Source organism: Diceros bicornis, chromosome 3 (genome assembly GCF_020826845.1).
Source record: "Diceros bicornis minor isolate mBicDic1 chromosome 3, mDicBic1.mat.cur, whole genome shotgun sequence".
In the NCBI taxonomy this organism is placed as follows: Eukaryota; Metazoa; Chordata; class Mammalia; order Perissodactyla; family Rhinocerotidae; genus Diceros; species Diceros bicornis.
This window is the reverse complement of record NC_080742.1, coordinates 24158527-24446884: the sequence shown is the minus strand read 5'-3', so window position 1 is coordinate 24446884 and position 288358 is coordinate 24158527. Positions and strand designations below refer to the sequence as shown.

The window sequence follows — 288358 nt, the reverse complement described above, 5'->3', positions numbered from 1 at the left end:
TGAAAGCTAATAAATCTAGCAAATTAAACAAAAGTTGAGGGCCGGCCCCGTGGCTTAGCGGTTAAGTGCACACGCTCCGTTGCTGGTGGCCCGGGTTCGGATCCCGGGTGCGCACCGAGGCACCGCTTCTCTGGCCATGCTGAGGCCGCGTCCCACATACAGCAACTAGAAGGCTGTGCAACTATGACATACAACTATCTACTGGGGCTTTGGGTGGGGGGGGAGTTGAGTTAGCCACAACTGTTTTCTAATTTAAACTTGACTGCTGAATTGATACATAACTGGATCACTGGTATCATCTCGTCCCCATCCCTGATGAGAGGGAGGCCAGGCCTCTGGCTGGGATCTGGTGTGTCCAACTTCAGGTTAGGCAAAGTGTGAGAGTGAGTGAATTTTACCAGAGAGGAGAGAAGGGGAAGCGTGAGACATAGCAGGGAGAGGGCAGGAAAAGGGAGGTGTATCTTTGCTGAAGAAATTGTCTGAGTCTTGGAATCCAGCCAAAGACAGATTTTATAGTCGACCTGTCGCTTCTCTGTGGCCAAGGGAATTGCTATATTGGCTGTTATTGATCCTGCTCAGACAATATCCTTCACTTAAGTCACATGGTACTACTGAATTTCTCCACAATTTTTTTACTCTTTCTTCTTTGTTTGGGCTATTTTTCTGTATGAATTTCTCTTCTCAATTTGCCCAATGAGACACCTATCCTTTGAGATTTATCTCCTCTGAGAAGCGTTTTTTGACTCAGCAATCAGATATTAGTTTTCATTTATTCATTATGTTGCAAAATCACTTCTGGACATTATTTTATAGTGAGAGTTAGTGAATGTGGAAGTGGTGGTGAGAGTTTTCTAAGCAAATGAAACAAAGTAAGCGTAAAAAGCTGGAGCTGAGAGAGTTCCTGGCATATCTAGAAACCTGAATATGCTTTATTTTTGGAACTTAGTTGGTGAAAGGGTGGGGTGAGGTTGCTGAGAGGAAGAGACCGATGAGGTTGACAAGGGTCAGATGATAGTGTTTTATAATTATTTGTTGAAGGAAGAATGAATCATGATGGGGCCTTATTTAGATGTATTATGTGATTTGGCCTAATCACACAGCCAGAAGAATTAGTATTCAAACTCAGTTTGCATCTTACTTCAAGGTCCAAATCCTTTATCTCTATCCTATTCTGTATCTTGAAATAGTTCTTTCACTGGAATGTGGAACAGACATACAGCCTGAGTTATTAGCATTGCTCAGATAAAAACAGCTCAAAGTGCGGGAGAGAGCTGTGATTTTACAGGGCAAAAAGTGCACCTAGAGAAGGAAAACTCCTTAGAAATACTATTTGATAAAACTGTTGTTAAATGAGAATTTTGAGCAATTTCAGTCACAGAGACTGAGAATATTCTGCAATGTGTTAAAATTCCAAATATAAGGAGATTCTATTCCAAGAGAAATGTGCACAGTATTGAATAATGAGGAAAACAGAAGATCAGCAGACCAGGTGGGGTCAGGATACAATTTCTTATAAATAGAACTGATTCTAAAGATTCTTATAAGCAAATGTTTATCTAGCAAACCTATAACTCAATTCAAATCTACTCTTGGAAAAGTTTGGAAATTTTCATAGACAAGATGGTTTACCACTAAAAGAAGATCACAAGTTAAAATTTGAACTATAGGTGTTATTTTTTTGAGAAGCAAACTGAATCATGCTGAAGTTTAGTTGTTTAGTATAATGTATATGATTCTTAAACTTTTGTTCAGGTCATAATTTTGGATTGTTAATCTCTAAATACATAGAGCTAAGTTATCTCCTCAGAAAATGTAAATAATTTATATCTAAATTTTTAACCCAGATGAAACTCAACTGAGAGATGCTTTCAAAATGTGTGTGAAATACCTGTACACTATCTCCATGTAATTTTAGCTCCTTTTCCTCTGACCTGGAGTGATGAGGAAAGGAAGGAATAAAAGTAATATTTCCCAAATTTGGTTAATCATTAGAACATGTGAATGAATCCTTGAATGAGTCTTGCAGTTCTCCCCAGCCCAAATGAAACAGAATCTCCTTGGCTTATCATGAAAATCTGCATTTTTAGTGTACACCCTGCCCCAGGTGTCTCTGATGATAAGCCTAGTTCCCCAAAACGTGTATGTGTCCTCTCTCTGGTATCAAGGGAACTGCACAGAAAGTAAAGGAGTGTGAGTTGGAGTGGAACAGTTCTGACATGACTATGTGCCTCTGTCTTCCATGTGGTCTAGCAGGATATTTATTTTACAATTAATTTATCCTTTACCTATGATCTGACAGTTTATTTATTTTACAATTAACACAAAGTGAGCAGGTCATCTCTGAAATTATTATTTTTGAGCCCCATATTTCTTATTATTATGAGCTTTGGTCTACTGAAATCCTTGATGATTTCCAAATACTCTTCCCAGAGCAGAGGAGAGTTGGTCAACTGACTTTGATGCATAAGCATTACATTGTAAGGTCCTTTGCATTAAGATCTATATCTAAATAAGCTTTGCGAATCTCTTAATATCCTGACAACATTGTGAATCTTTCCAGAGTTCAGTGTATATTTAGTAATAATTTGAAGAATTTAAAGATAAGAGTGAGTGGTCTGTTTGGTGGTTAGGGGAGTGGACAATCAAAGAGGTGTGATTTAGGGAGTTTAGGCAAATGCTTCCCCTCTAGCTCAAATGTGATTGATACCTAGTAGCTAAAGCTTAATATATTGATCCTTTCCAAATGCAAATAAATCTCTTTTCAGATATTTACACTTCTGTGAGAATAAAGAATACCCAGAGTTTCAGTGTATGTAGTACCTGTGCAAGCGTGTGTGTGTGAGTGAGAGAGAGACAGACAGACAGACAGAGACTGAGAGAGAGACAGAGAGAGAGAGGCAGAGAGAGAAGGTGGGGAAGGGGGAAGAGGAGAAAGGCAGTGAGCTATCAATGAGAAAGAATATGACAGAACATGGAGAGGCTGGGACCTGCAGTTCCCTGATTCTTTTGCTGTATTTTCTCTTCACAATGTTTAAACATTGAAGGTTAAGCCATGGGACACAGTTCTCAGGGCTTGTTTCTACCCTCTCAAAAATTATACTTTCTAAACTCCCTTTTCTACTCTCCAGTCAATGGTTTCTGTATTTTGTGCTGCAGGAATTATAAAGAACAGTCATTCAGTCATTCAGTCAAGGACTGTTTATTTAGTGTCCTCTAGGGTGCCTAGAGCTGAACCAAAGAAAATTAATTGCATTAAACCCTCCAGCTTTGATGCTGGTTCTGAAATATAGAGCTGTTTGATGCATATTTCCAAAGGGACATTTATACTTCTTTTTAATGTGTATTAAGAGAAGAAAAATATTTGACCTGCTTATTAACACATCTTTAATGTCTAATGCACTTTTTTGAAGTCAGATTTATTAAAGTATAATTTGTATATTATAAAATTCGCCCTTTTAAAGTGTACAATTTGATGAATTTGATAAATGTATATGCTCATGTTACCTCACTACGATCAAGAACAATTTCATCACCCCTAAATATTTGTGCCCCTTCATCATTAACCTCTCCTCCCACAACTAGCACTTGGTAACCACTGATCTGAATTAAGTTCCTATAGTTTTGCCTATCCCATAATATCATATAAATGAGTCATACGTTATGTGGCTTTTTGAGACCAGCTTCTTTCACTTAGTGTAACACATTTGTGATTAACCCACATTATTGCGTGAATCAGAAGTTCATTTCTTAACACAGCTGAATAATATTTCCTTGTATGGGTGTACCAGTTGATCTATTCAGCATTTCAGGAAAGTTAGACGTGTTGTTTCTAATTTTTGGTGATTTGGAATAAAGCCATTTTAGGCATTTCAACTTTCTTTAACTAAATTTTGCATGCTCTAGTTTTCATATTTTTACCTTTAACCTATTTCTTTATATTTAATGTAAGTTTCTTGTAAGCATCATAGAGTTGGATCTACTTTTTAAGTCTAACATCATAATGTGTTTTTTTTAACTGGCATTTCAATACTATTTGCATTTAATGTAATTATTTATGTAGTTACCTTTAAATCAGCCACTTTGCTAACTGTTTTCTACACATTTCTGTACTTTTCATAATTATTTTCTTTTCTGCCTTGTTTGTATTAATTATGTATTTTCTATGATTGCGTTTTTCTCCACTATTGCTTTATTAATTATACTTCTTTTTTATTTTGAGGACCTTTACAATATATATCTTTAACTTATCACGATCTACCTTCAAAAACATTATCCCATTCACATAGAGTGTAAGAACACCACAACACTGTATTCCCATACACATATGTATTTTATAGAACTCATAATGTATTGTTACAGTGTTTGGTTTTAGACAATTATCTTTGAAAGAAATTAAAATAAGAAAAAAATGTCTTTTCTATTTACCCTTACTTTTTATCCTTTCCCGTACTCTACTTTCCTTTGTGTAGCTCTAAATTTCCATCTTTTGCTAGAAGAACTTACTTTTATAGTTCTTGTAGTGTATGTTTCCTGGCAGTGAATTATTTTTGCTTTTATTTCTTCAAAAAAAGTGTTTATTTCACTGTTATTCTTTATCTCTCCACCCATGAGTCCAGTTATTTTTTGAGAAATAATAATTGAGCATTTACTATGCATTGAGCCTTATGATTTTTTATATATATATTATATAAAAACGTATGAATCATATATATACATGATATATATACACACATACACTAATAAACAAGACAAGGAGCTTGGGGCTTAGTCAGTGATACATATAAGCAGAGAAACAATTGCAATGACATGTAATAAGTTCTGTGATAAGGATAAGTAGTCAGTATTACTTCAATACAGAGGAAATGCACCTAACCCAGTCCTGGTATGGAAGAATCTTTTTTTTTGAGAAAGTAACATATGAGTTGAGACCTATAGGCTAAGTCATAAATGCAGTGAACAGAGACAATCAATAGTAAAAGGTACGAATGTTTTTAGTATAATTAGTAAAAACTAAATAAAATGTTGGTGTGTGCTATTTTTCAGGGTTAGAATTTCTTAATGAACTCAGAAGTTTTTGAACTGATTAGGTTTTTGGTCATTTTACTATGAATTACAGTAGAATTATAGCATGCACTGTTGTATTTCATTTTAAGCAAATCAGATAAGTATTTGCTTTCTAAAATGAGTACTTATCTTTTAAATGAATTGAGCCTTTTAAATAGTTTATTGTCACCTATGGGATTTCTATGATGTCCCATCAAGAACATATTTATTACATAGATTATGTGGTATATTTTTAATATTCTTTAGAACAAATATAAGGCAATGCAACATTGCTTGCTCATTCCTCATCAGTAAAGGAACTAAGGTTGCATTCTCTTCTCTTTTCCCTAAATGTCATCTACAAAATTGACAATTGTCAAAGCTTTATGAGTTTCCAACTAATAAGCAATTAATATCCTGATAAATAATGCCACAAATTCATTTGATGTTTGAACTAGCTATAATAACTATTTTCATTCAGGAGTATGGCAGGGGGAGATGGGAGCAGAAGGAGAGGGGCTCATTTTTTCCCCCCAATACCACTCTTCTCACTCCAAGAGATTAAATTTTGTAAATTCTAATTTAGAGTGACAACAAGTAGGACAAGTAGATGCAAGCATCCAGCTGCCATGAAGTTCTGTTTTGCTATTCTTCCTCTTAACAACATTTCCTTGACAATTGTCAGATATTGGGTTAACTTCATGATCCAATGGCATAGTTTTAGTAGCATGTTTGTTTTTTCTTGCATTATGTGCACTTTGATAAGAGTAAATCCTAGCTTCCAATATTTAGAAACCAGAGCTCAAGATCATTTAATAACATCACAGAATAAGGAAGAGAGTTGTCAAGTTGTTACTTAAAATATTTAGGTCAGGCAAAGTTTGGTTAAAGTGTGGAGAGATGGTGCTGATAAAGTTATAATCTGGAGAAGGATTTTGGAGAGTAGAAATGACATTGATGCTGAGTGCCACTGATACTAGTTTACCAGAGAGAAGGCTTGGAGGAGAATGTATTGTGAGATACTTTATGCATATAACATCTTCTTATATAATCATCTTAGCATCCCCAAAAGGCAACTCTTGTGAGTCACATTTTATGAATGGGGTCATTTAGGCTTAGAAACTTTATGTAATTTGTTAAAAAATATAGCAGTGGAAGCAGAATTGGAATTTGCACTCCTATCTGACTCCAAACCCATATTCTTATCATTTATAATGCAATTTAATTCACTGGACAAGTATATACCTATTTTGTACCTAGAGTGTCAAGTACAGTGATGGAGTCTCGGGACACAAAGATACGTAAGATGTGTGTCCTACCTTTGAGTGATTTATAGCCACTTAAAGAGAGCCACCAGTTAAACTGACAGTGTAAGAAAGTTTTTAGGTATGTGATAGAAACATCAGCTGCACAGTGAGTGCCCAAAGGATAGAGTGACCAATCTTCCATGGGAAAAGTGGGCTCAGAATAGACCTCATGATGGATGGAATGTCCAAGCTGAGCCCTGGAACATGACCTGTGCTCAACCGTCCAAAAACCAGATGATAGGGACGAGAAAGGTTATTCCAAGGAAAATGTGCAGCTTAAGCAAAGGCACAAAGGTAAGGTTTTTCCAACGGATGACTTACAACAGATTAGTTCATTAGAATAGCGTGGGTGCCCTGAGGAAATGGGACACACACAGTTGCTTTTGATGCCTAGTAGAGCACAGCTTGGTGAAAACAGAACCAGGTGATGCACTCAGCAGGGTGATGTCTCTCTGACATTGTACATACGAGAGGGACATTTCATTGCACAGGATAATTTTAGGTAAAGGTGAAAACTAGAGTGTAGATTTTCTTCTGAAAATGCTAGTTTGATCAGGAAAAATAATAACATTCACCTGACATTAGTGGACACTGTAAGGACAATTAGAGCCAAATGTTAAGTCTTTAATGTATTACAGCAGGAAAGGTTATGCATAAAGCAGGTGACTTGCAATTTCTAAATAAAACAAGTATTCACAAAGTTAAAATCTTGATTAGGAAGAGCAAAACTTAATCTGAAGAATTTCAGCAGCTAAGGGGTAGTTGAGAAAGAAGACAAACGAGGTCAGGCCATTGCTTAGGATAGTGGTTCTCAAATTGGCTGCACGTTAGAATCACCTGAAAATTGTTAAAAAAAAAAATCCAAATATTCAGGTTGCACCCCATACCAACTAAATTAGAATATCTGGGGGTACTAGCCAAACATCAGCATTTTTAAAGATCCTCGGGTCATTATTACATGAAGCAGCATTTGGAAACCTAGACCAACACCTACTTCATTTTGTTTCCTTAGGTTAGCTTTATGTAGCAAAACCTTGTAGTCAAAAAAGAAATAGAGAGGCCATTTTCCCTTTAAAAACCACTCATGGATGCTATTCTCCAAACCAGGAACTGGAACGCCTAACGAAATTTTAGAAGCATACAGAAAATCTTTCAGTTGATTTTTTTTCTTATGTTGGCAAAATACCTGTGCTATCTTGTCTATCATTATATACTTTAGAATAAGATATGACTTATAACTCATCATTAAGTGCTGAAAATCAGAGATGACAATAATGCTTACAAAGTACCGTTCACTTGGCACCTTTCTCAGATCACCTGAGCCGCAAGAAAATATTATTGTGAGTTCTCACTTTGTCCTGTGGATTGGTTAGGGCAATGACCTTACCATTCTTTTCATGAAAGAAGAAAGTGAGATGCAAGAAACTGAAGGTAGAATCTAGGTTTATTGATTTTCATGCCCAGGTTTCATCGATTGTCCGTGCACTACCTGATAGATCAAGCCAAAGCTGAATGCTCACATGATTAAAGCTGGGTGCCAGAAATGCTATTTTTAGGATAAAAAGTGACAAGCTGAAAGTCTTGCTTTGAAATCAACATATTTACCCCAAAGGTATCATATTTCCAAGGAAACGGCTGGAAATTAAACTAATGTCTGTGAGGAGGCAATGCTTAAAATAAAAGTCTAAGGAAGAATGATTATTATCCCTGAGGATAATTCTACATATATTGTCTTAGTTGTTTGGGCTGCTATAACAAAGTACCATAGACTAGATGGTTTATAAATAACAGACATTTATTTCCCACAGTTCTAGGGGCTGGAAGTCTGTGATCAGGGTGCTAGCTTGGTCAGGTTCTAGTGAGAGCCCTCTTTTGGGCTGTAGAATGCTGACTTCTCATTGTATTTCGCATAGTAGAAAGAGCAAGCCAGCTCTTTCGCCTCTTCTTACAAGGGCACTAATCTCATTCATGAGGGCTTTACCCGCATCACCTAATTACCTCCGAAAGGCCTCATCTTCAAATAATATCACATTGGGTATTAGAGTTCAACTGTGAATTTTGGGCAGACACAAATATTCAGTCTATTACATATATTAATCCACATACAAACCAAGAAGTATTTGTTGCACATCTACAATGTCCTTAACATTTACTAGGCATCATGGTGCAAATAAACAGAAGACAGTTTCTTGTATAAGGAGATTGAGACATATTGGCGAGCCAAGGCAGCACTTGCTTTAAAATTATCATATATAGTAATACAGTGTGTAATTGTTACGTGAAACTAATTCAAGAAACTTGATCTTGTCCCATAATAGTGTGAGAGGAGTCACTTCTCTTTCAATATTATACAAAAATATGTTAAACTTGTAGCTCAGAAGACATACATCAAAAAAGTTCAAGAAGTGGGGCCAGCCCCGTGGCGTAGAAGTTAAGTATGCACGCTCTGCTTTGACGGCCTGGGGTTCTGGGGTTTGGATCCCAGGCACGCACCGACGCACTACTTGGCAAGCCATGCTGTGGTCGTGTCCCATATAGGTAAAGGAAGATGGACACGGATGTTAGCCAGGGCCAATCTTCCTCAGCAAAAAAAAAGGAGGATTGGCATTGGATGTTAGCTCAGGGCTAATCTTCCTTGCCAAAAAAAAAAAAAAAAAGTTCAAGAAGGAGGAGATTAGTAAGACAAGAGCGTTGAGATTTTGGTTTGCCTAAATGGAAAGGAAGGCTATGGGGGAAAGGAAAACTGCTCAAACAAAAGACCAATAAAGTACGAAATATGAAACCCATTCAGCTTCTTCTAAATTACTGCTCATTTTATAACATTCAATAAATAGGGAAAAAACTTTGCATGTCATAATGTCTCTTTAATTAATAAATTCCTCCATCAGTTGCTCCTTTACCAGACTATGAGTTCCTTGTTGACAGAGACAACGTTTTATTAATCTTTGATTCCTCTGCACAAGCACAGTGCCCTGCATGTAAAGAATTTCATAATTGTAGAACTTACCTTAAAATCAAATAAAAGACACAGCTAACATCAAATTAACAAGAAAAGGATGCCTCCTCTCACCACTTCTATTAAACATAGTAGTGGAAGTCCTAGCCAGAGCATTTAGGCAAGTAAAAGAAATAGGCATTTAAATTGGAAGGAAAGAATTAAAATTATTTCTGTTTGCAGATGGCATGATCTTATATATTTAGAAAAGCCTAAAGACTTCCAACAAAAAACTGTTAGAACTAATCAATGAATTCAGTAAAGTTACAGGATACAAAATCAACATACAGGAAATCGGTGAAGTTTGTATACACAAACAGTGAACTACCCGGAAAGGAAATTTAGAAAACAATCTCATTTACAATAGCATAAAAAAGAATAAAATACTTAGAAAGAAACTTAATCAAGGAGGTGAAAGACCTGTACACTGAAAACTAGAAAACATTAATTAAAAAATTAAAGGAGACACAAACAAATGAAAACACATCCCATGTTTATGGATTGGAAGACTTAATAATTGTTAAAATGTTCATACTGCCCAATATGATCTACATGTTCAATGCTATTTCCATCAAAGTCCCAATGGTATTTTTTCCTTTTTTTTTTTTTTGGGTGTGTGAGGAAGATTTGCCCTGAGCTAACATCCGATGTGAATCCTGCTCTTTTTTTTGCTGAGGAAGATTGACCCTGGGCTAACACCCATGCCCATCTTCCTCTACTTTATATGGGTTGCCACCACAGCGTGGCCTGATAAGCAGTGCGACGGTGGGCACCCGGGATCCAAACCCGCGAACCCCGGGGCTGCTGAAATGGAGCATGCGCACTTAAACTGCTATGTCACCAGGCGGGCCCCCAATGGTATTTTTTTTTACTGAATTAGAAAAAAATATTCTAAAATTCATATGGAAACACAAAAGACCCAGAATAGCCAAAGTGGTCTTGAGAAAGAGCAAAGCTGGAGGCATCAGATTTCTTGATTTCAAAATACATTTCGAAGCTACGATAATTAAAATAGTATGGTACCGGCACAAAGACAGACATATAGACCAATGGAACAGAATAGAAAGCTGAAAAATAAATCCATGCATCTACAGTCAACCAGTCTTCAACAAGTTACCTAGAATACACAATAGGGAAAGGATAGTCTTTTCAATAAATGGTGTTAGAAAAACTGGATAGCCACATGCAAAAGAACGAAGTTGGACTCATCTCACATCATATACAAAAATCAACCAAAAATGGATTAAAGACTCAAATGTAAGACTTGAAACTGTAAAACTTCTAGAAGAAAATATAGATAAATAGCTTTTTGACAATGGTTTTGGCAATAATTTTTTTTGGATATGACACCAAAAACAAGGCAACAAAAGCTAAAACGTATAAGTGGGACTACATCATACCAACAAATCTTCTGTACAGCAAAGTAAACAATCGACAGAGTGAAAAGGCAACCTATGAAATGGGAGGAATATTGCAAACTGTCTGATTAGGGGTTAATATACAACATATATTTAAAAAACCTACAACTCAATAGACAAAAACCCAAACAATCCAATTAAAAAATTGGCAAAGGACTTGAATAGGTGTTTCTCCAAAGAAGACATGTAAATAGCCACCAGATATATGGAAAGATGCTCTACATCATTAACCACCAGGGAAATGCAAATTAAAACCATGATGAGATATCACCTCACAACTGTTAGAATGGCCATTATCAAAAAGACAAGAGATAACAAGTGTTGGCAAGGGAGAAATTGGAACCCTTCTACACTGTGGAAATGTAAAACGGTGCAGCCACTCTGGAGACCAGTATGGAGGTTCCTCAAAAAATTACAAATAAAATTACTGTATGATCCAGCAATCCCCCTTCTGTGTATATATCCAAAAGAGATGAAATCAGGATCTCAAAGAGATATCTATATCTGTACTCCTGTCTTCATTGCAGCATTATTCACAATGCCCAAGATGTGGAAATGACCCAAATGTCCATCAACAGATGAATAGATAAAATGTGGTATATACATAACAATGGGATATTATTCAGTCTTCTAAAAGAGGGAAATCCTACCATTAGCAACAATATGGATAAACTTGGAGGACATTATGCTAAGTAAAATAAGCTAGTCACAGACAGACAAATATTGCATGATTTCATTTATCTGAGATATCTAAAATAGTCAAACTCACAGAAACAGAGAATAAAATTGTGGTTGCCAGGGGCTGGGGAGAGGGGAAATGGGGAGTTGCTGTTCAACGGATGTAAAGTTTCAGTTATGCAGGACGAATAATTGTAGAGATCTGCTAGACAACATAGTGCCTATAGTTAGCAATACTGTATCGTGCACTTAAACGTTTCTTAAGAGGGTAGGTCTCATGTTGTGTTCTTACTACAAAAAAAACCCCCAATACACCAAAAATAAAACAAAAAAGAAAAAAAAGAAAAAACCCATAGAGGGGGACAAGGAAACTTTTGTAAGTGAGGGATATGTTTATTACCCTGATTATGACGATGGTATCACAGGGGTATGCCTATGTCTAAACACATCAAATTGTATACATTAAATATGTGCACTTTTTTAATATATCAATTATACCTCAATAAAACGGTTTAAAATGTTGAGAAAAAAGATAATGAATCATTAGTTAAGTTGTTCTTGGTCCACTCATTTTATTCCACATTTTAAATTTCTCTCTTCAAATATCAATTCCCGAGATCATTGGCTTTGGGCTGTGTAGAATACACTGAAGATTTCAATTCTTCTTTCTGATATGGAAGTTTAAATCTTTTCACTTATGATTTAGGTACTTTGACATTGTCTAGACACACCTTATACTAACTTGCTTTAGTAAATAATGCATTGAAAAATTGACTGTTGTAAGGTGGTTTTAATGATGTGAGTGAATTCTGCGACACAAGGAAGCATACACTTGCTAAAACAAGCCTCTACTGTACTGGTAGAATGTCACCAAGTCTGAAATGACGTAGCATTTTTTTTATTGTAAATGTACTCATTTGTTTTGCCTGTCTACTTGAGAAGAGCTTTAAATGTGTATCTTCAGCTCAGCATTTTTGTATTTCTTAGAATGTATAAATTCTGGATCTTAAATGAAAAATCACTGTGCCCTTGTTTTGTTAACATTCCGTAATGGATCACTGGCTTTCTCTTCTGCAGTTTCAGTGGAAAGGCATAATACAATGGTATATGTCATTGGATTTTTTAATTAAACTGGAAAAATTAAACCTTTAGTGAATTTACTTTTTTGAAGAAAGTCCAGTATGCTGGAAGAAAGTTTAAAGGTAATGTAACTTTTTACATGGTTCCTAATAAATAATTCCTAAATATGGACCAAAAATAGAGTGTAGGCCAGGTGTAAAAATACGTATCTCTAGCTGTGTGCTTTAATATCACTGAATAGAATGCAACTGATATTTTTTGAATATCTACTCTGTGTCAGGATCTGTATTATTTAATTAACCCTATAGGGAAGATAATTCAGAGTGGGCTCACATGATCAGTTTAGAGAACAAAGGTGGATTTGACCATAGATTATTAGGTATTGATTTTTATTATTTTCCTTGTAACTATTTTAAGTGTACATTCCTGTAACCCCCACCATAATCAAGATACCGAATATTCCCGTTACTCCAAAAAAGTTCTTTCATGTCCATTTACAGGAAACTTCCCTCCAAACCCAGGCAGGCAACCACTGATTGCTTTCTGAATTTTCCGGAAGACCTAAGCCTCAAGGAAATATTGTCTCTTACTTTGCTTGTTCTTGAATTTAAATTAAAAAAATTACACAGTATGTATTCTTTTGTGTCTGGCTTCTCCGTCAGCATAATGTTTTGAGATTCATTTGTGTGTGTCATTAATGTTTTTTGAATTTTTATTGCTGAGTAATATTCCATTGAATGGATATACCACAATTTCTTCCTCCATTCACCTGTTGATGGCTGTTAGATTGTTTCCCAGTTTGGGCTATAATGACTACAGCTGCTGGGAATTTATGCACAAACATTTGTGTGGACATGTGTTTCTTATTTCCATTGATTGAATACCTAGAAGTGGAATAGATGGGTGGTATGGGAAGTATATGCTAACCTCTTTGGAGACCGCCAAACCGTTTTCCAAAGAGACTGTACTGTTGGACATTTCCAGCAGCAAGGCATGAAACTACAGCTGCTCTAAATCCTCACCAAAACTTGGGAAGAGTTTTTTCAATTCTAACAATTCAAATGGATCTCTTTTAATTTATATTTAAGGTGCGTTTCCCTCATCTAGTGATATTGAGCATCTTTTCATGTACTTACTGGTCATGAAAGCTACTGTTATGAAATGTACATTCAGATTTTGCCAAATTATATGATGTGGTTTCTCTTATTAATGAGTTGTAAGAACTTTTAATATATTCTGGGTACAAGTTCTTTGTTAAATATACGTACTGAGAATACTGGGAACTCTCCTCCAGACTATGGATTGTTTTTTTTTTTATTTTTCATTTTAATGGTGGCTTTCAAAGACCATAAGGTTTTAATTTTGATGAAGTGTGATTTTTCAATGTATTTTTTGCTTGGTGTTTCAATATTTTAAATGTCATATTTTTTTCTGTTCTAAGAAGTTGTTGTCTAATCCGAGTTTTTCTTCTATGTTTTTTGGGTCTGTGATCTATTTCAACTTAGTTTTTGTGTAGAGCATGCAGTAGGGTAATGGTTTCTCTTTTCCCCATACGGATATTTAATTTATCCAGCATAGTTCGTTGAAAAGACTGTTCATTCTCCATTGTTTTACCTTGGAATTTTTGATGAAAATCAATTTATTGCATATGCGAAGTTCAATTTTTGGACTTTCTATTTTGTTCCCTTCATCTTTCTAACTATCCTCATACCAAAAACACACTCTCTTGATTATTATACCTTGGTTATTTCCATTGGTTATTTATCATGTAAATGTAAATGTATTCCATTTTCCCTTATGTTCCATTATTCCATTCCTAGGTTATTTACATTACATTTCCATAAATTTTAAAATCAGCATGTTAAATCCTCAGAAAAACCTGCTAAGAATTTGCTTGGGATAACACTAAATCCATATATCAATTAAGGGAGAACTGGTATTTTAATATTATCACTTTTTCTAGTATATTTTAAGTTTTGGGATACAATTGTAAAATGTATTTTTTAATTTTATTCGTCAACTTTCTGTTGTTAATATACTAAGATACATTTAACTTTTGGATGCTGCTCTGGTATCCCATAAACTTGTAAAAAACACTTACTGGTTGTAGTAGCTTTTTGTAGATTCCTTAGGATTTTCTATATATGTATTGATGTAAAATGTAAATGAAGAGATTTTACATGTTTCTTTTAATCTTCATGTCTTTTATTTCTTTTTATTGCTTTAGTGTACTGTCTAGGACTTCCATTACAATGTGTAATAGCAGTGTTGAAAGTGATATCCTTTCCTTTTTTCCTGATCTTAAGGGGAAAACATTCAGTTTTTTATCATTAATTTTTTTCATAGATCCCCTTTATCAGGTTGAGAAAGTTTCTTTATATTCCTAGTATCTACTTCTATTCTATTCTATTCTATTCTATTCTATTCTATTCTATTCTATTCTATTCTATTCTATTCTATTCTATTCTATTCTATTCTATGGAATACAAAGTTTATTTCCATTCCTAGTATTAGTCCTAGAAAAACACCTGTCTGTAGTTTGCTTTCTTGTAATATCTTTGTTTTTGATTTCAGGGTCATGCTGGCCTCACAAAATGAATTGTGAAGTTTTTTTTCTACTCCAACATTTTCTGAGGCATTTTAGTATTATTTCTTTCTTAAATGTTTAATGGAATTCACCAGTGAAGCCTATGGATACTGTTATAGTTGTACTCTGCAAATGTTGTTATCTCGTGTTTTCATTATCATTCAGTTTAATACATCTACTAATTTTCTTCGTGACTTCTTAGACTCAGTGGCATTATTTAAAAGTGTGTGACAATTTTCAAATATCTGAGGTTTTTCTATATTTGTTAGTGATTTCTACTTTAATTCAAATGTTGGAAGATTTAATTTGTTTTAAATTTATCAAGACGTTTTAAGGCCCAACCAATGGTCTATCTCCATGACTATTCTATGTAAACTTGAAAAGAATGTGTATTCTGCTGTGGTTTGGAGGAGTGTTTTATCAATGTCAATTAGGTCAAGTTGGTTGGCAGTTTTGCCCAAGTCTTATATATCATTACTGATTTTATGTCTACTTGTATTATCAATTACCGAGAATGGAGCATGGACATCTCTGACTTACATTTTTGGATTTGGCTACTTCCCTTTTGTTTTTTCAGTATTGCTTCATATATTTTGAAGCTCTTGTTAGTGGGATATTAATTTAGAATTTTTGTATCTTTTTGATGAATTGACCCTTTATCGTTATAAAATGTCTCTATTCCTGGTCATATTCTTGTTCTGAAGTGTATTTTTTTCTGATATTATATGGCCACTCCAGCTTTCTTATAATTAGGGTTTGTGTGGTATGTCTCTTTCCATTCTTTTATTTTTAACCTGTGTCTCTACTTTTAAAATAGGTTTCTTATAGACGAGCTATAGTAGGTATTGATTTCTTTATCCAATCTGAAAATTTCTGCTTTTTAATTGGAGTGTAGACTATTTATATTTAACCTGATTATTGATATGATTATGTTTAAGTCTATAACATTGCAAGTTGTTTTCCATTTGTCTTATCTGTTTTTGTTCCATTTTTTTCTCTTTTCCTGCCTTGTTTTGGATTGAATATTTTTTTAGTATTTTTTCTGCAGAATTAGTTATGTCTCTCTTTTTAAAAAAAAATATTTTAGTGGTTCTATTAGGGTTTACAACATGAATCTTTAACTTACCACACTCTACTTTTGAATAGTATTATAACACTTAACATATAATGAAAGAAACTTGTAACAGTATAGTCCAATTTTTCCACCTTGTCTTTGAGTTATTGCTGTCATAGCTTTATTTCCACATATGCTATAAATTCCACAACACCTTGTGAATTTTTTTGCTATAGCTAATTATCTAAAGAAATTTAAAAGTGAAAATTTTTTTTATATCCTTATACATTTTCATCATTGTATTGCTCTTCATTCGTTTGTATAGAACAAAGTATCCATCTGGCATCAACTTTTCTCTTTGTTGAGAACTTTCTTTAATAGCTGGTCTCCCCCTCACCCACCCATTGATCCCTCTTTCAATAATTTCCCAACTTCCATTGAATATGAAGTAATCTGAATTGTTATTTGGTAGATGAAATTATGTGAGCTGTACTAACAAGTATCTGCAATCAACTAATAGTAGCTTACTAGTATTCTAAATACAAAAGCCTTTTATGTATGAATTTAGATTTATATCTTGGGAACAAACTGAAAGAAAAGTTATGTTTTGCTGTGGTTGTGAGTTAGATATCCATTTACTAAATGGTCTAAAATATGACACAAAATATTTCTGGGAAAAATAAACCTTTATTGAACTTACTTTAAGCTTGTTAAAAATATTTAAAGGATAGACTTTTTCAAAATCTCTGAAATACAATACTGAGGAGAAATGTTTCTTGCATTAAGATATCTAGTAATGCTGTAGTCATTTTTCATGGTGTAGATTTGAGTTTACCTGGCAAGGCTGTTAATTCATGAACTAACTTTAGTATTGTGTTTATTTTTTCTTTTCCTAGTTGGTACTACTATATGTGTCCCTTTGGTTTCCACTTAGGAAAAATTATACGTTCTCAGTTCTCAATAGGAACATGTTGATGTGAAATTGCTTCATATTGTATTGCTCTCAGGAAAGAGGAATAATCATTTTAGATGAATTTGGGGTAACTTGTTATGGGGAGAGAAAATATAAGGAAGGACTAAAAAATATGTTTGAGAATTCCTGAGTGGGTTTATTGATGTTGAGAATATAGTTTCCTTTTTTAAACAACCTCAGTTTATTTATTTGTTTAGTAATACCTAACAGTTAAGAAAAAAGAAGAAAAAATATGCTAGGCATTTTATAGTATCTTATTAAATTCTCTAAACAACATCTTAGTAAATAGATGATATGCACTTTTAGAGACATGTAAACTGAAGGTCAAGAAGTTAAATGATTTCCCTAATAAATGGAAAAACTAATATTCAAATTCAGATCTTCCTTTCCACTTATACCACCCGGTAATAAAAATGTATAATGTTCAATTTTTTCATCTAATTTTCTTTTTTGTCTTTATCTCCATCTCTCTGTCTCTGTCTCTGTGTCTCTCTTTCTTTCTATGCACTTGTAATGATGGTTGACAAATACTATCAATGATCTATCAAGTGTGAAACCTTGGAGTCTTCCTTTCCTCTTCTCCATCTTACTCACCCCATAGCCATTTGGTTAGGAAATCCTGTTGGTTCTTACTTCAAAATATCTTCATTTTATGACCATTTCTTATCACTTCTGCTAGAATAGTTCTACCACTTGATCTGAGCTACCATTAGTTCTTCCTTAGATGACTGCACTAGCCTTTCATTAGTAGTCCCTGCTTCTGCATCCTACTTTCAAAATAGTAACTTAAAAACTTAAGATGAATCACGTCCATATTATTGGCTCCCATTGTTTTGGAGTACAAGCCGTTCCTTACAATGGTCTCTAAGGCCCTACCTGATCTGATTCACCACTCTAGCCCATCTGCTATTCTTCTTGTTGACTCTCTCCAGGTTTAAGGACCTTCTTTATCCTCTTAGAGCTTGTTAGCTTCATTCCTGCCTCAGGCCTCTGCACTGGCTGTTACCTTTGCTTGGTATGTTCTTCCCTGAGATATCTGTAGGGATAATCACCTCACCACATTTAAGATTTACTTAAGTGTCTTTTTTCAACCAGGCCTCCACTGACCACTGTATTTAAAATTACAATCCATATTCCCAATCTTCCCTCTCCTTTGTTTTATTTCTATAATACATATTACTTTCTAATATGCTATAGAATTTATTTTTTTACCCTCTTATTTATCTCTCTACACCCTCTTCAGAATACAACTTCAAAAAGGGGAGAGATCTTTGTTTTAATCATTGATCTCTCCAGTATCCAGGAAAGGCTTAAGACACAGTTCATACTCATGTAGTGAGTGAATAAATAAGTGCTGGAATAGTGGGAGTTATTGCAGTGGGGGGTTGTTTGAGGGAGGAGTGTGGCATAGGGGCTGGAAGCAGGGCAGAGTGAGAAGATCTACGTTTAAATCCTGAAATGGGTAGCATAGTTCCAAAACATATCTGTGTAATTTAGATCTGAAGGCATGTGACTGTAACTGCTGAAATGCATAGGTCCTCACAGATCCATGAAATATTTATGATCTGGAGAGGTGTCTTCTTGTTTAGATGATCAGTTAAATATTAGGTCTAAAAGAAGTACTAAATTCTTCGTGGCCTTTACTGAACCAGGAAAAGGAAGGAGTGAAATCCTGAAAAATCTCCTGATGTTTAGCTTGGATTATGGCTGACAGCACATCTTATTTCCTAGAGACTTTACTATTTGAAAAAAGGAGGAAAAAGCTTTCTTTATAGGATCCAGGAAAAAGTATTTTGGTATTTTAGTACTTTTGAGTGATAAAGTTGTAAGAACACAGGCTCTCTCCTCTGACAACCCAATAGATTTTGTAGAGGGAAAAAACCCGCATATAAATAAAAACAATTTATTCCTCACTATCACAAGATGCAGTTTTAGAGAATCATCTGGGGTCAAGAATGTCTTCCTGGAGGCAAATTGATATTACTTTATGCTCCAGGGCAACAGCTATTCGACTCATTAAAACTATCAGTTAGCAAATCAACCAGGGGAAGAAAAACCGGGTGTGTTTCATTTTCTAATGCAAAATTTGCCCTTTTGAAAAGAAATGTTTAGTGAAAATATATTAAATTGAATTGGCTCAAAAATGGCTCTTAAAACATGGCCCTTAAAACAGCTACAAATATCACTTTTTTACTTTGTAGAGGTTAGTACCAAACCTATCTTTAACAATGAAAAAAATTAAAGACTCTATAATTATAAGATAACTCACAGGTGAAATACCTCCATCATTCCATCTTAATTTTACAGAATTTCCAAGATATAAATTTACAAAATTCTTTACCTTTCAACCTGTTTTGATTGACTATATGCACAGATTTTCCAACGTCTAGATCTTGAACTTCTATTTGTATTTGTTCCTAAAGTTGATCTTAAAATTGTCTGAAAAGCAACTGTATTCAAAATAATATTCCTCCCATTTTATAGAAGATAAGTATATCCCTCACATCCTTGGAGACCCCAAATCCTGCTAATGGACATTGCCCACGGCTCTAAAATCTAAAGAACATCAAACTAAGGAAATACTTTTTTAAACCTCTCTTTCCCTGCCTTAAATATTTCTGTTAAATGTGAAGCCTGGCTTTAAAAACAGGGTTTTGGAACATGTAGTGTGTGTGAATTCAGATACACCATAGAGTGGGGTGATAGAGTTCATGAAAATTTTCAATTAGTAACTTTGCCTCTTCCATCCCTTCACAGAAATGTCAAAAAATGCCTAGTTTTGGAGCAAAGCAAAACAATGATAAGAAGTGGTGAAAAGTGTCCCTTTACATGGATTTAAATATAACTAATACTTGTAAGTTCTCAATGTTAATTCTTAAAAATGTTGTGGATTAGTGATACTGACCCTTTCAAATATAAGTAGAATCATTTTGGAAATACCAAATTTTTCACAACGCATTGGCTAAAACTCTTGATAAAATTTTGTGTAATTTCTTTCAGAATCTGTGTGTGTTATAAGGTAGCTAACAAATATTTTATTAAGCATGTGATAAAATACTAATGCAAATTTAGTCAATTCTCATTTTATCTCATAAGATATTTAATATTTCCTAATTCCTATTAACAAAACTCAAAATTTATGCTAGCTGCCAGACTGTTTAGTTTTTAGCTACACATATCTTTCTCTTTCATTAAATGAAAAAGCAGTATTTGTTCATGATACATAAAAAAACTAATGTAGTTGTTTTTGTTTTTTATTCTTGGGTCATATTTAAGTAACCCCAAAGGTAAATGACAACGTTCCATACAGACAGTGACATTTCATTGCAGTATTAATTTGCATTTTCATGATGACTAATACTTTTGAACATTTCCTATGGTTTTTTTGGTTATTTGGATATCCTCTTTGATAAAGTGCCTGTTCAAGTGTTTTTCTCATGTTTCAGTTGAGTTGTTTTGTTCTTATTGGTTTGTAGAAGTGCTTTGTATATTCTGGATATGAGTCCTTGATTGGATATGTGTGCTGAATATTTTCTCCCAACCTGTAGCTTATCTTTTCACTCTCTTAATGGAGTCTTTTAATAAGGAAAAATACTTTATTTTAATAAGGTCCAATTCAATATTGTTTCCTTTTGTTGTTAGTGCCTTTTGTATCCTGTTAAAGAAATATTTGCATTACCCAATGTAAAGGTGATATTGAGAATATTTATTTTACCTTTTGGTCTGTGGTCAATCATGAACTAATTTTTATGCATGGTATGAGAAAAAAGTCAAGACATTTATTTTTTCTTTCATCTATGCATTGCTCCAATATCATTTATTGAAAGTGCCATCCTTTCTCGAGTGATTTGTACTAGTTCCTTTTCTATAGCTCAAGTGACTATATATATGTGAGTCTATTGCTGAACTTTTTATTCTATGACAAGATTGGAAAAATACTGAACACTTAAAAAAATTATGTATATTAAAATGCACATTAACTTTAAATATATTATTTATACCCAAAACAGCATATTATAATTTTACTTTCCTGAAATTAATCAAGGTAAACTCATAAATAATATTTTCAAAATCTATTTTTTTTTTTGCTTATCTCAATTTTGGTTTTGAGTTGCTAGCTAGAATAAATGAAAGTAACTTGTTTGATGAATGTAAACTTTATCAAGAGATATGGATATACCTCCTGAATATTTAAACTTAAAATAATATTGTGAGTTTTAATGTATATACTTTGAAATTTTCAGTATTTTTTTTCAAATACTCTATTATTCTGGAAAAAACTATTAAAGAAATACATAAAAACATGTATGTGGGGCTTACATTTTACCTTTTGCCTCAGGTCCACTTTGGCTTGGCACAGCATTTTTGAATGCTTTCTTTATTTAAAATGTTTTATTATGTTCATCATGAATATTTTTGCATTAATTAAGATTTTAAAAAAATATTGCATTAAAATGTCATTTATCTTGATATAGAGTTTTTTGCACTCCCTTAAATTTTGCATCTGAGGCAATGCCTATCCAGGCCCTAGCTTTAACATTGTAGTTTTCATTTTTAGAAGTTTAGTTTGAGTCTTTTTTATATCTTCCATGTCACTAACGCTTTTTAAATAAACTTCTGATTTTAGAACTCTTTTATATTTACAAAAAGTTGTGAAGATAGTACAGAGAGTTCCCATATACTCCACTCCCAGTTTCCTCATTATTAATATCTTACATTAGTATGGTACATTTGTTGCGATTAATAAATCAATATTGATAGATTATTTTTTATAGATGTTTATACTTTGTTAAGATTTCCCTGCTTTTTACCTAATGTCTTTTATCTGTCCCAGGATCCCATCCAGGTTATCACAATACATTGAGTCTTCTTGTCTCCTTAGGCTCCTCTTGGTGTCACAGTTCCTCAGGCTTCCCTTATTTTTGGTGACTGACAGTTTTTGAGTGCTGGTCAGGTATTTACAGACTGTCCTTCAGTTGGTGTTTGTCTGATACTTTTCTCATGGTTAGACTAGGGTTTTGGAAGGAGGACCACACAGGTAAATTGCCATTTTCATCAGATCATATTAAGAGCACATACTGTTAACCTACCATATCACTACTGGCGTTAACTTCAATCATCCGGCTGAGGTAACGTTTGCCAGATTTCTCCCCTGTGAAGTTACTCTTTCTTCCTTGTTTCTGCACTGTACTCTTTGGAAGGAAATCACTATTTGCAGCCCACACTTTAGGAGTGGGGCCCACACTTAAGGAACAGGGACTTGTGCTCTTGCTCTTGAAGGTGGGGTACCTACATAAACTATGTGGAATTCTTCTGCATGGGAGACTTGTCTATTCTCTCCTATTTATGTATTGAATTACTTATTTATATCAGTATGGACTCATGGATATTTATTTTATACTTTTGGTCGTAATGCAATGTTACTTTCTTTATTTTGTTCCTCAAATTGTTTTCGCTTTGCCATTGAGAACTCTTTACGTCAGATCCTGTGTCCCTTGATATATTCTCATCATTGTGGAGTTTTTTTTGTTTGTTTTGTTTTTTGATAATTTTCTTACTTTCTGGTACTACAAGATGCTCCAGAATCATTTTGTGTATTCCTTCCCTGACCTCTAGAGTCAGACGTTTCTCCAAGAGTCCTCGCTCCTGCTAAAGGAGAATATTATTTGAAACTAAGACGTAGGCATTAATTGTGCTTGTTTCTACCAGAGTGTCATTGCTCTTAGGGCCTCTCTGTTGACACAGCAAGGAAATTTATGTGTGTACACTAACTTGTGTATATACACACATATGTAAGTATTCCCATACATATCCATCTGTATCTATATTAAGCTAACCATGAGTTAATATCGAGTGTCTAACTGTAGTCATTGACCACATGGATCCTTCTGGCCTCCTCCCTTAGCTTATCCGTAAATTCGCACTCCAGCAGTGAGAAAGCTAGCTCCCATCTTCCTCCATTCATGTATTTAGTTGTGCCACTCCAGTCTACATGTCTAGTAATTTCAGAATTGTTAGCCTGTACTCCCACTATAAGCAATCTTATGTGCTAGAATAGAGTGCTTACATACAGTTTCCTTTTCCTTTAGTCTTACGGTCAGAATCTTTTTCCTCTGTCCTTTCGGTTAGGATATTTTATACCTTTTAATAGAATTAGATTGTGTTGTCACAGTCTGTATCATCTTCTGAGACCCTTTGACCTCCTAAATATATTTTTAAAATTTTTAATAAGTGAAATTTCACTCTTTTTACTGTGAATTTTTATGAGTTTTGACAAATGTATGGTGTCATGTATCCATCATTACCATATTGTACAGAATAGTTTCACCCCCTGCCAAACTCCCCTGTACTCCACTCTTTCTTCCTTCCCTCCATCTCCCTGAACTCCTGCAACCACTGCTTTTTCTTATTATCTCTCTAGTTTTGCCTTTTCCAGAATATCATACAATTGGAATCATACATTATGCAATATCTGTGTCATGTCTGAGTCTGGTTCTAGTGATTACTTTGTCTCTTCGGAGTATTTTTTCCCCATTGCTTTTGGCATACTTTGTAATTTTTTGTTCAAAGCCAGACGTGTTATATTGGGTAATAGGAACTGAGGTAAATAGGCCTTTTAGTTTAAGGATTTACATTAATATGGCTAGGAGTAGGGCTGTGAATGTTTGTTGTAGCATGTTTGTTGTAGCTATATGTTCCCGAGGCTTCCATTCCTGGAGTGTTCTTGTTTTTCCTCGCTTTTCGACACTGGGCTTCCTTATGTACTCCTCTTCAGAGAGAGTCTGGTCTTGCAGGTTTTCAGCGATAATCCATTGTTATTATTCTGGAAACCTGTGGATGTGGTGATAAGGTGTGTATGTATGGGGAAGCAGTGTATCATCTTCCAAGTAAGTCTCAAGTCTTTTGATGAATTCTCAAGGTTGTGATCTTCACAATTGTTTCTTCAGTGGTATAGCTTTTTTCCCCATTACCCTCTACTCCCTTCCTTGGCTGCAGTGTTCTTAATCTATATCCTTGAAGCTCTGATATGTGTTGATTATGTATCCCACTGACCATGTTAGATGCAACAGGAAGGCTGGAGAGGGCTGGAGTGGGGGAAAATTCCCTTCACCTTGCCTCACCTGGCATAAAATTTTAGAACTGTGCTCTGGTGAAGTTCTTACTCTTGGAGAGAAGGGCTTTGTTATGGAGAAGGTTCTCCATGTATTTCACAGTGGTTACTTTTCCCCAATCCCTGCCAGAGACACAAGGAGATCTTTCTCCCATCTTCACAATGAGATGTGGTGAGGTTCCTGGAGAAAGCCCACAAAAATGTGGGGCTTCCTAAGTGTACCCCCAAGGAGTTTCTGGGTCTCATACTAGCCCTCATTCAGCCTCTAGCAATTCATCAAAATTACCATGTAAGTGTATCTACAAGTTTTTAGCTCCAGCAACTTCTTCTCCATGTAGATAGATCTTAGGTGTCATGTCTCTAGTTGCACGTGTCCCTCCAGATTTCAGGGTGGTGGTTTGTCCTGTGACCTCAGTTCTTCCATGTGTGTAAGTCATTGATTTTCAACTTGTCCCATTATTTTATTGTTTTAAGGACAAGAGTGACAACTTCCAAGCTTTTTGCTTGTTGGATATAAAATCAGAAGTCCCTCTCAACTCACGTTTTTGACCTTATAGAATGTAGTTATAACTGTTCTAATGGTCTTGTTTGCTAATTCTAATATTGGTGTCCATTCTGGATTGCTGTCAGTTGATTAATTTTTCTCCTCATTATGGTTGTATTTTCTTGCTTATTTGTGAGCCTCGCAATTTTTGATTGGAGGATAGATGTTGTGATTTTACCAATTTGCTGGATATTTTTGTAGTCTGATAAACATTCTTGAGTTTTATTCTGGAATGCAGCTAGGTCACTTGGAAATAGTTTGATCCCTTTGGGTCTTGCTTTTTAGATTTTTAGGAGGAACCACAGCAATGTCTATTCTAGACCTAATTATTACCCACTACTGAAGCAAGACACTTCAGTGTGTTCTCCCCAATGCCCGTTATATCTTGAGATTTTTCCAATCTGTCTAGTGGGAATGTGCACTATTCCAGGATTTGTGTTAGTGCATGAGTGTCCCTTCTAATCCTTCCATGTGATTATTTGCCCAACTTATCTAGCTTCCTTACACATGTGTGCTGATCCTTTGAAGACCCCTAGGGTACTCTCTCTGTGCAGCATTCTCCTTTCTGGTTCCCTCTCCTGAGAACTGTAACTGCCTTGATCTCCTTGGATCTCAGGTCCCCTCCTCAAATGAGGACATCTGCTGAACTCCTCTTAGGTTCCCTCTCCTTGTGCAACATCCTGGAAACCCTCTCAAGGCAGTACGCTGGGGCAATCATAGGGCTAACCTCATTTGTTTCCCATCTCTAAGGGATCCCTGCCTTAAGTTCCCTAATGGCCACTGTCTTGAAAACCATTATTTCACATGTTTTGTCCAGTTTTTTGGTTGACAGGAGGGTAGTTCTGGTCCCTGGCACTCCATCTTGGCCAAAAAGTGGAAGGTCACATAGCTAGTGAGCACTTGAAATGTGGCTAGTGCAAATTGAAATATGTTGTTTATGTAAGAAACATATTTGATTTTGAAGTCTTAGTGCCAAAGAATAATGTAAAATATCTAATTAATATTTTTATAGTGATTACATTTTGAAATAAGAGTTTTGGCTATTGGCCTAAATACTACGTATTTTTAAGATTCATTTCATCTATTTCTGATTTTTAAGACTATGTCTATATTCTCATTGCACAGTACTGATGTAGACATTCCACTGAACATCATGTTCATTCAGTGTAAATTGATAACATCATATTAATAGTACTGGGGGGGCAGGAAGTGGAAAATACTTTGGATATTGTATTAAAATACTTATGCTCCAGAGAGTGAGACATACCATATTAAGATTTAGTGACTTGCTACAATGATGAATTTTTAAGGGGTCCAATATTCTGTGCATGCTCACACCTTGTGATGGGTTTCTATGACTAGAGGATATAGGTGGGAAATACCCGGGCCTGGATCATGGATAGGTTAACTTGGTAATTTGGTATGATCCAGAAATGGACTATTGCTGCGTTACAGCAGGTGTGGCCCTTAAAGACAGTGTTGAAGGAAAATCCTTCTACTTGGCATATCCTTTAGCAATATACTTGGTTATTTACTTGATATGGAGAGAAAATTAGTTTGAAGTAAAAATATATGTGGAATCCTTGGCTATGACAAATAGCCTGGGTAGTTAGTCAGGAGCCTAGAAGGAAAACTACTGAGACGAAGAGTTTTATGGGAGGATAGTCTTATGAGAGTGGGCTCAAAGCTTAAAGATATTTGTATTCACAGAAATGCCCATAGTACACCATTTACTGCAGAGGTGGCACTGAACAACCAGCTGGATGTGATGGTTTGTCCAGCCTCTGTCCCTATATACACCAGTGATTGTGTTTTAGGACTATATAGAGTGATTATGGTTGCAGAGTGGAGACTTTGCTTAAGCACAAATCATGAGTTCCCTATCACAGGTCTGTTTAGCCTTTGTTGCAGCTGTGTGTTTGACCTGCCAGCAGCAGAGACCAGTACAGAGCCATTGAGACCAGCCAGCCCTCTATGGCACGTAGATTCTATCAGACCCCTCCCACCTTAGAGGGGGGAAATATTTGTCCTTTTGTGATTGACATGTATTCTGGGTATGAGTTTGCTTTCCTTGCCTGCAGCGCCTCAACTGGCACCACTATCTGAGCGCTCAGATGTTCTGAATGCGTACTTTATCATTACAGGTTATTATCATTATTAACATTATGGGTTAGTATGACATTGCTTAAGATCAAGTGACCCACTCTGCAATGAGGGTCTGACAATTGAGCACATGACCATATTCATGTCACCCAGAAGCCATGGATCCCAAAACATTGGAATGATCTCTTAAAGGTATAGAGGAGGCCCAGCTTAGGCATAAACTTTGAAATAACAGCGAAATATGGTGCTTTGCCTCTGATAGGTAGAATACATGAGTCCAGGTGCCAGGTCTCTCCTAGTGATTCACCTGGGGACTTTGCGTTTCATATTCCTGAAAATTTAGGCTGAGTATGATAAGAAGTCTTGGTTTTCAGGGAAAGGATGCTTTTGCCAGCAGATATAATAAAGTTACATTTATGCCTTCCACTGAACCTAGGTAAAGAAACGAGGCAAAAAGGCTATTGTATAATACTAATGGTTACAACTCAAAATTAAGATAAACCTGGGTACTCAAAATATAGCAAAAATATTCATGAAATATAATTTATTGGAAGATGTAATTTATAAAACTGACCCTTGAAGAGATAAAAAATATAGATTTATTATAATAGAAGAAAAAAGTTTTAATTTTTATGTAAAAACCATTGTCTGATTTCTCTGATTGACTTTAAATTGAAGACTAATTTTGCCTCTTGATATGGAAGACATTTTCCAAAAATTGAATCAGATAATTTTGTAGCCTTGAAGTTTTGACAAAAATATATTTAAATCATATAAAGTAAAATTATTTTTATAAGAACCGTTATATTTGCAAAGGAGTAATGAAGCACAAGATACTTTGATTTTCCTAATCCTTCCTGAGTACGTCAGGTTAAATGAGGTGCCTCTAAAGGAATGTATGACAAGTATGATTAATAGTCATTTGATCATCCTTATTGTAACATACTCCTCAGAAACTGAGATAGTGAAGGAATCATGCCTGATAAACAATCCTTTCACTGCACTTGTACTTTGTGTATATATTCCACAAATAGAAGATTTCTCTCAGTCTTGATTAGTCTATGGAAAATTAGCTAGTCAATTAGATGACAATAATGCAAAATATAAGGTTTAAATTTATGATTGGAAGGGAACAAGCAGAGAGTCAAACATTTTTTTTTTCTTTTCACTCCTCTTGCTCATAGCATTAGTAGTAGAATCAAGTTATTTAGACTCATTTTTAAAAATACTCAAAGTTCAATTTGAAATAAATTTAAACTGTTTTCTTTGAGAAAAATGTACGAATTTTAAACTGCTTTTTGAGAAAATGCATGAAAATATAATAAGACTTTCATACTTCAAATTTTCATTGTTAAATATTTTGATGAATATGGTATAATTTAAAATAACCATAATTCACAAGAAAATTTATAATCAAGTATGTAGAAAAGGCTGTTTTTGAATTAAGGAGATTATTTTTCAGGCTTGTAAAATGTTGCAATTACAAATCTTTTAATTTTGTAGGTATGTCTCCTATATATGATTTTATAACTATTATTTTGTCAAATAAAATTATTCCTTTAACCCATGTGAATTTTAAAATAATCCTGTATGAACTAAGTGCAGACTTCTTACTAATTATGTCATAAGGTAGTTGTTTTCTGGGATTTCTATACAGATATACTCAGATGTGTCACCCCTCTAAGATTAGTTTTGAAAGAGATACTGAAATGGCTAATTAAGTTGAAGAAATAAAAACTAACCAAACATTTCAATTCAGAAACTTTAGAAAGAAGATGGTATTTTCTGTTTAGTATTGAAGCAAGAAAACCTTTCCTCCACTTCACGTGTTTCCAGAGGGAAGGAGAAGGGATTTCCTTGTTACTCCTCAGGACAGATATATATGGGGAAAACAATTCCAGCTGCTCGCAGCTCCTTCTCTTACTGTTTCCTAGGGACAGGAAGTCATATTTTTGGCTGGTGAGTTGGGAAAAGGAACTGAGATACTTAGTGTGGTCACTTCTACTCATCTTTTTAACCATCTGCATTTTGATAATATATTCTTGTTGCCTCTCTGCCTTGTGATAAATTGCCTTCCTCCACAGGGTAATCTGGTTTGTCTTAGCTTATGCCAAGGATGAAGCATTAGCAGGTCTGTTGCAACCACTCCACATCCCTGCCATTTTCATCTCTGTCTGACTTCTACATTTCTCATTGTTTCCAAACTTGGGAGAGAAATAGGGTATTACTTATGGACCCTGAATCCTTCAATACGAAGTATACTTCACTGTCCCATTGAGAATATTGAATTTTCTACACCAAATAAGTGAAGCCTATAACTTAAGCAACATATATTGCTACATTACCAGGTCACTCTTCTAATGTGATTTGGGGTTTGATTTTATGTTTGTTCCCTACTGAGAGGGTCAGTTGATTTCAGTGCGTTTTGAGAACTTTAATCCCATCCAATAAATCAATGTCTAGTAAAAACAAGTAAAAGAGGGAAAAAAGTCCTCACCGATAATGGAAAAACACTGCAATGACTCACTCATAGTGGGTCGCGGTATCACATTCAGAATCAGGATAGTGCATTTTTATGGTATTTGTAGACTTCTTCAGGGCAGAGAAATGGATGCCCTGTTTTCTTAAGATTTCTCTTAGCCCTTGATCGAGGGAAGAATGACATTCATATTCATTTCATATCCAAATAATTGACTGCACGACCTTGAATTTTCTTGTTTCCACAGTTTATAACTGGGATTTCAGGTCACAAAATGAGAACCTCATAACACATTATTAAATATTAATTGTGCAGTTTCAACTATCTAAAAGATATACTCTAGTCCAATAGCTAAACTTTATTTGCAGGCTAAATTAAATCATTGCCTTTATAATTATGATTTTAACATTTATCTTTCTTTTGTGCAGATTTTTTTCAAGCAATTTACAGAGAGAAGAGCTTGTGATTCTGCATGGTTCTGAATTAAGTAGCTTACAATATATTTTAATTACTTTCCAGGGAAATATATGTTCCAGAGACCATGTTAGAAAATATGATAGTGTCATGGAAGTGGTAAGTGTGAGGTTGATCTTACGCAATGGTTAATGCTATCCTTACAGAGTATCATAGTTGTAGATGGATGAAGATATGCTGAGTCCTGGATTCAAGAATTGGGGCTGCATCAGTTCCAATATCATTTAAAAGGAGAAGGTTCAATCCAAGTTTCTTATATTATGGAGTGATAATCTAAATCGTGATTTTTATAAACATATTATCTCCAGAATCTAGGCATTTCCAGTTATGTCTATAGCAATGATGGGGTGGGGCTTACTCAGGACTTATTTTAACAGAACTTAAAGATCTTACAAAGAATTCTTTCTGAGGGAATAGACACGAAACACACCCTAGACCTTAGCACTATCCTTCAGAATTAGAGGAGCGGGATGGTGAAATACATTGCACAATATATAACAATCAGATCATTGTTAAAACTATTCCAGTGAACTACAATCTAAACCCTTAGAAGAAGATACAGGAAACATATGAAAGGAGCATATAATTTCTGAAAGAGAGGAACTCAAAATCAACACTGCCTTATAACCCTAGCTTAAGAGTTCAGCCTGTTGGTGGTGAGAAAAGGGATGAAAATTTTAAAGGTATTTCCCTCAGCTGGGGTCACTGCTAAAACCCAGAATGGATATTAATTGTTTGAGCATAAGGCTGAACTAAAATATTTAGACATTATAAATAGTAGTAGTAGTAGTAGCAGCAGCGGTTGCAGCAGCTAACATTTTTCTAACACATTCCATATACCATATACAGCTCTATGCTTTCTGATAAAGCATATTTTCATGGACAAGCATTAGAGCATCAGACAGAGATCATGTTGGCAACTTTAAAGAACAACTGGTGCCTCCAAGTCACTCTGGAGGCATTTAAACCTTAGCAGAAGATATGGATTAAATAGAAGGAGAATGATGGAATCATAAGATAGCTGAGAGAACCATGTGCATGAGCACACTTGAAACATACCCTGAGGACTTTAGAAAGAGTTATTATTGGTAGTGATCCTAAAGAGAGGGTTCAAATGTTCTATCAGGGTGAGTGGGCATTATTTACGCTTAGGTTGGCAAGACCAGAGATAAACATTATGTGAAGGAAAATGCTAGAAAAGTCTTCTGAGCCAGGAACTAACACCCTATTCCACTTGCCTGAAATGTTCACTTCTCCACCCTTGATTTAGATCTGGAAATGTACAATGGGGACTGGGGATGCCATCTAGTTTGCTCCAGCCTTGTAGTTTCCTAGCTCTATACTTTATGTCTCTTAGTAAAAACAGTACTAACGGTTGTGATAAAGACAAAAAGTAGTTCATATATATCCTCATTTATAGTAAATATTCATTAAAGGGTGTCCAACACCTATACTGCTAATTATTTTTTTGGCATCTCACTCTGGTCAGCTGCTCTGGAAGATGTCTGCTGTCTTTTGAAGTACCCTCCAGACTCTCCCTAAGTATCATTTCAGTGTACTATGTAGTTTTACATTTAAGACAAAACATCTGAAACTTAAACTCAATTTGGTATAATCGGACCCACTACTTTTTGGTAATAGTGTAATGAGTAGATACATAAACACAAACTTAATTTATATATTTATTATGTATAATACATTGTATAATCAGATGACTGAATTATGCAGAAGAACTGGATTCAGTGTGATGAAGCAAGCATTAGAAAATTTTCTTGCTCTTTGGAACTTTATTATTAAACTTGCACAAGAGGAAAGATGATAGATGCAAATATTTTTAGAATTATCATTCTGAGACTTAACAGAAGCTTTCTAATGTAATAAACAACTCCAATGCTAAACTTGGCCAAATTACTCTTCTCGTTTGCCTCTTAGATTAAGAAAATGATTCTTACAAAGGTACAGAGAAATGATGAATGGGATGGTGTACTACACTGGAGAGAAAGTGAATTAACCACAACAAAATTACAGTCCTACATTAAGGTACATCTTTATTGAATGTTTAGTTTTTGAAATCATAATGACCTTCTCAATCAGAGGGTAGTTAAGCCCATAATGAACACTAGCTATATTTCCTATCACTCTTACAAAGAAAAGTTATTCTTAAGGGCATTTGTACATTCTAATGGTATTTTCTGCCTATGCTGAAAGACTCCTCAGGAAATACTCTTGTTAGCAGTGTCATTGGCTCAGTCATGGGACGGGTTAATTTGCTTTGCTTACATGTGAACTTGTCCCCAGCCACAAGTTGTAGCCTTAATCCTCAAAGTCTTTGCTCTTTTTGCTTTCTTTCTTTGAAATGCTCTTTCTTTAAATCTTCAAAAAACTGGCTCCATCTCATCCATGTCTCAATTCAAATATCAGCTTCTCTGTAAGGCCTCCATTAACTCCTCCATCTAAAGTAACAATTCTAGTCACTCAGTTACATTATACTATTTTGATTTTCTTCATTTCATTAACTACTATTTATTTATCCAGCAAATATTTTCTGAGTACCTTCAATGGATCAGGCACTATTGAAGAGTCTGGGGATAATGCAGCAGCGAAAGGGATTAAATTCCTGCTCTCCCGGAACTTACATTCCGAAATCCTTTTTAGTATATTTGTTTACTTTTTACTATGTTCCCACAAGAAGGTGAGCCCTGTGACGGTAGGGACCTTGTCTTTCTTGTTCTCCATCACTCAGCCAGTTTCTAGGGTTATGCCAATTAATAGGTGCTCAATACATTGTTGAATGAATTAGCCCAATTTGTAAGAGTGTTTAAAACTTTCAATATGCCTCTATTTCACTGATTCACCAGAATCCAACGCTGTCCATTCCTTCTGTAAAAAATACTGACTGCAGGGGCCGGCCAGTGGGTGTAGTGGTTAAGTGTGAGCGCTCCGCTTCAGCAGCCCGGGGTTTGCAGGTTCGGATCCCAGACGCGCCCCAACGCACCACTTGTCAAGCCATGCTGTGGTGGTGTGCCATATAAAGTAGAGGAAGATGAGCACAGATGTTAGCCCAGGGCCAACCTTCCTCAGCAAAAAAGAGGAGGATTGGCATCAGATGTTAGCTCTGGGCTGATCTTCCTCACACACACACAAAAATACTCACTGCGACTCTGAAACTACCATGATGGTGGATTATTCCCTAGTGTATGTGATTACTCTGCCCTTATTATTAGAGCATATCTAGAAATAATTTTGATTTTTCTCAAACTTGTTTATGGCAGATGTATTAGATTTTTGTTGGTGTATAAAAAAATCACCATAACTTAATGACCTAAAACAACACACATTTATTATCTGATAGCTTCAGTGGGTCAGAGGTTGGACACAGCTTAGCCTGACCTCCTCTTTTAAGTGCTCATACAAGGCTGCACTTATGGTATTAGCCAGGGTTGCAGTCTCATGTGACGGCTGTGCTTCACACTCATGTGGTTTTTGGAAGGATTTACTTCCTTGAGGGTTATTGAAATGGGGCCTCAGTTCCTAGCTGGCTATTGGTTGGAGCCCACCCTTAGTTCATTGCCATGTCGGCTTCTCTGACATGGCAGCTTGTTTCATTGAAGCATGTAAACCAAGAAGGCAATAGAGTCTGATAGCAAGACAGAAGTCACAATTTTACGTAGATTAATCACAGAAGTGACATTTCATCTCCTTTGCCATCTTATATCGATTAGAAGTAAGTCACTAGATAGCCCGCTTTGAAGGGGAAGGAATTACATAACACTGTGACTATTAGGAGGTTAGGATCGTTGAGGGCATCATAGGGTCTGCCTGACACAGCAATTTTACACGTGCTATCTTAATCATTTGGTTTAACTAATAATTAAAACCAATGATATACGAGTGAGAAAAGAGAGTTGTTGGCATAAAAACTATTATATGCTTTGTAAAGACATGATAAAGTTAATTTATGAAATAAAATGATTTTTAATTATGTGTGGGTTAGAATATTGTGAAAAAACAATAATCTGTAATTTTGTGTACAGGTTTTTTCATAAGTGTCTCATTTCTTGTCTTATTTTAGAAATGCAAATTCAAATTATAAGTTATAACTGCTCCATTATGGATGTTTCTTATGCAACAGAGACAATGTAGAAATTCCATCAACCATACTCAAAAAGGTCCTGCCATTGCATCAGAAATGCGGGTAGCCCACATGTTTTTAACAAACTTACTTTGATGTAGATGTTGGGAAAAAAATTCATGGGATCCACATATTGAACACCAACTGGGAGAAATTACCTGCTGATATGCATGCTGCTCAGAGACTTAAAGAAAAGTTAAAGTCATTTATCAATAGAGAAAACTGGATTACAGAACAACTCTACAAAATAGGAGAAATAGGTCTAAATAAGAATATGTCACATTTGCTTACAAAAATAATGGCATGAAAATCAGAGCATGCAGCATCTAGAATCAGAAATTCAAAAAAGAAATCACAGTAACCACTTGCAGCAGTGCAGTTTATATCGCAAATGACTGTTTTTTAAGTCAGCAAATCCTCGAGCTTTAAAAACATAAGTCTTATCTTTACCAGTTTAGCGCAGCTCACAAAAATCTGCATGGATGGATGGTGAATTATTCAAAGAAACACATGAAAAAAAAACAAAGTTACACGAAAAGTCAAATTCTTTTAGATAACACACTTTTACAACTCAATGTGAAAAACTTTTAAGGCACCATAAAAACTTTTTATTTTTCTCTTCAATGTGTCATTTTTTTAAATTGAAGTATAGTTGACATACAATATTTGCTAGTTTTACTCCACCACATAGTGATTTGACATTTATATACATTACAAAAGGATCACTGTGGTAAATCTGGTAACCATCTGTCACCAGAAAAGTTATTACAATATTATTGACTATATTCCCTATGCTGTATGTTACAGCCCCACGACTTATTTATTCTATAACTGGAAGTTTGTACATCTTAATCCCTTTCACCTATTTTGCCCATCCCCCACTCTCTTCTCCTCTGACAACTACTAGTTTGTTCTCTGTATCTATGAGTCTGTTTCTCTTTTGTTTTGTTTGTTTGTTTGTTTTGTTTTTTAGATTCCACATATAAGTGAAATCATAAGGTATTCTTTTTTGTCTGACTTATTTCACTTAGCATAATACCTTCCAGGTCCATCCATGTTGTTGCAAATGGCAAGATTTTATTCTTTTTTATGGCTAATATTGCATTGTATATAAGTATATATATGAAATTGGACCACTTTTTTACACTATATACGAAAATAAAGTATAATATACAAACTATATATATATAAACTATATATATATATATATGTATACACACACAAACATATATATATAGCTCATCTTCTTTATCCATTCATCTACTGATGGACACTTGGGTTGCTTCCATATCTTGGCTATTGTAAATAATGCTGCAATGAACATAGGCATGCATATATCTTTTCAAATTAGTGTTTTTGTTTTCTTTGGGTAAATACCCAGAAGTGGAATTGCTAGATTGTATGGTAGTTCTATTTTTAATTTTTTGAGAAATCTCCATACTGTTTTTCATAGTGGCTGTACCAATTCACATTCCCACCAACAGTGCATGAGGGTTGCGTTTTCTCTACATCCTCGTCAACACTAGTTGTTGTCTTTTTGATGATAGCCACTCTGACAGATGTGAGGTGATATCTCATTGTGGTTTTGATTTGCATTTCCCTGATGATTAATGATGTTGAGCATCTTTTCATGTGTCTGTTGACCATCTATCTGTATGTCTTCTTTGGAAAAATATCTATTCAGGTCCTCTGCCCAGTTTTTAATCAGATTGTCTTTTTGATATTGAGTTATATGAATTCTTTATATATTTTGGGTATTAACCCCTTATCGAAAATATAATTTGCAAATGTGTTCTCCCATTCAGTAGGTTGCCTTTACATTTTGTTGATAGTTTCCTTTGCTGTGCAAAAGCCTTTTAGTTTGATGTAGTCCCATTTGTTTATTTTTGCTTTTGTTGCCCTTGCCTGACGAGACAGATCCAAAAAAATATTGAAGAGACTGATGCCAAAGAGTTTACTGCTTATGTTTTCTTGTAGGAGTTTTATGGTTTCAGATCTTACAGTTAAGTCTTTAATCTATTTTGAGTTTATTTTTGTATATGGTGTGAAAAAGTGGTGCAATTTCATTCTTTTGCATGTATCTACCCAGTTTTCTGAACACCATTTATTGAAGAGTCTGTGTTTTCCCCATTGTATATTCTTGACTCCTTCGTCGTAGATTAATTGACGGTATAGGCATGGGTTTATTTCTGGGCTCTCTATTCTGCTCCATTGATCTCTGTGTCTGTTTTTGTGCCAGTGCCATACTGCTTTGATTACTATAGCTTTGTAGTAGAGTTTGAAATCAGGGAGTGTGATACCTCAAGCTTTGTTTTGCTTTCTCAAGATTGTTTTGGCTCAATGTTGTGTTCTTGATTCAGCCTATACATTAAGGCATTCTAGAATATTTTATTTATTTTATTTTATTTTTTGAAAATGGGTCTTTTAAGGCTTGTTTGTATTTTATTTTTTATTTTATTTTATTTTTTATTTTTTTTGTGAGGAAGATCAGCCCTGAGCTAACATCCATGCTAATCCTCCTCTTTTTGCTGAGGAAGACTGGCTCTGAGCTAACATCTATTGCCAATCCTCCTCCTTTTTTTTCCCCCAAAGTCCCAGTAGATAGTTGTACGTCATAGTTGCACATCCTTCTAGTTGCTGTATGTGGGATGCAGCCTCAGCATGGCCGGAGAAGCGGTGCGTCGGTGCACACCCGGGATCCGAACCCGCGCCACCAGTAGCGGAGTGCGTGTGCTTAACCGCTAAGCCACGGGGCCGGCCCTCTAGAATATTTTAAAAAGATAATGCAGGCAAACATTTTCCTGTTTCAGAAAAAAATACAAGACAAAACTACGTCTTATGGAACCATTAACATTCATTAAACAAAGATTTTTACAATGTATCATTATTATAGATATAAATTTTTACTCAGCCTTTGATAAATATAGGTGAAAAATATCACCTGAGAGTTATAGCACAATAATAAACCCAAAACTACAAGAAATAATTAAGACTGTAGAGTATGGGGCCAGTTAAAGAGTGCAACGATCTACTGGAAGACAATATATAACATAGGGATTGTGGTAAATGTTCTGGCAAATTAAATTATTGAAAGTGCAGAATTACCTACATATATTGACAGAAAAAAAATAAAGTTAATTGTGAAGAAGTTATAAAATTGAATCCAGAACCAAAAACTGCTCATGAATTACTGAAAAATGTCGTAGATATATATTATATTTATAGCTGAATGAACCAACAATATTCTGATAAAATGTTGGAGGTGAACTTCTGGAAAAGTGTATTCCTTCTTGTAAATAACTTAATATCATTAAATAAATGTTAAGGTAAATAAATACTAAGTTAAAATAATATATCTTAAATTCTTTTTTTAATGTACCTTTTTAATCAACACTTTCCATTATCTGAACAAGTGCTAATCCATATAATACTAGATACCAGAACTTCTGCTGATGTAGCTTATATTCAAATTTGGCAGCTGGCTCAGCTGGAGCCTTTATGATATTCGTGAAAACAAGGTCCCTGTGTTTATCCTACTGATAGTGCTTTAGCTGCATGAAAACACAAGGAAATGATGCTTTTGGTAGGAACAGGAATCTCAGACCCGACTCCGTAATAGTGGCTAACTAAAAAATAGCAATGTTGAAGCGGTCCTTTCCATTCGTCAGTGGAGAAAACATATTTTGGGGGGCACTACTATTTAATTTACAGTAATTGGTTAAAATCTGAAATCACAATAGACTTAAAATACTTGTTTGGTATGTAATACCAAGCACAGGATTGTAAACTCTATTAAACTGTGGAAATGGCATCATTCAGGTAAAAAAGAAAAATGAGTTTGTTTCCTCCTTATCATCTGTTTTGCCTTTGCTCTACCGTGTGGTAGCCACAACTGCTCAGCAAAATCAAATCCCTCTTGAAGAGTAATTGATCGGGGTGGGCCTGTGACCTAAGTTGGTCCTAATTGAGTGAAGCTCAGAGCTTTCAATCCGTGGTTGGGGAAGAGAAGCTATTTGTCTTCTGGAGGATTTGTTATGTGGCTGGTGGGACCTGATACTGTTTCAGCTAATTTGCTACATGATAGACAGGAGGCTGAAAATGAAATGTACATAGATGAAACTGGAGCTGAGAACCAAAGAGAAATGGAGCTTAATGTGTGATAAAACACACCTGAAGCCAATCCTACCTCTGAATGTTTTAGTAACGAGAACCAAAGCAAGTGTAAGACAATGTAAATGGTATTTTCTGTCACTTGCAACAAAAAAATCCTTATATTGTCAACAAGTCTTCAAGACACTGAAAGAACCCTGTAGGGTGACTTTAAAGATGAGACAGTGGCTACGTGTGGTGAGCTTCGGCACAAGTGAATGCTATCACCAACGAGTGCCTGGTAATGACAATGCTGACAGAACCATATCTCTGGAGGTGCTGCTGCAATTTAAAGTGGATTGCCTTTGTGTATTTAATGGTCAGTTCTGCTGGATGCATGGAGAGTTTTTCCCTTCAAAATAATCTGTACTTCTATTTGCCAATGCTATTTCCTTCCGCATCCTGATCATTTTTGGCTAACAATGTTAAATATTTATTGAAGTTACACATAACTGAGAATTATTAGTGATTGACCACAACTATAACCCATAAAATATTCATTATCTTTAAATTATTGATTGACATTACAAATGTACAGGCATCATAATAGAATGAAAGTTTAGCATATTTTTCTGCCCACAAGGATTATATAGAAATTCTTCACCTACTTTGTTTTTTTCTCATTATAGGAAGCTCACAATATTAGTAAACTATATATTTTTCATTTCTTTTGATAATATCTTGCCAGATGTCAAGAAACCTATATGAAAGACTGATGGATAGGTAAAATAATGCTAGTAACAACAAATAAAAATAAGTTAACACTTATGTGGCACTTACCATGAACCAGGCACTGTGTTAGCACTTTCCATGTGTCAGCTCATATAATCTTGATGACAACACCAAGAAATAGATATTATTATCTCCTCTTTAGAGATGGGAAAGTTGAGACATAGAGAGTCAAGTCACTTGCCCAAGAATACAATGCTTGAAAGTGACAGAACTGGGAGTTGAACCCAGGCAGTCTAGTTCCAAAGCCCATGCATGTAACCATGCCCACTCTACCTGTAATCCTAGACTTCCCTATATATAGGAGAGAAGACACCTGTATAAGACTGGTCTTTCTTGGAGCTGATCTACATGACTGTGAATCATGGAAAAGGAAATTGACATTGTGATTTTCTAGCTAGAGATGTAACAAGAGCATATAATGTTTTTCTGTATTCTTAACTTTGGCTCACAGGAAATTTGTGGTGTGGCAGTGAGTGGAAGTTCAAAAGAAAGTGACCAAGTCATTTTTAAGATTACAATAGACAAAGAAGGTAAATTTTGGAATATTCAGATGTGGACAAAGTTTTCGTTAAGATAGGTATGCTCCAGAATGAATGCTCTGAGGGAGTAGAAGTCTGGCACTCAGTTGCCAACAATGCCAATGAGAAAGCAGATGGGAAGGCATAAAAAGCACCAATTTGACTTCATGGGAAGCCATCCATCTTCAGATTTTACAAAATCATGTGGCTTCAACTGCCAAGTTACCTAATTTTAGGGACTGTGAGTGAATTTCTAGTCAAGATTTCCCTCCCAAGCCCTGGCTCATATATCCAGCTGCCTATTGGATATCCACATGTGATGGTATGGATCTCTCTTGGTAAATGATATCACATATATCAATTTCTACTTAAAATTTTTAAGGTTTTAATTGATTCTATAAATTAAAATGTTTGTGTTTTCCTTTAAATGCACTTATTTTTATTATAAGCATTTAATAATTTTATATAAATATCTATTTTCTTTAAATATTTTTCTTTCAGTAAAATACTTTCTAACTCTGTTTAGTATATTGATTACCAGTGGATTAATAGAATTTCTGTTTATTGACTAGTAAAACTTATTGCCTATGCTGTTTATCTCAGGCTTGCAAAATTAAATAAAAGTAACTAGCCATGCCCTCCCCCTGAAAAAAAGTGAGAGGAAGCCTGGCACCATCCTTGATGCCTCCACCTCCCTTGCCTACTACATCAAATTTGACTCAAATTATGTATATATCATCTCAGTTCTGACTTTTCTCTACAAGTTTACCACCTTAGCTTAGAACATCATCATTTTTTGCATAGATGATTGCAACAGTCTCTCAATATATACTCTTGTCTCTTCTTTTGCTATCATTCAAACCATATTTTTCCCAATCATCAGAGTGATGCTTATATACACCAATCTTCATTTGCACTCTATAGGCTCTGAACTGTCAGTACTCCTGAAGACGACACATGGAGTGCTTTAATTTGACTCTTGTCCAGTGACCAGACATATTTGTCACCATCCTCCATCACCATTTTTTCACCATCTTTTCTTTCTGAAAGCCATCCTCCAGATAATTGCTAAATACTTATTCCTGTAACCTAGCTCGCTCTTCTTTTTTCACAGTGATTGTGTATGTATGTGTGGGTCTGTGCATATGTATGCAGTAGTGCGTTGGGAGTTTTATTGTGATAATTGTATGTTACGGTGAAATTTGTGACTTTGAATATTTGTGGAGATATAGGATACATTTCCTGTGAAAGCTCCCCTTCTAGTTAGACCATATCTAAAGTAGTCTAGTTTTTGGTGCCAAAAGGAATAAATCAACAAACCAGAGCATGAAAAAACCCGAGAAGTCTAAAAAAGATTAGTCTGGCTGTGCTCACAATAACTCCCATCCAATGGTTGAAGACCTGTTTTGTAGATGAAAGCTTTGGCTGAGTTAGTGTGGCTTCTTGTATAACTTGGGAGAAGTCATCAGGGAGATTGTTAACGTAAAACACATTTTGATTTAACAGGCTGCCTTGTGAGGAACTGTTTAAGTGGAGACTCACCTAAGAAGAGAGAGAGGTGGAACTAAAGCAATCCCCTAACCTCCTTTCAGTCTGAATATTCTTTTAGTATCTAATTCATTTTTCACTTTAAAATGCTATATTTGACTGCCTCAGTGCATTAATCAGAGCCTCCATTCTGGAACCATCAACAATTGGTTAAAAACAAGTAAGTACATCTTCACCTACTTTTTTTGAGAAGCAGTACGTGTAGACCTTACTCAATTTCTTATTTTCTATATGTTCAGATTGTGATCTCACAAACTCTGTTTTTGTTTCCCTCATATCATGTGACTAATAGTATACATAAAAAAGTGATTAATTTAAAAAGTGAAGAAAGTGTCTGCTTTAAATTCTAGTATTCCCCATTGACTGTTTCATTTATTTTTAAATAGTTTTGATTCTTAAGCTTTAAGTTCAGCATATCTAAATAAGTTTTTTCTTTTGATTACTTGATCTTGGGCTGTTATCTTAAATTTCCCTCATTTCAAATTATTTTAGTTTTATTTTACGTATCTAATTGTATATACTTTTAGGATTACTATATTTTAATGAACAGCTACTTTTTGTAAATAAGCATTTTGGAACATAGGTAATAATGCAGAAGTAATTTAAAAATCATTCTTAATTCTTCCACTCAGAGACAAGTGTTCACAGGCAATTTTGGTATATTTGTTTTCAGTCTGTTTTCCTAGGTGTTCATGTTTATTTTGAAATAGTTGCTATCTCACCTTATTTGTAAATTTGTATCCCACTGTTTTAGTTAACATTATACTATGTACATTATTACATGCCATTAAAAAGTCTTCCTAAATATGTTTTTATTAATCCACAATGATTAAGGACAGGGATTTTGAGCAATGTGGTTGTTAATACTTATATATAAATGTCTTTTATCCAGAAGAATGGATGGAAAATGGCTGCTCAGTAACTACCATTCTAACTAACTTGGGTAAACTGGATTAGAGAAAGAGAAATTCAGGAGAGAAAGCATAAGTCAGCTCTGAACCAGGCAGGATGTCTCTGATGAAATGTCCGACATCCAGTAATTTCTTCCATTTCATTTACATCAATTTTAGCCTGTTTCTCACCTTTAAACCTCCTTCATTATTAACCTACAACTCTTTCTCAAAAACCAAATCACTTGACCTATTTTTGTCCTAAATGCTACTTATATTTCATATTATTAAGCAGAGTTTTCCTTAATTATGAGGTCCTAAATTAAGGATAATTATTGGACAACAAATCTTTTCTATTACTCTATAAAAATAGAAAAATCACTGGAGATTTAAAAATTGCTTCATTCTTGTCTGGTTTCCAGGCTCTGGAAGAAGAAGGGCTGCACATTTTATTTCATATATGTTAGCAGCTTAGTGTGTTACAGGCACTTATCCAACGGCATTTAATAAAATGCCATAATTAAATTTTTTTTGTGTGAAGTTGCTATTAAAAATGAAAGAAGAGCACAGAAAAAAAGAGATGAGAAAAATTAGCAAATGAGTAGATAAAATGAAAGTTGGCACGTGGATGTTTTGCTGCATCTTCTTGAACATATTTGCCTTCCTGGGTTCTGCGAATGTGTGAATCCAACCAACTAAGATGCACACGCCAAGTCAACGCAACTTAGAGCATTTCTGCTAAGGTAAAAACAGGCAAAACTATTCCTCCTTTAATTTAAGAATTCAAAAGTGAAAAAAGTATGGGTAAAGTTGTTTTACATTATTTTTAAAATAAAAATACATAATGTATTTTTAAAAAAGAAACCTAATATAAAAATGTGTGATAAATCATTTTGATTTACAAAGCCCATTTGGAAGTAATCTAGCTTCCTAATTAATGCAACATTCATTGGGGGAAAATCTGGAAAGTCCAGAAAATAAGTTCACTTGCACTCATCATCACCTGGTGGTAAGCAATGTTAACTTTTTTTATGTCCTTGTCTTTTCCCATATATACTGATGCCCATTTTTCCCAATAAAACTGACATTATATCATACATATATTTCAATGTGAATTTTGCACCTTATATATGTTCAGTATGTTCTCATGGTTTTATCATTAAATAGCTTTCTATATTATTTCTAAAATAATCTTGATTTGATGTATTAAAACCAAGATATGCCAACCTGGAAATTATTTTTATTTTAGTTTTAAAGTGTGTTATGCCTTCAAGTTGTAAGCTATTTCGGATAATATATTCAAAAACTATTTAAGATAAATTTTATGATATCTAACAGCAAGTCAAGGACTATCTTCAGCTGATTTTCTCACTAATATTTGGTGGTAGAGACAATTTGGACATGTAAGGGGAAATTTGACTTTGACTGCAGTATCCGGTCACGCCTAAAATAGAATGGGGTGTAGAATGAAACATTCAGAAATGTGTATATACTGCTACTGGTAAAAACACAAGCAAACGAACAAATCCCAACACATGCACACACATATATGCGCGCGCGCGCACACACACACACTACCAATGAGCACGTGAGTTACTTACACAGCTTGCTTGAATTAATAGAAGTTATTAGTGTGATAAGCCAATCTAACAGCAATAGAGTCTTTTGCACATAAAGGACTGATGTCTTTTTTCTCTAAACCAGGTATCTCAACCTTGGCCAGACATTAGAATTACCCAGTGAGTTTCTAAAATACACAGTAGCCCGTCTCTACTCCTCAAATTGGCCTGTGGTGGAGGTGGAGCGTTAGTACATTTTAAGAAGTTCACTGATGATCCTTATTTTAAGCCAGGGATAGAAGTATTGCTTAAATGAATACTAAATTGCAAAATTGAGTTTTGAGTGAGTAAAAGATAGTTTTCTTTTTCTAATCAGAGAATAAACAAAAGGAATAAGAGAAAGGCAATTAACGGGGTAAAAATATATTTTTAATTTTTCAGGCTCACCTGGGCATATATCATCTACACGACATTTAAAATAAACACAGAATGTTTGTCTCTAGAAAAGTTTAAATTCAACCTGTAACCTATTTCTGAATAATTTTCCATATATATTGATATCTGTTCTTTATTGATGGAAAAATCCAAAATACAAATAATTTGTTTTTTATGTTAAGAAATAAATCTGTGTGCCATTGGTGACAACATAGATGAACTTTGAGGGTATTATGCTAAGCAAAACAAGTCAGCTGGAGAAAAACAATTACCATAAGATTTCACTCACATATGGAAGATAAACAAACACACACATAGATAATGGAGAACAGATTGGCGGTTACCAGAGGGGAAGGGGGTGGGGGAAGTGTGAAAGGAGTAAAGGGGCACATATGTATGGTGACAAAGAATCTAGGATTTTGATGGTGAACACAATGCAGTCTATATGGAAGCCGAAATATGATGTACACCTGAAATTTACATAATGTTATAAACCAATGTGACCTCAATAAAATAAAACTAAATAAATAAATAAATAAATCGATGTATTTATAATGGAGATAGTAAAACAATGTAACCTCAATAAAATAAATGAAAATAAATAATAAATAAAAATAGATCTAAGTATTTATAATGGAGATGGTTGACCTCACAGAGTCTCATATTTATCTACCAATGACAAACAATCATTCAATTTTGTGATGTTGTGGAAGTATTTAAAAATAATTATTTTAAAATTTACATTTTATATCTTTCACAAAAAAAATCTTTATTTCAAACTTTTGAACAACAGACAGAGGTAATGTCAAATAATTAAATACCTTTTTTGGTTAAAATTTGATTAAATCGACAAGCTGTTTTAAATTGGATTGATTTAAATTAAATCCTTTCTTTAATCAAGATAATAAAAATGTTCCAAGCTGATTCTAAACCCATTCTGAGAAATACTGGTAAATCCCTCCATAATTAACTTACCTAAAACAAATTTAGAGTGAAATTTGCTTTCTGGTTTCCCTACGACTGCCAAGAAAAATAGCCCCAAATCTGATAAACCAAATCTTATTTGCCTATATTTTATATTAAGCCTTCTATCTAATATAACTTCCATATGTTTTATTTAGCCAATAGTTCTTGAATATTAGTGTTTATAAGGAGTCATTTAGGGGGTGTTGGTTAAAAATTCGGATTCCTAGTCTTCAACCTAGAGCTTCCGGGATGGAGTCTAAGAATTAGTATGTTTTAAACAAACTTCTTTGTTTATTCTGATGTAAATAATAGTGGCTGGCACTTGAGGAAATGTTCATCTCATTGTCCTTATTCCCAGATGTTTTGAGAAGATGGTGCTGTGACCCTCTGCTTCACAGGTGTTTGGAGGAAAGTTGATTGGCTGTTACTTTTTTCCCCCTTGCAGATCTAGAGTAATCCTTAACAAGGAGTAGGCCCTCACCTGTGCTCTGTGATTTTTTAGGGCAACTCCAACTTCTTGTTTTTCCCTAAGCATTTATACTTCTTTCCATTGTTGATGTACTTGATATCTAAAAGGTAAAGCCTTTAATGTGTATTAGAGCTAAGGCTTAAATTAGAAAACAGGGGCCAGCCCAGTGGCATAGTGGTTAAGTTCTCTCATTCAGCTTTGGCGGCCCAGGGTTCGCTGGTTTGGATCCTGGGCGTGGACCTACTCACTGCTCATCAAGCCATGCTGAGGCAGCGTCCCACATAGAAGAGCTACAACTCTACATGTATCTACACAACTATGTACTGGGGCTTTGGGAAGAAAAAAGGAAAAACTTAGGAAGATTGGCAACAGATGTTAGCGCAGGGCAACTCTTCCTCAAAAAAAAAAAAAACAAAAAAACAAAAAAAAATTAGAAATATCCAGGAGGAAAAGGCATGTATTTAAATTCACATTTTGGTGTAAATGAATGGAATCTTTTCTGGAAAAAGAAGTGCAATGGAAAAAGGAATGTCAGGGCGCTGACGTAGAACATTGAGGGAGTGGGTTCCACAGGGGCAGGAAAAGATGGCTCAGCAAGCAAAGTCCGTGAACATCGAAGAAACCGCACCGTCTAACAGATCGCTCTGTTTTTGGTCTAGCATTCTCTACCTATCGATAAGTTCCTGAGGACAGTGTTTCTCTTATACTTTGAATTTTTCTGAAACTTTTTTGTGTTTGACACCTAAAAGGAAGATAACAACTACCTGATGTTAAGTGATAATGCCTCGGGGTCACTTTAAACGTCTTTCTTTCCCTCTTACTCCACCTTTAATCAAGAGCCACGTCCTGGTGCTTCTCCTAATGATTTTATTATGGGCATCCCACCACCGTTTCCTTACTTAGCGCTCTAGACGTTTCCTGTCTGGTCTCTCTGACAGTCTTTTTTCTTCTCAAATTGGTCTTCCATATCAAAAGCAAAGTTACGCTCCATTGTCTACAACAGCTTTCTCTGAACTGTGTTCCTGGGGACACTTATTTCCACAAAATGGAATTCCATTTGAATTTGCCTATTCAAATAAGTTTGAAAAATGATTTCCTTTCTTTGTGACTTCTTAAAGCCTTTATGTACAATATACTCTAAAGGACATGTGCTATTCGGCATTTCCCAAGCTTATTGACCAGGAGTCCATCTTTTTCTGGAGCATTTCTTGGCCTTTAAGAAGAGCTGTACATTTCTTACCATCGCACACAAGCCCTTGCAAGACCCTTCCACTGCCTGTGCATCTGTGTTCTTTTTCACCACTTTCTCCTGTATAGTCCATAAGCAGCAATACTGAGATTAATTTCTGAGATATTCTATACCCATGTGCCTGTCCCTGCTTTTGCAGAGTCTGATTGCTCTGCCGGGGAATGTCACCTGCCTTTAGCTATCATTCCAACCTTTACTATGTTTTTGTGTCTTTATGATTTTACTTCTTTTGAGAAGCGTACATTTGTTATCTCATCCATATTATCCTCCTCTTCTCACTGCGTTGTCATTACATCTGCTATATGTCTTCGTTTGAGCACACAACACAATCTGTTTTATATGAATCCTTGTGCTTTCTCTGAGTTAAGCTTCCTAAAGCCAGAAACTATTCATCTTGGTCTCCCAAGAAATTTGGTCCTTAATATATGCCAGATTTATGAATAAATGTGCAAATAAATTTTCAGTTCAACTGATATATGCTTACTGGCCAGAAATCCTAAATTAAAGTGAAGTTTGCCTTTATACAACCTCCACATTCCACTTGCATTCATGTTAGTATGACGAGAGCATAGTAGGTTTGATTCTAAATTATTCACATCATCCATTCAAACACCCACTTGTTTCAATCACTGTTGTCTCCTGGGCAGTCTTGGAGTGCCTACTGTGTGTCTCTTGGACATACGTATTCTTGGATGAGTGTGTTGTGTTTGAGAACAGATGAGTTATTGTTTATAAGATGCTGAGATGGAACACTTAAGATTATCAAGAAGCTCTCCTTTCTCTTTTATGGTTTGGTTTCTTTAAAAACATCCATCTCAGAGAGCTCTAAGCCTCACTCTATTTTTTTCTTGTCTAACAAACACATATGATATATATATACCATGTACAATATTTTAAGCAACTTGATGACATTAACTCATTTAATCCTTATAAAAACTCTACCAGGCAGATACTCTGTTATCCATATTTCACAGATGAGGGAACACAGGCAGGTGAGATGAAGTAAATTGCCAAGGTGGTGCTATGAAGAAATAAGGATAGAATTTGATTCCAGGCAGTTTGGCTCTAGGTTTGGCACTCAAGCACTCAGTCATGCTACCTCTCACTGTGCTCTAAGTTTGCAATATTTTTAAACTCTGTGCAAAAGAATCACTGAACAGTTCTTAGGAGCACATATCTCTTTATTGAAATTGCTTAAACGCTCTATGGAAAAGAGTATTTGTTTTCAGTTTACCTCGTTGGTAAAAAAGGGATATAAATCCACAGAGAAACTTAAAGGTTACTAATAGGATAAGGTTTATGTTTCAAAATGTGATCATACGGACTTCTAATGTCAAGAAAGTAAACAGACTTTGAAATGAGTGTGAGCATTTCAAGTCAGTTATCAAATACTTATTAAAAATTTTTTAAAAGTATGACTAGACTAGGCTTTATCTGAGACTCAGTGATCTTAGAGATGTTAAGCCAATGCCAGAAACTCTTACATGAGGGAGATGGACTTGTCTGTTGGCTACAGATTATTTCTATGCCCAATAAATCTTTTTAATGACAAAATAATCAAGGCAATGTAGCTTCAAAAATACAGGGTACAGTGGTGATGAGGAAGAATGGCAAAAAGTAAAACAGTAGAAGGAGGGGAGGGAATTATAAGCCATGAGAGAGATGGGCTCCATCTATTCATTCAGCTATTGTCTATCTAACAGTAGCCTTTACAAGAGCAAATAGTAAGAGTTCAATACATATTTCTTGAAGAATGCTTAACAGCAGGAGAAAATGAGATAAATAGATGTAAAACAAAGAGGAGAAAGGGAGAACTGAGGTGGAGAACATAAACGTAGGGAGGTAAAGAAGGGACAATTATAGCAGCTACAATCACAGAACACGAATATCCGTGAGGAAATTTAAATTGTCGTCTCATTTAATTATTACCATGGCCAGTGGGGTAAATGCTGCTACCACCATGTTCTTACTTATAAGAGTCAGAGCAATGATTCATACTCAGATGTTGGCCTTCAGAGTCAGTGCTCTTAACCACTACGCTATCCTACCTCAGAGGAGGAGCCTAGAGGCAACCCCCTGAGGGTAGAAATCAAATAAATAATGGCATCTTTCTTGGAGTTTATTATTGTACGAGCTACAAACTACTGCAAAATTTAGCAGCTTAAAGCATCAAATGTTTATTCTCTCACAGATTCCATGGATTAGGAATCGAGGTGTGGCTTGGCGAGGCACTTCTGGCTCAGAGTGTCACATGGGGCTGCAGTCAAGTTGTCAGCCAGGATTGAAGCTGTCTCAGTGCTCAAGTGGGGCTGTAGGATCTTCTCCCAAGCTCACTTACACAATTACTGCAGGCCTCCTTCAGATGATCATGTCCTAGCTCACTCATGTGGGCGCTGGCAGACTTCCCCACTAAGCCTACCATGTGGGCCTCTATGAGGCTACCTGAAGACAGGCCAACTGGTGACACTAAAGAGAGATAGAGTGTGCCCAAGAGAAAAGCCACAGTGTTTCTGTAATCTATTCTTGGAAGTAACATTTCATCACTTGTGCATATGTTATTTGTTAGAGAGAATTGATTGGCTGAGCCCATGGTCAAGGAGAAGGGACTACACAAGAGAGAGAATACCAGGAGGTGGGGATCATTGGAGGCCACTTTAGAGTTTGCTGGCCAAAACTGTGATGGGTTTGTTAGATACTGTTCATTTTGCCTGAATCGTATTTCTGATATCTTCAGGATTCTAATGGAGGATGCTTGGAGTTGAAAGAGTTAATTTTATTAAATCTAACTTAATTACTTTCAAAACTAGAGTGTCAGAGATGTATTCAGTGTGATTTTCTCTGTGGTGTCATTTTTAAGTTTTGTCACAGTGAAAGAATGTAAGAACTTGTCAGATATCTCAAGATTAAAAATAGGATAAGAAGATTACAAATATCTGGATGTATTACTCTGTGAGGTTGACAGGTTTAAAAAAAACAAAAAATTTTGTCTGTCCTTTGGTTAGTACAGAGAAGCATCTTGCACCAAACAATTTACTGAATCATTTTCATAAAGAAAATTTAGCATAAAATCAAAGCTGGAAACATAGTCGCATTTCATGGTGGCTTGTGGAGAAATTTATTGGAATGAAATAATCATTGTTTCCTTTTGACAGATACAAAAATAATAACATGAATAATTAATATTCATATAGTTTGGAAACTGGGTGAAGTGTGGTGAATATCACTCATCTCAGGGGGTCATCAATCAATAATTATTTTGAGCCCCTTCTGTGTGTAAGGCACTGTGGAAATGTAAACAAGATTCTTAAATTCTCATGGGTTGCAATTCATTCATTCATATACTTATTCATCAGGATGCTAGTAGAGAGCCTATTATGTATACAGTATTACCTGCTGGAGTTTAGTAGTAGGGTGGAAAAAAGATTTAAAAAATCCATCAGTGCCGGCCCGTGGCTTAGCGGTTAAGTGCGCGCGCTCCGCTGCTGGCGGCCCGGGTTCGGATCCCAGGCGAGCACCGACGCACTGCTTCTCCAGCCATGCTGAGGCCGCGTCCCACATGCAGCAACTAGAAGGATGTGCAGCTATGACGTACAACTATCTACTGGGGCTTTGAGGGGGAAAAATAAATAAATAAATAAATCTTTAAAAAAAAAAAAATCCATCAGTCTGATGCCTGCCTTCCAGGATCTCGTGCTCTTGGATTTCAATGTGAGCCATCTTTGCATGTTTTATAGCTAGTTACAGCACTTTGTTCCTAGTGGAAATTTAGTAGACCCATGCTGAATTATCTACTAAGCTTCTTTCACCCCATCGATGTGCTGTACTCTGAGCACTTTCTACCACCCTTTTCTTGGAAGATGCCTACTCACTTCAGTTCTTAGTTTAGAATCAATTCCCCTGAGAAGTCTTCTCTGACCACTGCAGGCTGGGTCTCTTGCTTTTCTTTTGTGCTCTCCTAAACATAGGGACTTTTCTTCTTATATTGTTTAGTGCCTATTTCCTTTTTAAACCCATGAATCCCATTCAAAGATAAGCTGGCATGAGGCAAGAAGGCATGCTCATCTTGTTATCATTGCATCCCTGTCTGTTCAACAATATTTGTTTAGTGTCTATTAAATGCCAAGCACACCTCTAGGCACTGGCAGTATAACAGTGAACAAAACATAGACTCTACTTTCATGAGGCTTATGTTCAGAGGAATGAGGCAAACAAACAATAAATAAATGTGTACTAACTCAGTACTGAGTACAACGAAGACAAATAAAGAAGGATGAGAGGATAAAGCAAATGGATTGGAGGCAAGGCAGGATTCTTTAAGTAAAGGGGACAAGAAGTCCTCTTTGAAGTGATGCTATTGGAGCTGAGAATTAGCAGGGAGAGAGGACGCCACGGGGCAGAGTGTTCCTGGAAGAGGAAGGGGTAGTGAGTGCAACGGCCCTGAGTTGGGAGTGCGCTTGAGGGAGCAACAAGGAGGCCTTTGTGGCCGGAGCAGAGTGGTAGTGGGCAGGTGGGGCTGAGAGTGTTAAGACATGAAGTCAGAAAGATTTACCGGGGACAGATCACATAGGACTTTGCAGGCCAGGGTACTCCTTGCACCGAGCACATGCAATTGGTGTTTAATGAGTATACAATAAATATTGTTAGATTAAGTTTGGGAGTATAACAGCAGTATTGTCTAATAATATATTATTAGTATTACTATCATTAAAGTACTTTGAGTGGTGAATCAAAAACTTTGCTGCACATTAGAATCACCTAGGGATCTTTTAAAAAAGGCTGATTCTAGGTCACATGACAGACACATGACATCAGGATCTCTGTGGGTGGCATCTGTAATTTTAAATCTCCTTAGATAATTTCAGACAAGCATGAGAATCATTAATTTAGATGAATACATTCTCAAACAGTGCCCACCAGCCAGAAGCATTGGGGATAATCAGAAATACAAATTCTTCGACCCCATCTCATACCTATTGAATCAGAAACTTTGGGGGTGACGCTAAGCGATCTGTGTTTTAAGAAGTCCTCCAGGGGCTTCGGATGTGGGCTGAAATTGGAGGACTGCAGTCTTAGAGGAAGGAGCCACAGGTGGGCAAAATAGATGATATGTTTCTTGATGTTAATTGTAGAGCGCCGTGTTTTTATAATATGTGTGCACCAGCAAGAATACCTATAATTTTACCATTTGAGAATTATTTCTTTGGATTGAGCTTTCTCTCTCATAGCCCTTTGTTTAAATAAAACATTCCTCTGGGTAAAATATCAAGCTTTTGTTACTTAGTAGCACTTTAATGTAAATGAGCTTATTAGAATGATTTAGCTGACAGAATAGGCCACTGAATATAAGAATGGTTGAAGATAGAAAAGGTTTCTAGAAGAGGATGGAGATGGGATGATGGCACAAACAATTTCCTAGAGTCTCAAAAGTAGAATAGTAATTATTGGTACTTAGGATTCAGAAAGTATTTAATAAGATTTAAAAATAATCTAATTTTTCTGTATTTTTTTAGGGATATTTTGAGAAATGAGTTTATTGTGCACCTGATTCTATATTACCTAAGTCTGGAAATGATGAGTTAGACACTTGCAAATCTGAAGTAACAACAATATTTGCAACAATTTAAGAATGGAAGATTTGTCCAGATGTCTTTTTTTCTTTTTAGGAAATAAAGCCTTGCTGCTTAAGTTTCTATCTGGTATCACTTGTCAAGAGATTTCCATATGGAAAATCTCATCAACATTCACCATCCTAGAGAAAGATACATTTTCTTTCACAAAACTCCAATTTTAATATGTACATTGGAGTTTCTTTTTCCTTTCTCCTTATCAGAGAATAGTAATGAATGAGAGAAAGTGAATTATAGCTCAGGGCTGCTGCTGAAAGGCCAAGTTTGAGCAATATGCTAATTCTGATTTTGGCATTCTTATCAATCCAGCAGGTTCGTTCAGATTTAAGAATGCAGTGTGAAAGTCTTTTGTTGTCTTTCTACACAGTTTTCTCTTATATAGAAAAATCAGCTTTTTTCACGAAGGCTTAACCAGAGGCGATACCCGATATTGTCTGCAAAGTGCAAGCAATATATCTTTGAAGCACTTGAATAATATTAGTATCTTGGCTGAGAATAGGAGAAAAAATAATCTGTAAAAATAAGAATAATACATTTTTAAAAGAGAACCTTTACATGCCAGAGGATTTCATTCTGCTTGGTGACAAAGGACTCCAGATATATGTAGTGCTTGAGATGGAGAAAATGTAAACGCAGAAAGTATGTCTTGATATCTCGTTTGTGTCCTCATATGTTTCTGATATTTGACTGATCAAAACATTGCTGAGATCTGCAAACATGCATCAAAAGCTGTCTGCAGGATTTTTAAATGAACAATTTCCCTCCATATCATTCAACCAAACAATACACTTTCTTAATTTTCCCTTATATTATTTTTTTCAAGATAAATCCACACCCTTGCTGGGGAGGTGAATGTAACCTTTGCAACGTTATATTGTCTTCCTTGGAATCCTTCTTCTTCTTCTTTTTTTTTTTTGGTGAGGAAGATTAGCCCTGAGCTAACATCTGTGGCCAATCCTCCTCTTTTTGCTGAGGAAGATTGGCCCTGGGCTAACATCTGTGCTCATCTTCCTCTATTTTATATGTGGGACACCTGCCACAGCATGCCTTGATAAGCAGTGCGTAGGTCTGCACCCAGAATCCAAACCCGTGAACCCTGGGCCGCCAAAGCAGAGCACATGAACTTAACCACTACGCCACCAGGCCGGCCCCTTGGCAGTCCTTCTTTTGACAAAACAATGTTTCCTTAAGGGTCAAATTCCTGTCGTCTACTATTTTTGCATCAGAGGCTTTCCAATGTTGCTGAAGTCTTTTTTTTCTTCCCTTATTTCTTTTCAATCCACCTAAAAAGCAGTGCCATTTAATGTAGCACTACATAGTTTGACGTCTTAAATCTGAATTCTCCAAGTTTAAGTAGCATAAAACTGTCAATTGTCTTTTTGCCTTTGCATATTTGAGTGCCTTATTATATTTTATTACTCCTTGGCATTTATTAGAAGCCATCAGGAGCCTAGCACTCTTTATTATTGGATGACAACGGACAAGTGTAAATGCCCCAAAAGCTAATAACTCTCCCAAAAGCTAATGTCAGTTACCACAAAAACCAATATAAAGGTAATTTTTATATAATAAAAAATAAAATCATTGTAGAACTGATTGGAACTACAGAGTTAATGAAATAGTGAAACAACTGTGTTAATTCACAATTCAAAGTTGTATATCTGTGCTTTCTATGAAAGATGAGACCACATTCTCACACTTAACAGAATGTACAGAATATGCATATGATACACCCACAGATAGGCAAACATAATTTTTCTCACTTTTTCTCTTTATTTCATACACATTGTGGAGATAAAATACATTAGATCTTAAAGTCTGTTACATATTATCCAGATATTTACTCATAATTTTTTGATTTAACAAGTATTTATTGAAGGCAGGCATATAGATAAGGTCTATGCATATAGATAAGGTCTATGTGCTTATTGAGCCTATTTTCTAGTGGATGAGGCAAAAAATAGCCAAGTAAATAAATAAACGAGATAAGAAGAGGTTCCTAAGTGGTAGGTAGAAAACAACAGGGTAATCTAACAGAGATTGTAATAGAGATTGTAGAAAACAACAGGATAATGTCATAGGATGCTACATTAGATTAATAGATATATGTATGTCTGCTAAATGGTAGGACATTTGTGGTGAGACCTAAGTGATAAGAAGGAACCAGTCAGGAGAAAGTTGGCAGAAGAGGGAACAGATGCAAAGTCTGTAGGTGGGGAAGGGCTAGACATGTTCGAGGAAAAGAAAGAAGGCATTGTGCTGGGGTGTAGTGAGCAAGATGGAAGATGCTGTGAGATGTTGGTGAAGAGGTCATAGGAGCCAGACTCTGATGGCCTTGTGGGCCAAACAGCGTTCTGAGTTTTATTCTATGAGCAATAGTGAATATTTGAAAGGACCTGTGTAAGTTCCTTGGTGATGGAAGGTAAAGATAAAAAACTGTGAGAACTCGGGGGCTGGCCCGGTGGCGCAAGCGGTTAAGTGCCTGCGCTCCGCTGTGGTGGCCTGGGGTTCACAGGTTAGGATCCCGGGCATGCACCGATACACGGCTTGCCAAGCGACGTCCTATATAAAGTAGAGGAAGATGGGCATGGATGTTAGCTCAGGGCCACTCTTCCTCAAGAAAAAAAGGGGAGGATTGGCGTCGGATGTTAGCTCAGGGCTAGTCCTCCTCACACACACGCACACACAAAAACGTGAGAACAGACATACCGAAGATATATTTTAAAGATAGAACAAGATTGACTATTCAGAGTTCTCATATTGATTTTACTTAACTATTCTCTTTAGACACTCTAAACATAGCACAAAGGATGTTCCTTTTGACTGTCTAAAATATTACCTTGGAACAAAGATTACCTAACTCTCAAGGAAATCTTTTCGATAAAACTAATTATTTAATAAAGATAGTGGCAAATGGACAAAAAAACTGTAATTTAAGACCCAATATTTCAATACATGCATATTAACTTTAGTTCCCTATATCACGGTAGAGTTGAAATATTGCAGCAGGAAAGATGTAATTTTACACACACACACACACACAAATGTTTTATATTCCCCATATCTTTAGGAATGGAAGCATCATCACCTGGCATTTAGGTAATTTCAGGAAATGCTGTATTCACCTCTGTTATGGAATAAATCTTTGTGTCCCCCTCAAAATTCATGTTGAAATGGGGACCAGCCCGGTGGCATAGCGGTTGGATTTGCGCACTCTGCTTTGGTGGCCCGGGGTTCGCCGGTTTGGATCCTGGGCGCGGACCTACTCACCGCTCATCAAGCCACGCTGAGGTGGGATCTCACATAGAAGAACTAGAAAGGCCTACAACTAGGATATACAACTATGCACTGTGGCTCTGGGGAGAAAAAAAAATTCATGTTGAAATCCTAGCTCCCATGTGATGGTATTAGGAAATGAGGACTTTGGGAGGTGATTAGTGGCCTATGAAAGAAGCCCAAGAGAGATCCCTCGCTGCTTAAGCCACATGAGGTTACAGCGAGAAGAAAGCCATTAAACATCAGCAAATTAGAAATTGCAGTTTCAACTTTTGACAGTCACTGAAAACAGCACATATCTAGACTAACTCAGAGATGTGAGAAAAATCATACATATCTTCTTTTGAAACTTGGCATCATTGTCCAAGAGCTACAGGTGGGCTTGTATTACATACATATATTACATGATCTCCTGGGAACATTAGTTCAGATTGACAATCCAGGAAGAACTATATGGTGCAATAATGGAAGGAAAACAACTGGATATGTTAATTTGATAAATAAAAATATGACTGCAAAGAGAGAAGGGATCATGTGCAGTGAATAAGAGCACTGGCTTTGGGCTCAAACAAACCTGAGTTTTATTCATGGCTCTACAACCTACTTATTACTGTGTGAGTTTAAGCAGTTTGCCTTACCTCTTTGAGCCTGGGTCACTTATGTGTATCATGTAGGTAATACCCAAATGCTGTGAGGGAAAAAGGAATAAAACAATAACAGAAATTGCTCAGCAAAGGTCAGATGAAGGTCTTCCTGATGACCTATTTAGAATTGTAATTCCTCCACCTCTCCCAGGACTCTTGATCCCCCTTACCTTGCTCTATTTTTCCTGTTTTATATAGCACTTTCTCACCTTTTCATATACAGTGACATTTATTTGTTTATTGTATTAATTGTTTATTGCCTCTCTCCTGGCTAACGTAAGCTTCACAAGAGAAGAGATCTTTGTTTGTTTGTTCCCTGTGTATTCCAAGACTCTAGAACAATGGCTGACACATCATAAACACAAATGGATGTATTCAATGAACATAACAAAGTCTAGCTAATAAGTAATAATCAGTGTTGACTCTTAATTCTACTCCCCTAGATTCTCACTTACCTCTTGAACAGGGTCTAACTCCCTGGATAATAGAAAGAGAGCAAGGAGAAAAATCCAAGCCCGTGGTTCTCACCCTTTGGCTGCACATGAGAATCACCTAGGGAGCTTTTAAAAAATCTAGATTTTTAAATCAAGAAAACCAGAATGGTCAGGGATGGGAATCAGGCATCAGTATTTTAAAATTTTTTCTATATTTCAATGTGTAGACAAGCTTGAGAACCACTGATCCAGACCATAGGCTGCTACCTTTGCAACAACTCCCAACCAATTATGCTGGTCCCTGAGACCCGTCATTTCCCAAGCCAGCTCTTCCTCCCTGGCAGCAAAGAGTGAAAGGATGATGGTAAGGCAGTGTAAGCATGCAACCCCTTGACATTTTGGTACTACTTTTAAGCAAATTGATGGGAGAAACAGTAAATATGTTCATGACCCAGAAGCTGAGAGCGTGCAAACTAAATTTAATCCCCTTTAAATAAGCAGCAGCTTTTTTTTTTTTTTTGTGAGGAAGATCAGCCCTGAGCTAACATCCATGCTAATCCTCCTCTTTTCGCTGAGGAAGACCGGATCTGAGCTAACATCTATTGCCAATCCTCCTTTTTTCTCCCCAAAGCCCCAGTAGATAGTTGTATGTCATAGTTGCACATCCTTCTAGTTGCTGTATGTGGGACGTGGCCTCAGCATTAATTCAAATTTTTTCCTGTCATTATCTCACATCTTCTTAAGAGAAACATTGTACTATTCTTCGTATCTTCCCCCAAGTAAGACACTCATTTCTCTGATTCAAATGACTATTTGCTTCATCTGCATGTGATTTATCTCATCTCAACACCATTATGGATCATGTGTGGCCTCATTGCTAGGACAACCAAGAGTGGTGCTTGTCCACTGTTGCTGAAGCCCTAATTCTCCCAGGTCAGCTGGTTGTTGGTTATTCTTACTCAAGGAGTCCAAAGAATGTGAAATACTCTATGGTGTTTCCAGCTTTCCTCCTTGTTTTGTGTGTTCTGCCACAGAGAATGAGTGAATGGTACATCGGTTCATTTAACTTATATTCCTATCAAACACAAACAAATTCCATTCCTGTTAAATATTACTCACAAATTTTTTAAATATAATATTTATTCTACCACCAGTATTACTATAACTACTAATAAGGGAAATGTGATTTGCTGAAGTTCACAGACTCAGTGGCAGAATTGAAGTTAGAATGTGAGCATTTTGATGAAAGATGAAAAAATAATTATTTAATTCCACATCCATAGGAGTAGCATAAAAAATTAAGTGTTGTCTGGTTTTATCAGAAATTTTATCTGGTTCCTATCCCTTCATCATCATCATTAATCCCCAGATTAGACTAACTAGCTGCCCACCAAACTAGATTCTTCTTCTTCCTGAGCCTATAGATCACATATCCCAAACATGCTTGCAATTAAGCCCACGTGACTGAGTTCTAGCTAATAGGATGTGAGGAAAAGTCACACACACACACACACACACACACACACACACACACACAGCATTTCCACATTTGGACCATAAAACCTCCAACACACAATTCATTCTCTTTTCCTATCTATTGGCCAAATGCAGAAGAGTCTGAAGCTCTAGAAGAGAGAGAAGTCACAAGATAAAAGTTCCCAGGACAAGACCACTTGGAAGGCTGACCACCAATCAAGGAATATCTGTTTTGGACTCTTCCTGAGAGCAAGAAATGTGCTTCTGTTATGCAAGCCACTGAGCTTTGGAGGTTATTTATTATAGCCACTCATCGAAAAATTTCTCTCTTTACAAAAATATATTTTATTCCAAATAGTGATAATGCGTTTCAAGAATGTCCAATAGAGATTAAAGATAAAGTGGCCCCTTCCCTAGATTTCTTTTACATGATATGATTCTCTGACCCTCTACTATTCTGTTCTTTCTTTCTTTTCCTACTCCTCTATTCTCTATGGAGACAACCTCCAAAGTAATCCAAGGCTGGCCGTTCTTCTCTATTTTGGAACCATCTTCAACACTTAAGAACTAAAGTAGTCTTTATACTAATGCTTCACAAATCTTTTGTGTCTAGCCAAACCACTCACCCAAGATTTGCTCACACATTCCAAACTGCTTGTAGATAACATCCACTTGGATATTTCTTAATTACATTATATATCTCCTTTGAACTCTGTTTATAATCCACTCTCAATATTTTTCCACATCCATTCCCCTTCTTACACCTCAAATTTACTTAATGGTATTTTTTTCTGTATTCTTATAGTCCTGAAAATTTGGAATCAAATTTAACTCATATCTTGATCAAATATCCAGTTTATCATCAATATATCATCAGATTAAACCATTTCGTCATTTGAAATACATTTCATATTTGCCCCGACTCTCAAATCCTATTGCTACCACCTTAACAAAAGCTCCTATTACTGCACAAATGAACACAGACGATAGTTTTTTAACTCACTAATTCTAATCTTTTCTCCCACTGATTTATTACTAGATTGGCATACCATTGAATTTTTTGCCTACTCTACTCAAGAACTGTCATACTTATTAGTTCTATATTAATTTTAGTATTTATCTGCTTGAAATAATTCTTACCTAGCTTTATAATAAAAAATCTTCAGTTCTAGGTTGCCTGGTCACTGCATTTTCACATGTTTCTCCTTTCTCTCTCCTCTTCCACATATGTAAAAAATTTATTTTATTACTAGGGATACAAATTTTACACATTCTTCTACATTTCAACTCATGTTCAAATTTCTCCCTTAGTACTTTTCTTTTTTTTTTTTTTGGGGAGGAGGACTAGCCCTGAGCTAACATCCGATGCCAATCCTCCCCTTTTTTCTTGAGGAAGATTGGCCCTGGGCTAACATCCATGCTCATCTTCCTCTACTTTATATGGGACGCCACCATAGCATGGCTTAACAATCCCATGCATGCCTGGGATCCGATCCTGCGCACCACGTGCCCCCGCAGCGGAGCGCGAGCATTTAACCACAGTGTCACTGGTCTGCCCCTTTAGTACTTTTCTTCAGTGTGTGCAATATTTACTGTGAATGCATCTTGGACTTTGCTCCATCCAGATAGCTCTCTGAGGGCAGGAGCTCAGTGGTATTTTTCTTTCATCATAAGAAGTGTATATGCACACATAATAGAAGCAACAATACTAAAAGTCTAGCTGCTTTAATGTCTTTGCTTCCTCAAAAGCTTTCATTAAATTCTCAAGGTTTATACTCATTTTCTCAAGACAAACTTGAATTAATATGCTCTGTATCTAGAACATTTCTTGCCCTTGAAATCATTAAATTCTTGTTTCTTTGGTATATACAATTCAAGTGTTTATAAATCAGATTGATTACACTTTACTTCTACTAGTCTTTTCATAGATTATACGACACTGTTCTATTTTTCCCTAAATTCCTGGATTATAAATATTCTCTCCTCTTATCTCTGAGGAGAGGTCTATGGGGAACTTGATTTTTACTCCCAGCTCCTGGTTATAATTTTGAAGAAATCTTTCTGAGGATATTCAAAATAATGGCACTTAGAAACCTCAATCTCTGCAATTAAAACTAATGTTAGTTTACCTCCTTATAAGCTCACAGAACTAAAATAAATGGATTTCCTAATGCTCCTTTGGAGTTAAGTGGTGCCAAAACATTGGTTTATTTGGAATCATTCATCCAATTGGGAAACTACATCAGGCTAATTCCTTCTGGATTATATTGGACAGAGTTACCACAGCTCTGAGCTAAAAGTTATTATTAAAACATATATTTGTAAGGCACTCTTCATAAACATATGGTTCTCTTTGACTTTGCAAATCTTGAAAGAAACTATTCAATGGAAGAGGTGAAGGGATTGTAGTTTGAGAAGTTTATTTTAAAAGCTCCATAATTAAAGGCATGACCTCAGCTGAGAATCCATTGTAGGTAAGCAAAGATTAAGCTGCCCTTTAGCACATTATAAATTGATACATGTTGAGGAAAAAGTATAATTAGTAAACTAAATAAGTAATTTTCAGTTAATTCAGTTTCATCAGATCTTGGTGCTGCTGAGGCAGGATCCTGGGTTGATCCTTGTATGGGACTAGTGAGTTGTACAAACCATGGATGATGTCACCAACTCCAATGTATTTATTAAAACCCTTTTATTACTAAAGAGACACTGACTGGGGTTGGAAGGAACATGCACCACGTTCAAATGCATCACAAAGAATGGAAAAACAAATGAAGTACTTTCAGTGTCCAGCAGAGTCCCTGTCATTTAAGAGGCCTTCAATATGCTCTATTGAATGTGAATTCATTATAGAATGTCAGCAGCTTAGTCACCTCAAATAAAAAATTGCTCAAGGTAGGAAACATTATCCGAATAAAATCTCTCTTTATTAGTGGAGTAAAACAAGTTGTTTTAGCAAATTTGGACACTAGATGCAGAGATTCACATTAAGTAAATGGGCATGCATAAGTATCTTTTTAAATTGAGCTTCCTCTTATGTTGTTATATTATTGTTTATTTGCTTTGGTGCTGAAATGATAATGCTGTGTCAGACTGAATGCTGGAGAAATAATTAAGTGAGCCTCAAGATTGGACCACTACCTTGTAATGACGTAGAAGCCTCAGACTGAGGTCACTGCACAGCTTATTTGATAGGAATACACCCCAGTGACCCTGGAGAGATTTGCTGGACCCTTTATTAATGAGCCGTGGGGAGAAATAATCGAAGATAAAGGGAAGTAAACTAAGAGAAAGACAGTCATATTGAGAAAAAAAGATAATTTATGGAAGGGTGATGTGAAATGAAACTGACGTGCACTTTTAGAGACACTGATAATTTGGCATTTCTTTTTAACTGGTGTGAAACATCCACGCAATGTATACCACAGAGTTTGCCATAATGTTGCATAGGCTGACTCTCTTGTTCAAGTCGAACTCCAGAGCATATGTCAATTGTACCTGAACAACATCATCATTTTCTATTGCATCTAACAAAAAATATTCAGAGAAAAGATATCTAAAACGTGAAAACACTAGCTTAAAAAGACTTGTATTATTTTGCTCCTCAGTGTATTTGAAATTTTTGATTTACAAGTAATTAGAACTGACCTCTAATTTATAGGACACTTTTATAGGACGTTGACCCTTGCCTATTGAAGGCAGAATTCTTCATTTCACTTCAATAAATATTGAGGAGAGCACTTACCAGAATCTTTGGGGACTGAAAAGGTAAGTGAGACACACACTCTGTCCTCTAAGAGCTTACAATTTATTGGGGGCTGAGAATCACTCCTCAAATTGAGTGATATGTTCTGAAAGCGTCAAAGGGAGGTGGTACAAGGTTTTATAGGAGGGGGAGATTGTACTTAGCTGGTGGAGGATCAGCCAATGGTTGAAGGGGGTAGAAGAATTTAAGGTAGATCCTGAAAGAGTGAGTGTTGGACAAGTCAAAAGAGAGGAGAGAGGCATTGAAAAGTCAAGGCAAAAGTGTCTTAGTAAACGCAAAGCATATCTAAGAAATTTTAAGTTCTTCTGTTTTGGAGGGTATGCTGAACTAGAACATAGAGTTTCAGGTTTATTTTGAAAATGTGAAGAAATCCATTTACAGGTTTTACTTTTTTAAAAATAATTTTAAATGTTGACGTAATTATGGACTCACAGGAAATACATGGTACAAAGAGTCTCATGTACTCGTCATTGAGCTTCCCCCGATGGTGACATCATATACAGCTATAGTATTAGATCAAAATCAGGAAATTGACATTGGTACATTACTGTTAGCTAGAATGCAGACATTTGGTTTTCACTATTTTTTAAACCTGCGTTAATTTGTATGCTTGTGTATGTGCATGTCTGTGTGTGTGTGGGGGGGGTGTGTGTGATGTTTTTACTTTTTAATCAGGGGAATAATATAATTGGCATTGGGCCTTAAGAAGATTATCTGGCAACAGTATACAGGCAAGAGTGGAAGCAAGAAAACCAAACCAAAAATTACTACAATAGTATAGAAGAGGAATAATGAGAGCCTGTAATAGATAATTCCCGGCACAGGGCCAAATACAAGGAAACCACGTAGTGAGCGAGTGGGAATTTATATTTTCAGACTACATTTTTTCAAATGTAAAAAAAAAACTGTGATCCCTTTCAATTTGAGAATGTGTGTGCACTGGCAGGAGTCAGAAGAATGACAACATATAATCAGCACCCAGTGAGGTTCTGTCTGGCACACTGAACAGTATCTTGCAAGATGTCCAATAGGAGGCGATTGGCAACACAAGACAATTCTCATTTGGAGTAAGGTAAATAGCTCAGGTCAGAGAAAGATCAGATCAAGAATCCCAGGCCATAAATCAGCAATTAGAGTGATACTGTGAGCAAAGGGAAGAGGCAGGTGCTTCTTGCCTTCACTGCTGGTAGACATCTTATCATTCTTTCTACCTTAGCTTGCTAATAGCTGGTTGTAATTTGAGTCAAAATAAGAAATCTGCTTTTTAAATTCCAGACGTTTTTAAAATCTGATATGCTGAGAAAGTTCAGAAATGGGTTTATTACTGTTTTTGTAAACTGAAATAAATGCTAAAAAAATTTTCCAATACTGCATTTCTCCTCCTTTACTCAATGTAAGATTTGGATAACTTTGTTTCCCTTGTGCCTCAAAATCTCCTGTGAAGGTCAATATTTGCTGGGTAGGCAAACTGCGAGCTGCAGAGCTTAAATATGTCATCTGCTGGCTGAGGGATTATGAGCAAGTTATTTAAACATTTTCTAAAACTTGATGACCTTGTCAGTAATGCAAAAATGTTAGACTTAAAGGGCCTTTTCCATGCTAACACTCTCAAAAAATCTCAATTTATGAATCCCCATATACCTTTTTATCACTGTTCAACTTTTGTTCAGCATTTGGTATGGTGACTAGTGACTCACACAGTAAATATTCAATGCGTGGTTTCTGAATAAATTATTTAGAGACTCAAGTACAAAAAAGCTTCTTTCAAGAACTTTAAGTAGTTTTTAGATTTTAACAGAGTAAAATTGCTTAAGCATGAAATCTTTGCAACTTTGCCTCTTTGTCCTTTATTTTTTATGTGTTTAAAAAATACGAAAGTCACTTAATCTCTTTCGGACTCAATGTTTGTATCTGTAAATATGGGAAGTGAGCTTTTTTTTTTTTTTTTTTTTTTTTTTTGTGAGGAGATCAGCCCTGTGCTAACATCCGCCAATCCTCCTCTTTTTTTTTTTTTTTTTTTTGCTGAGGAAGACGGCCCTGGGCTAACATCTGTGCCCATCTTCCTCCACTTTATATGGGACGCTGCCACAGCATGGCTTGCCAAGCAGTGCGTCGGTGCGCGCCCGGGATCCGAACCAGCGAACCCCGGGCCGCCGCAGCGGAACGCGCGCACTTAACCGCTTGAGCCACCGGGCCGGCCCCGGGAAGTGAGCTTTTAAAATTGCTTCTAAAAATCGATGGCATTAATTAATGGAAAAATTATGCACATCTCATGTAGCAGTATTTCAAATTAAATTCCACTTAGTTCCTTAACTTCTTGTATAAGTTGCAAATGTACTTTCAATAAAATTTACAAATAATACATTTAAATTAAATTTGTCTAGGCATTTACTCATATTACTTTTATAACAAGTATAAATATAATGAACTAAAAATAAGAGCTAACGTTTAGTGAGTCTTTTATTAAGTTCCAAGCCTTGAGGTATCATTATTTTATGCAGGAAATCCAAAGCCATAGAAGTTAAGTCACCTGTCCAAGGTCACACATCCAATAAAAGGCACAGTCAAGATTTTAACATAAGTAGCTGGGCTCTGAGCTGTGTACTTAACCACTACTGAACATTGTATGTCACTGTGTGCCACTTCCACGGTGGGAAATAAGTATTTTTTTGAGTTAGGCAGCAGGGCAGTGGTTGAACGTTTTCTTGGTAACCTTGAGCAATAGCTTGAACTCTGAACTTTTGTAGACAGTCTCTAATTACTACCCCTAGAAGCTCTGCTAAACTGTAAATCCAGTTTGCATTTGGGGACAGTCCAACCCTGGGATGTAGATAATTTAATAACCAGAAATAATCATTTGCCTTAGTTTATCTGAAGGGAGAATCTTTCGTAAGTAGCCTGCTTGCTCTTTTACCATCCAAACTGTTTATTCAGTCTCTTTGTTTATTTGTTCTGAGTTATCCATCTTCTGAAAGAGGAGACTATAGTTGGAAAGTTATTTCAATTATTAATCATGAATCTCTTTTCAATGATACAAAATTTTCCAAACACTATATGCTCCACATTTACTTGCTACTCAAAAAGGTAGATTTCTGCTGAGAAGGTCAAAGAAAGTAGTTAAATACTTTATATACTTGTGAGTCTTCTAGGAAATATGGACTTAATTTTCATGGTTTTTTAGATATGGCTTAACTGTCTTCACAATATACACATATAAATTAGAGTGATTCAATTCTATTTATGCTATTACAACATTATATGATTTTGTGTAAACAAATCAACATTATATGATTTTGTGTAAACAAATCAGTCCTCAGATGTTAGATGAGGAAACCAAATTTTCTATTTAATAAAACAGTTCTATTTTGGGGTCTTTCTAGCTCTCTCTTTCTCTCTCTCCTCAAAGAATAATTAAATTATTCTATATTGACCATTTGGTCTTATTAATATGTGAGGTAATACAATAGTGAATAGATTGTCTTGAATTTGGACTTTAAGCTCTTGACATGTCCTGTATTCAACAGATAGTTTAATAGTAAAACAAAAACTTTTAAAAAAAGCATCTGAGTAAAGAAAACAAAACAAAATAAATGCCAAAACACTAATTTTTCTCCCTAGAACCTTAGATACCAAAAGCCTTACATGGTAAAATTCCTCTTAATAGGTGTTACTCCGAAAAGTTTGAGATACTAGTTAAATAAGGTTGAACAGATTTCTCTGTTACAAAACTCCTTACTGTCTTTAACATCTAATTTATTTAATTAAATACTTTCCAAATCTAATTTGACCATTATTGAACATTTCATGGACATAATGCTTCATGGAACCCTGAAAATATTTAGATCAGTAGTTCTCAAATGAAGCTGGATGTGAAAATTGCTTAGTGAGTTTGTGAAGCATATCTGTGCCAAGAGCAATTAAATTGGAGTCTTTGGAAGATGGGAGCCTGCAGTAAGCAGAATAATGGCCTCCCCAAGATGTTTATGTCCTAATTCCTGGAACATGAGAATTCATTACATGGCCAAGGAGAATTAAAGTAACACATGGGGTTAAGGTTGTTAATCTGCTGACCTTAATTAGATTATTCTGGAAATCCAGGTGAGCCCAATGTAGTCACAGCAATCTTTAAATGTGGTAGAGGGAAGGAAGCAGATGAGTCCGAGTCAGAGCAATGCAGTGTGAGAAAGACTCAACCAGCCACTGCAGGCAGGCTTGGAAGATGGTAGAAGGGGGCCACTGGCCAAGGAATGTGGGAAATCAGAAAAGGTAAGAAAATGGATTCTCCCCTGGAGCCTCTAGAAAAGAACACAGTCCTGATGACACCTTGAGGTTCGTCCAGTGAGAGTCATTTTGGAGTTCTGACCTCCAGAAGTATAAGTTAACAAATTTGTGTTGTTCTGACCACTAAGTTTGCGGTAATTTGCTACAGAAGCAATGGGAAATAATCCAGGGCCCGAACATTGGTTATTTTTAAGAGCTACCAGGTGATCCTAATGTGTAGCCAGGCTGAGAACCACTGATTTAGACAAACAGCTGGTCATTGGAATCACCTAAGAAACTTTTTATTGAGCACTAATATCTGGCACCCACCACTAGGGATTCAAATTCATTCCAAATATTAACTTATTTAATTCCCATAACAACTTCATAAGAAGTTGTTCTTGGATCATTATTATCAGAAGCACAAATTCTTTTCAAGTAAGTTGTCTAACGTTACCCAGCTACTAAGCGGTAAGCTTCAAACCCATGCAGGCTGGCTCCCATAACCTCCATCATGTTAACTTAACTCTTGCGTAGAGCCTGGTTAGTCCTATTTTAAACATCATCATTAGAATTACTGGCTATTTTCTGAGTTCCCTTTTCACAGAAAAAGCAGGAAGTTAGAAATGAAAGGTGCCAGTAAGAATAAAAACATCGATGACAGTAAACTTATGATCCGCAAACTGACAGCGAGAGCTAAGAATAAAGAACATAAAATCTTTCAATGTTTAAAAATTAAGGAAATTTGAGAGTTTTCTTTGATGTAAATGTTACTAAATGTAGCAATATTTAGTATTATTGAGAGTATTACTGTACAGAATTAAGATGTATATACATATATATACATCTTATTTCTGAGCAAGAAAGATTCATTTTTGTTCTGTATACCTCATTCATGAGAGGAGGTATATATTTATGATTTCCTAGTAGTAATAAACAAATGTTAATACTGTGAGAGATAAGCATCAGTTGTCTGAGTATTTAATAGGTGGGCCAAGACTTTTCGGAAAATTCAATAAAATATATTATAGTGTGTACATATGTTATGTACCATATAAAAAACCTGTCTGCATATCGGACATATTCAATTTCTAAAACATCAACAACCATTCAAAACCAACTGAAATGTCAACATACTTTGACATTTCGGTGACATACTTAGGAACTCACAAAGACACCAAAACAAAGCTATAAAATCCAGTAGAAGATTTGTTTATGAAGCATTCAGATTTTAAGAACTAGGAAGGCATAGATAAATAGCAAAACCAAATTCCCTTGTGTTCAAGTACTTGCCATTTCTGTTCATCCACATTAAAGACTATAATCCTAGTGTACGTTAAAAACTTTCAGATTTGCCAGCTTCCATTCCTCTGAGTGTCGTAATGAAAAGAGCACTGAACTCAAGACAAAATGCCAGCTAGCCGTGTGACACTGAGTATGAGCCATAAAACCACAGCAATTTCTCCTCATCTATAAAATGAGTAGTTCACCTGCCTTTTCTACCTCAAACGATTGTTAAAAATCAAATGGCAATGCATGGGAAGGTGCTTTTGGAATAGTAAAGCACCATGTAAATAATTATTCCATGAAATAATCTATAGTCAATCTGCCCTGCAAAAGTTATCTATCCCTGCATAACAAATTACCCCCAAAGTTAGTGGCTTAAAACAACAGTTATCTCACAGTAGCTTAGTCCAGAAATCTCCACATGGCTTAATTAAATCCTCTGCGACAGGGTCTCTCAAAGGCTATAGTTGAGGTGTCCGCTGTGGCTATCACTCTCAAGGTTCACCTGGGGAAGGATCTGTTTCCAAGCTCACACACATCATTGTTGGAAGGATTCAGTTCCTTGCAGGTTATTGGACTGAGGACCTCAGTTTCTAAGTCACTGCTGGCTAGAGACTGCCCTCAGTTCCTTGGCACTTGGGCCTTCCCAATATAGCATCTTGCTTCATCGTGTTTGCAAGCCAAGCAGGCAATAGAAGGAATACGGCAAGATGAAAGTTAAAGTGACTTGTAACCTAATCATGGAAATGACCTCCCATCACTTTTGCCTTATTCTATTCAGTAGAAACAAGTTACTGGCTCCACCTCACACTCAAAGGAAGGTGATGATATGATGATGTGAATACTAGGAGGTGGGGATCACTAAGGGTCATCTTGAAAGCTGCCTCTCACACGAACCATCCCTTATTCCCTAGACTTATCCTGGGCTTGGCTGTCCCTGAGTTATTATGAGGATTTATTTCTTTAAAAGGTCCCTCAAACCTAGCTCAACCTTCAAGGTCCAACTCAATTATGATCTCTTTTTTTTTGTGAATTCCCTTGAAATCTTCAGTTAGATGGGATCCTATCAATATCTAAATTCTCAAAGCATTTGGCATACATCTCTGCTTATCTCACATAGTCTCATGCTTTTTATAATAATAGTCATAGTTTCAGACCCCATTTATAAGAGCCCTAAAGGCAGGAATTGGGTCTTATACCTCTTCGTATTCTCCCATGGGGCAAAGGACAATCAAGACTACAAAATGAGCAATCTATACATATATATTGAATTGAAAAGGTTAAAATCAGCTGTATTTTGATCTTCTTTCTGCTAAAGGGCTTACTTGAAGCCACCAAGAATCAATCAATAATGTCAGTTCTGAAATAGTCTCATTTCAGGGATTCCTGCCAGTTTCTTGTTTTTCAAAGGACATCTGTGGTCTGCTCTTCTAATGGCTTGATTCACTGAGAGCATGAACCTGCAGACAGTAATGGAACCATGTGACCTCAACAGTAAGGTCCTAGATTTTCTGGCGCCTATGCATGATAAGTGCACACTTTTGTTCCAAAAGTTTTTTTATGGCTATACACTTCTAGTTATTAAAGTGTTCTAGAGCAAGCTTAATTTTAAGGCAATATTTCCCTTGAGTATGAAATTTTAATAAGAAATCTTTCATTTACATTAACTTATTAAAAATACTTATTATATGGCTATTTTTTAGCCATACCCTGTTTGTGAGTAAATAGACCTATACTCCAAAGAAATCACTTAGATAATAGCCTGGATAAAAGAGTATCTGGGGATCTATAAAATTATATTGGCATAATAGAGCCTGAGCCAAGATTTCTGCTTCTTTGGGGTATTTATTTTTATGAATGTTGGCCCAAAATTCTTAATATTATTATCTTAGAAGCTAATGGAAGACTAATTCATTTCAGTTCAAAAGATTTCAAAGGTTTCACTGGCCTTTACTCGAAAACACTTATATGGCTTGCTAATCTTTTGAAACCAGCCCCCAGGGATTTTGGTTTAGACTCAAGATTCTCTTTACTAATCTTAATCCAAAGAAGGTTTGGGGAGAGCTTATTTTACGGCAGCTCACTATTAAGTACTCTACAAATATTTTCTCCAACCTCCTCCACTCCCCACTTTCTGCTTGTCATTACCATTTATTCTGGGGAGAATTTCAGGAGAACTGGACTGAGTTTGGCTTCTTCTCTCCTCCATGGCCGATGTTCAAAGTTAAATTTTTGGCTAAGCAAATGGGACTTAATCCATTTGTTCAGTGGTCCATGTACTCCAAAGCACCATGGGGTTTGATTCAGTGTACTGACTGCCAAGTCACAGGAAACAGTTATCTTTTCTGTGATATTTCACTGCATTTTATGCTTCAATGTGTGAGAGAGAGGAATTGTTAACTGACGGAAAAATAAAATTGGGCAAAAAATTGGAAGATACGGTTTTAGTCCAGGCCACATTGATAGCTTTCATTATATCATTGGTTATTACCGTTTCATTTATTTTATGAAAAATATTTGAGCATTACCAAGTCTGGTACTATTTTAGGCAATAGGATCAAGCAGTGAACCAAAAAAAGTTCCAGCTCTCATGAATCTTACTTTGAGTCAGGAAATAGATAATGAACAAATAATTAAGTAGACCTACATTATGCCAGATGGTGATAAGTGCCATGGAAAGAAAACTAAAAGCTTGTAAAGCAACAGAGAGTAACAGTTGGAGGTGGGGGTGTGTGCTATTATAGACAGGACAGTGTTAGAGCAATGACCTGAAGGAAGTGAGAGAGTGAGTTTATATGAATATTTGGCAAGGGAAAGGAGAAGAAAGTACATAGACACTAAGGTGGGAAAATTTTACATATTTAAAGAACATCAAGGAAGCTAGATTGGAGATAAGGAGCGAAGAGTAAGAAATGAAATCAGAACAGTGGAGTCTGGGTGTGGATCATACTGGCACAGGTAAGCCATTGTAAGGGCTTTCAATTAGGCTCTGAATGAGATAGTAAGCCATTAGAATGTTTTAAGCAAAGAGGTGATTTGTCATATTTTAAAAGGATCAATTTGCCTGTCAAGTGGAGAATAGACTTCAGGAGAATAAAAATGGAAGAAAACAGGAGGCTATAGTAATAATGCTGGTGCAGTAATAGTGACTATTGGAGCAAGGTAGTAGCAAGTGGGATGGAAAAGTCAGATTATTGATCTATTTCTTGGTGTAAACTGATAGGATTTCCTGATGGATTGGACATTGGGAGTTAGAGAAAGTGAAGTGTCAAGGATGACCCCAATACCACAATAGGCAGGATGAAGTTGCCATTAGTGTAGATGTAAGACTGTGGGAGAAACAGATTGTGGAGAAGACAGGGAGCTCAGTTTTATATATTTTAATTATGAGATATATTATTAAATAAAGTGAATGTTAAATTCATGGTTGAATATATGAGTCTGAGTATATGAATCTCAGACTGAAAAAAATAAATATAAATGTCTTCAGCATTTAGATAGTATTTAGAGTCAAGGGACTGGTTGAAATCATCTAAGAAGCAAGTATATAAATTAAAAAAAAGTATATACATAAAAATGAAGTTCAAGGACTGAGCTCTGGGACATGCTAACATTTAGTGATAAGGTATTTATGGCGGGCTGCATGAAAAAAATGAGACAATGTGTAAAAGATTTATTGAAACCCTAATATATATAGGTACTATGATTCAGTGATGAATAAAATAGTTTCTGCCCCTGAGGATTTCACAGTTTACTGGTGCTTTAAGAGTTATTTATATAAGGAGTTATACAGAATGTTCCCTGGGGTCAGGGAAGACAAAGCTGCTATCTCTGCGTTTGGATAACAAAAATGCTTCAGAGAAGAGGTGACATTTGAGCTGGCAGAGAAACACGAGAGTGAGTTTTCCATTTAGATCAGGGAGTGAAGGGCATTCCAGGTGTGAGGAATGGCATGTACAAAGGTGCAGAAGAGGGCCACCTATGTGTTGGCGAGAGTGCAAGGAGGCAGCATAGTCAGGAATCAACACAGACTTCGAAGTCACAGTGAACTGGCATCTGCCACCCAGTGACTGTCATTTGGGGCAACCTAGTAACCTGCATTGACCCTTTGGTTCCTTATTTATAAATCCCAGTAATAATATGTTCCTTGCATGATTGCTATGAGGATTAGGAGTAAGTGTTTCTAGTACTTGCCTCCATGACTGCAGTATAGTCGCTGCACAGTACAGGGTAGTTTTGCTGATACTGTTATTACTGCATCTAGTATGCTCTAGAAGAGTTACACTGAGAGCCAGGACTGAAGGAGTTGGATATTTACCTTTACTTCACTGGGGAGAATTTGATAAATTTAAACCAGGAGTGTTATGATCAGACCTTCATTATATTAAAATACCTATTGCAATTGAAAAGGAAGAATTAGAAGGGGAAGGAAGGAGGGATGAGGAGAGGAATGGAGGAAGGGAGAGAGAGGGAATAAAGGCATAGTCAAGGAAAGGAGGGAATACAGTCACATGTCGCTAAACGATGAGGATACGTTCCAAGGAATGTGTCGTCGTGTGAGCATCATAGAGTGTACTTACACAAACCTAGATGGTAGACCCTACTACACACCTAGGCTATGTGGTCTAGCCTATTGCTCCTAGGCTACAGAACTGTACAGCATGTTACTGTATTGAATGCGATAGGCAATTGTAACACAATGATAAGTATTTCTGTATGTAAACATAGCTAAACATAGAAAAGGTACAGGAAAAATACAGTATAAAGATACAAAAAGTCCACCTGTATAGGACACTTACCATGAATGGATCCTGCAGGAGGGGAAGTCGCTCTGGGTGAGTCAGTGAGCGAGTGGTGAGTGAATGTGCAGGCTCGGGACATCACTGTACAGCACTGTAGACTTCATAAACGCTGGACACTCAGGCTACAGTAAATTTATAAAAAAGATTTTTCGTTCCTTGATAATAAATTAACTTTAGCTTACTTTAACTTTTTTACTTTATAAACTTTTTTTTTAGCTTTTTGACACTTTTGTAATAATGCTAAGCTTAAAACACAAACACATCGTACGGCTATAAAATACAGAATGTTTTTCTTTTCAATTTACTTATAACCAAAAGACTCCAAGCCCCGGGAGTTTATTTAAAACTTTGAAATCTCTCAGCATTAGTTTTTAAAAGCAAGTAGTTCCCCCTCCACCGCCCCACACACAGACACAAAGATAGAAGCTGTACCCAGAGGTAGTTCTTTCCTGGAAAAGAGGGCACAAGAATTTAAATTCTGGGGATTAGTAGGATGCAAGGAAAGTTAAGTCTTCAGCAATAAAGTGATTAAAATAATTAAAATAAAAAGGCATGTTAAAGTTTCTGATGCTTGAAGCTGGAAATTTTGGTACAAAGCTGAAGTTTTAATGCTCAGACTTCTCTCCTGAGTTCCAGACCTAATATCTTTGTACTGGGAACCTCTACGTGAATGGTCCCCAGGAAGCTTGCATGTTTCACAGGCATTGAACTCAACATGTCCAAAACTAAATTCGTTATAATTTTTGTAAGATTTTTTTCTCTCTCTCTTTTTTATCTAAAAAACCAAGTCTCAGTGAAAGGTAGAAACATCAAAGCAGTCAAAACACTTCAAACAAATAGCTCTGCTGGTGGGAGTTACCCTCAGCATCATAACTCCCTGTTCACTTTTTGTGCCTGAGTGTGGAACTGCCTAAACCTCCCAAGGTTTAGAAGCCACAACAAGATCATGATGAAACTGCTCTCTTTGTCGGGAGCTGGGAAACGTACACACACGAGCATAGGAAACCATCTTGAAAACTAGCATTCCTGCTGACTCACCAATGGTAAAAAGAAGAGACCAAAAGAAAACAGCCTTCCCTCCCATCCACAACTGAGCAAAGAAGCCTGCAAACGGAGGCCAAGCTACACAAGTGAGCTGGGTTGGTGACAGTGGCCCGGAAAGATCCATGAGTGGCTGGAGGATGAGCCTTCTGGATTGGTTTTTTTGAGGACTGGCTCTTTGTTCTAACCAGAAAATTACTCTGTTCTTGAATAATACATAATTGCTCTCTGCTTTTGTTTTTCCCTCTTTTTGCTTTAGCAGCTAATAAATCATTTTAAATGAAAAACAAAACAAAACAAAACAAAAACACTTCAACTGTTCCCTGACTCCTCTGTTTCCTTTAACTTTTTCATTCTCCACATCTAATCAGCTATCAAGTCCAGGATCCAGTTTTCCTAGTGCATGCTCAGCTTTCCTAGTTTATCCAGACCAGGATGAACCCCTGCCCTCAACACTCGCCTTTAGAGTGCTTGTCATTTGGAGTGTCCACGAGTGAGGGTGGAGTCTACGTGGTGTATGTGGGTGGTGGACTCATACATACGTCTTTTGTATCTTACTCATGTGAAGAGATGTCCCTGTTTGAAGATAACTAGGTCTCCTGTAAATCCACTTTGTTCTTTCTATGCGCTTCTCTATGGGAAGAAGCTGAGGTGATCTTTAATGTTAATTAGGAAAAAAAATGATAGAAGGCTCTTAGATGCTGTCATAATTCTTCTAGGGTACACAGAGTTTCTGAGAGATTAAGTGATTTACATGCACAGTGATATATTAAAGTATTGTATTTGGCTTTTCATGTTTAATTGATTGCTATCATTAACAGTAATATTTGCCATAGACTCACTACTCACCAGAATTATATGTGTGTATATATATATATATATATATATATATATGTATTTTTTTTTTTTTGGTGAGGAAGATTGGCCCTGAACTAACATCGGGGCCAATCCTCCTCTATTTTGTATATGGGTTGCTGCCACAGTGTGGCTTGATGAGTGGTGTAGGTCCATGCCCGGGATCTGAACCCATGGACCCAGGCTGCCAAAGCAGAGCATGCTCAACTTAACCACTACACCACCATGCCAGCACCAAGAATTATATTTTTGAGGTCTGGGCTCTCCTTGCTCCAAGGGAAGTAAATGGCCTTTTGGAATTTTAGAAAGAGAGAAGTTTTCCATATAACGTTAGGGAAAATTAGGCAATACCTAATCTATGTGTTCTTTTGTTTAGAAGGTGTAAAATTTTTGTCCATTAAGCAGATTGGTTGGATGTCGAGAGAGGAAGGGATGGAAGGAGGGAGGAGAGATGCAAAAAAATTGTGCTTTGAGGTTTGGAGAGAAAAGTAGCCTGTCACAAACAGTTGGAAACTGAAACAGGAGGGGTGGGAACCTTCTGAAATTTTGAGAGTTGGTTCTTGAATCATTGAAGCATCCCTGGAGTGACAAAGACTTGAAAGTGACAGCTGTGTGGGTCCCTGAAGAGACTGTGTGGCCATAATTCAGAGGCCTTTGAAAAGGTTCCATGGCATGATCTGACTGACCGGAGGAATGCAGAGTGGCTATCTTCTAATTATCCCACAGGCCTGAGCAAGGGCCAATGGTTCCAGTGACCAACATGAAGGAGCGTGGATTGGGGGTAGGAGGTGAAGCTTCATTTGCTGAACTGTATAAACTTCAGTGTTCTTGTCTGATCAATCATGAGGATTGAGACTTGAAAATGGATTGATATTGGCTTTGTTGACTATGATGATTGGCAGCTAGAATTTTTGATTTGATTCAAAAAAAAGAAATGTGAAGTATCTGGCATTCTGAATATTGTGGAGCAATTCATTCTTATTACACAAAATACATAGTGATCAATAGTTCAGCTGAAATCTGATGTCTAGAAAAATAAATGACTCATTTTAAATGTTGATGAGGTATTTAAAAACATGAGCTCTTGAGATTGTGCTAGCACTAATTTGTTTTATAGCCCAAGGAATAGTGAAGTCAAGCTTTTGATGCTGGAAAACAATTAACCCTGGATATTGTCCAGGCACCTTAACTGAATTCTCTCCAATTTTACTTCATTTGTGAACCTCCATAAATCAGTACCCTCAATGCAGATGAATTGGTTTTCTTTATGCTCACAGCTGGAAATTCCAAGTGCTATTTTTTAAGATATCTCTTTCCAGAGGGAATTAATAGAATAGAAAATCAATGACTTGCTTTCCCTGATCTTAGAAATGAGGCTATCTTTTCAGTTCAATTACACAAATATATATTGAGTGCCCACTATGATCATTCAATAGAGTAGGCAGTGGGATCCAATGGAAAGAGCATGGGATTGGAATTTACAGTATATGGTTTTGTAATCTGAGCCCAAATATTTACCAGATGAGTGTCTATCAGAAAGTCATTTAATTTCATTTCCTACATTTACGTCGTTGTATCAGTAATGCCTGTCTCACAGTGATATGACAAACAAGATAAAATTTGGGAAAGCTTTGTAGCTATCTAGGGCTCTGTTGTTACCGTGTGCAAGACTTTCTGCTCAGTTTTCAAAGTATAATTTGCTTCTTATTTGTTCAGTCTATAAAATGAGGCAAAATTATTACCCCTACTAGTTTGTCTAAATTCTGTGATTCCCACAAAAAGAAGAAACTTTCAAAATTCACAAAAGGAGCATTTCTGAGAACAATTTATTCAGGATAAAAATGTGCTTAAGCTTAACTCATTGCATTTGGGATTTATAAAAATAATCTAGAGAAAATAAATAATGATTATAAATGGAGATATTAACAAGTAAATAACTTGTTTAAAATCATGAAAAAGATCACAAAGACTTATATAATAGAATTGGTTATATTGTGCCCCCCGTAAGGTTAAGGATCTTATCTTGTTTACATTTTCTCAAAATGGTGAGCATTTGATAAATCTTATAGAATTAAATGATCCCTCAATTTTCAACTTATTTTTTTGGAACCAGTGGTTCTCAAACATTACCTTCAGCATGATTCAGCATCACCTGGAGGGCTTGTTAAAATGCAGGTTTCAGGGTCCCACCTGCAGAAATTCTGATTCAGTAGGTGGGAGGGAAGTAGGTCTGATAATCTGCATTTCCAACAAACTCCTGTGTGATGCTGACGCTGCTGCTCTGAGGACCACACTTTGAGAACCAGCTTTTCTCAAATACCAGTTTACTCATTGGTCTAAAATGAGATATGTAGGAATCCCCTGGAAAGCTTTTAAAATAGATTCCAAGCCTTACACTCAGAGATTTATTTCTATAGATCTTGGCTGGGACCAAGGCATCTATGTATTTTAAAAACTCCCAGGACATATTAATAATCCAGGTTTGGAAACTACTTCTCTATGTAGAACTAAAGACTTCATGGGTTTATATGATGCCACTTGGACTTTGCTTAGGTTTGAAAATTCAAAATAAACATAGCAATAAAAAATAATAAAAAAATCACTCTCTGATATAAAGCGAGAGAGCAATAAATAGAGCTAGTTCCTATTTAGGGAGATTTTGGTTTATTTGATTCTGATTAAATTTAAGACAGCTTTGCATTTATATTTAACACAAATTCCCTTCCAAAGGATGATGACATCGCTTTGGGTTTTAAGTCCTTAAAAGCATGTGGAAGCCAATATGCTAAGATTTCACATGTATGTTGTGAGATACATGGTACTTTATAATAATTCACATGATTGCATTATCTCTTTTAAAACTTATTAAACAAAATTATCACAGAAGGTATTTTGTTTATTCTAAATTTATCAAAGTTATCTGCCAAACAGTCATCCAAGACATGAGAAATGAAGCAGATGAACTCTCACATAAGAACATTTGATGATGGATTGTACTCAGCTATCTGCTGAAGAGGGCCAGACTGAATCATTTATCACGGCCCTTTAAGCCTTTGCTGTTTATTCTTCTCCATATCAAATGTCCCATCTACATGCAAAGGTAATGTCGTTTCATAACCAGTAGTTTTGCAAACTCCACATGACAACTTCAAGTATCAAACTTTATCTTCTATAGCATATCTTTTGGACAATAAAAATTCTAAACTAGGATTTAGCTGTAAGCTCGGCAGATAATGAAAGAAAAATCTGAGCTGACTCTTCCATAGTTATTTCAGTTATATAATGCGCAAATGAGTAAATGTTTATTTTGGTCAATACAGCAAACAGGTGTGGCTTCAGGACAGGCCAGGATGAGCTAAATTAAATAAAAGGTGTTGTTTTTGTATAATTACTTTTCTGACTACCATGAAAATTTATGTTTCATATTTGAGACTAAAGGTTTTTTACAGATTGAAGACTAATCTAGGGAATTTTATTTTCCAAATAAAGTATATATGCTTTTTAGTTTTGTTTTTTCATTTCACCCATTAAGACAGGATGAAACTTGAAGTGATGTTTACAATTTCTTTAGATTTTCTTTTACAACCAATTTTTTAAAAAATTGCTAGCACTACTCAAGATTCTATTCCCTGTAAGGCCAAGATCCAAAGTTGCCATTAGTTTGACATGAATGTACTTAAATCATGTGAAAACACTGAGAAATCTGGTTTATGAAGACTTAGAAGACCATGCTTGGAAAAGAGTTTTTCAGTAAATGTTTGCTTCATTTTTATATAACAATAACTATGCTAAATTAGGAATTAAATACTCCTTCCAAAGGGTCACACACATTAATACATACATACAATTTATGGGCCAGAGGCACAGTAAGTGCTGAGGCAATTCAAAGATGTAAAGGTAAAATCCTTGCCTTCAAAGAACTATACCTTCTAGAAGGCAGGTATGCAAAAGAACAATTGGAATGGGGTCAGTTCTATGACAAAGTGCCACACGGCAAATTGACTAGGAGTCACTGCAGGTTCATGGGGATATGATTATCAAGTTAAAAGATGTAGGATTGTTCAGTGCAGCCAAGATGAGTGAGGGAACTATGCATCCAGAGAAGCAGCTCATGAGAGAATATGGTACATTTGGGTAACAGAAGTTGTTCTTTTTGGAGGGAAGTGGCGGGGGCTAAGCTGGGCAGTGCGCAGAGCGATCAGATTGTGAAGGGCCTCACCTGTCTTGTATATCAAATATAGAAGCATTTGTGTTTATCTTTTCAAACTTGGACAGTTTCTTTATTCACATGGTAGAAAGTGACTTGCCAAGATTTTGCTGGCCATTCCTAGCATTTCTGTTTTCTTTGCAGATGTAGCCAGAACCACACACAAGTGTAAATGCTGCCAAGTCACGTGTGAGAAAGCAACCACTAGGTGGCAGAACTGTATCACAGTCTGTGGCCAGGACCAAAAAGCTGATCTGAAACCTCCACTCTACTCTATTTCAGCTCTAGGCTGATGCTAGGAGTCTAGGTTTGTCCAGAAGCTTTGTTGAAGAGTGAATAGCAAGTTATAAGGATTTCTTGTCACTGCGGACAACTGCAGCCACCAGCCCTGCTCTATTTCGCTCCCCCCAGTGGACATAAGTTATTGGATGAATGTAGCATGCAAATATGTCTTAAATTATTTCTTTGATTAAAAACATAATCAAGGCTCATAGATCAACAGACACACACCATATTTGACATATAATTAGCTCAGAACTAAACTTAGCAGTGTTCAAAAACAAAACAAAATGTCAATCTAATTTCTTTTCTGTAAAATTTTCCCGCTGCCAATATAGAATAAATCCATCACCATGTGGCCCGTCAATGCAGCAGAAAATGTCTGGTCTAATGGTATTTTGTTAGCAAATTCTTGTAACTGATTTATTTTTCTAAGCTACCAGCTGGATTGTTATTGTGTGTTTTTGGTTATACTATCAGTAGATATATTTAACTACCTTTTTTTGATGTTGTTCCTATTTTGAAGAACATACAATCACGTTCAAGAATTCTACAGTAATTACAGATCTGCCAATTTAGAATGGGAAAGTACTTCGAACAGGTTGATAATACTAAATATCTCAATATTTCTCTTCAATATAATGTAAACATATGACTAAATTTAGGCAGCCTCTATATTTAGGCAGCAATTAGTCATGGATGATCTGCTTATTTGGACTATCTTTTAGTTAATGATACATTGATTAACTTAATTCATGCTTTAAATCCATTAATGAAATTGTTAATTTGGTTAATTGTTCCACGAGCATGTTCCTTTGGTGATAGAGTCATGATCTTAGCCTGGTTTTTATTAACTGATCAATCTGGAGGTAATTAACACTCTGAAGAAGTAATTAATTAAGATCCTGCTGTTCCAGGTAATAGTCAAAATAGTTTTATATCTATACTATAGGACTTTTTATAGGCATTTCCAACGTGGAAAGGGGAGTAAAGGAATGTGAGCTTATTTTGCATGTGTGTGCAGGCATACAGGTGTGAGATTTTCAAATATTCTTCTTTCACTGAGAAACATATGTTAATATTTTAACTATAGCTTTTTCTTTTTTAACTATAAATTCTGTAAAAACTAAAATTAGACTTTTATGTAGGGAAAGACTTTTAGACTCTCCCCAAAGTCAGTTAATTTGTAGTAACTATTCGAGATACACGTGCATGCTTGAGAGCATGTGTGCACGCACACACACGCCACCCATTTCAAGTATAATCACCCCAATATCTTTATGACCAACCAACAATTACAAATGCGGGCTTTCAAATCTCACATTACTAAAAAGAACTAGAATACATCATTGAAATCTAAAACTGTAACTTAAATTAATCTTTGGTTTTCTTAGGGAAGATAGAAACGTGTTTGTACACATATCCAACTGAATTTCGAATAAAATGAAGTGCAATGCAAAATCCCTTGCATTGACTCTGCTTCTAATTTCTCCATATTGCTTTAGGAAAAAGGAAAACTACAGGCTACATGTTTCTGCAGCATAAAACACAATTAACTGTGGATACTATTCAGTTGCTCTGATGGTACAGTTCTGAATGGAAACATTTAAATTTTAGCTTTATAAGTTGTATAAATTATTCTCCATCCAGCATTCTTGATGGATACATCCTGATTTCATATCTTTGCACCAGTGGACAAGGTCATGTATAATGTATTTGTCTGGTGAGATCCTCATCCTGTTTTTAAATGCTTCCGGTAAACACCAGTCTTCTGGTCTCCCACTCCCACCCAACAACACATGCCATATTTCTTAGCCACCGTTCACTGGCCCTGCAGTCAAAACAATGGATTTAGGGTTAAAGGATAAAACCCATGAGTGAGACAGATAGGAAAGAATTTTACTGCTCTAGAGGACCATGCAGAACTGTCTTTGCTTAGCTGTTCTGTGTATATGTATATATTTTTGGAAAGATATATATTTTTAAAACTTTTTATTATATGAAATATATACCATACACAAATGTAGAAGGAATAATGTCATGAACCCAACCACCCAGCTCTAAAAATAATTATCAATTCAAGCCTCACCTACTTCCTAAGACCCAGATCATTTTAAAGGAAATCTGAGACACTTTACCATTTTATCTCTAAACATTTAGTATGTATCCCTAAATGATGTTTTAAAAATAGCCACAACGTCATTGACATACCTAAAAATTGATGAGAATTACTTAATATTATCAAACGTATAGTCATTGTTCAAAATTTTCTGATTGTTTCATAAATGCTTTTATAGTTTGTTCAAATGCGATAGAGATTTGTTCAAACTGGGTCTATATGTTCAATTGGTTAAATTTCTTAAGTATTTTTCTTTTACCTTTACTTGTTGAATAGACCTGTAAATGTATCCTGTGGAGTTTCTCATAGCCTGTGTTTTACTAATTACATTCTTCTTGTATCATTTACTGTATTACACTATCCCTGGTATTTCTCGTAAATTGGTAGGTAGAGCCAAAAGCTTGGTCAGATTTGGGTGTGAATATTTTTGGCAAATCTACTTCATATGCAATATTTTATTGTAATACCATTTTGTATATTTTTAAGAGTTATTAATGCTTATGGCTTCGATCCATTATTTCCTTTGGGGTTGTAAAATGGAGTTATTTTAATTCTGTCCTTCTGTTTTTATTAGCAAGAATACCTCTACAAAGAGGAAACTTACTTCGTATTTCATCAATATGTGGTTACCCCAAGGAATAGATAAATTACTTGACAGCTTCCCTTTATTGACTAGTTTTAAAAATAGCATCTGCCAATGGTAGCCAATCCTCCAGTGTTACTATGAGTTCATGCATTTAAACACACTTACTGTGTTTCAATCCATTGTAGGTTTCATCTGTAATGATCCTCAATTATTCTTACTCTTGTGTAACGGGAACTCTTGATGTTGGCTCCTGGCTTGGGTCATTTAACATGCTTCTAGCAGTCTTTGTTAGATTCTTGCTTTCTGTTATGACAAAAGCTTCCAGGGAAATCTTGGCCATTTCCTGCACTAGACCTTGACTCAGTTTTACCCCAAGAAGACCAATTGCTTTTAGTGGGAAATAGTATTTAGAGACCATTATAGATCGCCATCTAGATACGAAGGATCATTATTACTCTTGGTTGGTCATTGTAGGCTTTTTCAGTGAACAGAGCTTGGAAATGTTAGTTTATTTTGTAATGACTAAAGTTATGAATTTATACCAATAATTCCATTTCAGTTTAGGCCTATAGGGTTTTATTTCACCTCATCAATCTCATATCTCCATCTCCAATGCATAAAATCCTAGATTTCGAAGACCCACAATACACACTATGCAATAGTATAAAAATGAAAAATACTAACACTGCCACCAAAAGTATTGTGAGTGAAAATAGAAGAATTTTTAAAACTCCCTTCTCCTTTTTTCAGCTTAGTCCATATCCCACTTGGGATGTGTGAAATTACTGTGTTTTAAAGTAACTTGGAACAGTTTTTCTCTTTGTGATTATGCCATCAGGTTAATACACACTTAGGTTTATTCATTTCACTGCAAATCTAAGCTTCTCAAGATCACTTTTAAATTTATTTTCATTTTACAATCATATAAAATATTTAGAGTTTCACATTAAAGTCTATAAAACAATGTATATTTAGAGAAGTCAAACTTTTGTTACTATCTATTGCACCCTTTTCCTTCCCTCTATTTTTAAATCAAAAACATATTTTAACCTTTTATTGTAGATAAATGCATATACCTTTGTCTCCTACTTTCTTAGATACCCAATTTTCTCCATCTTTTTTTTCACATAAAAGTATATCTTGGAGATCATTCAATCATAAAGCAGATATTCCTTTATTTTCTATTTTTTACTGCTGTATAGTATTCCACTCTGAGGACAAACTATGGTCCATCCATCCAGTCCTCTATTGTTGGGCATTTGCTGTATGAAGATCCTTATACATATGCCTCTTTAAAATTTTTGGCAGCATGCCTTTGGGGTTGATAACTAGAAGTAGAATTCTGGGTCAAAGGGCAAATGCTTACATGTTTTGCCAGATGTTGGCTCATCAATTTCCTTATCATATGGGTTCTACTACTTCGTATCCCTACTAGAAATACCTGAGAATGACTATTTTACCCAACCAAGTATGTCAAAAAGTTTGATATTTTCTAATCTGTGGTGAGAAATGGAAACTCAATTTAGTTTTAATTTATATTCAGTTAGAATGAACCAGGTTGAGCATCTTCTCATGTGCTTAAGAAACATCTATATTCCTATCTGTGAACTATCTGTTTTTATACCTCGCCAATTTTTCTCTTGTACTTTTAGAAGCTCATACATTCTGGTCACATTATTATTTTGTCTATAAATTGGACGTATATTATTATTGCCATTATGGTGTTTTATTTCATATATCACAATGGTGGTTATTTCTTTACCATGAAACATATTTTTATTTCGGTACAGTCTGTTTGTCAAATTTACCAGTCTTTTCTCTTTGCATCTGCATTTGAATCATAATAAGGGAAGTTTTCCCAGCATACAGTTATAGAAGAATTTACTCATGTTTTTGTCTAATGTTTATATGGTTTCACTTTTTACTATTTAAATTTCTGATCTCTTTGGAATTTATCCTAGTGAATGGTATAAGGAATGGATCTTGTTTATCTTTTCATGACTATAATGATATTAATTACACTTGTATAATAAATTTATAGAGAAAATTGGATCAATTTCTGATCCTTTTTTTCAGCTTTATTGAGGTATAATTGACAAATTGTAAGACATTTAAAGTGTACAATGTGATGATTTGGTATATGTATACATTGTGTGTGAAAGGATTCCCCCCCCACAAGTTAATTAACACATCCATCACCTCACATATTTACCTTGTGTGTGTGTATGTGATATTTTTGTGCTAGTGTCATGCAGTTTTAATTATGGTGGATTTATAATGTTTATGACTATCTGGTGGAGCTATTTCTCTGATTGTTTATTGGGGTGGGGGCATCAGGTTTTCCTGGATATTATTGCCTTATTATTTTCTAGATGAACTTTATAATAGGCCTACCTAGCTCCTGAATATTTATTTTTATTGGGATTATAAATTAACTCAGGAAGAATAGATATGTTAACAATGTTGTGTTTCCTATCCAAGATCATAGCATATTTTAAATCTATTTTTCTCAATTTAGTTTTATGTCAGGAAGATACATATTTAAATTTTAAGTATTTTTAACCCCTGTTAAGTACATTCTACTCCAAATCCTAGGTACTCAACACAGAATGAAATCCTTTAATGTAAATATCTGTAGTTCAAGGTGTTTAAACTCTAGTAGTTTTTTTTTAGCTTTTCTAAATTTGTATAGTTGAAGAAATAAATTCGTCTTACCAGTTCTCTCCTATAGGCTTTTACATCTATTGGAAAATCTTTCACGGCATGGAGAGTCAAGAGATCTGGCTTTCAGAACTGGGTCGTTGATTAAAAGTAGAGGAAGAATTTAGTGAGGGAAGCCACTCAACTTCCTTTACCTCCATTCTCTTCTCTATAAAAAGAGGTTTTGTGGAGGGGTTGCATGTATCATTTAGGAATAAGTTCAGTGACATACAAAATTCAACTTAATCAAATGAGGTGATTTGTTTTGTTTTTCATATAATGAAAAGTTTAGATTTAGGAAGTACAGGGTTGGCTTGGAAGCTCCAGGAAGCCATCAGGGCTTAGGCTCCACCTAGCTCTCAGCTCCACGCACCTTAGAGTAGTTCTCATGCTTTTGTTCTTATACTTATAACCTGTGGTTGCAAGATAGTTTCTCTGACTCCAGCACTGTCTGTATTCAAGGAAAGCATAGCATAAAAATCATATCCAAATTGCATCAGCTTCTTATTAGGATTTTCCCATAAGCTCTGCCCAGCCATTCTGCTTATATCTCATTGACCACAACTGTGCCATGTGGCCACTCCTCATGGAAAAGAAGGTTGAAGAATGAAGTGGAATTATTGTATTTGTTTATTTGTTGGATTTTCAGCTGAGAGTAATGCCATACCAAGCAAAATGATGATTCTACTAATAGAGAAAAAGGGGAAAGATGGATCTAACATTTTGCCATAGTGCTATAAATTATCTAAAGGTCCTTCTATACATATCAAAATAAAAATAAAGAAAATATTTAGCTCTTTTCCTCCAACCCCCAATGTTTTCTTACTCATTTATAAAAGATATTTCCTATAAAGAACCCCATTTTTTAGTGCATTAAACTTCTAAACTGTTAAAATAACTTTCAAGTGGTAAGCATTTTTAAATGTCAGAAGCCTGAGGAGAGAGAAGGAATAGGGGCAGGAGGAATACTGTAAACAAATGAAGGAGAAGTGGAGAAGGCAAGAAATGTTCACATATCAAAGAGAACAGGCTACATTCATGTTTTTTAGTCACAAGTCTTGCTGAGTTTGCTATTTTAAAAAAGCTGGATTATGTAAATAATTGTTTAAACTCACATGAAAAACTACTTTTGAATCACTCCAATGAACCACAAGTCATCATCATCTCCTTTTTGATATCAATTTTAGTGAGGTATAGTCTATATAGAGTAAACTGCCCCATATTAAGTGTGCAGTTCGATGAGTTTTGATAAATGTATATACACCCGTATAACAACCACCCCTCTCAGGATACAGATCAATTCCATCAGACCCCAAAAGTTTTCTCATTTCCCTTTGCAATCTGCCTCTCCCAACCCAGGAAACTATAGATCTACTTTCTGTCACTATAGATTAGTTTGCATTTTCTAGAATTTCATACAAAAGGGATAATGCAGTATATATTCTTCTGTGTCTGGCTTCTTTAATTCAGTTTAATGACTTTGAGAGATGTATCCACGTTGTTGTTGTATCAGCTGTTCAGTCATTTTATATTGCTTAGTAGTGTTCCATTGTACAAAAATACCACAATTGGTTTTATCCATTCACTTATTGACAGACATTTGGATTATCTCCAGTTTTGAGCTATTATGATTAGTTGCTATGAACATTCCTATACAGATCTTTGTGTGGACATATGTTTTCATTCTTGGGTAGATATCTATAAGTGTTATTTATAGGTCATAGGTAATTGTACATTTTGATTTATGGTACTGCCACATTCTTTTCTAAAGTAGCAGGACAAATTTCCATTCCCATCAGCAATGTGTGAGAGTTCTAGTTGTACTACATTCTCACCAGTACATGGTATTGTCAGTCTTTTAAATCTTAGCTATATAATATTTACTGGAATGTTCTGAGGTATAAAAGCACCAGAATCACAGCTCTCTCCTGCAGCTCTGCCTTTCAAGAGTAGATTCCTCTGGTCTCTATCTAATTTCCCATCATGCTTCAGGAGCTCTGCTCCACGCACGAGTAAGTCAGCTGTCAGCCACGGATTTGGGCAGAGTTTATACTTAGATTTGGGGTCTCATTCCTTCCGTTCTCTTGCTGCCAGGATTTCTTCTTTAAATTCCCAGCTCTTGTCCCAGCCCTGAACTCTGTTCTTTGGCACCTTGAGTTGGTAAGGCCAAGGTTGTCCACACCTCTTCTTCCTTCCCCCATAGCTGTGGTGGCAGAGGACCCCCCGCTTTTGTTTTTATGTTTATGTAATGGCTTGAACCTTTATGCATTTACCTACTGTTCTCTGAACCTATGCTCATTTTTCTCCATTCCAGTTGTTGTTTGTAAGCACTTCTCTAGCTTCTGTCAATTAAAAAATTTTTTTTCTAATGACTTTAAATAGATGTTGGGTACACATTCCCCCAAAATCGAGACATAGTTAGGTTCAAAACCAGTATTCAGAAGCCTGTTAACTGATCACAAATGTAACTGACATAAAGTATTCATTTAAAAATCTAATCCAGGTTCTGGAGGCATGCAGTTTAGAATGGAATCATAAAGGAAGAGTTTCTTTGCTTTCTTGGGTCAGGGATCGTCTAAAGCAAATGTTAAAATTTAGGCAACATTTAACAGTGGTTCTTCTCTATTTTCCTTTCTACTTCTTTCTTCTACTTCCCTGTGTACCAAGTGGATGCTATTCTGTCACTCTATGTCCTCACTGCAACCCATATTGAGGTCTGACTTGCTTCTTTGAATTTTTCTTAATTCCAAGTTTTTGCCTCCCTTCTGCTTTAATGAGAACTCCAATTCTCCAATGCTGTTCCTCTCTGCTAGATGTTTGGGAGGCAAATTAATTCATATTCTGAGAGGTATTTTTAATTTTAGAAGTAGATGTTTAGTATCTCAAATTTCTAATTGAGAACATTCAGGTGATAGAATAGATTATATTAAATTGTTCAGTTCATTTAGGAAAATGTATTTTGGGGCAGAGAGCAAACTTGCAGGCAGTCCCTGAATGTGGATCTTTACTAATGGTCAGCTCTCCTGGGATGTCCCTTGTTGTTACCTATTCTTACCTATTTTCATTTTCAAAACTAGAGATTTGTTGAAAACTTCGTTGTTTGGTTTGTGTATCTGATTGATTTCAAGTGTCAGCCAGTGGCAGTGTCTGGGAGTTCTTGGGTGGTGGATGGCAGGTAGGAGCAGTAGTCGTGAAAGACTTTTTTTTGCAGAAGATGAACTTGTTTCTGGAACTTTCCTATGTTCTATTCTGCTGCTTTTCTCTACTTTCCATACCTCTCTTTCCAGGCTCTCAGTGCATGAATTTCTCCTCGCTGAAAACAAGAGTGTTACCAACTGTAATTCTATTTGATCACGTCTCAACATTTCTGGAGAAAGGGTCTCTTCCAAAGTTTAGTTTGGTCCTTCCATATTTTACTCTCACCAGTGCACTGTGCACTTGAACCAATTTAAAATAGAGCTCTGTGCTCAACCATATTCTTCCTGCGTCTATAATATTCCTAACTTTTGTCTTAATTGCTTTTGCTTTTAAAACAGCTTCTAGATTATTGTACTTTATCATTGTGACCCACTGTTTCTAATCCATTTAGCAATCTTTTTTTAAATTATTTTCTTCTCTAAGGTCTCATGGAATTTTATCCTCTTAGGTTCTGAGGAGTCATTTTGAATTCTCATGCTGCCCTCAGTGCTCCAGCCTTCTCTTTTCTCTAGTTTCTCACTTGGTGCTGTTGGTAAACACTAGCTACTTTGAGCACTAGCCTCCTGTGAATCCTATTTTCTCATATCCTGAGGAAGATGACAACAAATCTCTTCTTGGCACATATGATGCAACACAATAACATCAAATGTTTCAGAAGTACAGCTGATCCCGACTTACAATGTGGTTCAACTTACTATTTTTCAACGTTACGATGGTACAAAAGCAATACATATTCAGTAGAAACCATACTTCGAATTTTGAATTTTTATCTTTTCCCAGGCTGGCAATGCGGTACAATAGTCTCCTGATGCTGATCAGCCATGCGATCACGAGGGTGAACGACCAGTACACTTACCACCATTCTGTATCTAGACAACCATTCTGTTTTTCACTTTCAGTACAGTATTCAATAAATTACATGAGATATTCAACAATTTATTATAAAATACGCTTTGTGTTAGATGATTTTGTCCAACTGTAGGCTAACGTAAGTGTTCTGAGCATGTTTAAGGTAGGCTGGGCTAAGCTATGATGTTCGGTAGGTTAGGTGTATCAAATGCATTTCCGACTTAAGATATTTTTAACTTACAATGGGCTTATTGGGATGTAACCCCATCGTAAGTCGAGGAAGATCTGTACTAAGTGAATCACAAAGCAATTGCACATATAATAACAGAATGTGTCAGGCACATTTTTATACACTTAATGTGCATTGCTCATTTAATCATATGAGTAATTCGGTGGGTACTGTAATTATTCTTATCTTATGCAATAGAAACCTAAGCAAGAGAAGCAAGGTGAGTTAATGTAGTCCGCAAAGCTAGCAGAGTGAGATCCAAGCTTAGGAAGTTTGGCTTTGGAACTTGACCTTTACCTCTTACACTATATGGTGTGTGTGAAGCTGCTTGCTCTAGACAAGTGCCCAGTCAGGTGCTAGTTTTAACACAGTTTGTAAATGAGGAAGTAGCTACAAGTGAGGTTAATTTATTACTCCCCATTGCATGACTAAAGCTGTTCAAACGACTCTAGAATATGATGCATTAATACCTTTACAAAAGCCTATTACTGCCAAGAATTCATGTTGCTTCTCTCTCCCTAGATATCCTATAGGAGATAAAAGAGAAAATAACAGCATCAAACTGAGGTTATCTCGATTTCAGCCTTGGAAGCAACAGCATTTGAAGAGTACAGAAAGAAAATTAGAAACATGACAAATGCATTTATTAAGAACTGAACCAAATTCCCCCAGCAAACAATGTTCTCCCAAATGTTATACCAACTGCTTCAAAGCCTGCCAGTAATAATCACTGGAAAAAAAAATACTGTGTAGCACAATGCTTAGTTATCTGTTTGGACTAAATATATTTGACCATTTGAGAGCCATGACCTGCTGAATGAAGCAACCGGAGCTTTCAGCCCAGTCACTCTACCAGAAAAATGATACTTAACCCCAAAATTTTACCTTAGGAAATCCTTATTACTTAAGGATGTTTTCTCCTCTGTAAATGTGTGCACTCCTTGGAGAGAAAGCATATTAAGTCTCACTCATTATTCAGGTTCTGGTGGAACTACTTAATTTGATCCAATTGCTGGCCGACTGAGAGTAAGTCTGGATAAGAAGGCAGAGGGGGAGACAGTGCAATGCATGGCAAAGACACAGGTTTTTAAGGTCAGATAAAACAGGACCTCTCTCTCCCCCCTCATCTATCACTTTTTTCTTTTATATAGCTCTCTCTTTAAAAATATTACATTATGGAGTCAGGATCCCCATAAAATAATCCTCAAAAGTCCAATTCCTTATTTGTTGCACTACTAGTACATTGTATTATAGAGACACAAGTTATTCATGAAGTTACATTTTCAGGACTGGTTAGTTTAGACACAACGCTGGGATGTGAAATGATAAAAAACATTTTTGGGGGGAGACAGAAACCATCTACTTTACATAACAATATGCTAGGTAAAATAATTTAGTGGCATTTTGTTTCAAGTTCTAGGAATGATTGAAGGCTATGCATACTGTAATTGTATTGTCATTTTTATTTGCAGTGAAATTCTTGCATCTATCGCATTTTAAAACAGACATGCCTGTTGTAGAGAACAAAACAAATGAAAAATCTGAAAGCATCCCTAGCTATTTCTTTCTTTCCTTTTCTTTTTTTTTTTTTTTGAGGTAACATTGATTTATAGCATTATATAAATTTCAGGTATACATCATTATATTTTGATTTCTGTGTAGACTACATCACGTTCACCACCGAAAGACTAATTACAATCCATCACCACACACATGTGCTTTAACTCTTCCTCCCTCCCCCATGCCCCTCTGGTAACCACCAATCCAATTTCTGTGTCTATGTGTTTGTTTGTTTGTTTTTGTTGTTTTTATCTTCTACTTATGAGTGAAATAATATGGTATATGACTTTTTCCATTTGACTTATTTCGCTTAGCATAATACCCTCAAGGTCCATCCATGTTGTTACAAATAGCAAGGTTTCATCTTTTTTTATGGCTGAGTAGTATTCCATTGTGTATATATAGCACATCTTCTTTATCCATTTGTCCCTTGATGAGTACTTTGGTTGTTTCCAAGTCTTGGCTATTGTGAATAATGCTGCAATGAACATAGGGGTGCAAATATCTTTTCACATTTGTGTTTTTGTGTTCTTTGGATAAATATCCAGAAGTGGAATAGCTGGATCATATGGCAGTTGTATTCTTAATTTTTTGAGGAATCTCCATACTGTTTTCCATAGTGGCTGCACCAGTTTACATTCCCACCAGCAGTGTATGAGAGTTCCCTTTTCTCCACATTCTTCATTGTTGACTTTAGAAAAAGGTAAGAGAGGAGAGTAAATGTTAACACATTGTGAATATATGAAATGGTTTTTTGTCTCACTGGTCACTGTATTTTAAACACAACCTTTCCAGTTTTTCTTGTATAATCCTCCCTCTTCCATAAATAATGTTAATCATTCAAATTAAGGTCACAGTTCCTCCAGGGGTCTTTATTACTATTATTAACATGGAGCAGAGATTTAAGCTAATAGGAGTGGAAATACTAGTATTGATCCACGGATGAGGAGAATTGAGGTGATGGGGAGGTTTTTGGATCAGGGTCTTCTATGAAATCGCCCTCACAGAGGCAATAATCATTTCCACCTGTGTGCCCTTTGTGACTGGTTCTAGAAAAGCTAATTGCTGGCTCCATTTCTGCCTTTCCATCTCTCTTTGATTCTTTCATTTCTTCTCTCTCCTAGGAAGGTCAGTAATTATTTGCTAGAAGACCCAGGTCTTCCCAGAGGCTCTCCTGAAGGTAAAACTTCTGATTATATTTGAGAATTTAGATGTTAAGTTGACATAAATGACATCCTAAATGCTATTTTTTTTGCCATTAATATATTTATGACTTCAGTTGTATATTCGACAAAATCTAAGGTGATTTCTGATGCTAAGTTTCATTTAAACTGAAGAAAGCCACTCAGGTAAGTTCTACACAGAAACCAATGGCACAGATTGGGAGACTTTTACATCACTAGCTCCTAAGGAAGTCAAGGGGAGGTTTCATCGATTACTAAGTCTTCCCTTTCCTCACGTGCTGTTTCAGGTCAGTGCTGTTGTGAGGACATTTATCACAGGGAATGTCCTCTAATGTTTCAAGATAATATTAAGTGTTGGAGAAGATAACCTCCAAAATGATGCCAGTGCTAGATAATAACTTTCTCCCCACATCCACAAATGCATATCAAAAACAGATGTTCTGTGCCTTGTTCCCCAGAGAAATGGGTCAACTCAAAGTCATTAAAGATCAAACATAGAAGGAATGGTTTATTGAGGTGGTAAAGTGATAAATTTGGCCACTTTTCCTCTTTCTTTTATTATAATGACTCAAATGTTTTTGGGGGGATGAGATAAAATAAGGTTTCCCAATGCAGCTGAAAAGCATATATATAACAAATTCTGACTGAAATATGGTAAACTTATATGAAAGTAGCCAACTGTGATCATTCATTCAACAACAACGTGAGCATCTTTTGTGTGGCAGACCTTCTTCTAGGGACTGCGGCACAGGGATGAATAAAGATGTTGTCTCTGTCCCCATTAGCTTACCTTATTAGGAGGAGAGAAGCAGAGAGTAACCAAGTTGACAAATACACAGATAATATCCTTTCAGGTAAGAAAAAACTATGAAGAAATAAAGCAATGTAAAGGATGAAGTAACTTCTCCATAGAGAGGGGCTACAATTTTAAATTGGGTAGTTAGAAAAGGCTTCTCTGAGAAGGTAAATGTTGAGAAGCCACATAAGTGGAAAGCATCATAAAGAATTATATTTAACTATGCAAAATACAGTGCAATATTGTGATAATTTATATAAACTTAAATAATTATTTTGACTTGATCTTAACATATAAAGATAATAATTTGTCTTTGCCCATTTTTAATGACTTATTCAGGTGTTTGCCTCCAATCTCTAAAGTTATAAGTAGCTGTTACGTGCAGTGCTTTTTGGCCTTCCTCCACGCAGACCTCAGATTTTCCTCAGTCCCAAGTATAAATGGTAGGGGAATATTGCTTTGGTTGCCAAATTATTAGCCTTCCAGGGTGTCTACATGTCATGGTTGTGTCTTCATTGAGTATTAAAATATAAAAGCAAGCCTAGAGATTTAGAATTTAGTTTTTCTATAACATTGCCAAGTAGATTCTGCATCTGGGATGATTTTCTGACTAATACTACTTCTTTTCTTGTACCAAGTGATAACCTTTTTTACACCATTTTGTACTCTTCTATTTTTCTTGAGTCAATGTCCAAAAGATGACTCTCTGATCTTTAACATGCTCTCCTTAGTTGACCTAATCATTAAAATGCTCATCTTAAAACAGCTATCTGGTCTCTACCTATGTTAATTATTGCAAGAACTAGATTATAATTTTCACAAAATATAAAAGACATTGTGTGATGGCATGGCTGAAGGTATTTACAAAGAAAATTCAGCATAGCATTGTGACTAAGGTGATAAAAGACAATGAACTGGAACTTTCTCATTCAAGTTCAATTCCTCTGAGACTTATTAGCATCCACTGTAAAGGTTTATTTTCTTGATGTGAACACTTACTATTCTAGATGGGCTACTGATGCGTTTCACGCAGGCTGCCAGAAAGCTGCGTGTAAGTGCTTCCCCTCCCTGCCAACCAGTAATTGGTCAAATGGTTCCTGCAAGTCCAAAGCTGTTGGGTCTGTTGCTGGGGCTTAGTAACAGGATAAATTAAAGCGATGCAGCATGAATAAAGAAAAAAAATCAGACTTGTAAAGAGCTATAAAAACCAGAAGTTAAAACAACAGAAGCAGTGCCTTTTTGCAATGTTTGAAGTGTTTTAATATTAATTAGAGCATAAAAAAGTTGTTTTGCTTTTTTTCCTAATGGCAGGAACATGTATGTTTTTCTCATATAAATCATTGATTTAAAAAAGGCAAAGAGGGGCCGGCCTGGTGGCATAGTGGTTAAATTCACGTGCTCTGCTTCGGCGGCCCGAGGTTCGCAGGTTCACATGCTGGGTGCCGATCTCCACATCTCTCGTCAAGTCATGCTGCAGTGGTGTCTCACATACAAAATAGAGGAAGATTGGCAACAGACGTTAGCTCAGGGACAATCTTCCTCATCCCACTCCCCCTCCCCCTCCCAAAAAAGGGCAAAGAAATACTGTAATAACGTTTAGCCACCTGATTGTGTAAATCCTTTGAACATTCACATATTGTGTGGATTTTTGACGTTGTAAATACATACATGTATAGTTTTTAACAACATATGCAGAAGTGTTGCCAGAGCAACAGGCTATATAGCTATTCACATCCATTTTTATTACATCTCTAAGAAAATTCCGTCAAAATTGTGTAGAAAAATTCAATAACATAAAGTATTTCAAAGACATTGTAAAGTCAGCTCTAAGTGTTTGTAACAAAGCGTGCTCCAATCTAAAAGCTGAAGGTGAGGGGCTCTCTGCCAACACACAGAGTTTTAAATATTTCTTAGGCAAAAGAAACCTACAGAATCTTTAGAAACTTGGTTTTAGAAAACACAGTTTTAATTAGAAACAATGCTAAGCTCTTAGAAATAATAATCCCCCAAAGCAATATATTATAGCTAGCATTTAATCTTATTTTCCTGTGTTTGTTACAGATTTATAATTTATACATAGAGCATAACTTTTGCTAAGGTGACCATTTGATTTACAAGAAACTTCTAACTAATCTTCAAAACATCCATATGAATCGAGGATGGGATCCCCATAGTGTTAGGTCAGCTTAGCAAAGCGAAAATTAATTTGAAAGGAATTAGGTGACTCCAGTAAGGAAAGATCATTCTACATCCCCCCACATAAGGCCATTTTTCAACAAAGAATAAAAAAAAATAAAAATGATCTCCTCTTTCTGTCTCTTTCAAGGATTTATTGTGGCTGTTTCTTTATATTTATATTTATTTGAACGTTTATACATTGTCCAGTTCTTCACATCATTCAAACACGTTTTTTTTATCTTATTCACTTTTTTTTAAAGACAGAAAATTCATTTTATATTGTCAAATGGTTTTGTCAAGCATCCTTAGTGAAATCATATTAAAAATACTGTTTTGAAAAATAGGTTGGAACATGATAAATGCAACTCTGTGCTTCATCCCTCTGAGAACAATTTGATAGCTTCTTGGTCTTATTTTCTTGGGAAATCAATGTTTGTGATTTACAAAAGGTCAACCGTGACCTTTCATCTACTGTCACACCGATATTTTTAAATCTGTAGAATATTTCTGCTTCACAGTACTACTCATTTTACACTTGACATGACTAAACATAAACATCCCTCCTATACTCCTTCTCCTCACCTGGCACAACAATATATGTTTCTCTATGACTCCATTTCTATAATTCCGTCTCAGACCCTCACTCCTCTAAAAGGAATTACCTTTCACTCTCATTCTCCTCTAGCAGCTCTAACTAATGTCTCCAAACTCTATTTTGACATCCCATCCTGAGGAAATTCTCTCCTCCTATTGCGTCTCCTCTAGCTATTTCACTATGTCTCTCTATCTTGACTGATCCACACTAATTAGGAGAGTTGTTTGCACATGATGTCTCCAAGTGCCACCTTCCATTTACTTCTTAACCTACTGTAAACTGGCTTCTGTATCTACCATCCCATGTGATAGCTAAATCTAACAGAAAAATTTTCATTCTTATTCAATGGGATCTTTTCACTTAGCACTTTTGATTAGTCCTTCCTTTTAAAGATTCTGCACTTGATTTGTTTTCATAAACTATTAGGCTTCAGTTCTATTTGTATCCCTCTGACCATCCTTTTTCTTATATGAAATACATGAATTGGATAGGATCTGAGAGGGTCCATTTATATTTGCTTACTGCTTTTGGAGATCTCCAGTTGTGACTTGAGCTCACAGGGCTGAAGAGAATTAGCCAGCCAGTTGTTGAGAGCAAAGCAACATTGGTAAACAAAAACATACGAAAAGTAACAGGTTTTAGAGATAATGGTAACTTCTAAAGAAGTTTGGCAAATTGGAAGATGAATGCAGGGGTATATCTGTGGATAAAACTAAAGTGGTGGGTCGGAGTCAGATCATGAGGAATCTCAAATGCTATACTAAGGGTTTGGACTTTGTACAGAAGACTTGGGGTGTCATCGGTAGATTCCAGTGAAATGATAGTGAATGATAAAATCACATTTGAATTTTAGAAAGACCAGGCTGGTGAAAATTTGGAAAATAAATTGAAATTGTGCTAGATTGGAAGTAGAGACAATTTGATGGGTTATTTTAAAATCCTAGGAGATTAATGATGAGGGTCTAAACCAGAAATTTAGCAATAAGATAAAAAGAATGGAATGGATTACAATAGCTATTTGGGTTGCAGAATAGACAAAACCTGACAGTCAATTGGCTATTGAGCGGGGTTGAGTGAGACGGTGGTTGAGGACGACTCATAGGTGAATAATATTGGAGTAAAGGAAAGTAGATAACATTTTAGAAAGAAAGATGATGAATCTAGTTTTGGTCATGATTATCAATCGCCTGAAAGACACCTAGATGAAATTGTTCAGGAGGCACGTAGAAAATGCGTATAGTGATTAGGTGATTGTTCTTGGTAGAGATGAAGATTTTTTGGGAGAAATAATTAGTATATAGGTTGCAGCTAGAGCTATGATTATAGAGCTAGAGAGCAGGAATAGAGTGAGAAAATAAGCTAACTCTGTCAGGGTAGATGTGTTTGTGCTACAGTAATAACTCCCTCAATGATTTACAATAAAGATTTACTTCTCTCTTCTGCTACATGTCTATTGTGGACGGGCTTTGACTCTGTTCTTATCTCTGAGACACAGCCTTCCTGAACAACTTCTGTATGAAACATCATTTATCATTATGCAGAGGGAAAAGAGAATGTGACGAAGCATAAATGGACTCTTACAGCTTCCGCCTGTAACACACAAAACTTCTGCTTACATTTCCTGGTCAAATCAAGTCATAAGTTTGACTTCTGAGGTGTGGGAGAATATAATCCTCTCCCAGGGAGGGAAAGCAGATATTTGGTAAACAAAAATGAAATCGACCAGGATTGCCAAGTCAGAATCTAGGAGAACATAAACATTTATGTTGCTCTTAGAAAAAGGAGCATCTTTCAAAAGAGCTGAAAAGGATTGTCCAAAAATATAAGTGGAAAACACAGATGAAGTATTTTTCATGAAAAAAAGAAGAAAATATATTTTTAGTCTAAATTCATTAATGATTTTTAAAATTTATACACCAAGGATATATTTGCTTTTCATAATCATTTGTAATTGGAGGAGTATGGGGGTAAAATTTGTCATTATCTTAAGCATTTCTTAAAGAAGAATTAATCTGCAAGAAATACTCTATAAAGGTAGAAATACTTTCCAAATTTCTCTTCTTAGTTTTAATATGTGTTTTCCTAGAAAATATAAGGTTAGTTTTAAATTTCTTGAACTGGGTGCTTGTTGAAGGCCTTGGAATGGGTACTATTATTTGCCCCTTCCATTTCAGGCAAAATGGAAGCTCCCACAGATGGAGGTAACTTTTTATATCTTTTTTTTTTTTGTACAAAATATGATGTTCATTTCTTTAGCATGCGATAAAGTACTAATCATTTTTCTATTGTGAAGAGCTGGGCCAACTTCCAGAACTGAGACCTGAATTTGATGCTAATAAAGGAACAGTGAAACATTAGGAAGTGGAGGTGGTGCTTATTCTGAAATTAAATGTGGAATTAAAAATCAAGATTTTAGATTTTAGTAAATCCAAGCTCTCTGAAACATTAATTGGCCTTTGATAACTCTGCTGAGTCTTAATAAATGAACCTTACGAATTAACTATTTGTGCATCAAAAAAAACTTGGATCTCTATGGAAATCAATTGTGAATAAAAGATACAAGGCACCTCTCCTGATGGAATTTACATTAAACTTGGGGAAACATATATTAATCAATAAATAGTACAAGTAATAATAGTATTATATTAGCGCTAAGTGTCAGGAAGAAGTATGATTTCTAAAAGATGATTTGACCTAGTCTGGTTTCTTCGAGGAAGTGATCTAGAGTGGACAGTGAGGGATGACAGGCATTAGCAGGTCAAAAGGATGGAGGCAATGTGTGGATTAGGGAGCTTCCCAGACAGAGGGAATAGCAATTTTGGAGATGAAGAAAGCACAGTTGCCTGGAGGATTTGAAAAAGTCCAGTGTATGGGAGAAGTGTGGGGAAGATGTTCACTGGCCTGAGCTGTACTTTATCTACAAATCCTGGAGGACCTTGTAGTTCATGGTAATGATTTTAGATTTCATGCCACAGACCATGAAAGTCTTTCTTTATAAGACAGAGGAGAGACATATTCACATTTGTGTTTTCAATAGGTTATTCTGGTGGCTGTGGGGAGAATGGATTAACAAGGGGGAGGAGTGGTCCTGGCATAATTTACTGCAGTTTGGGTAAGGGACCATGGTGGCTGGGAGTGAGAATGGAAAGATAGGGATGGAATCCAGAGATATCTCAAAAATAAAGTCCAATAGGGTCTATGATTGATTAGATGTGGAAAGTGAAGTTCTAAGACAGATGGATCAAGGATGACTAGAAGTTTTCTGGCTTGTGTAACTGTAGATGTTAGAGTGATCATTTATTGAGGAGAAGTGCTAGAGAAGGACCAGGTTTAGGAGAGAATATTTTGACTCTGTGTAGTTTATATGCAAAGGCATTACTACTGTAGGTACTGGCCTTTGGGTGAACACCAGCACCATTCAGCTCAGAAGAGAGGTCTTGAGACTGTGTCTCTTTTTGCTCCAACATGAAATTTTGTGAGTCCTAGGGAAAATCAATAAATTTTTTATGAAGGTCCATTCTATAATATTGTTAGCCATCCTTGGCCTATTTTAATACAGAGAGGATTTTGAGGAAATGTTCAAATTGATTGGGTCATTTGGCTTTTGGGAATAGACTCTTCAGTATTAAGCAGTTTGCTATCAACCAGCTCTAAGTTTAACCATGGCACACGGTAATGATGATGATGATACTTAATAGTCATTGAGTCCTTACTATGTGCCAGGCACCGTTCTATGTGCTTTAAGTACAGTCATGGGCTGCTTAACGATAGGGATACTTTCTAAGAAATTGATTGTTAGGCAACTTCTTCATTGTGCAAACATCATAGAGTGTACTTACACAAACCTAGATGGTATAGCCCACTACACACCTAGGCTATATGGTACTAAACTTATGGGACCACGGTCACATATGTGGTCCATCATTAATTAAAACACTGTTATGTGGAGCATGACTATATATTCACTTGTCTTCCAACAATGCTAGGAACTATTATTACTACTATTTTGCATATGAGGAAAATGAGGCATAGAGTTCTTCCACACTTGCCCAAATGTACATAGCTAGTAAATGAAAGAACCAAGATTTGAATACAGATAGTATAGCTGTGGAGTGTAAGCTCTTACACACTTTGCTATGGAATTGGACTACAGTGAATTCTGGTGTGCAGAGGCTAAAAGAATTTGACTAGAAAATGGCAAAGGTCAAGGAATGGGATTGTGATTTTGGAACAAAATCACAAAAAGCCAGTAGTTGCCTCAAAGTCTGGTCTGAAATCTGTTATTAAGGCTGATGTTTCCCAGCTCGTGTGGCCCTGGCTGGGAGGTTGGTGAGGATTACTCCCCAGGAGTCCTGTAGAGTCAAATCCCTTAGGAATCTCTGGGCTAGGGACTGTGAGATCTTAGCATGTGGGAAATAAATCACATTCATTTTTGCATTTCTAACATCTGAAAGAGGGCTTAATGGATGACAGATATTAAGTGAGTGTCTAGTGGATAAATAAATGAATCAATCAATTGTTCTTGTAGTTTATAAATAGTTCCCAGGTTTTTTCTTCCTGATTAGATCTTGAGGAAGGAGATAAACTGTGTAAGGCTGAGGATTGAGTCTTTAGTTAGAAGTCTCTCAGATTATTCAGAATTATCATCAGGTATAAAATAAGAAACAGGCAGAAAAAATATACAACATTAACAAAACCTCAGGTTGTGACAAGCTTGTGGTGGATTCTAAATACAGCTGCAAATCCCTTACTGATGTAGAAAGATCAAATTCACTGTAAGAGAATTACAACATTTTGTAATTATTTATAGATATTTTTGCTCTAAATTCTTAAACTAAACCTCATGTCACCTGTTGAGATGTCCAGGAAAGTGAGGTTGTCACCAGTTTATCAAGGAAGTAACCAGAGCAGGCCAAAGGGAGGTGATTTCCTCACTTCATTCAGTGAAGTCTGGTTGAATTCCTTAATCTCATGAAACCGTACAGGGTTTTCAATTCCTAGCTGACCATACTGATTCTTGAGTAAAGGATACTTCCCACTGTCATGCACTACAGGAAAGCCATTATGGTGCTCAGTTTGGTGTAACTGACAGCTTTCACTTTTAAATGCTTCAGGCCTGTTCATTTATCGCTCTACTAGCTCTACTCAGTCTGCCGTGGATTCCAGGGCCTGTTGGACACTGACTTCTGAGTGAATAGACACTCTTTGAATTTTGTGAGTTGGCCAGCCTTAGTGTTAGGGACTACTATATCTTTTGAATTACAATCTTGCAGTACTAGTTTGATTTTTTTTTTTTAAATACGAGAATTACATGCTGCTTATGGAATGTGAGATTATTATTTAATTTGAATTTATAATAAAAGCAACAGTATAAAATTTTTCCTCAAACTCACCTTATCTTCTTGAAAGATCCTGTAGTTCTGAAAGAGTTCTAGCAAAGTATCTCAAATAAGTGAGATTTATTTTCACATATTACTCTGTGAGCCTCATAAATGCTTTAATTTTTAATGAAGTCACATAATGCAGTTGGTGTGTTTATTTGATCTTGGTTGGGAAATAGATTTGCCTTTCTGCCAATACAGATTCATTGGTATAACTTATTTTAAATTCAATAAATTTTAAATTCAACCATTCATTGATTTCCTATTGAAAGCTTTCTATGGGAATTGTGTAGTGCTATGTTTGAGGTGCTAAAGGAAACATTACACTGATAGAAAGAAAGAGAGGAAGAGAGAAGAGAGACCAAAAGACAATCAGGCAGTAAAGTATTTCTATTTTCCTAAATACACATTAAATGGTATATTTCATTGGATGTCATGTTACAAATTATAAACTTGTTTTTCTAAAAGTTTAAAGAAAGTTTCCTCTCTTCAATCCCACGTGTTGGATGTTGATTTTTATCTTAAGGCCAATTATAATATGGTTAATTTACTATACACTCAAGTTATTTTCATGTCTTTTAAAAAACATACCAATTACATCTCTGGTTGGAATAATACATGGAGTATTGGAGAAAAAATGGGAGATGAATTCTGTAATTAAATTGACTTTAGGATATACTAATCATTAGAATTGAGGGACATTAAGGATAAGATGAGAAGAAAGATGAGTTATGGGGATAGAGATTGATTCAAGATACTGATATTGTAATGTGCCATTTACAGTGAAATTCATACCTTGCTCTAATACATCTTGCTCATATATCACATATTGATGTGGCAGGAATCACCTTGGACTCTGTGACTATAATTTTTTAACCACAGACTTCAATAAATATAGAAATAAATTTGTCTTGTTACCCATTTCTAGTTTTCCCATTACTTTAAAATACATGGTTTAGGAGCCATCCAGAACATTGCTTCTTTGCTCTGAAAGCAGTTCTTTTGAAAATGGGGGAAAAAAAAAATGCAAGGGAAAACAAAACCAGTACCTAAGATTTGTGAATTTTCATGATGCTAGATAACTTTAAGAAAAGTAAGAGGTTTGGGAAGTGAAGACCAATTTAACAAGACCAGTTTTACCTGGCAGTACTATTTATCTCACCCATAAAATGGCCTCCTTAGAAGTTTTATTTTAACACCCTATTTATTTTAGCGGTACTTATATGCTGACTGGATTTGAAAAGTGAGGAGATTTTTCAGAAAGTTCTAAAAGTACATAAAGATTTAATGATGTGTTAAAAAGTCAAATAGTCTTTATAATTCAAAAAAGCCTTTTTCACAATTGGAAAGGGAGGAAGGCCTCACAACCTATACAACTGTTAAAATTATAAAAAGAACTTGTACATTAATCTTTGGAGCAATTTTAGAAGGAAAAGGGAACTGCTATTTATAATGATGCAATTATAAACCAAGAGATGACATGTGGGGCTTGGCTAAAATGTGTGTGGTTTTGTTTTAAATTGAACAGTAGTTTTATGGTTGTTTTTCCCTTTGTAATGCTAAGATCTACTGAAAACTCAGACTGTGTTCTATCTATGGTGAGGTGTTAGGGGAATGGGGTAATTTCATTCAGAGCTGGATATTTGCTCCTGATAAAATGGTCATTTTTAGCACATATAAATGGACTCTAAAAATTGAACGCCAGACTGCATGAACACTGCTTTCAGCACTTAAAAGAAAAGTGGAAGACTAAGCAAGAATGAAAAAATAAAATCTTAAGAACTTTGGTACGAAGTGGTCTGAAAAATAAAGGGTAGAGAATTTGGGACAAGTTTCTGAAGAAGAGATTGAGATGGATAGTATCTATCAGAGTTTGGTATTCTCCGGAAGTAGATGCTAAAATGGAGATTCTCAAGCAAGGGATTTGGTAAGAAGTACTCTTGGGAGCAGCATCTGTGAGGGAGTGAGGGAAGCAAGATTGGGCAGGAGATGTTGAACTGTGATGCAGTTGCAGCAGAGGCTTCATCTGGCACATAGTGGAACTCTGGATCTGGGATAGCCCTTCCGCGATGTCCCAAATTGACGCAAGGTGGTCAGGACATTTGATGGAGGCTGTCTCTGGGAAGAGGGTGTAACCTTAGGTGAGGCAGAGATCTTCCGAAGAGGGCAATTCAGCTCTGAGCTCTCAGCAGGCAGTAGTCTCTGCAGCTGGGGAATGAGAGTTTGCAATTCTATGGGGCTCTTGCTGAGTCCCCTGGTAGAGTGTTTACTTTTTGTGAGAATAAGATATCTAGAACTGCAAAACCGAGAATTTCAGGAACTGGAACTACTAATTTCCCAAACAGGAAGCGAGAACTCTTAAAAACTATGGTCTCTTCTACATCCACCTTCTTGGTTCCATGTTTTCAGCATGGAAATAGAACTATAATTAATTTGGGGTATAGTCTGAGTCCTGGAGGATGATGCCTCATACTGTCAAGATAATCATGTCTAAGCAGGTAGCTGCACCTTCAAACGTCTATTTCATTGTTCTATCAGGCCAGCATCTTCTGTATGGTATTGCATGTGACAGAACCACCATACCACGTGATCATGTTCCCACAGCCAAATTTCCTCTCCTGGGAAGAGGCTCTCTTATGTTCAATATTATGTGATATGGGATTCCATTTCAGGGGATCAAACTTTCTATTAACCTTCAGATAGTAGTGCTAGTTGAAGCTCTGTGGGTATGAGAGGCAGCTATTATTGGAATGTATATATTGATCTCAGTCAAGATGATTCACAGTCCATTCCAGGGTAGAAAGTGTCCAATATAATAAACTTGCCACCACGTTCCTGGTTGGTCTCCTGAAGAGATGGTGCCATATTGGCAATGCTGTGCTATAGCTGGCTTGAGTCGTGTCTCAAGAGGTGATTGTGAACATTTCTTCGCACCTCTGAGTTCAGTAATGTCCGGTTGGTAACTTGAAATTCACCGTGCTGGGAATATTAATACCATAGAAATAAGGGCTTTTTTTCTTGGATAACCAGTTGTTACACATTTGCTAGTGCCTCACCTTATTTTGGGACCTGAGATTTGCTCTGTGTTGCTGAAAATTTAGACATTCAGTACTGGTAGTAGCTAAATCAGCCTTAGTGAATGGGAGCCCATGCTGTTGGGCCCATGTATAGCCGCCATCCCTTCCATCAAAGCTACCCTGTTCATAAGTGATGGCCATCACATCTGTGATGGCCAATAACAGAGGCTGGCTGATGTTATATGGCTGAGTCATTCTATCTATGTTATTAGTGCCATTTCTGTGGTCGATGCTCTTGGGTAGGCATTAACATACAATACAAAGAAATTCCCATAGATCTATCTACATACATTTTCCCCAGACCTCCTAGTCTTCCGATCTCTCTCTTTCCATGTCCATGACCCAATAGCCAAGTCATGCACTGCTGCCTGTGAGATTATAAATATTCTTATTTCAGGCCATTTTCCCCACACGAAGTGGATGACCTACACTGTTGGAAGCTCTGACCATTGCAAGGATTTCCCATATGGCTGACTTTCATGGCCATCCCTGGGTGAAGATAAACCTGCATTAGCAGTTAATTTTTCTTTCAAATTCACATTCTGAGCTGATGTATCTATGATCCCAGGTTGGCCTTTTTTTCCTCCATCATCTGGTCTTAAGGGATCCTCCCCTGATGTACAGTCATAGTTGTGAGATGAGAGAGAGAGAGACCAAAATCTGTTTCATCTGTTTGTGAACAGACCCTTATACCTTCTGTACCTGGTCTTGCCTGATGCCACATGTTCCATTTGATCTTACAAGGGATTATTGTTGGGTCCAGCCTACGTTAGGACAGAGTGCAACTCATTATGGGGTATTCTGGCTGCATGGACATTTGACATATCTCCACCAAGGCCCAGAAAGACATGCAAATGGCATGGCCTTAACCAAGAACCCTAGGAGTCTATGGTGCAATTTTTCTGCTGGAGAAATCTCCACGTTGTATCTTTTCCTACTTTATATACCTCTACAACCATAGGATCTGTTGGATCATATGGCTGAAGAGGCAGGCATGCTTGCACTGAATCCTGGGCCTGCTGTAGAGCTCGATTCTTTTCTTGGTCCCACTCAAAGCTGGCAGCTTTTTGTGTTATCAAAAAAATATATTTATTGGATTTGGAGCAGTATTCCCAAATCTGGATTATATTTCCTCTAGATCCTAAAGAGTCCAGCCAGGTATTGTTTCCTGAGAGGTGGGAGATGTGATTACAATAATTTGTCAGGTCACCCTTTCTGCCAGTTCAACCTTGCTACTCATTAAGATAATTGCTCCAACTTTGTCTCTGATGGTTAAGTAACACCATATGGACTCTACTGTTTTGGGATTATATCATCCCCGTTGCTATCAGGGAACCCATTTCTGTAACAGCATCTCCTACTGTTATCCTTGCCCTATAGAGGACAACCACCACTGAGCTTCTTAATAATGCTGGTGCCCTTCTCACAAATTTCCTGTCACTTTGCTAAACAGGGGGTCCTCTGGGTCTTCTCTGTGGAACATAGTCATCTGGCAGGTTTTCTGACTTTTCATTGTATACCCACACTAGTATGTCCACTTCTCTGAGTCTTTTGAACTCTTTTTCTGCCATCTTCCATGGCATTTTTGTCATTTTTACTTCACTTATTATGGACCATTACTTTTTCCATGATTCTAAGAGACATCCTAATAGAATGTTAATACCTGTCTCCTAGGATCCTTGCTAGGATTATAAATATTGAATCATGGAGAGTGCACCCATATCATTAAACACACTTTGCATTCTAGCCAGTGGAAGGAACACCAGCCATTAACAAAGAGCAGTGAGCCACTTCTGCAGGACCAGAGGGTTCTGGAGCATCTGAGGATTTAATTTATTTTAGTTTTTAGACACAGATTTTCTAAACTTAATCTTAGATTCTCACTCCTTCCCAATAACGGATCTGACCTTGGCATAGTAGACTTGTTGGAGTTGAGAATTCAATCTTCTTGGGAGCTTTTTCACTCTTTAGTCTTGGATCTGATCCTCAGGATGCAGGAGATTATTTTTATATTCTACCAGGGAGGTGTTCTGGCTTTCATGCTTTGCCTTGAATTAGTAATTAATCATCTTCCATCTTCCTTTTACAATTTTTTCTCTAATACATCAGCAGCATCCAGCATAAGCCATTTGGCTCTATAGTCATTCTAATTGCTACCTCTCTGAAGCTCTCAAATGTCTGAGACAGTATACTCACCAGAGCATCCCCTTCCACTACTGCCCAACCCAGTTCATCAGTGGAGAAAGCCACATGCCAGGGTCTATCTTTGCTTCATCTAACACCAGTGATGGATGGTATCTGGACAGTGGATAATATGGTTCCAAAATGTCATTTTAGTGCCTGTTTCCCAGCACTAATTTTTATAAGTCATTTTCACCAGGAAACAGACTCCAAGATAGACATTTATATGCCATTGGTATACTGGGGAGTACAAATAATTCCTGTAAGAGAGTCAGGGAGATGGGAGTGGGCAGAGGGAGAATTTGAAAAGTGAAGTATTTTCAGCAGAGTCCTCATCAGATCCCAATAGACCTCTGAATCTTGAGTCCTTCAGAGATATTAAAAGTTGTGGTGAGGAGGTTGGATCTCTGTCCCCCACATTATTGGATGTTGGCTGTCCCTGGGGAGAGTGTGTAACCTTGAAAAAGGCATCTCTTTTGAGGACAGCTATTCCTAAAGAGGAGGTCTTTTGTGATTAACAGAAGGCAGAAGCCCTTGCACCTGGGAGATGCTTCATCCCTAAAGGGAAGATCTGGGTGGTGACCACAGTATCTACTACAGTGTCAGAAAAATCCATTCATTTTGAGATTTTGGTACATTTGGTAGCATTCTATGTTTTCTAAATCATAAATGAGAGTAAATGCTCTGTCTAATATTGAGCCTTTAAACATTTCATGACAAAAATTTGAAATTGGTGTATTTTTGTACATTGCTGTTTTTTAAAGGAAAATATCCATGGAAGTCATTCTTGTATATGTATTCAACCTCTCATGAGATTTTTATATCTAGAACATTGAAGTATTTTGATCTCACAAAATTTTATATACCCAAAAGTAAAAAGGAAGGAACTACTAATATGGATTATTCATATCTATGTAGTAATTTAAACATTTGTAAGAAAGTCTCTACTAACATTGTTTAACAGCAAGGAGTACTAATGACAATAACCAATGTAAAGAAGAAAGGTGAATATTTAAAAATATCAGGTTAAAAACAACCAACCAGCTGGGAGAGAATATTTGCAAAACATACATCTGACAAGGGGTTGATCTCCATAATATATAAAGAACTCACACAATTGAACAACAAAAAAAACAAACAACCCGATCAAAAAATGGGCAGAGGAAATGAACAGACACTTCTCCAAGGAAGATGTACAGATGGCCAATAGACACATGAAAAGATGCTCAACATCACTAATCATCAGGGAAATGCAAATCAAAACAACACTAAGATACCACCTCACGCCCGTTAGAATGGCTATAATCACCAAGACAAAAAACAACAAATGTTGGAGAGGATGTGGAGAAACAGGAACCCTCATACACAGCTGGTGGGAATGCAAATTGGTGCAGCCTCTATGGAAAACGGTATGGAGATTCCTCAAAGAATTAAAAATAGAGATGCCCTATGATCCAGCCATCCCACTACTGGGAATCTATCCAACGCACCTGAAATCAACAATCCAAAGAGGATTATGCACCCCTATGTTCATTGCAGCATTATTCACCATAGCCAAGAAGTGGAAGCAACCTAAGTGTCCCTCGACTGACGATTGGATTAAGAAAATGTGGTATATATATACAATGGAATACTTCTCAGCCATAAAAAAAGACAAAATCGTCCCATTTGCAACAACATGGATGGGCCTGGAGCGTATTATGTTAAGTGAAATAAGCCAGAAAGAGAAAGACAAACACTGTATGATCTCACTCATATGTGGAATATAAACCAACACATGGACAGAGAAAACTGGACTGTGGTTACCAGGGCAGTGGGGGTGGGGGGTGGGCACAAGGGGTGAAGGGAGTCATATATGTGGTGATGGACAAACAAAAATGTACGACCCAAAATTTCACAATGTTAGAAACCATTAAAACATCAATAAAAAAAAAAAATCAGGTTAATACCATTTGCATCATTTATTAAATGTTTTACAGTTTTAAGATCTAATGGCCATTTTCCTTCATCTTTGAAATAGAGGCGCTCTGCACCATGTAGAGAACCCAGTAATAGCAAAAAAAATTATAAAGTGCCATGATAGCCGAAGTATTTCGATGAATAACTGACAATTAAATGTTAAATATAATATATTAAAATTGTAGATATAACATTTGTCTAAAGAAGATAACACTTGAATAAAATTAATTTAAATAAAATTGAATGGATCTTTTTATATATATAACTTTCTGTCTGATATGCTTCAATGTGCTTTTTTTGATGTTGATTGAACATCATTAATTATTCTGGCAAGTAACATTGTTATCAAACATAACACATGCCACCAAAGAAGTTTCCATTTCCAAGAGTAAATACAGATCGACTTTTATGCGTTCAGCAGGTATGGTTGTCCCTTAGCAAAAACTGCTGTGGATACTACTCTTGCATAAATACATGGGTGCTCAGAAGCAATTTATTTTTAGTATGAAAACAACCTGGAAAATGTTTTTGTTGTTAGTTATGTAAAAAGGTCACATCTTTTAATGGAAAATTCCAACTCAAGTTAAAAAAAAGTCTATTTAGAATTTTGGGTCACGTGATATGTTTACGACCAAACTAATGTACATACTGACAATACCTGCATCCCACTTAAGATTCTCAATATAAAAGTAAAAACACAATTTATTTTACTCTCTATTGTGAGAAATATCACTTTTGATGTTACTATTTTCATGGAATTGCCTTTGTTCCCTTATTCATTCAGTCTTTATATAGCCCTTCATTTAAAACTTTCCATGATTATCACTTCATCTGACTTTCCCAATGTAGTAGTTTCATAAATTTTATTTTCCTGCCACAGCTTGTTCTCTGTTAAGTTTCATGAAATTGAGTATAAAGTTGTCTATTGGATACTAACTGAGTTGATGGACTTAGGGTTGGGTGTCACTGTGTTATACCTGTAATGTCACGGCCTCCACATTTCCATGCAGTGGGGGTTCTGCTGCTAGTTCACACTCAGTCTGGAAGTTATTATTCCCAATATGAGAAGTAAGATATAAAACCCTTTTTTCCATCTCTGCTGTGTAGGCAGAACCCAGAAACAGATGGCTAGAGAACACAATGTCCTAAGATTAGAGACAGAGATATTCAGGTCCCCTCAAATAGAAGTCAGTCAGTCCACAGTAGCAAGTAATGCAGGCCAGACATTTTGTAGAGCATAACAGAGAGAAACAAAACTAGCTTAACAATCACTTTGATTAAAAAAAAAAAAGTACCTAAGGTGACCTTAAAGCAGAGACTGAAGAAATTTTGCATTGCAAGGATGAAAACACCCGGCACAGAATGATGTGGCATGAGGACAATGTGAGATAGAGAACACTGAAGCCCAGAGCAGAGACTGTTCTCTTAGAACATTAAGAGATTTTTAATGTTAATAATCAATAACAAGGCTTTCATCAATTCTTGATCAAATGGGAATTGGCTATATACAGAACTCTATTCTTCCTACTATATGATGCACGAAATTACACTTTTGTTGACTTTATATAGTACTTGTTATAAAGTATGAATTCAGTCATTCTCAATAAATCTTTTTATCATCTATATAAAGTGCCGAGGTAAAGAGGGATACCTGGATTTGACAGGGTTTCCTGACAATTCAAGTACCCAGAGAGGGTAAAGCCAGCTCAGTAGTAGTCGTCGCACTATGGTCTTAACCATTTTCATTTTGACCGGCTTCATATTGATTTGGATATGCTCCCTGCTTTCCTCCTCATGCCTCTGCTCAGGGTATGCATCACCTGGAACAACCTTTCTGCCGTTTGCACAAGTCAGGATCTTGCCTATCTTTTTCAAGCCTAGCTCAGTTGTCATTTATTTATTCATCCTTCAGGTCTACATTGAGTTCCTCTGACATGATTAAGAGTCAACTGATGAGAACCACAGAGAAATAAGGGATGTATACATGGGCAAAGATAATTTAAAAAATAAACTGGAAATGCAGCAATAAAAATGTTAATGGGTTTTTATTGCATATGAAACAGAAGAGGGGAGGAAAAGAAATTAGTGAAGAATTTTGTTTTCTGCAGGAGATGACACCTGATTTGCGTCTTAAGAGATTAAGTAGTTGGAAAGGGTGGGAAAGTATAAATGAATAGAGAAGCATGAGGAAAGGCAGAGTAATTGGAAATATCCTGATGTTTGTGGAGAACTACAAACAACAAAAAACAGTGGGTTGAGAAATGGTGAGAACTGAAACTGGAGAAGTAGAGGAGATTTGCTGCACGGAGGTCCTGGACAGTATTATGAAATTTGAATTGTAACTTGTAAGTTACTGGGATTCACTAAAGTGTTTAAACAGAGAGTGACAAAATTGATTTACCAACAATCAGTCTCGTAGCTAAAGTAAAAGACAACAAAAATGACCATCCTAGACAGTAGCGAACAAATGGGAGTCAGTTCTGTACCTACCTAGGTATGATACAGGAGGAGAAAAAGGCGGCGGGAAGAAGATTGTGAGTTCAGGTTGAGCATGCTGAATTTGAATTGTCTATGCTACAAAAAGATGGAAATCTCAAGCAAGTAGTTATATACAGACTTAGGGAATTTAAGACGAACATTTTCTGGAAGATATTTATTTAGGAGTTATCAACGTATAGATAGAAGTTGATAACTTCTATTGACTTTCCTTAAAATAATGAAAGTCAATACAATCATCCAGGTAAAGTAAAAAGGATAAAATTTTAAAACAAAAGTGGAAGAAGTTCTTAATGCTACTTAAAAATATTTATTTCAAGAATACCAATAGCATTTTGTCAGAGAGAATAACCTGCCACAGGTCGTAGGGTTGATAACAATGAAAATGAAGTTCAAATGAGCAGAAAGTAGAAATCATTCTCCTGACAAATACCCTTACTCTTGATATAATTTTTTCTTTTGAAGGTAACCTCTTCCCCCTACCAAATTAATGATGTGTCAAATATATAGCATACGTGCCTACGTTCTCTGATACTGGACCTATGGGTCCACACTTCACACTCCCAGAATTTGTGGTCTCTCCTATGTATATGTGTGCATTCTAGAATCACAAGACAATCCAAGTAAAATTATTTTTAACTAGAACATTTTTTTGGAGAAATAATAAAATTCTTTATTTTATGCTTAATTTCCTAGTAAGGAGCAAGTCAAACCTCAGAACTAAAGGGAAAATCCATTATTTTAACTCTGGTTCTGAATTCAGAGCCATAATTTTAATGTCAAGCTACATGACATTTTTATTCTTTTCAAATCACAATAGTCATTTGGATGACCTTGAAAAGATACTAAATCTTGTTCATTTCAGTTTTCTTTTTAAATGTAAATGAGTAATTGGATCACAAAGGTCATATTTGTTAAAAAAAAAACAGTGATGTGATAGGAAGATGCATTTGAAAATAACATAAATTCTGGGGAGGAAAGTTCTTTATGTGATGATAACAAGATGCTTATTACTAAATTATGTTTGATTTTGTCCATGTTTTATTAAAATATGAAAAAAACTTTGTTCTTATCCACATGCTTTATATATTTATTGAAGTGAGTGATATATTAAGATAATGCCAAGTGTGTGTGTGTGTGTGTGTGTGTGTGTGTGTGTATTTTCAATTTAGCTTGAAATTTTTCAGTGATCATTTGGTCATCTATTCAAAAACTTCGTGTTGGACACATAAAAATATCAGGCCTGGCACTAGGATACGTTGAAGGCACCCTCAAAGAATTTGCCAACTATTTATGTACACAAATCCTATACTGTAGACCTAGTTAAGGCAATCAGTGTGTTCTATTAATTCAGACCTAAAATACAATACAATAGCTTGATTTGGACATCAGAAAAGATAAGGTAGTAATACCTGAAATACAGTAATAAAAAAATTGTGCTAAATTAAGACAGTACCAATGTATTATGTACCGCTCAGTCAAGATCTGTAGTGTTGGGTTATTTTGGGCCAAGGTATTAGTAAAACAAACAACCCAAAAATATTCACATAGCACAAAAGGAAAATGACTGGAATAGTAAAGAATTAAGTGAAAGACCCAGTTTGCCATTTGAACTTTTGGGAAAGAACTGATGATGCCTGGTTAGAAATGACAAGAATCACTGAAGAGCTGGTAGTTCTGTCTTTCAATAACTGAAGGGCTATTATTCAGAAGAAATTAGGCCTTTTCTTTATCATCCTGGAATCTAGGTCCCAAAGCTTAGAGTAAACGAAAACCCTGGAGGCAAGCAAAGGTCTACTAGACTCCAACACTGAAGCAGATTCAGACGAACTCTCATGGAATCCATTTAGGTGTTGTCACCTTTTTTTGTACCTGTTCCCATATACGTACACTTCTGTGCATTTTCTAAAGATTCACTTTTGACATTTTGTGCCCATAAGTCCACCTTGGTTTCTCTAACATTTTCCCCTTTCCCTTCTTTCAAGGGTATTCGTGATTAGATTTCCTTTTAGGCCTCTATGGCCTTGAACCATGTTCTCTTTGTTGTGTGATCAGAACCAGTAGATAGAGGTCTTTTAGATTCCTATAGAGAGGACTTTGTGGCCACTAGAGATGTATTTTACTTTTTTCTATATCAGAGAAATATGTCATCTGACTTTAAGGTGGAGTCAAAGGTTGCATTTATGTTCCTAAAACTATTAATAAAAATCTGAGATTATGTTACTTCAGATTCCGGCCTAATAACATTAGCGTCAAATATCGTACATTCAGCCTTAAATAAAATTATAGTTGAAATCAGAAGTTATTAATGTCAATGGCTTAATAGGAAGGTCTGTGTAATCAATAATAAATTCTGGTTTAGTCATTGTTTAGATAAGAAAATATTAGTATCTATGTAAATTACTGTAAAATTTAAGTTAAATCCGTATTTATTCTGGATAAAATCATTATTAAGTTGAAATTTTGTCTAAGTGTATTTACTTAACAGACAAAGAGCTATGCTATAGTATTAAGACGTTTGTCATAACAGCTTGGCTTTTCCCTTGTAGTCTTAAAACTATCAATATTTATCAGGAGAGACTACCTTTCTTGGTTGTAAATGATTGGGTTCTTACACCTAAATTATAAGCATGTTTGTCATCAAAAACTTATTTTGAACACCAAATTTGATAAACTATATCTGATTTTATTAGTTAGCTCTGATAAATCCAACTGATATAAAAGACTATGTGATTCTCTTAAAATGAAGATTGAAAAAAATTATTATCATCATTTTTTTTGTGAGGAAGATTAGCCCTGAGCTAACATCTGTTGCCAATCCTCCTCTTTTTGCTGAGGAAGATTGGCCCTGGGCCAACATCCATGCCCGTCTTCCTCTACTTTATATGGGACACTGCCACAGCATGGCTGGACAAGCGGTACGTCTGACTGTGCCTGGGATCTGCACTTTCGAACCCTGGGCCGCCAAAGTGGAGTGTGTGAACTTAACCTCTATCCCATGGGGCCGGCCCTGAAAAAAATTATTTTATAAGTAAAAATATTTTACTTGTACAGGTAAAAATTAGTTTAGAAGATTTCAATAGATTTACTTTAAAACCCAAGTGGAAATCTCAACTTTCCCCAACAGAGGGTTTTTTTCTTTCTTTTTGCCAACAATGCAAGTTCTTACTTGTGCACCAAAATAAAATATTAGTGATCATTTTACATACACGTGATTTACTTCATTCTCCTAAACTAAAGAAGATAGCAATAGCTATTGCTCTCTCTGGCTGATGGTATGGCTGGGTCATGAGATAGCTGAGAGGAACATTTTTATATTGTTTTCTCAATATATGAAATGCCAGGTCTAGAAAAAGAAAATGCAGCCTTAATTCCTATCTGTGGGATGAGCAGGCCTTCACATGAGCACTTTTCTAAGACTTACAAAAACTTGACAAAATAGAATATATGTGTGCAAGGAATTAAATTTCAAGCTAGTAAAACTTAGCAAACTATAAAAAGAATGAAAGTATGGAAGATATAAAAGCAGTAGTAAAATGTACCGCAGGGGATGATACCACCACGGCAGTATATCTTGAGCCTTTGGATAAAGTAATTCAGAAAAGTGATTACCAACTGAGAATGATTTTAATACCAACCGATGTGGTGAGTAATACTGGATGCCTTCTAGAACTTTCATTTACTGAATTACTTTTGTCCAGTACTATTTTAGTTACACTAAATATCATTATTTTAGATAATAATTTGCTTTTGCCACCATGATTTTGCTAGCCACTTGGATGAACACAAAGGAAACTGTTGCAATAAGCAGAGAGAGTTCCAAGCTATACCACCAGACTATTCTGACTGGTAATATCTTTTCAACTAAAGCAAAAGTTCTATGATTTCCAGATCAGGACACTATGTTACCTAAATATCTTGATAATTCCTTGAGACTCTGATTCTCTTTGAATTGTCCTATTACAGCAACTAAAATAACTTGTTGAGAAAAAATTGTTTTTCCACTTTTGTGTGAACGGACATTTCGTTTAACTTCCAGTAAAGAGGTGAATTGACATAGGATTACTTGCACTTTTGTCATCAGCTTAGATATCTGCATTCTATTGGAAGCTGGACACTTATAAAGGTGTACAAGGGTTGACATAGAAGTTCCGTTTAAATTTAGCAGCCTGAAAGTTTTTAGGCAATTGGCTTTATAATCTAAATTAACCAAATTTCTTTTTTTTAGTATTTGGACTTTATATTTTATTTCTCCTCATAGTTTAAATGAATGTTCCTTGATCAAACTGCAAGACCCATTTTTAGATCCTCATTGTGAAAAAATCTTCCATCGTGTTATTGTGTATCTATTCCCCCTTGACACATTCACAATCAGATAAAGTTCAGATTTTCATCTGTAAAATCCCTCACATTTAGTTAGTAGCACAAAGCATTTTAAAGCCTATCCACATGTACTAATCATCAAGGTGGTTCAGAAATTGCTGAGATCTGTCTGTGCAGACTCAAGCTATGTTTCTTTTCAATACTACAATCTAATTGTTTAGTATTTCAATTATGCTCCCATATATTAACTTAATATCCCTCAAGAAATTTTATAATTGTTATCCCAGTTAAATTATTGGGGAAATACATGATGTCAGGTAATTTAAAAGTACATTTCTGAAATCATAGAATGTATCTTCAGGCATGTATTTTGCCTATCATTCAGCTATACTCTGCCCAGTTAAAAGTCTAAAAGTTTTATAATGTTAATGCCAAATATTAGCATAAAGCTGGGTATTTCAAGGACTTAAGGTGTAATAAATATTTAGCATTTCTGAATCTTGCAATGGCTTGAACTACTAGTTATATTCTAACTTTTTTCCAAATTTGAACAAATACAAGTTTATAACTTGACATAAAGACCATGAAAGCATAAAATGACATTTTATTACAAGTCAAAACTATATAGGGTACTGAGGAATCATGGAGTTGAATTGAATAGCAGACAGAGCTGTTTTTCCAAGACCGAAATAGTTTTGCTATGTGTTCTGCTCAAATTCAATAGGTGACCTTTCACACCCAAATATTGTTTTTGACTGTGTTGGTCTTGATTTTTGGATACAAAAACTTTAATCCTTTTAGAAGTAAACAAAATTATTATATGAGAATTTCTCACTACATAAAATGAAAAACACTTTTCTCTGATCAATTTGAAGGTTTATTAAGGGTTTAGGAATTCGAGCATAATGTCCTATAATGTTACTGTGTAAATATTGTTGTGTTATCTTAACACTGGAAAGAGAGCTTAACTGTATTGTGGTTGATAAGAACAGACATGATTCAATAGAAATGCAGGTAGTCTTATCTCTTGTGAGGAGTTTACTTTTTTTCTCCAGAGAATCATCTCATCATTCCAGTGTACTAAATACACCGTGAATATGAATAAATGCCTTTAAATCAAAATTAAATACGCTAATTACTGTAGAAGGTTCCTGACGTAGTAAGATCGGTCAATCCTGATGCCTTGGTCCTTGCTCTTGGTGATGTTCTACATGATCCTCTGTGGCAGAAGGATGACATTTTAACAATGTCATCTCTTTCTCTTTATTGCTGTCTTGTCTGTCCGCTTATTTTCTCCTCTACATTCAACTTAGAATGAAAGACATTCATTTTTCCTAAGCGGGCTATTATGGATTGATTATCTTTTACTTCATATGGATCAATAGAGCAGTCTGCATATTTTTCCTCCACTGAATTACAATTTCTCTTAGGCCTCCAGGAGAAGAGATTTGCATTTTATTACAAGAGAAGTGACAGTTTCAATGTATACTGTTTGTCATCTGTTTCTGGTATTGCAATAAATTATTCAGTTAAGAAGCACCTGCCCCTCTTCTATTTCTTCCTCACAGCAGGAATTTGTTTTCATTAAATCCCATGTTCATCATCTTTGGTTACTGTTTTTCACATTAACTCGTAGAATGACTCAGGAATGACTTGTACATTGTTAGAAATTGAACTAGTCATGTCATTAGAGACAAAAGGGAGCCTTAACTCTTAAGTTTTAAACCATATTTTTGGAATTGTATTTAGAATTTAGAACTGCTCATTATTATTCAAAGACTACCTTGATTACTAAGTGTGGATAGAAAATTATAACTTCATTTTGAAAAAGATTCATTATAAACTTTGCAGTTATTCTTGGTGCTAATTTTAATCTCCAGAATGAAAGTTTTCTTTCATTCTAAAATCATACTAAGATTTGTCTACTCCTAAAATCTTCAAGTAATATTAGACTGTTTTATATAATTTCTACAATCTCTCAACACAATAAATTTTAATTAAAGATTTCAAAGAGCATTGAAAGATAGCATCATGCTTCTGCTTTCTTGGGGAGAAACATGTAATTTAGGTTATGCCTGCACACGAGCACCCCCCTACACAATTCCTAACCAAGTAGAGGCAAGCCAGGAAATGAACTCAAGATTTCAGACTATGTGCCCTATTTATATGCTTGTGGTCTGGGCTATTATCATAATTCTGGGCCCCATTCCATTTTCTTACTCCCTAAAGAGGATTGGAAAGTAGGAAAAAGAAATAAGAAAGATGGATTGCCATGAATTATCATTTAGTTTTTAATTTTAAACTGTTAGTTCACATTCTCCTTTGAGTCTCTTCTACCACTGAGTTCTTTCTCACAGTCACTTGGGAAATTTGAAATGCTAGATCTGCCTTTCTAAAACACAATGTACTGAAATAAACACAGGGACAAATTGTGGGGACTTAATGATGAGAGACAAATTCTTTTCTTGTAAGCAAATGCACTTGGGATTGAAAGTTAGGGCTAATCTGTGACAATGTGATTCAGTCCCATTGGGTTCCTAACAGAATGACAATTTATAGGATGAAAGAAAAATACATCACTGAATATGTGAAATTCAGAATGTCAAGGTTTTTCACAGATTTTGAGGCTATTAGCTTATCAGAGTAGTTTTTAGACAAAAAGAAAGGATTAAACAACTTAAATATCTGTTGAATTGTCTTAAGATCTATATAATGTTTTTATTTGTATATTTATTGGGACAATTTTGAAAATGCAAAGTGTAAGATGCTTGACAAAACAAATTTTACTCTCATCCGTTTTAATTATTCAATTCTATACGTGTAAAAGTCTTTATTTTTTTCCCTCATGGTTTCTTGGTGAAATAGAAAAGAAAGTAGAATTAGGAAAAAATTAATCATGCTTTAATATTAAGAAACATCTTGTTAAAATGAATAATTTTTTTTGTTTGTTTTACAGGCTTTGGCATACAAGCTATTCTAGATTACTCTGAAGGTTTCTCATGAAAGCAAAAAAGCTATAATATTTCTCCATATTAGTTTACTTACCTGTTCATGTGCCCAATATAACTTCTCATACATTTAAGACTGGGGAGATCAGGCTAGAAGTCAGGAGTATTGCGTCACCATGTTTGTTACTAAAGGAACAATAAGAGCTTCAAATAATTACCTGACACGCCCTCCTGGGCAAGCAAGTGTTTCTGAGCTCTGTCCTAAGCTTGTGACCCAATATCAAGCCAATATATATTATTATAGAAAATAAACATAGGTGGTTTTTATCTCCTCAAAAGCCAACCATGGCCAAGTATAAATTTCCAGTCTTATCAGTGGGTTCATGTAGTCTGTTGGCAATGGACTAAAAAAAAAAATGCACGATTGCAGGTTGAATTGCAATTTCATGTTTGTAAAAACAACTATATGAACTTTTCAAGAATATATGAATGTATCGGCTATGCCGGTCATGCGCTGAAAGACAGATGGCAATACATCTTCCTTGTAGAATCTTTTGGTGAACTAAATTAGAGCCTATATGTTATGCTGATAAAGACACTGGGCATCAAAGTCAGTCAGACCACAAAGACCACTCTACAATTCTCTGACTGTGTGACTACGGCAATGGTAGTACCTACCTCAGTGACTCATTATGGGCATTAAAAGAAATAATGTATATTTTTGGTTTTGCATGGAGCCTGATCCCTAGTTAAGGCTCCATATATGTGCTGCTGATGAAGATATTCATCCCACTGGGAAGTGGGGTGTAGTTCCCTCCCTTTGAATCTGGGCTAGCCTGCCAGTGACTTTTCTGCCCAATAGATTATGACGGAAGTGTGTTTTAGTCCATTTGGGCTGTGATAACAAAAATACCATAAACAGAGTGGCTAACAAACAACAAATATTTATTGCTCACAGTTCTGGAGGCTGGGAAGTTCAAAATCAGGGTACCAGCAAGGTTGGGTTCTGGTAAGAGCCCACTTCCTGGTTCACAGATTTCAATCTTCTCACCGTGTCCACACGTGGTTGAAGGTGCCAGGGAGCTCTTTGGGGTCTCTTTTATAAAGGCACTTATCCCATTCATAAAGGCTCTGCCCTCATGACTTAATCATTTCCCAAAGGCCCTACCTCCAAATACCACCACATTGGGCATTAGGATTTAACATGAATTCTGGGAGAACACATTCAGTCTGTGCTAAGCTAGTTCCATGCTCAACCTTTCAGAGGACTAGCAGCTTCTGCCTTAATGTCTTAGAGTCCTACCCAAAAGGAAGTTCAAGTACTTTCTACAGATAGATGGTCACACGGAGGGGCACTGAAGAGCCAGACACGTAAGTGAAGAGATCATACTGCACATATATCTCAACTGAGTCTTCAGATAACTCCAGTCCCAAACTTTGTCTCACATTGGCATTGGAGAACCCCAAGTGAGAACCATCTAGCTGAGCCCAGTTAACCCACAAAAATGTAAGAAATAATTTTTGTGTCAAGCCATTATGTATATTGGGCTGGTAGTTGTGAAATAACTAAATTATAAATTTGACATAAATAATCTGATCAATATGTTGCTATTATTATTACTATGGGCTGAGTGATGAGAAAAACGATTCAAAGACCATTCACTCATTGTGTGTGTGTGAATATATACATACATAAACAGTAACTTCTGCACCCCCTATGCCAAGTACTATTGCACTATTTGAGGGATTTAGCAGTGAATAAGACAAAATTGCTGCCCCCATGAGGGTTACAGTCTAGTTGGTGTCAGAGCAATGCTGGAACTCTCTAGTATTGATTGCTCTGTGGTAGAAAGACTTGTTTTGACTATTATAGTAAGTTAGAGTTTATCTATTCTTGGACAGAGAGTCAGGGTAAAATGTGAAACTGATATGTTAAGGATCAGATAATCCATGAATGCTAAAAGTGGTTCAGCTATAGAACAAAAAAGGAAAGGGAGATGAAGCTTATGTTATCTCCTCTGGAAAGATATTTCACCTTTATATTTTCAATCATATTTATGTACAAAAGAATTATCATTAATACTATTCACTTTCAGTAAGTGTATTCAGTACTCTTAAAGAGAAATGAAAAATACAATTTTAATAGTTGGAGTCAAAGTTCCTCTCAGTGAAAAAACTGAATGTACTCTACTAGGTTAATAGAGGGTGGAAGGTGAGCTCCCGAAGATGCAAGTTGGAAAAACGTGGGAAAGATATCTAAACACCAAGAAATGAACACAAATTCAGTGGTGGAGAAAAACAAACAAGAATAATGAAGAGAGAAAAATGAGAGAGAAAGGCTAAGCAACATGGTTAAGAGCTGGACATTGAGGAAAAGGATGTCCAATAAGATATTTCCAACACTGGACAGCCAAGGGAAGTGTAGGAACAGGCGTATGTATTTTTCTATTTTAAGTTCTTCTGTCTCTGCAGTGTGCATCTCTGTTGCTTATGATTTGTTTTTTTTGTGGAAATCAAGGGTAAGAAATTGATGGTATATGGATCAGCATGGAGTAGAGAGGAACAAATGGCAACAGATAGTGAAATATAAGGGAATTTGAGAGTTCATTGGGGCAGAAACTAGGATCCAGATATGACTCTGAATGTAAGCTCTTGGGAATTTGCTGAAACTTTAGAGGAGGAATTGGATTTCACATAAAACATGAGAGAGAAGGTTGAGGTAATTTTATATATGTATTCAAAGGCAGGATATCATTAGCTGATATCTGTGGTACATTATATAAGAGGGGACATAGAGGATGGGTCATATGAAAAATAATCCTTGAGAGAAAAGTTTGCTGGTGAGGGTGGGAGTGGTCGGAAGGAAACTAATATTTATTGAGCACCAACGAGGCACTAAGCACCGTGCTATATGCTTTGCATAATTTTATCATTTGAACTTAACAACGACTCTGTATGTTAGCTATTATAACCTCCAAGTGACACATAGGAGCTGAAGAGAGACTGTAACATGTCTAGTAAGTGATCAAAATTGGATTATTTGCCTTCAAAACCTATGCTGTCTCTACTACACCTCATTCTATGTTCACAAATATATGAAGTAAGAATGTGACTGCAATTCTAAGATGCCCTTGATGATGATTCTAAATAATGATGATGATATTCTCATAATGTAATTATAGATTCTAGAATTCTAATGTAATAGTATTAGAATATATATATATTCTACGTAGTGATGGGTCTAAATAAATGGGACTTATTCCCTGGCTGGATGTCCTTCTCCATGAGTTTCTCATGGGAAGCTTCATATAGACTGCCTTGAACAAAATAACACTGAGGATATAATTTATCATTAGTTTATTTTTTTCTTCAAAATCTTCACGTCTCCTCAGGAATATTATTTCTTCTCTTTCTACCACATCAGGTGACAATGCCCTCAACATAACATTTTATCAAAGGCTGCCTTAAGGTGGACAGATTAATGTCTGACCATGGAATTTCAGGCATCATCCAGTGCTCTGGGATATTGCTAATGATCAGGGCTCTTTTGGGGACACATTACTCCAATTTAGAATCAACAGAAAGAATTAAGTGAAGTTAAAGAGTGAGCAATAGAACAAGAGGAAAGAGAATATTGATTAAAAAATAAATGCGGCAAGAATATTGAGATAGAGCTTAGCCCTTTTACTGATTATGTTCTATTTGTTTTCATTGTAAATTCTAGAAGTATTCTTGGAAAGGTTTCTTTGACACAGTATAAAAATGAACAATAGACGACATTATAGGAAAAGGAGTGTGTGTTTCTCTGAGCATCTGGCACAGGCATCTGTTGAAGATGGGACACCAGCTCGTTGCTCTTTTCCTATTTGGAAGGTCTAATTAAGTAGCAGACAACCCTAGAAACCCTAGAGAGTAGTTCAAATCAGTATCCAAAGGTTTATATGTGTTCACAAACTTCTTAGTTCAGTAATACTGAAGTGTGAATCTCAGCAAAAGTAGCTCAAACTTTCATGCCTAGAAATATGCGGAAGTTGAAAGAACTTTTATGAGGCACTATGTCTAGCTCCAAGGCATGACAGAGAGTGATTAAGCTAGAAGGAACTTCAATAAGTTAAGTTCCCAACTAAGGCTGCTACTTAAGTACATTTAAACTAGCTGGAAAGGAGAGCTGTTTACACTTTTCTAAATAATCCCCAGTGAATGAGAGTTTGCATTAATATCTCACAATCTTTAGAATCAAGGAGCTTTGTCTATTCACTAAATTCCCATCCTATCTTTCATCCATCCTCTCTTCCTCCCTTTCTACTCTGTCCCTCCTTCCTCTATCCCTCCCTCTCCCTCTCATTCCTCTCTCCTTTTCCTTTTCTTTCCTTCCTTCCTTCACTGATACTGAATTGCTGCTCATCGTCAATAAATATCTTTGACTCCGTATATCTCATTGTCCTTCAACAGTCTTCCTTTAATTAGCTTATCTCTAGTCTAAGGAATTTATTTTCAGAGGTTTTGCTCATAGGACCAGTTTTTCTAACCTCTGTTTGCTCTTTTTTGGGAGACACTCCATCTGGTTTTTCTCATCCTACTTATCTAGGAGACACGAGACATATTAGACCTAGAAAGACTGTTTTAATGTTCACCACATTAAATCTTCTGTGTGCTCTCTTCTTTCCAATCTATCTCTTAGAAATTGGATTGTAAGCTATTTTTATTTTAAATTAATCAAAATATCACTTTGATACATGGGAATTTATTTTCCCTTCAAACGCATAATATTGAGAAGAAAATAAAAAAACTAGTAATTTTTTATTTTATAAATTGAACTTTGGACTAAAAATAGAAAAGATAAAGGAAAGTGATGAGTAACGTGAAACCATGGACCTCTTTGGATCCAGATATGCAAGTGGACAGTGGTGTCTGGGAATTCACCTCCTGGTGGTAATTGGGACTAAAGTACAGCACTCAAGACGAAAAAATAAACCTGATTCACTTCATGAAACCAGTGCCTGAGCAACAACCATGGCCCCTCCCCAACAAAGAAAAGGAAAGCAAACTAACATCCTATAAACACTGCCAAGTCTTACATTGTATATAGAAGTGAGGGCCTAGTGACAGTTTAGTGCCCAGACACACTACTGTTAAAGCAAACATTGTTCCCATCACTGGCTGTGCTACGTACTCAGACTTTGTAAATGTCACTCTAAATGCCTATGTTAAAACCTGTTTCTTAACTCGGAGTCTGGGAATGTCGAGGTGCTGGCAGTAATTTCAAAATTACTAGACACAGAAGGATGTGCAGGAAATGAGGGAGAAGGGCAAGAAAGAAGGGGGAAGAAAACCCTTAATTTTTAGAGTAAGTCTCTGCAAACCAAAATTCAAAAACTCATGAAAACAGAGGATCTAATGAAGTTAACACATAGATATCTAACATAGGAGGAATTAGAAGAAACAGCATACTGAGTCAAGCAAAATCAACAACCGAAAGATAAATTTACTCCACAATAAATAACTTTGATTTTATAAATAAGTTGATTTTATAAAACAGTCTAATGAAATTTAAAATGAGCATGTTTAGAGTGTTCAAAAACATAAATAAATCACATCTATAGAAAAGTTAATTGTGAAGCAAAATAGAAATGTAATAAAAAAGGTGAGTATGAGAGATAACAAAAATATCTTGAAAAGAAACCAATATACTCACTAAAATGAAAAATTCAAGGAGCAAGAAAAGCTCTAGACTGGACATAAAATAAGAAATAGTAAATAGGAATATATTACTAATGAACTCACCCCAGAAGACATCACCGATAGATAGACATACAAATAGTAAATGGGAGTCATGGCAGATAGGTCAGGATTCTAAGAGATCCAGAAATAGAAACTGAGAAAATGAAAAAACAGCAGTATTTGAAGAAATAATAGCTGAGAAATTTCAAATATCGAAGAAAGATTTAGATTTTCAATTTGATATTTTCTAGAGTTATGGGTAAAAATTAAAAACAAACATACAAACAAACATCATCTCGACACATCATAGTCAAACTGCAGACTGCTGAGATTAAAATGAACATTTCAAAAAGCTACCAGATGATTGACAAAGTAATGATAATTAAGCAGACAACAAACTTCTCTTCAGCAACAGCAGAAGCTGGAATGCAATAAAACAATATTTTCAAAGTTTTGAGGAAAAATAACCCAGAACTGTAGTCTCAGCTAAATTATTGTTCAAGAGTAAGGGTAAATTAAAGACATACTGAGAAATATAAATACTATGATATTTTAATAACCCCAAAACCTTATTAAAGAACTGTTTAAAAATATACTGCAGTGAAAAGGAAAATGAAGATGGAAGGGAGATGTAGAATATACAAAATATCAGACTAACATGATAATTAACAATTTGTGATAAATTTAATTTATTCTTGACTGTAAACATAATACCTATCTTAGTTATAAAAAGATAAACCTAGGGGCCAGCCCAGTGGCATAGTGGTTAAGTGTGCACGCTCCGCTTCGGCGGCCCAGGGTTTGCAGGTTCAGATCCCAAGGCGTGAACCAACGCATCGCTTGTTAAGCCGTGTTGTGGCAGTGTCCCATATAATGTAGAGGCAGATGAGCACGGATGTTAGCCCAGGGCCAATCTTCCTCGGCAAAAAGAGGATTGGTGTTGGATGTTAGCTCAGGGCTGATCTTCCTCACACACACAGAAAAAGATAAAGCTAAAACTAAGCCAAAAATAAAATAGTGGGGATATTCTATGAGTGGCACAAAGAAGCTAACATCTTTATGTTGAGAAACAGAATAGTCTAAATAACTTTAGACTTTAAAAAAATATTTGCATGTTAAAATGCAAAGATATGCATTAAAATATTAGTAATAAAATTTATATTTCCAAGACAGCTGGGGCCTTAGATGATACTATTTTGCTCTCAAAAGGCAGAAAAGGGGGAAAATAATCAGAGAAGATGATAAACAAAAAAGATGAGATGGTAAAAGAAGTCCAAAACTAGCAGTAATCAAAAGTAATGAAAATGGATTAATACTATCAAAATCCTTAAGATTCTTCAGTGTGGCATTAATCTCTGCCATGCTAGTCCAGAATGTAATATTGCTCTTGATGTACTATTTTGGCTATATGAGGGTAGTTTGAGAGGCTTCCACGTGTGTTTTTCCCACTCTGGTAGCTCTTATCCCAAGGACTCAGCGTGGAAGTCGCACCAGCTGCCAAGCATGTCAATCCCCATGATACCTTCAGGAACTAGGGAATGCGTACTGAGTGGTCCACAGGCTCAGGGGACCCATCATAAATAGACCTTTGCCTGGACTCTATTTGTTAACAGATTTCCATATACATCTCGCTGTAGAAGCAGGGCCAAGATGATACTGCTTTGCTGGATATTAATATCAACTCAGTTCCTGTTTCCAATATTCCTATGTTTTTCCTGGAATACAGTTACCTGGATAAATGGCCATACATACCTTTGGGGAAGGACTGAGGACACATTATCATATATATTTGTGCTTTTCCAGGATCCTTCTTTTTGGGGAGGAAGCAAAGCTTTCTAGGTGGAAAAACTGGCTTAGGTCTGTAAACTGTGTCAGGTGTCAAGTCTTCTTCTTGGAGTGACTACTCTCAGCCTCCCAGTCACTCTTGTACAAGCTGAGCAGTACTCTTGTTGGATGCCTATCCATTTTGCCCCTAGGATTGTTTACAGTTCTGTTAGCTCACTCAACAACTTTCTAGATGTCAGGCCTTTTTGGCTACAACCGCACACTTATCAATCAATAAGATTTTTGCTTACAGCATTCAAACTCAACTACCTGGCTTCTGTTGCTACAGTGTCTGTGATCTCATTTACCTTCAGCAAGCCAAGTTCTATAAAGGCCTCTCTTACCTTCAGCTTGGGTCTACAGAAAAGAACCACCAGTTAACCCCTTGGTTAAGTTTTTATGTCTCTCTCCAGCAGCATTCCATTTGGCTCTATGTCTTTCTCTGGAAGAAAATTATCTGGTGGGTGTTTTGAACATATATAGTATATTTATTCAAGAATGCCCAGTTACCTGAGGCTTTTAATTTTTTCTTCCACTGTCTGCTATGGCAATTCAACTTTGCTTAACGTGGGCCTTCTCTTCACTGTTTCCATGTCATGAGGAATCATTTCCCGAAGTCTTTGCTTGTTTAAAAACCTTTATCTTGGGGTCGGCCCTGTGGCTTGGTGGTTAAGTGCACGCGCTCCGATGCTTGTGGCCCGGGTTCGGATCCCGGGCGCGCACCGAGGCGCCACTTCTCCGTCCATCCTGAGGCCGAGTCCCACATACAGCAACTGGAAGGATGTGCAGCTATGACATACAACTATCTACTGGGGCTTTGGGGGGAAAAATAAATAAATAAAATCTTTAAAAAAAAAAAAAAAACCTTTATCTTGGAGACTGCTTCCAAATCTGTAAACTCTGCCCTGTCCAATTGTTTGTTCTGGACCCCTTAAACAAGCACTCTTACAATCTCTTCCCGTACATATTCCTCCAGCTCCTGCAGGTACATGCCAAATAGGTCTTGCAGTTCCTTTGGGATATACTATGATCTCTCTGCCCTTAACAGGTGCAGTATGTCCCCAACTAGTCCATGCCATGACTTAACCCCAGCTATGTGCCTGGTTAGTCAGGAAGGGAGATGGGGCAGATCCTTATGCAGAAACTCTTGCCTTGATGGGAAGAGGCCTCTGCATTGCTGGCCAGCATGAGGGAAGTGCTAGCTCTTAATTGAAGATGTCAGCCACTTCCATAGGCTCAGAAGTTTCAGAGGAATATGGGGTACCTGAAATCTTAGAAGCTTCCTCCTACATGTCTTAATTCCATGTGTCAGGCTCCCAGGTCTTCCCAACCAGGACTCCGATATTGACCTAAAAGGCTTACCTGGCATGAACATTAAGCCTTTTGAATCTCAGCCACTCAGACCATTATATCCTGGACTTGGTCTTCTGCCCAGGATACAATATTTTTTCTGCACTCCTGATGTAGGAGATTAGGACTTTGTATGCTACCAAAGAGTCCCTCTGGCTATAATAGTTGGTTTTAAAACGCTTGATAACTGCTTTCAGCATTTCGTTATCTCTCTCTAGTGCGTCAATGCAGTTTAGCAATAAATATCCAATCCCACTGCGCTTGTAATTATTCTCACCGTAAGTTTCAAATGCCTGATACCTTGTACCAGCTAATGCAATCCCCTGACCATATACTGACCCAATTCATCACCGGTAAAAGTTTTAACAAGTGGAATGCCAGGGGCTGTTCGTGCTCCACTGGTGATGGTGGGGAGAGACAGTGAGTGATCCAGGCAGTAAGTGATCCAGCCTCAAAATTTTTGTTTACTCTTTGGACCACTCCTAGACCTTGGCTTCAAGGAGCTTAGCTACTTGCAAAGCATTTCTTCTGGCACAGGCATTTTGTAGGATTTATTTGTTTTACAAAACATCTTTGCCTCAAAGTATTGGCTCTTCCTGGCCACTGAAATGGGTACTCAGCCTAGAAATTCTGAAGAAGGCAACAGTGAATCTGCATTGCAGCCAAGCCTAAGTCCTTTGTAGTACCTGTCTCTCCTGCTGATGTTCTTGAAGGAAAACCAAGCTTTAAAAGGCTTTTTATTCTTTTATTTGCTTCTTTACCCTGCCTGCCTGCTATCCCAAAAGGTATGATCAGAAATACGATCACTTTATGGTTCAAAATTCGGATATTGTTGAGAAAGCTCTGCAGATTGCCAGTAGAGGCATTCTATGTCCTAATTGAAATGAAAAAAAGTCGTTTTGAAAGTGTATTAGATGTTTTGGCTGAATACATTTTCAGACAGCAGGTGATCTTTGCTACAGCTGACAGAAGGCCTTTAGGGTGGGTTCTGGAGTTTTATTTTCTTCGTCTTGCATGTGGATAATTGAATTGCAGTTTGCTAACTGAGACAACACTAGTTGGTGTCATGTGTACCATTCTGACATTTTAAAGGAATCTTGGTTTCTTTAGCCATTGAAAAATGAGATACTAAAGGCAGAAGTTTTCCAGAAAGTGTATTTTTAGACGGACAAATTATTACAGCTCCTGTGAGGAGAAATAAGCCTTTTAAAAGCTTTTTAGTGTTCTCCAAATCAGTTTCTATTTTATTTCTCTAGAGTCTTGACGGTATGCTTGAAAGCACTGTTTTTATTTTAATAGTAATATTTCAACTGTAATAATTTATTGAACACATGCCAGGACCCATCCAATGTGATAATATGATATACATTATCTCATTTAATCTCGTTTCATGCTAGAGGAAACTGAGGCTTAGATCTTTTGAGTATTCCACCTATGATTATTCAGGTGGGAAAAGTTGGTGCCAAATGGTGAACCCAGGTCAGTTTGGTATAAATGTGGAGCTCTTAACCACTGTGCTAAAATAGTCCACCTACTGCCTCTCTAAATTCTCAGTTCCTAGCACAGCATCTGACACTGAGGGAATACTCAGTAATGTAGAAAATAAATGTTCATAGAATATAGCGGAATCTTAGTTACGGAGAATGGCCTTTATATATAATTCTTGAAAAAAATTATTTGGCTACCCTTGAGCATATTTTAACTCTTCCTCCACTTACCTCTCAATCTGTTTTTTTTTTATGTTTTGTTTTCCTAATTTTTTTTGAGGTACAATTGACATACAATAAACAGAAATATTAAAAAGCATCATCTGATAAATTTTGACATACATGTACACCCATAAAACTCTGACCACAAACACACCCAACATCTGGAAAGTTTATTTGGACCATTTTATAATCCCTCTATCCCACCCCTCCCCACCCCAGACAACCACTGATCTGCTTTCCGTCACTATAGATTAGTTTGCATATCTAGAACCTCATATAAATTGTATGATAGAACATGTATTCTTTTTTTGTCTGGATTCTTTTACTCATCACAATAATTTGGAGATGCATCCATGTTGCTGTATATATCAACAATTTATTTATTTTTATTACTCAGTAGTATTCCGTTGTATAGATATGCCACAATATCTTGATCAATTTTCTTGCTGATGGACATGTGGGTTATTTTTGGTGTTGGCTATTACAAATCAAGCTGCTATGAACATCCGTGTACACGTGTTTGTACGGATAGATGCTTTTTTTCTCTTGGGTATATCCCTAGAGGTGGAAAGGCTAGATCATATGATACCTGGATATATAACTTTTAAGGCAATTCCCAGATTGTTTTCCAAAGAGACTGTACCATTTACGTTTCCACCAGGTATATTGAGAGTTACCATTCCTCTATATCCTCAACAACACTTGATATATTCAGGCTTTAAATTTTAGACATTCTCATAGATAAGCAGTGTTATTTCAAGTGGTTTTAATTTACATTTTCTGATGAATTATGTAGGTTATCTTTTCACGAGCTTATTTGCTATGTACCTTTGTTTTTTTAGTGAAGTTCATTTTCAAATATTTTCTCATTTAAAAAACTGGTTCGTTTTCTTGTTATTGAATTTTGAGAGTTCTTTATACATTCTAAATACAATTCCTTCATCAGATATATGCTTCTCCAATATTGTCTCCCAGGATGTGGTTTGTCCTTTTATTCTCTTAATAGTGTCTTTCAAAGTTCATAAGTTCCTAATTTTGTTGATGTTCCATTTGTCAGTTTGTCCTTCTGTGGAATGTGCTTTTTATGTCATAACTAAGAAATCTTTCCCCAACCCAAGAAAGTGAATATTTTATCTTATGTTTTCTTCTACAAGTTTTGTAGTAGTTTTAGGTTTTACTTTTATGTCTATGAAACAATTTGCATTAATTTTTGAATAAAATATAAAAAAATACATTTTTATGTATATAGGTATCCAATTGTTCAAGCATCATTTATTGAAAAGACTGTCTTTTGCCACTAAATTGCCATTGATTCTCTGTTGAAAGTCAGTTATCCCTATAGGTGTGGATCTATTTCTGGGTTCTTCATTCTGTTCTATTGATCTGTTTACCTGTATTTTTGTCAATATAGTGCTGTCTTCATTATGTAGATTTATAGTAAGTCTTAGAAATACATAGCGTCATTTCTCTAACTTTGCTCCGCTATTTAAAAGTTGTTTAGGCTACTCTAGGTCCTTTGCATTTTCATATGGATTTCTAAATCAGTTTATCAATTTCTACAAACACCTGCTGCAGTTTGGACTAGGTTTGTATTGGATCTATAGATCAATTTGGGAAAATTGACATCTTAATAATAGTGAGTGTTCTGACCCATGAAGATACAAATGATCTCTCCATTTATTTAGGTCTTCAATTTCTCTCAGCAATATTGTGTATTTGCAGGTGAGGTTTCGCATATTCATTCAGATTTATCCATAAGTATTACATATAACTTGATACTATTGTAAATGGGATTGTTTATTATTTTCAACTTCTGATTATTTGTTTCTAATATATAGAACACTAACTTATTTACATACGATATTGTATTTTGCAACCTTGTTAAACATACTTATTAGATTTAGTAGCTTTTTTTGGTAGATTCTATCCTATTTTCTACATTTATAATCATGTCGTTTGTGAATAAAGACAGTTTTATTTCTTCCTTTCCAATTTATATGCATTTTGAAAACCTACGACACAGTGTTTTGTCCAAATAGTGAAAGCAGGCATCATAGTCTTGTTCCTTAAGTTAGGGGAAAGCATTCAATGTTTCACAATTAAACATAATGTCAGCTGTTGGTTTTTGTATATGCCCCTTATCAGCTTGAGGAAGTTCCCTTCTATTCCAAGTTTTCTGAGAGATTTTATCAGGAATGGATTTGGATTTTGTCAATGCCTTTTTATTCTCTATTGAGATGATCATGTGATTTTTCTTCTTCAGCCTGTTGATAGTTAATTAGTTTAACTTTCGAATGGATGAACCCTACTTCTGAGATCATTCATATATATTCACTAATATATATATATATATGTATAGTGTAGTACAATACTATGGGTTTTGACAAATTCATATAATGTCATCATTACAGTATCATGAAGAATAGTTTCACTCCCCTAAAAATCTACTGTGCTCTACCTATTCATCTCTCCTCCCCTTTCTCTAAGCCCCTGACAACCACTGATCTTTTTACTGTCTCTATAGTTTTGCCTTCTCCAGAATGCCGTATAGCTGGAATCATAATGTATGTGGTCTTTTTAAACTGGCTTCATCTAGCAAAATGCATTTAATTCTCCTTCATATATTTTCATGGCTTGATAGCACATTTCTTTTATTGTTGAATAATATTCCATTGTTTCACTACAGTGCACTACAGTTTATCTTTTTACCTATTTAAGGACATCTTGGCCACTTCCAAGTTTTGACAATTAAAACAAAGCAGCTATAAACATTCATGTGCAGGTTTTGTGTGGATATCAGTTTTCTACTTATTTGGGTAAATACTTAAGAGAGCGACTCCTGGGTTGTATGGTAAGACTATGGTTAGCTTTTTAAGAATCTGTCAAACTGTTTACCAAAATGGCTGCAATGTTTTCGATTCCCACCAGCAATGAATGACAGTTCCTGTGCTCCATACCCTAGCCAGCATTTTTATATTGTCAGTTTTTTGGATTTTAGCCATTTCAGTATTTTACCTCATTATTGTTTTAATTTGCAATTCTCTAATGATATATGATGTTGAGCATCTTTTCATAGGTGTTTTTGCCATCTGTATATCTGCTTTGGTGAGGCATATGTTCAGATCTTTTGGACTGTTTAAAATTGGGTTGTTTGTTTTCTTATTGTTGAATTCTAAGAGTTTTTTACATATTTTGAATGAAAGTCACTTATCTGATATGTGTTTTGTAAATATTTTCTTTCAGTCTGTGGTAATCTTTTCATTCTTTTAATAGTGTCTTTTACAGAGCAGAGATTTCTAATTTTAATGGAGTCCAAATTGTCAATTTTTTGTTTCATGGATCATGCTTTGGTAGTGTATTTAAAAACTCGTCACCAAACCAAGGTCACTCAGGTTTTTTTCTAAGTGTTATGTAGCGGGGGAAGACATCCCCCCACCTTCCAGGTCCTTTTGGCTGGTCTAAGAATTAAATTGACATGAGACAGAATAACGGGAGAAAATAAAGTTTAATAACATGTATACATTGGAGAAACCCAGGAAAACTGAGTAAGTCACTAGAATGGCTGAAGCCGCCACCTTAAATACCATCTTCAACTAAAGACAAAGGAGGATGTTGGGGATAATTTGGAAGTGAAAGAGGAGGAAGGCAATTTACATGGAAATGGAAATGCAAATGCTTGATAAATAAATGTTTGCTGGGCCATATGTTGATAATGTGACCCAAGAGACAGAACTTGCATAAAAATGGGCTTGCTGGTGCCTTTCTGTCTACCACACCTAGTTTATATTATACTATAGTTATCTTATGGTATTAGCTCCTTCCTGGAACAGACTTTCTATCCTAAATTCTTTTAGGCATAGGAGGAAGGTCAAAGTTTCAGAGTCTTTTGTTCTTAAAAATAGTCAAGCCAAAAAGACACATTTTGGGGTGGCCAATTCTGATCCCCTACAGTTATCATCATCTAGAAATTTTATAGTTTTACATCAATGTCTACTATCTATTTTGAGTTAATTTTAGTGAAGAGTGTAAGGTCCGTGTCATACTCGTTTTTTTGACTATGTATGTCCAGCTGTTCCTGCACCATTTGTTGAAAAGACCATCCTTTTTCTTTTTTCTTTTTTTTTTTTTTTTGTGAGGAAGATCAGCCCTGGGCTAACATCTGCCATTCCTCCTCTTTTTTTGCTGAGGAAGACTGGCCCTGGGCTAACATCCGTGCCCATCTTCCTCCACTTTATATGGGACGCCGCCACAGCATAGCTTGACAAGCGGTGCGTCGGTGCACGCCCGAGATCCGAACTGGAGAACCCGGGGCAGCCACAGCAGAGCGTGTGCACTTAACCGCTTGCGCCACTGCGCCGGGCCCCATCCTTTTTCCATTGAATTGTCTTTGCTCTTTTGTTAAAGATCAGCTGACTCTCTTTGTGGGCGTATATTTCTAGTACCACACTGTTTTGACAACTGTAGCTTTATGGTAAATGTGAAAGTTGGGTGGTGTCAGTCTTCTGACTTTGTTCTTCTGTATTGTTTTGACTGTTCTGGGTCCTTTTTTTTTTTTTGGTGAGGAAGATTGGCCCTGAGCTAACATCCAAATCCAATCCTCCTCTTTTCTGCTAAGGAAGATTGGCCCTGGGCTAACATCCATGCCCATCTTCCTTCACTTTATATGGGACACCGCCACAGCATGGCTTGACAAGCGGTGCGTCAGTGCACGCCTGGGATCTGAACCTGCGAACCCCGGGCCGCCAAAGTGGAGCATGTGCACTTAACCACTTGTGCCGCCGGGCTGGCCTCTATTCTGGGTCTTTTGCCTCTCCATATAAACTTTGGAGTCAGCTGTTGATATTCACGAATAACTTTCCGGGATTTTGATTGCGGTTGTGTTGAACCGATAGAGAAAACTGGGAAGAACTAACATTTTAACAATATTGAATCTTTCTGTTCATGAACATGGAACATCTCTCCATTTATTTAGATATTTGATTTCTTTCATCAATGTTTTGCAGCTATATTGTTACAATTTATACCTTGTCCCTGTTTCTTCATCTTGGTCAGAAACAGAAATCAAGAGATTTGTTCTTTAATAAGTGAACTTGTAGCTGCTTTTGAGGAACTAATGGAGTTTTAAACCCGAGTCCAGGTCATATTCCAAGTGCAACAATTGCCATCTTGTTGCTATACTTATTAATTTATTCATTCACTCCCTCATTCAGCCTTTTAATAAATATATATTGAGTTCCTACTATAAACTAGCCCCTTTGCTAGACCTTGGTGATACAGCAATGACTAATACATTATGATTAAATTATACGTTTGGACTACAAAAATGGCAAAAAAATTCCAGCTTTAGGCAAAATAATATATTCGGAATATTTATCTTGGTGCCCATGCAATTTACTGTTCTTCGGCTTTTATCCAGATGAAATATTCTGTGGCTCATTCTTGAAGGGTCCCCATCTACAGCATGTGCTAAATAATAAATTTGTAAAGTGTAAATTGGTGATATAAGTTGTTATCAATGAACATCTAAATCAGAGATGGCCACTTACATTTACATGAGCATTTACTTTTATTTTATTTTGCATTTTATCTAATATTTATCTTTACTGTTTATGTACATACATATACACATAATTGGGGGTAATTACTGTAGACATTACATTAAGAAAAATTCAGTTATCACTCAAGTTTTACCTTGGCACATTGATCTTGTCACCAATATTTAAAAGTAAGTGAAACAGCCCTTCAATAACCACATTTCCAAAGCTGTGCCAGGCAGCCAAATAGTTAGAACTATAGCCAACAGCTCTGAGAGCCACATGGGAAGTTACTCACTTATTTCCACCAGTTCATTTTGTTTTGTATTGAAGCATAGTTGACATACAATATGGTATTAGTTTCAGGTGTACAACATAGTGATTCAACATTTATATACATTATGAAATAAATAGTTACCCTGATAAGACTAGTAACCATCTGTCACCATACAAATTTATTACAATCTATTGTCTATATTCCCTATGCTGTACATTATATTCCCTACGCTATATATGACATCCCCAAGACTTATTTATCTTATGATTGTAAGTCTGTGCCTCTTAATCCCCCTCACTTTTTTTGCCCTTACCCCCAACTGTCTCCCATCTGGCTGTCACCAATTTGCGCCCTATATCTATGAGTTTGTTTCTGTTTTGTTTTGTTTGTTTCATTTTTTAGATTCCACATATAAGTGAAATCATAAGGTACTCTTCTTTCTCTGTCTGACATTTCATTTAGCATAATACCCTCTAGATCCAACCATCTTGTCACAAATGGTAGGATTTCATTCTTTTTTGTGGCTGAGTAATCCATTATATATATATACACTGCATCTTCTTTATCCATTCATTTACCAATGGACACTTAGGTTGCTTCTATATCTTGGCCATTGTAAATAATGCTGCAGTGAACATAGGGATGCATATGTCTTTTCAAAGAATATAGGGGTGCATTTATCTTTTCAAATTTGTGTTTTCATTTTCTACAGATAAATACCCAGAAGTGGAATTGTTGGCTCATATAGTAGTTCTATTTTTAATTTTTTCAGGAACCTCCATCCTGTTTTTCATAGTGGCTGCACCAATTTCCATTTGCTCCAACAGTGTATGAGGGTGTGCTTTTCTCCATATCCTCGCTAACACTTACTATTTGTTGTCTTTTTGATAACAGCCATTCTGAAAGGTGTGAAGTGATATCCCATTGAGGTTTTGATTTGCATTTCCCTGATGATTAGTGACATCGAGCATTTTTTCATGCGTCTATTGGCCATCTGTATGTCTTCTTTGAAAAAATGTCTATTCAGGTTCTCTGCCTATTTTTTAATTGGATTATCTGTTTTTTTTTGATATTGAGTTGTATGAGTTCTTTATATATTTTAGATATTAACCCTTTATTGTATATATCATTTGTAAATATATTCTCTCATTCATTAGATTGCTTTTTCATTTTGTTGATGGTTTCCTTCACTGTGCAAAAGCTTTTTATTTTGATGTAGTCCCATTTGTTTATTTTTTGCTTTTGTTGTCCTTGCCTGATAAGACACATCCAAAAAATTATTACTAAGACTGATGTCAAAGAGTTTACTACTTATGTTTTCTTCTAGGAGTTTTATGGTTTCAGGTCTTATACTTAAGTCTTTAAGCCATTTTGAGTTTATTTCTGTATATGGTGTAAGGAAGTGGTCCAGTTTCATTCTTTTGCATGTATTTGTCCAGTTTTTCCAACACCATTTATTGAAGAGACTGTCCTTTTCCCACTGTATCTTCTTGCCTCCTTTGTCACAGATTAATTGACCGTATATGCATGGGTTTATTTCTGGAGGCTCTATTCTGTTCCATTGTTCTGTGTGCCCCTTTTTGTGCCAGTACAATACTGTTTTGAAATCAGGAAGTGTGATACCTCCAGCTTTGTTCTTTTTTACTCAAGATTGCTTTGGCTGTTCAAGGACTTTTGTGGTTCCATACAAATTTTAGGATTATTTGTTTTAGTTTTGTGAAAAATGTCATTGATATTTTAATAGAGATTGCATTGAATCTGTAAATTGCTTTGGGTAGTGTGGACATTTTAACAATATTAATTCCTCCAATCCATGAGCATGTTATATCTTTCCATTTATTTGTGTCATCTTCAATTTCTTTCATCAATATCTTAAAATTTTCAGTGTAAAGGTCTTTCACTTCTTTGCTTAAATTTATTCCTAGATATTTTTTTCTTTTTGATGTAATTGTAAATGGGATTGTTTTCTTAATTTCTCTGATAGTTTGTTTTTAGTGCATAAAAACACAACTGTTTTCTGTATATTATTTTGTATCCTGCAACTTTACTGGATTCATTTTTTAGTTTTAATAGTTATTTGGTGGAGTCTTTAGGATTTTCCATATGTACTATCATGTCATCTGTAAATAGTGACAATCTTACTTCATCCTTTCCAATTTTGATGCCTTTAATTTCTTTTTCTTGTTTGATTGCTGTAGCTAAGACTTCCAACACTATGTTGAATAAGAATGACAAGAGTGGGCATCCTTTTCTTGTTCCTGATCTTAAAGTAAAAGCTTTCAGCTTTTCAAAATTGACCATGATGTTAGGTGTGAGTTTGTCCTATATGGCCTTTATTATGCTGAGATATGTTCCCTCTATACCCACTTTGTGTAGTTTTTATCATAACTATATGTTGAATTTTGTCAAATGCTTTTTCTGTATATATTGAGGTGATCCCGTGATTTTTATCCTTTGGTTTATTAATGTGGTGTATCACATTGATTGACTTGCAGATATTGAACCATCCTTACATCCTTGCAATAAATCCCACTCGTTCATGCTGTATGATCTTTTTAATGTGTTGTAGAATTCAGTTTTCTAATATTTTGTTGAGAATTTTTGAAGCTATGTTCATTAGGGATATTGGCCTATAAGTTTCTTGTTTTGTAATGTCTTTGTCTGGTTTTGGTATCTATATAATGCTGGCCTCATAGAATGAGATTGGGAGTAATCCTTCCTTTTCAATATTTTGGACTAGTTTGAGAAGGATAGATATTTAAAAAAAATGTTTGGTAGAATTTACCTGTGAAGCTGTCTGGTTCTGGACTTTGGTTTGTTGGGAGCTTTTTGATTACTGAATCAATTTCATTACTAGTAATCAATCTGTTCAGACTTTCTCTTTCTTCCCATTTCAGTCTTGAAAGATCATATATTTCTGAGAACTTATCCATTTCTTCTGGGTTGCCCAATTTGTTGACATATAATTGTTTGTAGTAATCTCTTATGATCCATTGTATTTCTGTGGTGTTGGTCGTAACTTTGCCTCTTTCATTTCTGATTTTATTTATTTGAGCCTTCTGTCTTTTTTTCTTGATGAGTCTGGCTAAATGTTTATCAATTTTTTATCTTTTCAAAGAACTAGCTTTTAATTTCATTGAGCTTTTCTATTGTGTTTTTAGTCTCCATTTCATTTATTTCCACTCTGATCTTTATTATTTCCTTCCTTTTACTAACTTTGGGCTTTGTTTGTTCTTTCTCTAGTTCCTTTTTGGGTAAAGTTAGATTATTTGAGATTTTTCTTGTTTCTTGAGATAGTTTTGTATCACTGTAAACTTCCCTCTTAGAACTGCTTTTTCTACCTTCCATAGATTTTGGATGGTTGTGTTTCCATTTTCATTTATCTCATTTTATTTGTCTCAATTTTTCAATTTCCTCTTTGATTTCTTCATTGACCCATTGGTTGTTTAGTAGCATGTTGTTTAGCCTCTATGTTTATATATATATGTTTTCAGTTTTCTTTTTGTAGTTGATTTCTAGTTTCATACTGTAGTCGGAAAAGATACTTGATGTGATTTCAAGCTTCCTAAATTTATTGAGATTTGTTTTGTATCCTAACTTGTGATCTATCCTGGAGAATTTTCCATGTGCACTGTTGAAGAATGTGTATTCTGCTTTGGGATGGAATTTTCTGTATATATCTATTGAGTCCATTTGGTCTAATGTGTCATTTAAGGCCAATGTTTCCTTATTGATTTTCTGTCAGGATGATCTATCCATTGATGTAAATGAGGTGTTAAAGTCCCCCACTATTATTGTATTACTGTTACTTTCTCCCTTTATGTCTGTTAATATTTGCTATTTGTATTTAGGTGCTTCTATGTTGGGCACGTAGATATTTACCAGTGCTATATCCTCTTGTTGAATTGTTCCCTTTATCATAATGTAATGTCCTTCTTTGTCTCTTGTGACAGTTTTTATTTTAAAGTCTATTTTGTTTGATATAAATATTGCTACCCTAGCTTTCTTTTTATTCCCACCTGCATGGAATATCTTTTTCTAACCCTTCACTTTCAGTCTGTGAGTGTCTTTAGATCTGAAGTATGTCTCTTGTAGGCAGCATATATATATGAATCTTGATTTTTATCCATTCAGCCAGCCTATGTCTTTTGATTCAAGTATTTAGTCCATTTACATTTAAAGTAATTATTGAAAGGTATGTACTTATTCCCATTTTGTTAATTGTTTTATGGATGTTTTTGTTCCTTTCTTCTTCTCTTGCTCTCTTCCTTTGTGATTTGATGACTTTCTTTAATGTTATGTTTGGATGCCTCTCTATTTTTTGTGTATTTATTATAGGTTTTGTTTGTGGTTACCATGAGGTTCATAAATAACAACCTATGTATATAGTAGTCTATATTTTAAGTTGATGGTCTCTTAAGTTTGAATGCATTCTAAAAGCCCTACATTTTTACTCCCTTCTCCCCACATTTTATAATTTTGAGGTCATATTTTACTTCTTTTAATTTTGTGTATCCCTTAACTTCTTACTGTAGATATAGACGATTTTACTGTTTTTGTCTTTTAACCTTCATACTAGTTTTATAAGTGATTGACCCACTACCTTTACTGTATGTGTGCAGTTACCAGTGAGATTTTTTTCCCTTCATAATTTTCTTATTCCTATTTATGGCCCTTTCGTTTCTGATTAAAGAAGTCCCTTTAACACATCCTGTAAGGCCAGTTTTATAAACTCCTTTAATTTTTGCTTATCTGGAAAACTTATTTCTCTTTCCATTCTGAATGACAAACTTGCTGAGTAGACTATTTTTGGTTGTAGGTTTGTTTCTTTCAGCATCTTGAATATATCCTGCCACACCTTTCTAGCCTACCAAGTTACTGCTGAAAAGTCAGCTGATAGTATTATGAAGCTTCCCTTGTACTTAACTTGTTGCTTTTCTCTTGCTGCTTTTAAGATTCTTTATCTTTAATTTTTGACAGTTTAATTATAATGTGTCTTGGGTGGATTTCTTTGAGTTCATCTTCTTTGGGACTCTCTTTGCTTCCTGGACCTGGATTTCATCTTCTTCCTCAGGTTAGGGAAGTTTTCAGCTATTATTTCTTCAAATAATTTCTCTGCTCCTTTCTCTCACTTTTCTCCTTCTGTGACTCTTATAATGTGAATGTTATATCGCTTGGTGTTGTCCCAGAGGTCGGTCAAACTATCTTTATTTTTTAAAATTCTTTTTTGTTTTTCTGTTCAGCTTTGGTGATTTCCTCTATTCTGTTATCCAGATCACTGATCCATTCTTCTGTGTCATCCACTCTGTTGTTGATTCCCTCTAGTGAATTTTTCATTTCAGTTATTGTATTCTTCAGCTCTGATTGGTTCTTTTCTATATTTTCTTTTTGTTGATGTTTTCTCTGTGTTCATCCATTCTTCTCCCGAGTTCAGTGAGCATGCTTATGACCATTACTTTGAACTCTTTATCAGATAGATTGCTTATCTCTGTTTTGTTTAGTTCTTTTTCTCAGTATTTGTGTTATTTTTTCATTTGGAACATATTCCTCTGTCTCCTCATTTTGCCTAATTATCTGTGTTTATTTCTATTTATTTGGTAGATCAGCTACGTCTCCTGGTCTTGGAGAAGTGGCATTATGTAGGAGATGTCCTGTGGGGCCCAACAGCATGCTCCCCTCTGGTCATCAGCTAGATGCTCCAGGGTTGTCCCCTGTGTGGGCTGCATGTGCCTTTCTGTTGTGGTGAGGCTGGGACTGCTGCAGAAATGCTGGTGGGTGGGGCTGCCTGGCTGTGAGACTCAGCAGCGCATGACTGCTGTGGGCACATTGGTGGTTGGGGCAGGAGTGGGCTGGCTGTGCAACCTGGTGGTGCATTACTGCTTTGAGTAATTAATTACTGCTTTGCTGGTGGGTGGGGCAGGTCCCCATGCTAACAGGCTAGAGGGAGGATTCCAAAATAACACCTGCCAGTACCAGCATAAGCACAGCTGAATGAGGTCACAAAAATGGCTGCTGCCAGTGTTTCATTCCGTGGGGGGAGTTCCAGCTGCCTCCTGCCTCTCTGAGAGGCACTCCAAGCTTAGTAAGTGTGTCTCCTTCACCTGTGGACTATGTACTTTTCTATCTGGTGTTTTTGTGCTAGTTTCTGAATTGAGTGAGTCTGTGCATGAGCCCTTTAAGAGCAGGTTTTCCTTTCCCTGAAGTGCTATAGTTTTCCTGAGTTTATTTCCTATTGTTTTTCAAAACCAGATGTTTTAAGGTCTCATCTTGCCTGTGCTGGATCTAAGGGCTGGGTTGCCTAAGGTGGAGCTCAAATCCCTTGAACCTCTAGGAAAAGCTTTATACATTTGAGATTGCTCCTGACCATGAAATGCCACTAGAGTGTGTTTTTTCCCTCAGTGGGACTGTATCTGTGCCTCTCCCACCACTTTCCATGTTGTCCCTTGTTGTGGAGGCTCTTTTCATCCAGTTTCCAGATCTCCCTCAGAGGAAATTATTCCACATGTAGTTATAGATTTGTTGTGTCCATGGGGGGAGGCAATCTCAGGATCCCTCTATACCACCATCTTCCAGACTCTCCACTTATATTTTGATTAGAGCAATTCTAAAAACTAGGGACATTTCTAGGCTAAAGAAATAATTTTTTAATAATAGACCTTAAGGTATCTACACAGGAAAGATAAATGGGGAGAAGGCAATTTGATGGAGAGAGTAATGCTATTCTGGTGTAAGTCTAGGTCAACCTTTCCCAGAAATGATATATTCCCGAGTGTATTACAGCTACTAGAATCTGTTCACAATGTAACATTTGACACCTAGGTTCCAGGAGTAATATACAAGAATACAGACCAAGGCTAGGATCTTTAAACCAACATAATCTCAAGAAAATTTATTGGATTATGGCATCTAATATGCTATGGAAGTTGTCTAGTCTAGGGAGGACTCAGCAAGAAAAAAATATATCCAGAGATTTTTTTAAAGCTACCAAGTTATAAAAACTTGCCCCACTTTTTGCCAATTCCATTCATCTTCCGTCACCTTAGGCAAATGGAGAGGTCCTTGATGCAATATGTATAGTACTTAGAATGTTCAGCCTAGTGCTTTACAGAAAAAGGTACCTGTGCTTTACATATCATGTGGCTGGTTCTTATCAGAGGAAGTTCTTGAGATATCAGGAATAAAATAATTATTTGATAAACAAACAAAGGAAACAAGAAGAAACCACTACTCAAATAAAGTGAAACAAAGCAAAGCAAAGTAAAGCAAATGTATGTTTATTTACAGGCATCATGCCCAGAGAAGCTGAAAGAAATTGGGGGGTGAACCAGGTATTCACTTTTCTATGGGCACACATATCTGATTTTATTTAACAAAAAGCCTCTTAGAGATTATTAATATCATATATCAATAGCGTTGTTATTGTTGGCATTACTTTTAGGAACTTGATTCCCCTTTTTAGTTTGTGGTATGGTATACAATCTTTTATTGCATTTTAATTATGTCTTAATCATGGAAAGCTATGCTTTTACAACTTATTCTGTGCCAGGTAATGTTTGAAGTATTTTAGATATATCAACTTAATCAATGTTTAAAACTATTTTATGAAGTAAGCACTATTATTCCCATTTAAAATTGAAGAAACAAAGGCAAAGAGAGGCTAATATATTTTTCAACCAACCAGCAGAGCCAGAATTCAAACCCGGGCAGGAAGGCTTGAGCCTGAATAGCTAACGAGCTTTCATTTCTGCTTACTAGAAGTGGTGTGTATGGGTATTACCAGCGCACGTGAATTGTAAACATTTTGAACACAGACTAACATAATAGAGGCTTCACTTTTAAGACATTAATACCTATTCAGATTCTCATCAACTAAATGTTTTGCTTTAGAATTCTTGAGGATGACATGCTTTATGAAATAACTAAGATGAGGCTGGGGAAACCAAAGTACATAAAGGTTTTAATAGTCTACAGAGAAGTCCTGGCCCTAGTCTGAGTCCTGTTTCTTCTTCATGTAGCCTTTCTGCTTGTTTTTCTATAGATCCTTCCCTTACTTTCCAAATTGATTGGGAGATATATTTTCACTCACTATAAAAAGTGAAGGATCTTTTTTTAGTACTATTTAATTAATACTTAATAATTGATAGTTTTACTTAGAAAAAAGATATGAAATGGACGTCTTCAAAGGGGCTCTATAAATTCTATTGAATTGGACTGTCAGATGTCAGAGAGGTTAACATAACAATCAGAGACTTGAGTATATTCAGAAAAATATGAGGAATTTTACCAAAGCTTTTTAAATAAAAATATAATGACTAACTAATAAAATGATCTCTGCCATGTAAACAAATTATGTGGGTGCACTTGAATACAGTATTAAATGAAGAAAATAGGAGAGATTTTTGTGACGTCAACAACTGTATTTTCAAGGTCTCCTTTAAACTTTATGTCATCTGATTGAATTTTCTTCCATATTCTTATGTACCCAAGATTAATTGAAAATAATAGTTAACACATAGAAAAACTAGTCCCCTTGAAGTCCAGAAAATATTCAGAGGAAACACCTGTAGTGTCTAGGAAAGGTGGCAACACAGTAAAGACCTATACATTTGTCTGGCTACTGCATTGACAGCTTCATTAAACATTTCATTCCCTATCACGGACATGCAACTGATTTCCTCTGAGTTTGTAGGATACCATTAGGTTTTCATCAAAAGGAACTTGATCTCCTGCCCGGCTCTCCACATGCTGCTTCTAACCTGTGTGCTGCCACTTACATGGGAATTAGGATTCACTTGAAGAAACATTTTGCCAGGGAGAATTACTAATTTATGCCCAGAGAAAGGGGAAAAATGCCGGCAATTTTATTTATGAGCCACTTAAAATCAGAAGTACCTGTATAAATTGCCATATTATAGGTATATAACACTAATCTAGAGCCATGGTATCTGCTTGGCACTCCAGATTTAGATGGGCACCTTTGAGCTCTACTAGGCACCACCACCTATATCAACCCTGCTTTTCTTCTTGAAGGGTCTGGCTGCTTTTGAGCATTTTTACATTCCTGCTAACTCACTAGCACCTGGGACTTGCAGAGGCCGAGTGCAGCTGCTCAGTTGCCCTGGAGTTGTGTAATGTGGCAACCTCTCTGAAATCTATTGTGTTCTATACAACAGGAGAATGCCTCACTCCCTTTTTGTGTAGCACTCTGTTAAACAGGTACATGCCAGTGTATCTTTATGATCCAAAATCTCCCAGTTATTTACGAAAAGAATATTGTATATTTTTCTTTCTTGCAGCTCTACTTCTAAAAGGAAGTAGGGTAAACTTAAGCCCAAGAGGCTTTATTGCATGAGTCCTAATGTATTTTTTAATTTACTTTTTCATCTTAATATATTCTTTTTTAGAAGCTTCTTTGTCCTTCATTTTAGTGTCAAATGGATACAGGTGAGATTATCCAGGAATAGAGCCACCGTTTCTAATGTTGCTGTCTCTGATGACTGATAGTGACCACCGCGATTTGTAGTTCACAGTAATTATTCATTGTTGCATCACTCCAAATGATGTGACTTAAGTGTGTAACTTTAGTGTGTTGTAATTGGGAACGGTAGCAGACATTCTTTAACTTGTCCTGTGGATTAACTGTTGCTGGATGGAGATAGTGCTAGTTTACTTTTTAACACTGGAAATACTGTGACTATGTTTTCTAAGAGTTTAGATAAAAGAAAACCAGAAAGATTACAACACCAATGCCAGCATGACCAAGACTTAACTGAAAAAGAAGACTGAATAATAACTGTGTAATTTTAATGACAGATGGAAGGATGTATATAACTGGGTTAGGGAGATAAATAACCAAAACAGAACATTTGTAATGGGGCATGGTGCAGAAGGGGAGATGAGAGCACATATGGAGACTGAATCTCACAAGCCTTGGGTGAGACAGGCAAATACATCTAAATAAATAAAAAATGTTTTGCCTCCCTAAAGATACCAATGCTCAGTTGAAAATAGCAGTCACTGAACTAGCTCTGGAATACCCCACTGATGAACATGCATTATCACACTGTTCCCTTGGTTATTCCATGAAACTCAGTAAAGTTACATTTCCTGATTAAGAAGCTTGCCTCATTAAACAGTTTACCTCTTTAAATTAGGATGCCTGAGTGTAGTCTATATCTTTAAATCCTGCGCTTGTCTCTTTATGGTGTTTGACTCTTTAAGAGCATGTACTTTGAGATCCCTCACCTGCAGTTTGTTGTGTGATCTGCTTTTTGCCTTTTCCCCCCCAGTATTTTCAAATTTAGTGTAGATTTCATCTTTCCCATGGTTGCTTCAACTCACTCTCAGTCTCCTTAGCTAGTGTCCCTCCTCTGTATTTCTTGCAATTGTTTTCTGCCTCTGCTTGCCACAAAGCTCTGAGTTGCATGGGGATGGGCAGGAACATATGGTACTGCAGCACTGATAGTCCGATGTTTGCACTGTATTCATTCACAATAATTTTGCATTCTCTGTCTTCTAGTAATGATGAGGGTGCAATTTTTGCATAGACTTTTCATAGGCGAATAGTGCAATTAATCTAGTGCTCTCGAAAGAGAATTAGGGCAATTTTTTACTACACAGTTTCCATTATCTGTAGCTACTCTAAAGCTTTTTTATCTAAGTTTATAATTTCTTTAGCAATGTAGATTCCTTAAAAATTTCATAAGCACCTACACATGTGCTTTTAGCCAGTTCAGTTTTGATTTTTGTTCCCCTTGTGCCTTTCTCAACCCAGTGGCGGCCCTAAAAATGTGAATGTGAAGGCTGCTCTCTTAATCTGGTTTTGTGATCCCTGATTCACTTTCTGCAAGTAAGAAACTTTTCTAGGTCTTTGTTGCTCAAAGCCATTTAAAATTTAACCTCTTTTCTTGGGGTCTGAAAATACTTAGCTTTTCTAGTCCTTCAAATCCCTGATATTCATTTCATTTTTATTTTTTGAATGATCCATTCTCTTTTGTTTAGCTCTTTTCTTTCTATATGTTGTTAGACTCAGCCAGCATTAGCAAGCACACCCTACTGCTGGGATTTTAAAATCACTTTTGCTAGATCACCTCACTCACTAGGCACAAGGTTGAGCTCCCATTTCATGGCAGCAACAGTTTTGCTACTGTGTAATGTGGAAGAGGAAAAATAATTTTCCGTTTACCCTTCTAGGTTCTTGGCTGAGACCCACCTGTAATAAAAGACAGATTAACATGAGAAAAACAAACAGAAGTTTAATAACACATATGCCTCCTGTATACATGGAAGATACTCAGGAAAACCAAGTAACTCCCCCAAATGGCCCAAGCCATCACCTTAATACCATCTCCACCTAAAGACAAAAGATGTTGGGAGTGGGAGGAGCCAGTGTGAGAGGTGACCAGAAAAAGCACAGTAAACAAGGGTAAGGTTGTTATGCAGAATTAGGTCTTTGCCTTCTCCATTGATAAGAGTTTCTAGAGATTTTGTGTCATCCTTCTCTTCCTGGTACAGAGAAGGAGACACCCTCACAAATGGAGATTTCCCTTATAAATATACATTTCTGTTACAAAAAGCTTACTTCTATTCAGTTTTCAGAGCTTTTGGCAAAGAGGCATATTCTGGGGTGATAAATTTTGCTCCCCTTCAATAACATGGATCACAACATCTCCATCCTTCCTTATCAACTTCCTTGTCACTCTGTAAGATATGGTTTAGCAAATTACTGCCTGTGGGCCAAATCTGTGGGCCTTTGGCATGTTTTTGTAAATAAAGTGGTATTGCAACACAGCCATGTTTATTCGTTTATCTATTGTCCATGGCTGAGTCCAGGAGAGTGGAGTAGTTACAACAGAGACCATATAGTCCTCGAAGCCTAAAATTTTTATAACCTGGCCCTTTGCAGAAAAAGTTTGCTGACCACTGCCACACACATTATGGTTTTGTTACAGAAGAACACCTCTTCAAAACACAAATTTCTAGATTATTTGGCGTGAACAAGGCATTCTACTGTAACTGATGAACTCTGAAGTCTCAGAGGTTTAGCATCATAAAAGTATATTTTTCCACTAACATGAAGTTTTATTGCTAGTTGGATTCCTGAGCAGTTCTTCTCCACATGATGACTTTGGAATCCAAACTTCTTTGATCATGTGACTGACATTTTGGGGTTTTTCACTACCAGCCACACACAGGAGAGAGAAAAGGGATGAGGGATGTAATGGATAATTACTCATTTTGGTGTAGGAAGTATATCCACTACTTTCATTCATATTTTATTGATCAACATAGTCACGTGAATAACCTTATTGCAAGACAGGCTGGAAAATGAGTTCACAGGTAGATTCCATAATGATTCTCTAGGTTTCTTTAATAATCAGATGCCCTAGGCGGCTCCTTTACCTCTCTGCTTTCAGTTTTCAATTTATTTCTCACCACAGAAGAGTTACTATAATATATGTTGAGATCAACCATGTTTTTCAATGTTTATATGTGTGGTGGTTTTAAAATATGTCCACAGATTCATCAGTACTCTTTCTTTTAAGAGGTGGAGCTTAATTCCATCTACTTGATTATTGGCTGTGTGTATTATTCTAGGTTTCTCCAATATTTGGACAGTGTCTGATATGTAACAGATGTTTCTTGTTGTTGAATAGAAAACAGCAGAATTTTACATAATTTATTGGAAAAGCATACTGCCGCAGAAATAAATCGATAAATACTGTACTCAAAGTGAGCTTCAAATAGTTGCAGATGCAAAACCAAGAAAATTCTGCAAATAGTAATATATGACCAGAAACAAAGAAAATATAAAAATTTACAATGTAAGGAACAAGATGGTCATGAACAAGGGAAGAGGATTAGATGAACCCAGACAAAGAGGCATCCAGAAGCAAGAGGAAAAGTGATGGTTCCTTATTAATGCTGAATAAAGAATCTCACCAGAACCCTAGAGAGAAACTAAATGTCAACATCAGAGTACATTCATAATTTTTTGCATATATTAATATTTAATTTAGCTGCCTTCTTATAAAAATCCAAGTTGAAAAACTCAAGTGTTTTCCATGTGAGCTTGTATTAAGCATAAACAAAATTTAGTAATGTGGGTGAGGTGGTATGTAATAGAGATTAGAGTTATTTTATATAAAGTGATCAGGAAGGCCTCTCTGATAAAAGTGCTTTTGAATTAAGTTCAACAGAAAGTGAGGGACTGAGTCTTGTGGATACCTGGAAAAAGAATGTTCCAAGCAGAGGGAAGAGTAAGTACAAAGGTCCTGAGGTAGGAGCATATTTGTCATGTTTGAGGAAAGGCAAGGCATCTAGAGTAATGGGTGGAGTAACCAAGGGGAGATTGATAATAAATTAGGTCAGAGGGATAGCAAGGGTTATCTCTTGTAAGCTGTGGTAAAAAAAAATCTATTTAACTCTCAGTGAGGTGGGAAATTTAAAAAAAAATTGCAGGTTTTTGAGCAGAGGAGAGAAAATATTTGGTTTACATATATATATGTATATATATATATTTTTTTTTTTGAGGAAGATTTGCTCTGAGCTAACATCTGTTGCCCATTTTCCTCCTTTTTTCCTTTTTTCTCCCCAAATCCCCAGTAGATAGTTGTATGTCATAGTTGTACATCCTTCTAGTTGCTCTATGTGGGATGCCACCTCAGCATGGCTTGATGAGTGGTGCATAGGTTCACTCCCAGGATCCAAACCGGCGAGCCCTGGGCCACTGAAGCAGAGCGCACGAAATTAACTGCTGTGCCACCGGGCCAGCCCCAGTGAGCTTGGCTTATATTTTTAAAACTTATTGGGCAGTTCTGTGAAGATTCTAGGAGGGCATTAGGATGCTATTGCTATTGCAATAGCAATATAAGAGATTGTCCATATAAGAGAAGTCCATATAAGAGATGATGGTGTCCTCTGCTAAGGAGAGAGTAGTGGAGTAGGAAAGAAGTTGTCAGATTCTCATGTGTTGTCTTACAATTAAATTGTATGTGATGATAACGTATCTTATTCTAAAACACAGGGATCATAGGTAGTCAGGTAGTACCAATAGATTGTCTGTTCCACAAGAAAAGGCATCTTCGCACCTAGACCATCTCCTGTCATGTATGAACTCTTCAGTAAATGTGTGTGGAATGAATGAATAAATAAATGAATAACTTAAAGAATGAATAGGTCAATACCACATATTTTATCCTTGTTGCAACCAGTTACATTATAGTTATACCCTAGGCTAGCTCCAAGTAAAATTACTAAAGTATATTTATATGCACTTCCCAATTCTGCATATCTTTTCGCTGTGTTCACCATGTTCTTCATGGTTAAAGGTTACAATGAACTTTGATAAAGAAGTAAGCTGCATAAGCCTTACTGTATTTTACATAAGTAATTGTTCACTACCTGACTAGATCTTATAAACAAAATAATGTTATATCTCCTGAGGGACTCTATTGCAAGGATACTATAATATGAGTCATATGCAAGATTTCCTTTTTTGCATTGGCTCATAGAAAACTGATGGCCAATCCCTTGAAATCATTCTAGAAACAAGACAGAGTATAAATCAATACACAATAACTATTAATAATTATGACAACTCACTTAAAAGACTAACCTTTATGTAATGAGAGTAAACCCTATTTAAACATAATTATGTTTCTATTAAAATTTATATTCCTTTTTGCTCTTGTAGCAGCTCCAATCCTGGGAAAAGTTTTACTTTTTGTATCTGTAGGAGAGGAAGAACTATTCCTACACATTAGGTTCTTCTGGCTGATCTAAGAATTAAATTGATATGAGGCAGAATGACAGGAGAAAATCAAACAAAGTTTAATGACATGTATACATGAGAGAAACCCAGGAAAACTGAGTAACTCACCAAAATGACTGAAGCCACCACCTTAAATACCATCTTTAGTAAAAGACAGAGGAGGATGTTGGGGGTAGCGGTTTGGGACTACAAAGGGGAGGAAGGCAATTCACATGGAGATGGAAAAGCAAATGTTTGGTAAACAAATGTTTGCTGGGCCATCATAGACAATGTGATCTGAGAAAGAACATTGATAAAAACAGGCTTAGCAAGGTTACTTCCCATCTACCACACCTAGAATTATCTATGATGATAGCTCCTTCCTGGGATAGGCCTTCTGTGTTAAATTTTTTAGGCAGTTAGGAGGAAGATCAAAGCTTCTTTTGAGTCTTTTGTTCTTAAAAATGATCAAGCCAAAGAGACACATTTTGGAGTGGGAAATTCTGATCTCCTACATATTTATTAAATTTATTAATTTACATAATCTCATCACTGCTGAGGGTCCTGAGTTATTGTAGAGAGAAAATTATTCTTCACATTGATTCCATATTCTTTTTAAATATTTTTAAAAAATTCTTTAAAACCAATGTGATGTCAAAACATATGAAATTTTTTAGGTGCAAAATGGTAGAATACTAGTGATTTTATATAGTTCAATCTAATATTTCTCTTTGTTCTGGTAATAGAATCATGCATTGTGGTTCCGTGTGTACTGAAATTTGAGGCTTGTTTCAAGGAGAAAGCAACTTGAAGCCCTAACTATTTTATGATCTAGCTCATTCTTTATTCTGCCCTTCAGAGACCAGAAGATTACTGGAGCTCTGTTAGAGTTGCAAGGATCCTGAGACTTGAATTAATCTAGAGCCAGGCAGAGAAAACGGAGGAATTAGCATTATATTAATTATATCCCCTCAATTCCTATTGACTTCTATGTAAGCTGGGATTAATTTTCTGCTGGGCAAGACTGACCTTGTCTTGATTTATGGTGTAGCAATGCTCTTGGCTAAGGGAAATGTTAAAATCAATATGTCCATATTAAACAATTGTACCAGTAAAAAATATTCTCAACCAAAATCAAAACACTTATTGCATTAAAATTTTACTCTTTCTTTTTTTCCTGGAATGCTGTGTTGTAGTGCTTATTAATAAGATATTTTTGTCAATACTATAGGGCTAAGTATTACATGTTTTCAAATTTTGTAAGCTGAAAGTTCCTTAGGACATGTAGATTTCTGTTTGGTAAGTAGAGTCCACGAGCCATAAAATAAACATAACAAAACAAAAACCAATTGTGTATTAATTGCTGAAAGATAAGAAAACTGTGATAGATATTGTCACCAACTAATTGCCTCTTTGAGTAACTCAAAGGAGGTTTTGGAAGCACTTAATTGTTTCCCAAGGTGTTTTTTTGTTATGTTAAGAGATGTAATCACCAACCACCCTGAAGTGGTCCAAATCCCACCACAAGAGCGATGCCTGCACAGATGGGTTGAGAAGTGTCCAAGAGTTACCTTTGCTTCATTTTAATGCTAAGATCTCAGCCCCATGAGGACCTTAGGCCTTATTACCATAACATGTGATGTATGTGGAAGCACGTTTTCAAACTGCGCCTGTGAGAGCAAATACTCACTTCTACATGTGATGACAAAACATCCCTTTTGAGTATTCATTTCCTGTCAGAAATAAAAGGTACCTGTTTTCCCTTGCTCGGGGCCACGGCTTTGGAAACAATTCCCCGTGGTCTCTTTACGTGCTGCAAAAAAATTTTACTTTGTGTGACAACTACTTCTGATGAAGGCTTGATTTCAACTCCCCACGAAGCAAACCCACTTGTGCTCAATAACAATGTCAGAAAACATGAGCCTGACAGTAACAATTGTTGGCAAAATGTGGGGAAGCAGGAACTTTCATACTCTGCTGATGGGAATGTAAACTGATACAACTACTTTGGCCTAGTAGGAAAGCTCAAGTGTAATAAAGCTGAACAGGCACAAACCCTATGACCCAGAAATTCTGCTTCCAGAATTCTACCCCAGATAACCTGTGGCGTGTTTACCCTATATGAGGAGATAGATATAAGAATGTTCACTGCAAAACTGTTTATAACAGCCAAAAAAGGAACAATCCAAGTATCCCTCAGTAGAGGAATGGATAAACAGTGGTGTATGTATACACTGGAATACTATATAGTAGCTAAATGAATAGAGAACTATGTGTGTATACAATGTTGAGGGGAAAAAGATAAGTCCCACAATGATATGATCAGTATGATACAGTTTATATAAAAATTTAAAAACAAATGCCTTACATTGTTTATGAATACATATCTATCTATAAAGTAAAAGCATAAAAACATGGATAGGAAGGATCCACACAGCTTAAGGATAGTGGTCACTTCTGAAGTGGAATGGGATGGTGGAGGAGGTACAAAGGGGGTACAAAGGAAAAAAAAGTATCAATTTATGTCCTATGATTTACCTTTTTCTAATTTATCTTTCTATTATTGGTCTTTGTTTTACATTCCACATAATAGAAACTACGTATTTCAAAAAGGTATTGAGAGAGATTATGAAATATCATGGTAGATTTTTTTAGATTTTCAAAGTGAAAGATCCAGGAGAATATTTAATTAAATATTCAACTGTATTTAAGATATTTTACTTGATGTTGTGAGGCATGGAAATGTCTGCCCTCAAAGATATTATAATAAAATTTGGAAGACAGAACCAAAGCACAGAAGTGAAAACCTACAAAATTACAAAAAAAATTAAAAATATTTTTTCAGGATTAGAGGGTCTATCACATAGTAGTAGTAATTAATCAAAATTAATTTTCCATATAATCACTCCATTAAAAGCTCAGCATTGGGAGAGTTTACTTCAGGTGTGTGGTCAGATGTGACAGAGAAGTTATAAACTATAACAAAGTATATATTTGCAACACATTTGCCACATCCTATCCTAAAGATATGAATTCAATTGACTGGCAAATCATGTGGATGATTTTATAAAAAGCTGTGAATAGATTTTAAGAAAAGCACCCTCTATATTCATATCATTATTTTTACTGTGCCTGCAGAAACTAATAAAATTGGGCTTATCTTGTTATCTATACCTCTATTACTGACAGGGAAGAATATGGCAGAGGAAGTGATCCTACTGATTTGAAGACCTTCAGCATTCTTCTCAAGCTCCTTGAAAATTAGGTGTAAAAACATCTAAATTAGTGTTTGTCTTTTGTTCATTAGTGCTGAAATCCTCATTTAATTTAAAGACTAATTGATCTACTCGTAGAGTTAATTTAAATTCTACTTCCACAGCTAATTATCACGGTTAAGGTTTCCTGTTTGTTTCTTCATTTTAAGCAGGCTGATCCCTTAAATGTTTTTCCTTCCTTCTCTGATGAAGAGCATGTAAACCTAAAACTCTTTTAATTCTAATTTTTCTTTATTTTGCTATGATTTCATGCCAACTATAGTTGTAAATACGAAAAGTTTCTTGAAAAAGACGCCTTATATAGACTGGGTTGGTCCATGGCACGTTTTCAATCAGACAATAATAGTTTCTACAAACTCAGACCCCTACAGAAGCTAAAAACCTTACATGAATTTGATGGCGGTAGAATTTAAATAGTAAAGGCTGCGCAATTGATTTCAACTGACCCAGAAAAAGAAAGATCGTGATCTGAATGCTACACAGGTTCAGTCAAGTACAGGAGGCTGCTGTCTCCAACCTAAGTGCCCTCCTACTGGTAGCCAAAAAAGGTCACTTCAGTTTTTTACTACTCGGGGCCTGCCTGCATAAATGGCATTATATCTACCCATTCTCTCATGAGAATCTCATAGAAACTAATATGTAAAATCTATATATGAGTACAAACTTTGGATAGTTTAAGCTTATCAGACATAAAAATGGCACTTGACTGCCAAAAAGTCTTTTGCATATCTCTGTCCCTTTTGCTAGATTCCTCTATGTTACCCAGTATTCTTTGTGATTAAACTATACACATGTGACAAAATTCTATAAGCAGATGTTCCCTCTGAGACTTGAAAGTCCAAAAAGAAAACAGTGTGTGCTGCTGATGAAGGTACATGAAATTTCTGCATCCAGCATCCAGGAGTCTGTTCCCTGACTTTAAAAATGTCCAACAATAGGTAGTACAAGTAGAATTTTGTAGAATTATGAATAGTCAGAAGAATATGCATTTAAGAAGAATTTGCTAGTGACTTGACATGTCAAGGTTTGAGCCAGATATCCTATTTTTCATTTACATTTGTCTACACATTCTCTTAAAGTAAGTGAAGCAGTGAACTTCCTCACAGCAGAATTATTTCCAGCACAGCATCACTTCTCTCATAATATAGACTGAAAAAATCTTACTAAACTCAGTTATAAACACTCAATATTCTGCCTTATGAGGGCCAGTCATACAAAATATGGCCTTATTTTTGTAATATATTTTTAATTTTACATATGTAAAAACAGGTTACTAATAGATTTCTAGGAAAATTGGTATAAAAGCAATTTTAAAAATCTAATCTCAGAAATCATCCAACAAGGTGACAGTATCTTCATTATGGCTTCTTAGTGAAGTAGTTTCAGCAAATATAAATTAGTTAAGAGAACCTTATCATGTAGGTCCTAGAACTCTGTAACTTAGATTAGAGATAGAGGCAGGGTTAGGAAAGTGATAATGCAAAATGGGAAATAAATAAAAATCCCGGAAAATCATCCGAGAAAATCATCCCCAAAATTGAAAGTGTGAAGGCTAGAGATAAAGATGAACAGTGGGACAGGTGGTTATCACAGGTGGAGCCCATTTCCCTGCTATGGAGTAGAAAGGTCAGCAGAGCTATAAAAATGAGTATGAAGCCATAACCAATGCTGTCTGCCCTGGATCCCCAATGTACAATTGGGGTGAGGAGGCAGGGCAAGTCACAGGAGAACAGAGGGGCCCACTGGTAAGAAACACTTTTAGTCTATAGTTTCTCAGTCAGAAATTTATCTGCACTGAAAAAAAAAGTACAGATAAACCAAAATGCAGTTTGGATTTTTATGATCAAAGTTCCTTTAAAAATGAAAGTTTTATGCTGACATGCATAAACTTGCTAGAAACATATTGATTTAATAAGTAGAAATTATAGGAGATCTAGAAATATCTATGCTGTATATGTGCAGAATATAGATAATACAAAACCAGATAGGGAAATATGGCATTGTGAGCAATGGGTTTAAAGAATAAAAGTAAATGTGTATAGAAACAATATTCCTTTCTCATGAATGCCTAAGGTCTCTGCTGCTTCTCTAAATATATCAAGAGGCTAAGTAACTGAACTGAAGATATTAATCTGTATTACCAAGATCCACATAAATTTCTCCAGTGGCCTATGGCCTATGTTGTATCTAGAGCAGGAAGGATTACTAAGTTTTGTTACTATTATTCCAAGTCATCACCTACTTCTCTATGAATGCAGATGAGATCAGTAAAATGGGAAGAGTAATGCCAGAGGATTAATCTTTCCTCAGAGACATGGAGACTTGGGAGAGTGAGACCAATGGACTCACCTTGCTTTGGGAAACTGATATGAATTGTGAGGGCACATGATTGCTCAAAAGACTAAATATACCTCCAACTAAGAGCAGTGAGCCTTTTTATAGTAGTTATAACAAAATTGAAAATAAAGGAGGTCTTTTGCTTCTGGGAAGATTGAGTCGATGTTCCTTCTCTTATTCTTTCAGCTAATTACAACTAAAAAACCTGGACATTATACATAAAACAAACATAAGACTGAAAATAAGGAAGTCAGACAAGCTAGGAAACTCAGGGCCCAAGAAACAACATGGTGGAGGTCTGTACCAGTGGAGGCTTAGCAGGGAGCCGAGACTCCCCCAGAGACAGAGAAGAATTACATTTGCATTTGTAGCAATTGCCCTCCTGGGTATATGGCCCAGAAAAATAAAAACTTATGTTGACACAAAAACCCATGCACTAATGTTTATAGCCATTTTTTTTTTTGTGATAGCCCAAAATTAGAAACAATCCAACTGTCCTTTATCGGCTGAATGGTTAAACAAACTGTGGTACATCCATACCGTGAAATACTACTAAGCAATAAAAAGGAACAAACTACTGATACATATAAGAACCTGGATGAATCACTAGAGAATTATGCTGAGGGGAAAAAGAAGCCAGTCTCAAAAGGTTACATTTGATATGATTTCACTTATATAATGTTCTGGAAATGACAAAATCATAGAAATGTAGGACATATTAGTGGTTGCTGGGGGGTAACAAGGGGCTGAAAGTGGAGAGGAAGTAGATGTGGCTATAAAAGGACATGTAAGAGATCTTTGTGGTGATGGAAATGTTCTGTATATTGACTATCAATGTCAATATCCTGATTGTGATAGTGTAAAGCTTAAGATAGTAAACAGATGAGATGGGTGAGAAGAGAAGAGGGACCAAATAGCTTAGAAAAGAAACTGAGACTTAAAAAGTAAAATCAGAAATCAGAAAGGATGGACTCTGACAGAAAGAATGTGACTAAGATATATTAAGAGTTTTAGTTAAAGCTTAAATTCCTACTGTCCGGGTAAGCAGAACCTCAAATTATGGAAATGGAATATTAATGAGAAAAATAGATGCAGTTGAAATACTGGCACGCCATACGAGGTCTGATTTTTTGCTACTCAAAGTGTGGTCCATAGACCAGCAGCATCGGCATTTCCAGGTACCTTCTTGGGAATGAAGTATCGCAGGCCTTACCTGAAATCTGATGATTCACGTACACGTAGTCTGAGAAGCACTGGTCTAATTAGTTCTACTTTGGGGGAAGATTTGGAGGGTTTGTGTTCTGGACAAAAATGATGTCAAGAAGAGGAAGAATGTGATTATGAGTGAAGCATTGACAGCTTGTCTGTTTTAAAGTACCTCTTCTGTTGCTTCTGTTCAAGTCAATTTAAGTAATAAATATGATGTAGTTGCACGTCCACATTTTCCACTATTCTGCTATTCAATATCACTTTAGATGTTGGGTCCTTCCGGCAGGCAAAGTAGAACAAGCTGTGAGCACCTGTCAGGCTGTCAGCACTCACTATTGTTAGAGAATGATCCATTTTAGAATATACTCTAAATTTTTTGAACATCAAGAAAAAGGAAAGATGTCATGAATATTCTAGCAAAAAAGAAAAAACATTTTACTTAAAAGAAGAACAATGAGATTATCTTCTGTCTTATCCAAAGCAACAGTTGATTAGGAAAGTTATAAGAGACAGTGTAGGGCTTGGTTGATCACCTGGATGCCATATATAATCCTCCCTGCCCAATATGTTATAGGAGCTCTATCTCCTTCTGATGTTCAGGTCAAAATGGTGACTCCTTTCTTTGACTTCTTGTCTTGCATGAGGAGATGAAAGTGACCAGGCAGCAGGCAAAGCTTAAAATTTAATGCAACATTTACAGAAGCTCTGGTGGTAGTGATTTTTCCTCTTGGAACAAGAGAGAAAGCACAAATTCTTCAAGTGTGTCGGGGAATTATTATAAGCAGGGACACTCCTACTTCCGAGCTTTGGTTCCCAGAGCCACGTATTCTATCTATTGGGAGCACCAAATAGGTAGAATAATGATTTTTGACTCAGAGTATAGATTCTATACTGGAGGATGGTGAACCAAGAAGGATGGTGAAGATCATAGGCAATATACCTAACTTGCTCTTTTAGCTGCACCTTCAGAAGGCAGTTCCATCACTCTATCAAGCCAGCAGCTTCTGGTGGTACAATATGTGATGGCACCAGTGTATCCCGTGATCTACTGCACCTCTTTTTCTTTAAATTGGGTGCCTTATATTTGATTTATGCAGTATACCAGGTTGGTGGACAAAACACTCTGAATATCCTCGACTAGAGGTACTGGCCAAGAGGGTCTATATGAAGGAATGTTGAACCTATATCCAGAATATTTGTTGATTCCAGTCAAAAAAGAATCACAGCTCCTTACACTAGAAAACAAGTCCCATGTAATGAACAGCCACCCTCTAAGGATGATACCACATTCTGGGGGCTCTGTACTTGGCAAGTTTAACTTTTATCAGTAGTAGCAGCTAGGTCAGCCATGATGGATAGGAGCCTATGCTGTCCCTTATTGGTTACATCTTAGGTATCTATAGTATAATATCAAACCCAGGCATTGACATTGGTGTAAGGGGTCTGTGTAGTTTTATGTAACTTTATTCTGTGTGCAGATCCATGTAACTACCACTGCAATCAAGATACAGAATTATTCTATTACCACAATGATCTCCTTCGTGCCACCTATTTATAACCGCGCCTACCTTCTCCCACCTACCATTCCCAATCCTTGCAATCACTAATATATTCTCCATCTCTATACTTTTGTCATTTTAAGAATATTACATAAATAGAATCATACAGTATGTGACCTTTTGAATCTATTTATATAATAAGATGCAACTAATAAGGGATGCTGGGTAAAGGTTACATGGGACCTTTCTGTACTATCTTTGCAACTTCTTGTGACTCTGAATTATTTCAAAATAAAAAAAATATGTATATTCAAGTTTTGATAATACATTTTCTTTTCTTTTTTTTTTTGTGAGGAAGATTGGCTCTGAGCTAACATCCGATGCCAAGCCTCCTCTTTTTGCTGAGGAAGATTGGCCCTGGGTTAACATCCATGCCCATCTTCCTCTACTTTATATGGGATGCCGTCACAGCATGGCCTGACAAGCGGTGCATGGTGCACGCCCGGGATCCGAACCTGCGAACCCCAGGGCACCGAAGCGGAGTGCACTCACTTAACCACTATGCCACTGGGCTGGCCCCAATACATTTTATTTTTTAAAAAATAAATAAGCTCACTGCCTGAAGCCTTGTTTTCTATTGTAATTTTAACTAAGTAAGGATCTTGTCAGGCGTATTTGGAAATAGAGATTAAATAGAATTTTTAGAAACTAAACTATAATAAAAGAATAAATGGAAAGGAGTTCAAGATTTTTTTCTTTCTTTTTTTTTTTTTTTTTTTTTTTTTTTTTTTTTTGTGAGGAGATCAGCCCTGTGCTAACATCCGCCAATCCTCCTCTTTTTTTTTTTTGCTGAGGAAGACGGCCCTGGGCTAACATCTGTGCCCATCTTCCTCCACTTTATATGGGACGCCGCCCAGCATGGCTTGCCAAGCAGTGCGTTGGTGCGCGCCCGGGATCCGAACCAGCGAACCCCGGGCCGCCGCAGCGGAGCGCGCGCACTTAACCGCTTGCGCCACCGGGCCGGCCCCACGAGATTTTTTTCTTTCTTAATCTCAACAACCAGTAGGTAAAAGTGATTAGCTAAAAAATAGAATGGGGCTATAAATGGAAAAATGTTGAGAATGTCCCACACTAGCTCCTAAGGAACAAAAATAAATATGTACTAATGTATAGTAGAGGCTCTTTATGAATTTTTATATATTATATGAAAGATATGTGAAGTTTACATTGGTAAAATACACTGCGTAAGTACAGCACATAGCATTGGAGTTACAGAAAACCCAGATTCACTCAAAAACTAAATGATGACTTTCCAAATAATTCTATTCAATCATTTTGATAAATCTTTTAATGATCTAAATTGAATTACTTATGATCTCCTTTGGTGGACTTTTTTAAGCCAGAATGTCAAAGGACTGGGAAACCAGGCTATACTGTTGTTTCAAAAAACAAATCTAAAAATGCTCTCTTATGTATTAAAAAATTTATATTTACATTTACTTTTGTTTGAATTTTCAGAATTTTTTTTCGTTTATTTGTTCTGATGTCTGAGTCCTTGTATGTTTTGTGCAAACAATGGCCAATGGCCAAGCAGTATTGTTCCCTGGAGAAAACTCACTGAGACCTGAGCTGTAGCAGCAGGTGTACACGTGCCCTGCGCCTATCACATTCTGAGGCAGTGCTCAGAAATTTGGTTGGGCTTTGAGGGAGGATCCCTAATATTTGGATTCTGGTTCTTTTAATCTACATCATAATGAAAGCCTCAACATACTATTTAAAATCATAAACAGGATTTCTAATAGTTTTTCTGCAATCTAATGGATCATTTTGCACATCTTCTTTGGGCACAATTTATTACTTTTGCAGTGTGATTTGTCATTTGCTCCCAATTTTACTTCTTACCTATTTATTTAGACAACAACAACAAAAAAATCTGACATAAACACCCATGTTTACAATTTTGAAATTAAAACAATCAAATTTTCTATAGATATGTGATACAGCTTCACATTTTATTTCAAATGGTGTCTGATAGAAAAAAATGAAATGTGTAAATTGTTTGGACATTTAGATCATTCTTATATTCAGATTCAAATATTTTCTGAGCAATAACAAAGAGATCACCACTGTATTAAGCACTCCACGTAATCTATTTTACATAATCCTTATAGTCTCTCTGTGAAGTAGGTATTAATAGCATTTGATTTTACAGATAAAAAATTGAGACTGAGAGAGGAGAAATAATTTCTAAATATCTTACGCTTAAGAATAAAAGTGGCCTTTTTTCAGTTATCTTGATTCCTGAAATGCATTTGATTGCATGTTTATGTAAACCTCTAGTTTCTGCATTATACACAACATAATTACACTAACACAATGAGACCGACTGTTGACTGCAGTTTATGGAACTCAGACTAATTATATTTAAACACCAGTTGGAGAAAATTGGAAAAAGAAATATACCTCTGTTTTTTGACATGCAGTTTAGTCACAAAAGGCCTTTGATAGAAAGATATCCATATCGGTATTTATATCTTTATCTCTACATCTATATCTATCTCTATCAGCAAATTAATGTGAATTTCTTTGGGGTCTAGAATTACAGTCATATATCTGTTTTCCGGTAAACTTGTGAACTACTCTTTATTTAGAATTGGTCGACTAAATAATCATCAATAGGTATCACCTTTCAGCTTTTAGACAACATAACAATTGCTTTAATATCACATTCAAAGACTCCCTTCTGGTCCTTTTGCATTTCATTTCTCACTCATGTCAGTCTTGTTTTAATTTTTCTACTTTAAAGCCCTTTTATCTATTTTTTTCTTAGTTTTAAATCAAACTTGCATCTTATTAAATTCAATAATGCATTCTCTTTAATCAAGAAAGATACCTATGGCCTAAAAGAGCTGAAAAGAGGTAGAAAATTTTTAACATAAAGTGCTGTTGTTACCATTTGATAAGAAATAGAAATGCAATAGAGAAAAATAACTGAAATTCTTTTGGCGTATGTTGATGAAAAAATGAGGTCAAAGTGGAGAGTCTGGAACTTTGTTTATACAGAAGGAAACATATAAAGTGACCTCAGTTGAGCATATGCAACTCTATTTCATTCATTTTAAACTTGAATGAATGGTTAGTGTTTAGAAGAAAGAAATAGTAGAGATATGTAAAAGGGGGGGCAACTATTAAGATGTACGACAACATAAAGTAATTCCTCCGTATTTTAAAGTACAGGTATAAGAAACTATTACTTAAAACATATTTTTGTCCCATCACAAACTGGGCAAGATGCGTTTGGTGCCATACAAGTCCTTGAGACACCTGCTTCTAAGAGAGGAGGCTGAAAAACTAAGTGCAGAGCAAACCCTTGGGGAAACTTACCAGAATTAGTGGACAAAATTGGTGATCAACATCAACTCAGGATGATGGTGATCACCAATTTTTATTCATCACCCACACTTCAGGTTGGTTTTCCAGAAAGGCTACACCCAGGAAATAAGGATGAATTGGAAATATAGTGGTCCTAAAATCCAAGTTTCAAAGCATCTCAAAACATCTTTAAAATCATTTGCCACCAGACACCATCTAAAAGCAAATGTAAATCCTATTTCCAAGAAGCTAATGTCACCTCAGCCTTCAGATTATTTTGGTGTTTTCATAAAGTGCCCAAAGTCAATCAAAAATAATCAGATACATGAAATATATGACAGTGTATTCATAAAATGGAATATTACTCAGCTATAACAATACAATGATGCACGCGGCAACATGGATAAATCTCACAGGCAGAATATTGAGATTAAAAAAAACAGACACAAAAAATATGCATATATTTTCATGTATATGAAGTTAAAAACAGCAAACTAAACTATGGTGAAAGGGGTCAGAATAGTAGCAACATTGCAATTGAGGGTATCAACCCACCAGGGAGAATCAGTGTTTTAAGTTATTTCTACTGTCCTGGATAAGGTCAAATACCGATTTGATTAAATCAAGGTAGCTTCTTCTAATTTCTAAAGTGCCACTTAAAAATAGGTCAGGGGCCGGCCCCATGGCTTAGTGGTTAAGTGTGCATGCTCTGCTACTAGCGGCCTGGGTTTGGATCCTGGGCGCGTACCGATGCACCGCTTGTCCGGCCATGCTGAGGCGGCGTCCCACATACAGCAACTAGAAGGATGTGCAACTACGACATACAACTATCTACTGGGGCTTTGTGGAGACAAAGGGGAAAAAAAGGAGGAGGATTGGCGATAGATGTTAGCTCAGGGCCAGTCTTCTGCAGCAAAAAGAGGAGGATTGGCATGGATGTTTGCTCAGGGCTGATCTTCCTCACAAAAAAACAAAACAAAACAAAAAAGAACAGTTCAAAAAAAGCTGGTAGAGAGAGGGAAGTTACATAAATACGGCAGAAGAAGAGATAGAAATCATTATAGAATAAGTAGGACATATAGAAAGCAAAAGAGACATAAGTGATTTAAACTCAAATAACAGTAGTTACAAACAATTGAAAAAATGCTCCATTTGAAAGAAAAGATTTTCAGATTGAGTCAAAACACAAACATGTGCAGCTTACATAAATCACAACTTAAATACAAAGATACAGGAAATGTGAATGTAAAGGGTTTGAATAAAGATATATTGTGCTAATATTAACCAGAAAAGTGGGTATAGCTCTTTCATTGTGATTAAAGGGGTTAATTCCCAGGAAGATACAACAGTTCTAAATGTGTGTGCCCTTAATAACATAGTGTCAAAAGATAATAATAAAATATTTAATAGAACTAAAAGGAGAAAATGACAAATCCAAAATCGTAAAGAGAGATTTTATCATACCTCTTTAAATAAATATTATAACAAGAAGTCAAAAAACAAGGAACTTTGAAAAATATGTATAAACTTAGTGTAAATGACATATAGAACACTCTACCCTCTTCTGCCAAAGTGCAAAACATTGTTTTCAAGTGCATGTGGCATATTTATACAACATGCAAGGCCAAAAAAAGATTTCTCAAGTAATTTCAAAGAATGATACAGATTATACAGATAATCATACAGATTATATCTCTAGTCACACTGAAATTAAGGTAGAAGTCAGAAATAAAAGATAACTAAAATATCTCTTTATATTTGGAAATTAAGCAATATACTTCTGTATAATCCATGTGTGAAAGAATTTTAAGGGGCAAAAGTAGCCAATACAATCTTGAAGGAGAACAACAAAATGGAAGGACTTATTCTAATGGACATCAAGAATTATTATTGTGCCATGGTATTTAAACAGTGTGCTTTTGGTGCAAAGATATACAATAAGACCAATAGGGAGAGTCCGGGTAGACTTCCACAAACAGGAATACTGGATTTATGTATAAAATGGAGCATTGCAGAGCAATGGGGAAAGAACAGTTTAAAGAGTTGTGCAGTATCAATTGGTTATCTACATGGGAAAAAAGTGAAACTTGACTTCCTTTCTTTCTCCATACTCAAAAATCAAATTCAGATGAGTTATGCGAATGTGAATGATAAAAATGTTGTCTTTAGAACATAAGACAGGAGAATAACTTCATGAACTTGGTGAAAGGAAAGATTTCTTAAATCTGACGTAAAAAGCTGTAAAGGAAAAAATTGACCAATTAAAATTAAGCACTTCTGTGTATGGAAAGGTTCTTAAGAAATTAAAAGTATAAGACCCACAGTGGGAGAAGACAACAATACCACATATAAGCTACGAAGGCTTATATGTATCACGTATAAAGAAACCATACAAATTAGTAAAAAGACACATAATCACTACACACATAACAGAACATATATAAAATATTTTTTAAAACTCAGACATGTATGGACATATTAGTAAGAGTATTATTCATAATAGCAGCATTTTGGAAACATTCCAAATGTCTAACAGGAAATGGATAAATACATTGTAACATAATTATACAAATATTATGCAGCAATTAAAAGTGAACGTAGAACAATTAGACTCAACAACGGGAATAAATCTCACAAACGTAATTTTGAGAAACAGAACAGAGACATGAAGAATGTGTGTTGTATGATTCTTTTATTTAAAATGTTCAAAAATCAGCAAAGCAAATGTGTTAAATTTCAGGACAGTGGTTGCTTCTGGAGAGGAGGGGGTGATAGTGGTTGAGAGGAAAAACGGGCTCTTCGTAAAGGCTGTTCAAGTTCTATTATGTCAGAGTCACTGTGGTAATTCATTGAGCTGTACACTTGCAATTTGTGTACTTTTCTATAGTTATGTAATGCATTAATATGAACAAATTAAAACTAAAACTTCTTTCCTTCCTACACAAAATACAAATATTAAAATGTAGAAAATAAAATGATCAAGTATACTCATAGGTAAAGTAATACAGACTAAACAACATCGACAGGTCATTTTTTTCACCTATTATTTTGAAAACAAACATTTTGGTAACGCCCAGTGTGGACCAGAACATAGGTTAACAAACCATTAAAGTATTATTAGTGAGAATATGAATTTGTGCAACTTGTTTGGAAAACCGTTTAGCAACAGCTACCAAATTAAAAATGCATATCTGTTTGATCAGAATCTCCACCTCTAGGGATTTTTCTATGGATATACTGAACACACTTCTACAGAGTCCTATGCACAATACACCATTGTTTTAAAAATAAATATCTAGAATCAACTTAAAAAACTTCAAAAGGTAACAAGTTAATATGTTTTGGTTAAATACCCTGGTTCTCTTTGAAACTGTTAACATTAATGAGTTTGGATCCCTATGTACAGCTATGGAAATGTTACCAAGCATATATGCGTGTATCTTGCAGACACTTATGCACACATACGCAGAGAGGAAGAGGGAGTGAAGGGACAAGGTAGAGGTGGGGAAGATTAGAAGGGAGAGGGAGTGGGGAGAGAGAGCTTTTTTACTAAAGATAAAAAAATTCCAGAAGAGTACAAAACAAATGGACGTAGTTTTGTGGAGAGGAAGACGACTCATTTTATCATCTGTACTTTTAATACATGTGAATAGCTTACCTGCTTCGTTTCACTATTTTAAAATTTAATTTCAGAGATACTCTAGATACTCCAGTTCTGCACAGTTTTTAAGATGTCTTAATAAAAATTTTTTTAAAAAGTATATATTTATACTTCATTTTCTCCCAAGTTCTTGACTCATGTTTATGAAAATGTAAATGAAAAACAAGGTCTCAGAAGTATATTATGAATGATTTCAACTAAAATCCTGCAGGAAAAAAGGATAAAATTAAATATATCACAATATTAATGGTGGTTATATTTTTATTATAGAAGATTTATACTTTTAATGTTTTCCAGATTATATAAAGCAAACCTGTGTAATTTTTATATTTTAAAAAACAAAGTGCTCCTTAATTTCTACCAAGATAAAGAAAATAAAACTGTTTGACTTATTTTCAGAACTTTTATTCTGTCATGTGCAGGTTAAGTTCTGTGTACAGGACATTTAGCATTCTGTATGTAAATTAGCTGATCATCAAGTAAACAAAATGAGTGAAAAACTGATTCAACTTTAAACTATTTGCATATTTTGTCTAATAGATCACATATATTCAAGATAATGATCTAACATTTAGCTAGATCATTTTGTCTTCAAATTTTAAAGTTTTTCATTTGGTAGAATAAATAAATTCATGTATTTTGTATTTTGGGGCATATTTTTTGTCATTGCTGCTAACGCAGTGGCATTTTCAGTAATATTGCTCAGCAAGATGCAGCAAATTTAAGGTCTGTAATAAAGTGAAAACAATGCTACTTTCCTAAACATTTAGGGTTTGCTATATGCAGTCATAAAAATTTCTGGGACTAAGGCAGTAATTTCTATTACTACTTGGGTATTAGCACAGTAAGTTGATATATACATCTATCTATCTCAACTGTTATATATCATACATCTAATACAAAAGCCAGAGGGAAAGGCTGACTGCCACTTGGGTTCAGAGCTGTCATTCATCTCTTCAAGCTTCTGAAGTGTCTTAGCTTTCTTTGTTCCGCAAGAGACTTACTGGAACCACTGCACACTGTGTCAAACTATAGGCAAATCCTTTATCAGCACATCCCTTTGAAACTGTCATTGAAACTCACGGACCTAAGGAGTGATAAGCATTAATAATACCCCATTCCTTTTATCCCTTCTGCCTTTCAGCTTTATTGCCAGATTCTTTATCTAAACTTAGGTTTTACAGTCCAGACAAATGAAATTCTCCTTGCCTTCAAAAGTGGTGCTTAACCCAGCTTATATAGACGTGTAGGATTTTTTTCTAACTACTTATTTTCTAAAATAATCAATACTTTCTTGTAAATAACCTTGGGCTTTACTTGGTAAGTTTCAGTATCATGGATCACAGCACATCTGAAATGAAACACATCATAAAAAAGGCTCCTAGACCTCCAGAGATTGCTGAATGGCTTTCTAGGGTGTGCCTTCCAAGTCCCTGCTACATTTGGCTCTTTTGTGTAAAGCATGCACACATATCTGCAGACACACAGACACACTCATTTATAGGCTTAGTAAGGTCAAGTGAAAAATGAATTGCTTGTGGATAATGCTTAAAGGTTGAAACAGATGAGAAATGTCTTTTGAGGCTTTTTTGGTTTGTTATGTGAGAATTTCAAAATTGTAGCTGTTTTTAACTCTCATCAATATTTTTATATTTTAGGTATCTTAAACATAAAAGATGTGTGTACATGTACATATATTCAACCAAAATATGTACACCACTTTATATAATTAAAAAGTAAGTGAGGTATGCCATTTTATTTTGCATATATATGAAACAGTAAAGGCTTGATTTGATAGAATATGGGTTTTTTGTTTTTTAGTTTAAATTATTGTTAAAATGTACAAATAATACTAAAAAGACCTTATCAAATATTTTCCCATTTCTCTCAGATGTTCTTCATGTCAAACATGAAGAATTATGTGTAATTATGAAATGAGATGAATTATATTAACCATTATGTCACAGTGATAAAATGATGGATTAAGCATAAACCAGAAGACCATCTAAGGGATCTGTCATTCCCAAATTCTTATTTACAGCTTTCATTGAAATCAGGCTAAGGATTGGATATAAGACTTTAAACATTTCTATTTCTAATATATATAACATGTAATTTAAATTGAAAACAAACCAAACGACCAGTGATAAACAGGCTTTGAAAAAAATAACCAATATTTTCTGTTCTGTGTTTTTGCAGTTTTGCCTCCTTTAGCTTATGCTTAGGAAGGTGTTTCCTTTGAAACTGTCTTGGCCTAGATTTTACAGAAGCAGGACGTATTTCTAAGAGATAAGTAACCCTAACAAAGTGAATGGTTTTTCCTGAACTCTCTCTTCTACTTGTCTGGATCCCATAGTTGATCATCTGAGCAATATTCTCACCAACATCCTTGATATCTTTGCATCCATTTCCTACAGCCACACCTGCCAAGCAAAAATAATAGCTTAATGCTAAAGTTAAAGTTTTTGTTTCTAAAAAAAGTGTAAAACTACATTTTGTACAGGTATCAGTCAACATAATAAACATGAACTGCTATCAATTCATGGTCTACAACTTCATTAACACCATTAGCACTGTCTGATCCTTTTCTTGATCCTTTTAGCTATAGATCATATTGATTTCCTCCCTTCCGACTACAAAGCTGTACTTCTCAAAGTCACCCTTCTCTCTCACTCTAAGCAAATTTTCTTTCTTCTCAGTTTACTGAGAAAATTGAGAAAACCACCATCAGTCTAAGTTTCCTGCCGTTCCTGCAAATGTGTATACAACTATATCTGTCTTAATTTCTCTTTTTCTAGTCTAGATGAGGGAGTATCCCTTATCCTGACCAAGAACAACCACCCCAGTTAAGTTTTCAACCTAATCCCTTCTCCTCAGTCTTTCTCTTTTGCACCTTCCCTGGGTTTCTTACTCTCTTCTATATTCAAATATTCTCCCTTTAGCTTTTGTCCTCTTTTTTCATGTCACCCAGTCTCTATCTTCCTCACTCAGTTCAAACTTCTCAAAAATGTACTGTATACTTATTGTCTGTTTCCTTACTTCCCGTTTAGGCACAGCCAACTGAAATCGGACTTTTGACCCCACCACTTCATTCAAACTGCTCTTGCTAAGGTCGTCGATGGCCTCCTCTTGTTTCATCCTTATCTTACTGACTGCTCGGGGAGCCTTCAGCAGAGTTAAGCATTCCCAAATGGACACTTTCTAGTTCCTTGTTTTAATTAAAAAAAAAATTAATATATTTTATATGTAAATTTTCATGGAATATTGTTCACTCATTTTAGGTGCATAGTTTGATGAATTTTAGTAATTACATATATTTAACCATAACCACAATGAAGGCACAGAATAATTCCATCACCTCCTAAAGTTTCTGCGCCTTTGCATTAGATCCACTTTCCTAACCTGGCCCTAGGCAACCACTGATCTAATTTCTGTCACTGTAGTTTTGCCATTTTAAAAATTTCATATAAACGGGATCAAACACTATGAAGCTTTTTGTGTTGACTCCTTTTACTTGGTGAATGTTTTTGAGATTCACCATGCTGTAAATGCACTAATATTTTCTTTTCATTTTTGAGTAGACTTCCATTGTATGGATACCAAAATTTATCTATCTATTCATCATTTTGCTGTTTCCAGTTTATTGATTATTATGAATAATGCTGCTGTGGATATTCCCCTACAAGTCTTTGTGTGAACGTATGTTTTCATTTCTCTTGAGTAAATATTTAGAAGTGGGATTGCTGGGTGGTATGGTGTACATATTAGAGGGTTCCATTTGCTTTACATCAGAATTTCTCAACAACAGCACTGCTGACATTTTGGGCTGAATAATTCTTTGTTTTGGGGGACTTTCCTATGCATTTTAGATGTATAATATCATCCCTGGCCTTTACCCACACTAGATGCCAGGAGCATACCCCCCCATCCTCCAGTTGTGATAAACAAAACTGTCTCCAGATATTGCCAAACGTTCCCTGGTGGCAAAAATCACCTCCAGTTGAGAACCACTGCTCTACATTCTCACTTACGCTTGGAATTGTCAGCCATTTTGCTTTATCATTTTAGTGCGTGTGTAGTAGTGTGTAGTAGATCTCATTTAGATGTTAATTTGCATTTCCCTAATGACTCATGTGGAAATAAACAAAGACCATCCAAATAAGAACAAGTAAAGGTTATTTATTCAGGGCTTGCTACAGTAAGGGAGTAAGCCACCATTATTTGCATTTGGCAGAGACTCAAAGGCAGGCAGGGGAGTGTAAAAGCTTTCTAGAGGAAAAAGGGAAGGCTTCAGGTATTCCCTGATTAGAGGTTGCTGGCACGGGGAAGCTGGAGGTGGGCTATTTGGCAGGACATCCTATGTGATGGGTTAGGAGGGCATATTTGGCTTTCTCTGGTTGCTCCTAAATTGGAAATAGAGGCAAAAATTAGGAAGGCTAGCAGTTGATTAAATCCTGAACCATTTTGGGCCTATTGCTGCAGAGATTGTGGTTTGGCTTCCTGGACTGGTTGCTGCAGATATTAGGTCAGAGTTCTATTTTTGTATCTGGTTTGGTGGACGTCTGTTTGTATATTTATTCAGTCTCTCAGTAGTGATATTGAACATCTTTTAATGTGCTTTATTGGCTAGTCATATGTCATTTTTGTGTGTGAAATAACTGTTAAAAAAATTGGTCCATATTTTTGAAGGAGATTATTTGTCCTCTTATTGTTGAATTGCAGGAATTTATTACAGATTCTGGATAAAAGTCATTTGTAAAATATATATTTTGCAAATATTTGCTTTGTAGCATGTCTTTTCATTTCTTTAAGAGTGTCTTTTGAAGAACAGATAATTTTAATTTTGATGTAGTCCAATTTTTAAATTTTTTATTTTATAGTTTGTGCTTTTTGCATCTTGTTTAAGAAGTAATTGCCTAACAAATGTCACAAAATTTTTTCCTAATATTTATTTTAAATTTTGATAGTATTTCCTCTTATGTTTAGGTCTATGATCCATCTAAAGTCAATTTTTATATATAGTGTGAAGTAAGAATCAAGGTTCATTATTTTCCATATATGTTACAGCATTATTTGTTGAAAAGGCTATCTTTTCCCCATTGAATTAGCTTGGCACCTTTGTTAAAAACCAACTGAATATGTGTGAGTTTATTGCTGGGCTCTTCAATCTATATTTATCTATTTACATATTTATCCTTGGCTCAATACCACACTGTCTTGATTACTGTAGCTCTACAGTAATGCTTGAAGTCTGGTAGTTAAGTCCTTCAATCTCGTTCTTTTTTAAAAATATTATTCTAGTTAGTCTTTATCTTTTGCATTTCAATTTTAATTTTAGAATAAGTTTATCAATTTATTTTTAAAAATCCTGCTAGGATTTTGATTAGGATTGTATTGAATATATACATCAATTTATGGAGTTTATTAATCTGAGTCCTGAGAAACAGAAGCCAAAAAAGGATTAAACATGCAAGGAATTTATTAGGAAATGGGAGGGAGCCAGGAGAGTTTGGGAGAGAAAATGGGAAGGGAGCCAGGAGAGATTGGGAGAGCCATCAGATCACGATGCAAGTATGATCCCAAATGAAGTAGAGAGAGAGGGAAGAAAGAAAATGTGAATGGAAGCATCTTAGACTGTTGTGCAGTTTTAAGGAAAATTTGTAAGGCAATTGTGAGGTCTTTGAGTCACAGTAACTCATAAGAGCCTTCTGGGTCTACCAGGAATGGTCTTGCCTTAGTTTCTCTGCTGTGCTTAGTCATTGGCTGTGAAGAGTCCACAGGATGCATGGCCTCAGTACAAATGTAGTCACGGATTTCAGAGCACATAGCTATGGCCCTAGATCAATTATGGTCCATAAAGTTGGATCTGAGAGGTGGATTCTCATGGCTGCCACAGGAAAGACTGCTATCTTAACAAAGTTGAGTCTTCCAATCTATGAACTTGATGTATCTCTACATTTATTAGATTTAAATTCTCCCCTGCGATTTTTTGTAGTTTTCAGTTTGCAGGTTTTGTGTAATTTTAATTAAATTTATTTAATAATATTTTTGAATATATTGGAGTGTCAGTCTAATTGTTTATTGTTAATACAATTGATTTTTGCAAGTAGTAAATTTGATTTTTGATACAATTGATTTTTACATTTTATCTTGTATTTGATAACCTTGCTAAATGTATTTATTATTTGATTATTTATTCTATTCTACTTTATCATTATTTTTATAGATTCTGTAGAGTTTTCTACTTACAGGGTTGTGTTATATGCCAATAAAGCAAGTCTTAATTCTTACTTTCAAATCTTTATACTTTAAAATTTTTTTTGATTTTTAACTTATTGAATTGGCTAGGATTTTCCAGTATAATAGGTGAATTATTGAACAGATTAAGACTATGAACAACTGTGATTATATTCTGCTGGGAACACTGGGATCCAGCATACAGTCTATGTCAGAATTATCCTGAGAGGCAAGGAATCTGGTGGATTTTATGCAGCAGCTGATTGTCCATTACTGGTTGAGAGCTGTTTCTGGGATATGAACTGTCTGCCTCTTGTAGCTTCAAAAAAAAGTCCTCAAACAGAAATACAGATATTCACCATAATCTGCCTTGGTGTTTAAAGATAAATGTTCTTATCTGTGTAGATGAGACAGTCATAGAACCTGCTGCATTTGGATCAAATATGGCGCATGGTAAATGCCCCAAATTACCTTATTCAGTATAGAGGAAGGACTCCTGAAACTATTTAAGACAAGAATTTCATAATAATATGGTACCCGCTATCTGACTGTGATCTCTAAGAGATGAATGCTTTTTTACTGACATCTTGAGAAATACACTATGGAGGAGAACAGCAAAATCCTTGAAAAGTGTTCCTGTTGCTCTTCTCTGTAGTTAGAGTATACTAATAGAAAATTTGTAGTTTCAATAGCTTGTTGGCTTCATTGGTAAAGGAAGGAAACCCACAGTTATAGAAACCAAGAAGCTGCAGTTAACTATTAGGGGCAGAGTGGGTTCCTTTCACCATCAAGGCCGGAATGATAATCAGAAAAGTCCGACTCTAAGAAAACATGGTGGCTGATAAATGATTGTGGAATCCCTAAGACTTGAATATATGTAAATCCTACTTTGTAGACATAACCCTGACATAAGCCACAAAAAATAGAAAGCTATGGCTTCTCATCCAATTTCCAGATTTAATTCCATTCACAGACCTAAAGCCTCTTGTATGAATGGGAAGGTGGGTGCTCGTGACAAAGATTATCCCAAATAAGTAATAGCAATATTCTTCCTAGAATTTCCAAAATAAGCCCTTGGCCGTTCATTGTTACTGTTTGTAAAAGAAGAAGGAAAACCTAGAGCTGAAGAGTCAGAAGCTTCGAGGGAACAGTAATTTCTAGAGTTCTAGAAAGTCCCATAGATAACTATTCATACTGATGGTCATAGCAGTCATGTGATTAGTGACACTTTATCCAGATCTGCTCATGGGAGGCCCTGTGGGATTCTTGACTTATTTACCAGTTATTTGTCTGGTTTCTGATTGAAGATTGGGAAGAGATACACTCAGCACCTTTGGCAGCATCTCTAACTTGACTTCCCTAGGCTGTTATGGTATGATAAGTCAAGAGCAAGCCCTTAGAGTTCCCATCTCCCACCAAAAGAGGAAATCAAAGCTCTAAGGGCTCAGATGGAGTAGGACCCAGTAGTGGTTATGAGCTCCGAGGGATGGTGTGATGCCACCAACAGCATGCTAGCTAGACAGATCCTGTGACAGTCTTGGGCTGTGTTCCCAACTGTCTAATGTTGTTTTTTTTAATGAGTTTAATTTTTTGTGTGTGTGTGAGGAAGATCAGCCCTGAGCTAACATCCATGCCAATCCTCCTCTTTTTGCTGAGGAAGACTGGCCCTGGGCTAACATCTGTGCCCATCTTCCTCCACTTCATATGGGACACCGCCACAGTATGGCTTGACAGGCAGTGCATCTGTGCGCATCCGGGATCTGAACCGGGGCCTCCAGCAGAGGAGCACGCGCACTTAACCGCTATGCCATGGGGCCAGCCCCCTAATGTGTTTAATTTTTAATGAAATAGGTCTTCCAAGTTTTCCATGGCTTCTGTGAGGGCACCAAAATCATTCCAATTTATTAATTTTCTTCTTAAATTACAGCCAAGAATTCAGACTTGAACATAACCTATTAATCACTGATTATTAATAATTCTTGTATCTAAGTATGTCTCAACTCTATTCCTGCTCCTTCTTATTTAGTATGACATTCTTTGTTCAGGATTTTATGATCTTCCTGTTGGACTATATTGCAATAGACTCCTAAGTGATCTTTCTGATACTCTGTTCCTCTGAAATCCATCTCCAACACAATGACCTATCAAAAATGCAAAAATGATCATATATTTTCATTTTAAAATCCCTCAGTGGATTACTTTGTTTAGATTACACAGTTTTCCAAAATGTGTTTTAAAGAACACTAGCGCTAAGGTAAGGAACTGAGCATGCTTTACATAATATTCATTTTAGTACAATGCCCATCTCAAATACTTATGTATTAATGTTTTGAAGAAAAGAAACTAATTTAATGAAATCTTAAAGCTTATTTATTTAAAGATTCTTTTTATGCAACAGCTATTTTCAGTTCATGGAAAAAATATTGACATAAATTTTTAAAAATATTGGTTTCCATAATAAAGCTTAAGTTTCTCCATAAGGTATGTTACAGCTTCCATGCCTTGATACCTGCCTTTATTTCCAGCTTCATCTGATTCCACTTAACAGTGTTACTAAGACTCGGAGAATTTAACCTATATTAAGCTATGCGTCCACTCATTTAGTTATTCTTTCATTTACATGCATAATTTACTGAACCTTACAATTCTGGTGGGAAAGACATAATCATAAATTTAGAGGCATGATTTTGAAACTTAACTGGATTAAACAATAAGCAAGTGTTTTATCTTACTAACAAGAAGTTCGGGGCCTACATAAATCATTACTTAAATTACTGCAGTGGTTTAGTGGCATCACCAAGACACTGACTCTTTCTAGTTTCATTGTACTATTCTAAGAGTGTTCGCGTGGTCATCAGGCTTTATCTCCTCATAGTTGCAAAAAAGTTGCTATACAGTAGTCCCTCTGTATCCTGGGAGGATACATTCCAAGTCCCCCAGTGGATGCCTGAAACTGCGGGTAGTACTGAACCTTATGTATACTATGTTTTTTCCTATACATACATATTTGAGGTGCAACAGCAAAACTAGCATGAATTTCTTTTTCCTTCTTCACAATTTTATTGATAGAAGATTGATTTTTACCATAGATCTTAGCAAGCTCAGCATATGATTTTTTTCTTTCCTTATTAAGTAGAGAACTTTCACCTTTTCACTTACATGGAGACTTTATGGCCCCTCTTTGGCATACCCGAATTGCCAGCATCACTACTCTTGCACTTTGGGGCCATTATTAAGTAAAATAAGGGTTACTTGAACACAAGGACTGTGATTCTGGGACAGTCGATCTGATAACCTAGATGGCTACTAAGTGACTAAAAGGAGGTAGCGTATACAGCATAGAAATGCTGGGCAAAGGGGTGATTCATGTCCCAGGTAGGATGAAGTGAGAAGGTGAAAAATTTAATCATGCTACTCAGAATGGTGCACAGTTTAAAACTTATGAATTGGTGATCTCTGGAATTTTCTATTTAATGTTTTTGGACCACAGTTGACTGTGGATAACGGAAACTGTGGAAAGGAAAACGGAAGATAAGGGCGGACTACTGTAATTACAGACATCAATCCCAGACAATGTTCAAAAGTAGAAGAGATCATCTCTCTCTGAATGCTACTTTTAGGAGTGAGGAAATCTTCTGCAGTAGTAGAGTGGAAATCTCGTTTCTCATTGGCAGAAATCTCAAATCTTATTGGCAAGAATTAGAAAATGTTGTTTCCCTCAAACTGAGTACTAACAAGAGGAAGAGGATTACTATGTCTGGGTTGTTCTGATGGGACTGTATCCATGGCTCACCTGGGAGAAGAGTAGGCAAGTGAACCAAATTTCATCTCAGCTGACATTGGGACACCCTCAGGGAGACAACTGACTATGCCCGCTGTCTACTGCCTTTCACACTATACATTCTGGCAAGTCAGTAGTGTTTAGGTTCCCCACATGTAACTTATTGTTTCTCATAAGTTTACCTTTGAATATGCTGTATCTCTGTTTGGAATGCATAACCCCCTTCTCCTTTCTATATGTGGTTAACTCTGATTTATCACTTAAAAGATAATTCAGGGGTAACTGCCCCCAGGGTTTTATTGCCTCTCATAGAGATATCCATAATATACTTTGCATATTTCTATCATTAAAATTTCCATAATGTGGGGCCAGCCCGGGGGCACAGCAGTTAGTGCGCGCGCCGTACTTTGGCGGCCCAGGGTTTGCAGGTTCAGCACCCAGGTGCGCACCGACGCACTGCTTGTTAAGCCATGCTGTGGCAGCATCCCATATAAAGTAGAGGAAGATGGGCACAGATGTTAGCTCAGGGCTAGTCCTCTTCACACACACACAAAAAATTTCCATAATGTGATTTAATTATCAGTGTATGATTATGTCACTCTTTATCACCAGACCTATAAGAATAAGTGATATATGTATACGTTGACTGAATGATATTCAGACATAGGTGACTTAATGATGGAAAATAATGTTCACACAAGACAAGTTATCTTTTCGCTAGGGAAAAACCAAAGAGAAATCTGAAAGATTGTCTTACATTAATTAGAACACATTAAGATCATCCTTAGACTGACAGGCTGGGTATTTCTCAGTTCCTGCCATTTGTGGGGTCATGCAAGATTAGCTTCAGTGACCTGAACTTACATTTAAGCTGGCTTTTGGCATTTTGACATGACCCAACCATTAATTTATAATAACATTTGGGGTTATGTGGTTAAATAGCCTTTTAAACAAAAGTTTTATTTTTGTAGCTTAGTATTCTGCTTTTATTTATTTTTTCCAATATTAAAATTGTTTTTGAATGTAAAAATACAAAATATGAAAATAAATTTCTAAAAATGACACCCATTGAAGGACAATTTTGGTTAATAATTTGATTACATTATTCTAGACTCTTATTCAGTTTTTTCACTGCACAATTATTTTTTAATAAACTTTTTAAGAATAGTTTCAGATGAACACAAAAGTCGCAGAAGACTTTCCATATACTCCACACCTAGTTTTCCCTGCTGTCAAGATCTTACCCTAGTACGATATACTTGACACAAGTAATGAACCAATATTGATACACTGTAATTAACTAAATCCATATTTTATCTGGATTTCCTTAGTTTTTACCTAATATGATAGTTTTGAGGAGTACTCGTCAGATATTTTGTAGAATATCCCTCAATTGGAAATTGTCTGATATTTTTATCATTCTTAGACTGAGATTATGGGTTTTTGGGAGGAAGAACATAGAGGAAAATGTAGTTCTCATCATAGCATATAAAGGATACATGTTATCAATACAATTTATCACTATGGATGTTAAGTTTGATCACCTGGTTTAAGTAGTATTTGCTGGGTTTCTGTAAAGTTACGCTTTCCCCCTTCCCAGACTGTACTGTCTGGGAGGAAGACACTATGTGCAGTTCAGTTTTAAGGGTTGGGAACTATGTTACACTTCCTTTAGGGAGCAGTATCTACACACTTCAATTGGAATTCTTTTGCTCAGGATATTTGTCTATCCTTATCAATCAATCTATCTATTTAATTTCAGTACGTTCTCAGGGATATTTATTTTCTAATTTGGGTTGTAATCAAATAGTACTTTATTTTGTTGCTAAATTTTCATCTTTGACCATTGAGAACTCTATCAGTTGGCTCCTCTGTCCCTTTGATATATTTAAATCAGTTCCATTTTTTAAGCACTTTAGTTTCTATCACTTAGAAGGCGCTTCAGGTTCATCTTGTATATTTGCTGCCTTAGCACTAGAGTCAGTCATTTCTCCAAGGAGCCCAGGTTCCTTTTGTTAGAGAATGGTATTAAAAATCTAAATTGGAACATAGTATTTGCTTGTTGCTATAGGGTGTTGTTGCTTCTAGACCTTCAGCTGACAGAGCAAAGAAATATGTGTATATATACTAACAAGAGTATGTAAACCTATCTGTAATTATTTCTTTTCTCCAACTTTATTGAGACATAATTGACATGTAACATTGTGTAATCTTAAGATGTACAATGTTATGATTTGATGAACATGTATATTACAAAATGATTACCACAGTAGAGTTAACACCTCCGTTACCTCACATAATTACCATTTCTTTTTTGTGATGAGAACGTTTAAAATCTACTCTCTTTGCAATGTTCAAGTACATAATACAGTATTGTTCACTATAGTCACCAGGCTGTACATTAAATACAAGGAACTTATTCATCTTACAACTGGAAGTTTGTACCCTTTTACCAACTTTTCCCCATTTCCCTTAACCCCCAGCCCCTGGCAACCACCATTCCAATCTCTGTTTCTATGACTTTGGATTTTTAAAATTCCACGTATAAGTGAGATCATAGAGTATTTGTCTTTCTCTGTCTGACTTATTTCACTTAGCATAATGCCCTAAGGGTCCATCCATGTTGTCACAAATGGCAGGATTTCCTTTTCTTATGGCTGAATAATATTCCATTGTGTATATATACCACATTTTCTTTATCCATCGGTGAATAACCATTGATGGACACTTAGGTTCTTTCCATGTCATGGCTATTGTGAATAATGCTTCAGTGAAGATGGGAATGCAGGTATCTTTTTGAGGTACTGATTCATTTCCTTCCAATATATATCCATAAGTGGGATTGCTGGATTGTATGGTAGTCCTATTTTTAATTTTTTGAGGAACCTCCATCCTGTTTTTTTTTTATAGTGGCTGCACCAGTTTACATTCCCACCAACAGCACACAAGTTTCCCTATTCTCCACATCCTTGCCAACACTTAACTATTGTTTTTTTGATAAAAGCCATTCTAATAGGTGTGAGGCGATATCTCATTGTGGTTTTGATTTGTACTTACCTGATGATTAATGATGTTGAGTACCTTTGCATTTACCTATTGGCCATTTGTATGTCTTCACTGAAAAAAATGTTTATTCAGGTCCTCTGCCTATTTTTTAACCAGATTGTTTTTTTTTGCTATTGAGTTGTATGAATTCCTTATACATTTTGATATTAACCCCTTGTCCAATATATGATTTGCAAATATTTTTTCCCAACTTGTAGGCTGCCTTTTCATTTTGTTAATTGTTTCTTTTGCTGTACAGAAGCTTTTTAGTTTGATGTAGTCCCACTTGTTTATTTTTGCTTTTGTTGCTTGTGCTTTTGCTGTCATTTCCAAAAAACCCTGGCCAATATCAATCTCAAGGAGCTTTTCTCTAGTTTTCTTCTAAGAGTTTTACAGGTTCAGGTCTTAGTCTTAAATCCTGAATCCGTTTGTAGTTACTTTTTGTGAATGGTATAAGAGGGGGTCCAATTTCATTCTTTTACATGTGATTACCTAATTTTCCTAACGTTATTTATGGAAGAGACTATATTTTTTCCATTGAGTGTTCTTGGCTCCCTTGTCAAATATTAGTTGACTGTATATGTGAGAGTTTATTTCTGGGCTCTAAATTCTATTCCACCAGTTTATGTGTCTATTTTTATACCAGTACCATGTTGTTTTTATTACTATAGATTTGTAATATTATTTGAAATCAGGAAGTGTGATCCCTCCAGCTTTGTTCTTTCTTAGGATTGCTTTGACTATTCAGGGTCATCTGTGGTTCTATACGAATTTTAGGATTGTTTTTTCTGTTTCTGTGAAAAATGCCATTAGAATTTTGTTAGGGATTATATTAAATCTATAAATGGCTTTGGGTAGTATGGACATTTTAACAATATTAATGCTTTCCATTTATGAACAAGGGATATCTTTCCATTTATTTGTGTCTTCTTCAGTGTACACATCTTTCATCCCCTTGGTTAAATATATTGCTAAGTATTTTTTTGGTTTTTGATGCAAATGTGAATGGGATTGTTTTCTTTTTCAGATATTTTTTTGTTAGTCTATAGAAACACAACTGATTTTTGTATGTTAATTTTGTATCCTACAACTTTACTGAATTTGTTGATTAGTTCTAACAATTTTTGGTGGAGTGTTTAGAATTTTCTATATATAAGATCATATCATCTGCAAACAGAGACAATTTTACCTCTTCCTTTCTCATTTGGATACCTTTATTTATTTTTCTTGCCTGAATGTTCTCACTAGGACTTCCAAAACTATGTTGACTAGTAGTGGTGACAGTAGGAATCCTTGTCTTGTTCCTGATCTTCAAGTTTTCAAACTTTCATGTTGAGTATATGTTAGCTGTGGACTTATCTTAGTATGTCTTTTATTATGATGAGATAGGTTACTTCTATACACAATTTGTTTAGTGTTTTTATCAAGAAAGGATGTTGAATTTTGTCAAATGCTTTATCTGCATCTATTGAGGTGATCATATGATGTTTATCTTTCATTCTATTATTGTGGTTTATCATGTTTATTGATTTGAATAATCCTTGCATATCAGGGATAAAATCCCACTCTATTCTGGAGTATGATCCTTTTAATGTGCTGTTAAATTCTGTTTGCTGGTATTTTTTTTTTTTTTTTTTTTTGTGAGGAGATCAGCCCTGTGCTAACATCCGCCAATCCTCCTCTTTTTTTGCTGAGGAAGACGGCCCTGGGCTAACATCTGTGCCCATCTTCCTCCACTTTATATGGGACGCCGCCACAGCATGGCTTGCCAAGCAGTGCGTCGGTGCGCGCCCGGGATCCGAACCAGCGAACCCCGGGCCGCCGCAGCAGAGCGCGCGCACCTAACCGCTTGCGCCACTGGGCCGGCCCCTGTTTGCTGGTATTTTGATGATTTTTGCATCTATATTCAGCAGGGATAGTCTGTAGTTTTCTTTTCTTGTAGTGTCCTTATTTGGCTTTGGTATCAGGGTAATGCTGGCCTCAAAAAATGAGTTTGACAGTGTTCCCTCCTCTACAATTTTTGTAAGAATTGAGGGGATTGGTGGTAAATCTTCTTTAATTGTTTGGTAGAATTCACCACTGAAACTATCTGGTCCTGGACTTTTCTTGGTTGGGAGGTTTCTGATAACTGATTCAATCTAACTCATTATTTGTCTGTTCAGATTGTCTATTTCTTTATGATTTAGTCTTCGTAGGTTGTATGTTTCTAGGAATTTATCCATTTCTTCTTGATTATCCAATTTGTTGCTGTATAATTGTACATATAGTCTCTTATGATCCTTTGTATTTGTCGTGTATCAGGTGTAATATCTCCTCCTCTTTCATTTCTGATTTTTTATATTTGAGTCTTTTCTCTTTCTCTGTTTTAGTTTACCTAAAATTTTTCAATTTTGCTTATCTTATTAAAGAACCAGCCCTTAGTTTCATTGATATTGTTTTTCTGGTCCCTATTTCATTCATTTCTGCTCTGATCTTTGTTATTTCCTTCCTTCTACTAACTTTGGCCTTAGTTTGTTCTTCTTTTTCTAGCTCCTTGAAGTGTACAGTTAGGTTGCTTGAGATCTCCTTTTTTTCTTTTTCTTCTTTAATTATTTTATTGGGGTCATATTGGCTTACAACATTGTGTAAATTTCAGGTGTACATCGCTATATTTAAGTTTCTGTATAGACTGCATCATGCTCACCACCAACAGTCTGGTTTTTATCTGTCACCATATATATGTGCTCCTTTACCCCTTTCACCCACACCCTACCCCCTTCTCCTCTGTAACCACTAATCTATTATCCTTATCTATGTGTTTGTTTGTTTATCTTCCACATACGAGTGAAATCTTATGGTCAAAGTCTTTCTCTGTCTGACTTATTTTGCTCAGGATAATACCCTCAAGGTCCATCCATGTTGTCATAAATGGCACTATTTTATCTTTTTTATGGCTGAGTAGTATTCTATTGTATTTATATACCACATCTTCTTTATCCACTCATCTGTTGATGGGCACTTGGGTTGCTTCCACATCTTGGTTATTGTGAATAATACTGTGATGAACATAGGGGTGCATGCATTGTTTTGAATGATTGTTTCAAGTTCTTTGGATAAATACCCAGAAGTAGAATAGCTGGATCATATGGTATTTCTATTTTCAACTTTTTGGGAAATTTCCATACTGCTTTCCACTGTGGTTGCACCACTTTGCAATCCCACCGGCAGTGTATGAGGGTTCCTTTTCCATGTCCTCTCCAACACTTGTTATTTCTTGTCTTTTTATTTATAGCTATTCTGGCAGGCATGAGGTGATATCTCATTGTAGTTTTGATTTGCCTTTCCCTAATAATTAGTGATGTTGAACATCTTTTGATGTGCCCATTGGCCATCTGTATATCTTCTTTGGAAAAACGTCTGTTCATACCCTCTGCCCACTTTTAGATCAGGGTGTTCATTTTTTTGCTGTTGAGTTATATGAGTTCTTTATATATTTTGGAGTTTAACCCCTTGTCATACATATGATTTGCAAATATTTTCTCCCAGTTGGTGGGTTGTCTTTTCGTTTCGTTCATCATTTCCTTTGCCTTGCAGAAGCTTTTTAGTCTAATGTAGTCCCAGTTGTTTATTTTTTCTTTTGTTTCCCTTGCGTGAGTAGACATGGTATTTGAAAAGATGCTGCTAAGACTGATGTCAAAGAGTGTACTGCCTATATTTTCTTCTAGGAGTTTTATGGTTTCAAGTCTAACATTCAAGTCTGACCCATTTTGAGTTAATTTTTGTGTATGGTGAAAGATAATCACCTACTTTCATTCTTTTGCATGTGGCTGTCCAGTTTTCCCAACACCATTTATTGAAGAGACTTGCCTTTTTCCATTGTATATTCTTGGCTCCTTTGTTGAAGATTAGCTGTCCATAGATGTGTGGGTTTATTTCTGGGCTTTCAATTCTGTTGCACTGATCTGTATGTCTGTTTTTCTGCCAGTACCATGTGTTTTGATTACTACAGCTTTGTAGTATATTTGGAAATCAGGGAGTGTGATACCTCCAGCTTTGTTCTTTTTTCTCAGGAGTCCTTTGGCTCTTCAGGGTCTTTTGTTGTTCCATAAAATTCTAGGACTCTTTGTTCTATTTCCATGAAGAGTTTCATTGGGATTCATTGGGATTCAATGGAATTGCATTGATTCTGTAGATTGCATTAGGTAATATGTTCATTTTAACTGTTTATTCTTCCAATCCATGAACATGGAATATCTTTCCATTTCTTTATGTCTTCTTTGATTTCTTTCAATAATTCTTATAGTTTTCAGTGTGTAAGTCTTTTACCTCCTTGGGTTTTTATTCCTAAATATGTTATTCTTTTTGTTGTGATTGCAAATGGGATTGTAGTCTTGATTTCTCTTTCTACTACTTCATTATTAGTGTATAGAAATGCAACTCATTTTTGTATGTTAATTTTCTACCCTGAAACTTTGCTGTAGTTGTTGATTATTTCCAATAGTTTTCTTGTGGGTTCTTTATGGTTTTCTATATATAGAATCATGTCATCCACAAACAGTGAGAGTTTTATTTCTTCCTTTCCAATTTAGATACCCTTTATTTCTTTTTCTTGCCTAATTTCTCTGGCCAAAACATATAGTACTATGTTGAATAAGACTGGTAAGAGTGGGCACCCTGGTCTTGTTCCTGTTCTTAGAGGAATGGCTCAGTTTTTCACTGTTAAGTATGATGTTACTTGTGGGTTTGTCATATATGGCCTTATTGTGTTGAGATACTTTCCTTCTATACTCATTTTATTGAGATTTTTTTTATCATAAATAGATGTCAGATCTTGTCAAATGCTTTCTCTGCATCTTTGAGATATCATGTAATTTTTATTCCTCATTTTGTTAATGTGGTGTATCACCTTGATCAACCTATGGATGTTGAACCATCCCTGCATCCCTGGAATAAATCTCACTTGATCATGGTGTAGGATCCTTTTAAGGTACTGTTGTATTTGATTTGCTAATATTTTGTTGAGGATTTTTGCATCTATGTTCATCAGTGATATTGGGCTGTAATTTTCCTTTTTTGTGTTGTCCTTGTCTGGTTTTCATATCATGGTAATGTTGGCCTTGAGGAATGAGATCAGAAATGTCCTATCCTCTTTGATATTTTGAAATAGCTTGAGAAGGATAGCTATTAAATCTTCTTGGAATGTTTGGTAGAGTTCACCAGAGAAGCCATCTGCTCCTGGACTTTTGTTTTTTGGGGAGTTTTTGATTACTCTTTCAATCTCTTTACTTCTGATTGGTCTATTCAGATTCTCTATTTCTTCTTGATTCAGTTTTGGGAGGTTGTATGAGTGTAAGAATTTATCCATTTCTTCTAGGTTATCCAATTTGTTGGCATATAGTTTTTCATAGTATTCTCTTATAGTCCTTTGTGTTTCTGTGGTATCCATTGTTATTTCTCCTCATTCATTTCTGATTTCATTTATTTGAACCTTCTCTCTTTTTCCTGAGTGAGTCTGGCTGAGGGTCTGTCAATTTTATTTATCTTTTCAGAGAACGAGCTCTTTGTTTCAATGATCCTTTCTATTGTTTTTTTTAGTCTCTATTTTGTTTATTTCTGCTGTGATTTTTATTATTTTCTTCCTTTTACTGACTTTGGGCTTTGTTTCTTCTTTTTCTAGTTCTTTTAGGTATTGTGTAAGATTGTTTAGTTGACATTTTTCTTCTTTGTTGTGGTAGGGTGTATTGCTATCAATTTCCCTCTTAGCACCACTTTTGCTGCATCCCATGAGAGTTGGTATGCTATGTTTTCATTTTCATTTGTCTCCAGGTATTTTTTGATTTCTCCTTTGATTTATTCATTGATCTAATTGTTATTCAGTAGCATGTTGTTTAGTCTCCACATATTTGTGACTTTCCTAGCCTTTTTCCTGTAGTTGATTCCTAGTTTCATAGCATTGTGATCAGAAAAGATGCTTGATATGATTTCAATCTTCTTAAATTTATTGAGGCTTGCCTTGTTTCCCAACATATGGTCTATCTTTGAGAATGTTCCATGTGCACTTGAGAAGAATGTGTATTCTGCTGTTTTGAGATGGAATGTTCTATATATATCTATTAAGTCCATCTGGTCTTGTGTTTCATTTAAGTCTACTGTTTCCTGGTTGACTTTCTATCCTGATGATCTATCCATTGATGTAAGTATGGTGTTAAGAACCCCTACTATTATTGTGTTGCTGTCAATTTCTCCCTTTAGGTCTATTAATAGTTGCTTTATGTACTTTGTGCTTCTGTATTAGGTGCATATATATTAATAAGTGTTATGTCTTCTTGGTGGAATGTCCTTTTTTTCATTATATAATGCCCACATTTGTCTCTCATTATCTTTTTTAGCTTGCAGTGTGTTTTTTCTGATATAAGTATGGCAACACCTGCTTTCTTTTGCTTGCCATTAGCTTGGAGTATCATCTTCCGTCCCTTCACTCTGAGCCTATAGATCTCACTCTATAGGCTTCCGTCCCTTCATTCTGAGTCTGCCAGTTTATCTTTTGTTTTCTAGTTGTTCTACATTTCCATTGTTTCTTTTCTCTTGTATTTCTGTCTGCCATTTCTGTTTGGTGGTTTTCTGTGATGGTTTTCTATTTATTTATTATTTGTGACTGCTCTGATTTTTTGTTTTGTGGTTACATTGAGGTTTGTATAAAAGACCTCAAAGATGAGATAGTCCATTTTCTGATAGCGTCTTATCTCTCTTAGCCTATGCAGGTTCCATCTCTTTCCCCTTCCCCTTCTATGTTTTTGTTGTCACAAATTATTGTTTTTGTGTTGTGAGTTTGTGACCAAAATAAATGTTTATAGTTATTTTCGATGCTTTCTTTCCTTCATCCAATATGTTATAATTAAATATTTGCTAACCTATTCTGATATAGAGTTGCAATTTTCTGATTCTGTCTGTCTATTTGTCCTCTCACTCAAGGTTTTGTAAACCTTTGCTTTTTAGTTTCAGATAGGAGGGCTCCCTTCAACATTTCTTGTAAGGCAAGTCTAGTGGCATCGAACTCCCTCAGCTTTTGTTTGTCTGGGATAGCTTTTATTTCTCCATCATATATGAAGGATAATTTCTCTGGATAGAGTATACGTGGCTCATAGTTTTTGTCTTTCAGTATTTTGAATATAGCATTCCACTCTCTCCTCGCCTGTAGGGTTTCTGCTGAGAAATCTGCTGAAAGCCTGATGTGGTTTTCTTTGTAGGTTATTTTTTTATGTCTTGCTGCCTTTAATATTTTTTCTTTGTAATTAACTTTTGCCAATTTTAATATTATATGCCTTGGAGAAAGTCTTTTTGCATTTTGGTAATTAAGAGTTCTATTAGCTTCATGTACTTACATGGCCAGTTCCTTCTCCATGTTGGGAATTTCTCAGCTATTATTTCTTCGAATAAGCTCTCTGCTCCTTTCTCCCTCTCTTCCTCTTCTGGGATACATATAATCCTTATGTTACTTTTCCTAACTGAAGTCAGATATTCTTCGAATTTCTTCACTTTTAAAAAAATCTTAATTCTCTCTCCTCATCCATATGACTATTTCTAGGTTCTATCCTCAACCTCATTAATTCTTTTTCTAAAAAATTTTTGTTTATTGCAGTAACATTGCTTTATAACTTGTATAAATTTCAGGTGTACATCATTATACTTCTATTTCTGCATAGATTACATCATGTTCACCACCCAAATACTAACTACAACCCATCACCACACACTTGTGCCGAATTATCCCTTTCGCCCTCCTCCTTTCCCCCTTCCCCTCTGGTAACCACCAATCCAATCTCTGTCTCTGTGTGTTTGTTTGTTGTTGTTATTATCTACTACTTAATGAGGGAAATCATATGGTATTTGACCTTCTCCCTCTGACTTATTTCACTTTGCATGATACCCTCAATGTCCATCTATGTTGTCACAAATGGCTGGATTTCATCGTTTCTTATGGCTGAGTAGTATTCCATCATGTATATATACCACATTTTCTTTATCCTTTTGTCCCTTGATGGGCACTTAGGTCACTTCCAAGTACAAGCTCACTAATTCTTTAGTCCATATAGTCTGCTCTACTTTTTATGCTTTCTACATTATTCTTCATCTCATTTATTATATCCTTCATCTCCAGAATTTGTTTTTGTTTTTTTTGGAGTTTCAATCTCTTTGATGAAATACTTCTTCAGTTCATTAATTTTATTCCTGAGATCATAGAACTGTTGTTCTAAGTTTTCTTGTAACTTGTGGAGTTTCTTTATGACAGATTTTGAATTCTCTGTCAGTCAGATTGTAATCTGTGACTTCAAGTCTGGTTTCTGGAGAGCTGTCACTCTCCTTCTCTTCTGCCGTATTACTGTAATTCTTCACGGTGTTTGATGAATTGATCCTCTGCTGGTACATTTGTGGTAGTAACCACCTTTATTATTTTGGTATGGCTTTGGTTACTCTGGTTGTGAGCTGCTTCTGGTTGTATTTCATAGCCGGCACTTTCTGCCCTTCACTGCCTCTGCCAGGGGTGTTGTCAGTGCCCTCCTTCTGCCACTTATGCCTCTGGGTTTGCTGGTGCATTTGCTTTAGTCTTAAGCGTTGCCACTGGAATTACCAGGCTGTGAGCACTTCTACTGCTTCAGAGAGAGGTTTTTGTTGTTGCTTGCTATTCATCCTCTTGTCTCTGGCACTAGCCAGTGTGTTTTGAAAACTCAGGTCATAGTGTTGCAGGTGGGAACATCCTAGTTTTGTCTGCTGTCCCCACTGTTGGACAGACCTGGCCACTGCTGGGGGATGGGGAGGGGCATCCACACTGGATCTGGGAGATGGGAGATGGGTATGGAGCAAGCCAGCCTGCCTTCTCCATCCTTGCCAGAACTGCTCGTGGGCAAGTAGGCTGAGTGTGCTGGGAAATGGGCAGGTAGCAAGCTGGCCCACCTTCTCTGTCCCCACGGGGACTGCTTGTGTGTGAGCAGGCTAAGTCTGCTGGGAAACAGGCAGGTAGCAAGCTGGCCTGCCTTCTCCACCCTGACTGGTACTGCTCACGGGCATGCAGGCTAAGTCCACTGGGAGATGGGCCAGGAGCAAGCCATGCCTATTTTCTCACAGGTGTGCAGGTCACTGGGGAATCTGTGCTCTGGATTGCTGCTGCCAGGGGAGGGCGAGGGGCTGCTCCTCAGTTCTACTGCCTCCTGGGGGTCCAGTCCACCCACCTTCAGCTGTATAGATGCCTGGATCTTATGCCTCCTGTAGTGCTATGTAGGGAATCCTCTGTTTATCAGTGGATGTCTGATTGGATGTAACTTAGATGAGAGAGACAAAGGGAACAACTCACTCTGCCATGATGCTGATGTCACTCTCTGATCTCTCTTTTTACTTAATGTAGGTGTTTATTGCTGTAAACTTTCCTTCTAGAACTTCCTTTGCTGTATCTCATAAGTTATGGTTTGTTGTGTTTCCATTTTCTTTTGTCTAGATATAGTTTTTTGATTGGCTTTTCGATTTTTTCTTTGTCACACTAGTTGTTCAGGAATGTGTTTTATTTTTACATATTTGTGAATTTTCCAGCTTTCCTCCTGTTACTGATTTCTAGTTTCATACCACTGTCATCACAAAAGATAATTGGTATGATTTCAGTGTTCTTAAATTTGCTAAGACTTGTTTTGTGATCTAACACATAATCTACTCTGGATAATGTTCCATGTGTGCTTGAGAAGACTGTGTATTCTGCTGCTGTTGGTAGAAATAAGTTCTGTGTGTATCTGTTAGGTCCATTTGTTTAAAGTATAGTTCAAGTCCAATGTTTCCTTATTCATTTTTTGTAGATGATCTTTTGTTGAAAGTGAGGTAATTAAGTCCCCTACCATTATTGTGTTGTTGTCTATTTCTCTCTTCAGATCTATTTGTATTTACCTAATATATTTAGGTAGTCAGATGTTGAGTTAACATATATTTGTGATTGTTATATCTTGTTGATGAATTGACTTTTCATTTATAATATGACCATCTCTTGTTACAGGTTTTGACTTAAAGACATTTTTTTTTTCATATAAGTATAGCTATCCCTGCTCTCTTTTGGTTTCCATTTGCATGGAATATCTTTCAATATCTTCACTTTGAGCCTATGTATGTCCTTAAAGCTGAAGTGAGTCTCTATTAGGCAACACATATTTGGGTCTTGTTTTTAAGACCACTAAGCCACTCTACAATTTTTGATTGGAGAATTTAATCCATTTACATTTAAAGTAATTATTGATAAGTAAGGATTAACTAATGCTATGTTACTAATTGTTTTCTGGCTATTTTGTAGTTCCCTTGTTCCTTTCTTCTTCTCTTGCTGTCTTTCTTTGTGAAAAGATGATTTTCCATAGTGGTATGCTTTGATTCCTTCTCTTAATTTACCTACTGCAAGTTTTTGCTTTGTGGTTACCATGAGGGTTACATAAAATATATCATAGATCTGTCTATTTTAGGCTGACAACTTAACTTTGATCACATTTAAAAACTCTAATCTTTTACTCTGTCACACATTTTATGTTTTTGATGTCATAATTCATATTTTTTATATTGTGTATCCATTAAAAACGATTGTAGCTACCATTATTTTTACTACTTTTTCCTTTACCTTCTATACTAGGGTTGATTAGCACATCACCAATTAATACATTACAGTAATAGAGTATTCTGAGTTGACTGTATGTTTATCTTTATCAGTGTGTTTTATATTTTTTATATGTTTCCATGTTTCTAATTAACATCCTTTCATTTCAGCTTGACAAACTCCTTTTAGCATTTCTTGTAAGGCATCTTGGTGATGATCTCCCTCAGCTTTGGTTTGTTTGGGAGTTTTTATTTCACCTTCAGTTCTGAAGGACAATTTTGCCAGATAAAATATTCTTGGTTGGCAGGTTTTTTCCCCAATACTTTGAATATATCATTCCACTCTCTCCTAGCCTGCAAATTTTCTGCTGAGAAAGCCACTGGTAGCCTTTTAGGAATTCCCTTTTATGAGAGAATTTTTTTTTCTCTTGCTGCTTTTAAAATTCTCTGTCTTTGATTTTGGACAGTTTTACTGTAATGTGTCTTGGAGACAATCATTTTAGATTGAAATTTCAGGATGACTTGTTAGCTTAATAAACTTGGATGTCTAAATCTCTCCCCAGATTTGGGAAGTTCTCAGCTGTTAATTCTTTAAATAAGTTTTTTGCTCCTTTCTACTTCTCTTTTCATTCTGAGCCTCCATTAATGCATAGAATGTTTCTTTTAATGGTATCTTTTATTTCATTTAGGCTTTCTTCACTCTTTTTCATATTTTTCTTTGTTATCCTCTGACTGGATAATTTCAATGGTCTTGTCTCTTAGTTCACAGATTTCTGCTTGATTCATTATGATTTTGATGCTCTCTATTGTATTTTTCATTTCATTCATTGTATTCTTCAGCTCCAGAATTTCTATTTGTTTCTTTTTTATGATTTCTATCTCTCTGTTAAACTCCTCTTTTTGTTTGTATACTATTTTTTCTGATTTCATTGAATTATTTTTCTGTATGTTCTTGTAGCTCACTGAGCTTCCTTAACCAGGTATTTTGAGTTCCTTATTAGGGGTAAATCAATGATCTCTATTTCTTTATGGTTGGTTCCAGGAAAATTATTGTGTGGTTTGTTCCAGGAAAATCCTTTGGCAGTGTCATGTTTTCTTGATTTTTTTGTGTTCCTTGAAGTCTTGCATTGCTGTCTTCACAGTTGAAGAAGCAGTCACTTCCTCTATTCTTTACTGACTAGCTTAGCAAGAGAAATACCTTTTATTCGCTCTGCTGGGGATTCTGAGGCTTTCTCAAGCCTTTTCTATGGGCACACCTGCTCCACACTTCTTGCTACCTTTTGTGACAGAATTATTAAAGCTCATATGCCTTCTCTTGATCCTGTAAAGCCAGACCTGTTTCTGACAGCCTTCATTTTGCTTTCCCTAAGGTAGTGCTAAATGCTCAAGTTTGTGGTTTCTCCCAGGCCCACAGATTCAGGGTGGCTTTCTGTGCATGCTCACTAGCTGTCTGTAAAAGTTCACTTTTGCTGCCATCAGGAGTGTGCACAGGGAGTTAGGTACTGCATGGGAGTGTGTGTGTGAGGCACACCAAGTGTTGGGAGTGCCCACGAGCCAGTTGGGGGATCTGCAGTCTAGGCATCCCCTGTGGCTGATGGGTGGGTTTCCTGATGGTGTCCATGACATGGTTTGTAGATCTGTGTTCTTCTGATACATCCATTCCATACCCTGGCTGCTATTCTCCTAGACACTCACTTTCCCCAAGTCATGCAATTCACTGCTCAGTATTCTGGATGGGGCAAAAGAGAAATGAGCCTCTTTGACACTGTCCTGCCTTGCTAATGAAGTTATGCACTCATTCACACACTCTTACCTTTCCCCACAGGAGAAACCACAGGCTGAGAAGGTTTCTCTTGGCACTGAGCTGTGCTGGCTTGGGGGATGGGTGATGTGATTAAGTGAAACTTTACCCTCTTCAATGCTTCCATATTGGATATTTTGCTCTAACAGTGTGCTTGAACTTCCCCACTGGAGTCCTGGACTTCTACAAAGGCTTTCTCATACATGGATGATTTTCTAAACGGGTGTTCTTTGGAGGAAAGATGATATAAAACACTTATTCCACCATTATGATGACATCACTCCTATAATTATTTTTATATTTTCTCAGCTAAAAATGAGTTCACACTGATGTCTCCAACTCTAGTGCACTATCACATGTTTCATTCTAGCCTTTTCTCTCTTGCATATCTCTAACCTCCCACTAGAACAGTGAGAACCTGACTGCTACCATCCTTCATCCATTTACATAATAATTCAATTCTAGTATACAAGTATACTGGTTTCAGAATTGTTAATCAGTAAGAAATGCCATCTTGTCAGTTTACAAATAATCTAAATTGTACTATCTCACCTCCCTCAGCAAATTTAATATTAGAGCCAAAGGTTTATTTATTTTCAATTGTCTCAAGTATTCACTTTTCAACTCTTTTCCTTGGAAGATTAATCAGTAGCATAACAGATTAAAAAAAATACCTATGAATTCTACTCCTATTTCTACTCTAATCTTATCCTACAAGAATTCTTGCATTTAGGCACCATTAATAAAGATATTCTTTCCTCTTCTACTATCTACAACCTCACCCCTATATATAATATCCTATAAGGTTGCCAATTGATGACTGTTTAATTCTTGACCCTCTTCTCTTCAGGCCTCTTGGGTTCCTTGAGATTCTCTGTCTTATTGAGTTTTGGCACTGAAAGTAAAATCTTATTCCAGACCTCAGTTGGCTTCCTAAGCAGGTATTCCTATTCTGTCCTCAATCATACAACATCTTGGTATTAGGTACCTGCTATTTAATGGAGTCTCAGTTATTTTTGTTAAATTAATACACATATCAACTATCAATCCCTGTCTGCATCTTGATTTCTGCTATATACTTTTCTTACATCTCTGTGTTAACTCGACATCTGATTCTTTCTTTCTTCCTTCACGCACTAATCCCCACACTCCTAAATGTCTACACTGCCTTAAGAATCAAATAAATAAGGCATAAAACACAGGAATATTAAATTATACTGTGTAAATAAAGAAATTTACATAGGTTGGAAAAGATGTGCCCAGAGTCTATTCTTTCCTGCAGGAGGTTAATATATTTATCTAAATCTACTGGAATTTATTTATTCCCTTTTGTACATAATATCTTGGGATAATATTTTTTCTTCTCTATGTCGTATAGAAAGAAAATGACTTAGCAATTGGCTAGGTTTGCTTTGTGAATGTAATAAATGTTGATTTAATGTGAAAATGCCATTTTAAGTAATACTTCAAAAAATTTCATTAGACATTTTTAATGAAAGATGATGAGTTTGGAATTCCAAAAAGTTATAAGTAACTAGATAGTACTTTTAATTATTGAATTTTAAATCCTTTCAATACAATTTTGTAAGAATTGAAGAACAAGAAAATAGTATGGAAGAAAATGAATAAAAGGATAGAAAGGGAGAAGAAAAACGAGGAAAAAAGAAGGAAAATAAAAGTAAGGAAAAGAGGTTATCATAGGAAAGAAATTGTTTATTTCATATTGGTTATATATTCTTCATTGATTTGATAGTACAAATTTAAAAATCCCATTAAAGAGTGTATATATTTTCATATTTCACTAATTAATTTTTGATTGCTCTTAGACCAGCTAAATATAGTTTCAAAAGATTCTCACTAGCATCTTAAGACCATTCCATTGAAATACAATTGCTATCACTGGTACCTGGGGCCATCATTTTGAATTTCTTGTCCATAGCACTTTTACAAATCTAATGGGGAACCATTTGTTGATGTACAGAAGGGAGTAACCGGCTGAATAGAAATAGCTCAGATCAGTGAAATATTCTGCAAGGATCAGGAGAGTGTGTGTATTCATCACTGACAGACATTTTGTGTTTGTTCTCTGAGTCCAAAGTGAAAAAGAAACATTTATCATTAGAAAAGCTATTTCAGCTAAGAAGGTGCTAATGCATTCTTAGACAGATTTTGAACCACAGGCCAAATCTGTCAGCTCTTGGAGGGATAATAGTGAACTTTCTCCAAAAAAGAAAGCATAGCTGTCAAACCTAGAAATCCTGAGAATTGTTCTTTTTTCCCTCCCAATCCCACATCATAGAAGACTACCAGCTTTTGTGTCAGACTTGCCCTGATGTGAATATTGTTTTATTTCTTGTCCTGGGGTTTCATTATTTTTAGTGTTGGAGGCACAGTTACCTCCTTGAAATATCTGATATGCACGTTGAATAGTTCAATTGATTCTTTGCACCCATGAGCATGGATGGAATAAGAAAACTATTGTTTTATCTAAATATGTCTCCAGAAGTATTGGTAATTTGCCAACTTAACGTTAGAAATGTAATCAAAATCCTTGCCGATGTCTTTTTAGAAAAAGAAAAAATATTGATGTGATTATAACAACTTTTAGAAAAGATGTTGAGAAATAAGTCAGGAAGTTAAGGGAGAACTAGAAAAAATGGCTAATTGATTATCTAGAGAAATATTAACAGGTGGAGGAGATAAAGTCAGTATAGAAAAAGCAATGTTTAACAACGTGAAGAAGAATTAAATGAGGGAATATGTTTTTGGAATAATAAGATGAAAGTGTAATTGAAAACACAGTAGAAAGTTTGTATTTAGTTAAAAGGAGAGATTTTTTTTAATCACCAGAAACTACAGTGAAGAGAGAGATGATGAAGATTCTATTAATGTTTAATGATTTATAAAAAGGAGGAACTTCTGCTTCTAATCATGATGGAGTAATAGGGAACAGATTGACGTTCCCACTTAAAACCACTAAAAAGATGTTAAAAATGAAATGAAAGATATCAAGAAATTGGAAATCATGCAATGAAGGAAAAGAATCCCTGAGAGATGGGAAACACACTAAGTGAGCCCTCCAATTGCCCCAGCTTACTGTTGTGAGAGTTTCCAGGCAGTAATGCAAAAAGGGTTACCAGGCAGAGGTGGTGGACTCCCTGAGTTGAGGAGATGGAGCTAAGAGTCTACAGAGGTCAAAGTAGAGTCTGTAGGAAAAAGCAACAGAGAACTAATGATACCTGCAGAGAGTTGTCTTAGAACAATCAACAGAGTACTGATCAGCGCATGCATGTGAAGAAACCACCTGAGGCTAGGAAAAGAGCCACCTAAAAAGGTTGGAGAAACAGTAACCAATGCTCACACAGGGCTGTTCTATTGCCTATTTCCACCAGCCAGAATGGAAAACCTCATAATTCACAGTCATTGGCTAGAGGCCATGCCTTAGTGGTTGGAATAATTAGGCTTAGGCTAAACATTACTCTGATCATGCCTAATAAATCTTACAAGCCGGACTCAAAGAACCAAACTGTTTTCAACTAAATGTGTCTTAGCATAAAACTCAAGAAAATTATAAACCTCTAGGGGTAGAAAATTATCTAGTACCCCCCAAATTAAAAATTCACAATATCTTTCATCCAATCAAATATTACCAAGCATGCAAAGAAGCAGAAAAAAATACCCAGAATGAGGGGAAAAAATCAAACCTGACCCCATAGTGACACAGATGTTAAAATTAGTATAAAGGGAGTTATAACTGTAGTTTATATGTTCAGAAGCTAAAGGAAAGACTGAACATGTTAGGGAGAGATATGGAAAATGTGAAAAAAAATCAAATTGAACTTCTTGAAGTAAAAATTATGTCTGACATCAAATAAATACATTAGATACAATTAATTGCAAATAGACACAACGGAAAAAAAAGATCCATAAACTTGAATACTCAATAATAGAAACTGTTAAAAATAAAACACAGAACACAAGAATGAAAAAAACCAGAATATCTGTGAGCTGTGGTTCAACTTCAAGCAGTCTATTATACATATAATTGGAGTCCCTGAAGGAGGGAGGAGTAAAAATATATTTGAAGAAATAATGACTCAACAATTTCCCAATTTGATAAAAACTATCATGCCAGAGATCAAAGGTGTTCAAGGCACATCAAGTCCTAAAAACATGAAAAACTACACCATGGAATATCATAATTATAAGGCTCAAAATTAGTTATAAATATAAAATCTTAAACACATCCTACAGGAAAAATATATATATGTACAGAGAAACAAAAATGATGATAGCAGATTTCTCATCAGATTCAAAGCAAGAGAGAGGACAGTTGATCAATATCTTTAAAGTACTGAATAAAGAATTGTCAATCTAGAATTCAATAAACAAAGAAAATGTTCTACAAAAATGAAAGTGAAATAAATAAATACCTGTTTCAGACAAATAAAACCTGGGAGAAATCATTACCAGAAGACCTGTACTATAAGAACAATTAAAATAAACTTTTCAGATGGAAGAAAAATGGTACCCAACAGTAATATGGATCTACACAAAGGAATAAAGAGGACAAGATATGGAAAGCACATGGGCAAATACAACATTTTTTTAATATTATTTAAAACATTAAATGATTACTGACTGTTTAAATAAAAAATAATAATACAATGTGGGGCTTGTAATATATGTAGAAATTAAATATATGACAATAATAACAAAACTTGGGAAAAGAGTTATAAAAGTACACTACTGTAATAATTTTATACTATTCGTGAAGTGGTATTATAGCACTTAAAGTAAATTGTGATATATTAAATATTTTTACTCTAAACCCTAAAGTAACAAAGCAAAGAATTTTAGCTAAGTCCACAAAACTGACTAGGTAGATAGTTAAAAAATATACTCGATCCTTGGGGCCGGCTCGGTGGCGCAAGCAGTTAAGTGTGCGCGCTCCGCCGCGGTGGGCTGGGGTTTGCTGGTTGGGATCCGAGGCGCGCACTGACGCACCGCTTGGCAAACCATGCTGTGGCAGCGTCCCATATAAAGTGGAGGAAGATGGGTACGCATGTTAGCCCAGGGCCAGTCTTCCTCAGCAAAAAATAAAAATAAAAAAGAGGAAGATTGACAGAGGTTAGCACAGGGCTGATCTTCCTCACACACACAAAATATATATATATATATATATATATATATATATATATATATATATATATATATACTCGATCCAAATAAAGGAAAAAAAGAAAAAGGATATGGTTAAACTTAATGTTAATAATAATCACATTACATGCAAATGGTCTAAACACAAGTAAAAGGTAGAAATTACTGGATTGGATAAAAAGCAAGAATTATATGCTATTTACAAGACACATACTATACACATAAGTAAACAAAATGGTTAAAAGGGACAGTAATGTATATATGTTAACACTAATAAACCAAATATGCTAACAGAAAAAGTAGATTTCATAGCAAAAAATATTAACATGGATATAAATAAGGTAATTTCATAATGATAAATTGGCTAATTAATCAAGAGGATATAATCCTAAATGTTTTTGTACCTGATAAAAAATGCTTAATTAGATACTTAAAACCTAGTTCTTTCAGAAGATCAATAAAATTGATAAAACTCTAGCCCACCTGTTGAGGATAAAAAGAGAGAAGTCACAAATTACCAAAACAGGAATGAGAGACATGATGTAACACTACAGAACACATAATTATTTAAAGGGAAATCAGAGAATATTATGAACAACTTTATGCCAATGTACTCAAGAACTTATCTGAAATGAACAAACTCTATGAAAGACATAGAATGTCAAAGCATACTAATGAAGAAATGAATAACCTGAAATGGACAAATTCTTTGAAAAGAACAAACTATCAAAGCTCTCTCAAGAGGAAATAGCCCCATACTTACTCAGGAAATTTACAGTTTAAAAAAACTTTGAACAAATTAAACCCTAGAGCCAAGTGGCTTCACTGATGAATTGTACTGAATATTTTAAGAAGAAATAATGCCATATCCACAGAAACTTTTTCAGAAAGCTGAAAAGGAGTGAATGTTTCCAAACTCATTTTATGAGATTAGCATTACAGTGATACCAATACTAGAGAATGATGATATAAGAATGTAAAACATCAGGCCAATATCTGTCATGAATATAAATGAAAATTTCTAAATGAAAGTTTAGCACAGTTAATACAACATTATATTAAAAGGATAATACATCATGACTACATGGGGTTCATTCCATGAAAGCAAAGTTGGTTTAACTTTCCAATGTCAATGAGTATAATTCACCATGTGAACAAATTAAAAAAGGAAGTATCCAATTATCATCTCACTTGACAGAGGAAAAATGTTTGACATAAACCAATATCCATTCTTCCCAGGAAACTAGAAATAGAAGGGAACTTTCTCCACCTGATTAAGAGCATGTACAAAACACCAACAGCTAATAACATTCTTAATGACAAAAAAAAAATGAATGCTCTCCCTGACAAATCAGGGAAAAGACAAGGGTGTCTGCTCTCACCACTTTTATTCAACATTAAAAAAAATCTAGCCAATGAAATAAAAGAATAAGAATTACTTTAAGAAATAAGAAAAGAATAAACATCTACGTGGAAAAATAAGAAGCAAAACTGTCTTTATTTGCAGATGACATGATTATCTATCCAGAAATATGATGGAATCTACAAAAGCACTACTAGAAGTTAATAAGCTAGTTAAGCAACATTGCAGATTACAAAATCATTATTTTTCTATGTAATAGCAATGGAAAATAAAATTTTAAAATTGCATAAAATTATGAAATACATTGGGATGCATCCAACAAAAAAATGTGAAAGACTTACATATCGAGCACTACAAAATTGCTGAGCGAAAATAAATACATGCAGAATTAAACTGTGTTCATGGTTTGGAAGACTCAAGATGCCAATTCCCAAAAAATTTATCATTAGATTCAACAAATCCCAATCAAAATCTCAGCCAGTTTGTTTGTAGAAATTAACATAATGATAGTATTTTCAACAACCTGTCTTGGAACAATTTTGTCTTCATATGCCCCCAACCTCTTCAAAAAACTTTAATCCATATCTCACATCATATGGAAAAATTAACTTAAAATCGACTATAGACTTTATATAAAATTAAAGTTATAAAAATTCTAGAAGAACACATTTTCTATTCATTATACCATAAGCATAATCTATAAAAGAAAAAAGATCTATAAATTGGATATCATCAAAATTTAAAACTTATGCTCTTCAAAAGACACTGTTACAATAAAACAACAAACTGGACTGGGAGAAAATATTTGCAAATCATATATCTAATAAAAGTGTTGTACCCAGATTATATAAAGAACTCTAGAAGCTGAATAATAAGAAAATATAAACAACCCAATTAAAATCATGCAAAATATTTGAACAGGCACTTCAAAAAGATGATGTCAAGATGAAAAATAAGCTCACAAAAAGATGATCAACATCATTAGTTATTAGAGATATTTAAGCCACAATGATATGTCACTGCACATCTATGAGAACTGATAACATAAAACTGACCATACCATGTGTTTGCAAAGATATGGAGGAATAAAAACCTACACTTAGGCATATTATATTCAAATTGCAGAAAATCAAAGCTAAATAATCTGTAAGAAGCCAGAGATAAAAACAAAACAAAACAAAAGACAACAAAACTTACCTTAGAGGAGCAAAGATAAAAAGCAAAGATGAGAATTATATCCAACTTCTCCTCAGAAACCATACAAGCAAGAAGAGACTGGAAGGGAATATTTAATGTGTTGAGAGGGAAAAACCACCAATCTAGAATTCTGGACCCTGAAAAATTATCCTTCAAAAGTGAAATAAAAATAAAGACTTTCTCAGAAAAACAAATATTGAGGTAATTTGTTGCCAGTAGACCTGCCTGACAAGAAATGTTAAAAGAAGTTCTTAGAGAGAAGGGATATGATATTGTTCAGTTACTTGGATCTACATAAAGAAAAGAAGATCATTGGGAAAGGAATAACGAAGGTCAAATTAAAACTAATTTTTCTTACCCTTAGCTGATCTAACAGATCATATATATTCTTCCGTATGCTTATGCATATGTGAAATGAATCACAGCAATGATGAGAGGGAGAGATTAGAATTATTTTGTAATTATAATGTAGTTGCACTACCTGTGAAGTGGTATAGTATTATTTGAAAGTAGACATAGAATAGTTATAAATGTGCATTGGAAACTCTAGGGCAACCACTAAAAAAAGTAAAAAAAAAAAAATAATACAATTGTAACTGGTGTGCTAAGAACGGAGAGAAAATGAAATCATATAAAATACTCAATTAAAACCATACAATGACACTCCAAGAAAATAAAATTACAGGCAAATATCCCCAATGAATATAGATACAAAAATCCTCAAGAAAATATTAGCAAATCAAATTCAACAGTACATTAAAATGATCATACACCATGATCAAGTGAAATTTATTTCAAGGATGCAAGGATGGTTCAATATCTGCAAATCAAGAAATATGATACACCCCATAATAAAATGAAGCATAAAAATCATATGATCATCTCAATAGATGCAGGAAAACCATCTGACAAAATTCAACATCCATTTATGATGAAAACTCTCAACAAACCAAGCATAGAGGGAATATACCTCAACATAATAAAGGCCACATATGACAAGCCCATGGCTAACCACATACTCAATGATGAAAAGCTAAAAGCTTTTCCTCTAAGATCAGGAACAAGACAAGAATGTCCACTCTTGTCACTTTTATTGAATAAAATATTGGAAGTCCTAGCTAGAGCAATTATGCAAGAAAAAGAAATAAAAGGCATCCAAATAGGAATGAAAGAAGTAAAACTGCCTCTATGTGCAGATGACATGATATTATGTATAGAAAATCCTAAAGACTCCACCATAAAACCTGTTAGAACTAATATATGAACTCAATAAAGTTGCAGGATACAAAATCAACATATAAGTCAGTTACGTTTTCTATACACTAATAATAAAATATCAGAAAGAGAAATTAAGAAAACAATCTTATTTACAATTGCATCAAAAAGAATAAAAAACCTAGTAATAAATTTAACCAAACAAGTGAAATATCTGAACATTGAAAACTATACGACTCCTAGAAGATAACATAGGAGAAAACCTAGATGACCTCGGGTATGGTGATGACTTTTTAGATACAACATCAAAGACACTAGCCATGGAAGAAATCATTGAGAAGCTGGACTTTATTCAAGTTAAAAAACTTCTGCCTGGTGAAGACAATATAAAAGAATGGCAAGACATTCCACAGACTAGAAGAAAATATCCATCTGGATACATCTGTAAAAGGCCTAGTTATGCAAAATATACACTTGACAACAAGAAAGTAAACAACCTAATGAAAAAATGGGCCAAAGATCTAAACAGACACCTCACCAAAGAAGATATACAGATGGCAAATAAGCATACCAAAGATGCTCAACATCTTATGTCATCAGGGGAATGCAAATTAAAACAATGAGATACCACTACACAGCTATTAGAAAGGACAAAATCTAGAACACTGACACCACCAAGTGCTGGTGAGGATATGGAACAATAGGAACTCTCATTCATTGCTAGTGGGAATACAAAATTGTACAGACACTTGGGAAGACATTTTGGCAGTTTCTTACAAAGCAAAATGTGCCTTTACCATAGGATCCAGCAATCTTGCTTATTGGTATTTACTCAAAGGAGTTGAAAATTTATTTCACACAAAACCTGTACATGAATGTTTTTAGCTGCTTTATTCATAATTGCCCAAATTTGAAAGCTTCCTAGATATCTTTCAGTAGGTGAATGGATAAATAAACTGTGGTACATCCAGAAAATGGAATATTATTCAGCACTAAGAAATGAGGTAGCAAGCCATGAAAAGACATGGAGGAAGCTTAAATACATATTACTAAATGAAAGAAGCCAATTTGAAAAGGCTACATACTTCATGATTCCAGGTATATGGCATCCTGGAAAAGACAAAACTTTGGAGACAGTAAAAGGATAAGTAGTTGCTTGGGATTTGTGGGGGGGGTGGGGCGTGGGGAGGGCGCTGATGAATGGGTCAACCACGGAGGATTTTTAGCACAGTGAAACCATTCTGTATGATGCTATAATGGTGAATACATGTCATTATACATTTGTCCAAACCCACTGAAGGTGCAACACCAGGAGTGAACCCTAATGTACTCTACAGACTTTAGGTGATAATGATGTGTCAGAGTAGGTTTATCAATTATATCAAACCATTCCGGTAAAGGATCCTGATAACAGGGGAGGCTATGCATAAGTGGGCGCAGGGAGTACATGGAAAATCTCTGTGCCTGCTCTAAAAAAACCCCACAAAAAACAACCAACCAACCAATGAATCAGAGATAGAGTTGTCACTTACATTGGGAAACCAAGAAGGTGTAGGTGTGGAAATCAATCATTCTACTCAGTATTAGGACATTTAAGAAAGTGGAAAAGGCTGTTGTCATTGAAATAAAGTTGCCATGAGACAAATTTAATGATTGCCAAGTTATAACTGAAAGTCTTTAAGAGTGTAGATAAGCAAATACAATTACATGATAAATATTATTTACAGAATTTTTGCCTTCTGTTATATTTTCATAAAATGTTATTCATAAACAGACAATTTCATGACCAATCATATATGTAATAACAGATAGTGTAATAATCTAGGATTCCTAACATGTGTTAGCATTCAAATAGATGAATAGTATCAAATTGAATGTGTTAGAATACAACTTAATCAAATATATTTAAGCATTTAATAAGTTTCTCCTAATATTTAGAAAATGTTCAGAAAACACACATATTTAGTCCAAGAAAACAAATACACAGATTTTTTCCCCACATACTATCCATGTATTCACACTATCATGCAAAAATTTAAACTATATGGTAATTTATGTTACACAATTTAGACTACAGATTAAATTGTTTTTTTGCATTGAGTCATTGATTTTACTACTGTTCAACAAAATTTCCAGCTCCTCTCCATTTCTGGGCACAAACACATATGTACATTTCTAGATGTGTACCCTTTGCTAATCCATAGACTTGTGAGTGGAAGAATGTGAGTGGAAACAGTATTCCTGTTTTCAGTTACTAAAAAGAAAATGAGTCCTACTCCAGTAGTATGTATTGTACTATTGGTCATGGGTTCTGAGAAGGGATAATCTCAGAATTTTGGAGCTGCTATTACATTGGATGATAACTGAATTTTTTGTAAAAAGCACCACAAATGTTTACAAGGTACAATCAAAAAAACATAATGTTACAATCGAGATTCAGCCTTAAAAATGAGGTAGTTCTTAAAATGATTAAACCCAATCTACAGTTACTTTTAATGGAAAATGTTTAAAAATCATTTCATAATATTTTTTAAATTAAGTTATACAAACTCATTTATTGGCTATCAGTATACTTGTTTGCATTATAAATATATTTTTATAGTTACATTTATTATTCATTGGAAATCCTGAAGAACAAAGTATTGTATGCCTACAAGCAATCTCTTTAAAGAACCAACACATATTCAATTCATTCATATAACATCTCTCATGGACACCTATTATGAGAGTTACATTTTGGTTTATGTACCATTTACAAATTGGGAAAATTATCAATTCAAATTATAGTAATTAAACATAATTGCAAATACTGGATTTCAAGTAGCTGACTTTGAGCAACACATACTAGTGCCAATTCTCAGCACTTGGAACAAAATTATAGGGGTTAGTATAGTTTATCAGATGATTTGGAACAAAGAATCTTTTAAAAATTTAGATAGTCCATGAATGTCTCTCAAATGTAAATCAAAATGGCAAAAAATAGTGAGTAAAAAAATTAGTCCCAAATAAACTTACAAATTCAATGCATGGTTTAGTGACAACTCTGAGTACTATGTAGTAAAACTACTTGTTCATACAATTATATAAGGAAACATTTAAAAGATTATTTGTTATTATCTAAGAACACATAAAAGATGACTGTTATGACTATAGAACAAGTAAATTTTATATACAAGCAAAATGGCAGCATAGCAATTTCTACTGCTCATCCCCTCACCCCCCTCCGAAACATCAATTTGAACAACTATTTGCACAAAAATACGTTCACAAGGCCAAAAGATCCAGGAGAGGGATTACAGCACCTGGATGAAACAGAAATAAGAAAGAACGCAGGGAGGAGGGCAGGAAAAATAAATTTACACCCCCCACCCCTCCCCAAGTCTGGGTAGCCCAACGTGGAGAGAGACACACACTCCCCCTGGTAGAGAGTAAAGTGAGCTCCTGGCTTCACAGCAGACCCTAGAGCTGGCCTACTCGAGCACCAGGTTAATCTCCATGGCCCTAGGTGGCTCCCTGCAGGCTCCTGCTAACCCGAGTTCCCACGCACCCCAGTGCCAGCAGCCTCTAACAGCATCCTTGGCCCCAGGCTCCTGGTGGGCTCCTGTGAACCCAGTTCACAGCTTACCCCAATGCATGTTTATTCCAGTGGCCCCAGGCACCTCCATGGCCCCAGGCAGTTTTCATGGCACAGCTCCTGGTGGTATCTGGCAAACTCAGGCCCCCTGGCACTTGCCAACTCCAGCAGACTCAGGCATAGACTGCAGTGCCAGATTCCCTATGGGCTCCTAAAAACCCAGGCCCCTGTCTCACCCAGGCACCTATGAGCTCCAATGGCCCCAGGTGGCCCCTGAAGCCCCAAATGGCTCCCATGAAATGTTTCTAGACAGGATCCTGCAAACTCAGGCTTCCAGCACCTGTTGGTTCCAGTGGCCCCAGGTAGCCTCCAGGGCCCCAGGTGGCCTCCTTGGCACCAGGCTCCCAGCAAGCCCCTGTGAATCCAGCCTCCTGGCTTGCCCCAGCACCTACTGGCTCCTGTGGCCCCAGGCAATTCCTGCAGAACCAGGTGGTTTCCTTACCACCAGGCTTCTGGCAGTCTCCCACAAACTCAAGCTTCTGAATCACTCCAGAGCCTGCTGGATCCAGCAACCCAGGCTGTTCCTATGGCACCATGTTCCAAGTCCACCTGGACCCCCGCTGGTTCCAGTGGCCCCAGGTAGCTCAGTGGTTCCAGATGGCTCCAGGTATTTTCCTGGGCTTCAGGATCCTAGAGGGCTCTTGTGAAAGCAAGCCCCTGATCTGCTCTGCTGCCTACAGGCTCCCATAGCTCCAGGCAGTTCCAATGGCCCCAGGCTCCCAAAGGGCTCCCCAAACCCAGGCTGCTGGCCCACCTCAGCTCCAGTCAACTCCTGCATCACCAGGCCCCCAGTGGGCTCCTGGGAGCCCAGGCTTCTAGCTCACTCAGCACTGGTCAGCTCCCATGGCCCCAGGTGGCTTCCATGGCAGCAGGCTTCTGGCAATCTCCCAGGAAGCCAGGATCCCAACATATCCCAGCACTGGCTGGCTCCTGTGGCCCTGGGATCCCAATCAACACCTCTGAACCCAGGCTCCGGGGTTTAGTCATGAACCTAGGGTCCCAGTAGGGCCAAGCAACAGGCTGACTACTGCCATTTCAGGCTTTAACCCTCCCCAGCACCAGGCTGCCCACTTGTTCTCTGGATTGGATAACTGGTGAAGGGCTTTGCCTGCTGACGTCTGTCTGTAAAGACTGGAGGAGGTGCCTATGTCCTCAAATGTGCAGACATCAGTGCAAGGACACAAGGATTAATAATAATCATGAAAACATGATACCATCAAAGGACACTAACAAAATTCCAGTGACTGACCCTAAAGAAATGGAGATCTATTAACTGTCTGACAAAAAATTCAGAATAATTCATAAAGAAATTCAGTGACGTATACAAAACCAACAGAAAGACAACTAAATGAAATTATAAAACAATGCATGAACAAAATGAGTTCAACAAAGAAATACAAACCATTAAAAAAAAACACATCAATGTTCTTAGAGTTGAAGACAATAATGACTGAAGTGAAGAATGCAATAAAAAGCTTCAACAGCAGACTTGACCAGGCAGAGGAACAGAATTAGCGAACCAGAAGACAGGGCATTTGAAAGGACCCAGAGGATCAAAAAGAAAAAACAATGAAAAAGAATGAAGAAACCTTTCATGAATTATGGGATAACATTAACAGAAACAATCTATACATTATTGGAGTACAAGAAGAAAAAGAGAGAAAGGAACAGAAAGCTTATTTAAATAAATAATGGCTCAGGATTTTCTCAAATCTGGGGAGATATTTAGATATCTAAGTTCATGAAGATAAAAGTCACTCCTAAATTTCAATCAAAAACAATCTTCCCCAAGACACATTACAATGAAACTCTCTAAAATCAAAGACAAAGAGAATTTTAAAAGCAGTAAGAGAATAAAAAAATTCTCACATAGAAGGGAACTCCCATAAGGCTATCAGTGGATTTCTCAGCAGAAACCATGCAGGTCAGGAGAGAGTGGAACGATACATTCAAAGTGCTGAAAGAAAAAAACTGCCCGTCGACAATACTTTACTTGGTAAAGATCTTGCAGGATTGAGGGTGAGATAAAGACTTTTCCAAACAAACAAAAACTGAGGGAGTTCATCACCACTATATCTGTCTTACCTGAAATGCTGAAAGGAATACTTCAAGCTGAAAAGAAATGATGCTAATTAATAATAACAAAACATATGAAAATACAAAACATGCTAGTCAAATTCAATATATTCTAATACTGTAATATGGTGGCATGTTAATCATTTAACTCTAATATAAAGGTTGAAAAGACAAAAGTATTCATAATGATTGTAGCTACAATAATTTGTTAATGGATACACATGTAAAAAGAGATAAACTATGAGATCAAAAACATGAATTGTGGGGCCAGCCCCATGGCTTAGCAGTTAGGTGTGCACGCTCCGCTACTGACGGCCTGGGTTCGGATCCCGGGTGCACACCAATGCACCACTTGTCCGGCCATGCTGAGGTGGTGTCCCACATACAGCAACTAGAAGGATGTGCATCTATGACATACAACTATCTACTGGGGCTTTGGGGAGAAAAAGGGGAAAAAAAGGAGGAGGATTGGCAACAGATGTTAGCTCAGGGCCGGTCTTCCTCAGCAAAAAGAGGAGGACTGGCATGGATGTTAGCTCAGGGCTGATCTTCCTCACACACACACAAAAATGTTAAAAACATAAATTGTTTGTGGGGGAATAAAATGGTAGAGTTTTTGTTTGTGATGAAAGTTAAGTTGTTATCAAGTTAAAATAGAATATTATATCTATAAGATGTTTTATATAAGCCTGATGATAACCACAAAGGAAAAACTGACAGTAGATTCATGAAAGATAAAGGAATCAAAGCATACCACTAAAGAAAATCATCGATATACAAGGGAAGACAACAAGAGAAAGAGAGGAATGAGGGAACTACAAACATCCAGAAAACAATTAATAAGATGGCATTAGTAAGTCTTTACCTATCAATAATTACTTTAATGTAAATGGGCTAACTTTTCCAATCAAAAGACATAGAATGGCTGAATGGATTAAAAAAAAACAGGATGTAACTATATTCTGCCTATAAGAGACTCACATTAGCTTTAAGGATACATACAGGGTCAAAATGAAGATATGGAGAAAGATATTCCATGCAAATGGAAACCAAAAGAGAGAAGGGGTAGCTATAGTTACATGAAATGAAATAGACTTTAAGTCAAAAATTGTAACAAGAAACAAAGAAGGTCATTTAATAAATAAAGGGGTCAATTCATCAATAGGATGTAACAATCATAAATATATATGAACCCAATATTGGAGCACATAAATATATTAAACAAACACTAACAAATCTGCAGAGAAAAGCTATAATACAATAATAGTATGGGTCTGGAATACTCACTTGCAACAATGGATATATCATCCAGACAGATAATCAATAAGGAGACACTGGACTTGAACTATACCTTAGACCAAATGAACATAACAGACATATACAGAAATTCCACCCAAAGAATAAATATTCTTCTCAAGCATGCAGGGAACAGTCTTCAGGATATATTATATCTTAAGTCACACAATAAGTCTTAGCAAATGTAAATATATTGAAATCATATCATGTATCTTTTCCAAACACAATGGTCTGAAACTAGAAATTAGTAATAGGAAGAAAATTGGAAAATTCAAAAATGTGTGGAAATTACAGTACATGTTCCTTAACAACCAAACCACCTTGGTCAAAGAAGAAGTCAAAAAACACCTTGAGACAAATGAAAATGGTAATACAACATATCAAAACTTATAGGATATAGCAAAAGCAGTTGTAAGATGCAAGTTTATAGCAATAAATGCCTACATTAAGAAAAAAGAAAGATCTCAAACAACCTAAATTTACACCTCAAGGAACAACAACAACAACAACAATCTAAGCCCAAAGTTAGTAGAAAGGAAATAATAAAGACCAGAAGGGAAATAAATGAAATAGAGACCAGAAAGTCAACAGAAAAGATCAATAAAACTAAAACCTGATTTTTTGAAAAGATAAAAAAATTGATAAACCCGTTGCTAGAAAAAGAAATAAAAGACAAATCAGAAATAAAAGAAGAAATATTACAAATAATACCAAAGAAATACAAAGGACCATCAGGTGCTACCTGAACAATTATAAGTAAACAAATTGGATAACCTAAAAGAAATAGATAAATTCCTAGAAACATACAGCCTACCAAGATTGAGTCATGAAGAAATAGAAAATTTGAATGGAACAATAATGAGTGAAGGGATTGAATCAGTTAACAAAAACCTTCCAACAAAGAAAACCAAGGACCTGATGGTTTCACTGGCGAATTCTACCAAACACTTAAAGAAGAATTAATGCCAATCCTTGTTAAACTCTTCCTTATAATAGAAGAAGAGGGGACACTCCCAAACTTGTTTTACAAGGCCAGCATTATCCTAAAACCAAAGCCAGGTTAGAACGCTACAAGAAAAGAAAAGAAGCCAATATCCCTGATAAATATATATGCAAAAATTCTCAATAAAATATTAGCAAACCAAATTCAACAATACATTAAAAGGATCATATGCCATTATCAAATGGGATTTATTCTAGTGATGCAAGGATGATCTGACATATGCAAAGCAATAAATGTGATACACCACATTAACAGAATGAAAGATAAAAATCATACACTCATGTCAATAGATACAGAAAAAGCATTTGAAAAAATTCAACATCCTTTCATAATAAAAATACTAAACAAATTAGGTATAGAAGGAATGTACCTCAACATAATAAAGGCCATATATGACAAACTCACAGCAACCATACTCAGTGGTGTAAAATTGAAAACTTTCCTGCTAAGATCAGGGACAAGACAAGAGTATCCACTCTCTACTTGTATTTAACTTAGTACTGGAAGTCCTACCAGAGCAATTGGGCTAGAAAAAGAAATAAAAGGCAACCAAATTGGAAAGTAAGAAGTAAAACTGTCACTATTTGTAGATGATATGATTTTATATAGAAAACTCTAGAGGCTCTACCAAAAAATTATTAGAAATAATAAATTAAAGTTGCAGGATATAAAATCAACATACAAAAATCAGTTGTGTTTCTATACACTAACAACAAACTATCCAAACAAGAAATAAAGGGCATAATCACATTTACAATAGCATAAAAAATAGGAATAAATTTAATCAAGGAGGTAAAAGATCTGTTGACTGAAAATTAGAAGACACTGATGAAAGAAACTGAAGATACAACTAAATAGTGAGATATCCTGTGTTCTTGGATCAGAATTAATTTAATTGACTTTACAAATCCTTACTGTTCTGTGTCAAATAATTTTATAAGAAAAAATTTAGCTAGCAAAGTAATATCATTGTTAATGTACCTTATTCTGTATTCCCTTTGATGATACTAAGTTGAGCACAATAACAGTGTAATTATATTTCTAAGCTGAAATAGAGTACCCTCATTATTTTGGTCAGAAAATCACACTGTGTTTACTCATTTAAAAAGCCCATCATTGTTTGGTCAATGTAATATTAGTTGTGCTGAATAATTTAATTTGATTAATGAATTTGTGGATGATACCACTTAGGGAAACTATTTATTATACATACAAGTGGTGAATTTTAGGTAAGCGTTGTTTAGGAAAATTTTAGTACTGATCAGAATTATATTTACAATGTGATTTTTCAAACAACAGATATTTAAGTGGTTAGATCTTGAGAAGAGAAGATAGTTGTGATTTATTCTCAGATCTTTGACTCATTTAATGTTATTTTACAACTAATCATGAGAAGAAAATTACATCCAATTGTCATAATTGTAATTTTGTTTTATAAGGATGTTAGAGATATAATGACATAAGAGATACATAATGATAGTTGATATTTTGTTATGAAGATACTTTCCAAAAGAGTTTTAGTCATTTCTTTGTAATTTTTTCTCATTTATGAAGTGATATAAACAATTTCTGCATTATAAATATTAAAAGAAAATCATCAACTTTTTATGCCCATACAATATTCTCTTGAACATTGGTTGCAACATATTTGAACATTTTCTATCAACTAACAAACATTTAATAGTCTTTATCATTTTTATCAAGAGATACTTCTTTTTAATATTTGTGTACATCTTTGATTTCATGTCATGTACATGTTATTTTTTTCCCCTAAAATTGTTAAGTGGTCTACTAATATATTCAAGTAGTATATTAAGTATATTAAGTAATTAAAGGGAAAAATGTCTTTATTCATCTGATTTTCTTGTCATATTATTGTTAGCTTTAAATATTGTGTTTATTTTTCTGATTAGAAAAGCAATAATGCCCCTTATAGAGAGTTTAGCAAATAAAAGTATGGACAGGAAAATTCATATTTTTAATATTTCTCTGAGTTACCCTTAAAATATGAGTTTTTTTACTTCCTCTGTTTATAAATATATAGGTATGTAATAACTACAATTTTGCTGAAAACTCATTTCCCTAAATTTTTTTCTGAAACTTACTACAAGTGCTTTAACGGTTCCATGATATCCTCTTACCAATTTCTTTATTCATCAAACATTTTTGAGTACCTATAATGTACCAAGAAATATGTTTATGCTGATATAGAGTATTGAAGAGAATAGACCAGACTCTCATGTTCGTACAGCCTCTATTCTAGTAGCAGGAGACAGATGACGAAAAAGAAATAAATGTATTAATCTGATAATTTCAAATAGTGATAGCCTTAGTAAAGATAACAAAAATGGCTAGTAGGATAGTAACTGGAGTGTAATGGCTCTTAGGCAATAATAAGTTTGGCATGATCAAGTAACATAGAGTATCAATGTGGCTGGACCTTAGTTATCAGGGTTGGGGCAATGCATTTAGTTGGGGCATTACTTTGAGTTTGCAAGCTTTTGCTTCTGATTTTAAAGTTTTGACTCTCAAGTGGAAATAGGGCTCATGAGCTAAGCTGATCTTTGTACAACTGAATATATACTATAGGAATTCAGATATATTATTTTGTCCTTTATTACTGGATATGTAGTTTATTCCTAATCTTACATTGAGTAATATTGTATGAACTTCTTTGTACTTAAATCATTGTCTGAGTTTCTGCTTTCTTAAGATAGACTTCTATGATGAGAATCACTAGGTCAAAGTTTCTGAACTTTTGCATATCATGACACTTACTTTCAAATTGTTCTTTGTGTTCTCTTATACACTCAATAGCAACATGAAAAGAGCTCAACTCACTGTACCTGGAAACATTTCATTATTTTTAGTGTGCTACTTTGTTAAGCAGGCAACATAAAATTCAACCAGAATTTATTATTTCCTGGTCATTAAATCCATAACAACCTAAAGACATCAAGAATAATGTAGATCTAAATATGTATATTTCCAAGTGAAGCATAACATAACGCTTGTTAAATATTTGCTGAATGAATGGAAAATATTTTTTTAAAAAGGGAAGGAGACAGAAGAACAAATTTGGGGCTCAAACACCACTCATTTTTCTGTAATCTGATTCCTAAATTATGTAAGACATTTAGAAATTCTGTAAGAAATAACACTCAATTATTTTAATAGCTCAGTCCTCTGAATATTCCTATCCTGATAACAATAATTGAAGAAAAAATGAATTCCTCTCTATCCACATTACAATCAAGAACATACAAATTGCTTTAAAATAATGTTGGATTTTACTGTCTGGTAGCATATGGAGCATTATTCATACATTTTCCAGTTGCATTAGGTGGGGAAGGAAAGTTACTAACACTAAAAGTTTTTCAAACGTAAAATATCCACATTCAAATACATGAGCACAAATATGAAAATTCCATCACTGAGTTTGTTTTTAATTAATTAACATAAAATGTATAATAACTGTCAGATTGGGGATTATTCATCACTTCTCAGGAGCAGAAGAAAATAAAATAACTGACATTTAATAAAACCTAGAGTTAGCCGCCTGTTTTTCACTCTTTCTGTTTTAAAGTTCTATAAGTTATCAACAAAATAATATATCCATTTTTCATCACCTGATGTCTCGGTACAAGAATGAAGAGATACTTTCTAAAAAAAATGGTCTTTCCTGGATGATGGATCAGGTCTGAGAAGTATGGAGACTTGGTAGCAAGAAGATAGGTTTGGTTTAGCTTCTCCCCTAATTGTGCTGAATGTTGTTTTTTGTGGCAAATGTTACTATGGGATTCAAGTCAAGATGATAAGTTCTTCTACTTCCCTCCAGCAGGTAATCACTCCATTTTTCTCTTTTTCAGATATCTTTCATAGTTTTGGATATTTTGCCATATCCCATTTATTATAACCCTGTACCTCCTTCAATCTGTGGTGAATGCGCTAAGGTCTAAGGTGCTCATTAGAAAAACAAATAAAATAAGAAGGCCAAACCAAGACAGGACAAATGTACCACGTTAAACATGTGAAGTATTGGAGGCAGGATTTGGAAGCAGAAGCATCTGGATTGAGAACCAAGACTTGGGTCCCGAGGTTCACATGAGGACTTCATACATTTGGAATACTAGGGAAGAAATAAACATTGTGGAATTGTGCGTCAATTAGGGAAATAATCAGAAATTCAGCAAATGGACTAACACAAATAATAGTCACACTAAAAGAAGTAATGTATAAGAAAGATAATTAGTTTTTCCAAATGGAGTGAGTGATATCAATGGCAACACCTTTAGAAAGGAATATTTGAAATGAAGAGCAGGTTTTTGAGCCACCAGTAGAAGTGAAAAACCTCCATTTCAGAAATGTTATTTTTCACCTTCTGTGAGAAAAATGCTTCAATAAAACATTTGTACGCCTACTGTCTTTCTACTTTCAGCTTGTAAAAATATATGTCAGAAAAAAACGACTAGTTTCAAAGTGCTACCTTCCCCAAAGTACCAGCTTGAGTTTCACTGGAAAATTCTACCAAATATTCAAAAGCAGATAATTCTAATGCCACTTAAATTAAGAGATTAAAAAGGAAAAGAAAGCCTTCAGAGCTTTGTGTGTGAATGAAGATATGATGTTATAAACCCAATCAAGACCGCACACAAAAACAGAAGTACACACCAGTCCCACTTAATCATGAATACAGTATTATCAGCAGAATCTAAAAGCACACTAAAAACAATACATCTTGGTCAATTAGGATTTACTCCAGAAATTCAAGGATGATTCAATAAAATGTATTCATTAATATAATTCATACTATAGACATAAAAGCTTTCAAAAAGTCAAGTAATTATTTGTTAAACAAAACACCAACAAAAAAAAAAATTATGGTGAGTTCCTAACCTTGATAAAATCTATATACCTCAGTTGCAAAGCCAATATATCATTTGCAAATATATACTAGGAAAGAATAGAGCAATTCCTACTGAAATTAGGAAAGGGCCACTATCCTACTGTCTATACTGATATTTAGCATTGAATTATGGTTATGATTCAAAACAATCAAAAGGAGAAAATAATTTGAGGAATAAGAATTAGAAAAGAAGAAAAAAACCCACTTAATTTCCTGATTATGTGATAATGTGTTCAGAAAAATTCAAGAGAAAGTTAAAAAAAATACTATTACAAAGAGTGAAAACCAATGCAAACATTTCAATAAGCCCTTAGAGTATTAAAAATAAGGAAAATCAAAACCCTTCATACAGTCAAACAATAATCACAAGGAAGAATTTGTATTTAAAAAACAGTAAAGATAAATTCTAGGAATAAATGTGCAAAACCTGTAGAAGTAAAATTTTTAAACACTTCAGAAAGACACAAAAGTATTCTTGAAAAGATGGAAAGAAACAGCATTTTTTGGCTTAACAGTCAAACATTATAAAGATACCAATCAACACTAGGTAAAATATAAATTTACCATGCTCCCAATAAAATCACCAATAGGCACTCACTAGATGTAAACAGGTTCATTATGAAAGTCATACAGAACAAATAACAAACATGAACAGACAAGGAAACCCTAAAAAAGATCAACAAGGCGGAGGAGGATTGGCCCTATCCCATATTAAAATAAAACAAAAAGCCTCTCTCATAAACACAATGTCCTGTTTGTACATGAATAATCAGAGAGACCACTGGCACCAAAAAGTAAAATTGGACCCAAATACATACGGAAGTACAGTATAATATATGATAAATTAAGTCACAGGGGGGAATAGAGCTTTTTGTTGCTCTAATATTTTTTTTATTTTATTGAGGTCATAATAGTTTACAACATTGTGAAATTTCAGTTGTACATTATTATTTGTCAGTCACCATATAAACACCCTTGTGCCCACCCCCCAACCCCCTTCCCCTCTGGTAACCACTAGACTGTTCTCTTTGTCCGTGTGTTAATCTTCCATGTATGAGTGAAATCATGCAGTGTTTGTCTTTCTCTGTCTGGCTTATTTTGCTTAACATAATACCCTCAAAGTCTACCACGTTGTTGCAAATGGGATGATTTTGTCTTGTTTTATGGCTGAGTAGTATTCCATTGTATATACATATACCACATCTTCTTTATCCAATCATCGGTCAATGAGCACTTGGGTCACTTCTACTACTTGGCTCTAGTGAATAATGCTGCAATGAACATAGGGGTGCATAAGTCTCTTTGAATTGTTGATTTCAAGTTCTTTGGATAAATACCCAGTAGTGGGATAACTGGGTCATATGGTATTTCTATTTTTGATTTTTTGAGAAATCTCCATACTGTTTTTCATAGTGGCTGCACCAGTTTGCTATTCCCACCAGCAGTGTATGAGAGTTCCCTTTTCTCCACGTCCCCTCCAACATTTGTTATTTTTTGTCTTGGTGATTGCAGCCATTCTAACAGGTGTAAGGTGATATCTTAGTGTAGTTTTGATTTGCATTTCCCTGATGATTAGTGATGTTGAACATCTTTTCATGTGCCTATTGGCCATCTGTGTATCTTCTTTGGAAAAATGTCTGTTCATATCCTCTGCCCATTTTTTGATTGGGTTGTTTGTTTTTTTGTTGTTGAGTTGTGTGAGTTCTTTACATATTTTGGAGATTCACCCCTTGTCGGATATATGATTTGCAAATATTTTCTCTCAGTTGGTGGGGTGTCTTTTATTTTGTTTCTGGTTTCCTTTGCCTTGAAAAAGCTCTTTAGTCTGATGAAGTCCAACTTGTTTATTTTTTCTTTTGTTTCCATGTCCGAGCAGACATGGTATTCAAAAAGATCCTTCTGAGACCGATGTCAAAGAGTGTACTGCCTATATTTTCTTCTAGGAGTTTTATGATTTCAGGTCTTACTTTCAAGTCTTTGATCCATTTAATTTTTGTGTATGGTGAAAGATAATGGTCTACTTTCATTCTTTTGCATGTGGCTGTCCAGTTTTTCCAACACCATTTATTGAAGAGACTTTCCTTTCTCCATTGTATGCTCTTAGCTCCTTTGTTGAAGATTAGCTGTCCGTAGATGTGTGGTTTTATTTTGGGGCTTTCAATTCTGTTCCATTTATTGGTGTGTCTGTTTTTGTAACAGTACCATGCTGTTTTGATTGCTATAGCTTTGTAGTATATTTTGAAGCCAAGGATAGTGATTCCTCCAGCTTTTTTCTTTTTTCAGCCAGACAAGGACAAAACAAAGAAGGAAAACAATAGGCCAATATCACTGACGAACATAGATGCAAAAATCCTCAACAAAACATTGGCAAACCAAATACAGCAATACAGTAAAAGGATCATATATCATGACCAAGTGAGATTTATACCAGGGACACAGGGATGGTTCAACATCTGCAAATCAATCAATGTGATACACCACATTAATAAAATGAGGAATAAAAACCACATGATCATCTCATTAGATGCAGAGAAAGCATTTGACAAGATCCAACATCCATTTATGATAAAAACACTCAATAAAATGGGTATAGAAGGAAAGTAACTCAACATAATAAAGGCCGTATATGACAAACCCACAGCCAACATCATACTCAATGGGTAAAAAGTGAAAGCCATCCCTCTGAGAACAGGAACAAGACAAGAGTTCCCACTCTCACCACTCATTCAACATAGTACTGGAGGTTTTGGCCATAGCAAGAAAGAGAAATAAAAGGAATCCAAATAGGCAATGAAGAAGTGAAACTCTCACAGTGTGCAGACTACATGATTTTATATCTAGAAAACCCTTAAGAATCCATCAGAAAACTATTATAAATAATCAACAACTACAGCAAAGTTGCAGGGTACAAAATCAACTTACTAAAATCAGTTGTATTTCTATACTCTAATAATGAACTAACAGAAAGAGAACTCAAGAATACAACCTCATTTACAATTGCAACAAAAAGAATATAATATCTAGGAATATAAATTTAACCAAGGGGGAGAAAGCCCTATACAATGAAAACTAAAAGACATTATTGAAAGAAATTGATGATGACATAAAGAAATGGAAAGATATTCCATGCACACGGATTGGAAGAATAAATATAGTTAAAGTGTCCATGCTACCTAAAGCAATCAAGAGTTTTTGATTATTGATTTGAAGACAATTTGATAGTCTTCTTATTTTAAAGGTAAAATTGAACCTCTATGTCATACCTTTCACTAGGATAAACTCCAAAAATATCAGAGATAGAAATGTTTAAAAAGAAATCATACAAGTACAAAAGAAAACATTTATTGAGTGATGTCAGCTTAATGGCAGAGTGAGCTTTCCTGTAAAATCTTCCCCCAATAAGATACAACAAAAGGAATAGTCACAGACCAACAACGGACTCCTAGAAGCAAAAAGGAAGATCGGAAAGATCCACACTGCCGCACATCTGAGAGGGGAACGTACTGGGGCCCCCAGAGGAAGTGGGGAGAGGTAAGGAGAACTCCTCTCCCTCCCCATCAGATCAGTGATCCTGGTCTGTGTGGCTCCCAGAAAGGGGGGAGGGGTGGCCCTCTGTGGGGAAACCATAGCTCTTCGGGATCTCTCAGCCAGTGCGAAACTCCCACACAGAGGAATCAGAACTGCTACTGGGCTACCATCAACATCTGAGCACCCCAGGAGAGTGGATAACGAGGGACAAGCAAGAAGCACCCACACTAGGGACCCAGCGGGCAAAAGAGAGAGCCCCCCCTCCCCGCATGCCGGACACTGCAGCTCAGCCAACCAGACTAGACCAAGCGGCTGGCAGATCGCAGCAAGCAGCTGGGGCAGAGTGCAGGGGGCTCAGATTATACAGCCCTTAACCCCCACACGGTGGCGGCGGGTGGAAATTGCAACCAGATATTTCCAGGATGAGGAAAAACAAAGCGAATTCAGGAACCACAATGCAAAGGTACATGAAATCACCATACCAGAAGGAAAATCATAAGCACCCAGAAACCAACCCTGAAGACACAGAAATCCATAACCTAAATGACAGAGATTTCAAAATAGCTATCATAAAAAATCTCAACAAAAATATGAGATAACACAGACAAACAATTCAATGAGATTAGGAGTTTCTTCACAAAAGAGATTGAAATCATAAAGAAAATCCAATCAGTGCTGATGGAGATGAAGAACACAATGGAGGAGATAAAGGAGAATCTGGAATCTTTAAAGAACAGAGCTGACAATATAGAGGAAAGAATTAGCATTATAGAGGATAGGAATACAGATATGCTCCAGATGGAAGAGGAGAGAGAACTAAGACTAAAAAGAAATGAAGAAAGTCTCCGAGAAATATCTGACTCTATTAGAATATGTAACATAAGAATTATAGGTATTCCTGAGGGAGAAGAGAGGGAAAGAGGAACAGAGAGCCTATTCAAGGAAATAATAGCTGAGAACTCCCCAAATCTGGGGAAGGAGCAGGAAATACCAGTAAGTGAAGCCAACAGTTTGCCTAAATACGTCAACAGGCAAAGGCCCAGTCCACGACATGTAGTGGTAAGGCTGGCTAAAGTCAATGACAAAGAAACAATATTAAGGACAGATAGAGAAAAACAAAAAATAACGTACAAAGGAACTCTCATCAGGCTCTCTGCGGATTTCTCAACAGAAACTTTACAGGCTAGGAGAGACTGGAATGATATATTCAAAACACTGAAAGACAAAAACCTTCAGCCAAGAATACTCTATCCAGCAAAAATATCCTTCAAATATGATAGAGAAATAGTAACTTTCCAAGATAAACAAAAGCTAAGGGAGTTCATGGCCACGAGACCCCCACTACAAGAAATATTCAAGAAGGCCCTCAGGCCTGAAAAAAAAGAAGAGAAAGGGAATACAAAGCTTGGAGCAGGGAGAAAAATAGGTAGACAAAATCAGAAAAATAGTAGATCTTTACCGGAATAGGTTAGCAACCACTTAAATACCAAAATCAAAGATCAAAGGAAGGAATTCACCAAAAATAAATATAACCTCATCACTGTAAATGCACACCCACAACACAAGATAGAATAAGGTATAACAAGAACGACTTAGAAGGGGAAGAGGAAAGAGATTGAATTGACTTAGTATAAGGAAATAAGAGGCCATCAGATAATAGACTATCTCATACACAAGATTTTTTATACAAACCTCAAGGTAACCACTAAACAAATAATCAAAACAAAATCACATATGATAAACAAAGAGAAAACTAGAAGAGTCATAAGACAGAGCAACCAAACTGAGTTGGCAGTCTGAAACAAATGGGACAAGAAACAAAGGAAATGCAAAAGAACAAGAAAATAAGTGACAAAGCAGCAACATTAAGCCCTCGTATACCTATAATTACCCTAAACGTAAATGGGTTGAACTCTCCAATCAAAAGAAAACATTTATTAATGATCATAATTCAGGCTGGAAAGGTCTAGTATGTCTAAAAATTCAGAAGCAGTAAAAGAAAAGATGAATACATTTGACTACTTAAAAAAAATCTTGGATATGGAAATACACTCATACCCACAGTAAAACATGAGGATATGTGCAGCTTTTTATCGTCAAGTTTAACCCCTGTGTTTCTTTGTTTCTTTCTTTCATTATATCTATTTCGTTAAGAAAAGCAAATTCTGATAGAAAAATGGAAAAATCACATGAAAATACAGTTAGAAACAAGTAGGGCAAATTGCCCTTAAATTTAGGAAAAATGCTCACATTCACCTAAAATAAAAAAAATTCAGGGGCCAGCCCCGTGGCTTAGCAGTTAAGTGTGCATGCTCCGCTGCTGGCGGCCCGGGTTTAGATCCTGCGTGCTCACTGACGCACTGCTTCTCTGGCCATGCTGAGGCCGAGTCCCATATACAGTAACTAGAAGGATGTGCAACTATGACACAACTATCTACTGGGGCTTTGAGGAAAAGGAGAAAAGGAGGAGGATTGGCAGTAGATGTTGGCTCAGAGCCAGTCTACCTCAGCAAAAAGAGGAGGATTAGCATGGATGTTAGCTCAGGGCTGATCTTCCTCACAAAAAAAAAAAAAAAATTCAAATTAAAACCCATATTTAAAATTTTTTTCACTCTTTAGATCATCTGAAATCCAAAAAAAATTGACAACACACTCTATTGGCCTTGTAAGTTTGGAGGGGAAAACGCCATTGTCATAGTTTACTGGTACATGGCCAAATGGTACAAAATTTATTGGGAAAAACCGACAACAACACAAAACGCTAGACAGATTTTTCACTTTGATTTAGCAAATCTACTTCTAAGGATCCAACCTAAATATAGTCCTTGGCAAATAAGTGGAAAAAAAGACACCAATGTTATCTATTGTAGCATTTGTTAAAGTAAAAATTTAAAACAATGCAAATGTCCAAATTAATAGAGTATTTAAATTTTTTAAAAAATGTTACATCTACCCAAAGGAGTACCATGTAGTTATAATGAAAGAAATAGTGAAGGGTATATACATATGTATATGTATATGGGTACATGTATATGTATATGTATAAGGGTACATACATTGGTAGATTAAAACAGCAAAGTACAGATAATGATATATATAGTATGCTACCTTTTGTGTAAGAAAACAGGAAAATATATATAGATACATGCACACACACACACACACAAATATGTATCTAACACATCTTCAGATGTTGATTTTAATTACAAAATACTGGAAATAAAACTAAATATAAATAAAATTTATCTGTATAGGAAGGGGTGAGTAGGGTATAGGGTGTAGGGTCAAAAGCAAAAATTTTCTGAGTATCTTCTTATATAGTTTTGATTTTTTAGGGCCAAGTAAATATTTTACACATTCAAAAAATTTGATAAGAAAGCTAAATCTAAAATTGAATACACCTGAAACAACTGGTCCCAACTCTATGTCAAATTGTTAACACAACTAAACAGATGAAAGAACTGTCCCCTCATGATACATTCTTAATGGGACTTATTCTAAGGACATAAAAGAACTGCAGAGAGATCTTAAGTCATTCAGTAATTTTATTAATAGTAATATTACTGTGTTGTTAATTGAAATTTATTACATAAATAATTTAACTTAAAATAAGCATATGGTTTTGTCCACTGAAAATGCCAAGAAGCAATGATATCCAGAGCAACATACTTTATAGCAAAGTATAATAGATTTTAAATATGATTCTCCACTAAAAGGAAAAGAACTGCTTGCAGAAATGCATGCTTCTATGTACAAGGCAAAAAAAGTAGAAGGCAAATGCTCAAGAACAGTCATGAATCGCTTAACAACGGGGATATGTTCTGAGAAACACTTCATTAGGCGATTTCGTCACTGTATAAACATCACAGAGTGTACTTACATCAACCTAGATGGTATAGCCTATTACACACGTAGGCTGTATGGTATAGCCTATTGCTTCTAGACTACAAACCAAACTTGTACAGCATGTTACTGTACTGAATATTGTAGACAATTGTAACACAATGGTATTTGTTATCTAAACATACCTAAACATAGAAAAGGTACAGCAAAAATATGGTTTTATAAAAGCTAAAAAAAGTACACCTGTATAGGGCACTTACCATGAGTGGAGCTTGCAGTACTGGAGGTCGCTCTGGGTGAGTCAGTGAGTGAGTGGTGAGTGAATGTGCAGGCCCAGGACATCACTGTACACCACTGTAGACTTTATACACACTGTACACTCGAGCTACACTAACTCTATAAGAAATATTTTTCTGTTTTCAATAATACAGTAACCTTATCTTACTGTAACTTTACTTTATAGACAAATTTTTTGACTTTTTAACTCTTTTCTAATAACAGCTTAAAACAAACACATGTACAGCTGTACAAAAACATTCTTTTTTTTAAAATTTTTTGTTTATTGCAGTAACATTGGTTTATAAGATTGTATAAATTTCAGGTGTACATCATTATACTTCTATTTCTGCATAGATGACATCATGTTCGCCACCAAAATACTAATCACAACCCATCACCACACACTTATGCCGAATTATCCCTTTCGCCCTCCTCCCTCCCCCCTTCCCCTCTGGTAACCACCAATCCAATCTCTGTCTCTATGTGTTTGTTTATTGTTGTTATTATCTACTACTTAATGAAGGAAATCATACAGTATTTGACCTTCTCCCTCTGACTTATTTCACTTTGCATAATACCCTCAACGTCCATCCACGTTGTCACAAATGGCTGGATTTCATCGTTTCTTATGGCTGAGTAGTATTCCATTGTGTATATATACCACATCTTCTTTATCCATTCGTCCCTTGATGGGCACTTAGGTTGCTTCCAAGTCTTGGCTGTTGTGAATAACGCTGCAATGAACACAGGGGTGCATGTATCTTTACGCATTGGTGTTTTCAAGTTCTTTGGATAAATATCCAGCAGTGGAATAGCTAGATCATATGGTAGTTCTATCCTTGATTTTTTGAGGAATCTCCATACTGTTTTCCATAGTGGCTGCACCAGTTTGCACTCCCACCAGCAATGTATGAGAGTTCCCTTCTCTCCTCATCCTCTCCAACACATGTTGTTTCCTGTCTTGTTAATTATAGCCATTCTGACAGGCGTGAGGTGATATCTCATTGTAGTTTTGATTTGCATTTCCCTGATAGTTAATGATTTTGAACATCTTTTCATGTGTCTGTTGGCCATCTGTACATCTTCTTTGGAGAAATGTCTGTTCAGGTCTTTTGCCCATTTTTTAATTGGGTTGGTAGTTTTTTTGTTGTTGAGATGCATGAGTTCTTTACATATTTTGGAGATTAAGCCCTTATCAGATGTATGGTTTCAAATATCTTCTCCCAATTGTTAGGTTGTCTTTTCGTTTTGTTGATGGTTTCCTTTGCTGTGCAGAAGCTTTTTAGTTTGATGTAAATATTTTCTTTCTTCATATCCTTGTTCTATAAGCTTGTTTCTATTTTTAAATTTTTTTACTTTTTAAACTTTTTTGTTAAAACAGCTTTTAAAGGATCTGCTTCATTGAAGGCAAAATGACTCACAAAAATTCAAGAAGGGCCGGGGCCGGCCCAGTGGCACAAATGGTTAAGTGCCCATGCTCAGCTTGGCAGCCTGGGATTTCAGGTTCGGATCCTGGGCCTGTACCGACGCACTGCTTTTCATAGCCATGCTGTGGCGGTGTCCCATATAAAGCGGAGGAAGATGGGCATGGATGTTAGCCCAGGGCCAATCTTCCTCAGCAATAAAAAGAGGATGATTGGCATCGGATGTTAGCTCAGGGCTGATCTTCCACACACACACACACCTCCAAAAATTCAAGAAGGGCCTATATCAGGCAGGGACCCACCATTCAGTGTGACAATATGTGGAGGTGGAAGACAGTGATATTGATGATCCTGACCCTGTGTAGACCTAGACTAATGTGTGTTTGGTGTGTCTTAGTTTTTAACAAAGCTTATGTAGAGTTTCCAAAAATTCTTCAGCTGCCTTCACATCAGCACTCACAGACTCATGACTCATGACTCAATTTCACATTGTGTAATGAAAAATGATTCTTGAATCGTTTAAACCATCCAGAGCTACCAGTAAATTCAACATTGGTCCAGCCTTTTTTCAACATCGAAAACAAACTTTTTGCTTTAGTCGTGATCGTCATGGTGCTGAGAAGGATATGCCTCTGTGTCTGGTCTTCAGTCTAGGTCATTAAGCTTTAAAAGCTTCTAACACTTCATTCTTGTTCTTCAAGATTGTAACTATGGTGGAATGGGACATGCCTGACTGCTGAGCAATAACCATCACTGATTTTCCATCTTCATAATCCTTAATCACTTTTAATTTTGTTTCCAGGTCAGTCACTCAATGTGGCCTCTTACTGGTGACATTAGCAGTGGATTTTAGACACTTAGGGGCCATAAGGAACAAAACAACACAAGATTAAATCAAGCACAAGAGAATATGTTGCTATTAAGAGATGTGGTAAACACGCGATGAATGAGGCTGCTGCTGGTGTAACACAGCATACTGTTGTACAGTAAACATTTTTTATTAGTAGAAAGAATACCCTTTAAAATAGTGATGAGAACAATAGTATAGTAAATACATAAACTGGTAACATAGTTGTTTATTATCATTATCAAGTATTATGTACTATACATAATTGTAAGTGCTATACTTTTATATGACTAGAAGCACAGTAGGTTTGTTTACACCAGTATCACCACAAACACATGAGAAACGCCTTGCACTGCAATGTTATGACAGCTACAATGTCACTAGGTGATCGGAGTTTTTCAGGTCCATTATAATCTCGTGAGACCACTGTCATATATGTGGTCCATAGTTGACTGAAACGTTGCTATGCAGCACATGACTGTAGTTATGTTTAAATGACACAAAAGATACCTTGAAGGGGCTCCTACTGTTCAAATTTGGGAAAATGTAAGCATCAAAAGGATATTGTAATGTAATTCATTTTAACAGCTATCTGTTTATCTGGCCATCTAGTAGTTAGTAGTGTGTGTGTGTGTGTGTGTGCGTGCACTCGTGCGTGTGTGTATGTAACGTAACAAAAAAGAGTGAGGAAAAGACTCATTTGCTACTATTGATGTAGGTATTACACTGGTTATTCTTCTTAAAAATGGTAATTAAATGAAAAATTAAGCATTTACCATGCCTTGTTAGGAGTAACTGTAATAATTGTCAGTGAATGATAGAAAGTACTTCTTTTTAGAACAATAAAATTAATAAATATATAAGAAATATTTGAATTAGAAAATCATATTTTGCCATCCTCAGTAAAATAATTCATTTATTCATGGATTAATAATTATTATTACTAATGACTGCTAAAACAATTAGGTAACCATTTCTTGTGGGGAGGAGGACTGCGCATTTGGAAGCTGTCAAAGCATCATCCCACAAATTAAAAATCATATCTTTAGAACAGAAAATGTGGTGACCATGACATTAACCAAGAAATCAAATGTAGCACCACAAGTGTGGGCCAACCTGATATTAAATATGTACCCCAAAGATTCACCAATGTTGGATTTTGGAAAATAAATAAATAAAAGTTTATCCTGAATTTAATCAAGCTCCAGACCTAAATTCTATTTTAATGCTGATATAGAAAATAGAAAAAAAACCTTAAATGACACACAAGAAAGCAATAAGATAAATCTAAATAGTGGGACATCCTATAAGATACCTGGCTTGGTGTCAACCAAAACTCAGTGTTATGAAAATAAACAGTTTGGGAACTCTTATAGATTAACAGACTAAAAAGCCATAATGACAAAATTTAAGGAATAATTCTTGAGAGGAATGATTAATGGGATTTATTTTTTTTTCTTTTTGTGAGGAGGACTAGCCCTGAGCTAACATCTGATGCCAATCCTCCGCTTTTTTCTTGAGGAAGACTGGCCCTGGGCTAACATCTGTGCCCATCCTCCTTTACTTTATATGGGTCACTGCCACAGCATGGCTTAGCAAGCGATTCTTCAGTGCGCGCCTGGGATCTGAACCTGTGAACCCCGGGCTGCCACAGTAGAGCGCGTGCACTTAACCGTTGCGCCACCGGGCCAGCCCCAAGGATTTTTTTTTTTCTTTTTTCATGGCATACACTCTGCACTACTTATGTGTAAACCATCATAATGTTTTAAGGTTATTTTGAAATTTCACTTATATATATGTATACACACATATAAATAGATACATAAATATAATATCTATATAGATATATACATCCTTGTGTGTGTGTGTGTAGGCAGAGTGAGAGAAAAAAATACAATAAAATATTAATTATTGTTGATCTAAGTATGGGTTGCAGTGTTCATTGTACTATTCATTCATGTTGCGAGTGTGATTTGACATTTGTACAGGAAATAGTTAAAAATAATAAAACAAAATATATTCAGGTCCATTTCTTAGAAGCTCTCGAACAGATTATGTGCTGCCCAAACATGTAATATCATTTAATATGACTCAGTTTGGCTTATTAATTTTATGTGCAGAATCTCTAGGTAGAAAGTGCTATTCAATTTGAAAAGCTAAATAATTGCTTACAAAATAGATTGTGGTGCTTGAATAAATGAAAAGTGCTTCAGGAATGCTTATATTGGAAACAATCTCCATTTTGGTATAGTTCCTTAGAGATATTTATTTACTCTGAATTCAATTTGAGGATCCTTGACTAGGAATACCTGGGATATGAAGATTAAATTTCCTCTAGAATAATATCTTCTTTACTTGTAGGACCATCTAGTGAATTAAGGCTTGACAAATAGCTCTGCTAGATAAATTTCATGGCAAGGAGTTAATGGTAGTCATATTTTGTATTTACATATAATATCCCCCCAATTATCCAGAATTTTTAGTTTTATTATTCTCAAGGTCTAGACATGATCATTAGTTGATTAGAAACAAAAAGTTGGTGAGAAGGTAGGGATCAGTAGGATTGGAAACAATAAATGTAGGTCCATCAGCAATAGTGACATGCTGGAAGGTTAGAGAGTTGAAAATATGAAAAAGTAAATATAATAACTAAATGGACATCAGTCTATGGTCATATAATATAGAGATAAATAGTCCCATATATGTAAAAGTCCTCTATGTACACACCTTTACTTAAAAAATAATAAACAGAAATATAACAAATGCTGAAAATACATACTCTGAAGCACAGACATTAGAGACACTAGGGGAAAAGAAACCAATATATTCTAGAAATCATCTTAAAAATAGTATTTGTTACAAACTTCAACCTGTGAAATTATAATTAAATAGGATAAATCTAAGAGAGTAAAAGAACATAGAAATGTCCAAATAAATTAATTTCTCTAATACCCTTAAATACCTTATGGACACACTTCATGTCATTGTGGTAGAGCCTGACATCAAATAACTTTTTCTTTATTTTTAAGTTCTTTCCTAGATTGCTTACATTACCAGAAACTATGCCTAATTGCCTTTGCAATTGCATAGGCTGGTAACATCTGGAAGTTAGAAAGCAACTGAATGTATACTTATTCCACTCTCTGACAAAATCACTTAACTATTTTTGATTTTAAAACACACTCCCAAAAAGATGATTGTGATACATGCTTCCAATACTTAATATTCACATTGTGAAAATTCATTTTTATTTCCAATTAAATTCCTTATACTGCTGCTTATCTACTAGGCTTACCATTTTAAAACTGGTGTTTTCTAGCATCTCCTAATCTAGAGTCTCCCTCACTCCCTTCTTTTCAGAAAATTAATTAAAAATATCCAAAACTTGGTAAACTAAGATTTCCAGATAACTTATTGGTAGACATGTCCAGAAAATCATTAGAGAAGAAATACAAATGGCTAATGCATACTGGAAACATTTTTCCTTAAAATCATGAAAGAAACCCAAATTAAAATATCAATATTCTTGTATTTTTGCTATCAAAGTAGAAAAGATTTTGAAGGAAGCACTCCATTTGGGCAAAGATACAGTGAAATGGGCCTTTCTATAATCAAATGGAAGAGGAAAATGATGCAACATTTCTGAAGGGCGATATGCATAATGAGAACTACTAATGTTCACATCCACTGACCTTGTGGTTCTAGTTCTAGGATATTTATCTAAGGAAAATGAATTAAGCATATTATCTAATTTTTTTTAAGTGGAAGTTGAATCCAGGGTTATTTATGGTAGTAAAATGTGGAAATTGAAAAAAAAAGTCCAGAAATAAGGAATTGGACATATTTTGGCACATCTTAATATAGAAAATTATTCAGTCAATAGATAAGCGTTAGAATCATTTTTGATGATAAACAAATGAAGACAGCTAAGAAAAGTGATTCCAAATGCATTGAAAAAGTTACTGGGGGATATTAAAAAATGTGAATGGAATTATATCTGGATAATGAGAACCAGATTAATGTTAGATTTTCTTATTTATACTGTTATATATTTTTAACTTTTTCTACATAAAAATACCTCAATGACTTTTAAAAACACTAATAAAGATATGAAGAAGTAACATGATTTAAATAGACATTTACAAAATATTCCATCCCACAACAGCAGAATGCACATTCTTCTCAAGTGCATGGGAATATTCTCCAGGATATATATGATAGGTAATAAAAAAAAAGTCTTAATAAATTTAAGAAGATTGAAATCATACCAGGTATCTTTTCTAACCACAATAGAATGAAACTAGAAATCAATAACAGGAGAAAAGCTGAAAAATTCACAACTATGGAGAAATTAAACATATTTTACTGAAAAACCTATGAGTCAAAGAAGAAATCAAAATGGAAATCAAAAAATGTCTGAAAAAAACAAAAATGAAAACACAACATACCAAAACCTACAGATGCTGTAAAAACAGTTCTAAGAGGGAAGTTTATTTTGATAAATGCTTACATTTTTTTAAAAAAAGAGTGATCTCAAATAAACAATCTAACCTAACTGTATACCTCAAGGAACTAGAAAAAGAACAATCTAAGCCAAAGTTAGTAGAAGGAAAGAAATAACAAAGATCAGAGCAGAAATAAATGAAATAGAGACCAGAAAAACAATATAAATGATTAATGAAACTAAGATTTGTTTTTTCAATAAGATAACAAAAATCAACAAACCTGTAGATAGACTAAGGAAAAAAGAGAGAAGACTTGAATAAATACAATCAGAAATGAAAGAGGAGACATGACAACAGATACCATACAAATACAAAGGATCATAAAAGATTACTATGAAAATTATAGGCCAATGAAGTGGATAACCTAGAAGAAATGGATAAATTCCTACAAATGTACAACCTACAAAGACTGAATTATGAAGAAATAGAAAATTTGAATAGACCAATAATAACTGAATCATTAATCAAAAATCTCCCAACAAAGAAAAGTCCAGGACCAGATGGCTTCACTAGAGAATTCTACCAAACATTTAAAGAAGAATTAATACCAATCTTTCTCAACTATTCCAAAAAATAGAAGAGGAGAGAACATTCCCAAACTCATTTTAATAAGGCCAGAGTTACCCTGATACCAAAGCCAGATAAGGACACTACAAGAAAAGACAACCGAAGGCTGATGATATTCTTAATGAATATAGACGCAAAAGTTCTCAAGAAAATATTAGAAAACTAATTTAACAGCACATTAAAAGGATCATACACCATAATGAAGTGAGTATTATCCCTTGGATCCAAGGATAGTTCAACATAAGCAAATCATTAAATGTGATACACCACATTAACAGAATGAAAGATAAAATCATATAATCATCTCGATAGATACAGAAAAAGCATTTGACAAAATACAGCATCCTTTCATGATAAAAACACTAAACAAATTGGATATAGAAGTAACATACCTCAACACAATAAAGGTCATATAGGACAAACACACAGCCAACATCATGCTTAATGGTGAAAGGTTGAAAGGTTTTCCTCTAAGATCAGGGATAAGAGAAGGATGCCCACCCTTACCACTGCTATTCAACATAGTACTGGAAGTCCTAGCCAGAGTAATCAGGCAAGAAAAAAATTAAAGGAAAGATGGAAAGGAAAATTAAAAGGAAATCAGAATGGAAGATGTAAGCTTGTCTTCTTTTGGCAGACGATATGATCTTACATATAAGCATTCTACGGAATCCACGAAAAACTGTTAGAACTAATCAACAAATTCTGTAAAGTTGCAGGATACAAAATCAACATATAGAAATCAGTTGTGTGTCAATACACCAATAATAAAATATCTGAAAAAAAATAAAGAATACAATCTCATTCACAATAGCATTAATATTAATCAAATACTTAGGAATAAATTTAACCAAGGAGGTCAGAGATCAGTTACCCTGAAAACTACAAGACTTTGATGAAAGAAATTGAAGACACAAACAAATGGAAAGATATCCCATGTTCATGGAACAAAAGAATTAATTAATAGTTAAAATGTCCAGAGCCAGCCCTGATGGCCTAGTGGTTAAAGTTCAGTGTGCTCCACTTCGGCGGCATAGGGTTCGGTTCCCAGGCACTGAACCACACCACTTGTGTATCAGTTGCCATGCTATAGTGGCAGCTCACATAGAAAAACTAGAAGGACCTACAACGAGAATATATACAGCTATGTACAGGGCCTTTGGGGAGGGAAAAAAAAGAGAGGAAGATTGGCAACAGATGTTAGCTCAGGGTGAATCTTTCCCGGCAAAAACAACACAACACAACACAAAACAAAACAAAACAAAAAACAAAAAAATGTCCATACTACCCAAAGCCATCTACAGATTCATTGCAATCTCTATCAAAATTCCAATGGCATTTTCACAGAAATAGAAAAAACAATCCTAAAATTTGTGTGGAACCAAAAAAGACCCTGAATAGCCAAAGCAATCCTGAGAAAGAACAGAGCTGGAAGCATCACACTTTCTGATTTCAAACTATACTACAAAGATATAGTAATCAAAACAGTATGGTACTGGCATAAAAATAGAGACACAGACCAATGGAACAGAACTAAGAGCCCAGAAATAAACCCTTGCATATACAGGCAACTAATATTTGACAGGTGAGCCAAGAATTCTCCAAGGGAAAGGATAGTCTCATCAATAAATAGCATTAGGAAAACTGGATAACCACAAGCAGAACAATACAATTGGACGCCAATCTTACACCACTCACAAAAATTAACTCAAAATGGATTTAAGATTTAAGTCTAAGAGCTGAAACTCTAAAACTCTTAGAAGAAAACATAGGGAAGATGCTTCTTGACATGGGTGTTGGAAATGATTTTTTAGATATGACACCAAAAGCACAAGGAACAAAAGCAAAGATTAACAGTGGGACTACATCAAACTGAAAAGCTTCAGTACAGCAAAAGCAACAATGAACAAAATGAAACAGCAACCTATGGAATGGGAGAAAAAATATTTGCAAATCATCTATCTGATAAAGGGTTAATATCCAAAATATATAAAGAACTCATACAACTCAATAAAAAAAGAACCAACAATCTGATTTAAAAATGGGCAGTGGATCTGAGTAGACATTTTTCCACAGAAGACATACACATGGCCAACAGGTACACGAAAAGATGCTAGATATCACTAATCATCAGAGAAAAGAAAAGCAAATTGAAACCATGAGATATTACCTCACACCTGTTAGAATGATTATCATAAAAAAAAAAGAGATAAGTGCTAGGGAAGCTGTGGAGAAAAGGGAACCCTTGTGAACTATTAGTGGGAATGTAAATTGATACAGCCACTATGGAAAACAGTATGGAGTTTCCTCAAAAAATTAAAAATAGAACTACTATAAGATCTATCAATCCCACTTCTGGATATATATATCCAAAGGAAATGAAATCAGGATCTCGAAGAGATACCTGCACTCCTATGTTTATTGCAGCATGATTCACAATAGTCAAGATACGGAAACAACGTGTCTATCAACAAATGAATGGATAAAGAAGATGTGGTATATATTTAACGGAATAATATTTAGTCTTGATAAAAAAGGAAATCCTGTCATTTTCAATATGTGGAGGGACCTTGAGGGCATTATGCCAAGTGAAATAATCAGACAGAGAAAGACAAATACTGTATGATATCACTTATATGTGGAATCTAAAAAAGCCAAACTCATAGAAACAGAATAGAATGGTGGTTTCCAGGGGTGGGGGTTGTGAGAAACAGGGAGATGTTGATCAAAGTGTTCCAGCTTCCAGTTATGAGATGAATAAGTCTGGGGATTCAATGAGCAGCATGGTGATTATAGTTAATAATACTGTATTACATATTTGAAAGTTGTTAAGAGACTAAATCCTAAATGTTCTCATCACAAAAATAAACTGGTAATTATGTGATGTCATGGAGGTGTTAGCTAATGCTATGGTGGTAACCATTTTGCAATATATAAGTATATTAAATGAACTCATTGTACACATTAAACTTGCACAATGTTCTATGTCGATTATATCTTAATGAAGCTGGAAATAAGTAAATAAACAAAAAAAATCTAAGAAAAAAATAATGGAAGCCCAAAAATAACTGAAGATTGCTGTGTTAATTTTTCCTGAGAAACTTGGTAAGTCAGTTTCCATCTGCTTTTTCATCCAGGATTTTAAGAATACTGGGAGACCTTGGTGGACCATAATGCACTACTGAGTTGGGATGCAACTTGATGTTTCAAATGGGAGTTGGCACCAACCATTTTTACTTTAGTTTTCTTTGGTATCAATGCATCATTGAGGCTATAAACCATACTAGTGTGAGTTGTTTCAGTTAAGAAATGACAAGATTGGGGCCGGCCCGGTGGCGCAAGCAGTGAAGTGCGCACGCTCCTCTTTCGCGGCCCAGGTTCGCCGGTTGGGATCCCGGGCGCCCACTGATGCACTGCTTGGCAAGCCATGCTGTGAGTGTGTCCCATATAAAGTGGAGAAAGATGGGCACAGATGTTCGCCCAGGGCCAGTCTTCCTCAGCAAAAAAAAGAAGAGGATTGGCAGATGTTAGCACAGGGCTGATCTTCCTCACAAAAAAAAAAAGAAAAGAAATGACAAGATTTTCAAAACAACCTCTGAACTGACTTCAACACACACACACACACACACACACACACACACACACACACACTTAACACTTGTTTCCTTCTATAGCACAGACCAAAATACCTAAGAATTCCCGGACACTGGAAATTTGGATGTTATAGATGTAAGATAAACAAGGTATGACCTTTCTAAACTTTCTTGAGAAATATTTAATGATTCCTTAATCCCACGAAACTAAATTAAAAACAGTGGTTTTTGAAAGGGAGGAGTTTGAATGTTAGTTTGTCATCACTCACCCCATTGGGAAATCTTTCTCCTGATAGAGGTTCTAATGTGAACACTGTGCCACTTTAGAAATCTTCTTTACTTGAAAGTTACTGAGCCTTGCAATTCTTTTATGACTACTCATTTTAAAAGGCAGTTCATCAAAGCTCCTGGCAATATGATTCTCTGTATGGAACTGACTACTTGGAAGGAAGGAGAAATTGGACCATAAAGACCAATGTGCTCCTACTAATAAAAGCTTATGAAAATAAATGAAGCTCACTTTGCAAAATATTAACAACTTCCCCAAGTTCTTTCTTAAATTTTTTTCCTGAACAAAAATTTTTGTCCATAATAATAAACTTTTAATAGTAATAAACTTTTGATAATAGTAATAAACTTTTGATAATGTTATTTATTGAATTAAAGGATTTTTATCTTCTCTGCTGTACAAAACAAATACCCATATAGTAATAAAAATGTATGTATAAGGTTTTTCTATTTATGTCCAGTATTTGTATTAATTATTCATTAACACATATGAAACAATTACTACGGGCTGTATTATGTATTAGATGAAAAATGTATTTAGCACATAATTCTAAAAGTTATGTAAGTGTCCATTGGTCTTCGACTCTTCCTGTCTTCCTGCAATTCTTATCACTTTCCCATTTATTAATTTTATTTCTTTCCTAAAATGCATAATACCTAATTTCTTCAGTCAGTTTCCTCATGGACAGTAAATTCATTATCTTATGATGTCTTTCAAAATCTTTTGCAATTTGGCCTCTTCTATTTTCACATCACAAAACTACTTACTTTTATCTGACATTCTTCTGCAAAAATTCAGGGGTCTTTTCTAATTTTTTCCTTTTGGCACTCTCAACATCTCTTGACACAGGCAGTTAGTTTCTTCCTCTGAAACTATTTTTATCTTTAGCTCTGTATATCTGAGGTTCCTGATTCTCTTCTCTCTTTGTGTTGCTAATGTTTTCTCCGGTTCAATCCTCTTCTTTTTCAGGCCATTGATCTTGGTAGTACTCCAGGGTTTTGTCTTAAAACATCTGCTAATCTCTTGCTACATGAACACTTTGGGAGAAATTATCCAATTGAAACTTGAAAACTTCCAAATCTGTATCTTCAAACTCAACCACTGACACTCAAATGTCACTCTTAACTCTCCAAATATCTTCAAGGCATGTTTATTTGTACAATTTTATGATTCTTGAAACTGAGTGGCAACTAAACTCATTATCTTACTCCAAGGGCAGCCACCTCTACCCAAGTCCCTTTGCCCCAATTACCCTTCTCATTCCAGTTTCCTATTCCAATCTGTTTCTTACTCCCCACATTTTTTCTTCTTCATTTCTCCATATTTAATTTTAATCATTCTCCAATTCTGCTAATGCCATATTATAGAAATCATTTTATATTGTTTCCCCATTCTTAGCTACATTCACCACCTAAATTTTCTTGACTGTATTCTTTTTTCCTATTTACTTTAGTGTTGCTTAGATATAGCTGTGCGTTAGAATCATCTAGGGAAGTTTTTATTATTGCATTGCAGCTTAGATAAAATGAATAGCCACTTGAGTATACAACTTACTGAATATTTATAGAAGTATTGACCCATGTAACCATTATCTAGTTGAAAATATTATCTAGTTTGAAAATATACATTTCCAACACTAAGAATGCTCCTTGATGCTACCTTTTAGCTGAGAAGCATTAAAAATGCCAAAGCTTCAGTGCCAGCAATAGAGATTTTGATTTCATTGGTTTGAGGTGGGTTCTGAGTATTGGTATTTATTTTTCTATGCCAGGATATTTAATAACTTTAAAATAGAGAGCAAGAAGAATTATGCAGGCTACATCTTGTTAGTAGTTGGGTTGAGAATTGAAACACAGATGAGAAAGAATAAAGCTCTCAGAACATTTTGAGAAGGAGGCAGGGATAGAAGTAAAAACACATAGTTTGAGGTAAAGATGGTGGCATTTCATGGTAGGTTATGTAAAACACTGCTGTCATTTATGTTATTTAAAATATTTTTGGTAAATTTCTCAAGAATAATTTAGATTGGAATTGAGAGAAAAACACCCGTGTATTTATAACAGGATCTCTTTAGAGGATTATTAAAACTCTACTGCAATGTCTATGGCCCAGCTTATCTGGAGAATTTACACCTATCTGCAGTAGACAATTATCCAGTAGAGTAACTGTTACGTAACAGGCTCTTGATAAATATTTTTTAACAAATTAATGGCAAAGTCAGCTTAAATTTAATGTGAGTACTGATATATTTAACAATAAATCTACCATCTTACTATTTCACGTGTCTCATCTTTATATATATATGTTTACATTTTCTCTCCTTTAGTTGCTTTCTTCTTGATAAACTACTATTTTTCCATTTTCCTGCTCTACTAACTTGTTAGTAATGCCTTGTTACTATTCTTTTACCAGTTACTCTACAGATTAAAACATGCATGTGATATGAATTAATACTTCTGTACTTCCTAGATAAAGAAGCTGCAACACTCACTACATTTATATTTTCCTCCTGCCTTTTTGACATTGTTGTATTTTGACATTGTTGTATTGTTGTATGTATGCCATGTATTTTAATTTCCAATATGTTTTAAACCCCACAAGGTTGATTATTATCATTCTGTATATAATTATATTCATCTAGATTTAGCCATTGTTGCTTTATATTCCTTCTTGAATTTTCAAGCTTCCATCTAGGATCTCTTTTGCTTAATGAACACCCTCAATTAAGTATTATCTTTGGGGGCTGGCCCCGTGGCTTAGCGGTTAAGTGCGTGCGCTCCACTACTGGTGGCCCGGGTTCAGATCCCAGGTGCGCACCGACGCACCGCTTCTCCGGCCATGCTGAGGCCGCGTCCCACATACGGCAACTAGAAGGATGTGCAACTATGACGTACAACTATCTACTGGGGCTTTGGGGAAAAAAAAGGAGGAGGATTGGCAATAGATGTTAGCTCAGAGCTGGTCTTCCTCACAAAAAAACAAACAAACCAAAAAAAAAACAAGTATTATCTTTGGTGCGGTTATGCTGATGACAAATTCTTTAATCTTTTCCATTATATGAAATTTTTTGTCTTTATTTCTGAAGGATATGAAGGATATTTTCACTATATATAAGTTTGAGGTTGGCAGAAAATATCATTCCATTATCTTCTAGCCTCCACTGTTTAAGTTGGAAAGTTAGCTGCCAGTTTTATTACTCTATTTTTTAAATTTCTCTTCCTTACTTGTTTTTAAAGATTCTTTTTGTCTTTGGTTTTCAGCAGTCTTCTATGATATACCCAGTTTTCTTCCCATGTATGTTCATTGCAATTAATAAAGCTTCTTAAATTTGTGACTTTATCTTTCACTGAATTTAGAAAATTCTAAGTCACTGTATTTTTAAATATTGCTTCTGCCTCAGTATCTCTCCTCCACTTCTGGTCCTTCAATCACATATGAATTAAGCTTTTTCACCATAACTGTAGGTCACTTACTCTTTTCTGAATTTTTCATCTTTTTATCTCTCTGTACTTCAGTTTCTATTTGTTTGACCTTTCAGTTCAGTTTGACCTTTCTTCCACAGTGTCTAATCTGCTTTTAAATCCATATATTACACTCTTAATTTCAGTTTTTATTTTATTTTAGTTGTATAAATTCCATTCTATTATTTTCACATCATCAGTTCTGTCCTGTAATTATCCATCTTGTAATTTCATTTCTTACACATGTTGTTTTAAGCTTGTATCTGTTAAGTCAATGCCTACCAATTTGGTGAGTTTATTTCAATTAACTCTTTTCTTTCCTCTTGATTTTTGTTAGTTATTGTCTTCTTTCATGCCTTTAAAGAAGCATGCATACAAAATCTTGTTGACATAGCTTGAGGACCTGGCTGATGTTATCTTCTTTCAGAGAGAATTAACTTTTGCCTCTTCTAGGCAATTGGGGCCAGGGTAGATAATTTTAATCCAATAGTGGACTGAGCTGATTCAAATTTGGGGCCTCAATTAGGACTTCTCTGTTTCTGGCTCACCCTTACTGCTATGTAATAGCCCTTCAGGAGTGTAACTTGAGAGCTCATTTTGAATGCCCTGAACAGCAAAGTTTATGCCCCAGCCCTAAAAAACTACCAAGAATTCTACCCAGCTTCTCAGATGCTTCTCTTGATTCATCAAATGCTCTACAGTAGAGGTTCTCAACTGAGAACAATTCCCTCTCCCCACCTCAGGAATATTTGGCAATGTCTAGAGATGTTTTTGGTTGTCCCAACTGTCATGCTGCTACTTACATTTAGTGGATAGAGACCAAGGATGCTGCTATACATCTTGTAATGCACAGGACCACTCACCATAACAAAGAATTATTTGATCCAAAATATCTATAGTGCTATGGTTAAGGCACTAACTTTTTCAAAGGAAAAGAAGCATGACATATATTACTCACGTTTTTGGTCATTTTTTATCTGTATGATCATGACCCTCCAACTCTTTACTACTTCAATACTTTCAAGAATATATTTTTTGTTTTTCAATCTTGTCCAGATTTTCAATTGTTTTTTTTTTTTTTGAAGAATTACTCTCAATCAAACTAATCTGTCATGGCTGGAACAAAACAAAAATCACAAGTTCAAGTAGAGTTCTGTATTTCTCCACAGCGTCTTTGCAAAATTGGAGCAGAGAGGAGTGTTGCACAAGGGAAGGATGATAGATTTATTCCAGATCCAGGCTCATTAGGTATTAAGGAACAATTAATGTGAGAAAGAGTCCATGATGCTAGAGACTGTAGTGCTAATCAAGCTGACTTCGGACTGTGGGATGAGGGAAAACATCCGTAATCATCAAGAGGGTGGTCTTTGGTTTCAGCAAAAAAAGTCAGGATTGAGACCAAAGATAATTCTGAAGGCAAAGAAAAGGTTTTATATTACTAAAATATTATTTCAGTTTTAGATGCAACTTCATAATATTTTTTACAGCACAGATTTTTTTTAATAACAAAATTGTCCAGCTTATAAATTGGAAGTTATCCCTCAATAATGGTGGATGTTAGTTTAAAGCTCATCAGGGAGCTTTTAAGTGCTGAAACACAGGAAATTCAATTTATTTTTTGTTGGCACTCAAATTTAAATTTAGTTATTTTGCATTCCTTTCAAAAGACACCATTAGAAATTAGTCTCTCAGGCATAGTACCCTGATAACTTAGTTATCAGTGTCTCCCGTGGATACACTGCTCCAGGAATAAATGGTCAGTGCCAATTCCACTTCTCCCATGATTTCTCTTCCAGTTTTCATGAGTGCATATGGGGACATGAAAATCCTGGAATAAAAAAGATCCAGAAGTGTTGGGGTGCATATGCCTCAGCCTTAAAAGTGGGGCTAGGAGTGTAGATGGTATATGTCAGAAGTAGCTGATGCATCTTTGGATCCAATGATGAAGGCAAAGATGAAAACCTGATTAGTGTAGGTATGAACACGTCTCATACCCAGATCTTTAAGAAAATATTTAAGAAAAGCAATTTATAGTGAGAAAAAAAATAAAATTAAATAAGCCAAAATCAACTACAGAAAAGTTTATCCAATAAAGATTACAGCTTCAGTTTTTCTTCGTTTCAGAATCAAACGAAGAACCCTATTATAAACATTTGTCACCTATTTATATTTTTTTAAATAATGAAAAAACGTAATAGTTGCTATTGGCCTTATGTTAGTATTAATAAAGTGGCTGACAGTATAAAGTAGGATGCAATTCTTCCTTTTAATGTTTTCTCATATTCAGTAAAAGATGAGGAATTTGAGAGCTAAGGTAAAACTTTCTAGATACCACAAAATATTGCTTTTTTTGGTACAAAAATAGCAATGCTTGAATTTCTTGTTCTTTAAATTATTTTAGAAGCGTAATAGGGAAGCTGACATTATAAGCATAGATGGAAGGGTTATTCAGAAATTTGTAATCAATGTTGAAAGAAGTCATTCATACCAACCTGACCAAAATAGGAAATTTCTATCAATTCACGATGCAAAATAGGAAACAAAATCTGGATCTAGATGAACTCTGAATTCCTGTGTCATTTATCACAATGTTGGATTATTTATTATTCTGTAGTGTTTGTTCCTTTTTTATCTGATAGTGTCCTTTTAACCTTTTACTGTTCCATATAACTTCCATTTACTTGACTAGCTATCTAAAATTAGGTATGGACTGCTATTCAACATTAAATACAATGTTTTTGCAAGATACTGAATGACATGAGATAATACTCGAGACATGTTTTTAAGTGGAAATGTTGCTTACCAAACAGAAAATACAGTGTGGCAACCAAAGCTGAGATCTATAGTTCATATTTTATGTGTATTATACTGAATATCTGCTTTACATCCATTGATTTATTAAATGTATGTCTATAAATTTCTCTACCAACATGTTTATAGGGATTATTTCTGAGGTAATATTGCAGGTGACTTTTAATCTTGTTTGTGATTTTCTTTCTTTTTAAAAATTTTCTACAAGATTAGAGATGTCTTTAAAATTAAGAGAGTTGGCTGGGAATGGATGAGCAGTATAAGTAAGGTATATTTTATTAGAAATTCTGGCTTAAAATATATTTGGAGTGAAGTTTAAAATAAAGGCTAAAATGAATTACTTAACTTCTGTCTTTCGCTTTTATTCATATATATCTCTATTTATGTAGCTGACCAAATGTAAGCTATAAACCTATAAGCTGGACTATTGTTGTTACTGAAAAACTAAGTGGAGAGTAAAAAAAAGAAAAGAGAGCCCCTCATCTAGTATAAGACTCCGCATCAAAACCTCTGTCACTGAAAGTAGCCTGCCATTCTTTCTGTCAGCCTTTCCCTCAGTCCTTCAGTGATTTAGTGATAGCTCTAGTTCAACTATTATGAATTTCTTTTTCCATACCTTTCTAGTTACTTTTACCCACTCAAGTAAAGTGGAATGCTCTATATTAAGCAAACAAATCAACATAAAAGAGATACCAAGCTATTTTCTATGTAATCTGAAAATAGTTCAGATATTATGAACATTTTCTAAATTAAATAAGGTACTAGTGGTGATGAGAAGTCTCAATAAGAGCAAGGAATTTATTGAGCCATGTGCTGTGTTCAGTGCTTGTGATACAGAGATGTTTGCAGTGGGCTACGCTTACCGAAGCTCATCTGTCTGAAGAGTTTTTGTTTGCATAAGCCCCAGCCTGGTACAAATAGACGTGAGGAGGTGGTCCTTCCTCAAATCGCTGAAGCATCAACTGCCCTCGCTTCTGTTTCAGGTCTGCCTGCCCTGTCTTAACTTGGAACACTTCCTGGCTCTGTATGCCTCTGCTTGTATACCAAACACCAAAGACAACCATAGCTATTAGCAGAAAGTAGACTTGCAGAATTTTGTTCTTTGTACAGCTATGAGTATGACAACAGTGCTTCTAGTGTGCAGTGCTACCAATCAGTGAGCACTCTCTCAACATTCAATTGTGAAGGTAAAGGATCCAAAAACCTCTTACTTGGGCATAGCAGTTTGAAAGTGTCAGATTTCTTTAAGCTACCCATGACAGCTGGCTACCTGGTATGTGGAGATAAAGCCCACACAAATACACCTATGTCAAGAACACTTAACTGCCTGACTTCATAGAAATGAAGCATAATAGAATTCTTGCCTGATCTTTTATTACTATTGCTTTAGTGTAAGTATTTCAATTGTGGTAGGCAGTATACCAACAGGTATATATTTTCCATTTGAATACACAAGTCTAAATTTATATACTTTTTTATTTAGTGAGAGAGATTGCTTGGCCTAATTTGTTCAGCAAGGATATTTCCCACTTGTTTTCTGTTTCTGAATAGGAAGATCCCATTGTTGGGGAAAATAGATGTTAATTAATCATATTCTACCAAGCTTTTTATCATGTAGCTCAGTTTTACTTGAAAAGTATAATTGGGGTTGAGGTAGGGGAAGAGTGAACAATGAAAACCAAGCTTATTATTTATGACAACATTGAATACTTATGCAAACGATCTGAAGATTTTAGTCTGTTTTCTGCCGGTAACATTTTATGGTTGATTAAAGCTGTCAGAACAACACTCAAATTAAAGGCAGTGGGAGGTCATTCAGCAATCGAGAAGTATGTGCAGTCAGCCAGCACCCAGCACTGCTGCAGACGGCAATAGTACTAATTATTTTACTCCTTACTGAAGTTTGGCAATGTTGTTTTATTTTTATGTATCAATATTCAATGAATGTATGTATATATTTTGTTTTAAAAATATAAATATTATATTAGAGCCTCAATTTAACTTTTAACTGGCAGATAAAGAATCCAGAATAAAAAGGGAATTCATTCTTTCCACTAATTCCTAAATTATGAAAATTAAAATAATTTAACATAAATGGTGATGATAAACAGTTTTCAAAACATCAATTCCACTGAAGTTCTCACATCATTATTAACAAATGCATACATTTTATTTTTTTCTTGAAAACTAAGTGTCTCCATTTTTTTCCATGGCATCTTTATTCAAGGTTTTGTCTGCACTGAAATCCTCAAAAATCAATTCAAATACTTAAAGGGCTGTCATAAAATAGAATTATTATTATAATGTATGCAACCTAGTACTTGAATCAGCATACTGCAATGTAGTATGTGCTCAACGTGTGTTTGTTTGAAACTAGGGCAAGTACGTTAAAATTCTACAGAACAATGGATTTTGTATCTATAACGCAAGGAAATAGGATTACCTAAGATGAGATAGATCGCCTTCAATGAACAGAGTATCTATTGGGAAAGTTTCAGTCAGTTACAGCTCAATGTCTTTATCAAATACCAAATGCATTGTTGATACAGATGACTTCAAAAGTCTCCTCCGTTACTGAGAAATTCTAAACACATAGACACACAAGTTAAATAATTTATTTATAAAGTTATCTAAATTTATCATATCAATTTACTTCTTTCCCTGTCATTCTTAAAGTTCTATCAGAATACATTTTCTTTCTTGCTTGCTTTTCCTTTTGTTTAGCAGTGCCTATAAATGTCTGTGCTTCCTTAATAAAAAACCATGGGATGTTTAGACATATGCTTCCCATAATATTCCAAGACTTTATTTGGTATTGTCAAGTCATAATTTTCAAACTCTTCAAGTGGCTGTTGTTTTTCATTATAATCAGGCTTAGCTATGTAGAATGCAAATTAGTGTCTAAAATCTGAGTAACTGGCAAGTGGTTTCTTTCAAATTTCTGGGTTGACTTTGTACTCTAAGAACCTGCTTTTGTGTTCTGGCCTCAATGCTGGCCGTATCATCTAACAGTCTTCACATCTGTCTCCCAGTGCCCTTGGGGATATATCCAAAGACTACCTCTTGAATCTGTTATCTTGATGGTTCTCTGCAGTAGATCTTTCACCTGTAATTAATGACTCTAATTGTCACATTATGAGTAAATAAAATCTGTCTGTTTATGTCAACTAATAAATGAAGAAGTGATAGAATTAAGAAAATCACCATTTTGTAATCCCCATATAATAATTGATTCAGGCAAGGTTTTCAGAAAAACGTTCTGGGAAACACGATATTTGCACAAGGCCAAAGTATAACATGACAGATTACTTACATTGTGCCAAGGGAACATTTTGTCTTTACAATGGCAAGAGCTGGCAGTGACTACCTCAGTCGTCATAGCATCACTTACAGAGAGACACCTGATATTACTCTCCATGTGATATAATAATAAGTACACGAGAGCATCTAAAAATTATTCTTACTAAAAAATATTTAACCTAAATCCAATGAAACCTCTAAACATATTTCCATGTTTAAGGAAATATAGGAGGTAGAGGATTAAGTTAAAGGACACCATGAGGGAACAATTAACCAAATCCAGAGCATAACATTGTAAAAGACAATAGCCTTGTGCATTTTAAAAACTCAGTGTCAGAATAAGCTCCTAACCGAAGCCATTTCCTCAGATAAAAATAATAAAATCTGGGGGCTGGCCTGGTGGTGTAGTGGTTAAGTTTGTGCACTCTGCTTCAGTGGCCCAGGGTTCATCAGCCCAGGGTTTGCAGGTTCGGATCCCAGCACGGACCTATGCACTGCTCATCAAGCCACGCTGTGGCAGGCACCCCACATATAAAATAGAGGAAGATGGTCACAGATGTTAGCCCAGAGCCAATCTTCCTCAGCAAAAAGAGGAGGATTGGCAACAGCTGTTAGCTCAGGGCTAATCTTCCTCACGAAAAAAAAAAAAAAAAGTCTGTTTAACTTACCAAATTAACAACCTGAAATTTCTAGAGACTGAACAAAGACATGTAGCTTTTGGAGGGGAGTTAAAACTTGAAAAATGGATCAGCTTGTGGTAACTTATCTACTTGTGTGGATTTAAACTGAGGGTAAACCATGATTCATGATGCTGTGGGGTGGCAGAAGCTATGACAGAAATTGCACTATGGTTTTTTATGAAGAATTGGAGAAAAAGTTTATGGTTGCAGCAACCACCAAGTGAGGAGCTGCAATCCCGGAAATGGGAAAGTCCCAAGGAGAAGAGTCCCAAGTTCTGTTTTTAATGACTACCAAAGTCTCTTCCTGCCCTCTGAACCATGCATGGGTGGTGCATACTCAAAGAAGTGTACTTAGAGGCAAATAAATTTAATTGAGATTTGAGCTGCTGCTCAAAAGACAAAGTTGCAAGTTAGAGTCTAACCTACTTAGAATATACGAGAGTCTCTACAATATAAAATTCACAACATCTAGGAAAATTCTAAATTACAGACTCAAAAATAACTAGGGACATATGACTGTGTGGGCTTTGAAAAATTAAGAATGTATATCTTAATTCCCAGAGCAACAACTAAAATAAATGCAAGCTGTATAACTAAAAACCTAAGAGATAGATCAAACTGGATTCTTAAGTGATTCAAATAATCCAAAAAAAAAAGAAAGAAAGAAGAACAAAGGAATAATAATAACAACAACAGAAAACAATAACATTGCAGATCTAAATCTAATGCTTTTAACAGTCATATTAAAAGTTAGTTGACTAAACACTCCACAAAGAAGGCAGAGAAATAAGAATGAAGAAAGCAGGGCCCAGTTACTTCTAGAAGAGCCAACATAAAGACACAGGTTGGTTCAAAGTAAATGGATGAAAAAGATATACAAACAGTAAGCTTGAAAAGTCTAGACTGTTATACTAATATCAAAAGAAATAGACTTCAAGACAAAGAGTATTTTTAGAGATAAAACTGTACATTTTATAATGATAAAAGAGTCAGTTCATAAGAAAGACATGACAATCCACATGTGTATGTAGATAATAATAGAACCTCAAGCTATATGAAGCAAAAATTGATAGAAGGACATGAAAACATACAAATGTCCACAACTACAGTGGGATCCATTTATCTCATTAATTGATGGAAAAGTATCAAAAGTTAGTAAAAGTGTAGGTGACTGGAAAAAATACTATTACCCATATTGATCTAATTAGTATTTATAAATTACTATATCCCACAACTGCATTATTTTCAAGTGCACATAGAATATTTGCGACTTTAGGCTATCCAGGACCAAAACAATGAGCATCAAGAAATTTAAAAGGACTTAAATCATACAGTATATATTATGTGCCCATAACAGAATTAAATTATAAATAAGAAAAGTATAAGATACCCAAGAAAACCATAAGTATTTCAAAATTAAACAAGGAAATTTTAAACAACTCATCGCTCAAAGAAGAAATCACGAGAGAAATTAGAAAATATTTTGAACTGAATAATGAAGAAAATACAATATATCAAAATTTACAGGAGGCAAAGTAATGCTTAGAGAGAACTGTATACTTTAAATGATATATGAAAGAATAATAAAGAAATTAAATTATTGTTGAAGTTCCCTTCTAAAGGAGCTAGAAAAACAAGAGCAAGTGAATCTACTTCTAGTAAAAGGAAGTAATAATGGTAATAAGAGCAGGAATTGGTGAAATAGAACAAAAACAAACAAAATAGAAAATTAATAAAGCCACAAGCATGATGATTACAAAGATAAATGAATTCGATAAAACTCCAGGTAGAGTGAACAAGAAAGAAAGAAAAAATGTACAAATTACTAATATAATTAATTAAAGATTATCACTATAGATTTCATAACCATTAAAACAATAATACGAGAGTGTTATGAACATTTTTTTGCCAACAAATAGAATAACAGTGATGAAAGAGAAAACGTCATCGAGAATTTACAACTAATTAAATGAAAATATAAACAGCTTTATGTCTATTTAAAAACATAAAATTTTAATAGAAAATTTTTCTCAGAAAAAAATACCAGGACCAGATAGTTTCACTGATTAATTCTATGAAACATTCAAAGAAGAAATAATACCAATCTCCCACAAACTCTTTCAAATGAAGCTAGCATTACTCTGATACCAAACCTGACAAAGGTATTACAAAAAAGTAAAATGGTGGATCAAGATTGCTTATGTACAGAGCTCCCCCAAAATACTAACCAAAAATATTAGCAAATTGAACCCAACAACATATAACAAGCATATAAAAAATATCATAATTTCTTTTACAATAGCATGAACCATAAAAGATTTAGGAATTAATTAAAAAATGCAAAATCTTTAAAATAAAGCTAGTTATCATTTCTCAGGAAAATTAAAGAAGACTAGATAGATGTTGAAAATACCATGTTCATGGCTTGGAAGACTTACTATTTTAAGCTATCAATTCTCACCAAACTGATCTACAGATTCAGCAGAACACCAAAAAAGATCCCAGCGTGCTTTCTAAGAAGGATATCAATAGGCTGTTTCTGATATTTTTTGGAAACCTATAAAAAACAAGACAGTTATTATAAAGAAAGAAAAGGAAAGTTAGAGAAATTACAAAATTTGATTTTAAGATTTACTATAAACTGACAGTTTTGAATAGCCTCTTATAAAGTTAAACATAATACCAACCACATACCCTAACCATTCCACTCCAAGATATTTACCGAGGAGAAATAAAAAAATACATGTACAAAAATATTTGTTTGTGAATGTTCAGAGCAGCTTTATTCACAGTAGCCCCAAACAGGAAGTAACCTAAATTCTGAACAACAGAAAAATAAGCTAAAAAAAAAGATGGTACATTCATTCAATAAAATACTACCCATCAATTAAAAAGTAACAAATTACTGATACATGTACTCTTAAGGATAAAACTCAAAATCATTATTTTTAAGAAAGTGAAATATAAAATGTACTTATTTTATTATTTAATTTATATAAAACTGAAGAAAATGCAAAGTATTCTATAGTGACAGAAAGCAGACCAGTGGCTGTCTGGGTCTGGGAGCAGATGGAGGGATAGCCTGCTGACTGATGAGGGAAAACTCGTGAGGATGATGGAAGGACTCTGTATCTTGATTGTGGCTTTGTTTCCACATATTTATTTGTCTAAGCCCAGTGATTTGTATACTTAAAACAGACGCAGTTTATTGCAGTTTGATTTACAAAACAAAAGTAAACATAATTGCTTAATTTAAAAAATACTGAGGCACATTTCATTTTGGTCTCAGCAATGTTTTGTTATGCTTTACAACATCTGAATTAATATAAAACCCTGATGATTTTTTTTTACACATAGCACAAGTTAGATGTTGAGTTCATTGTTGAGTATATGAGTGAATGAATAGCTATAGTTACTTTGTTTTTCTTAACCAATCCAGTTGAAAAGTCAATGCTTTGTGTGTGTGTGTGTATATGTGTGTGTGTGTATGTTCTAAACTATGGCAGAAAAAGACTCGTTAAAGGCTCTTGCTGTTAAGTCACTTGCAGTATTAAAATGTTTCAATACTGCTAGGAGGAAGACCTGATAAGGTATACATGTTTTGTTTAAAGCTGTAAGATCTGTTGTTTTAAAACTCTCTATGACAAATCACAAATCTTATTTTCATGAAAACAAGTCAATGTCATAAAAAATAAATAAGTGGGGAAAAGGACTGTTCTATGTTAAAAAGAGACTAAAGAGACATAATAATCAAATGTAAAAATTGATACAAATGCTTTCTTGAAACATGAGAAAAACTTGAACATGCATTTTGTTAGTTAATTTTCTTAAGGCTGATAATTATACAGTGGTTAAGGAGGAAAAAAGCCCTTATTCCTAAGAACTGTAAGCTGGAGTACCATGGGTAGATATGATATAATAACTTATCTTCAAATCATTCAGGAAGGAGAGGGAGATAAATATTTGAGCATTTTGACTATAATTCAATTTTGTGAATGGTATAAGTGTTTACTGTTTTCTCAACTTCTATATATTTGAACATTTTCCTAATAAAACATTGGAAAAAATAGAAATTCTCTTTTAACTATGCAAACAAATAAAAGAACATTAACTAAAGAAATAGACTCACCAAGAAGTCAAAAATTGAGACTGACTTTTAATTAAGACTGACTTGCACTGACTAGATAAATTAATTTTTCTGGAACCAATAATCATTATTTTAAGTAGTTGGAGTCAGCTATTAGTAAGGATTGAAAAAAAATTGTTGAAATGCTGTGGTTCATTGTGAATACAGTATGATTTTGCTGCTAAACATCATCAACCAGGATATTTTTATGTGAATAAAATTACAAAATTTTAAAAAATATCAGCAGAAATAAAGAAAATTATATTACTTTTTCACAATTTTACTCAGCTATAAAGCCTTATAAGTCTTAGATGCCTACAAATCTATCATGAGGATATTTTGAGAACTGTATTTCAAGGTCACTGACTTTTTAAAAAGGTGAGATTTGCAGTAGAAGAAGGGAAATAATAAAAATCAGAGCAGAAATAAATGAAATAGAGACTAAAAAAAATAGAAAAAATTAATAAAACCAAGAGCTGGTTCTTTGAAAAGATAAACAAAATTGACAAACCTTTAGCTAGACTCACCAAGAAAAAAAGAGAGAAGGCTCAAATAGTAAAATCAGAAATGAAAGAGGTGAAATTACAACAGACACCTCAGAAAGATAAAAGATTATAAGAGAATACTATGAAAAGCTATATGCCAACAAATTGGACAATCTGGAAGAAGTGGATAAATTCTTAGAATCATACAACCTTCCAAAACTGGATCAAGAAGAAGTAGAGAATTTGGATAGAACAATCATCAGTAAGGAGATCGAAACAGTAATCAAAAAAGCTCCCCAAAAATAAAAGTCCAGGACCATATGGCTTCCCTGGTAAATTCTACCAAAAATTCAAAGAAGGCTTAATACCTATCCTTCTCAAAGTCTTCCAAAAATTTGAAGGGTGGGGGAAGCTCCCTAACTCATTCTACGAAGCCAACATTACCCTGATACCAAAACCAGACAAGGACAACACACACACACAAAAATTACAGGCTAATATCACTGATGAACATCAATGCAAAAATCCTCCACAAAAAACTAGCAAATCGCACACAACAATACATCAAAAAGATTATATACCATGATCAGGTGGGATTTATTCCAGGGATGCAGGGATGGTTCGACATCCACAAATCAATCAACGTGATACACCACATTAATGAAATGAAGAATAAAAATCACACAATCATCTCAATAGATGCAGAGAAAGCATTTGACAAGATACAGCATCCATTTATGATAGAAACTCTGAATAAAATGGGTATAGAAGGAAAGTACCTCAACATAATAAAGGCCATAAATGACAAACTCACAGCTAATATCATCCTCAATGGTGAAAAACTGAAAGCTATCCAAGAACAGGAACCAGATAAGGATGCCCACTCTCACCACTCCTATTTACCATAGTATTGGAAATCCTAGCCAGAGCAATCAGGCAAGAAAAAGAAATAAAAGGGATCCAAATTGGAAAGGAAGAAGTGAAACTGTCACTATTTGCAGATGACATGATTTTATATATAGAAAACCCTAAAGAATCCACCAGAAAACTTTTAGAAGTAAAAAACGAATACGGTAAAGTTGCAGGATACAAAATCAACATACAAAAATCACTTGCATTTCTATACACTAACAACGAAGTAGCAGAAAGAGAAATTAAGAATACAATCCCATTTACAGTTGCAACAAAAAAAATAAAATACCTAGGAATAAACTTAACCAAAGAGGTGAAAGATCTGTACACTGAAAACTATAAAACATTGCTGAAAGAAATTGAAGAAGACACAAAGAAATGGAAAGATATTCCGTGCTCTTGGATTGGAAGAATTAACATAGTTAAGATGTCCATACTTCCTAAAGCAATCTATAGATTCAATGCAATCCCTATCAAAGTTCCAACAACATTTTTCATAGAAATAGAACAAAGAATCCTAAAATTTATACGGAACAACAAAAGACCCCGAATAGCTAAAGGAATCCTGAGAAAAAAGAACAAAGCTGGAGGTATCACACTCCCTGATTTCAAAATATACTACAAAGCTATAGTAACCAAAACAGCATGGTACTGGCACAAAAACTGACACACAGATCAATGGAAAAGAATCGAAGGCCCAGAAATAAACCCACACGTCTATGGACAGCTAATCTTTGAGAAAGGAGCCAAGAACATACAATGGAGAAAAGAAAGTCTCTTCAACAAATGGTGTTGGGAAAGCTGGATAGCCACGTGCAAAAGAATGAAAGTAGACCATTGCCTTACACCATACACAAAAATTAATTCAAAATGGATTAAAGACTTGAATTTAAGACCTGAAACCATGAAACTTCTAGAAGAAAACATAGGCAGTACACTCTTAGACATCGGTCTTAGCAACGTATTTTCAAGCACCATGGCTGACCGAGCAAGAGAAACAATAGAAAAAATAAACAAATGGGACTACATCAAACTAAAAAGCTTCTGCACAGCAAAGGAAACCATCAACAAAACGAAAAGACAACCTAACAATTGGGAGAAGATATTTGCTAACCATATATCTGATAAGGGGTTAATCTCCAATATATATGAAGCACTCATGCATCTCAACAAGAAAAAAACTACCAACCAATTAAAAAATGGGCAAAAGACCTGAACAGACATTTCTCCAAAGAAGATATACGGATGGCCAACAGGCACATGAAAACATGTTCAACATCATTAACTATCAGGGAAATGCAAATCAAAACTACAATGAGATATCACCTCACGCCTGTCAGAATGGCTATAATTAATAAGACAGGAAACAACATGTGTTGGAGAGGATGTGGAGAGAAGGAAACTCTCATACACTGCTGGTGGAAGTGCAAACTGGTACAGCTGCTATGGAAAACAGTATGGAGATTTCTCAAAAAATTAAGGATAGAACTACCATACGATCCAGCTATCCCACTGCTGGGTATTTATCCAAAGAACATGAAAACACCAATGCGTAAAGATACATGCACCCCTGTGTTCAGGGCGGTGTTATTCACAATAGCCAAGACTCGGAAGCAACCTAAGTGCCCATCAAGGGACGAATGGATAAAGAAGATGTGGTATATATACACAATGGAATACTACTCAGCCATAAGAAACAATGAAATCCAGCCATTTGTGACAACATGGATGGACATTGAGGGTATTATGCAAAGTGAAGTAAGTCAGAGGGAGAAGTTCAAATACCGCATGATCTCACTTATTAAGTAGTAGCTAATAACAACAGCAAACAAACACGTAGAAACAGAGATTGGATTGGTGGTTACCAGAGGAGAAGTGGGGAAGCGGAGGGCAAACGGGATAATTAGGCACATGTATGTGGTGATGGATTGTAATTACTATTTGGGTGGTGAACATGAGAACATGATGTATTCCATGCAGAAATAGAAGTATAATGACGTATACCTGAAATTTATACAATGTTTTAAACCAATGTTACTGCAATAAACAAAAACAAACAAACAAAAAACCTGTTTACTTTTAACCCCCCTCCAAAAAAAAGGTGAGATTTGGAAGAATTTTGACACACTAACTCAAAAATCTCTAAAAAAAATTGCCATGTAACATAAATGATTGATTGTTTCTAAAAAGTCTTTGAAAGTTAAGGGCTTGAAAATAAAATTGTTGTAATGATATATTTTAAATATTTTTTAAATGACTACAACAATCCCTCCCATCCTCCATTCCTACCATCAAGAGGTGGGGCCAGGGCCAGCCCCATGGCTGAGTGGTTAAGGTTCCCCATGCTCGGCTTCTGCAGCCCAGGTTCGCAGGGTCAGATCCCAGGAGTGGACCTACTCCACTCATCAGCCATGCTGTGGAGGCATCCCACATACAAAAAAAAAAAAAAAATAGAGGAAGATTGGTGAAGATGTAAGCTCAGGGCTAATCTTTCTCAAGCAAGAAAAGAGGAGGATTGGCAACAGATGTTAGCTCACAGTGAATCTTACTCATCAATTAAAAATATATTAAAAAAAAAGAAAGAAGTGAGGTCTATGTTCCCTCTTTGAATCTGGGCAGGCTTGTGACTACTGCAGACACAATGCAATGTGACTTCTGAGACTAGGTCATAAAAATTGATACAGCTTCTATCTGGCTTTCTTGGAACTTTAACTCTTTGAAATAGACGCCATTCCATAAGGAAACCCAAGCAGAGGCCCACTTGGAAAAGAATAGAGCGCCTGACTCACTGCCCTCACTGAATTCCTAGCTGACAGCCAGCATCAACCTGGCAGCCAGGTGAGTGAGTCATCTTAAAAGTAAATCCTCAGGCTGGCTTGGTGGCATAGCGGTTAAGTTTGTGCTTTCCACTTCGGCGTCCCGGGGTTTGCTGGTTAGGATCCTGAGGATGGACCTATTCGCCACTCATGAAGCCATGCTGAGCTGGTTTAGAAGAACTAGTAGGGCATACAACTAGGATATACAACTATGTACTGGGGCTTTGGGGAGAAAAAAGAAAAAAAAGAGAAAGATTGGCAACAGATGTTAGCTCAGGGCCAATCTTCCTCAAAAAATTTAAAAAAGTAAATCCTCCAGTCCTCACTTGAGCCACTTCACCTGATCCTGCTGAAGCAGAGACAATCTGTCACTCCATAACCCGACCAAATTACAGACTCATAAGCAAAATAACTGAATATTGTTGTTTTACGCTTCTAAGTTTTCAGGTGGTTTGTTATGCAGCAATAGATAACTGATCTAACTATCAACAAAGAATTTAATTAAATATTAATTAGAATAAGAAGTACCTTCATAAATACCACTGTTCCCTTAGATATATCTTATTGTGGAATGCCATGAATAACGTCATTTTCTCTATGGCAGATGCCATAAGAGTTGGCAATATCTATTACTCATGACCTGCACCTTCATGTATGTAGGATAATTTGTGTTGTAAAGAGCCTGCTACGAAAGGTTCATGAAATCTTGTGCTTCCAAACTATTAAACAGAGGATGAATCATTTTCCCATAAGTGGTCAAAGGGGACCGTTCTTGTGACTCTCACAGGGGCTATTTAGAAGTTCAAATTAGGTAAAATATAGGAAAGCTCTTCCTGAACTCTAAAGAGCTATACAAATAAAATTTTCTATTAAAATTAAGATTATTGGAATGTTGCTCTATTAATCTTAGTTTTTACTCTGCTCTTTTAAAAGTCTAGGCTGAGAAAATTGGTTTGAAGAGTCTAAGTGAATTAGGTCTAGACAGGAGCAGAGTCTTGGGTTGTTTACAGGCAGGTGCAAAAGATGTAGCTTTTTCATTTTAAGGGAAATTACTTTTTTGAAACCTTTATATGCTACCTTGGCTATATCCCGAGAATAAAAAGCTCAGGGTTCAAAGGGCACTCTGAATTGTGGTATGCTCAATTTAATCCTGCCTTCAGAATTCCAAACAACTCTCTTCTTGTGTCTTAAAAATATTCACAATTATGGGATAACATTTTAATATATTTCAATAATACTTTCTCTCTGTTTATTTCATTTCCCAAAAAAGAGTTGTAAAAGAGCTAGCTTCTTAGGAAAAACTTGCTTCTAAAAATACATCTTATCTTTTAGAAAATATACACAGTGCGTAAATTTTTCAAATGGAAAGAAGAAAACACCAGAACAGCATTAAGCTGCTGTTCTTTTTTATAAGTAGATAATAAATATAAATATTTAAATATTTTTGAAGATACTTGATTGCTACCCTAGTTAGGTGTTTTTTGTTCCCACTGGGAAATTGCAGGATTTTTTTCACTATACGTTTATTTATTTAGCATATTTCAGGAATGTTGGATGCGGAATATATGGCTATCTTAATAGGCAGTTCCACTCATTTTCTGGGATGATGTTCAAACAGCAGAATTATCAGAAATAGGCATGCTCCAGACGAAGATGAATATTTGCAAAGAGATAGAATATGCAACTCTGCAGTTTACTCTGCACTTTTCAAATGGGTATCTGAAGGGCATTTATTATTTTGGTGACCTGGACTTCTCAAGATATAAGTAAGCTAAAATTGACTATCTCTTAAATTTGGTAGGAGCTAAACAATCCATTCATTCATTCATTCATATACTCATTAATTCAGGCATACTATATTTTATTCTGTATCTTCTCTGAGCCAGTCACTTAAGTGAGGTGCCCAGGCTAGGAAGCCGCCTGTGACCAGACTCCGCCTCAAGGATCTTGCGACATTGAGGGGTAGGCAGATGTGACTCTACCAGGAGGTGTTAGACCATTTGCTTGCCTGGGCTGGGCTGCAATCAAGGGGCAGTAGGCCTCGTTTTCATTCATTGACTGGCTTCTCTGTCCCCATAATATGCTGGTCTCAGCCTAGAGAGTCAATGCCAGAGGGTTCTTATCGCATGACTTGCTAAATGTCTCTTTAAACCATCATATGACTTTTTAAAACTTTAATAAGACATAATTCTGTGGCTTTAGATGTGTAAGGTACCTGATCTCTGTTTTTAGACATGCATGTTTGTGTAATAGCTTTGCCTTATTTTTGGTGAGATCTTCTTAAACTAGCAAATTCCTTTCACTATTTTCCCTTTACTCCTATCTATTATGTCCCTCTCTCTGTCTACAGAATACATATATACATTTGTCCCTCTCTATCTACAAAATACATATATACATGTATACATATATACATTTGTTTTCCTCATATTTAAATATTTTAAGTGCATGTAACTTTACGTGGGAATGGGGAAGCCTGTATTTAATCTCAGCCACAAAAGAAGAAATTCGCCTTAGCGTTCACTTCACAGGGGATATTCTAAAATCTCGAGATATATTTGTTTTAATTTTGTATATTGCCTTTGGGTCCAAACATAATCTTGGGAAAGTTAGTAGTATTACACGTAAAACTCATCGACTATTAATTGGTAATGTTTTAGTTGCATGTGAAAATGAACCCACCCATAATGGCTTAAGCTAAAAGTGTATTTGTTGACTCAGATTACTGGAAAATCCAGGGATGGGACTGGTTTCAAATGAAGCTTGATTCAGGATCTAAATGATGTTGTCTCGCTTCTCTTCTATGTACTAAATTTCGGGTGGGAAGTGGAATTTGGTGATTATTTTATATTAATCAAGGCCTACTCTGGAGCTGAGTGGACTTATCACCTCCAAAACTATAAGGATTGAGACCGAGAGACGGGTGGTTCTCTTTTATCAGGAAAAGTGTGATATTTTGGTTCTGGCAAGCAAAAATTACCTCATAATTTTGCACCAATTTGGTGGCTTTCTCTACTTGTTTTTCTAATAAGTTAGTGGAATAAAAGGCCAAATTAACAGAACAATAAATTCAGCTTTAAATATGGATGAGTACATAGTAAAATAGTCATTTTTTTTGTTTCTAGAAACGTTAAATCCATATATGCATAAATTCATGAGTGTAAATCATGAATTTTAACATGCATCCTCTTTTACATTGGTCAAGCCTCTAGGTCACTTCACATGATGGACTGATACTGAAGGGAGTAAAAATATTCATTTAGGAAAGGACATCAAATATAAACTTCCCACTGGTTTAAATTCTAGAAACAATTAGGAATTTTTCATAGTATTTTCTAGAGGGAAGTACAACAGAGCATCTCAACTTATGTATGGAAATCTCTTACAGCTCAATTATCCTTCAGCATATGTCTGAGTCAATTGATGCCCTTTCTATCAGAGAATGCTCCAAAAGGAAAAACAGTCTTTCCCTTCTATCTTGTCTCAACACAAAAGTTAAAGAACATTTGTCTAGGGTAGGACTCTCAGTAGTTAGGTCATGTTTCTAGAAAAGATAGACCCTATGACTCTCTTTTGCAATCAGTACTTGAATTGCATGCCAGGGCCCTTTGAGAGCAAGGATTTCTAATGCTCTCTGAATTTGCCAAGCTCCAGGGAATCTCTTGAGTACTGAATTTCATTGTAGAGTCTGTCAATCTTAGAGATATGACTATGTCACATAGTATGTAATCATAAAATTCCGAGATCCAAAAAGTATTTTTAACTCCATCAGATTGTTTTGGGTCTTTCTTTTACTCACCAAGTATTTATGAAATGCCTAGAGGAACTGGTTCTCTATTAGGCACTTGAGCTATGGAGGTCTGTTTTCATGGAGCTTATATGCTATGGAAAGACAGACGATAATGAACAAGTAATTTCAGAAAGAGACAAATGTTACGCAGAAAGTAAAATAGGGCGATGTTACAGAGAGTAAACAGGTAGGAAATATTAATTGAGAATAGGCATTCATGAAACGCTTCTCCTAGCAGGTGACATCTGAGTCAGAACTTGAATAATGAAACGTAGCCAACCAGGTAAACTCTGGGAATTACATATCCCAGGATATAGGTCACAATAAATAAATATCATGCCCATGGATTTGGCAATATAAAGATACAGTCTAGACTTCTACTCAGGCATCAACGTTGTTATATGAAAACTTGCCTTAAGAAAAAAAATCTAATTCCAACATTCTAGGCTCTTTAACAATATGGTATTATAATAAAGTGACTTAAATAAACATCAGCGTGAGATAGCTGTTGTTGCTTATGGTCAAAAGTAGAGGATTAGTTCTTTAGCTATACTTGTAATATAAATTTATTATTCCAAACTCTGGTCTAGGTCTCTGATAAGATTAAGCTGATATGTCTCAATCAGTGTCTCCCTCTAAGAAGCAACTTCTCTCTCAAATGCCTGTATCAATTTGACAGCTTTTTCTGTTTCAAATATTCTGAAAAATCTTTAGCTGTCTTAATAACTTTCAGAGATCTTGAGATATATAATTTAGACTGGTTCAAAGGCAATACATTTTCCCTTTAACTTGCTCTGACTGTCAGTATTATTTTCACTAAGTGTGACTCTACATACAATGGAAGAGACGACTTGGCCGATAAGTTTAAGATAGAACAAGGATATCTGCAATTCCAATGACAAAGTCCAGATAATTCTCATCAATTCACTCAAAATGAATTTTTGGAACATTAAGAGATATGCTGGCATTTGCTTTTGTCATATTATGTCTGGGTGATCACTGATTTGATTACCTTTTCTTAATATGCTGAAACCTCCAATAACCCAAAACACCAAAATGGAAAAAGTCAGAGAAGTAGCACTCTTCAACCAGCAATTAGATGCAGTCACAAACAAACACGGAAAATTAATTTCTTTTTTTTTTCTAACAACAATTTCTCTTGAAAATTTGTGGTTATATAAAGTGTCAAGAAGAGGTTTAATATTAAACCATAAAGCTAACAATAAATGGAAATTAGGAGATGTAATTGCCTCTAATATGACAACTTTAATTCTTTTCAATTCATTCAGTTCTCAAAATATCCTGATTAGCCCCATTTTATAGAAGAAACTAAGATTCAAAAGTTACACAAAGTCATTGTGGGGCTGAATAATCTTTGGGTAGACCCAAGGTATCCAGATCCTAAACCCTGTAAAAAGCTGCAAAAGACAAGAAAACAGATTATCCTCTGGAACCTCCAGAGGAGTGCAGTCCTGCTGATACCTTGATTTCTGGCCCAGTCAAACTGATTTCCGACTTCAGATCTGTGAGATACTGTGTGTTATTCTAGGCCACCAAATTTGTGGTAATTTGTTAGAGCACCCAGTGGAAACTAATATATCATAAAGTTAAACATGTTGAATCCCAGACTAGAACCAATCAGTCTCCCCATTTTCTTTCTAATATACCACCTTGTTATCTTTCTTTCTAGAAGAGACTTTATAGTGGCAAATTTATAGCAATTGATTGAGTAAATTCTTCATTTGAATTTACAATTTCATGAGAATGTCTTAATTTGTAGATCTGGTAAACACATCTACTTTAAAATATTGGCTCCTTCATCTAAAATTCAATTATTTATAAAGTGCTTTAAAAGATGGAACCCAAGTCCTGGCAAATTATTGACATTAGTTATCTTCTCAGATAGATTTCCTTTAAAAGAAACTTACAGAATATAGAAACTTTAATTTGTTAGATAGGCAAAATTTCCAACTTATTCAATTTCTCTTGAATAACTCTTGGTCTAACATTTTGTATATGAAATAAAATGTTTAGTGGAATAATCATTCCACCAATAGTCACTGCTCTGTTGTATTTTTGGAATAGATGAGGAGTTATGAAGAGCGGCATCTTTTGTTTACTAATTTGGAAAATACTGGAAAGATAGAAAGAGAGGGAATTTGAAGGTAAATATGAAGGAATAAAGGGCACATCACTAATACATTGAATTAAGCAATTTATTAGGTCACTGATTGCTGTTTTGGAGCTGATTCTAAAATTGGAAGATCTCTTTTAGGGGTAATGCCCTTGTTTCTGGGAGAGGGAGTGACAAAACAACACAGAAGCTCAGACGTAGGAAAAGATCTGCTTATTGGTCAGATTCCAGAAAAGGAAGAGTAAAATAGGATTCACAGCTGAAGAACAGTGGCAAGATTGGGTATTTGGATGGGGTGGACAGATAGGGATGGGAGCTTGGAATAAAAGGCATAGAGCTGAGGGATAGGGAAGGGGAATGTAAACCGAGAGCTCGTTAAGGGCAAAGACTGTATCTTATCATTAACAAAGATATATTTCAGTGCCTGCTAAGTGCCAAGAACTTGTCAAAGTAAAATTTTAAGCTGAGTAGTCAGAACTGAGCCGGCGTCATGTGTGAATGAGCAACAATGATAAGGTTGAGCACAAGAATGTGAGGTGGTTAAATTCCTTCTGTTTCAGGTCAAGTTTGGTCCCAGAAATTGAGGTCAAACTGAGCCTGAGGTGATACTCAAGAGCACTATTCTAATGTGAAAAGCAAATTGCAATTACAAAGGTTAGGAACTTACTTGGCTGGTTCAGAAGTGTTATGCTGTTTCATTGCACCGAGAAATGGTAAAGGAATTAAAAATTTATTGAATATATAGATAGGTTTGTTTTGTAAGCCAACCTATAAGATCCCAACATAAAACTCAAGGTCTTAATATGTCTTCAAAACTTGCAAAGCAAGGACTTTATGTGTTTTATCAACTGTCAGAAAGCCTGTGTGTCGGAATGCCCTGAACAAAGGGAGGTGGCATGAGGTAAGGTTGAAGAGATAGGCAAGGTCAAATTGCTTGGGTCTCCATAGGCCATGGGAAAGAGTTTGGACATTATTCTAAGCACAAATGGAAGCCACTGGAGCATTTTAGGTAGCAGAGGTACATTACATGACCACACTCTTAAAGATCAGTTTGATTATCATATGGAAAATGAACTAGAGGGGGCAAGAATGAAGACAGAAACCTCTTAGGAAGGCCATTGCAATATTCTATATGGAAAATGATGATGACTAAGGTGATGGGAGTGGAGTTAAAAAGAAACTTTTTTATGATACATTTTTAAGTTGAGGCACCAGAATGTCCCACTGACAAGTTACATATATGTGTTTGTATGAATATGCTTGGTAATGAGAGGGAAGAATTCAGATTAAAATAATTGGGTGGCATGTCTAGGAACTCACTGAGGTGAGAAAGATTAGTGGAGAAACATGATTATTAACTGATTGATTGACTTTTGGTGGAAAAAGAGGAAAGAGAATCAAAAGCCTGTTTTGTTAAATTTGTCATGCTCATGAGACATTTCAGTGGAAATATTAAGTAATCAATGAGATGTCTAAGGCTGCAGTTTAGTGAGATACAGTAGTCCTCCCTTATCTGTGGGGGTACGTTCTAAGACCCCCAGTGGATGCCTGAAACCATGGATAGTACCGAACCCTATTTATATTGCTTTTTCCTATACATACATACCCATAATAACATTCAATCTACGAATTAGGTACAGCAAAAGATTAACAACAATAACTAATAATAAAGTTGGCATTGGGGTCATTATTAAATAAAATAAGGGTTACTTGAACACAAGCACTGCGATACAGCAACAGTTGTATGATAACCCAGATGGCTACTGAGTGACTAACAGACAGGTAGCTTATACAGTATGGACATGCTTGAAAAAGGGATAATTCACGTCTTGGGCAGGAGGGAGCAGGAAGGTGCGAGATTTCATCATGCTACTCAGAAGGGTGCACGATTTAAAACTTACAAATCGTTTATTTCTGGAATTTTCCGTTTAATATTTTCAGACCATGGTTGACCGTGGGTAAGTGAAATCACAGTAAGTGAAGTTGTGGATAAGGCAGGAGGCAGGACTACTGCCTATATTTAGCAATTATCATCCTATATAAGGTATTTAAAGCCATGTGAATTTACAAGATCACCACAGGAGAGGATATCGCAGGGAAAGAAACAGAAGCCAGCAACAAATCCTAAGAATCCTTCTGAGAAGGAGACAGCAAATACAAACTGAGAAAGAATGAAAAATAAAATAGAGAATAACAAGAAGAGTGAGACGTCATTGAAACTGAAGGAGGAGGTAGTTTAGGAGGAATTCAGCGGTCACGTGTAGAACATGATGAGAGATTGCCGAAGCTGAGGATAGGAACGTGCCCACTGAAATTGTCCAAAGGAAAGTTGTTAGTTAGGCTGACAAATGAAGTTTCAATGGAATATGGAGCTCACAAGCCATATTGAAGTAGGTAAAAGAGAGAGTGTGAAGTGAAATACTGGAAGAATGTATATACAATATTGTTGAGATGTTTTGCTTAGAAGAGGAATATAGAAGTTGAGTGACTGCTGGAAAAATATGCATCTGCTAAGGGGCAATGTGTCTTCAAGATGGGGGATATTACAACATGCTTATGTACTGATGGAACAAATTGGTAGAGAGGGCGAGATTGATGATGCAAGAAAAAGAAAGTATGCCTGGAAGAGGTAGGACATTGAGAAGGCGAGAATAATATAGTCCTGGATCTGGAGCACAGGTGGAAAAGTTGCCCTATAAAAAATATATATATATATTTACTCTACTATCACAGAAGAGAAGCAGCAGAATCCGAGCACAGGTAGATTTTGTGATGGGAAGGTGAATCCTCCCCATTTGATTACTTCTATTTTCTTATTTAGTTATCAAGTGGACTCATCAGCCGATTTAGGAAAGGGAGGAGAGGGCTATGAAAGGTTTGTAGAGAGAGTTTATTTGCTGAAATGTCTACAGCACTAAGAATAATGCCTGGCACATAGAAAACCCTCCAAAGTGTGTGTTGAAGGAACGAAGGCATGAATGGAGAGAAAGAGAGGAAATTGTTATCTTGGAAAGTAGTTGAGTTGGCTTACAAGGGATATATAATAAGTTTGTGTAGCAAACTGTATGTCCAGTTTTCACCAGTTCACTCCTTTGCTACAGAGCTTGGTTCATAATTGTTCTACACTAACAATGATGCTCTGATTTCTCTCGCCAATGATTGGTTTTGGCATAGGAATGCAACCGGGTTCTGGGTCAATGAAGTACAAGAGGAATTCTTCTAGAGGCTTCTGTTAAAAATGTCTTTGCTTTTTGGGCTGGCCCAGTGGTGTAGTGATTAAGTTCGAATGCTCTGCTTCGGTGGCCTGGGGTGTGCAGGTTCTGATCCCGGGCACTGACCTACGCACCGCTTGTCAAGCCATGCTGTGGCAGGTGTCCCACATGTAAAGTAGAGGAAGATTGGCACGGATGTTAGCCCAGGGCCAATCTTCCTCAGCAAAAAGAGGAGGACTGGCAACAGATGTTAGCTCAGGGCTAATCTTCCTCACCAAAAAAAAAAAAAAGTTTTTGCTTGTAAGATGCATGTGGGGAAAAATGGTCCCTTTCTGCCTCTGGACAGTGGTGTGTTGGAGAATGATAAGGGGAGCTAGCCAAAAGTTTGAAAAGGGCAGAGTAGAAAAATAGAAAGCACTCAGGCACAGCACCAGCATTCAACCAGAGCAGAGGTGCCTGGCTATGGGCCCAGCAATTCGGCAACTCTGAGGACCTGGAACATCACAAACCAACAAAAAATATATTTGTTAAAAAATATACTGGTGAATTTGTCAATAGAGTTTTGTGCTCAATGGATACAGTTTTTAACCCATAACCCTAAATATCACCTTTCATGGTCAATATACAATTGCCAGATAAAAAACAGGACACACACTTACATTTGAATTTCACGTAAACAATGATGCCCCTTGCAATCTTTGGAACATATCCATATAAAAAAAGTATTTATCTGAAACTTCACTTTAACTGAGCAACCTAAATTTTTATTTGCTAAATCTGGCAATCTTAGACTAATGAGCCTCTCTGCATCTTTTGTCCTGTGTCCTTAAATGTGATGGACATCACAGGAAATGTGATGGCATCCAAATGCTGTCAACTCTGGGTTGTGCCACCATTAGCACTGGAAGACAGACAGTACTTTGGGGTACAGAGAACATCTGAACAGAAAGCACTTAAGTAAAAGACAAATATATTTTTGTTTTTATTTTTAACATATGAAATCCTTTTCATATAGCAAAATGCAATACATTTCTGCACAAATAGTGTCATTACTGACCAGTGCCAAGCATCCATTTTCTTTTTTCCTTTGGTGTTTGAATTTACGGTTCTAGAGGTAATATCTGGGGGATATTTGGCTATATTAAAAAAATCTATATTGTAGGTCCATTTGTAATGTGAATGGAGTATGGTACTGATTTTTTACATTGATCACTAGATGTTCAATGAAAGCTAAACTCCAAATAGTTTTAATTATTAAAATTTATTTTGTAAAGTTGAATTAATTTTACAAAAAAAAAAGCATATAATTTTAATAAAGTATATTTATTTATTATATTTTTTTCTCAATTTTCCCAAGCATAGTACTTAACTGGTACCATTCTAGATGCACAGGAGAATAATTAATTCATTATATCAAATAGACGCCTTAAGGCATTATGGCTTAATTCTCTCCTGTGACCCTAGCTGAGATAGGTTGAAAGGATATAGGTTTTCATTTAATGAATAGAATAGTGCATTAGCCCTGTAAGAGCTTGTTAGAAAATAAATCATAAGTGGATTTCAACAATCACTAAAATACAGTTGAGATGCCTTGTATTCAAACAAAGCTGCTAAGGAATACGCTACACTTAAGTGCTGATTCTCTAGAGTCTTTGAAAAAATATATACACATATAATTATATTATTTACATATTATTTAATATAATACATACATAGAATAGTATCACCAGAATTATAAACGTTATTGTGTCATTTTAGTTCCTATGGAAATTCCTTCATTCCTTCGCAGTGTATATTTTGCCCTAATTATTTAGCTCTTCCTGTGTCCACGCCTTTGCAATGTTACTTTGCAACTTCTCTCATCAAGAAGAATCCATTTTCCTAACCCTTGACACAAGGCTGGACTTGTGATTTGTTTTGGTTAATAGAATATAGCAGAAGGGATAATCAATAAACCAAAATTAAAGCTCATTCTTGTATGTATGTCCTATAACTTGAATCCAGCTGTAAGAACTAAGTGGTAGATTTTTGTTTTTTTAAGAAAGAACCAGAATTCAGGGGTTTTTATCTTCGGATGATAAGCATTTTTAAACTGGGTGGTTATTTTTCCTATTTCTTTGTCACCTACTATTACTTTGTATCATGCCTCGCTCCAAGCAAAACCAATTTAGAGTTAAAACATCTTTAACTGTTTTGTCTATTAAAAAAGATTTTATTATAATTTCTTTTCCACCTAAATTTTTCCCTAGATCATTTTGTAAAATTGTCAAGTCAGCAATTCAACTACATGTGCTAGTACCTGATAAATCTGAGAAACTGAAACTCTTGGTGTGTTATAATATCTTGAGACATATTGGCTAAAGCCAATTACCAGGTAAAAAGATTATTTTTCTCAGTAATGACATTTAAAAAAAATCTTTTAGGCATTTTCAGGTTACAACCTGACAACTTTTAGGTTTTAAAATAAAAGCTCATTCTTTGTGCTATGGAAATGCCTCTACTGTTTTATCAAAACATTGTCTGGGAACAGTAAGGATTGAGTTTATTTGAAAACTGAATTCAGAGTTTATTTTCATGATTAACACATATCTTCATTTTTAAAGAACGATCTTATTTGCACAACACATAAATATTGCCTTCCAATATTTAGCGTTCTCTCCATTTAAACATCAAAAATCAATTTTTGTGTGTGTGTGTGTGCACAAGATTAGCTTTGAGCTAACATCCATTGCCAATCCTCCTCTTTTTGCTGAGGAAGATTAGCCCTGAGCTAACATCTGTGCCTGTCTTCCTCTATTTTGTCTGTGGAACACCGCCACAGCATGACTTAATGAGCGATGTGTAGGTCTGTGCCCGGGATTTGTACCCTTGTACGCTGGGCTGCCAAAGTGGAACACATGAACCTAACCACTACACCACCAGGCTGGCCCCACTAAAAATCAATTTTTTAACATTATAGCAAACATCTATTCATTTAGAAATGGGAAATGTTTATTCCACAAATAAACATCTAATCTACTCTTTGCAGTCATTTTGGATGTGTCCTTGTGTGCAAATGGACAATTTCATTTTATGTTCACAGAATTCACAGCTTAAAATTTAGTGGGGAATCTGCAGTCTGCCCTTCAGAAATGTACAATGGCAAGACTAGTAGAGAGTATTCCAGTGGTGGTAATGGGCAAAAATGCTTTCACTTTCAAAAACGTTGATGGATGTCTGAGAACCAGGAATTCAAGGAACCCAGAAGACTTATTTCATTGCCTATACGTGGTCAGCTTCAGACTTATAACTACTCCAAAATTAAGTGAAGAAAATTCAAGATAACTTTGGAAAAGAATACTATCTAATACAATTTCTGCAAATTCTGAACTTGGTGGGGGGTGGGGGTTGTTTCGTAGGACAAGGAGTCAGGCAGAGGGATTTTCCTGGAATTGATACAACCATCCACTCCCACCTGTGGTCTGAGATGCTCTAGGTAGTCAATAGAGAGCTTAGACATACAAGAGAGAAAGACACCTCGTGCTATGGTTTCTCAAGCACGTACCTCAACAAGCTGGGTTAGGCTTCCTGTAGAAAAGGCTGTGAAGGAGTTTTCAGAGCAAATACAGAAATGCCCCAAATCCAGGCATCCTGGATGTTTTGCTTTAACAGGTTTAATTCCTAATCAGAGCCTTTCCATTCTCTCCAATCCTCAACGACAAGTAGTTAGATAAACTGTGTGGCTTTTCTTGAAAAACTAATTTATCATCCTGTGTTCAAGATCCACCTAAAGTTTCCTATATACTGACAAATATAAAACCATAACTTTTTTGGCAACTAATTGGATTAAGCACCCCAGCATTACTCATTATGTTAGAAATACACACATATAAAATATACATCATATGTATGTTTATATGTACATGTGAGTATATATATGTGTAAATAGGTGTGTATATGTATATATAAATATATATATATACATATATATATTCCTTAAACATTATATGGAATTGCTGTTGATATAATTCTCAGTTCTGTAATATATTTTCATCAAAGTGAAGCCCTGCATTATTTTCTGGTTGTTTATATTTCCTAGTGACTCATAAAATGTAACTCTCTTCTGATTAATATAGAACTATGGTTCTCAACTGCTTTTCCGTCTTATCCCATTAAAGAACACACTCCCATCAGTAACATTCCTTGATAATAAAAGTGATTCATTTAGGGGTTAAAAATGATTGTTCTCCAGAAAGGAAATCAGAAATCCCAGGGATTATAATTCACCTTCATTGAGGGATATACTCATTTTTCTCTTCCACTTCCTTACAACCATAGATGTAGACTATTAAAACTCAAAAAAATACGAATAAAATTTTTTAGAAGAATTAAAATGTTATGTTAGAAAATATGCTCTTTATATAAAGGAAGGCAAAAGAGGAAGAATAGAGGGAAAAAAGCATGAAGCACAGAAATTTTTCTAGAAAACAAAAAAAAAGAGGGCACTATAAATACAAATGTAATTAATATATTAATATGTTATAGGAGACACAATATATTAATAGTTATTTTTGACACAATTCAGATTCAAAGATACAAATAGATTGAAAGTAAAAAATGGAGAAATATATCATTTAAACAGCAATCAAAACTAAGCTGGAGTGACTATACTAATATCAGACAAAGCAGACTTTAAGACAAAAAATATTACTAGAGACAAATAGAGATATTTTTTGTGATAAGAGGGTCAATCCACCAGGCAGATCTAACAATTATAAACAAATATGTGCATAGCATCACAGCCTCAAAATGCACAAAAACTCACAAAATTGAGAAGAAATAGACAATTGAGCATAATAGTTGGGACTTCAATACCTTACTTTCAATAATGGACATATATAATAGGAAGGTAGAAGATAACAAGGAAATAGAAAATTTGAACAACACTATAAATCAACTAGACCTAAAAGACATCTATAGAACATGCCATTCAATAGGAGAAGAAAACCTATTCTTCTCAAATAAGCACGGGATATTCTCCAGAACAGACCTTATCATATGGCATAAAACAAGCCTTGACAAATTTAAAATGATTGAAATAATACAAAGTATATTTTCCAACCAGAATGGAATTAAATTAGAAATCAAAAATAGAAGGAAATTTAGAATATTTACAAATATGTGCAAATTAAACAACACATTCCTAAATAACCAATGGGACAAGGAAATTCTAAGGAATCCATTAAAAAACTATTAAAACTAACAAATGAACTTAGCATTGTGACAGGATACAAGAACAATATAAAAATTAATTGTATCTCTAAACACTTACAATAAAATCAAGAAAACAATTCTATTTAAAATAGCATCAAAAAGAATAAAACACATGGGTATAAGTCAACAAAAGGAGTGCAGGTCTTATTTTGAAAATTACAAAACATAGTTAAAAGAAATTAAAGAGATAAATAAATAGAAGACATTCCATGTTCATGGATTGGAAGACTTACTAGTGTTAAGACAGCAATATTCCACGAACTGAACTACAGATTCAATCCAACCTTATCAAAATTCCAGTTGACTTTTTTTTTTTGCATAAATTTACAAGCTGATGCTAAAATTCATCTGGAAGTGCAACAGATCCAGAATAGACAAACAATCTTGAAAAAGAACCAAGTTGGAGGACTCATACTTCCTGATTTCAAAACTGATATAACAACTGAAGAGTCAAATGCAAAAGAATGAAATTGGAGCCTGATCCCACACCATATATGAAAATTAACTCAAAAAGGATCATAGACCTAAAGTTAAGAGCTAAAACTATAAAACTTTACAAGAAAACCTAGGAATAAATTTCCCTAGCACTGAATTAGGCAATGGTTTCTTAGATATGACAAGCAACAAAGGAAAAGAATTGATTAATTGGACTACACAAAAATTAAAAATGTTTGTGGTACAAATGATACCATTAAGGAAGTGAAAAGATAACCCACAGAATGGGGGAAAATATTTGCAAATCACATATCTGATAAGGAACTTGTATCCAGAATATATAAACTTTTACAACTAAATAATAAAAAGACAACCCATTTCAAAAGGGGGAAAACGATTTGAATAGACATTTTCCAAAGAAGACATACAAGTGACTAATGAGCACATGAAAAGATGATCAACATCATCGTTGCTTAGGAAGCTGCAAATTCAAACCACATTGAGATACTACTTCACACACACTAAGATGACTTTAATTAAAATGACAGAAATTGACAAATGTCGGTGAATATGAGGAGAAATTGGAACCTTTATGCATTCCTGGTAGAAATGTAAAATGGTACAACTGCTGTGGAAAACAGTTTGGCAGTTTCTCAAAATGCTAAACATAGAGTTACTATACAGTCCAGCATCCCACTCCTAGGTATATTTCCAAGATAAATCACAGCATACGTCCACACAAAAACATGCATATGATTGTAATAGCAGGCATTACTCAAAATAGACAAAAAGTGGAAATAACCCAAATGTTTATCAATCGATAAATAAGTTAAATGTCATATCTATACAATGGGATATCATTTAGCCATAAAAAGAAATGAAGTAATGATACATGGTACAACATGCATGACCCTTGAAACCATTTTGCTTAGTAGAAGATAGTCACAAAAGACTACATATTGTATAATTCCATTTATGGAAACATCCAGAATAGGCAAGTCTATAGAGACACAAAAAAGATAAGGGGTTACTTAAGGATGGGGCATGGGCAGTGGGAGGTGGAGATTGTCTGTTAGTGGGTATGAGATTTCTTTTAGAGAGGACAAAAATATTCTAAAATTAGATTGTGGTGATTCTTATACAACTCTGTGAATGTACTAAAAATTGTACATTGTATGGTATATGAATTATATCTCAAACAAGCTAATGAAAGAAAGGCTAGCTTCTGTTGGGACAGTAAATGCAATTTTAAAAAGGGTTTAATTTTTGTGGGGAGAGGGGTGGTTCTGTTTTTCTTATAACTCTGTGTTATAATCTGTTTTTTTAACCTCAGCAGTTACATCCTTCATTCCCTTTACATCCAAGTTCCCAAAGAATGCCTCCCCTTCCCTAACTTCCTCCTTTTCCTCTAGAATTCTTATTTTCCCCAGGCCTCTGTCCTGCCATATTTGCCAAGCCCTTCCTTTGCATTTCTAGTAGAAAATATTCCCTTCTGACAGGACTTAGACCTGATGTTATTCTGTCCACACTCAGGGGGAGACTCTCTCTTTCTGGAGGTGTTTCCTAGCTGACGCATTCCATGTTCTGGTACTTCTAGGACCATACCTCAGGAAAGTCTTCTATGACTGTCTGATCTGGTATACCACCATGAGATTCAGAGAGGACCCTGCTGATTTGGATGTTTTCTCTCACTTACATGTAAATTAAAACCTTCTTTGTTTTTGTTTTTAGTATTTGTGTCTCCTACTTAGACTGTAAAAGTGGTTTGCTTTTTAGGTAATTTTATTTGCTGTCCTTATTGATAATAATTTTGGAAAATGTTGAGAGAGTCCCATATCTGGGCTCTTGATTCTCTTCCATTGGTCTATGTTTCTATTTTTATGCCAGTACCATACTGTTTTGATTACTATAGCTTTGATGTATAATTTGAAATTAGGATTGTGAGCCCTCTGGCTTTGTTCTTCTTTCTTAGGATTGCTTGGCTATTCAGGGTCTTTTGTGATTCCATATGATTTTAGGATTGTTTTTACTATTTATGTGAAAAATATCATTGAAATTTTGATAGGGATTGCATTGAATCTACAGATAGCTTTGGGTAGCATGGACATTTTAACAGTATTAATTCTTCTGATCCATGAACATGAAATATCTTTCCATTTATTTTTGTCTTCTTCAATTCCTTTCCTCAAAGTCTTGTAGTTTTCAGTGTACAGATCTTTTACCACCTTGGCTAAATTTATTCCTAAGTATTTTATTGTTTTTGATGCTATTGTGAATGGGACTGTTTTCTTAATTTCTTTTTCACCTATTTCTTTGTCAGTGTGTACAAATGCAACTGATTTCTGTATATTATTTTGTATCCTGCTACTTTATTGAATTTGTTGATTATTTGTAACAGTCTTTTGGATTTTCTATATGTAAGACCATATGATTTGCAAATGAAGACAATTTTACTTCTTTTCCAATTTGGATGCTTTTATTTCTTTCTGTAGCTTGATTGCTCTGGCTAGAACTTCCACTACTATGTTGAACAGGAGTGGTAAGAGTGGGCACCCTTGTCTTGTTCCTGATCTTAGAAGAAAAGCTTTCAACCTTTCACCACTGAGTATGATGCTAACTGCGGGTTCAATAAATGATGCTGGGAAAACTGGGTAACCACACGAAGAAGAATGAAATTGGACTCCTATCTTATACTATACACAAAAATCAACTCAAATTTGATTATAGAGTTAAATACAAGACCTGAAACTGTAAAAATCCTAGAAGAAAACATAGAGAAAAAGCTCCTTGACATTAGTCTGATAATGATTTCTTGGATATAACACCAGAAGTACAAGCAACAAAAGCAAAAATTAATGTGAGACCCTATAAACTAAAAAACTTCTGCACAGCAAAAAAAAAAAAATCAACAAAATGAAAATGCAACCTATGGAATAGGAGAAAATATTTATAAGTCATATATCTGATAAAGGGTTAATATCCAAAATATACACAACTCAATAGCAAAAAAATAGTCTAATTAAATAACGGGCAGAGGACCTGAGTAGACATTTTCCCAAAGATGACATACAAATGGCCATTAGGTACACGAAAAGATGCTCAACATCACTAATTATCATGAAAATGCAAATCAAAACCACAATGAGATATTACCTCACACCTGTTAAAATGGCTATCATCAAAAAGATGAGATAACAAGTGTTGGTAAGAATGTGGAGAAAAGGGAACTCTTGTGTATTGTTGGTGGGAATGTAAATTGTGCAGCCACTACAGTAGACAGCATGGACGTTTCTCAAAAAACTAAAAATAGAACTACCATATGATCTAGCAATCCTACTTCTGGGTATATATCCAAAGGAAATGAAATCAGGCTCTCAAAGAGATACCTGCACTCCCATGTTCATTGCAGCGTTATTCACAATAGCCAAGATATGGAAACAACCCAAGTGTCCATCAATGAAGGAATGGATAAAGAAGTTGTGGTATATACAGAAATGGAATATTATTCAGCCATGAGACAGAAGGAAATCCTGCCATTTGCAACAACATGGATGGACCCTGAGGACATTATGCTAAATGAAATAAGTCAGACAGAGAAAGACGAATACTGTATGGTATCACTTATGTGTGGGGACCCTAAAAGAGCCAAACTCATAGAAGCAGAGAGTAGAATGATGGTTACCAAGGGCTGGGGTTGAGGAAGGGGAGAGGAATGGGGAGATGTTGCTCAAAGTGTAGGAACTTTCAGTAATAAGATGAATACGTTTTGGGGATCTAATGCACAGCATGGTGATTATAGTTAACAGTACTACAATTACATACTTGAAAGTTGCTAAGAGAGTAGACTGCAATTGTTCTCACCACAAAAAAAGAAATGATAATTATGTGACGTGATAAAGGTGTTAGTTAATGCTATGTTAGTAATCATTTCACAGTATATATATAAGCATATCAAATTGACATGTACACTCTAAATTTATACAATGTTATATGTCAATTATATCCCAATAAAGCTGGAAAAAAGTTCTATTTTATTCAAAAAAAGAAAAGAACGAAAGAATGCAATATCAATGGATACCATTTTGCTACAGGAAACTCTTGCTCCACATTTCCTGCCTCCACATACTCTGGTCCCTCTGAGCCGCTCAGGAAGGCACTTCATGCTAAGGCCCCAGCTTTATTCCAGTCTCCAGACTTGACATCTTAATTTTCTTTGCCTCACACTGTGAGCTCTGGCAGCACCATCTTTTTCAGTTTTGTGACTATCCTCTTGCTGCTTTGTGTTTTCCTGCTACCTTCATCTTGCCATGTCCATCTGTAATGATCATGTCTTCTCTATCACCTCACAAACTTTTATTCGTATTTGAATTTTTTTGTGGTGTAGTTTTTTCTCCTTCTCACAGAAGTTAATCTTATCTCACCTTATGTGACCTCTAGGCCGTGTGTTAGCATCTGAGAGAGATATAGGGTTGCATCCCCGTTTCCCTTTCTAAATTGTTAGTGCCTTTAAAGACAGAAGCATGTCATACAGACTTCTGTTTCTCCAGAAAGACTAGAATAGCATCTGATTTATGATGATTTCATTCAAATCTATGATAACAGACTGATTATTTGGGGGTTCATATATGTCAGAGATTTAGAACCTCTATATTGTTGTGATTTATGCACCATAATTTCAAATGCTTGAAATTATGCATTTCAAGCACCAAAAAGATGTCCTGGGCCAGAGGGTTTCACCAAGGCCCTTACTATTTCATGAAAGAGGTATGTTCTTTCATTTTTTAATCTTCTAGTAAATTTTTTTATACTTTTCTTATTCTAGTTGTTTTTGTTTTGTATGAAAACTTCAAACAGTACAAAATTGATTTACTCTTGTTTTCATTGTAATTTATGTTTTTATATATTTCATTATTTTGTTTTGTTGAAATTTAAAAAAATATTTAATATCTAAATAACATCTTCAAACAGTATGAATTTTTACAGGTTAAATGTGAAAGATCTCTTCAATTTTTGCAAACTCTGTACCTCATATCCCACTCTCCTTCCAAGATTTACCATTGTTGTTTGGTAGGTATCTTCTCAGATGAAAGCCAATTCACAGAATTATCTGTCCAGTTCTCTCACAATTCTAGATCACCTTAGCGTTATATTTAATTAGATTATTCTCTGACTCAGAGAGTTTAATGACATTAGCACTTGACAGTAATTTCCAGTATAAATATTGTTACTGAAAGCATATTGTTGAAATTCCCTGATACTAATGACAGTAAGAGTGATCAAAAGTTAACAATGAATAAAAAAAATTGCTGGTGTATATTTTAAATGAGATTACTAAACTATCCGAAGAATTTCAGAATAGACATCTAAGTTTCCTCCCCTCGTCTAATGTGTTATTTTTGTTTATTAAAATTTCCTTAGCCTTTCTAAGAAACAATTTCCAGGTCAATGTGCACCTCAGGTTGTATAGAAATTGATGAAAATCAGAAGATTTTAGTTGTTTTTAAAACTAACCTTTTTATTGTAGAACAGTTTTAGATTTAGGAATTATTGAGAAGAGAGTGCTGAAAGTTCCCATATACCTCACATCGTTAGCATGCTATCTTTGTCACAATAAATGAACTAATATGGATATGTTATTACCAACTAAAGTTTATACTTTATTCACATTTCTTCAGTTTTTCCATAGTATTCTTTTCCTGTTCCAAGATCCCAATCAGGATACTACAGTATGTTTTTGTATTAGTTTCCTATGGCTGCTGTAAAAAATTACTGCAAAATTGAGGCTGAAAACAACACAGATTTATTCTCTCCCAGTTCTGGAGGCCAGAAGTCCAAATTCAGCTTCACTGGGCTGAAATCCAGGTGCTGGCAAAGCAGCACTCCCTCAGGAGGCTCTCAGGGAGGATCTGTTCCTTGCCTCCTCCAGCTTCTGGCGGCTGCCAGCATTCCTTGGCTTCTGACTGCATCACTCTAGTCTCAGTCTCCCCTTTTCTATGTCAAATCTCTCTTAGCCTCCTTCTTAAAAGGTTACATGTGCTTGCACGTAGGGTCCACTAGATACTCCAGGATAATCTCCCCATTCAAAATCCTTAATTCCACATCTGCAAAGTGGTTTTCTGCGATACATGGTAACATTCACAGGTTCTGGAGATTAGCAGGTGAAGGTCTCTTATGGGGCCTTTACTCAGCCTGCCACACATTTAGTTGTCATATCTCCTTGAGTTCCTCTTATTTGTGAGAGTTTTTCTTACTCCCTTGTCTTTGATGACCTTGACAGCTTTTCTATGGGTTATATCCACCATTACAGTATCATACAAATACTTTCCCTGCCCTAAAAATTCCCTGTGCTCCATCTATACATCATTTCCCCTTTCCCCCTACTCCCAACCCTTGGCACAACTGCTAGATCATATGGCAAGAGTATATTTAGCTTTGTAAGAAACTGCCGAACAATCTTCCAAAGTGACTATATCAATTCGTATTCCCACTGCTACGTATACTTTTCTAGCATTTGGGGTCATCTATGTTTTGTATTTTTAGCCATTCAGTAGATGTGTAATGATATCTAATTGTTGTTTTAATTTGTAATTCCCTAATGACATATATATAATGACATCTTTTCATATGCTATTACCCATCTGTATATCTTCTTTGGTGAGATGTCTGTTCAGATCTTTTGCCAATTTTTAAAATTGGGTTGTTTTCTTAACATCGAGTTTTAACATTTCTTTATATATTTTGGATATCAGTCTTTTATCATATATGTGTTTTTGAAAATGTTTTCTCCCAGTCTGTGCCTTGGCTTTTCATACTTTTAGCAGTGTGTTCTGCAGGGCAGAAGATTTTAATTTTAATAAAATTATCAAATTTTCTTTGGTGGATTGTGTTTTTGGTCTAGTACTTAAAAAGCCATTGCCAAACTCAGGGTCACCTAGGTTTTCTCCTATGTTATTATTCTAGAAATTTTATAGTTTTGCATTTTACATTTAGGTCTATTTTGAGTTAATTTGTAAAAGGTATAAGGTCTGTGTCTAGATGCGTTTTTGTGGATATCCAGTTGTTCCTGCCCCATTTGTTGAAAAGACTATCCTTTTTCCATTGAATTGCCTTTTCTCTTTTGTCTAAGATCAGTTGACCATATTTGAATGGGTCTATTTCTCTGCTCTCTATTCTGTTCCATTGGTCTATTTGTCTCTTCTTTCACCAATACCACACTATCTTGATTACTGTAGCTTTATAACAAGTCTTGAATTTGGGTGTTTCAGTCCTCCGAGTTTGTTCTTGTCCTTCAATATTGTGCTGGCTATTCTGGGTCTTTTGCCTTTCTATGTAAACTTTAGAATCAGTTTGTCAATATACAAATAACTTGCTGGGATTTTGACATGGATTTCATTCAATCTACAGATCAGGTTGGAAAGAACTGACATCTTAACAATATTGAGTTTCCCTATCCATGAGCATGTAATGTTTCTCCATTTATTTAGGTCTTCTTTAAGTTCTTTCATCTGAAACTTGTAGTTTTCCTCATATAGATATTATATATATTTAGTTAGATTTATACCTAAGTATTTCATTTTTGTTTGGGTGCTAATGCATTTTTAATTTCAAATTTTACTTGTTTATTGCTTGAATATAATAAAGAGATTGACTTTGTACATTAATCTCGTATCCTCAAACCTCGCTATAATTGCTTATTAGTGCCAGGAGTTTTTTGTTTCGGTTTTGGTGATTCTTTGGGATTTTCCATAGAGACAATCATGTCACCTGTGAATACAGTTTCATTTCTTCTTTCTCAATCAGTATACCTTTCAGTTCTTTTTCTTGTCTTAATAGCTTACGTAGGGCTTTCAGTACAATGTTGAATAGGAGTGGTGAGAGGGGACATTCTTGCCTTGTTCCAGTACTTGCCTTGTAAGGTCTGTCTGGTTTTGGTATTAGGTTAATACTGGCCTCATGGAATAAGTTAGGAAGTATTTCCTCTGCCTCTATATTCTGGAAGAGATTGTAGACATTTGGTATAATGTCTTTCTGAAATGTTTGGTAGAATTCATTGCTGAATCCATCTGGACCTGGTGCTTTCCTTTTTGGAAGGTCATTAATTATTAAATCAATTTCTTTAATAGATATAGGTCTATTGAGATGATCTGTTTCTTCTTGTGTGATTTGTGTGCATTATGTCTTTCACTAGTGAAATTTGAAGCCCCTGGTACCTATAACTACAACATTAAACAAAGTTCAATTCCTAGCCAAATAAACATAAATTCACACATTGGAGGCCTAATTACCTCAATTCCTATTACTCACTACAACATGTCTGATTTTCAACAAAAACAATTTTAAAAATATAACAAAAAGGAAGAGAAAACAATGTTTGAAATAAAAAATCAAGCATCAGAATCAGACTCAGATATGACAGAGATGTAATTATCAAAGAATTTAAAACAACTATAATTCATAAATTAAGGGCTCTAATGGAAAAAAATAGAATAGATTAATAATATAAGTAGCAAATGGAAGTTCTAAGAAAGAATCAAAAGGAAATGCAAGAAATAAAAACCAATGTAACAGATTGTAACAGAAATGAATAATACCTTTGATAGGGTTATCGGTAGAAACTACCAAGAAAATAAGCAGTGAACTTGATAGGTCAATAAAAACTTCTAAAACTGAAATTCAAAGAGAAAAAAAATGGGGAAAAAAATCCAAAATGGAATATCCGAGAACTGTTGGCCAATTTCAAAAGATGTAACTTATGTGTAAATGGAATGCCAGAGGAAAAAAAAGAGAATGGAGGAGAGGAATATTTGAAGTAATAATGGCTGAGAACTTTCAAAATTAATGACAGGTCCCAAGCCACAGATACACAAAGCTCAGAGAACAGAAAACAGAATAAATACCAAAAACTAATCACAGAATATTATTATGGACTGAATGTTTGTGTCCGTCAAAATTCATATGTTGAAGCCCTAACCCCCACTGTGATGGCATTTGGAGAAGGGGCCTTTGGGAGGTAATTAGGGTTAAATGAGGTCATGAGGGTAGGACTCTTGTGAGGGGATTAGCACCCACACAAGAAGAGACACCAGAAAGCTTGTTCTCTATCTCTCTCTACCATGTGAGGACACAGCAAGAAGGTGGCTGCCTACAAGCCAAGAGATGAAGCCTCAGAATGAAAACTACTGTGCTCACATCTTAATCTTGGACTGACTTACTAGCCTCCAGAACTGTGAGAAAATAAAAGTCTGTTTTTTAAGCCACCCAGTCTGTGGTATTTACTACGGCAGCCCAAGTAGACTAATACATATATCATATTCAAACTGCAGAAAAACAAAGAGAAAATTTTGAAAGAAGTCTTGTGTGTGTGTGTGTGTGTGTGTGTGTGTGTGTGTGTGTGTATGTGTGTGTGTTGGAATCAGGGCGAAGTGGTGGTGATAGTGGATGTGGCAGAGCACCTTAGCTAAAAAAGAACAAAGATAAGAAGATAAGATAGAGCTAACTGCTTGTCAGAAACCATGCAAAAAGACAGTGGATTGAAAATTTTAAAGTGTTAAAAGAAAAAACACTTCAAACTAGAATTCTGTATCTAGTGAAATTACCTTTCAAAAGTTAACGAGAAATAAAGATATTTTCAGACAAACAAAATCTGAGGGAATTCATTGCAAGCAGTCCTTCTCTGCAAAACATATTCAAGGATTTTTTTCAGGTTAAAGGAAAATTATATAGACCAGAAACTTCCATCTCTGTGAAGAAAGAAAGAAACACCACGCTAACACTAATCAAAAGAAAAAAGCTTCTGCACAGCAAAGGAGACCATCAAAAAAACAACAAGACAACCTAACAATTGGGAGAAGATATTTGCAAACCATATGTCTGATAAGCGGTTAATATCCACATACAACTCAAACAAGAAAATACCAAACAACCCAATTAAAAAATGGGCAAAGGATCTGTACGGACATTTTCCTAAAAAAAATATACAGATATCCAACAGGCACATGAAAAGATGTTCAACATTACTAATTATTAGGGAAATGAAAATCAAAACTACAATGAGATATCACCTCACACCTGTCAGAATGGCTATAATTAAGACAAGAAATAACAAGAGTTGGAGAGGATGTAGAGAAAAAGGAACTCTCATACACTGCCGGTGGGAATGTAAACTGGTGCAGCCTCTATGGAAAACAGTATGGAGATTCCTCAAATAATTAAAAACAGAACTACCATACAATCCAGCTGTTCCACTTCTGGGTATCTATCCAAAGAACACAAAAACACGAATGCGAAAAGATATTTGTACCCCTATGTTCATTGCAGCATTGTTCATAATAGCCAAGATTTGGAAACAACCTAAGTGCCCATCGATGGATGAATGGACAAAGAAGAGGTGGTATATATACGCAATGGAATACTACCCAGCTATAAAAAAAGATGAAATTGTGCCATTTGCAACATGGATGGACCTTGAGGGTGTTATGCTAAGAGAAATAAGTCAGACTGAGAAAGTCAAATACTGTATGATTTCACTCATAAGTAGAAGACAAAAACAACAACAACAACAAACACATAGATACAAAGATTAGATTGGTGGTTACCAGAGAGGAAGGAAGGACTGAGGAGGGCGAAAGGGGTGATAGGGAACATGTGAATGGTGACAGATGGTAATTAGTTTTTGGGTGGTGAACGTGATGTAGTCTACACAGAAATCAAATTCAGTTATGTACACCTGAAATTTATATAATGTTATAAACCAAGGTTACCTGAATAAAAAAAGAATACAAACTGGAGTAGCTATAATAATTTCAGATGAAGCTGACTTCAGGGCAAGGAAAATTATCAGGACTATGGAGAGGCACTTATAATAATGCATACATCTCTCAAAATTATGGAATTTTTTCTTCTTTAGTACAATTCCATTATCACACCTAAGAAATTTAGCAATAATTCATTTATATTTAATACCATTCCATATTGATAGTTTCCCAATTGTCTCAAAATGTCTGTTTAAAATCTGTTTGTTCCAATTAGTACTCAAGTTACATATGTTTATTTGGTTGTTATGTTTCTGAGGTCTCTGCTAATCTAGAATGATCTCTTCTCTCCAAATCCTCCTTTTTCTTGTTTCACACTATTGCCACATTATAAAAACCAAGTAATTTGTCCAATGGTATCAAATACATTCTTGATCTGTCTGTCTCCTTCCTTTTGATGCCATTTAAATTGTCAGAGGAACATTTTTTCCTTAAAAATTGGAAGCATTATCTAGAAGTTTGCATAGATTCAGGTTCAACTTTGGGAATAATACTTTTAAAAGGTACAAAATATCTGGCTGTCTCACTTTTAATAATGATAAAATTGATCATGAGGTCTAGTGGCAACAGCCTAATCTCTCTTTTGTAAAGTTCCCCATCAATTGTTCATCTAATTGTTTACTCCTCTGACTTGGTAATGAAACCATTATTTCATTACCAATAGAAAAATGGCAATGTTCTAATTCTGGTAGTTCTTCCTCATTTATTAGCTAAATTCTTCTCTAAAAAGACCTTTTCATCATTAGCTAGAACTATTGGAGTATACCAAAATACAGTTAATATGAGATCAGCAGAGGAGATAGTAAATTTTCATTTAATTGCCAATTTTAGGGTAAGGAAGTGGTGCTGTAGAAACATAGGTGGTGATCAATAAAGTTTTTTATTTGTGTTATCTATTGTTACTGTTGTTGTTTGACTATATATTCTCTTTAATATCCTTATTAACTCACTGTTTTAAAATATACATTCCATGAAAATTAATGAATAGAACCTGATTTTACTTTTGTTGCACAAATTTTCCCATCTTTGTTCAGTAGTACCTTCATTTTAGTCGAAAGTCCTTTTGATAAAACACTATCTGACTTTTATTTTTCCTTTCGCTTTTTCATACAAATATCACAGACTCACCTTGAACATTTCTTATACCAATTCTGGAATCAGCCAATAACTTAAGATGTGCTAATTGCTGTAGAATTTCAGAGTTAACAATTTTGGGGATACAGGTGCCTGTTCCTTCTGTGATGTTATTATTTCTAGGTCTTTTTAGTGAACAGAGCTAAGATAAATGGATGGATGCAGAGATAGATAGATAGATGTACAGCATTTTTTTAGACATAAAAAGACTCAAACACGTCACAGGCTTTACAGCTTAAAGTATTAACATAACTAAAAAGTAACTTTGTTAAAGTTATAAAAAGTATATTTTGCAATCTTCAAAGAAAAAAAAGGAAAGAAAAACACCAACATAGAGGACTAACTTTGGAGGCAGTCTTGTGTTTGTTGTCCACAGGAAAGAAAGTCTTAGCTAGTAGATTTCAAACTTGTCGAGGACAAGGCTAAATCCCAAGTGGAGACAGCTATAGGCAATTTTAGGTAACAGACAGTGAGGATTCCAGAACCCGCAGCAAAATTATACCGTAACCTGTTGCCATTAATATTTGGTTTATAGAAGTCCTTTTGTCCTAGTCAATGTCCTTTTTAAGTGACCTTCTGATTTCTATGTACTCAGATTATAGGACAGACTTTGCTTCTGGTACTTATTTTATTTCTGTGAATTCAATTTTTCATTTTAAATACAAAATGTTGCCTTATAATATATTTGGCTTTTCCATAGCTTATTAAGAGAAAGAATATGATTATCATGCCAATATGAGTATTTACAATCCCTCTGACATTTATATTTTTCTATTTAAAATGAATGATTTGGCATTCTGGTGTCTAACTTTTTCTGAAGTGTATTTCAGTTAGCATTAGTCATTTTCTCAGCCATGGTCAGTCCCAGTCCTTTACAATAGCATGTCTTCAAAGAAAGGACCAGAAAATAGCAAGCACTAATAATAGCAATACTTCAAAGAAGTTGAAAGGACTAGTTAACAACAATGCTTTAAAGAAAAAAAAACAAGTCATTCTTCCCTCAGGTCAGAGCTTCCTAAACCTTCCAAGAAACTATGAATACAGGCAGAGTAGATTGAAGCATAGTCAGAAAGGACCAGCTTCAAATAAAACATTTCTTTAAAAACCTCTTGTTGTGTAACAGAAATCCACACTTATTATGAATTCTATTTAGTAATATGCTTATTTGATGTGCTTTTTTTCATAATAATAATGGCTTACATTTATTGAGTGCTTAATATGTGCCAGATTGTGTATAAGTGCTTCACACATATATTCTCATTCATTTCTCTCAATATAGGGAACTGATACTCAAAGATGTTAAGTAATAGACTTCTCTAAGCGACAGGGTCAAGATGTGAACCCAGGGCTATCTGGCTGCATATGCCCTTAACCATTACCCTTCAGAATAGTGTGCCAAGTTTATACTATGGTTTTCCATACCCTCCAGATCACTGTCATAAGAAAGGCATACAAATACCTCATTTTTAGAGGATTGCCTTAAATCTTTAAATTAGTGATTTCTCTGCCCCATCCAGAGAGATTTGGAACAGTCGATCCAGTGTGGTCCCCAAAATGAATATTTTTAACAAAGAAGCCTGGTGATCATAATGCAGGGGGTCAAGGGTTCACTTTAAGAAACCATATGCTTATAGGTTTTTCTTCCATTTATTTCTGTATCAACTCTACTCCCCACTTTGGCTTTGGGTTGTAAAGGAAAGTTTAAGCTGCTGCATCCTGAGACAAGTCCTACCTTACCCAGGACGTGGCTGAGGTGCTGAGAAAGAGAATGAATGACAATGAGGCATAGCACTGTGTCTTACTTGCTCCCCTGGCAAGACCAAAAAGGGGCTGTTTTGTAAATTTATTTTAAAACTTTGCCTGTCTTGCCAGGCCAAATGCCTTCTGCTTACCATGTGAACAGGTTTGTAAAAAAAAAGGGGGGGGGCATTTTTCATGAAATTATGGTGACTTTCTGTGTTGACAAGGTAATGTTGGCGTTTAGAGGAGAGTTGGGAATTTGAAAATATCTGACCCATTGCAGTAAATGAATTTTTCTCCAATTTCTTTTGCTAACTAGTACTGGGAATGTCTTTTTATAATGGATTAAAAAAAAAGGTTTCTTTGTTTATGTATATACTGGTGGGGATTTGGCATCTAAATTGACCCTAAAAGACCACCTAGATTGCACATTTTAATCAAACACTTAATCATAATATACTTATGTTAAAATGACTTACCTTTCAGTAGACATGTTGGAAATCAGCCAGAAAGTTATGCATATTTTGGCAGTATTTAAACAGCCAAAAAATGTCAACCTCTATTTGGAAAATGTAAAAATATCTTCATAAATTGAGTTTAAAACTTCTAACTGTAATCCTGTTGGCAACTGAGCTATATAGCAGCAGCCTCTGTAAAAATATGTTCCTTTGAGAGCCCAGAATTGGAATCGAGTTGTTATAACGAAATTTACTTAAAAAATTTCTCACCTGCAACATTAATAGAAACTTTAGGTTTTGAAAAATGACAAGGAGAAAAGTCTAATTTATGTATTGGGATGACCAACCAAAAAGGGTTGCCAGATTTTAATGTAAGTTTTCTTCTCTTTCTTCCTGAGTGAATTCCTGAGGGTTATGGGTATTCTGGTCCACAAGGTGGAAGGTGGCTCTGGGAACTGCTTTGTTCCCCAAGGCGTAGAAGAATATTTGGACTAAAGACTTGAAGGTTGAGACCCCGAGCATTGAGGACACATGGCTTATTTTAATTCTTCTCCTGTAGAGGCACTGAGTTCTGTGCATAAACGCAGAGCCACAATAGATGGCTATATTACAGTGTAAATATTGTCTGCCCCAGCGTTATGGGCTGGTCTTCTGCAGTGACATACGGTGACGGCAAGAAGCCAGTGTTGTGGAGCTTGGTAATACAAGTTCTCTAGAGGTGCAGCTAGATTTCCCTCTTTTTGGTAGATTATTCGGGAATGGGAGAGATAATGAATTTCATGCTAATAGGGCGAATGAGTTTTGTTAATTTGTCAATTAAAAATATTGCACTTTGAATTCAAGTATATGGAGCAGTTCATATTCTTTGCAATGAAAGCTCTAGAAAGCTAGCTATGAGGATGTGAGTAGAAAAATAAAAAGTTGGTCTTCACCAGAGTAGCTTTGTTAATCCTGCTCTGAAATGCAATAGAGGTGACACTATTAAAAGGATTACCTGGAAGAAGTCTCTGGAGCCACACACCTTGATTCAATACTGGCTCTATCCTTGCTGGCTGTTTCACATTCAACAAGTTATTTAACCTCTCTGTGCCCCAATTTCCTTATCTGTAAAATAAGGTTAATATAATTATTTACCTCAAATGGTTTTTACAAGATTACATGAGTTATTGAATGAAAAGAGTTTGAATAATTACTGGCACTAGAAAATGCCATTCTTACTACATATTGTTTGGTTTATTATTAGTTTATTGTCATTTTACTTATGAGTGTCCCTTTAGGCCATGCATATTAACATATCTGGAAAGACTAATTCATCATGTAGGCAAATAACCTCTTGAGTAAGGTTGCCAGATTTAGCAAATGAAAATATAGAACGTCTAGTTAAATTTGATTTTCAGATAAATAATGATTTTTTATTTTTTGGTATAAGTATGTCCCAAGTATTTCATGCATATCTATGCAATAATCTAACAGCTTTTCAACCTCCTCAGTAAGTATTCTGTTCTCCTGTACTTCCAGTAAAGCTTCTAGACTGTTTCTCATTGACCTGGCTTAGGAAATGATCTTATAAGTGAGAATGATACTAAGATTTGGGACATGAATTGTTTTTTTTGTCCACAATTGAGTCATGCTGCGGTCAGTCTCACCTGGAAGTCATAGAATGAGGTATAAGGTTATTTCCCAAACCAGGTCAAAAAGAAACAACCACCGATCTCCACTAAAACTACTAAAAACATAAACAATCTTTCCTCTGGTGTTTGAAAAGCTGTTAGAATGTAACTCAAAAGCTGCCAGAAGAGAGACTATGCAATAAACAAACGATAAACAATAACAATGCAAAGAGAGCAGAGCAGAGAGACTAGAGGGAGAAAGATAAGATTAAGTTCTCAAAAATGCTCTGAGTCCCTGGAGCCAACTCACCTGATTTGATATACCACTGGCCTTTTCATTTATAGGAACATTAAATTTTCTATTTAGCTAACACCAATTTACATTAGATTCTTCACACTTTTAGCTGAAAGGTTCCTAGCTAATAAAGCACGTAAATGTCATCTACAAGGCTTGGGAACCAGAGACTAGTCCAAGTCAGAGACTTGAGAATCTTACAATTAGTTTATTATGGGTCCTAGCACATGACTAGTGTTCAATTAATAATGGTGATCGTTAATAGCATAATTATTACTTAGTAAATGTCTAAGGAATGAAATGTAACTAATTTGATATGTGATATCAAGTTGCAAGCATATAGACTTTCTGTAAAAGGACATTTAAACCAACTCATTATTTCAGTTTTTCTTATACTCAACACACTTTTATTTTCTCAAAGAATCATCATAAACATTCTACAACAGCACATAGCCCTTAGAAACATTTTGACAAGTTGAACTAGACAAGTGGAGATTTTAGTTCCCTAGAAATACACATACTTTAAAGAATAAGTGGATAAAAATTGCTTGGGCAATTTGGGTTTTGGTTTTGTCAGACTTCCAATGTTTGTAAAGTTGTTTGAGGCATCTGATGACCTAGAACACAGATTTTTTCTTCCTGTCATGTGCTTGGTGCCACGAGAATATTGCAGTACAGCTGCAGCATCAATCTGTAATCCTCTCATATCTCTAACGTCGTTTTAATAACGCAAGGAAGGGAGTTTTGGTGGTTGATATCATTCTGGTCAACATCACAATTACCATAACCTTGTGCAATAAGAATATAACAGGCTTTTGCACAGATCCTCAGGATTTATAAATTAAATTGCTACAATTCTGAAGCCAGATGACCACAGGTCTGAAACTCAACTCTGCTACTTATTATTTGAATGACGTTGGGCAAGTTACTTTACCTTTCTAGCGTGCAATTTTCTTATCTGAAAACTGGACCTCATAATAGTGCCTGCTTCATATGGTTGTTGTAAGGATTAAATAAGTTAACACTCATAGAGTACTTAGAACAGTCTGTGGCACATAGGAAGCAGTGTAAGTGTTAGCTATTATGATTATTGTCTACTGATCCTAATATGCAATCTTCTGCAGGAGTCAGCACATTCTATTATTATTTATTTCCATGGCCTACTGCTGTAACTGGGTAAAATCAGGTTCAGAGAAAATGAAGTGACAGCCAAGATCACAGCCTCTAAGTGGCAAATCTGAGTTTCAGCCTTGGGGCTTACAATCTGTAAACGGCGTGAAGAACAGGAAATGTTTTTTGTCCAGATGCCAAATTGTTTTTTGGCATTCTCAGAATCCATGGTCGGTGTTCCCAGGAATGTAGTATGATATGAAGTGCTTGGTTTTAAATTCAGGAAATCCACCTGCATAAATCATTTTTCTTTTGTTGAATGTAAGATTAGTCAAACCACATGTTTTTAATTGTGGCCCATTTCTTGGTGCTGCCGAGTTAGGGAGATTTTCTAAAAAAAATTCTTAGTTTATCTGAGCTTGAATTTTGAGATGTAAACTATTTTTATTGTTTCTTCTTCATTTTATTTTTATTTTTTGGGTTCTTTTCTAGTTTTATTTTGTTTTATAGTGGTGGTGGTTTTATCTCCTACTAATAATAATTCAGACTGACCTAGATAAAAGTTTTCTCTGCAGGTAGGCAGACTGGCAGGCAGTAATTAGAGATCTGACTGTATTAAGAGCTACTTATATCAAAATATGATTTACTGTACTTTTCAGATAAGGGTTTCTCTTTGGTCTCTGGTGAGGTAGCAATTACCACATCATCTCTAAACTTCAACAGCTTATATATGAAATTTGCAAGCATGAGGATATGTAACCATAAATTTGATTCCTATGTTTAGACTCTTTACGGCAAGGTTGCAAATTCTAAGGCAGCATTTATGCAGTGCAAAGTAAAGATATAACACAGAGACATGGCACAAAGGAACTACACTGGTGATTTTTACCTTAACGCTTTACTTTATCAGTAAGAAAACCAAATACCTTTAGCCCTATGAAACAAACTCTAATTAAAAAGACATTAATGTACATGATCTGTTTATTATCTATAATACTAGGAACTAAGAATACACAAAATATGTGCCATTGAACTTATTAATAACTGTTAAAAAAATATTGTTAGCTATTAGCTCTTTCTGTTTTCTTTCCAGTAGATAAATGTGGTGCTGGACCACATTGTAGATACAATAAATTCCTACTGACTGATGAATCAAGTTTTAAAAAAATCACTGGAAGTGTATAAAATAAAAAGTCCTAATAAGTTAGGCACTAGCGTGTTGAGGACATACATTCAATAAGAAAAAACTTGCTTATATATTGTAAATAATAAAAATGTATTTTAACTTTGCTCATATGTATTTAAAATTAGTTTATTTTTTGGCAGGACATGCACTGATACCAAAATTCAATTTTATTCAAGTACCATTAGAAATTTTCACTTGTCATGGAGGCAGTGAACAGTGTTTATAAGACTAAAAGTTTACATATATAACAAAATAGTTTATTTTTTTTCAAGAAGATCTGAATAGGGCCCGTCCTGGTGGCATAGTGGTTAAGTTCGAGTGCTCTGCATCAGTGGCCCAGGGTTCACAGGTTAGGATCTTGGGCGCGGACCTATACACTGCTCATCAAGCCATGCTGTGGTGGAGTCCCATTTACAAAATAAAGGAAGATTGGTATAGACGTTAGCTCAGGGGCAATCTTCCTCACCAAATTAAAAAAGAAGATCTGAATACAAGTGATGATTGTTTTAGTAGAAAAGGTACCATTTTAACTTTGGTTTTTACACATTGTGGAATTAAAAATTTAGTCCACCAATTTCTATCTTATAAAAAGTGCTTTACATTTACCTGGTTTCAGAGACACAATGACATATATAAACATGTGGGTTTTATAGGCAGAACCCTAACGTGATTCCAAAATGGATTTACAGAGAATATACCAAGCAGTATCAGAGATAATTTAAGTGCAAAGAGTGTGACAAAGCCTTATCATGCAAAAATTGCCAAAGAGTCCTTAATTTCCTTCTTATCCAGTATAGACTCCAATACCCATCATTAGATTCACTGTCTGGAAAATATGCTTAACTACTCTGCCGACTCCTCCCTGCTTTGTTAGATGCTTAAGTAAACCTCAGCCATAGTAAATTCTCACCACTGAATATGGCTAAAGGAAATTATAACTGAGAAGGCTTACCTTTCTTAAAATTCACGATTACTAGTTTCAAGTGGGAACTTAATGCTCTCTTTCAATCCTACAAGATACCCTCACTTTTTCAACTCTATCACTCTCCTAAAGGAAAGATAGATGATAGCTATAGATAGATACAGCTAGAGATATAGATAGAGATATATCTGCCTGTGATCCTACCTGAAGGCCAAAGCCAACACGTGTGCATTAGATCCCATCTCCTCTCCCTCCTTAAAGACATAGCTCCAGGAGCTGTGCTCTCTCTCCTCAATCTAAATTTAACATTCTAAACCTTCTACTGGATCATTCCCCTGAGAATATAAAGCTGTATAATTTTTCCCATCTTAAAAAATATCTCTTGATCCTTAATTCTTCTTCAGTTAACACTCAATTTCCCTGCTCAGCAAAATGCCTGGAATTTCTTGTGTATACTTAGTTGTTTCCAATTTCCCTCCTCAAACTTTCTCTTAAACTGATTGAAGCAGGGATTTACTTCCCGTACGACTGGAAGTCTTCACTTGCACTGGAGGCAGTGAAAGGGGCTCTCCACCAAAAGAGCATTAGTACAGGGGGTAAGCTGCCAAAACTCATACTCAGTTGTCCATCCACAACAATACCGTCTACACAGACATAATGCACTTATCAAAACCAGGGAATTCACATTGGAATAACACTATTAACTAAACCACAGATCTTATTTGGGTTTCATCAGCTTTTATATGCACTCATTTTTTTTTTTTTTTTTTTTGGTGCCATTGACTGAAATAAAGAGTCTGGGTAAGGTTAATTAAAGGAGTTTATTTGATAATCAAGGTGAGGAATTCAAATCCGGGGAGACAGCCTAACAATATTCTGAGGAACCGCTCCAAAGTCTACAGATCTGAGTGCAGTTTATATATTTTTTAACAGAGCAGTGTACGTGCAGGAAAGTGCTTACACATCTAACAGTCATAGTCTTCAAGGATAACCAGAACTTTTTGGTTATACATCAAACAAGGTTTGTAATGTTGGTGTTATCTATGTGTGGAAGGAGACAAGGACCAGGGTTGTCACTTTTCACCTCAATCTCTAGGAAATGCAGCTGGGACATTTGAGAACAAGGTACCCATTATCTCTTCGTGCTGTTGATTCACGCTGCTGGCATCTTCAGTCATGAGACGAGGGGTTGCAAGGTCATTTAGACACAAGCTTATGAGGCCCTCATGGCTACGTCACAGCACAGCATGGACTTTTATTGTACTGACTTTAAGCCTATGCAGCTTGCTTCCCAGGTTTGCCTGTTAGACAGGGAGAAGGGTCCCAGGCTTGTTCACAGGGCATAATGCTATGACATTTTATCATATGTATGAATTCATAGAACCACCACAATAAGGAAACAACTGTTCTATTGCCCCAAAGAAACTACATCATGCTATCTCTTTTTAGTCAGAATCATTCATTGGCTTGCCTATTTGACCTGTCTGCTCAGCATCTATTGGGAGTCCAATAGATGACTCAACTTCATACATCTAAAATAAAAACCTGATCTTTCTCCCCAACCTTACTCTACTCTTCTTTACACATCATAGGCAATAACAACTGCATCCTTTAAGTCGCTCAGGTCAAAAACTTTGGTCTCATCACAGATTGCTCTCATTCTCACACACTCCATATCCACCCCATCAGATAATCCTGTTGGCTCTGTCTTCAAAATATATCCATAATCTGACCTTTTATCACTACCTCTAATGCTAACGCTCAGCTCCAAGACATCATCATTTTGGTTTAGATTATTATCTAATCTAATTAATTGCCCAATTATCTTGCTGCTTCTGATCTTACTTTTCTCTTTGGTTTACACACAATTTATCAACCAGTGTGAATCCTTTAAAACATAAGTCAAATAATATCCTCCCTTAATTCAAAATCCTCAAAGCTTTCTTAGACAATTCTGAGTAAAATCAAAAGTCCTTCCAAGTGACTACCTGGCTTTGCATGATCTGACCCCCTATGACTTTTCTTCTCATTTCTACTACTTGCCCCTTACTCACTCCTATCCAGATACCCGGGGGTCCTTGCTCATCCTAAAAAAAACAAAAAAAAATTAAACATATTCCTCCATTTGGGCTACTTGATGTTCAAGCTGTCTACCATACTTGTGACCCAGATCATGGCACATTCTCTCACTCTTCTTGTTTTTAAAATTTATTTTTAATTATACACACAGTAAAATTCACTTCGCGGAAAAAAAAATTCTATGGATTTCCTTTATTTTATGTCTTTGATTCAACTCCACCTAATTAGTCAGGTCTTCCTGACCTCCCTATATGAAACAAGCCCATCCATGATGCATGTACACTACTTATCCCTTTTATCAATATCATTGTTTTCTTGCTGCACGTAAAGCTGTCTGACATGCTATGCTTTCATATATTATTCTTTTTTAAAGCTCTTTCTTTAGAAAATAAGCTCCACAGTGGCAAACTATTTTTTGTTTTCTTATTCTTTTCTGTTTGTTTTTTCCAGCACCCAGAAAAATGTTTTTCATACTGTAAATTTCCAATAACTAGATAAACAAATATATACCTAAATCTCAATGATAATTTTCCTAGCCTCTACCTTTACACTTTCCAAACTAATTGTTATTCCTATGTCTATTTTAAAGATAAGCTAAATTGTTGCCATAGATATTATGGAAATTTTATCCAGCTCTTCTATGCTCATAATACCACTCCTTTGTTCCATAAACTATAGGTTCTTGATTTTCTAGTGGGGTTCTTCTTTACATGGGGAACTCTTTTAATTTTTTTCTGCCTAACAAGTTTTTAAACTTATTGAGAGTTAGGATCAGGCCTTGAAACTGTTTTATAATAGTACCATGTCTGGACATTGCTGAGCACAATAAGATCTCAGTAAAGATTTATTACATCTATTGATTGACAGTATTAATTTTCCCTTTACTCTCAAATAAAACGCAGCCTCTCACATTTCTGGAGATTGGAACATTCATAGCAAGGCTCCTATTTAAATATAATTGATTCTTGGCAACCTGTGGGTACATCTTACTTATCTTTGCATTTTTAGGACCTAGCCCAGTGCCTGCTACCTACTAGGAGCTTAGTAAACTATTTCTAAATAACCAAAATAATGAAAGCCTCATTATTCTCTACCTCATGTACATACTTATAGGGTTTAGTAGGATTTAGATCTGAATAGAAAGATATGAGTGCATTTTCTGATAGAGCACTCTGCTTATATTTACTGTCCCTTCATTATCTCCTTGTACAATATTCTCTGATTTCTGCTAAGCATTTGCCAACCAGAGCATTTGGTCTGCACATCAACCAGCTCATATTGAGGTTGATATGTTAGCATCATTTTCACTTTTAATGACAAGGCAAAGTAGTTTCCTTTACCCTTTTAAACAAATCCTTGGTTTTCATAATCATTGCTTTTGATCATCACTGTCTTTGCCTGGAGCTATTTTATTTTAATATTCCATTTTGAATAAAAATACCAATTGGGAGAATCTTATTTTGCTTTTGGGCTTAAAATCTGTTGAGATTTTAATTTATTTTCTTTTCCTTTAGGGAAAAGAAATGTTTTCAAAGACACTGCATTCTTACAAACACTGCACATGAGAAAGTTAACAAGCCGTAAAGAAAGAGAATAATTTTATTGTTGTGGTGTTTTTTCTTTCAGAGTTCTAGGAAAGCAGAGGCCTCGGCGGTGGTCCTAAGCAGTGATTATGAAGTAAGAAGTTTTATTTATTAAAGAGGGATAAATGGCAACCTGTCCATTTTTAAAGTCTTGATTTGGCCTTTGATTAGGCTGAGAATATGATTTCATGGCTGATGGTAGCCTGAAAACAGTACTTTCTTACAATGATGGATGCTGTTTCCTTTGGCACAATGTTTCGGCATGGCATGAATAAATTATATTTGCCCTGGAAATCCATGTTATTCCTGCATAACTGATATTACATTTGATGTTCCCATTTCAGATGTTGACCAAGTGTCATGCCCTATTCATCTGATTCCTTGAACTTTTCAACCTCTTGCAATATTTTTCCTAGATAAACCTATTTCTCTTGAAAGCTTGAGTTTTAGCATAGCCTTATTTGGTGAAGATATATGACTGTCAAAGCGAAATTTGTGTCAATAAAATATTGTGAAACTGGGCCGTCTACCTCTATGGCACTCGAGGCATATAGCAAGTAGAGGCAGACACGGATTAAGTTTCCTAGGATTGAAGACATAGCTAAGGCTAAAGCAAAGGACATTAGCAGATTTTTTTTTTAGTGTTTGTGGTTTTGGAAAACAAATAATACTAAAACTGAAGCCTTCCATAAGCTGAAAGGAATAAACGCTAAAGTCAGAATGATCTAGGTGTCTTCTTATAAAAGTAGTGCCTGGCAGAGATCACTTGTATGTTATAATTCCAACATGTGAATGACGAGTGTCTTTCACAATAATGAATCTAATCTAACTCCTCATAAGTGAGCCATTAGTAGGTAATTAGGATAGATATATACTTCTATTTTTTTACTCTTATAACACATTTAACAATATGTACATGTGATTTCATATGTTAATTCAGCACTCAAAAGACATTTTCCTTTTAGATACTTTACCTGAAAGTAAATACTGTCACTAAATAAGTGGTAGGTAGCTGCTTAGATTCTGCATATTTTAAACTTTAATGGAATGAATTTTATGAATCACTCTATTTTTTTCTCCCTAGGGAGGAAGCAGAAACATGGAGCTTCCTAAATTTCTGCAATAATTTTAGCTGTGGGATACTTAGTATTACTAATTTCTTATAGTTATAAACATACATGGTTTTTCATTAAGAAACTAAAAATTCTTTTTTAATGCAAATTGAGAATCAGTCACTTTTTTAGATTATTGAAGGATAGCAGACATACAGAAAAGTGAACAAATCACCAGCGAAACAATCAATTTTTACAAAGCGAACACTTCTGTTTACCAGCCTCCAGATCCAGAAATAGTACATTGCCAGTATCCTGGAGAGTGTCACTATGTCCCCCAAAAGTAAGCATGATTGTGACTTTTAGTTATGCCTGTTTTCACCTTAAATATACTCACTCTCTTTTACTTCCTCAGCATTATTGTTGTGAAATTTACTCATTCTGTTGCATGTAGCAATGTTCCGTCATTATTATATGCACTATAGTAGAGTATTTCATTGTATCAATGTACCAAAATAGAATTATCCTGTTCTATCATTAATAAACATTTGGCTTATTTTTGTTTTTCTATATTAATAGTGCAGCAATAAACATTTTATATGTTGATTTTGGTGAACAAACGTATACATTGAGTTGGGTCAATGACAGAGAATGGAATTGCTGGTCATAGGGTATGTAATCGTTCAGCTTTAGTAAATATTGCCAACAGTTTTCTAAAATGGGTACACCAATGTACATTTCTACCAGCACTATATGAGAAATTCTGTTTTCTACATTCTTGCCAATACTTGGTATTGTTGTTGTTTTTTTTTGGGGGGGGTGGCGAGGAAGATTTGCTCTGAGCTAACATCTGTTGCCAATCTTCCTCTTTTATTGCTTGAGGAAGATTAGCCCTGAGCTAACATCTGTGCCAGTCTTCCTCTATTTTGTATGTGGGTCACCGCCACAGCATGGCTCGATGAGTGGTGTAGGTCCACACCTGAGATCCAAACCTGTGAACCAGGGCTGCTGATGCAGAGTGTGCTGGATTTAACCACTGCGACATGGGGCCGGCCCTTGTTGTTCATTTTTTAAAATTAGGCATTTTGATTGTATATAGTGGTATCATGTTGAAATTTTAATTAGTATATACCCGATGACTAATGAAGTTGAGCAGCTATTCGTATATTTATTGGTTTGATAGATGAACTAATTAGTAAGGTCGTGTTCAATTCTTTTGTGTATTTTTGTTATGCTTGTCTCAATTTTTTGTTGATGTGTAGTTTATTTTATGGTATGGTTACTAGTCTTTGTCAAATATAATATATTGTCCATTATTTCTCCCACTCTTCCATCTAACTTCTGACTTCTAGGATGAAATCTTTTAATAAGTAGAACGTCTTCATTTTAACCTAGTCTATATCTAATTTATCAACTTTCTTTTAAGACTAAGCATTTATTTATTTATGCATTTAT

At 35.5% G+C, this 288358-nt stretch overlaps 1 long non-coding RNA gene across 1 annotated transcript; it reads right to left on the bottom strand.

Moving 5' to 3' along the window:
• Nucleotides 1-165649: 165649 nt before the first annotated feature.
• LOC131421760 (uncharacterized) lies at nucleotides 165650-278111 on the bottom strand. The gene is made up of 3 exons (XR_009223947.1): nucleotides 278061-278111; nucleotides 242199-242317; nucleotides 165650-165749 (listed from the first exon to the last, which is right to left on the bottom strand). It is a non-coding gene; the product is annotated as an uncharacterized LOC131421760 (long non-coding RNA).
• Nucleotides 278112-288358: the final 10247 nt, after the last annotated feature.